The 271,299-nt window shown below is 53.6% G+C and overlaps 7 protein-coding genes and 2 long non-coding RNA genes across 24 annotated transcripts; 2 read left to right on the top strand and 7 right to left on the bottom strand.

Annotated features, from left to right (window-relative positions):
- Nucleotides 1–702: 702 nt before the first annotated feature.
- On the bottom strand, nucleotides 703–22,214 carry EXOC3 (exocyst complex component 3). Of its 3 annotated transcripts, none has more exons than XM_047730173.1 (13): nucleotides 22,120–22,214; nucleotides 20,125–20,315; nucleotides 18,080–18,299; nucleotides 11,930–12,611; nucleotides 9,832–9,949; nucleotides 8,923–9,048; nucleotides 7,704–7,804; nucleotides 6,009–6,119; nucleotides 5,768–5,918; nucleotides 4,297–4,419; nucleotides 2,450–2,611; nucleotides 1,941–2,068; nucleotides 703–1,162 (listed from the first exon to the last, which is right to left on the bottom strand). In XM_047730173.1, the coding sequence occupies exons 2-13, from the start codon at nucleotides 20,266–20,268 to the stop codon at nucleotides 991–993; spliced, it is 2,238 nt and encodes a 745-aa protein (XP_047586129.1). In that variant the 5' UTR covers nucleotides 20,269–20,315; nucleotides 22,120–22,214; the 3' UTR covers nucleotides 703–990. The 3 variants fall into 3 exon arrangements, with proteins under 3 accessions (XP_047586129.1, XP_047586130.1, XP_047586131.1); XM_047730174.1 differs by having other exon boundaries at nucleotides 20,125–20,304; nucleotides 22,120–22,168; XM_047730175.1 differs by lacking the exon at nucleotides 2,450–2,611.
- Nucleotides 22,215–22,251: 37 nt separating this feature from the next.
- On the top strand, nucleotides 22,252–25,815 carry LOC125100213 (uncharacterized). The gene is made up of 3 exons (XR_007127470.1): nucleotides 22,252–22,776; nucleotides 24,620–24,782; nucleotides 25,223–25,815. It is a non-coding gene; the product is annotated as an uncharacterized LOC125100213 (long non-coding RNA).
- Nucleotides 25,816–26,107: 292 nt separating this feature from the next.
- Nucleotides 26,108–107,085, bottom strand: AHRR (aryl hydrocarbon receptor repressor). Of its 8 annotated transcripts, none has more exons than XM_047730176.1 (12): nucleotides 106,940–107,085; nucleotides 97,536–97,608; nucleotides 88,892–89,073; nucleotides 70,375–70,478; nucleotides 45,499–45,588; nucleotides 39,008–39,137; nucleotides 37,736–37,869; nucleotides 34,634–34,833; nucleotides 32,294–32,338; nucleotides 30,863–30,924; nucleotides 30,570–30,708; nucleotides 26,108–29,742 (listed from the first exon to the last, which is right to left on the bottom strand). In XM_047730176.1, exons 2-12 carry the CDS (start codon nucleotides 97,595–97,597, stop codon nucleotides 28,686–28,688), a joined length of 2,205 nt encoding a protein of 734 aa, XP_047586132.1. In that variant the 5' UTR covers nucleotides 97,598–97,608; nucleotides 106,940–107,085; the 3' UTR covers nucleotides 26,108–28,685. The 8 variants fall into 8 exon arrangements, with proteins under 8 accessions (XP_047586132.1, XP_047586135.1, XP_047586133.1 ...); XM_047730179.1 differs by lacking the exon at nucleotides 106,940–107,085 and adding an exon at nucleotides 106,578–106,731; XM_047730177.1 differs by lacking the exons at nucleotides 32,294–32,338; nucleotides 106,940–107,085 and adding an exon at nucleotides 106,578–106,730.
- Nucleotides 107,086–113,597: 6,512 nt separating this feature from the next.
- Nucleotides 113,598–131,884, bottom strand: PDCD6 (programmed cell death 6). Of its 4 annotated transcripts, none has more exons than XM_047730185.1 (6): nucleotides 131,483–131,884; nucleotides 130,611–130,672; nucleotides 123,388–123,432; nucleotides 122,105–122,257; nucleotides 117,222–117,331; nucleotides 113,598–114,163 (listed from the first exon to the last, which is right to left on the bottom strand). In XM_047730185.1, exons 1-6 carry the CDS (start codon nucleotides 131,575–131,577, stop codon nucleotides 114,065–114,067), a joined length of 564 nt encoding a protein of 187 aa, XP_047586141.1. In that variant the 5' UTR covers nucleotides 131,578–131,884; the 3' UTR covers nucleotides 113,598–114,064. The 4 variants fall into 4 exon arrangements, with proteins under 4 accessions (XP_047586141.1, XP_047586140.1, XP_047586142.1 ...); XM_047730184.1 differs by having other exon boundaries at nucleotides 122,099–122,257; nucleotides 131,483–131,767; XM_047730186.1 differs by lacking the exon at nucleotides 130,611–130,672 and having other exon boundaries at nucleotides 122,099–122,257; nucleotides 131,483–131,611.
- LOC125100214 (uncharacterized) lies at nucleotides 125,689–129,052 on the bottom strand. Its single transcript, XR_007127471.1, has 2 exons — nucleotides 128,141–129,052; nucleotides 125,689–127,935 (listed from the first exon to the last, which is right to left on the bottom strand). It is a non-coding gene; the product is annotated as an uncharacterized LOC125100214 (long non-coding RNA).
- Nucleotides 131,885–137,174: 5,290 nt separating the features above from the next.
- On the bottom strand, nucleotides 137,175–165,578 carry SDHA (succinate dehydrogenase complex flavoprotein subunit A). 2 transcript variants are annotated; one of them, XM_047731338.1, is made up of 15 exons: nucleotides 165,447–165,578; nucleotides 159,413–159,502; nucleotides 158,089–158,250; nucleotides 156,029–156,172; nucleotides 155,582–155,746; nucleotides 154,537–154,685; nucleotides 153,754–153,878; nucleotides 151,728–151,896; nucleotides 150,749–150,944; nucleotides 149,809–149,980; nucleotides 146,732–146,850; nucleotides 141,726–141,837; nucleotides 141,398–141,528; nucleotides 138,792–138,905; nucleotides 137,175–137,515 (listed from the first exon to the last, which is right to left on the bottom strand). In XM_047731338.1, exons 1-15 carry the CDS (start codon nucleotides 165,507–165,509, stop codon nucleotides 137,429–137,431), a joined length of 1,998 nt encoding a protein of 665 aa, XP_047587294.1. In that variant the 5' UTR covers nucleotides 165,510–165,578; the 3' UTR covers nucleotides 137,175–137,428. The 2 variants fall into 2 exon arrangements, with proteins under 2 accessions (XP_047587294.1, XP_047587295.1); XM_047731339.1 differs by having other exon boundaries at nucleotides 159,413–159,499; nucleotides 165,447–165,577.
- Nucleotides 165,508–174,587, top strand: CCDC127 (coiled-coil domain containing 127). Of its 3 annotated transcripts, none has more exons than XR_007127679.1 (4): nucleotides 165,508–165,705; nucleotides 167,305–167,434; nucleotides 173,314–174,226; nucleotides 174,331–174,587. XR_007127679.1 is itself a non-coding variant. In XM_047731343.1 (4 exons), exons 1-3 carry the CDS (start codon nucleotides 165,508–165,510, stop codon nucleotides 174,006–174,008), a joined length of 1,023 nt encoding a protein of 340 aa, XP_047587299.1. In that variant the 3' UTR covers nucleotides 174,009–174,017; nucleotides 174,055–174,587. The 3 variants fall into 3 exon arrangements, 2 of the variants coding, with proteins under 2 accessions (XP_047587299.1, XP_047587298.1); XM_047731343.1 differs by having other exon boundaries at nucleotides 173,314–174,017; nucleotides 174,055–174,587; XM_047731342.1 differs by having other exon boundaries at nucleotides 173,314–174,587.
- Nucleotides 174,588–181,151: 6,564 nt separating this feature from the next.
- LRRC14B (leucine rich repeat containing 14B) lies at nucleotides 181,152–184,488 on the bottom strand. The gene is made up of 2 exons (XM_047731341.1): nucleotides 183,497–184,488; nucleotides 181,152–182,458 (listed from the first exon to the last, which is right to left on the bottom strand). The coding sequence occupies exons 1-2, from the start codon at nucleotides 184,384–184,386 to the stop codon at nucleotides 181,813–181,815; spliced, it is 1,536 nt and encodes a 511-aa protein (XP_047587297.1). The 5' UTR covers nucleotides 184,387–184,488; the 3' UTR covers nucleotides 181,152–181,812.
- Nucleotides 184,489–184,848: 360 nt separating this feature from the next.
- PLEKHG4B (pleckstrin homology and RhoGEF domain containing G4B) lies at nucleotides 184,849–266,022 on the bottom strand. Its single transcript, XM_047731344.1, is given in 30 exon segments — nucleotides 184,849–185,730; nucleotides 187,041–187,153; nucleotides 190,244–190,504; nucleotides 190,742–190,849; nucleotides 192,276–192,456; nucleotides 193,075–193,088; nucleotides 193,091–193,138; nucleotides 193,141–193,216; nucleotides 193,218–193,244; nucleotides 194,899–195,129; nucleotides 195,205–195,294; nucleotides 196,370–196,622; nucleotides 199,033–199,205; nucleotides 199,207–199,292; nucleotides 199,295–199,592; nucleotides 199,594–199,617; nucleotides 199,619–199,749; nucleotides 199,752–199,782; nucleotides 202,530–202,680; nucleotides 203,137–203,279; nucleotides 203,896–203,994; nucleotides 204,241–204,357; nucleotides 217,973–218,059; nucleotides 223,175–223,268; nucleotides 227,110–227,233; nucleotides 227,790–227,984; nucleotides 232,251–232,448; nucleotides 232,451–233,423; nucleotides 246,203–246,400; nucleotides 265,911–266,022. Coding segments are annotated over 30 exon segments (4,569 nt in total). The 5' UTR covers nucleotides 265,950–266,022; the 3' UTR covers nucleotides 184,849–185,724.
- Between the last annotated feature and the right edge of the window lie 5,277 nt (nucleotides 266,023–271,299).

Here is a 271,299-nt window from a genome sequence, read left to right as displayed (position 1 = left end):
ACACATGTGTCCGAGGCAGCCCCTTCGGGTGGTGCAGGGAGATTGTGGGGACACGACTGCTGGTGCATCCTGGGGCCTGAGACCTGGATCTTCCCAGGCACAGACAGGTGGGCACCTGTGCTCGCTCACTGACTCAGACTCATCACTGCACACAGCAAACAGGTGCCCAGAAAGGGCAGAGCAGCACCCACCCGGCCAGAGCGGGAGGAGGAAGAGGCCGAGACACCTAAGGGGGTGGGGCGCAGCGCTTAAAAGAGATACGCAAGGACAGTCTGAAGGCCAAGATGAGACTGATGGAGGAGGCAGAATTGCATCTGCCCCCAAATGTCCAGGTGAATCCTGTCCCCCTGAGGTGGATCCCACTCCCAGGTGAATTCTGTCCCCTCCGAGGTAGATCCCACCCCCAGGTGAATCCTGTCCCCCTGAGGCAGATCCCACCCCCAGGTGAATCCTGTCCCCCTGAGGCAGATCCCACCCCCAGGTGAATCTCGTCCACCCAGGATGGATCCTGCCCCCCAAGATCCTTGAGTTCGTGTGTCACAGGCACTTTTTTTCCCCACGGGATGGGGAAGGGGTGGAGGGAGGGAGAGAATCCCAAGCCGACACCCTGCTGGGTGCATCTCTGGGCTCCACTGCCTGTAGGCCCTGGCCGCTCACCACACCCCCTAGCAAGAACACCTTCACATCCAGGACACCCTCAGACCCTGCAGGAGGTCAGACTTTACTGAGCAGCAGAGTTTGTAAGTGTTTACACTGTGTAGAAATGAAGACCCAGGGGTCAAGAGGAACAGGCACCACGAGGCCCCTCACACCGGAGCCTGCCTCACAAAGGACGTTACAAAGCACGAGAAAGCCGGAAGTACCAGGGCCACCAGAGTACTTGTTCTTTAAGGCGCCATGAGTGCGGCAGTGGGAGATGCAGGCCCGCGGGTCCCGGGCATCTCAGGGTTTTCTGGCGGCCACACATCTCCAGGGCTGGGGCCTGGTAGGCTACTTGAGGAGCTTTGCCACGTTCAGACTGGGAACCATGATCTCCTTGAAGATGGGCACGTAGTTCGGGTTGGCCTGTGTCGGGCCCTGCTCCAGCGTCTCGATGATGGTCTGCTTCAGGTCCCGGCTTGTATCCCCTCGCATGGCCAGGAGTGCGCCGATGTGCTCGTCCCTGCAGGTGCGGGGAACACAGGCACGTCGGGGTGTGCTTCCCACCGCTCGCCCCCCACATCCAACTCCATCTGCCCCCAGCACTCCCCTGGCCTGGCTCGGCCAACACGGAGGCCCCAGAGCAGGGTCGACAGCGGCACATGCCCCGCGTCAGGACGGGAGAGAAACCAGAGTTCTCCCCTCACCGTGCCCCTTCCCTTGCCCTGGCCCACAATCACGAAGTCTCTTAAACTGCTCTCTTAACCCTCTGACAGACCACCTAACTAGAGTGAGAGACGCTGGCGAGCCCAGGAACACCACTTCGTCCTGCTTCAAGCAAACCCACAGCGCTGACGGAAAGACGCTGGCTGAGACAGGAAGGTTGGGGGGGGGTCTTGGTCACATGTGACAGGCACCTATGCTTCCTTCCCTGAACCCACGAGCACAAGACGAGCTTCCAGAAACCACTCTGCTCTGCCACCTTCCCCCAGTGCAAAGTGTGGTGATGTCCCAACTGCACTCAGGCCACCTGTGCTCTGACACCTAGAAGGTGTGTGACCCAATGCTGGGAACCCATGGGCTCCAGGTCCAGTAGCAGGGCTAGGGGACGCAGAGGCACACAGATGTGCCCACTCTGCTCCTGGCTATCATCCACACAGCTTGTCCTCCCAGGAATTGGGCCCCCCAATGGTGCTCACACCTGACGGTCGGGCCTCTCCATCTTGTCAGTGACCCTAGGAATGAGCTTACTGCTCTGTTCCACGATTTCTAGCTGAAACAGACAGCCCATGGGCTCTTACCTAATGTCTGGGTATTTGCTGACCAGTGTAGAAACTTCCAGGTAGAGCAGTGACGGGTCTGTCAGCTTAATAACTTCTGCGATGGCCACGATGATGTCACAGTGCCCGTCCGCATCCTCACCAAAGCCCTGGAAGACAATGTGTGTGCAGCTGCCAAGTGCCATGAGGGGACACAGGCCGAGTGTCCGTGGAACTCTGTGGCCCAGGTGGCCACCGAGGCTCAGGATTGGCCCACAGGGGAGCTGTCCTGTGTGCCCTCAGCAGGGACGTTGCAGGCAAGGGGGCCCGCAGCCCAAGAGGTGAGACCAGTCTGGCCAGCACCACTCCCACGGGGCTCGCGGTAATGCCCTAGAAGCCATCCCAGCCACAAGGCCCAACAGACCTTCCCATGCTCACAAGGAGGACCGACTGGTCATCTGGTCCCTAATGGGACTGGCCCAGACCAGCGGGCCTCAACAGCCCTGGGGGGGGGGGAGAGGAAGGGGACACAGAACCAGAGTGGCACTCACGGCGGCCAGTTTCCGGAACAGGAGGCGGAGCTGCGCGGCCTCCCGAACCATCCTCTCAGCGCCCTCCTTGCGCTCCTCGGCACTGCGGAAGGAGATGCGCTTCTGCATGACGGCCCGCAGGTACTCCAGCACCACTCGCCGCTGCGCCTCCGCGGTCATCCTCTGCCGGCACACGCGGGGTCAGCCAGGCAGCCCTGGGGCTCCTGCTCAGATGCCCACGCCCCTCCCACTGAGACACCACCCCACTGAGAACCCCAGGCTCCCCAGAGACCCCTCCAGGCATCCCAATGGGGCCCCCACCCCCTGCTGAGATACTCCCAGGCACCCCAGTGAGACCCACACCCCTTCCTAAAGATCCCCAGGCTCCCTGTTGAGATACCCCCCAGACCCTGCTGAGACTCCCCCGGGCACCCCCCAGAGACCCCCACTCCTTGCTAAGGATCCCCCAGGCTCCCACTGAGACACGCCCCCAGATTAACCCCCTGAGGCTTCCCACTGAGACCCCCCGGGCTCCCTGCTGAGACACCCCCCAACGGGCTCCCCGCTGAGACACCCCACCCCCCGCAGGTGCCTGCTGAGACCCAGGCTGGCCAGGCAGCTGTGCAGGACACCCACCCTCCCGCCCGTCGACAGATGCCAGGACCTGAAAGAGCACATACGTGCATTCACTCAAGTACGTGGTGAAAGGAAGCCCGTGCCCAGTGGCGCCAGCCGATGAACCCTCCAGGGAAGCCGCCCCCGGAGGGCAGCACACACACTTGGGCTCCTGAGGCACCAACTACTAAATCAACATACCGAATGTTGAAATAAATGGGGGACCTAAAAGCCAGGCAAGCAACGAGAGAGCAGCACCCGGCCTTCTGGCCAGCCAGAGGCTTCTGCACAGCGCAGGTGAGGGAACCAGTCAGGGCTCCGGTCACCGGGTCTCCTGACAAGCATCACTCTTACTGGCAGAGTCACAAGAATTTCCTTTAAACTGAGCACATAGACAAGGAGGACGCTGGGTCCCAGTCACCACAGTAGGACAAAGAGACATGAAAGTGTGAGAAGCAGAAATGACAACAGTGTCACTGCTCAGTCAACACAAACATCTCCACAGAGATCTGGGTAGGGTCCTGACACGGAACCCAGAAACAATCAGTTTTCCAAAGCTGCTGAGCACGAGGTCGGTATATGCAAACCATCTCCTATGAGCCAGGAAAAAACATACGGGAAGCCCGACTTCTGAAATCCTATCGGCTCGTTACAGCAACAGCAGCAAACACTGCCTGAGACCCTGAGAATCCACGAGGAGAGAAGCCCAGGCCCTGCAGGAGGAAACAGGCTAGCTCGGGGACACCCCAGAGGACAGGCACGCGGCTGGGGCACATGGGGGCTCTCCACGTCTGGGGCAGGGCTCCTGGGTTCTCCAGAGCCCGGCCACACAGACACGGCCCTGGGGCCTCCACCGGAGTGGGAAAGCCGGCAGCCGGCTTGTGCCCTGGACGGGGCTCCTGCAGAGGAAGCTGCCGCTTAGCCCCGATCCACAGCTGCTGCCCCCCCCACCCCCTTCCAGGGCTTTTGGGGCTGCTGAGGAGGTCCCTATCACGAGCACAGCCGGCGTCTGTAGCCGTTGTGTCAAGGAGGGTTTGGTGGGGTGTCAGGAGGCAGGAAGGTTAAATGAACAGAAGCACCATTGCCTCCACCTGGCCTGTCTCCTGACACGGACGTCTCCTGCCTCAGGTTCATGAAACCACCCGCGAACGTGCATTCACAGAACCAAGTGGACACGGAGCTCCACACAAGACGGCAGGTTGGCTCCGGCCTGTAGGTGAGCTCACACCATGTCACTGTGTCCACACTCTTACCTTTTTGTACGGCTTTTTAATTTTGGCAAAATCACTGAAATAATCTTCCACAGTAACACAAATAATGTCCACGGCATTGGAGCCTAACAGCCACTTCCTTGTCATCAGCTCACTGAGATGTTGCTGAAAAGAGCACAGAAAATGTCACCTGGACACTGTCCCCGAGTCACACGTATCCAGAGGAAGGTGCTGTAGAGCCTCGGTGATGTTCTGTGACAGAAATACACACGTAAAAACCCTACTGCCACGGGATCCGCAAACACATCCCGTAACCATGTGAGACACTGGCTACACGACTTTGGGGACGTGGAGGTCTGTCCACACACAGGTCGCCTCTACTGTTCACGCATGTCATGTGGCTATTCCGCACTTACTCGTCCCCAACGGACATTTAAAACTGCTCACGTTTTGCAGTTACAAAGAACAGTGCAATGAACCTGTGCTTTTCTGCAGGTGAAACCCCAAAAGCAGAACTGTTTGGCCAACAAGTGTGCAAACTAAACCCCGGAAACTTTCCACAGGGCCTTCCAAAAGCTACAGCACTGGTCCTGCAGAGAACACATGAGAGCACGCCCTCTCCCGTGCCTACGGCGCTACCTGCCAGCCCGCAACGCCACAGAGAACACTAGGTTTGAGTGTGCGTATCTCTGGACTGGGAAGACCGGGCATTTTGTTTTCACATTTCGGACATCTGTAACACCTTTTCTGTAAAAGGGTTTACTTGTGTCCTTTATCTCATTTTTTGTTACAGTTTTTTTACTTGGAAATAATTTCAAATGTATCCATTTCATCTAATCCATTTAGATTATAATCCATAATCATCTATCCATGTACTAAACCATTTTCGAGAAAGCATACGACATCACAAAATGATCCCACCAATTGCCCCAGAAGATCCTCGCCAGCTCCTTCCTTCCCAGGAGGACCCGAGATGATCAGAGTTTTACTTTTTAAATATACTCTGGTTTCTGCCTACACATCCATGCAACGCCTGTGTTTTTTAAATAATCCCTACTTGTTCTTGGTGATTTATGCCTCTGACACGATGCTAAGTGCATTTGGTCAACGACTCTGTGTTGTACTTTTATTCAAAGCTGAGACTGGTCCACCGTGGTGGGTGTGCAAACATGGACAAATTCTCAATTTGGTTCTGGTATCAAGAATTTGCTAATGAACATAGTCCGTCTTCCTTCTACGTCCTTGGTTCCATTTTATAATCCACCGAGATCAGTCTCTTTATTATCTAATGGTATTCTGTTCAACTGTACACCGGAAGGACCTCTACTCTGCACCCACGTCATACGAGGCGCACCTCACAGAAAAGCAAAGGCCCTTTCACAGGGAGAAAGGTGAACCGGAATATCGGCTCCATCTGGGTCACAGGGTGCAGTCGCAGGGTGGGTCACAGACCCACGCTGGACGGAAACGAGATTTTCAGCCTGGAAACAAGCAGCAAAGAACCGGCTCCCACCTCCAGGTCCAGGAAGACCTCCTCCAGCAGGCTGCTGCAGCCTTCCTGGGCAATGGCGTCCAGAATCCCATCCACGCTGGGCTGGCTCAGAGACACGCCCTCTTCCGTTTCACTTCTCAAGTACTTCCTTTTCAAACTGACGATGGATTCTCTGTAAGGAAACAGGCTCAGTGAGGCAACTGAGAACACTTCCCTTCTGCCCTTCCATGCTGGCGTCGCCCCGTGCCGCACGGTCACTCACTTAAAGGTCTGACAGTTGTTGATGGCGGCGATCACGTACTGCACGTAGCAGTGTGGGTGCTGCCGGTCCCGGAGGTGCTCCTCTTTATACGACTGGGCCTCCTCTTTGTATCTGCGAACACACAGCCCCCAGCAGGACCACTGGTAAGGGGGGGCTTGGCGGGGGGGTGCCGGACTTCACAAGGAAATCGCACCTGATGAACACATCTGGCTTCGTTAACACCTGACCAGGTAAGTCTTGAAAAACAAAATAAATTTCTGGATGATCTATATACTAATGAAAAATCAAGGAAGCTGATCCTTTTAAATGGATTACTAAAAATATACTTTGTGTCAGGCTCTGAAATATGATTCAGTATTCTGAGTATACAAGTATTTGTGAGGGGAAAATTACTATTTTATCTAACACACAATTTGCCTAGAAATTCATACTATAGTGTTGGGAGCATTATCAAATATTAGATAAAATGTCACTTTCTGAAACTTTCCCTGAAAAAGTCAAATTAAGAAATTACTCAAAAATAAATAACTTACTCATTTGAGGTCAAGAAAACAAGCAACTGAGATCACTACATATTTTATTTCTGAAATTATTAGGCTCACACACCAGAACACAACACTACAACACACTGTACATATGTTTAAAAGACCTTAAAAAAGGAGCAAAGTTGGCAATTAAAGAGAAACAATTATGCATTTATCCACCTTTCTGTCTAACGTGTGGTTCAGATAAGCAAACTTCTGAGGCCGATGAGGAAAATTTCCTCTTTCTGCTAACAAAACAACTGGGGCCATGACCCTCATGGGTACGGCTGACGGGGACTCTCAGTCTGTAGGGCAGGACAGGCGGACCCCACACCACGGTGTGCCACAAAGTGGAGCATACCCCAGCTACACCGGGTTCTTGTGAAACAGCAAGAAAATAAAGAGGAATCTCACAAGCCTTTAGAGCCAACATGTGGCTCCCAAGGCCGCAGTCAGGGCCAGATAAGAAGGTGCTGGGCTCTAGGACATAACCTGCACGTGTCCACAGGCCAGTGGCTCACAGAGGGGCAAGGCCACGCTACTCTCCCCAAGACCCGGGAGCCCAGACCGGCTACTAGCTCAGTCTCCATACACAACTAGAAGGAGGCACGTCTGAAACCACTGGGGAAACCCAATACAAACTTGGTGTGAGCTGGCCCTCAGCCAGAGTGAGGGTACACAGGACGAAATGCCAAAATGGGACTTGCTTTAAAATGCTTGGGGGAGAGGGGCTTTAAAGGGGCAGCTTTTGAAGGTGGACGATGGGTCAAGTTTTTTTTACACCATTCTTTCTGCTTCCAAATAGGTTTGAAAATCTTCCCGAGCGAGTCAAAAAGAGGAGTCCTGGAGACACATTCCCCAGCCCCATTGAGGGGGAGGGGTGGCGACTCCCAGTGACTGGAACTGGAGCCCCACGTGACAGGAGTCCCTCCCAGGCTCTGGGCAGTGCAGACAAGTGAAAGGAAGCATTTGGAGGAGAATCAGGCCCATCTGGGCTCTCGGGAAAACAGTGTCATCTGTTCCAAAGGCTTGTTTCAAAATAACAAAGGTCACGACAACAAATCCAGGCCTAAAGTACTTTTTAATATCAGGCATATTAAGATCAAAATTTTGCTTTTAAGTTTTAAAAACATACACTTTTTCTAAGTGAGCGCACTGGCAAAATACATACCTACTCAGGAAAGAGTTCATTTGCTGAAGACACAAAACAAGTACCTTTGTTTTCAAATCTTCACTTATCTGAGCAGCAACTTGAAGATTCTGTTCGAACATCTAAAAATTGGAGAGTTTATGAATTCTAATATAAGCTCACAAGGGTGCAATTTCCCATTATATAAACCCCTATCTGCCAACTGGTAGTTCTAGTCTAAATCAGGGATGGGGGGGAGCCACTCAAAAAATAGTAAGTCAGTTAAATGAACAACTTTCTCATCAGATGAAAAAAAAAAAACACCAAGTGAATCACTTCCTAATTATCTGCAGACAGGCTGATCTCCACACGGAGGGAAATACGTGTTCTCAGTGAGCTGATGGGGAGATGGGGGGCCTAAGGGGGACAGGTGCAGCCGGGGTCACATGGGTGCCAGGGGCTGGGCTGCGACTTGTGATGTGAATTCCTTACGAAGAACCGGGAGGGTACACCCTGGAGCTGAGGGGAGCTACACGTGGAGAGGCAGAGAGGGCGGGGAGGCCAAGCTCAGCCCAGGCCTGCGGTGCATATAGTCTGTCATGACACCGGTTTCCAAAATAAAGATGGGGAGATCCCTGTGCGGCTCACGGTGTCATCCAGAGACAGATGCCCGCAGTGCTCATTGCGCCCGGCTGGCATCCAAGCACATGCCACCGATGTGGTCCCACACAAGGGTTAGAACATGACTCAGCCCTCCTCCTGCCAGAAACCTTCCTCCAGGAAGAAACACTGAGAGGCCAGAAGAAAAGGACAGTAGGGAAGCTGGGGGACGCCAGCAGGTGCTGGGCATCAAAAAGCAAAGGAACCACAAGAAGATGGCGCAATTATGGTTATAACATAAAGGACACTTCCCCAAACCCACGGGGTCGTACTCAGTCAGGTGGCATTTTAGAAGACGAATCTCAGCCATTTTCAACATCAGAGAACATCAAACCAGCAAACTCAAATCTGAGCGTCACGTGCAAGTAACATGCAGTTCGGTTCCAGCGCAAACTCAAACGCTTCAGGAAAACTAGAGTAACTCTGGGCAAAACTGTTGGGACGGGTAACCCTTGGCACCTTCTGCTCCGGAGAGAGAGGGGCCTGAGGCACCGGGAAGGGCTCCCTGTGTCTTTAGGGAGGGAGGCACTTTACGTGCATTTGTAGACCCCACAGACCCCAGGGGCCGTCCAGCAGTGAACCTCGAAGCGCACGATGGTACCTGGAAGACGATGGCAGGGAGCGTCGTCTGGTAGTACCCATCCTGGTCGGCTTCGGGCTCGGTCTCTTTTATCCAGTCCTTCTTGTCCGTTTCCAGTGCTTTCCGCAGCCAGGCAATGATGTTCGACTAAAGAAATTTGGCATCACAGAAAAAGGAAGAACAGAACATGCCCCTCTAAGGCAACGCACACGGCCTTTCCTCAGCCACGCAGCGGCAAAAACCAAACTCAGGGCCCTGGGAGTCACTATTCCCAAACAAGGGGACACCAGAGAAGCCACTCCCAAGCCACCTCTGTGCCAGGTGCTGCCTCCACCAGCCACCATCTGGACGAGCACCATGCTGCAGGCCAGGGCAGGCCGGTCAGCTGCACACGGAAGCACGAGGCGGACGTGCCCCCAGCAGGCTTGTCCCCAAAAGACCACACACCAGCGCCACCACGTTGGGAGCGCGGACCCCTCCCTGCTTCCCTGGGTGGGGCTCAGCATCTCAGTCAGGATGCTGTCAGCCGCTCGGGCTCCCCTCGGCCAGGGAAGCAGGCCCTGACCTTCCCATGCTCCTCGCAGACCACCTGGGGTCACGCGAGTGTCGGGGGGACACCTGGCGCCAACTGCCACCCTCCCCTCCCAGGCTCAGCTGGAGGAGGCTGGCAGTCACCACTGCCCATCCCGCTCCCGGGGCCAGACGGGCTCACTGCTCCAGCCAGAGAAGGTTTCTGTCCTGTGGGACAGCGCGCCGCCCTCCTCACCTACCTGGGCAACACACGCTAGAAGATGCGCCGTCCCAGAACCAGCCCACAGCCCTTCGGAAGCCGACACCCAAACAGGTCGCTCCCCGCCTCCTTCCGCCCGCGGCCTCAGAGCGTGACCGAGCGCGCCACACGGCCTGGCTCGGAGGCTCCGCTCTACTCACAGTGAGGGTTGACATGTACGTGTCCAGCAGCTCAGAGACCACGTCTGGAGAGAGCAAAGGCTCCAGGATGCTGACGTCCACTTCTGGGGCCAGCTCCGCGTTCCCCATCATCTCCGCACTGCGGCAAAGCCGGGTGTGAGAAAGAAGAGTTAGCGGGGAGACAGGGCGCTCAGCTAAGCGTCGCTCTCGCTTCCGACACGCAAACGCCCGAGCATCCCCGAGACCGTGTCGGGGAGGAGGGGCAGGCCCTGGGCGAGCGCTGGGCCGGGAGTGGTCACACGAGGCCCCTCTGTCCCTGGCCTCAGCCCGCAGCCCCCGCGTCACGCAGGAAAGCAAGCCCGGGAGCGGAGATGTGTGGCTGACGCCCAGCGCCTGCCCCGGGGAAGGCCAGGGCCCGGCGAAGCGGAGGTGCTGGGCGGGCAGGTCCTGTCACCCACGGAGGGACAAGCAAGCACAGGGACGCAGAAGCCTAAGCGCTGAAGTCAGCGGTGCCGGTCGCTGCGCTTCCTGACGAGAGACGCGTCGGCAGGGAGGACCAGCGCGTTCCGACGACCGGGCGTAAAGAGGCAGGACGTGGACGGAATTTCAGAAGAGTTCCCGTTAGGCGACAGTTCTCATCCTGGTGCAGTTGGGTTCTTAGAAGTCCAAGGTCTCGACGTTCAAATAAAATCACACGCCCTGTGCCGAATTCCCGCAATACACATTTACAGGCAAACGCGGAGCGGAGCAGAAGCACCGGCTCTCCGTCAGAGACACGAGCTCTCCCCCAGCGAAAGGCGCTTCGGGAAACCCTGCGAGTGTCCAGAGACGGTTCGCTCAGCCGAGACCTTCACCCAAGAGCCTCTCTGCAGTGTGAAACGTGAAAGCAGCTCCGTTTTTCCCACCGGAAGCCCAAATGCTGAGAAGGCGGCCGGTACGCGGCTGCGCACACACAAAAACGCACGAAACCAAGACACACAACTGCACATGAGCAAATGAGTGCCCAGCCTGGCAGCTGGAGCAGCGACGAGGGCGCAGGGCCCAGATCCTACTGCTCTCCGAGGGCTGGCCACGTCCATGCTGGGCACGGGAGCCCCGTGCCTCAGTCTCCTCACGCACAAAATGAAGAGGACCCTCACAGTGCTTTCCTCGTGGGGTAACGAGAACTCAAGGCCTGAACAGAGAAGGCCACAGGCTGGAGAGAATGGTGATCGCCCCGGACCTGTGGGCTGGGAGAGGGCAGCGTCCGGGGGACAGTACCCAGGCCTGGCACAACGAAGCCACAGACACGCCAGAGTGGCCATCGTCATCGTGGGTGAGAAAGCGTCTCTCCTATGTTTTTACACGAAGACGTACGCGTTCTCTACTACAACCGGTTACCAACATCCACACAAACATCCGAACCCTTCCTGATAAGCAAGAGGTTTAACAAATTCCTGCACACGAGCAAAAAGACTAAAAATAATTACAGCACAGAATTTTATACTGTTCTCGATTCACAAAACCCAGCAAAATCCAAAAACGGATCTTCCCCTCAGCTAGCTAATCTTAAAGAACGTCAACATGCCGCACCGCGGCCACAATTCCCAACCGTGCGTCAGACGAGGACAAGCACCAAACGGCTCATGTACCTTTTGCAAAGTGACAAAACCTTAAGGCTGAAACACAAAAAGAATGGATTTTTCTAGGATACTGGTGAGAAGAAACCAAAGTGGGGGGCACTGGCAGCCAGGAGGAGGGAGCTGGTGCCTCCTGCGATCCGTGCCGGTCCCGGGACCTCCTGTGCCCACGTGTCCTCACCCGTCTGCTGGGTGGAACCAGACGCTCAGGAGGCCACCCCGAGGCGGAAGGGGCCTAGTGCACAGCGGGCACTCAGTGTCACAGAAAAGCCCAAGGCTGAACTGCTCACTAGGGATGGGAAGTCAAGAGCGGAAGCACCACCCAAACACAAGAGCGTTCACACAGCCAGAGGCTGGGCCCTGACCTCAAGGCTAAGCCCGCAGACGGACCCGAGGGGAGACTTTCATCAGCAGAAAACGAAGTCTGAGGGAGCTGAGCACATGCAGCAAAGCAACTCAACTCTATGTAAGAGAAAATACAGGAGTGACTTCGGAGTTACCTCGTGTAGGTGTTTAGGACCCACGTCAACAGGCTCACAATCTCATTGGCTTCCAGGTCTTCGGCCGCGAGCTCCTGCATCCGCGTTCTCAGGGCCTGGTGGTACATGCTCAGAAGGTTCCTGAAGATCTCGTAATGCGGAGGGAAGCACTGAACCATCAGGTTTTTGGCAACAATGAGGTCATCCAGGACGTACTTCCTTATGATTTCCAGGTGGCGGACGAGCCACATCTTGTCGGACTCCCTGGTGTCTGCCTGTGTGCCCTCAATCCGAGTAGTCACTGTTCTGTCCAAGATCTCAAACATTTTCTCCTTCCAATTCTTGGGCCTCCCGGGAGGAACAAAACTAGTTTGTTTCTTTCGGTCAAGTATGCGCCTGTCAATTTTTTCTTCCCTTTCGATAATTCTAACAACTGAGACCAGCAAGGTGGGGTCACGGCGAACAGTAACCAGTGACCTCTGCAGCACCATCCACAGCTGCTTGGCCAGCTCGTCCGAGAGCCCCTGTGTGCTCCCGAAGTAGCTGTGGATGAGGGTCATGTCGCGAGTATTCCCACTGTCCATGCGGTACTGCTCATACATCAGCCCGTCCCGGGAGCACTCCAGGTCCATCAGCTTCCGGTGGGCCTGGAGAAGCGCCCCTTGTTCTATGAGGTCCTGGGTCTCCCGCACAATTTCGGGCACTAGGGAAAAAGGCACAAGATGAAAGTGTGAAAAACCACATAAAAGGTTGTGGAGGAGCCTGGGACATGGCAGAGGAGGGAGCGCCAGGGATCTGTCTCCGCACCCAGACAGCAACTGCACTGGCAGAATCTGAGCAACTATTTTGGAAGTGTTGGGTCTGAGGAAGGCTGGCACCTTCCAGCAGATGGCCTGGCAGTGAACTGTGGTTCATTTTGGTCCACCTCAGCTCTTAGCACAGGAGCACCTTCCCAGCCCCAGCCCAGCCTGACACTCATTCCCAAAGCAGCCTGCACAGAGCTTTAGGGAACCAGGCTGAGCAGAAAGGACCACGTCCTCCAAAACCCGGGATCTGTGCTCCAGCTGCTGGTCGCTGCCTCCAATCAGGGACAGGCACACACAGTGGTTGGAACCCAGTTACTGCACTCAGGCCACCACTGTTGCAGACCCCTTGCCCTAGAGTCAGGTGACTTCCGGATGATTTAAACAGCCAGTGCCCCCTTTCCCCCTCCATTTTCACTCCCGTCCCCTTCCAGACATTAAAGACTACGATGTTCAAGCACAATCTCATGTGGGAGAATTAAAAAGCGCCTGCACATGCCCAGGGAAAGGTCCGGCTCAGAAAAGACCTGGGAAGACCTTCAGTTTACATCATAGTCTGACCCTCAGCACAGAGACCGCCTCCCGAACAACAAACAAGAATCAGCACGCCCTGCAGAAGAGGAGAATCTGATTTTCAGTTCCTATGTTACCAGATTCACATGTCCAACACTCAACAACAAAAATCACAAGACATAAAGAGACGCAGAAAGTAGTAGGAGAGTCAAGGGGAAAAGATAACCATCCCTGAGAGACACTAGGTGGTCGATCTACTGGATGAAGACTTTACTTTTATTTAAAGATTTTATTTACTTATTTGTCAGAAAGACAGAGAGAGTGCGTGCACGTAAGTGGGCACAAGCAGGGTAGCAGCAGAGGGAGAAGTGAGTTCCTCTCTGAGCAAGGAGCCTGACACAGGGCTCGATCCGAGGACCCTGGGATCACAATTTGAACCACAGGCGCCCTCTACTGGATGAAGACTTTAAAACAAGTCCTAAATGCGCTCCAGGGACTAAAGGAAGACGTGGGTAAGTCCAGAAAATGATACACGAACAAAATGCAAACATCAATGAAGACACGGGAAACCTAAAAAGAAACCAAAAAGAATTCTGGAGGTAAAAAGTGCAGTAACTGAAACAGAAAAACCTGCCTCAGGGAATTAAAGACAGACCTGACAGAAGAAAGAATCAGCAAAGATGAGGTAACAAAAATGACTAAGTAGGAAGGACAGAAGGAACAAAGACTGAAGGAGAGTAGACAGGCCTACAGGACGCTGGGGCACTGTGCATACTCTGGACATCCCCGAAGATGAGAAGAGAGGAAAGAAGACAGAGAAATTATCTGAATAATAATCAAACTTACTTAACTTGATGAAAGACAGGAATATAAACATCTAAAAGCTCAATCAACTCCAAGGAGAACAAACTCAGAGACCAAGAACAAGACACATTACAAACAAACTGCTGAAAACCAAAGACAGAGAGAACCTGGAAAGCAGGGAGGGGGAAGCAGCTGGTCGCCTATGAGGGAGCCTCAGTAAGACAACAAGCAGATTTTTCATCAGGAACTTGGAGGCCCAAGGACAGTGGGCTAAGATTGTTGAAGTCTAAAAGAAAACAACAGTCACCCCAGAGCCCTACACCTGGCAAAACTGTCCTTCAAAAGTGAACAAAAGACACTTTTGTCTTTTTACAAAGACACTTCCAGACAAGGCTGAGCACTCGCAGCCCTGGAGAACTGCCTCAGTGAGTCCTGTGGCTGAAAGGGTGCCGGATGGTAATGTAGAGCGTGATGGGGGAATAAAGATGGCAACAAAGGGAAATAAAGGGCAGCCACATAAGCTAGTGTTATGGTAACTTCAGTTTGTAACTTTACTTTTTGTCCTACGTAATTGAAAAGACTAATACATTTAGGGAAAAAAAATTCTTTGTCCAAAGCTAGTATTGCTATAACTGATTTATAATTCTACATGGTGTTTTCCACATAATTTGAGAGACTAATGAATAAGAAACAACTCGTCTATGTTTTCGGATAACATATAAAAGCATAATTTTGTGACATCAGTAACTGAAAGGGTGAGACAACATTGTGTAAGAGCAGAGTTTTTGTCTGTTACTGAAGTTAAGCTAGCATAAATTCAAGACTATTTTTAACTTTAGAGGTTAAATGTAATCCACACAGTAACTACAAAGAAAACAAATTTTGAATACATAAAAAAGGAATGAGAAAGGAATTAAACATTTCACCACAGAAAAAAAATCAACTAAACACAAAAGAAGACAGAAACAGCAGGAAACGAGGATCAAAGACTGTAAGTCACATAGAAATCAAATAGCAAAATGCAGAAATGTGTCAGCCATTTTCAGTGATTGCTTCAAATGTAAATGGATTAAATCCTCAGTTAAAAAACAGAGACTGGTAGAATGGATAAAAACACAAGATCCAGCCATATGCTATCTGTAAGAGACTCACCGTGATGCAAAGACACAAACAGGCTCACATGAAAGGTGGGAGAAGACACGCCAGGCGAACGGTGACCAAAATAGAGCAGGTGGCCCCACTAATGCTGCACAAGACGGACTTGAAATCAGCAAGTTTACAAGAGACAAAGAAGACGATCCGTGTTAACAAAACGCTCTCTACAGCAAGAAGATGAATTACAAACAATTACACACCCCAGGAGAGACCATCAGAATACACAGAGAAGAAATTCACAAACTGGAAAACAGGCAGTTCCACGTCACTCTTGGTGGCGGACAGGACAACCACCAGGAGATGAATAAGGACATACAGGACCTGAACAACGCAATCAACCAGCTCCATCTAACAGACACACGCCCAACAGCCACACATGTCCTTCTCCCCAGCAGCCACACACATCCTTCCCGAGAGCACATTTTCCAGGACAGACCTTATGTAAAATCACAAATTAAATCTCAATACATTTTAAAAAGTAGATATTATACGATGTATCTTTTCCAACCAGGATGGGATGAAGTTAGAAATCCATAACAGATGAAAAACTCACAAATTAGTAGAAATTAAATAACACAATCACTGGCTCAAAGAAATCACAGGAGAAATTAGAAAATACGGAAACAAAAATAGAACCCAACAAACTGGACTTGCGGGCTCCAGCAGAGCAATGTTTAAGGACGAGTGCACAGCCAGCAACGCTTATGCTAAAAGAGAGAGAGAGAGAGAGAGAGAAACTATCAAATCAACAACCTGACTTTATAATTCAGGGAACCAGAAAAAGAAGAATAAGCTGAACACAAAGCTACCAGCAGGAAGGAAATAACAAAGAGCAGAGCAGAAAGAAACGGAATAGAGAACAGGAAAACAATAGGGAAAACTGACGAAAGCAAAAGGCAATTCTTTGAAAAGACCAATGATTAACAAATCTTTAGCTAATGAACTTAAAGGAAAAAATAAAAGAGAAGACTCGAACACTAAAACCGGAAATGAAAGCAGGGGCATTACTGCCGATTCTACAGAAACAGAAAGGCTCCTGAGAGTACTATGGCCAATGGTACAGCAACCAACTGGATGACCCAGATACCCAGGCAAAAACCTAGAGACTAACTTAGGAAGAAACAGAAAATCTAAACAGACCCGCAACTGGTAAGGGGAGAGGAAACGGGGAGCCATCGTTCAATGGCGCAGAATTTGGTGGTTTTCTCTCAGTGTCACTTGCACGTCACTGACACACAGCACTGTACAGTCTGTTTGACGAGATGGAAAGAGTTCTGGTGGCAGATGGTGGTGACAGCTGCACAATGCGGAAGTACCTAACACCAGAGAACTGTATACTCAAAAACAATCAAGATGGTAAATTTTATATTAAGTGCATCTCATGTTAAAACAAAGTGGGGGGAAAAGGCTGGGCGCACAGTACTACCAAATGACCGGCAATGAGAAACGTCTAAAGGGGGTCAAACCAGCACATCTTCCCGATACAGTATGAGGCTAACAAAAACACGTATATAACGTAGCCTCATTTGCTCTTCAAGGGAAGAAAATTATTTTCAACTCCTGTGGATGAACTTCTTCCAGAAAAGTAACTTTTTGGTTATTTGGCATTAGTTTTACAAGACCGGAAGGAAATGTTACCAGTCAACAGGAAATCATAAGGAGGAAAATTAACAAGCAAGGTTCTGGCTCACAGTCATAAAGGACATTCGGGCTTGGGGACTACATTCCAATTCCGGGCAGCCAACAGTCACCAACACGAAGGCTTCCTTAGCACCCACTGTGGAGTCGGTAATGCCAAGGTATTCGTGGGGGCAGGATGTGAGAAGCAACTTAGAACATGGCCTTAAGTCTCAGATCCTGGGAAGATGAGCAAGGGGGCCAGGTACTCAACGATGCTGCCACCAGACAAGAGCATTAGAGGAGTCCGAGGAGCAGGAGCTGAACAGGACACAAATTACCAAGGTACGATGCGGCTGGAGCAGGGCCATGATGTGGCTGTACAGTGGTGTGAAGAACTGTGGCAGATTACGCTCCGGGGTCGAGCAAAGTTTAGAGAAGGACAGAAAAAAATTCACTGAGACCAGACACGGAATAAAGGAAGGGAAGGGGTCAGACCATCCCAAGGTCTCTTGCTGGGATGCTGGTGACCCTGACAGAGGTGAGGGGATGAGGGGTGGGACGGGCTCTGGACTGTGCTGAGCAGACATGGAGCCCCACCCACATGACAAATGACACTGTTCCCAGATAGGCTGCAGAGCCTCTCACTGGTGAGGTACTGGGACATGGCTCTGAAAGGGCCACCCCACACCTCCTGTCCCCACACCACCCCAACCAGCCCCAAGGCCCCCACCAGATCCTGCCCAGTGCTGACCAAGGCTGTAGAATGTGTCCCTTCTTTGCTCTCCCCAACCCTGGGCATGGGCACACTCTTCTCCTCTTAGGAAATGCCATTCGCTGGCATCACCTCTCCAGCTGGGAACTGCCCCCCCCCCCGCCCTGTCCTATCTCCGGGACACTTTTCTCGGTCACCTGTTGGAGTCCCATCTGGTCTCCTGACCTGACGCCACCCTGCAGCCCAGGGAATGCAGCTCACAAGCGCTTATGCTGTCAACCCACTTCAGTGCCTCCGTCCACACAGAACTACAAGTATTCTACCTGTCTCTGCTTGCTCAGCTGGTCCCTTCCACCCTTAGTGCAAACAAGAAGCTGGCCACACAGGGGGGAATCAAACTCACTGTCCACCGCAAGGAAGGGCTGTAAATACACAGCACAAAAACTGGGCCCGGCTCTGCACCCCCCGTACGGCAAGGAAAAGTGAGTCGAGGGAAAGAAAAGAGACAGCACTCCGGCCCTGACGCCCCAGGACCCGCCATCCCCAGCTGTCCCCACCAGCCACCTGAGAAGATGTTCTTGAGGTTCTCCACAGCTGCGGCAAGCTGGCTGTGCCGCACGACAGCATCCTTCACGTCCTTGAGGCTCTCGATGGTGTTGATGCTCTGCCTCCAGTCCTTGCTGACGTCGGCCAGGGACCGCTGGACGTCTTTGACGTCGTTCAGTGCGTTGTGCAGCTGGCTCAGGCCTGTGCGCACACCATCCAACTGGGACTGGATCGCAGCCTGGGGGACACATCCAGGGGTGAGGGGGTGGTCAGCGGAGCTAGGACAGGCACAGACAAATCTTCTTCAGAAAGTTCAAGGTCACAGGAGAGAAATTTCAATAGCTGAGAACAGCCAATACTCAGAAAAAAGAGAATAAAATTCAGCAAGGACTTAACCGAGTCACAAAATAGCTTCTTTTTTTTCATTGTTGCCTGAGAACACCTCCCAAACTCCTCAACCAGGCCCTCAGCCTGAAGGTTCTGGATACCATGATGGGCACGCCTCCCAGGACTGCCCCAGGAGGACGCCACATGTGGTCTCCCCAGGCCTCCCTCTGGTCCCAGGGCTGCCCCAGGCCTCCGCAGCTCCCTCAGGCCTCATCCCAGACTGTCAGGACTCGCTCATCAGCTCTGAGGTACAGGGCCTCCTGCCGCTCAGCCGGGACCGGACTCAGCTCTAGGATGGCTGGCCCACTGCGGAGAGCTGCTCATCTGGGATCCAGACTCACTCCACCGGCTCGCCAAAATGCCAGCAGCAAGTGGCACAGCCAAAAGGGAGGGGATGTGAAGAAGGGGCAGCCAGCAGAGGGGAAGGGAAGGGAAGGGAAGGGAAGGTGGCACCAGCAAAGCCAGGAACACATTCGACCCAGGAACCATGCGTGGCACGTAGAAATTGTTAACGATGATGGTAACAAACTGCACAAGGTTTCTAGGCCACTAGGGATGATTATCAGTTAATCCCATAAGTTACTGGAACAGACTGAAATGCTGACTAAAAATGCAGCGGGTCCAAGCTTTTTTTTATTTTATTTTTTATTTTTATTTTATTTATTATTTTTTTTAAATTTTATTTATTTATTTGACAGACAGAGATCACAAGCAGGCGGAGAGGCAGACAGAGAGAGAGGGGGAAGCAGGTTCCCTGCCGAGCAGAGAGCCCGATGTGGGGCTCGATCCCAGGACCCTGAGATCATGACCTGAGCCGAAGGCAGTGGCTTTAACCCACTGAGCCACCCAGGCGCCCCAAGCTATTTTTTAAATTAAAGTAAAACTGGTGTTTTAAGCAAGTCCCACCAGTCTCTGGATCTTTCGTGTGGGACAAACAAACGACCCTCATCCTGTCTTACCAAGCCTGCCACTACCCAGACGCTGACAGCGTTTCAAGTGCCATGTGAGTGTGAAAATGAACTTTCCTCAGAGGCGTTCTCTTGGACCCCCAAGACCGCTCTGCTGCCTGTCCGTCATGGCAGACCGCGGTCTTAACATCTATGTAACTACACGGGATATAAGTATTTTTTGAAAAAACTCACTTCCCAATACAAATTAGGTTGAAAACCAAACCAATCATAAAATACCTCAAAAAAGAATAATTTTCTTTCTTGCCCCACTCTCACATCGTTAATAAATGTGCCTCACTCTCCTCTCCTTCCTCCCAGGGCCAGCAGAGTGCCTGGCACACAGCCAGCCAGCCAAGAGTGTGCTAGAAAGTTCTAAACAAAATGCTCTATGGGGCCCCTGCAGAAGCCTTCTTAAGAAATAAGGGTAGCTGCTAGTCTTCCAGTATTGTGTAACATTTAAACGGACACTTCTGTGCGCTTCAAAGGTTGTTCCTTTGGTGTTTCCAACACTCCCCAGTTGGCTCTATAAATCTGCTGCCTGGTAATACCCTCTGGTAAGGAATGTGTTCAGTAAAGGTGATGGTCTGCTCCGCCTCTCTGCAGATCATCACAAAATCTCCTTTAGCAGAACTACAATGGTGACGTCACGCAGCAACCCCGCACTCGAGACAGACGGATCCATCCCGACGGAGTAAAGCGGATGTCTGTGGCCCCGTGGTCTCGTACCTTCAGTCTGGCCTCCACCGAGGCCTTTTTCCGGGCCTCTCTTCTCCGGTACTGCTCCACTTTGTCCAGCTGGTCCGGGCGCTGGAGCATCCCCGCAACCCTCTGAACAGCTGTTGCTACAGCCTCCCGGTCGGTCTCCTTCATGGCTACAAAGCAGCTGGGCTCTCAGCACGAGTCATACTAGAGGCATCCTGTGTGAACAGGGAGAGAGGCAGCAGCCGGGGAAGATGTGTTAGGAAGGTAGAACAGGTACAAAACTCCTGGGGGCGCCTGGGTGGCTCAGTGGGTTAAGCCTCTGCCTTTAGCTCGGGTCACGATCCCAGGGTCCTGGGATCGGGCCCCACATCGGGCTCTCTGCTCAGCAGGGAGCCTGCTTCCTCCTCTCTCTCTCTCTCTCTCTCTGCCTACCGGTGATCTCTGTCTGTCAAATTAATAAATAAAATCTTTAAAAAAAAAAAAAAACAAAACTCCTTCCCCCAAAAGTCTCTGCAGTTCACAATGGAGCTATAAGCTATAACACGTGAGATGACTAATCCAGTAGATCGGAGCGCTGAACCAGGACTAGGAGCGCCTCGACACCAGACAGGAGCGTTCAGGACTCAGATACAAAGGCACTTTCACCTTTAGGTAAAGCAGAAGCACTTCCAGTTATAAACTACGAACAGAGGGTGTCTCTGTGGAGACACGGGCCCCTCACCCTATCGGATGCCAGTCTCCGAGGTACTTCTCTCCCCCAGACACAGCCCATTTCTGGATCCTTCATGGCACCCTTCGGCCACACTGGTGGGGCAGCCGTGCCAGGAGGCCTCGGCGAGGACACAGAGGCAAAGGGACAGCACACTCCTCCACGTGCCTCACCCACCCCAGCTCAAGTCCCAGCACGTGCCCCTCAAGAGCCACCACTGGGCATCTGAGTAGCTCCGTCGGTTAAGCCCCTGACTCTGATTTCAGCTCAGGTTGTGATCTCAGGGTCCTGTTGGGGCTGGGGGCTCTGCCCTCAGCACCGAGTCTGCTTGAGATTCGCTCCCCCCACCCTGTCTGCTGGCATGCGTGTTTGCTCGGTCTCGCTCTCTCAAATAAATCTTTAAAAACTTAAAAAAAAACATTAAAACCACAGTACTGTCCGCAATATCGGAAATTCTACTCTGTACATTTAACAACCCTAACACAGAGGCGACGGCCAAAGGGATCCGCTCAGGCACGACGAGAAAGCGGACAGACGCCCGCGCGCCACAGCAAACCTCCCTTCCAGCTCCAGTGCCCCGGTCCTGGCGCCAGACCGGGCATCCGGGAGCGCCTGGCAATGGAGGGTTTCGTGGACGTGTCCCCTGAGCTCAGTCCACTGCCCCCACGCACGGCTTCCGCATCCAGCTTCTCCGATGATGGAGACCGCGCTCTCCCTAAGCTCCCGCACGCCTACAGCAGAGCCCCGGCCTCCACGGACGGTTCCACGAGCCCGTGTCAACTACTGTCCCCGTGGGGCCTGCCTTCCCTCTCCTCCTCCCCGCCGCACTGTCCGGCCGGCCGGAGACCGCCCCTTGCACCGTCTCGCCGGGAGACGCCAAAGCCAGGGGCGCGAACCGCAGCCCTGGGCCGGAGGCCAGCGCTCCCAGGACGCCCAGCCCCACTCGCGCCGGTGCCTCTGAACCCGCACGCTCCCGCCCCGCTCGCTTCCTCCCCGACCCGACGCGCCGCGCGTCCCTCCGCCGCCCCAGCGCTCTGCCCCCGCAGCTGTCCAGCCGGCGAGGCTCTCGCAGTCCGCGGTCCCGTCCCCCAGCCGCGAGCACCCGGCGCTCCCCGGGGGAGGACCTCCCAGGGGGAGGACGGAAAGGCCTCCGCCCCACCTTCGGGGCCGCGCGCGCCCCGGCCGCGTCCGTGGAGAGCGCGCCCCAGTGCTGCCCACCGCCCGGGGCCGCGCGCACCGCCCCCAATCCGCGCACGTCCGCGACCGCCCCCGGACACCGCCCTCCGTCGCGGCCGCCGCCACACACTCACCTCCCGCCGCCGCCCACCGGAGCCCGGCCGGAAGTGAGCTGCCCGCGGCCACTTCCGCTTCCGCCGCACGCCGGAAAGGCGGGGCCTGAGCGTCAGGGGGCGGACCTGGACGGGGTCCTCGCCTGGGCTCCCGCGGGGGCGTGTGTGGCCGTCGGGGCGGGGTCCCCGCGGGGGCGTGTGTGGCGTCGGGTCGGGGTCCCCGCCGGGGCTCTCGCGGGGGGATGTGCGTCGGGACTGCTTCTAGGGGGTGGAGTGATGCTGGGGTGGGGAGGGGCCTGCCTTGTTCCTTCCCGCCTTCTCCTCTCAGTGTCCCCAGGCTGGCCTCCTCCTGGGCTTCTTGTCACCCCGGTGTCTTTCTCACGCGTCCTCGGTCACCCTCTGGCCGCCTCCTGGGTGGGAGCCGTCGCGCCTTTCCCTCCCTCCGCCTCACTTGGTTGTCCGCGTGGTTTCCACGACTGACCTTCTGCTTTTCAGCTCCTACTTCCTTCCTGCGGCAGCACCCTGGCCTCTGGGCTGCCGCCGCGGCTCCTCCCCAGACCAGGGACTGGTGCCGGGCGGGCGGACACTGAGTAAATTCTGAACACATGGGTAACAGTTGGTGACCAGGCACGTCTGACCGTCGGGGGCGACACCCCCGTGTTCCTGGGCAGCTTGGCGGTGAGTGGCTGTTCCACCCTGGGGTCAGACGTGAGCTCGGCCGTCAGGCCCTGCACTTGTCAGGTCAGCGCTGTACTGAGTCCAGACAGAAGCCCCCGGGACGGCCGCAGCTGACACCGGGCACGGCCTGGGGATGAGGAGTGCAGGGGGACAGAGCGGCGGGCAGGGCAAGGAGCAGGCCCTGAGTTGTGTGGAGGAGAGGCCCCCTGGTCAGAGCCCGGCCCCAGGCCCCAGCGAGGAAGAACAGGAGCTCAGCCCCCGATTTCAGGGTTAGCCTGTGGTCAGAAGCACCACCTGCCTTCACACCGTGGAGAAGGGACCTTCCGCAGTTACCTCGGTAGACTGCGGGGACAAGCACCTCCTGAATGTCAGGGGAGTTCATACAAACAGGGAGGAGAGGCGCACGGCAGGAACCGGAGCCAGCCGGGAGGAAAGTGGAGTGGGGTGCACACAGCGGGGTGGGGGGAGGAAGACTCAGCACCCCCCAGATCTGCCGTCCGCTGAGCAGCGGACAAGGGCCAGTACCTCTGTGTACCGTGACGGCCAACCCTTTTGTCATCCCACCCATACCTAGGAACTTACAAAAATATATTACTAAATTGAGCAATGAGTGTAAATAAAAAGTTCACATTATGTTTGAAATTGTGACTGTAAAGGCATTTTGAAATTAATAAAAAAATTTGCCAAAATTATCAAAGCTTTTAGGACTTAATTCAAAATACAACAACATTTAACATTCTGCACATGGAGCCGTGTGCTGCTGGCACTTGTGTTTGGACGTAGGACTCCCCAATAGCCCCCTCAGCCAGGGGTGTGCCGAATGTTCATCGTAATTATTAATTATTAGAACTATATATTGTATATTACATATATAATTATAATAATTATAATAGTTTAAATTAATTCTTAATATAATATTAATATTGGGATGGCTATTAAAGGCCTTTTTTCTCCTTAAAACTAGAAAAACAAAATTTGATGAAAAAAATTTTGACTTCTCTTTTTGGCAGACCAAATAACTGAAAGGCTCCTATAAAACACTGGGTGAAAATAGTGAGCTCCCTTGTAAATCACCATTTTCCTGAGCCCAAGCAAGCTCAGGGAAGCATGCACAAAAACAGCCCTGGAGCAGGGATGGGTGAGGGTGGGAGGGGCTGATGGCCAGGGCTGGCTTTCGCACCCCTGTGGGGTCGGGGCTTCTCCATGGAGCCAGGATGCTCAAGGGTGCGTCAGTGGCAAGGCTGACCAGGGAAGACAGACAGTAAAGCCCCTAAAAGCAGTTTCTCCCAGGTCGCAGGCCTCCTGAATCGGGGAAGCCCCCACCCAAGAACTCGCAGCTGGGAGCCTGCACTCCACTTGGGTCTAACCCCCTCTTCAGCCTAGCAGCTCTCACTGAAGCCCTTTGACAGAAGCAACCCCAGGAATATTTCTGGGGACTCCCCCCAGCCTTGCAGAAAGAGTGGAGTGCAGGAGTGCACGTCCTAAAGGCCCTGAGAGCCCTGTGTCCTGGGAGGACAGAGCTCTGGATTAGCTCTGACGAAGGACCGAACCAGAGTCACAACTGCCAAACCAACAGGGGAGGGAACAGAAAAGGGCTGCAATCTCGTGGGGGCAGAGGGCGGGAGAGAAACCCCAGAGGACGGATGTGTGCGCAGTGTGGCCGCACATGCAAACACAGCACCTAGCAGAGCGCCAGCGAGTGCATTCAAAAGCAGGCTGGCGGCTGTGAGAAGGCGGAACGCGTGAAGGAACGGGGTGGCCCGGGCCCCAGAACACGGTAGGGCCGCGGTAGTAGCCGACAACACGGGCTTTCTGTCAAAGGTACTGTCCGTTTTTTCTGAAGGCGCGAAATGCATGGGCCATAAAGAAAAAGGCTGCAGTGCTGAAATGTTAAATTCTCGCGTATTTTATAAAATCTTCACATGAAAAGACAAGCCACAGACAGAAAATCTGTAACTGAGGAGATGCTGCTCTCCTGATAAAAAGAACGTGGACAAGTCAACCAGGTGGGCCGACAAGTGCGAGAGACCAGAACGGGGGCAAGTGGGACTCCAGGCGGGGGGCTCCCTGCATCCCCAGGAAGGCCGTGGGGGCCCCTGCTGACCTGCAGCCCATACGCCCCTCAGACTGAGCCCAGGGCTGTTCCCACACGGAGCCCACCTCTAACCCCTCTCAGGCGGGTCTGTGACAGGCAGGCCCTCCAGGACCTCAACCCCACCCTCTCCTTGTCCTCTGGCTCCGGCCCACGGCCCAGCTGCAGCCCTGCACGCTGCTGTTCTGTGACGCTCAGGGCGGCCTTGCCCACAGACTTCCACCCGACTATGCTCCCCCGCTCGGTCTGTGTCACATCTGCCCCTTCCTGTGCGTTGCAGAGCGGGGTGGCTCTGGGCTCACGTGTCCCTGTGCACATGCACCATTGAGCTCTGTCTCCTTACTGTGTCCTTAGCACTGTCACAGCCCTGGCATTCAGCACGAGCCCAACAACACTGCTGATGGACGACAGAAAGAAGGACACACACATAAGACAACTCGTGACCATCTCACCCCCAGGTGGACAAGACCCAGGAGCCTGACCGTACCGAGTACTGGAGGGCGTGAGACCCGGTGGGGGCTAGTGGACTGCTGCTGTGGCCCGGGTGTCCCTCAGATTTCATGTGCTGAATCTTCCCGCTAGGCCGTGAGAATCGGATCAGCGCCCTGAAAACAAGAGACTCCACAGCTCCCTCACCCGCTTACCCATGTGAGCTCACAGCGAGGAATTCACCACCCTCCACCGGGCCACACTGGCCACCTGATCCCATAGCTGCACGCACACACGTGCACGCAACATACACAGCTCACGCGCATGCACACGGACACACGTGCGTGTGCACACACGCGCAGCATACATGCGCACGCTTAGTCACGGGGACCAGGTGTTCGTTCCCTACAGGACAGGACAAGTCTGGGATATCCTAATGGCGCCTGGGAGGGTCGCCTAACCCTCAGTGATGGGGAGAAGAAGGACTGGCACGTGGAGGAGGAAGTGGCCTCCGCCGTCCTCCTCGAAACTGTTGGTGCCAGCCTGTTTATTTTCGCCTTCTATCCAGAAGTAAAGGACTGTCTCAATGTAAATTAACCAACACACACTAGAGGAAATACAGTTGCTTCATTTGGAAAATCAAGTAGACATTTCTGTTTATGGTAAACATGATTTAACCTGGGATTTATTTTATATCAATATTGCATATTTAATACATACCTCAGTATCAGAAATATATTTGAAGGCTCTTTCCAAAGGCAAGTATTAAAACAGTGTTAAAAGTTTCATTAAAATATATCCACTTCTTAAAAAAATTCAACAGGTCAGTCTGATATTGGAAACTTTTTTCCTCTAGTAGAAGCTGTAAAAGTATAAACCGTAACTTGTGTACATGTCCTCCTGTCCATCCATGCCCACACTACGTTTGATTTTGATACTTTTTAGCATATAAGCAAAAGCTACGAGACAAAAGAAAAACGTAAGCCTAGCATTAGTACTGATAATGACATTTTAGAGTGAAAGTGACCACTTTGCAGCTTCTACATTCCATCATTTTCCCACAGAACCCCTTTTAGGAGGGGCATGTGCTGACTCAAGGACATTTTGGGGTGCTGACCCAGAGTGTTCAAGGGGCCCAGGGGGATGGCGGGCATCTCCAGAACACAAGACCCCAGAGCTGACTTCCAGGTGTCGAATTCTCCGTTAGCACAGCAGGACCCATCTGCCTGCCGACTGCAGGGGAGAGGATGAGGCCCACGCATCCGACTGCCCGCAGGGAGGGGCGCCCGGGGACCAGGGGCCTCGAGGGCAGCGGCGACTGTGGGCGTCAAGAGACTTCTCCCTGGGGCTCTCATCTGGAGCTCATCTGTGGTCACGCGTGGCCTGGCTATGGCGTGCAAACTCGGAATGGCGTCTGAATCTCACCTTTTCAGTCCTGTGTTTTCTGGGTCGCGCGATACACGCGTGCAATTCTCCCCATCTGCTGTATCCTGAGGTGGGGAAGGCAGGCATCCCTCTTGGGGGAGACCCCGTGCATCTCAGGACACAGTTCTGCAGCCAGCCGGGGCCCACTGGGTGGCTCTTCCACGGAGGAAGGGTGAGGCTCGCTGCCCTCACAGATGGGGAGCCCAGGGAGGTGCATGGTCCCCTGCGAGACAGGGCCAGGGCTTAAGTGCCGGCTTTGACTAGGAAGGAAGGAAGAGGAGTCTGGGATTCTGCCCCGTGTCTCGGAGAGCCGGGGTAGCTGTGCTCAGCCTAAGAACTGCGTGAGGCGGGTCCGGGCCAGCCGGAGGTCGCTGGCAGGTGTCCCTCATGACAGGTGGGGGAGACTCTGGTGGGGATAGTGGGGATAGTACAGCACCAATGTCACCTTTGGCGAGGCCTCAGGGAGGTGAGTTAGGGAGAGGCTGCTGGGCTGGCTCTGGGGGGGCCACATGCTGACCACTCCCAACCCCGGGCTCCAGAGGGTGACCATCTCTACCAGTGCCAGGAGGATGCCTTCAGCTCCTGCCATCCCATAAGGGGGACCCTTCCGCAAAGCTGGCAACCTGTTCAGGGGCACCCTGGGTGGTGCCCAAGTGTCCACAAGACCCGGTCCTCCCAGCTGAGCCCCGAGTTCTGACAAGGGGACCGTGTATGAGCTCAGTTGTGGACTTAGAGCCAAAGCCATGGATGCTGGAGCGAAAGGCCCCCCGCGGAGAGCAGAAGTACCAATGGTGGAGAGGCAAGTCCTTCCCCGGGGACTCCTGCCGTCTCCTGAGACTCCTGGCAGAAGGCGACCTTAGGGACAGATGCCCTTGTTCCCAAGGGGCAGGAGTGTGTCCACCATGGCGCAGGCGGGCTTGGCGGTGGGCTGCACGCTGGGACAGGACAGCCGGTGCCAAAAGCCCTGCTGGGGACAAGGGGCCGTTGCTGGTGCTGATCACGGGAGACGCCGCTTTCTGAGTCAGCCTTTGCATCAGGTCCCCTGTGGTCAGAGCATATGATCTTCACGGTTTTTCTAGAAAACATCCCCGTCCATCTTATCTCTAGTGAGTCTTCCTTAGGTGGCGATTGGAACTCTCGTTTGAAAACCGATACACAACCTCCACGAACAACTTGACTTCTGCCTCTTTTCTCTACACTTTGTCCTTCTCTCTGCTTCCAAACCTGGACTCTGTAAACTTGAGCTTTGCCACGTACCAGACACCGAGTAGCACGACCACCTATGGAGGCCCCTGATGATGCCGGACAGACTTGTGGGAGGAACGGGACATTGCCCTGCCCGTCTCCACTCTGGGCGAGGCCTCAGACTCGGCTGTGGGGTCAGGGGGACCAGGCTGCACATAGCACAGAGGGTGGGACCCAGCCCAAACATGCTCTTTCGCCTGGAACCTTCCAGATTCCTACCATGAATGGTGGCACAGTCACCTATGGCTCGAGAGAATTACATCCGTCACTTACACCGAGGGTCACGGCCACCCTCTGCCGTGCCCCGCACAGAGGGGGTGGCCCGCCGTGGCAGCGCAGGTGAGCTGGGAAGCGGGCGTGGGGAGCACTGGAAGCTACTGCGTGATGCCGCTCGGCCAGGAGCCCACTGCCCCCCAGAGAGCGGCGGATGCCCTCCGGGCCGACTTGTCTCCCTTGGGCCCCTTTGTGAAAACCTTAATCCTTGAAAGAGAAATACTGTCCTACTTGAACAGACTTTAGAACTTTGCATTTAAGTACCTGTGTGGCATTTTACCAAAAACAGATTATGCCTTCTCACACGCTGCCCACACCTAACAGAGGACTGAACTGGGCAGCCTCGCAGAGTGTCCCTTCAGAAAGGCTCGGATCCCGTGCGCGCCGCCCCAGCTGAGGGGCGGGTCTGAGTGTGGACAGAGGCCGGCTCTGGGAGCAGCCCACTCTACGGCAGGAAAACACCCTCGGGGGCCTTGGGAGGCATCAGCGTTGCCACAGCGCTTTTGGGGAACATTCCAGGCACCCTGCCCTGGCTGTGACTGGCCCATGGTGGTGAGTCCAGGGGTTCTCGTTTGACGATGGGCACGGTCCCCGCAGCTCTGCAGTCACAGCCCAGTGCAGGGGGCTGGTGTCCCTGTGCACAGAAGTGGGGGGGAGGATCTGGCTCAGGAAGGCTGTGCGCGCGCCCCAGGCAGGAGCAGTGTGCGGGGCGGGAGGGGACCAGCTCCCGCCCAGCTCTGAGGGGACCCCTGCCGCTCAGGGGAGCCTCCAGCAAGCTGCGCCCCAGGTGCGGAGCGTACAGGTGGGGCCTGGCTTCCAGCTCTGTTTTCAGGTGCATCCTGGTAGGGAAAGTGACCGTCTGTCTCTTGGCCATGCCACTGGCTCCCAGCCACACCTGGCTTGGGGACATGGAGTAGCCGTCTGCTGTGTCAGACCCAGAGTCACTCTCCATTTTGATGGGCACATCAAGTGACAAGATGGGGTTGCACGAGGCTCCCGAGGGCACAGGCCCACCTCGAGGCTTGGTGTCCTCAATGGAATAGCCTGCCACTGTGAGACGCTGCCCTCTGGGCTGAGGGAGTCCACTGTCCAGGCTCCCCTGGGGGAAGGGGCAGCTGGGTGGAGGGCGCACCTGGCCCTGATCGCTGTCCTGCAGAGCTCTGCTGGTGCAGCTGACGTAGGCACTGGGAGAATGGCCTCCTGGGTGGCAGCTGGGTGAATTTCTGAAAGTAGTCACGCCGCTGGCGTGGCTGGGGCCCTGAACGCCTGGGCAGGGCACGCAGGAGCCTCGGGATGTGGCGCGCCCAGAGAACGGGACACTCTCGCTGGGCCCTGGCTTCAGCTTGGTGCCCCCGTCCTGGCCGTGCTTCCCTGGCATCCAGCTCAGAGGCTTCACGGGTCCAGGCGCCTCGAAGCAGCAGCTGTAGGCGTGCATTTCCCTCCGTCCCTTGGCTCCTGAGCAGCCACTGGGCACTCTCCCGTGCTCGTCTCCTCCTCTGTCCCTGAGGAGAGGAGATGGCCCATCAGACAGAGCAGGGAGAGCCATCATCTGACACCCTTGGGTGGGGTCTCTAAGGGAAAGCACTGAATTTGTTGATCCCGGCTGGGCCTGCAAGGGCTACGCGCCCCCACCGTTATACCCGCTACACCTGCGGTCCAGCACCACCAGTGGCCCTAGGACCTTGGTGCCAGCACCCTCCTCTCCTGTGACGACCCTTCCACGGCCGGCTGGCTGGACACCCACGCAGGGCTCTGTGAGCCCAGGCGTGACATGGGGGTGCAGGGAGTGGCGTGTGCCTCCCACGCATCCCCAGGGAAGCATCTCCAGGAGGCCTGCACCATGGGTCAAGGGTCAGACACACGCCCAGATGCAGATGCAGACAGACGCCCTCTCCCCGCAGCTTCCATGAGCTGGGCCCTGTTGCTGGCATGCACGCTGCGGCTCCCGCATCACCTGAGTGGCCAGGAGGACGGGGTGCAGCCCTGCCGCAGAGCCAGGCCAGTCCTCCAAGCAAGAGGAGCCCTCCTGGTGGCGTGGCGGCAGGGGCCTGTGGGAAGAGGGAGCGGAGGGGGTTTCTGAGTGCAGGTGAGGGCAGAGGACAGGGTGGCCACCCAGGGTCCAGGCTTCAGGCGAGGGTCCCAGCAGCCTTGGCCACACCTCAGATGTGGAAGGACAACTCCTGGGGTGGGAAGCATGTCAGGGTGTTCTCCAGGTGTATCTGCGCGTTACCCTAAAAGTGAGGCTCACCTGTCACGGTCAAGGCCACCAGACCGGCAGCCAGCGTCTCTTCTCCTCCTTAAGGCCCAGGTGGACCTCAGCACCACTTACCCTGCAGCCCCCTCGGGGTCAGAAACGAGGTCGGGGCCACTTCTGAGGCACAGGCATGGTGCCCTGGCTGGAACCCGGGCCCAGCGTCCCGCGTCCGCTTGTGTCCTGAGCACTGGAATGTTTTCTCCGTTGCTTCTCCCTGTCAGGATTCAGAGAGGGTGCTCAGCACGGATGCCCTCCGGCCTGGGTTTTGGAGCAAGGTACCACAGCACTGGGGCAGCGAGTGCCTCCAGAGGGGCACAGACACATTTCAGCCTTTTAAAACACATGAGATGGTGAATCTGGAGAAGTACCTGCGAAGGGGCTGGGCTGCCCGTGGAGTTCTAGCTCACACCGATGTGCGGCCACTCTCGCCCTGTAGAGCACAGATAACAGGAGAATACACGTGGGTCAGTTTGTGCGGCTGCGGGGACGGGCGCCGTGCTGGTGTCACGGCTGTGTCTAGGAGACAAGATGCTCTCTAATTTCTTCTGTCTTTCCTCAGCTGCAGGTCTGCTGAAAACTCCAATTCACATAATTTCTCAAGCCAAAAAAGGGCTAATGAATTTGCTTCGAAAGCAGACACACACATACAACGTGCTTTTGTGTTTTTCTGGATGACCACAATGAATACACAGTCAATTTTTATGATTTCCAGTAGTGACATTCCATAAACTCACCAAGAACACTAAGTCAGTGAATAGTAAACCATCCTTCATAGGGCAGCACGTATACACACACACAGAAATCACGGAGCTCATGATATTAAATTCTAAGCAATCTCATCCTCATAGATGCTATTTCATTATTTTCAGAAGAAAAAAACAAGGCTTAAGTGACTGCCTTTACGCCACCTCTCCAGCAGATGTCAGTGCTGAGACTCAAATCCAGGCCAAAAGACCTCAGAGTCAGAGCTCCCCACAGTGCATGCTGCTCCCTACCCATCCTCTGGTCATATCTGTAAAGAGACCAGAGATGGGGGAGCACAGACTTGGGGTGGAGCAAGGACGGGGAACAGGAATAGGGGAGCAGGGATGGAGAGCAGGGATGGGGGAGCAGGGACAGGGGAGCAGGGCTGGGAGAGCAGGGACAGGGGAGCAGGGATGGAGAGCAGGGACGGGGGAGCAGGGACGGGGAGTAGGGCTGGGAGAGCAGGGACAGGGGAGCAGGGATGGAGAGCAGGGACAGGGGAGCAGGGACAGGGGAGCAGGAATAGGGGAGCAGGGATGGAGAGCAGGGATGGGGGAGCAGGGACAGGGGAGTAGGGCTGGGAGAGCAGGAACAGGGGAGCAGGGATGGAGAGCAGGGATAGGGGAGCAGGGATGGAGAGCAGGGATAGGGGAGCAGGGATGGAGGCAGGAATGGGAGAGCAGGGACAGGGGAGCAGGGATGGAGAGCAGGGACAGGGGAGCAGGGATGGAGAGCAGGGATGGAGGCAGGAATGGGAGAGCAGGGACAGGGGAGGAGGGACAAGGGAGCAGGTAGGAATTCTGAAAAACCAAAGTAGTAGAAACATTATTTGCTTCCCTCTTAAAATGTTGGGTGGGAGCCTCTGTCCTCCGCTTTCTAGGTTTGGACGATACTCTGTAGGATATGATGTCCAGTACTGATTGAACCGTCCTGTGTGCAAGCTTCACACGCCCTCAGGGAGGTCCCTGACAGGGGTGCTGGGCGACCTGCTGAGCCACACCTGTCCCGCCCCACCCCAGGTGAGCGCGGTTCTGTGCAGACGGTGGGGCACTTACCCGTTCGGGCACCTGGGGCAGCGGGAGCCCACTTCGCACCTCAACCTGTGTGAAAAGCCAGGAGAGGTTAGGGTTCCCCCTCTTCCTTGGTTTTATGGGGGAAAACATATGGAAAAGAGCAAGCTGAATGTGAGTTTCAATTATGATAATCAAGCCAAAACCAGGCTGAAAACGGAAAACTCTGGGACCGTAAATGAAGGTGAGAGTACTTCAGAGTGCAGGGCTGGTCCCGGGGTGCGGGAGGGGTGAGAAAGCAGGGGCAGTGACCGTGGGCTCTGTGTGAGCAGGTCCTGGAGGGGGGTGCTTCCGTGCTTCAAGGGTCAGCTTGGTCCCTCGCCTGTTTTTACAAGCTCGGCCCTTGGGTATCCTGGTTTTCCTCCCTCGCGTTTAGGATGTGTCGTATCTTTAAAAATAAGAGGGCACACACCATCTCAGCCAGCCGGCATGGGGGCTGGAGGGGGGCTCTGTCCCTGGAGGCCACCCCTCACCCTGCACTCTTCCCAGCAGCAGGTGAGGGGGGCTCACCGTCGGCAGAGGGGGTGAGGGGAAAGCCGGCCGTGGGAGCCCTCCTCCCGCCACAGCAGATGCACCAGGTTTTCTCAGCGTCTAAAGGTCGGCCTGAATAAGCCAAAGGGGGAAGGTGGACTCTGAGGAGGGATGGACAGTCACACCCACAGAGGGAGGCTCACAAATGTGGCCTCCTGGGGAGGCCCTCCCATCCCGGGGCCACATGGTGGGGCGGAGCGGGGGAGGGGGGGGGGTTGAGCAGGAATCCCCTGATGGGGCCACAGGGCCCTGGGCTCCCTCTGGATGGGACCCAGGTGTGGGGGAGGCTCACGCCAGACGTCATGAGCAGGACCCTCCTGCAGGACTCAGGGCTACAAAGGGGACCCTGGTGGGCATGATGTTTCTGCTGTGATGTGGCCGTGAGCACATAGTTACACTCACGACACTGAAAGCGACAGGCAGAGAGGCTGAATCAGAGCTAACCCTCATCTGGCATCACAGACCTGAGAGCTGAGGGGCTCAGACCCCTCCCCATCAGGCAGTGGGTTAAGGGGCCAGCACCTCCCAGAGGAGGCACCTGGAGCTATGAAGCCGACATCTCTGGTAGGGGAAGGGAGAAGGGGAGGACTGTGCCCCCACCTCCCGAAAGGTCTCAACACGGCATTAATGGGGCAGCATCTGAGCCCAAGGGTTTCCCTGGTGGTGGGAGGTAGGGGGGGGCAGGGGCTTCCCAGAGGAGGAGATGCCAGGGCTGGGAGTTCCTTGGACAGGTCACCATGTGCGGTGTCAAAGGCAGGCAGATACCCACTGCTGAGAAAGCCTTTCCCCTGGGACGAGCGTCCGGGGCCCTGGCGGAGGGGACTTGGCAAGTGCCGCTGGAAAGCTCTACCAGTCGATTTAAATCAGCCTGAGAGCACAGCCCTACTTCGAGGGCTGGTCCTAAGCCCTGGTGGGAGTTGGATGAGGTGCCCCCGCAGCCCGTGAGCAGCTGGCCCGACTGAGCCCCACTCCAGGGACCACCGCTGAGGGATAAAGACTGGGTCGGGGACTCGGAGGGCCTTGACGTCTTGTCCCGGGAGCTGGTGTGGTCAGATGTCAGACCTCCTGCCCCAGCCCTTGGTCTTGCTCACTGAGGTGTGGAAAACACAGACACACATGGATTTTTTTAGAGAGAGAGCGTGCGTGGGGTGGGAGGAGGGGCAGAGGGAGAGAGAGAGAGAGAACCTCCAGCAGGCTCCGCACCCGGCATTGCTGAGATCAGGATCTGAGCTGAAACCAGGAGTCGTCACTTACCAGCTGAGCCTCCCAGGCGCCCCTACAGAGGCACATTTTGAATTACTCCCAGGACACTGGTCCACACAACACGGACCAAATTTGTTCCATAAAGCGAATTGCCAAGAAAACTTGATACAAAGTATTTCCTACACTGGAAATCTGAGAGAAGTCTGGGGCAGGCACAAGGGGCGTTTGTCCCCTGCGGGGACACCGGTCCCCTGCATCCATCCCTGTGCTGAGCCTGGTGTGGGGAGGGAGGACCAGAGCATAGGAAACAAGGCTGCGGCCCCCAGCCTCCCAGCCGTGAGGACAGGACCCAGGGCGTCGGCTTTGAGACCGTGACTAAGTGGGTTAGGGACACGGTGACGCAGGCAATTCGTAGCAGCTCATTCGTTACACAGCATTTCTGTGTTTTCTACACAAGGTACTGGCTCTAGAAACCCCAGCCTCGTGGTGTTATTGCTGGTCAGAAATGAAGAGAGACTGGGCAGAAAATACTCCACGTGGCCTTGCCCCCAGCAACGGGTCCGGCTGCCGCCCCAGGGGACTCACACTCACTTTGCGTCCGTCGCGGCCGAGACGTCCACCCTGTGCCTCGCCCTCAGGGACGTGTTCTTCACTTTCGTCTCTGCCACAGGAGGTAGGAGGACAGGCACCACAACGCAGAACAGCGAGAGCCGAGGGGGCAGGACTGTCCCTGACGGCGCTTTCCTCTTCTGTCCGAACAGGAATTTTAGTTTTCCTTGAAACTGCATTGTCTGGCGTTTGAAAGACAGAAACGAAGGTGTGTCCACAGGGCCAATTAGCGACACTGCCTGAGAACGCAGGACGCACACTCTCAGGACAGAAACGTGAAGAATCTTATCCTGAGTCACTAAGGAGACACAAACCAAGGATTCCTCCATGGTTGGCCTGCGGGGGATGGGAATGTCCCAGGGCCTTCAGAGCGAGTCACAGTTTCTCTGCGGTCTTGGGAATATCCTTTAACGGAGAAGTGTGTGCTCGTGTATGCACTCCTGGGTGTGCAGGAGTGGGAACCTTGCCCAGCGAGCACTAGTGTGCGTGGCCATGAGCGGTCACTGGCCCCCCCAGAGCCAGCCACCAGCTCTTCCAGCTTTAACTCTCCATTTCAGACTGTCACCCCTCCAATGACGATGGAGCTTAGGGACAACTTGATTTTATCTGGAGTATACAGAGTGAGTTAAACAGCCAACAAGTAATTTAGGGGTTTGTGATAAAAGAAAATAAAAGCTCTTTCCACAGTGGAAAAGTTAATCTAAATTACTAAGTGCCTTCAGGGCATTTCTGCCCGTGATGGAAGAATGACCCCACAATGTGCCCCCCCATCCGTCCAGCCCTCCAACCCTCCCTCCCTCTCTCCGTCCCTGCATCTACCCGTCCATCCCTCCATCCATCCACTTACCCCCATCCATCCCCAACCTCCCATTATCCTTGTCCATCTGCCCACTTGTATATGGATTTACTGAATGAACAAACATTTGCAGAGCACCTACTGCTTGCCAGTCACGTGCTTGCGGCGAGAATGCAAGCTGTGCGCTGGGACATGCTCACCAGAGAAAAAAGACCTGACGTGGAATGTCTGCCAGTTTCTTTGGGGGAAATATTCCTATCATGGCTGATTTTAAGCCATCAAGTAAACGTCAACTGGACCTCTAAATTCCTGAGTACCGGTGGGCTCTCACGGGCAGCCTGAGCCAGTCTGGGTGGTTGTACCACTGTCACCCAACTGTGGCAAGAGGGTGGCTTCCATAGTCACAGAGGAACGCCAGGAGGAGCTGTGGGTCATGCACACTGGCCTGTTCTCAGTGCGTCCCTTGTGAACGCCTGAGCCCTTTGCAAGTGTGTGCAGTAACGGATTTCATGGATTAGTATCGTTGCACATTTTCAGACAAATTTCTTTTGTTTCCTCTATTCAGTGCATTGTTTTTTAGTTTCATTTTACTCTATATTCTAATTTTTTCTTGATTGTATAGAAAAATCTCTCCAATTTCATTCCTCTGGAGATAAGAATTGCCAATGTACCAGGAATGGGATATCCAATTTTAAAAAGTGCACATCCCTTCTAATGCAGTAAATAGTAACTATACTAGTTTCTACAAAATTCAGAACAAAATACTAGCAAAATAAAAGACCTTAAGGTCAGCAATCCCCTAAAGAAGAGACGAGCAGTCCCTGTGTGCACGGAGGCAGCAGGCCCGGGAGCACAGAGCAGGGGAAAAGCTGCTCGTCTGGCGAAGGCCCTGGTGTGCACGGAAAGGCCTGCAGAAGTGGACGGTGTTCGGGCCTCTGCTGTAGGGCTGAGCCTTCCCGGGGGCCCCAGAGACATCGCCACTGTCACCCCCCAGCGACCTTCTTCACTGTCCCCTCGGATCAGGAGAATAAGCGCAGGGATCATGAAGCGGCCCGTGTACTGCCGGATGGCTGAGGCGCGAGACGGCCATCAGGGGCCACCGCCAAGGCAGCCTGGAGCGACTTCCTGAGTGGCCGCCACTCTGGCCAAGTGCAGAGAAACCTGGCGGGCCGCCTGGCCTCAGCGGGTGACCCGGGACTCTGGAAGAGCAGCGGGTCCACCGACGACCTCTAGTGTGGGGAGGGGTCGGCCACGAGGCCCAGGGACGAGCACACTGGAGGCGGAGGGGTCTTGAGTCCTGGGGAAGGTCCGCACGGCCGCCCACTCCCGCGGTCAGCGGGGCAGAAGCCCGGGGAGGCCGCGCGAGGACGCGCAGCAGGGACAGCGAGGGCGCGGACGTCTGGGGCGGGTGCGCAAGGGAAGGACACTGTGCCTCTCGCTCTCCGCTGCTGAGGTGACGATACGCACCACCTGCGCGCGCCGCTTTTATTTAAGACAAAAGGCGAGAGGAGCGGGTCCGGGGAAAGCACGGCCGGGCGGCCGCCGAGGCCTTCCCCGAACCCACCCCGCGGGACCCTGGTCTGCGGGGCCTGACTCGGGCGCGCGCTTCCGACGGCCGCCGCGGGTTAGGGTTGGGGCTCCGCAGCCCGGAGAAGGCCGGCCCGGAGCCAGACGACGGGGAAGCGCGGGCGACCGCAGCGGGCAGCATGGCCACGGGCGGCGCGGGCAGCGGAGGGCCCCCTCCGGCCACGCGGGCCCGCGGGGCCTCCAGAGCCGCTCGAAGACCGTCCAGAGCGGCGCCCACCGCCCTCCGGCTCCGGCCGAGCCCCTTCGGGACACCCGCAGCCCGGCCCGGCGCAGCAGAGCACGGAGGGGGCAGCAGGACCCGGCTCAGGGTGACAGCGACGCCGGAGGGGCCCAGAGTCCGGGAGGGGGGGCCGGAGGTCGTGGTGTGGGTCTGCGGGAGGGGCCCCGGGGGGGGCTGAGGGCGCAGCGGGGCGCAGCGGGGCCCCGTCGAGCGGACCCCCCAGGCGGTCAGGTGGGCTGGGACGCGCCCCTCCCCCGTGCCCCCGGGGGCCGGAGGAGTCGGGCAGAGGGAAAGCCCAGGGGCCCGCGGGCAAGACGAGAGGCTGAAAGCCGCAGGCCGCGCAGGGGCGAGGGCGCACGCCAGGCCGCGGGGCGCGCAGCGCAAGCGTCCCTCAAGGGGCCGCGAGGGAGGAGCCCCGAGGGAGGGGCTCCGCGGCCGGGAGACCCCGCGCGGATCGGGCCGCCAGGGGGCGCGCACTCACCAGGAAGCCCGAGGTGCTGTCCAGCAGGCAGCGCACGCGGCACACGAAGCAGCGCGTCAGGAAGGCCGAGAAGTCCACGGGCGCGTCCGCGCCTCCCTCCTGCGCGCGCAGCAGCCTCCCCAGGACGGCGTCCTCTGCGGCCCGGCGGAGAGACCCGCGGTGAGCGCGCTCCGCTCCGACCGGCTCGCCCGCGCGCCCGGGGCCGGGTGGGGGCGCGCGCGCTCACGGCCACACGGGGGCGCGCGCGGCCACACACGGGGCTTTCCCACGCCACTCCCGTCCGCGCGCCGCCATCGCCACGCACAGCCTCACACGCACCCTGACCCAGAGCCTCCCCCACGCTTCCAAAATGACACACACCCCACCCCCCACGCCCTGACTCGCACGCCACCTCACACACGACCTCACACACCCATGCTGCACTCACACACGTACATCCCACCGAGCACGCCACACCTGCTACCACATCCCCCACACCCACTCCCTCCACACACGCCTGCCCGGCGTCGCACGCGCACACGCCCACGCCGGCGTCTCTCCCGGGGCTCCCCGCGGCCCTCACCCCGAGAGCGCGCGCGCGGCCCGGACAGAGTCTGCCGCCGCGGTCCTCCGCCCGGAAGCGCGCCACCGCAGCGCGCGCGTGCAGGGCTGCGGCCCGGCCGTCCCTCCCCGCTTGGGTCTCAGGAAGGTACCGCACGCGGGCCCCGGCTTTTCTCTCGCGCTCGGCTTTTGAGGGAAATCAGGCATCGCCCGAGACTGTGCTAGAAGCTCTTCTTGACCTGCTTACAACTTCGGGGGGCGTGCGGGAGAGCCGGGAGCCCCCGGGGCACACTGCCCGCCCCTCCGTCGCCCGCCTGCGCCACGACCGCTCAGGGACAGGGACGCCGGCCGCAGCTGTCGGGACGGCGCAAGGGCCGTGGGCTTGGAGGAACCGCTTCGCGGGGGGCTTGCCCGCAAGGGGCGAGGTCTCCGAGCAGACAGTAACCTGTCGGCCTTTCTTCAGGTAAACCTGCTACGGCCCAGAGGAGTTTGCGGGAAGACGTGCGTCTGGAGGGGAATTCGCAAAAGGGGAGCCCAGTACTGCGGCTGCTCTGAGGTGGTGCGCGGGAGCCGGACAGCGGCGTGGGCGCCCCGCGGCGCTACGGCTTCTCCCCGGAAGCCGACAAGGCCCCGCGCTACGCTCTGGAGCGCGCACGCCGACGTCTCCCGGGGGCACGCGCACGCCTCGCGCAGCTCGGCCTGGGCCCTGCCCGCGGAGGCCCAGAGACCCACCTGTGTCCGCGGGCGGCGGCTGCCCGCACGCCGCCCGGGGGGGGTCCATGGCCCAGTGCAGCTGGCGGCAGAAGTCCTGGCGGTCGTCCACGTGGATGTAGTCGTAGACGTTCTGGTGCATCACGTCCGTCTGCAACAGGCAACACCGCTTCAGGGCGGGCGTCTGCGTGCCCGTGAGTGGGAACCGCGACCCCGCCGGCGGCTGCGAAGACGCGTCGCGGGGGAAAGGCAGCCTTCGGCGTCTGACTCCTGCGAGGGCCCCCGCCCCCGCCCCCTCGCGCAGGCCGTGCTCTCGGGGCGGAGCAGGAGGCTCAGAGGCCGAACACCTTGGGGGTCCGGGGCACCCGCTTTCCCCCAGGACTCGGAGAGCTCCCCAGGCCGTGCGTTCACGAGGCCCGACGAACAGAAGGTCATTGGGGAAGCATCGCTGAGGACTGAGGTGGGAGCGGCCAGCGGCGCAGGGAACCCTCCGAGCACAGGAGAGCCTTGCCAGGCCTCCCGGCCAGTGACCTCCTTCGTCCCAGCACCTCCAGGCCCCGCGGCTGCTTCCTTCCACGATGCCGCGAGGACCCGCCGGCTTCCCGCCCTCTCTCTAGTCCCTTGTCCTCTCACCTGCTTGAGCCCTGAACACAGAGGCCGACCCTCAGAGGCACCAGGTCTACACTGGGAAGCTGCAGTTCAGGACGTAGCCGCCACAGCTGCGGGCTACAAAGACTGGTTTCCGAGGAACACGACTATGCGACTGTCAGCACGAGTGTTCTCAGAGGGCAGAGCAAATTGCCCCCTCCCTTCCCTTAACTGAAGGGTGTCACCCGTCATCCACACCGAGAGCCTGGCCCAACACCAGAACAACCGGCCGGGTGCCCTTGATGATCTCTTCGGAATGGGCCATTTCTAAGTCTGTGTCATTTCCCAACAGGATCGTTATGATAATTAGATGGAGAGAAAGTTCCTGAAGGATTAAGACCAGAAATTAGGTTACTTTGAAAGAAAGTCACTAGTAAACTCACCCAGACTGGATGAGACCCACCATCTTTTCAAGGGGCTGTACTCTTGCCCGTAACTCCAGGGCTAGGGTTCACTGGGACCCCCAAATGTCAAGCAAGATACAAATGCAGGGAGGCAGAAAAGGAACATAATCCTAACTTGAAAGCTGTACTACAATCACCCGTGTATTTCTTAGTCCAAAGAGACTATGTTTTCAGAGAAAGAAGTGGTCACAGAGAGGTCAGAATGCTTCTTGTCCTTGGTCGCTGTCATCCAGGGTCAGAGGCTCTGGACGTGAACTTGAGGCCAACAGGCAGAAACCAACTCATGGTAGAAGCGGATGCATCGGGCTTTCCCTCCAGTTCAAGACTTGGGGGCTCCCACTCCCCTGCCAGCTCTAACCTCACTTGGCGGCTCCTATGGTCCTGAGTGTCCTTCCCACAGGGACACTTCCTAAGAAACTTCTGCAATTCAGTACAGCATATGGGTGGAAAAGTGCCTGAGTGAAAAGCATGCAGTTGGGAGTGAGTTCTCAGTGGAACCCCCACCCAGATCAGGAAACACAAAAGCTTCCCAGAGCCCCCTTCCTTCCAGCCCCCTGTGGGTGGCCATGGTGCAGATGAGGCGTGCTGTAGGCTGCTTGTTTGTAAATGGCACGCTGCTCTTCCATGTCTGTCCTCTTGTCATCACCACAGTTGTAACGTTCACCGTGCCGCGCAGTGTGCGGCCGTGGTTTCTCAGGCCCACAGGGTGTTTCCACCTGATTAACCCACTTGGCCCCTTCCCCATGCCACCTCTGCGTCCGACTGCGTCTCTGTTGGGTGCACACCTGGCGGTGGGATTCCTGGGTCGGGATGGCAGAGGGTCAGCGCTAGTAGACAACACCAAGCAACTTTCCAGAGGTAGTGCCTAAGTGGGCCACTGCGGCGTTGCCCCCCAGTCCAGTCGCTTCATGTTCTGGCTGACACATAGCATTCCCAGCCTTCTTTCTCTGAGCTGCTGTGGCACAAGTGTCACCAGTTCTCACTGTGGGTTTTTTGTCACTGTCATAAAGCCCAAGGAAACCGTGCGTCTTCTCACATAATTATCGGTCTTCAGGTGTAAGTGTGCACGTGTGTATATGTCATGTTGATGTACGCATGTTACTTTTTTCTTTTTTGTCCTTCCCCCAGTTCCACTGAGCAATCTTGCTGACTTTCTTGTTTTTCATCTGCTCTGGACATGGGTCCCCTACTGGGTGGGCTCTGCTACCAATGTCATCACTCCTTGGCTTGCCTTCCTGCTCTCTTAGTGGATCTAATGCAGCTGATTCATCAGTCTTTCCTCATGGGTAGGGTTTTGCCCTCATCATTCCTCACCGATCTCCTAACTTAGTCTTGAAGCTTCTAGAAACTTCTCCCATCACCTGATATTCACTATGCATGGTGTGAAGTAAGAGGATTCACTTCTTTTCCATGTGGATCCGGTTCACCCAACTCCTTTTGTTGACAAGGCCACCAGTTCCCTACCACCAGGCAGTGTCCCTTTTATTATAAATCTCGCACCCGTGCACACGTGTCTGCCCGGAGCTTTCAGTTCTGTCCTGTGAATCAGTTCATCAACTTCTGTGCCCAGCTCATGCTCTCCCAGCAACTGGGTTTTATAGGAAGTCTTATGTCCAGCATGTAAGTCCCGAGTAATCACCGCTCCTGCCCCCTTGCCCTCTCTGGGTGGTCCCAGCTCTTTCCACCTAGAAAAGCTGCTCAGTTTTTATGTCATTACCTCTATACATGATCTGATATCTTCGTAGTGATAATGGAGCTCTCCAGTTCACAAATATGGTATACCCTTCTGTTTGGTCCTTCTTTAAATTCTATAAATAATGTTTTCTGTTTTCTGTGTGAGGTACTGTACTGCATACCACTTGACGGGCTCGTTAGCGGGAATTCAGTGTTCTTCTATCCTGCCGTAGATGGATAGTATTTTCCCCCTGTATAGTTTTGATGAAAGGAAATGACCATGCTGACCTCTGAGCACTGGATAGTCATAGTTCCCACGGCAAGTCAATAAACAGGCACCGTCATTCAGTTATTCTCTTGTGAGCTTTAGTGGGTGATCCCACACTTGGTAGAATCCCAGAAGGTGGGTGTCCCTGGATGCCCTGGTCGTGTCTTCCCACACCTTAGTTAATTAGCAGATGAACATGCAAGAGGGGGTCTGTGGCTTAACCAAAACAGGAGACAGACCAGCCAGGGGCGGGGGGTATAATAAAACTGGAAAAGATCATTCTGACTCAGACAAATTTGAAGACATATCAAATGTGAATACTTTTTAGGTTGGGGAATAAGGGCATAATAATTAGTGTGGCATGTCTGGCTGCCTTTGGTCTCCCTTAATTTCCCAGAGTCTGCTCCCTACAAAGCAAGGTCAAGCAAAACAAACAGTGGGGAAATGTGACAGAGTGGAGAAAGTAATAGCCATTGTCCCAATTTTATTATAAAATAATAGCAAAAAGCAAATAGTGGGAAAACAGACACAGCTTTGACCAAGTCAAACCAGCCTTCATTTTAGCTCTAAACCATCATTTATGGAGGTAAGAACAAAATCATTACCAATTTTTACAAACCTCATTCCAGCAGTTGTCATCTTTACTTTTTGTGCAAATTGTGTACACATCTGTCAACTAGCCTGTGGGACTTGTACCTGCTCCAAGTGCCCTCCCCCCCGGTTCACACGGGCACAGCTTTCCCCCAACTGCTGGCCTTTGAGAGAATGGACCACCTCTTGGATTGGTAAATATCGATGGCATCTGAATCCCACTTGCTCATCGCAAAGACTCCTGAATCTGGAACACACTGTAGTAATCGGGTCCCAACTTTTGTTAAGTATTATGCACAAGAAGCTCACAACAGCACAAATCTATTCTAATATTTTCCCAAAGTATTTTGCATAGAGACAATGCCTGATTTACTGGCATTTGGATACAATTTCCTTATAATAAAAGACAAAACTTTATTTTACATGTAACACTTGCTGGAAAATCACCAAGCTCCAAGAAAACCAAGAATCCAGGGTGTAAGTTTAGACCTGGGTCTGGAGCTGCCCCTCAGGACACGTGCATTTATCCCCGAAGCCAACCCCCCAGATTCTGGCTGAAGGCAGGCAGCTCTGGGTGTATGTGGAGAATACAAAGGGCAGTTCAGCAGTGACAGGAGCTGAAGAGAATTCTGAGCAGGGAAAAGGGAGACCAGACCATGTTTTCCTAGATTTAGACCTTGCACAAGCAATTAGGGAGACAAAAACAAGCCTTTATCATTTGGGGGCTGGAATCCTATTGTGTCCATAGCCTGGCTCGGCTATCAGGGGGTCCCTGAGCTCTGTGCTGTGTGAGGGGGCTCTACAGCCAGAGAGCCGGGCAAGCTCGGCCCCCCTGAGAGCACGTGCAGAAGGCCAAAGTGGGGAGGAAGGGCCTCCAGCCGCCGCTCCCGCTGCTCATCTGTCTGGGGTAGCCGAGGCCTTCCTCACCACTTCAGATCTCCTGACATCTGCCCCACAGTCTTCAGGAGGTGGAGATGGACACAAGGACACAGTGACAGACCCCTATTGTCACCTGCCAGGAGCAGCCAGTGGGCAGTCTCCCCTGCAGCCGGGCTGGTGGTGGCGACGCCTCCCCCTGACTGTCCCCAGGCGGCTGAGGCTCTGCCCAGTGCTCAGCACGTGGAGGAGGAACAGGAGGCTCTGAGCTGAGGCTCTACCCACCGGTCTTGCAGGGCAGCCCCTGCAGTGCCTCTTGGAGGTCAGGCCCACCGCACTTCCTCTGCTGGCCACACTGCTGGCCCTGCCTGTAGGGTCCCTGCTGGGGCCACGCCTCCCTGCGCTGCAGGGGCTGATCCAGGCCATGCGGTAGGCCCGCCGTGGGGTTGGCCTGTAGACGAGCCAGCGGCAGGGAAGAGGCCGGTCTGGGCGGTGTGTCAGCCATTCGGTCCCGGGTTCGGGTGGGAGAAAAGTGGATGTGGAGGTGGATGTAGAGGAGTTGCGACTCAGAGTCATCTGTACAGTGACAGCCACTTCAGTTTCGGAGATGGCTCAAAGTGACGGTTTTCATGGAAATCAGGTCAAATGTTCAGTCAGCTTCAGGGGCCTCAGGACAACTTGAATTTTCACATGTTGGGGACCCACATTCTCTGATCTTGGCTCCCACCGCCTTGGCTCCTGGGCACCCTCTGGGTCTTCCACCCGTCCAGCGAGATTTCCGTTATTGACTCCACGTACCGCCTCCCAGCTTCGTTCATCACTGGGCTCTGATCCCGGATCCCACACACATTTCCTCTCTGCTGGAAGGTGCCCCCACCACTGGAGGTGGGAGACCGGGCCCCTGGAGCGCTGGCCACGCCCAGCCTGGGACTGCCTGCCGTGGGTGGCCCCGAGAGTCTGGCCAGCGTCTCAGCGGGCAGTTTTCTGCTGGCTAGCCCTGGCCTGGGCACCTCAGTGACCTCGCCACCACCCAGGGGCCATGGCCTCCCCCTCCCCCATGAGGGTGTCTCCAGAATGTGCCCAGCCTCCTGCGGGCTCCGCCCTCTGTGCCCCCGTGTTACTAAATAATGCTTACGCTAAATTCGCATCAATTTTTATATTAAGCCATTCAAATCCTTTCACAGTTTCTGCTTCCGAGCAGGACCCTGACTGACAGACACACTGTACACTTGATTTTCCAAAGTTGTATTCTGTTCTTTCTCTAACTGCCTACTTGTACATTGCATGGAGTGTGTTCATAATTTTGCACGGTGAGCCCCTCTTCAGAGTATCTTTATGGGAATGGCTGTGGCCCTGCTGCTGAAGGGTCACCTTTGTGTTTCCCTGGGGCCCCGCGATCTCATCTGTCCACCACTAGCTCTGGACTCAGGGGCCTGCACTGTGTAAGAGTGTAAATTTGGATTCGGACTTCAAACTCAAGCCTTGGATTTCTCATGAGCAACTTCTTTCCTTCCCAGAGCCCCGGCAGAGAAGTTTCCTTTGCCCTCCCTGGGTCATGAGGGGGTGTTTTAGTGCACCCTTTTCTTGAAGGAGGATCTCAGTGTTTGATGGGTCTCAACCCCAGAGCCCTGTCCCAATGTCTGGAATCACCCAGCCTGGGCAGGCCTGGGGCAATGGACCAAAAATCCTCTGTGGATCAATAAGGGCATTTCCAGAACACACTATTTCCTGAATGTGCCCCAAATCTGGGGTCCCAGACAGTGATGCTGCGGCAAGCAAAGGTGCTCGCCGGCCCTCATCCAAATGTGAGATGCACAGTTGGGGGCACAGCCAGCAAAATTCACTGTTCTGTGCACTTGTGACACCCTGCACACCGTCACATCTCTTGCACAACCCCACGCCCCAGATAACACTGGGACGTAAAAATCCTTACCTGCTAAAAGCTCTGTGGTAAGAAAAGCCCAATTTTGCAGATGTTTAAGGCTGGAAGACAGTAAGCACGTGCAAGACAGTGGGACCCGCCACATGGCAGGTCAAAGAGCTGTGTTTACCTGGTGGAAGCCCAGATAGTCCACGATTGTTGCTGAAGCATAAAATATCATGCCTTCCGCACTCACGACCAGGGCAAAGCCATCGAGAGACTAGAAGAGACAAGAACTCGAATTGGCTCCTGCATACATTCTCAAAATCCTCACAATGAGAAAGTGCAAGCATTATTTTTGCTGCATTTTCAACCATTTCTCTTGTTTTGAGGTCCATATTCATAACCTCCAGAAATACCCACTTTTAAATTATGAGTATTTTGCAACAGGTCCCAAGTTAGCAGACGACAGGGGATCTTGGTCATGGTTTATAAGCCACAAGACTGTTCTTCGTTTTCTAGTGATAGAAAACTCTTGTTTTATAAAATACAAAAATCTTCATGATGAGATGATACTCCACCAGTATCTGGGACAGAAGAGAAACCTCACTTCCCCAATGCAGACTTTCCCTGCTCACACACTTTCTTCCAGCCTATGTTCTGGTTTTCCCAAGAGTTTTTATCATGAAAAAATGTTGAACTCCATCAAGTACTATTTCTACATCTACTGAAATAATCACATAAAATTTCTTTAGTCTATTAATATGGTGACTTTGGTGATAGGTTTCTGATGATGAATCGTTCTTATGTGTTATGGGGTTAGCCTTATCATAATTTTAAATATGTTCTTGGGACTGATAAATTTCACTTAGGAGATACCCATCTATATTTAAGGAAAAGCTAGCCTATGAGCATCTCTGCTTATTTTCGTGGGAGATCACCATAAATGAGTCAGACCCCCCCCTTCCTCTTTCCCATTTTTTTTTTTTAAAGATTTTTTATTTATTTATTTGGCAGAGAGAGATCACAAGCAGGCAGAGAGGCAGACAGAGAGAGAGGAGGAAGCAGGCTCTCCGCCGAGCAGAGAGCCCGATGCGGGGCTCGATCCCAGGACCCTGAGATCATGACCTGAGCCGAAGGCAGCGGCTTAACCCGCTGAGCCACCCAGGCGCCCCCCTCTTTCCCATTTTTTTGGCAAGGTTAGCCTTCTCTCTGAAAGTTTTCTCTTTGAAAGTTTCCACTTCCATAAGCATCCGGCTTGGGCACATTTTTTTTTTATTTTTTTTAAAGATTTTTATTTATTTATTTGACAGAGAGAGATCACAAGTAGGCAGAGAGCAGGCAGAGAGAGAGAGAGGGAAGCAGGCTCCCTGCTGAGCAGAGAGCCCGATGCGGGGCTCGACCCCAGGACCCTGAGACCATGACCTGAGCCGAAGGCAGCGGCTTAACCCACTGAGCCACCCAGGCGCCCCGGCTTGGGCACATTTTGAGGAGAGGGCAAGTGAAAAGGGGCAGACTTTAGCACCATCAATTTATGTAATGGTTATTAGTGTATCCAGGTTTTTAATTTTTTGTATATCAGTTATAGCTTCTTAAAATGTTTTCCATCAGTGCATCCATTTCCTCTTGATTTTAGATTTGCTACCATATGTTATTCACAATATTTTTATGATTATTAAATCTCAGTTGTACCCATAATTTTTGGGTGCATGTGTGTAGAAAATTAGGGTACATGGCTGTGCTGTGGCTGACTTCAAGTCTTTATTTGAAAAGCAAGCTTGGCAGCCCCGTCCTGCAGGAGCTTCCAGAACCACCGGTAGTGAGGGTGCACAGGGGAGCAGCCGCTGGACTGCATGGTTAGTGAGCACTCCAACCATCTCTCTCTCTATCCACCCGTCTATTCTCTTCTTCCTCCTCCTCACCATCATCACTGTCATGATATATAAAATGACAGTTCACGCTGCGTAGGTCCTCATGAGTGTCACGTGCCCTACGTGGGGTACCTCATTCAATTCCATGTCACCTCCATGGGGCAGGAGGTGGCGATGCTACTCGGTCAGTGCAGAAGCTGGAGGGGAGGGAGGCACCTGGCAGTGGAGTTCATAAATATTTCAATTTGTGTCTTTAAAATATAGACATTTAGAGACTCTAAATTAACTTCTGTAAGTTTGCGGTTACTAGCAATGTATCCCAATACTCATTTCCCTTAATTATGGACCATGTGGGATAGTTTTTCTTTTTTCTTTCTTTCTTTTTAAATTTTTGCCATTTTGTTAAGTGGTAAATTTTTTACCATTATTATCATTTTCCTTTCTTTGACTACTAATGCAATGGATATTAATGAGACCTTATACATTTACTGTTAATCTGTAGTTCTTCGGCAAACTGCCCATGAATATCATGTGCTAATTATTCTGTTAAGCTTTATAAATATCAATTTCTGAGAGTTTTTAAATTACTGATATTGAAGGTTTCTAGACATTCTAGGAAAATGGCAACCACTTAAACCCAAATACCCTCACCTCTAAATGATGGAAAACAGCATGACCGTGTGTAATTACACACATCTATGCCCTTGTCATGAGTCACGATGAGAACACAGGGAGCTAGTAACTCCCAAGCACAGATGAGCAGAGAAGCCAGTGCCCAGTGAGCTATGGAAGGGAGAAAGTGTGTGTTCTCCTCATGAAACTCGAGGAAAGAGCGAATTAAATCCAATGTAAGTGGAAGAAAAACGATTTTAAAAAAGTGAAAAAACCCACAATGATATTGTTTAAAACTGCCAAATAATGAACATCATCAACAGTCAATTTGGTTCTTTGGAAAGATTGATAAATAGATAACCCCCTAGCAAATTTGGTCAAGAAATAAACAAATTACCCCAGAGATTTAAAATCATTACAGGTCCTTCAGACATTAAAAGGTTAGTAAAAAATATTAAGAATGAAATTCAATAAATTAAGCAATTTAAGTGAAATGGACAAATTCTCTAAAACACACTAACAAAAGTGATACAAGAATGACTAGAAGGGGCACGTGGTTGGCTCAGGCAGTTAAGCATCCAACTCTTGGTTTTGGCTCAGGTCATGATCTCAGGGCCAGGAGACTGAGTCCTGCATTGGGCGCAGCACTAGGCATGGACCCTGCTTGAGATTCTTTCTCCTTCTCTCTGCCTCTGCCCCCCACCCCCACGTGTGCTCACTCATCTCTCCTTCAAAAAAAAAAAAAAAAGGAACAACTAGAAAAACCAAATAGCCCAATATCTATTAGACAAATTGAATTTGTTTTTTTTAAAGATTTTATTTACTTATTTGAGAGAAAGAGAGCATGGAAACATGAAAATTGGGAGGAGCAGAGGGAGAGGGAGAATAAGACTCCCTGCTGAGTGGAGAATTTGATGAGGGGCTTGAAACCAGGACCCTGGGATCATGACCAGAGCTGACATTAGACACTTAACTGACTGAGCCACCCAGTCATCCCTAAACAAACTGAATTTGTAATAAAAACCTTCCCACAAAGAAAACTCTAGTCACAGATCAGAAAACACAAAATGCCTAAGAATAAATCCAATAAAAGACATTCAGGACCCAAATAATCCAAGAGATATGCAGTGTTCTTAGATTGAAAGACCCCATGCAGGTAGAGAGCCAAGTTCCCTAAGTCAGTCTGTGGATGTGATGCCCAATCCCAATCTCAGGAGGGTTTCTTCTCTCAGCAGAAACTGTCAAGCTGATTCTAAAGTTGGTATGCATAAAGGGCCCATTTTACTAAAGCAACCATGTTAAAGAAGAACAAAATGTTAGAACTTATGCTGACTTTGTGACTTAGTGTAAAGCTGTGGTAACCAGGTCAACATGGCATTGTGTCTGGGACAGCTGGTTGTCTACATGGAAGAAATCGACACTGACTCCTATCTAATTCCACAAAAGTTAATTCAAGACATAGCTTAGGCCCAAAGATAAAACCCCATAATCATAAGGTTTCTAGAAGAAAACAAATTGTCTTCCTAAGTTGGGGATAGGCAGATTTGGATAGGACACAAAAACACTAGGCCTTCATGGGAAAACCCGATGAGTTGGGCTTTATGAAAAGACACTATTTAAAAATGAAAAAGGACAAGCTACAAACCAAGAAAACAGTATTCATAGTATATAGACAAAGGACTCTATCCAGAATACATAAAGAATGTCTATAAATCAATCGTAAAAAGGTGAACAACCCAATTTTTTTTTTAAATAGGCAAAAGTCGTGAACAAACCCTTTACTACAGAGATGGAAGAACGGCCTGTCTACAGATGGAAATTCGTCAGCATCACTAGTCATCAGGGAAGCAGAATGGAAATCACATGAAGACACCATTTCATACACACTGGTATGTTCACAGTCAAGAAAACAGACAGCACTACACGTTGGTAAAGATACGAAGCATCACCGGTAAGAACATAAAAGGCGGCAATCTCGTTTTGGGAAACTGTTGTGTGATTCCTCATAAAAACAAACGTGCATCTCTCCTGTGAGCGAAATTCCACTCTTAGTGCTTACCCAAGTGAAATGGGTGTGTTCCCAGAAACACGCAAACAAGAATGTTCATGGTGGCCTTATGCACAGTAGCCAAACTCTGGAAATAACCCAGCACCTACCAACCAGGGAACGAACACCGGAGTAACCCAAGTGCAGGAATTAGCACAGAGGCGAGCACCCAGCTGATCTCGGGGCCTGGGCATCTGCTTACATGGAGCCAAGAGCGAGCCTGACAAACCGATGGGACAAATACCGGAAAGCGGTTCCTTGACAGTGGCCGATGGGAACAAATTAAATGGAAGTTGGGAAAGATGTCTATACAAATACGTTTGAAAACCTAAATAAGTATATGTTTTCCTAGGAAAATATGATTTACCAGAAGGGACTCATGAAAGACAGAACCTTAAACAATTGACTTCTGTAGAAGAAACAGGAGAAGTTACCAAGGAGCCAGCCCACAAGAATGCACCAGGCCCGGATGGCTTTGAGAGCTAATTCCACCAAGTGTTAAAGATCGGATCACATCACTGCCCATAAATTGGCCAAGAGCGTAGAAAATGAGGGAAATATTCTAATTATTTTTAGAACTATATCATTGGCACTTAACTCTGATAAGGAAAATATAATAAAAATAAAATTACAGACCTTTCGTTATTAATGAGAACGTGCAAATGAAATATTAGCACACAGACTCCAGTTTCGTATCAAGGAAATATGATGGCCATGACCAAGTAGATGTATTCCAGGGATGCAAGGCTGACTCAACATTAGGAAATCCGTTAGCATGACACACCACATGTACAGATCTAAGGGTAAAAGCCTTATAATTATCTCCATAGATGGTAAAAAAAAAAAAAAAAAAGCTTTCCACAAAATTCAACACTTATTCTTTATAATAAAGAATTTATTCCTATAAATGTATAAAGAATTTATTCCTATAAATTCCTATAATTCCTGTACATTATTGGCATTATAGGTACATTCTTTTTTTTTTTTTTAAGATTTTTAAAATTTATTTGGCAGACAAAGATCACAAGTAGGCAGAGAGGCAGGCAGAGAGAGAGGAGGAACAGGTTCCCTGCTGAGCAGAGAGCCCGATGCGGGGCTCGATCCCAGGACCCTGAGGGGATCATGACCTGAGCGGAAGGCAGAAGCTTAACCCACTGAGCCACCCAGGTGCCCCTATAGGTACCTTCTTAACATGATAGTGTGTGAGTGTGTGTGTATTATTCCTAGGGAACCAACTTACTTAGTGAGGAAATAGTCTGTATCCAGTTAGATCAAGAAGCAAGGCAGATACCCATGATCTCCCATTCCAGTGTGTGCAAACTGCGGCCCCAAATTTGGCCGGCCGCTAGATTTTGTAAAGAAAATTTTCCTGGAACACAGCCACGCCTGACCGTTACTGATCGTTCGTGGCAACTCGTGCACCACAACAGCAGAGCCGAATAGTTGCAACGTATGGCCCGCGGCGCTGAAAATATTTACTGTCTGGCCTTTTAAAGAAGAGGCAGGCTGACTCCTGTCCCGCAGTGAGCACCGTGGGAGGGAGCTGTTGCTGTGAGTCAGGAGGAACCAACAGGAGGCGGGAGAACAGGAAAAGGAAAATGGTCTCTGTTTGCAGATGATATCACAGTTTTCCTGGAAAACCTTAGAAAGCCAATGATAAAATAACTCAAAAAAAAAAAAAAGAAAGAAAGAACTCAAGGAGGCAAGATATAAAATTAAATACATATATTCAATAATCTTTATATACTTTATATTAGAAAAATGAACAAATTAGAGGATGTGATGATAGATCAAACCTCATTTACAAACATCTCAAAGAAAATCCAAGTACTTTATAAATAAACTTAGCAAGAAATGTGTAAAACCTATGGGAAGAGAACTTTTAAACATCTCGAGACACAAAATTGTATTTGAACAAATGCAAAGACATCCTTTGTCCCTGGGGCTGATTCGGTACCGTGCGATGCCCGCTGTGCCCAGGTGAACCCGTCAGCTGATGCAGCTCTGTCTGTGCCCCGTGTCTGGACGGAGTGAGCTGAGCCTAAGCACGGGAGATAAACACGCCCTAAGCGCTACAAAACACAGGAGACGCGGGGAGGGAGGGCCGACCTCTGGAGCCACACAGGCTGGCGCTGTGCTCCTGGGTCCAGGCAGGTCATGGCTGTTGCAGGGAGTCCAGAAACAGACCCAGTTCAAGCAGGAGTGTGGCATAGGAAGCAGGCATCATGCCAACCGCTAGGACAAACACGGGCTTTTCTTTTCCTTCCTTCCTTTCTTTCTTTTTTTGAAGATTTTCTTTATTATTTGCGAGAGAAAGAGAATTCAAGAGAGCACAGCAGGGCAGAGGGAGAAGCAGGCTCCTTGCTGAGCAGGGAGCCCAATGTGGGGCTCACTCGATTCCAGGACCCTGGGACCATGCTGCGAGCTGAAGGCCACCGCTTCACCAACGGAGCCCCCAGGGACCCCAAAGACAGGCTTTTCAGTAAATGAGGCTCTGTCAGCCGTTTGTCAGCACTGCTTTTGTTCATCGGTCTGATCAGGGCCGGAGAGCCAGCCACAGGGTGATTTTGTGCCTTCAGTTTACCGGGTTGACGAGCTGACGTGGAGTGCTGCCTTACAACCCGTGGCCACCGGGCTCATTCTTTCACGACACATTCATCAGCCTTCCGTGCAGGGTCTCCTGACCTTGCAGAATTAGCTGTCTACCCTCTCCTCCCATTCTGTGCTCTGCAGTTGCTTGGGGAACTTGGTATTTTCTGTTCCTTACAGGTTTTCTAAAATTCACTTGTTGAAATAAGGGGAGCACACACACCCCAACTCCTAGCTCTGCTCCTGCTTGGCAGTGTGATGTGACTTTGTTCAGAGTAACATCAACCTAATGCACAAACAGCTCCATTCTAGATGCCGCAGGGCGGAGGCTGGGTTCTGGGGAGCTCCCCTGCTCTGCACCCTCACGCTCCCGCACGAATGTAGCTAGCTGGACAGCAGAAGGATAGGACGACCGTGGAAGGGCCAGAGACCCCCAGTACCATGAACCCTATGGGTTCCGAGCTGCCAGATTCCATGGTGCTGTGGTCAGACCTCCGTCTCACGGAGCCACACTGACCCTGTCCATGGTGAACGTGTCTTCTTCTGGGTGACACCTTGTCTTTTCTGTTTGCTCCCTTCTTTGTTTCCATACAACCGTGTTGTAGATTTTCTGCCTTCTTCCTTTCAAGGCACGAGACAACTGTAGTTTCGGGGGTGTGTTCTCTGTGTTGGGGCTAGAGGTGTGGGAAGCATGCACCTGCTGACCAGAGCCGGCGTGCTCTTCCCACAGACGGTACCGCATGGCCCCCACAGGGTTCCCGGGAGAGCCTCGGGGCAGTTTCATGCAGAGACACACATTCAGCTGCTGAAGTAGAATTCAAAAAGGAAAAGTCACAGCACTCATGAAAATATAAAATAAACTCTCGCCAAAGGTCTTCCTAAAGAGGGAAGAAGTAAGATTCAAAACCAGTCCAAAAGGCACTGGAGGAGCTAGCTGTTCGCAGGCCGTCAGGATAAGATTTCTGACGCAAAACTACCCTTTCTGGTAACCCCCGAGTGGCGTGGCTCCTCCCTGACTTGACAGTTTCAAAGTTGAGGACAGTTTTCTGATGTAGAGGTGCCAACACCAGGGCAGTGGCTTCAGGACAGGACTCCGAGTTTGTGCTGAGTTTTCTGGCCAAGAAATCCCAGTCTCACGCAGCCCTCCAGCTGTGGCCGTGGATTGAAAGGGCCCATCTCCTTGCAATGCCTCCCACCCTGGAACCCACTGTACTTCTGGAGGAGGAAACTGACCTCATACAACATAGGTGTCAGGCAAACGGTCTCCAGGAGTCAAACAAACTGTGCTGTCATTTAATACCCGGGAAGCTGCAGAGAAAGCGTCTGGTCCCCCTGTCCTAACACCTCCGAGTGGTGAATGCCAAGTCCAGTATTTGCCCAGATCTCACCCTGGGGGGCCAGCTGAGAGTTGTACATGTGCCCTAACCCTGCCCTGCCCCGGTGCCTCTGTTCTCAGACCCACAGTATTTGGCAGGAGCACCTATAAATATTTGGGTTTTGTTTATATCCTTTATCAGAAGTCCTGCCTTCTCTGCCTGAGGCCAAAGAGACATGGAGGCATGTGATGACATTTAGACCAGCTGTCGCCCTGCTGGGGTGGGAGTCTTGCTAAGAGGAAAGAGGGCACCTGGCCCCCACTGTTCCCATGCCAGCAGCCAACCTCCTGGGTATGATCCGGCCTCCCTCCTCCCCCGCGCTCAGCAGGACAGGCAGGGCTGAAGCCTCTGGGATGGGTGCCCATGGTGGGCTCCTGGCAGCAGCAGGGAGAAAAGGCTGGTACCATCCTCTTCCCATGCAGTGACAGAGACACGTGGACAAACCAGGGCAATGTCACTATGGCGGTTCACACTTCACTGATGGCGACACAGCATCCCGGAGGGGAGTCCCCAACCACGGATGCCTGTGCAGCCCCACCCGTGGGATTTGGACAGACGCGGGTGGGGACACACTGGCGTCCACGGAGGGGCTGTGAGAAGAAGGGCGTCAGTTGTGCTAACAGACTAACAAGGTGAACCTAAGTCATCAGCAGGCCGCGAGGGTCAGGTGACATTGCAATGGGTGCGCAGTCAGACCAACGGCCACACGATGCTGGCGATGGCGACTCTGGCCAGGCAGCGGGTTTTCGGTGCACGGTCCTCGGCCACCGCAAACCCCGCAGCAGGGCAGCCAGAAGGGAGGAGGGGCCCCGGTTCAGCTCCCTGCACGGCTCGTGCCAGAGCAGAGGCTGCCGCACAGGACGGAGTCTGCTGGTCACAGCTCAGAGACCAAAGGACAGCTCGAGGCTGGAGCATATAAAATGTCTTCTTAAAAAAGATTTTATGAGATTAGTCACAACCAAAAACAACCTTAATTTTAACTCGCAAGGCAGAAATTAAAAAAAAAAAAAAAAGAGGAAAAAGACCATAAGACGCTATTTGCCACGTCATATGGATTCAATATCACACTGACACTCCGCGCCAGAACCATCACGCCAAAGACTCTTACACATGTGGGACCGTCCTTCAAACACGCATCACCAGCGTCTGTTTTCCCCCGGTCTCTTTTTAATCCTACAAGAGTTGTGTGTTTTTTTTTAAACATGGTACATGGAAAATGAGGTCACTTTTCCAAGTGGAAAAAAGGATTCGGTCCCAAACTGAACACTGAACTTTTTTTTTAATGGAGGGAAAAAAAAAAATCACATCTCTGTTCAGTTACTGAAAGTCACGAAACGTGCACCTGCTGCTCAAAGCAGGGAGCGGGGGTCACCGCAGGTGAGGGGTGAGGGCCCCACCAGATGCAGCTGGCCCCCGCAGCTCCTCTGTGGGGCCAAAGGCAAATGTTTGGAAAACCCGGGACTTCCTTTGGCAAACTTTGAATATCCTGACCTCGTCCAGTCCCGTGGCAGAAAAAACAGCAAGTACTTCAAAGATCATTTTGTCAAGGTCACAGCAGAGAAACAAGAATTCTAAAGGGCCCCTCACGGCTCCTCCCTGGAATAAAGGGATGGGGGGGGGTCCCTCGAGAGCCATCGCCACGGTTACGGAGCCACAACACAAGGCCCAGGCGGCCAGGCACTCGTCACGCGAGCGAGTGGGCACCGGGCAGCTGCTGGAGCCACATCCCTCGCGGCCTCTCCGTGGGGCCCATGTGCGTGCGAGGCCCGTTCCTGCTCAGGGAGCGGCATGACCGGCTGTTTATAGAGCCACAAACAGCACACTCAGCCTTGAATCTCTGCCACGGAGCTGCAACGGCACTTGAAATGGTTCTGGAAAGATGCAGTTGGCCGACCGCGGCGGGACCACAGAGCCGGAGGCAGGTGCGGACCCTCAGGCCCCCGCTCTGGTTAACCCGGGGCCCCTGGGGTCCCCAGGGCCTTCTCTGCCCCAGGAGCCACTTCCCTGAGGCAGACTCCAGGGTAGGGGAGTTCCTGGGCCATCGGTGGAAACAAGAGCTCTGGAGCCCCCCTGGCCTCGCGGGGCCCGGCGGGCATGGAGCCCAGCACTGGGAGCAGGCTGTGGTGTCAAATGTCTACTTCCCGTCCCTCGTCCCACGCTGCTACTTCAAGGACACTTCAACCGTGTGCTGCCTTTTCAGCTCTGTGGCCTTGGGCAAGTGAAGTGACCTCTCTGGGCCTCAGTCTCCTCATGTGAGAATCGGGAGTGACAGCTGTGAGCACCTGGGAGGGCGCGTCCGCCCCCCCCCGCACGGAGCGAGCACAGAACCACCCCGGCGCTTCCTGCTCCTAGTCCGGTCGAGGTACAACCGGAACGCAAGACTCTGTGCCCAACGTGGGACTTTGATACCAGCAACGCTGAAATCATTTCCTGAAGTGAGAACAAAGCCTGTATTTGAGAACTGGGATCTACTTCCTAAGCACAAAAGTCTTAGAGTGAAGTTTAGTTCCTGAAAAGTCAGGCCAGTGAGGGACAGTCGAGAAGTCAATACTGTTGGGGATGCCGACAGTCCATCTGGAGGACACAGGCCCAGCCTGCGGGGCTCCTGACCTTTGGAGGGCTGAACGAACCCGGCTGACCCCCAAAATGTCTGGCCTTGCTTTCTGACCACATCCTGGAACATCAGCCTCAGTCTGGCTATTGGGGGTCACTCCAGACCTTCTGGGTTAGAGCCTGCCTCTGGACAAGTTCTGGACCTTCTCTCCACACGTGGGCAGCTCCACCCCCAGGAGAGCCCGAGCTTCCTTTGTCCCCTGTTCCCTGCCACTTTGAAGCAGCAGGAAAGGGGGTGCTGGGGGCTGGGGTGGCTTGGGGATACCCCCCCCCAGAAAACCACTGTCAGGAAGGAGGGCTGCCAGGGCCAACCCTGTAGACCTGGGAGGGTGCTGGCCGCCTCCTTCTAAGAAGGAGTTGGGGTGAGAGCCTGGGGTGCTGGTGGGCAATCCCCAACAGCCCAGGGTAGCTTGCTCTAGGACGGAACAAGTCAGGGGTGGGGGGTCCAACAGGCACTCCAGAGCCCAGGCGACAGGCAGGTCAGGGGCTCAGCTGCTCCCCTGTGAACAAAGGATGATCCAGAATGGCCCAAAGTTCCTCACAAGTGCCATGCCGGCTCTTCTCCCAGAAACGAACCCTTCACATGATGACGCAGTTTGCCGTTACTCAGTGATCACAGATGAACACACTAAAACGGTGAAGTGAACAAGTTACATCATGTGGCCCTTTTGTGCGCCTCCTACGGGGCTTCCCTAACAGGGGCTGGCCCAGGACCCTCACCTTGGCTGGGGACCTTCTCAGTGGGGGCAGGACCTGTGACACAGGTGTCTAGGCCTAGGAGGCCCCCAACAGAGCAGGGCCAAAGGGAACGAACGCACTGATCGCTAAGCAGTGAGGGCGACCCGGTGAGCCCAGCTCAGCACCTCAGGGTGCTCAGGGGCTCGCAGGGGTGGTCAGGAGCTCATGGTGGTTGGTGGCACATTCATGGTAGGTGACTGGGGGCTCACAATGGGATGTCTAGGGTCCCTGGTAGATGGTGGTAGATAGTCAGGGATTCACAGTGGAAGGTCAGGGTTCATGGTAGATCATCAGAGGTTAATAGATGGGGGGGGGGTGGTTCGTTGTAGAGAGTCCTAATGATCTAAAAGCCAGAAAGAGGCCAAGCCTGGTCAGGTCCCAGACACCTGATCCAGCCACAGAGATGGGGCCAGGAGCCATGCACTTCTGACCCCAAAGGGAGGCCACTGGATGGGCAGAGGGCACAACCTCTTAGGCCAGGGCAAGACAAGGTTCAGAAGCAGCACGAGCCAGTGGGCAGGGCACTCAGGTCAGCCTGGGATGCCCCATGCCCGTCGTCAGGCTGGCAGTGGGCCAAGGAGGTGAGGTGGGGGACTTGCCTTCCTGGCCTAAGGCTTCTGTTGAACCCCTGTAAGAAACTGCAAGGGGCGCAAGAAGACTGGGTCCAGCAGGTACAACAGAAGATAACCAAAGGCAGATTCCTCAGAGCAGAAAGACCAAAGCAGGAGCCTGGGGACCAGGAGGAGGGAGACCCTCTGGACGGTCGCAGCATCCATGGCCTGTCACCAGCCACGGGTCCCCAGAAACACACCAGCACTTCCCTGTTCCCCCCACTCCCATCCTTCAGAAATCGGGACAGAGGGGGTCACAGGATGCCCCTCCTGCAGCCAGTCGACCTCAGCAGGTTGGGGGTGGGGAGTGGCCCCTGCACTTGCTCCTAACCAGGGAGTTAGGCCCCAACCCCAAGGCCCCTCTGTCCAAGTCCAGTCCCCTCTTGGTGGGCTGGGATGCTCCCTCCCCCACTCCTACACTGTTCCCCTGTGCCTGACAGCCCTGCCCTGTCCTTCAGGTGGATCCCTACTGTGTCCCCCTTTCTGTATCAGGCAGCCCCAAGTTTTGGTCATGACTTTGCTGGGGTTTTGTGTCTGCTCTTCTCACCCTGTGTTTCTGGGGACTGGTCTCTTAATTTGGCCAAGTACCATGTGGAGGAGCCACCGAAGGTGACAGGCTCCGGGCCAATTTTATCTCATGAGGTCCAGTGGGAGGTTGGGTTTCTAGGTGTTTCTTTAGAAGAGCCATGGTCTGAAGGTGGGAACTCTCTGTGCTTGTTGTATTCTAGGGTCCTGAGAACTAGTCCAGAAACCACACCACTGTGGCTCTCGGCTCCCTGCTCCTCCCTCCAGGCCCCCCAGACAGTGCCCACATGAGTCTCCATCCCCCAGCCCAGGAGTGCCTGGGAACTGCTGGGACCCCTCCCCTGAGGATCCTGGGGCGGCCCACAGCTCAGCACACTGGACGCAACCAGCCTGCATCCACATTCCCTCCCCGCAGTTTGTCCCATCAAACATGGACTCGGGGCTTCCTGGCCCGCACCAGCTCTGGCTCCTCCTCCCCCAAATCGGGCCCAGGAGGATAATGGGAAGAGCCCATGAAAGTTATCCGGGGCTGGAGAGGGAAGGTGAGGTGGGGGCTGGGGCGTGGGGGGCAGCCAGAGAATGGTGGGAGGAGGAAGTCTTGTTCTGCTGCTGCCCAGGGATTGCCAGCCCTGGTGGGATGGCAAGAGGGTGGGCTGCAGGGAGCGGCCGGCCGGGGCTCCCTCCCCTCCTTGAGCCCCGCCTGCCCAGGCACACAGGTCCTCAGAGGATCAGGGACAGGAGCTCAGGAGCAGCCGGGGGCGGGGGGGAGGGGGGGGGGATCCGAACAGAAAGACGAGTGTGAAAATTTTATTTCAGGAGGTAAGAAAAGACTAAATTAGCAAAACAAAGAAGAAGAAACGTGATGGATGAATCCAGCGGCAGTGGGAGGTGCGGCCCTGCAAGCACGGAGATAAAACAGCGCCAGCTCCGGTGTGCCGCACGCGCGCAGGGCCTCGGCGGGGAGGAGCCCGGCAGAAGGTGGAAGAAAACCCGCGGGGAGGCGCGGACACCTGGGTCAGAGCAGCTCCGAAGACAGAAGAAGGAGCGCAGAGGTGGTGGGGCCAGTCTGAGCCCGCAGCGGGCGGCGCCCCATGTCCCGGACCCTCGGCCGCAGCCGCTCCGGGACTGCCCACGACGGAGCCTGTCTCTGACGGCGGAAGGGAAGAAGCTCGGACCCCAGACTGTACATTCAGCCAAATTCTTCCCAAGTGTGAAGACCTAACATGCTCCAGCCTGAGACCCACGGAGACGTCCCACCGCGACCCCTGCAGACCCCCCACCCTGGGAGGAAGTTCTCAGGAGAGAAACACACCCAGGCCGTCCCCACGGCAAAGGGGGGGCGTCCCGGACAACGTGAGGACCAAAGGCTAGAACCGGCGCAGCACAGGATTCAGCTGCGAGATGGCGTAGGCGGGCCGGGTCCGGGAGAGCAGAGGCCTGGGAGGGCGCGTGGGCTCTCCAGGCCGTCCCCGTGAGGACAGAAGCAGGTTCAAAAACTAGAGTAAGGAGGCTCGGTCTATTCACTGGAAAACTGTGGAGAGGTGAGAAGCCAGAGAAAGTGCCGTGAGTCGGAAACACCAAAGATGACAGCAGAAACCGCCCCAGGGGAGTGTGAGTACAGTCGGCTCCCAGGGGCCCCGTGTGCCCTCGACGGGCCGCGGGGACGGGACCGTCTGTGCACGTCTGCAGGAGGCAGGCTCGGGAAGAGACCCAGGAACCGAAAATCCCAGATTGGAAGAGATCTGCCAAGTAGCAAGGACGCACAAGGACACTGGGGCGACTGCAGCTCCGACGAAACGTCTGGCAGTGAGACGAAGGGTAACAGCCGGGCGAGCAAGACCTTAGATCCTGTCAGAACCGGCCCGGCGCCCCCAGGCTCACGGACAGCCGCTCTCAGGCCTCCCTGGGTTTCAGACATTTTCAGAGGACCGCTGTCGGCCTGGGGCTGTGTGCACCTGCCCGCCGTCCTCACACGGCTGCCTCACAGCGCCGCGTGAATCCACGAGCGGAGCCTCTACGACCACAGGTTTCCACAGCTGACACAGGCGGGGCAGTACCCAGATCTCGGGTGCGAAGAGAACCTCCTTCCCCTGCTGCTGGGGCCTCACACTTGCTCTTCTAGGCCTCACTCTCTGAGCAGGCAGGCGTGGGGGTCCCCTGCGGAAGACAACACCTTCTTCCCTCACCGGCAGGCACTTTCCCGTGGCCTTCCAGCCTCCAGCCTCCCACGTGAGGCCCAAACCCTGAGGCTCAGCGCTTTCCCTGAAACCTGCCCCTTCCCTCTGGGAGCATCTGGGATGTTCTCACTTCTCACTGCCACCGGGTAGGAGGTGGCGGAGCTGGAACTCCAGAAAGGAGAACACCCTGGTCCTTTCCGTCCACTCTGCTGGCCATGCAGGAGGACCTTCGGGCCGGAAACCCAGCCCTCGGTTCTGGGAAACCCTCCTGGCTGGTTTCCGCCCCCGATCTTTCTGGAATTGGAACGTGTGGGCCTCTTGGGGCCTATATTCTCCACCTAGCTTCCTTTCCCTCTTGGAGAAGCTGAAGTGACCCTTCAGCATCAACCCTGGGTCTTCCCACGGTTCCTAAGTTTGCTCTCATGCTTTTAACTCTTGAGCTTTTTCAAAACCTCTGATTATTGCCTTTCGTGGCACCTGTTTTCATTTCATGGACGCTGTGAGGAGACGCCCGCCACCAGCCGGTTGGTTGGTTTCCCTTGTTTGCCTGAGCTGCCTTCCCTCCTGGGAAGGGTCTGTGCCCCTCCTGTGTGCTGGAGTTTAGGAATGGGTGGGGTCAGCCCCCAGGAAGCCCTACAGACACGATGGAGCCACGAGCTCTGGTGGGGACAAGCCTGATGTGGGCATCTTTGGGTCTGTCCTGGCTGTCGGGCTCCGCAGAGGCGCTGGGCCCGTCCTCGTGCTGTGGGCCGAGGTTGGGTCAGCAGCTGGCCTGCGGTACCACCACCCACCCTGACCATGCCCCCGGATCCCAGCCCTCTTCTGCAGCGTGGGAGGGGCTGGCGGCTCTACCTCCATGGCCGCAGGGCCATGTGCCCGTGCAGGGTCTCTCTTGGACCCGGGCACCCTGGTGCTGGCTGTGCTCTGTGTCTAGCTTGCAGTCATGTCTGTGGAAAGGGGCCTAGGGGCCCACACCCGGTCACCACTGTCCCAAATGATTTCCACAGTAGTTCCCAAGGACTTTGCGAAATTATGAAGGAACCACTGACTCCTTGATTCATAGCTCTTCCTTTTAAATTCCCCCAGTGAGGCTGGTCTGCTGGAGACCCACTCATTCCCCAAGCAGCCATCCCACCTGCCTCTCAGCCTCCACCACCCTCAGCCCACCCTACGCCCCTACACCTGGGCTTCTCCAGGACCCCTGCCTGCGTGTCTCTAGGCCCTCGTGAGGGCTGGTTCCTCTGTGAAGCCCCACAGCACACCATAGGACCCGGGGCACCCTGGCCCTCGCTCCCTGGGTCTGCCCGGCCAGCCTTCCCTTGGAAGTGTCAGAGGCTTGGAGCCCTTTGCCCTCCACTTTCTGACGGGGCTCTGACTTACCTTCTCCATGAAATGCTGGGGAAGTCCTCTATGATGCCGGTTTCACCACGAGTACCAGTGTCCTTCCGGCACTCAGCCCCACCAGCCACAGCACCCTCCCGCCTCCTTCCTTTTTTGGTCTGGCCAGTGGGGACGGAGGGCCTCTGTGACTGTGCCCCCGAGTCTGACACATGACACCCCAGCCAGCCAGCCCCAAAGGGCTGGAAGCAAGGCCTGGAAATGCTCTGCGGGTGTAGAGTGAGCCGAGCCAGGCCTCAGGCTCAGACAGCAGCCCTTCACCAGTGAGCCCACAGGGCCCCCCGGACGCCAGCTTGGAGGGAGGCCCACAGGGAGTGGTGGGGGGCCAGTTCCAGCTCTGCCTTTGCTGGTATGTGGCAGGGGGGCAACCTAGAGAAGCTCTCTTTGCCTCCATTTCCCCATCTGTAAAATGGTCACAATGACAGCATCTGCCCCTCCAGGATACTGAGGACCAGGTGAGTCCCCATGGTCCGGAACAGCCCCAGCACCCGGGGGGCCGAGCTCTAGCATCAGGAGCAGGTCAGCACCGGGACCCTGGAGGTGAGGAAGCCCGAGTTTCTGCCCCAGCCTGTGCTTTAGCCTAAGGCTCCCGCCCTGCAAAGTGAACAGTGTACGGGGCTCAACAGCGGCCCCCAAAGTCACATGCGCTTGGAACCTGGGACAGTGACCTGATTAGGGAAGGAATCTCAGCGCCTGTGGTTGCACCAAGCCGAGGTCACTCTGGATTAGGGCGGCCCGACGCCCACAGGACGGGTGTCCTTCTGAGGACACAGAAACACGGGAGGACCGGCTGTCGGCAGATGGGGGGGATGGGACACACTCTCCCCTAAAGCCACCCGGAGGGACCCACCCACCCACACCAGGCTTTTGGCCCAGTGACACGGATTTCGGGCTCCACAGCTGTGAGGAGGACATTTCCATGTCTGAGCCACATTCAAACAACATGAACTTGCGCTGCCGTCACCAGTGTGCACGGCCCAGGCCGCTGCTGTCCTCCGGAGCTAGAGGCCAGGTGCTCAGAGGCCGGTGCCCCCGCCCCGTGCCCTCTCTGAGGACAGACCACCCTCCACCAACCCACAAGCTCGACCGGCAGGCGAGCAGGCGTGTGTGCGTGCAAGTGCCCGAGGGAAAGCTGCCCCTCGGGAAGGTCAGGGCCGGGGTCCTCGGTCCCCTGACTGGGTCCACGCACAGAACCACCACAGGGCCATGGAGGCTAAGCTCCAAGAGAAACGGGGTTGGGGGGAACCTAGCCCAAGGACCAGGAAGAGGGGCCCAGGAGGGAGCAGGTGTGGGGGAAGGAGCCCCAGCCCCTGTGTGTGACCCGCGCTGGTCCATGCTCAGTCCGGGGGGTGCGTGCGGGACCGGCCCAGGAAGGCAGGGCGGGGGCTCTGAGAGGGGCTGCGCCAGGAAGCAGGGCCCCGACCCCACGGTGCCGTGCGGGGACCCCAGCCGCAAGGGCAGGGCGCTCTCTGGGAGAGATCTCGCTGGCTGAGCCCCACGGCCGCTGCCACCCCGCAGGGAAGAGAAGCGCCGCCTGAGCCGGTGAGGCCTCAGGCCCCCGCGGAGGACGTCCGGGGCTCTGTGGCTCCGTCTGAACGCGCTCCCCTGCCGCCGAACAAACCACAAACCGAGGCCCGCCTCGTGGCTGGAAACCACACGCTTCACGCATATCACTACAAACGAGTTAGAAAGAGAAGGACGGACGAGATATGCCCAGCGAACAGCAATCAGACTGGATTAGGTCAGATGAAGCAGACCCCCGAGCAAGGGAAACCGCCAGGAACAAAGAGGCGCTTTGCGTGACGCAGTGGAGAAGGGCAGTTCGCGACGAGAGCACGGAAACCCCAGACGCGAACGTCCTCCACAGAACTGCTGGCACGCGAGGCAAAACTGCGGAGCTGAAAGGAAAAAGACAAAACTCCACGATGACACCAGAAGACGTTAACACACTTGTCTCTCGGGTTGAGACGAGGCAGAAAGCCGACAAGGACATAAAAGACTTGAACCCTGCCAACCAGCTTGATGTCACTGGTGTTTACAGAACACCTCACCCGGTGACAGAGGTCAAGTGGGGGCCTACTTTCTGGCTCATGGATGGCTTTTCACTAACCCCACAGGGCAGAAGGGGCAAGGGAGCTCTCTGGGGTCCTTCTTCTGAGGCGTAAATCCTGTCCATGACGCACCACCCTCATGACCTCAGCACCCCCCCAAACAGGACCTAAGCCCCGCCTCCTAACACCTTCACACTGGGCTTTTGGTCTAATACGAATGTAAATTATGTTAATTGGGCAGGGGAGGAATGCAAACATTCTGTCTATAGCAACAATCAATGAAACCAACAGCCATGTCTTTGAGAAATATCTGTAAAATGAATAAACCTCTAACCTAAGACAAAAATGAGTCACAAATTACCAACAGAATCAGAAAGGAGACAAAGCTGTAGAAGCTGCAGACACTGACAGGACAACATGTGAAAACCTTGACAGCTGTGTACCCACAAATTCGGTAAAGCAGAGGACATGGACCGACTCCCTGAGAGACGCAAACTACGAAAATTCACGCTGGAACAGATGACTCAACGGTCCCACAGCGGCTCAAGCAGTTGGATCCATGGTTAAATCTTCTCACAAAGGGGGCATCTGGGCGGCTCAGCTGGTTGAGCATCCGACTCTTGACGTCAGCTCCCATCCTGACCTCAGGGCCATGGGATCAAGCCCGAGTTGGGCTCCACACTCAGTGGGGGGGTCTGCTTGAGCTTCTCCCTCTCCCTCTCCCCTGCGCCTCCCCCATGGCTCAAGCACACACACTCTCTCTCTCTCCACTCCTTCCCCGCAATCTAACAAAGAAAACTCCCAATATTCCCCAATAAACTGGTGAGTTCTAACAAACATTTCAGGGGAAAATAACAGAAGAGAAGGAAGCACTCTCAAGAAACTTCCTGAAGCCTGCCCCAGCACGCTTCTGAACCAAAGACACTACAACAAAGCTACAAAAATAGTTCTCACGAACACAAACATAAAAATCCCCACAAAATACAACCAAATTTTATCCAGCAACATATAAATAAGATCTATCCTAAGCTAGCAAGTTTGGGCCAACGTTGGAAAATGAATCAATGACACTATAATCTTAACAGACTGGAGGAAACAGCCATGATCGTGTATGTCAATGGATGCAGACAAAGTATTTGACAACACTTAATTCCCGTCTGTAATAAGAACACTCCGAAAACAGGGACGAGAGGGCAATTTCTTAATCTGATATAAGGCATGTACCGAAAACAGAACAAACAAAACCTGAAAAACAAATCTAAGCTAATACTTACCACTGAAAGCCTCTAGGTTTCCCCTCACAACTGGGAACAAGCCTGACAGAGATGTCCCCTCTCCTCCTCTATGCTGGTCAGGAAGCCCCGGAAGGGCAGTAAGACAAGAAAAATAAAGTGTGTAGACTGAACAAGTAGATAAAAACTGTCTCTATTTTCAGACAACATGAAAATATATGTTAAAAATTCCCACAGAATCTACCAAAAAAAACCCACAAAAAACAAAACTCTGAGAATTACTAATGAATTCAGCAAGCTACAAAGTCAACCTAGAAAAATAAGTCATTTCTATGGTGTTCTATTTCTAAATAGTAAAGGATTTCTATATAATATTGGAATATAGTATTTCCATATAATAATGAAGTTGAAATTAAGAAAAGTTCTGGTATAATAGCAATGGAGACAGAAAACACTTAGATCTAACCCTAACAATATACGTAGGATCTCCATGCCACACACGACAGACAGGGAGGAAAGCAGCAAGAGACCAAATGGTGTACCTGCGCCCTAGGGTTAGCACTGGTAGGTGTTGGTTCTTCCCAACCTGACCTACTGATTTAACACAATCCCAGTCCAAATCCTGGCAGTAACTTTAGTAGGTAGCAACAAGCTAACTCTAAAATTTATATGGAAAAACAGAGAAACCTAGAAAAGCCAAAACAATTCCTAAAAAAGAACACAAATTGGAAAAGTCACACTACCCAATTTCAAGACATGTTGTGACCAAGGCTGTGACCAAGGCAGGCTAGTGCCTCTTTGTGAAAGTTCATGCACACAGTCAACAGCAGAAGAGTGTCCAGCAGAAGAGTGTCCAGAAACAGACTCATAAAACTAGGGCAAACACAAGGATATTAACATGCAAAACAAGTATATCTCAGCCCAAACCTTAGCCCAAACCTCACACCATGAGCCCAAAGTTAACTTAAAGGGAGCCATAAACCTAAGGTAAAAACAGGAAACTAGAAAACTTTGGAGGCAAACATAAAAATCTTTTCAACCTAGATAAAGTGTTCTCAAATGTGATACCAATACAATGATCTATTTAAAAAATCGATAGATTGTGCTTTGTCAAAATTAGGTACATTCATTCTCTGCAAGATGCTGTCAAGATAATGAAAAGAAAAGGCAGACTAGAAGCAATTACTTACAAATCATACATTCAACAAAGATTGTGAGTCCAGAATACATAAAGAAGTCCAAAGTCAAAAGTAAGGAAGCAAACAGCCTGATTTTTTAAGTGGGCAAATATCTGCACAGACTGCGTACAAGGGGCCTCTCTCGGTGGCAAGTGAGCTCACGAGAAGGTGTTCAGCATTGCTGGTCATGAGGGTGAGGACACTCCCGTCCACACTTACCACAAAACCCAGCAACCTCACATGTGGGTATTGCCTGAACAAAACCCAAACCAAGGTTCACAGAGAAACCTGCATGTGTGTGTGTTACAGCTTTATTCATAACACCAAATCCTGGAAACTCAAACGTCCCTCCCCAGTTAGAGGACAAGTACACCGAGATGTGAGCACACCATGGAGTGACAAAAACCAACTGTGCTCCCTGCCACCACGGGGCTGGGTCACTGCTGCCCGAGTTCCCTGTTGAAGGAAGCCACCCCAGGCGTCCTGAGCATGGCACCTGGAGAAGGCCACAAGGGCTGAAGAGCACGGGTGTGGTGGCTGGGGAGCCGCACATGGGTACCCTGGGGAAAATTGGGCACAACGGAATTGTTGTGTGTCTTCATTATGATGGTGGCCACACCACACCACCAATAAGAACAAATTTCAGCATGCGTGAACTTATAGGTAAGTGTTAGAAAATGTACCCTTGGTATGCTTGAACTCTAGCTAGTGCCAGGTGGCCAGTAGTCCACAGTTCCCGCTAGCACACTGCCATGTCCACACTAAACACTACAGCCCATCTTAGAAGTGGGACTAGAAACCCAGGATGTTGCTCTTTGTGACCGAATGTGTATGTTTCCAGAACCTGCCTATCCCATCCCACACCTCCCGTCTCCCCTGCCCCGTGCCTTTACCAAGGTCCTGGCTTCTTGAGGGACCATGAGCCCAAGAGGACTAACCATGGACAAAGAAACACCAAGCCCTGGCCCAACCCCTCAGAGACCCGGGCCCCCAACAGCTCCAAATCTTGTCTTTTTCATCTAAAATTAGCAGACATCAGACCACAGGCCTTTTAAATCTTATGAATTTATGATGACTGCCATAAGCCTCTCATTTTCCAGTTTGTCTCTAAGAGACTAAAGATTGGGAAGAAGAGCTGCATTTTCTTGTTTCTTTTCTCTTTCTTTGTGGCTGGATTTGTTTGTTTTGCTGTTAGGGAATATTTTTAAACTTCAAAAAGATTCTCTCATTCTCAAGTTGGAGAACCCCCACAATAGAAATGCAGTGAGGAGAACACTCACTATACAACCTAGCTCATTTCCAACCCAAGGGAACTTCCAGAAACTTCTGTGGTCACAGAGAGCATGCTACAAGAGGCGGCAGAAGGAGACTTCAGTCTACGGGATGGAGGGGGGTGGGGGGCCAGCGGAAGAGCCCCTGTGCCCGGGCAAACTGACCTGCAGCCTTGGGTCCTGTCCCAGAGGGTCACTCCCCAGACCCATACACCCTGGGCCAGAGGCAGGTCTGGGGCAAGGCACCACCCTTCCCGCCCTCCCAGCTCTGAGGGAGCTGCTGTGCTCCCTCAGGCACAGGCCTGGCCACTTTCTGGGCTTCAGCTGTACAAGGACCTCAGTGTCCCCTCCACGTCCTGAGGCCCTTGGGGAGACCCAGTCCCTGTGTGGAGGGTAGGACAACTGCTGGGGACCCACAGAGGGGCCAGAGGGTGGCGGTGTGGACATGAGTGGTGCAGACACAGCAGTCCCCTGGGCTCCAAAAGGAGATTGGGGTGCTGTGGGCTCATGCTCCCATATTTGCAGTCCGGACAAAGTTTAAAGATTTCATGTTTAAGATTTTATCTTAATTTTGAACATGAATTAGAAAAAGAGCAATGCCAGTCATCTTTCACCAGGAATAAAACTCAAGCCTGCACAATGTTTTCCAGCCCAAGCTTACCAGCACTGACAGAAAAATCCAACTTTAGAGGAAAAATTAATATTTAAGAACCAGATTCAGAAAAACATGATAAATAATGAAGTATGAAAATACATCTCCTATGGAAACCACAATATTTCTAAAAGCTCCTGCGTTGCCAGAAGCCATGCTCTGCTCCAGACAGCACTGAAACCTGCAGGGGCTCTAAGAAGGGGGTCCCCAGGCATCCACCATACTGAAGTTTTCATGGAGATTAAACATAAATATATACTTGCTCATTTTTTTTTTAAAGGAAGTGACCTATAAGTTTCTTGATCTTCATGAGAACAATCACGTCAGCAGGGTTGAAGGCCCTTGGGGGGAGGTGGAAGGTATGTGGGTTTGGGAGCTCCCTGGGGGACCACTGGGGGCCATGGGGGGTCATGGGGGCCATGGAGAGTCATGGAAAATCATGGGGTCGTGGCGGCCATAGAGGTAAGGGGGGGCCCTTTGGGGACTGTGGGAGGCTGTAGAAAATCCTAGGGGACCATGGGGGTTCCTGTGGGGACCATGGGGAATCATGGGTTACAGTGGGCAGGTGGGAAGCCCCAGATTCTAGGCACAAGCCTCTCTGGCTCCCCTCCGGTCAGCACAGACGTTTTCCATCTGTCCATCTGTCAGTGGCAGATAGTCGTGCCCTGCACTGTGCCCTCCCTTCAGGTGAGGCCAAGTGAGGTCATCTGAGGCTGAGGGGCCTCAGGGGTACATGCCCGCCACCACAGCCCCCGTGGCAAGCACCGGAGTACCCAGGAGCTCATGCACAGACCGCGGGAGGCTGCTGACGTGGTCAGGGACGGTATCGAGGTGGGAGGTGGACGGAAGGATGTGAGCAAGATGCAGGAGGGCGAGCCTGGGGACAGTCCTGGTTCCCTGCTGTCCATGAGGGGCGCCGGCATCATGTGCAGAGGACACGGTGAACAGCAAACCACTGAGATCGTCCCCGTGGTGAAGGTGCCAGGACGGCAGCCCGGCCACAGGCTGGAGGGCGAGGAGCCAGGGCTCCCCCACAGGACCCACAGGTCACCCTGGCTGCCGCGGGACAGCTGGGGTCAGGCAGGACCCAAGCGAGGCTGCTGCCAGCACCCAGGAAAGAGCCTGATTGGCTCCAAGCAGACTCAAGGTCATCAGTGTGAAAGGCGCCAATGAGCCACCATTTCTGCCCCTCAGTGCGTCGGCCTGACAGACGGGCAGGCACGTGCCACCAAGGACACTCACCGGGAGAGACAGAACCACCCACCACACAGGGCTGGAGGCAAGGACTGGGCGCCGGGGTTCTGAGAGACACGCAGGGGACATGGGCCCCAGCCCCTTAGGGACCGCCAGGGAGGCGTGGGCTTGGGGGCACCTGAGCAGCTGGTTATGGGCCGCCTGTGTCCTCCAGGCCTTCCTGAGATGGGGCGAACCCAGGCCCTGGGCTCCAGGCTGTAGGTGCCGGCAGTGAGCCCCACTCCACGCAGTGACCTGAGCCGTGGGCCCCGCTCTGCGCAGTGACCTGAGCCGTGGGCCCCGCTCCGCTCCGCGCAGTGACCTGAGCCGTGGGCCCCACTCCGCACAGGACCTGAACCAACCCAGAGAGCTCTGCCTCGCAGCCCCAGCTCACCGGAGAAACCGAGCCCTGGCGCTCCCCAGCCCCACACAAGGCAGGCCTCGTGACAGGGTCGGGAAGGGCATAGCCCTTCACCAGCAGTCAGAGGCCCCATCTCGGGGAAAAGGCCGCCCTGGGCCACTGATGTCCTGGGGTGACACCGATACATGGACCAGCCAGGCACCCCTGGCGGGTCCTGGGGGCTCGGCGTGCCCTCCACTGTCAGTGATTCAGCTTAGCTTGTAACAGGTTCTTCCACTGACAAGTGACAAGAGAACCTGGTTCGGGAAACGATTTTCAGGCTAGAGACGCATGGACCAAGGTCACCCCTGTTTTCTCTGTCCTGAGCTGCCGGACCCCCACACGGGCACCTGTGCCTGACCTCCATGGCTCCCAGGGCCGTCCTGGAGCTCCATCCAGAAACACTTGTACTGCATTGTCAGCGGTCCAACCTGCCAGGGCAGGGGGTGGCATGGACGGCCAGGCGTGCGCTCGCATGGCAAAGGGGCTCACCTCCAGCAGCAGCCTTCCCTCCAGCACAGCGGACCTCGCACTTGGACTGCGGTCTTCGGGAGCAGGGACACTGGCCGCCGGCTGCGGCGGGCCCTTCTGGACAGCTGCTGGAGAAGAACCAAGTGAGGCCGTCAGCACCCTTCCTGCGCCCCGACCTGCTGACCTCCTTGTGTTTCCCCAGCTCCCGGCTACCGCCTTCTGCAGGCAAAGCCACACTCCTCAGCTGACCCGGGCTGTCCTCGGCAGGTCGCCCTGGGGCAGCCTGTCCTCCTGTTGGGGGCAGCTGAGGGGAGCACCAGCGTCATAATCAGGAGATCAGGCCTTCAGGGCTGGGGCTGACCCCGGGGACCCCACCCCCATTCGGCTCCCCAGAAACTGCTCAGAGTCCCGTCCTGCTTAGGGACCCCCAACCTGTCCCCGGGGTCCTCAAAGCCCCTCTCTGGAGACCCAACCTCCAGCAGGTGCCCTAACTCAGCAGTGCTGGTCTACATGACTTGGACCACCCTTGAAGGTCCCGCAAGACCTCATCACACCTCCAGCTCCCCCAGCCCCTCCCTCCCACCCCCCACCTGGTGTGGAGCAGCCCACCTGGCATGGGCTTTCCAGCTGGGACAGGAAGCCCCATGAAGGCTGGCCTGGAGCGACTCAGGAGCCCCCAGGTTGACAGTTTCCAGGTCCCCCGACTCCCACCCACAGTGCAGCCTTATCTCCATCATGGGGTGAAGAGCTCAGACATACAGACATGCAGGTCGCACAGACAGATGTCGGTGATATCCCAGCTCACCAGCCCCTGTTGTGGGGTCCCCCTGGGCCTGAGCAATTACGGAGGCTCCCCTGGGGTAGGGAAAGGGGCCTGGAGCCTCCGTGGAGGGCATGGCAGGGCCGGGAGTGCCTCCCAGCTGCTCCTCATGTGCTTTCCACACCAGAGCTGCAGGGGACGTCGGTGCAACTCGGGGTCAAAGGGCCGCACACAAGGCCCCCAGAGCTCTGGGACTGCAGGCCCCCGATGCGTGCCTCTCACGCCCAGGTGAGAAGACCCATCTAATCCCCTCGGCTCAGTAGGAACCAGACTGCGGCTGCCGGAGACCCCCGGCCCTTGGCCCACACCAGCCACACGGCCGGCCCCGCAGCTCTGTGTGGCCAGGTGCAAGCGTGATGTCCACCCTGTGTCCAAAGGGGCAAAGGGGCAGATGCAGAGAGGCGGCCCTCAGGACAGCCCCACAGGCGGCGGCCACATTGTGGCTCTGGTCTCCAGCCTCCCTGTTTCGCCCTCTCCGAGGCCAGCAGGCCATCGACTCCCTCCCATTCCCACAGCTGATAAGCACTAGAGCTTTGTTCCCTGCATTAAACATTCCCTGAAATGAACCCATTTCCATGGCCGGAAAGTGGGGTATCTCGGTGAAGTGAACGGTCACACCTGGGCTCCCCGGGCAAGTGTGCAGAGATGGCGGGTGCACGGGCAGCCCAGGCCTCTCCCTGCAACAGAAACCCTTGGCAGCCAGCAAGCCCCCCACACCCTTGTCTCCAAGGCAGCGACGCACTGAGCTGTGAGGTCCAGGGACGGCCCGAGACCTACTCCCTTTGTGCTGCGGACAGTGAACCCACACGGCTCCGCCCCCAGCGCCGTGTACATGACCCCATGGACTCCAAGGCCAAGAAAGCCAATGGAGGGAGAATGGAGGAACGGTCCCATCCCTTCCGACCCCTCCACAGCCCCTAGATGACATCACTGGAGCCAGGCCTGGCTTCCCAGACCACCCAGAGGGTCCTGTCCTGCTGCCACACCAGGGAGGCCACAGCTCCCGGCCAGGGCAGAGCCCGCACAGCACCTGGGGCGGATCTGGGCCTTAGTGAAGGTGGAACAGGGACAGGACCCACACCTCAGGGTCCCCTGGACCCCCCCCCACACACCCAGGCTGCCAAGCCGCCCGCAAAGCAAACTCCATTGCAGGGGTCCTTCCCACCTCACCTCAGCTCGAAGCAGCTCCCTGCCCCCAGCTTTCCCCAAATGGCCCTCAGATTAAGGAACCAGAGGTGGGGGTTGGGCTAACCCTTGCCTGCCTACTCTTTGCCCCTGCAGATCCTGTTTGGGGACCGAGGATTCCCACAGCTGTGAGGCTGGGGTGGGGGGAGCCCCGGCACAATGACGGGGATGCTGTGGGATGCTCACCCCCAAACACACTCACTGGGCTATGCCCCATCCCATGCCCACTAGAGGCGCAGTGTGGGGCAAACCCCCAGTTCTCTCATCTCCCCACCATGTCCCTGGTCAAGGACACCAGGCCTCCGGCATATGTGCCCCCACCTAGGGGGCCCCCTCTAACTGCTCCCCTCCCCACCACATCCTGCATAAGGACACCAGCCCCCAGCATGGCGTGTCCCCCCATCTGGGCACCCCCACTTCCCCTCCTCCGCAGCCACATCCCGGAGGGGCACGCCCGGCGGGGCCTCCTCTGGGCTCTTGTCACGCGATGGGGCCGTCAGCGTCAGCACTGCAGTGACAGCCACCTGGACCCCAGCCAGGGCCTCGCGTGCGAGCAGAGCCGCCAACGCTCTCCACCCCCAGGCCTGTGGCAAGACAGAAAGAAACCGAATGCGGAGCCGGAGCCGGGGGTGGGGGCCAGCATTCCCGGAAGTCCCTGTGAGCTGACAGCATCTGCCCCTCACTTCCCAGCCCCCCCCACCCCATCCAGGGGCCCTCCGGGAACTGAGACAGGGTAGCGACGTCCCATGGGTGTTAGGGTCCCGGCCAGCACCCCGCCATCCCCCTTATCCGTGAATACCCAGCATTCACGGATGGCCTAGCAGCTCCGCCGGGGGGGGGGGGTGGCCTGGGGGATGGGGGCAGCGAGCAGGCTGTGGCTGTCCCTCCGACCCCTCTCAGCTCCACTCTGCCCTGGATCGGACTTTCTCTCCTGGGTCCTTCTTTCTTTCTCCCATGTGACCCCACGTTTTACCTGTTGGCCTGAGCTGGGCCTGAAAGGGGGCTCGGGCTGTGCAGAGGGTCTACCCGTACCCCCCGGAAGCCTCTGCAGACAGACCCCAGCCCCTCTGCTGGGTGTGCCCTGGGAGGTCCCCACAGGGGTCCCACCCTCTCCATGCCCAGCCCACCACCCGGTCCCTGTCAGCCCTGCATGTGTACCTGATCGCCCAGAGTGAAGGGTCGAGAAGAGGGGCTCTTGGTGAACGGGTGGGGGTACAGGGTGTCTTTCTGGGGAGCCAGTGGAAGTGTGGGCAGGGGTTTGCCATGGGCCCCTCAAAGGCCAGGCTTGTCGAGGAGGAAATTCCAGGGAGGAGAGGCACGCCAGGGCCGAGGGTGTAAGAGCCCCCAGGGCCCAGCCGGGGGTCAGGAGGCCCATCCGTGCCCAGTGGCCCTTGGGAGCCTCTGACGCTGTCCTGTGCACAGAAAGGAGGCCGGGTTGCGGGCGCTGGCTCCCACCAGACCACATCCCACCGGCCCCACCCTGTGGGCAGCCAGGCCTTCTGCCCTGCCTGGACTCCGGAGAGCAGCCGGAGATCCTCCAGAGTCCAGCTTTTCAGCACCTGGGCTGTCACACGGAGCTCAGGGCCACACGGCAGGGAGGCGGGCACGGGCCCGGCCCCCACTCCCAGAAACGCATGGACTCCCTGAGGCTCACAGTTCGGCTTGAATCCTGACGGAAGCAGCTCCGCTCTGTCCTCCAAGCTCCTCCCCAACTCTGAGCCCCCCCAGGACCCCAGCGTGTCTCACTTCAACCATCTTTTACATCCCTGAGAAAGTCCATTTGGGGCAGAGAGGATTGGAGACATGTGGGGACAGGGCCATTCGTGGATACACACAGGTGGGAGGCAGGGGGGAGCTTAAGAAGCAGGGCGGCTTCCCTTTAGGCTTGGATGGGGTCTACCTGCACCTGGCCAGCCCCTACCCAGCACACCCACCTCCTCGCTAAGAGACCTCCATTTCCCTCACACATGGGACATTTCCCTCACAGCATGGGCCAAACCACCAGCCCCTGGGGCCCAGCGTTCCACCACAGGGTCTGCTCTGAGGTCGTGTGGCTGGGGCTGGCCGGTGAGAGATGCCAAGTGTTCTCGGTGGAGGAGAAGCTCGGAGACGCCGCTGCCTCTGCCTCTGGACAGTGCTGTGACGCTAAGAAGGTAGCAGCCACTTTGTTCCCAGCTCGGGTGAAGCCAGGTCCTTGGCAGACAGGACAGGTGAGCAGGACAAGTACTCCAGGACGGAAGGGGCACTGAATGTGGGAGGCAGGAAGTTGTCTAGGGGTAGGGGGCTGGACTCCTGCCACCCAGGTGATGGACAGAAAAGCCAGGGGCCCCGCTGCAGGCTGGACTGAAACCCCAGTTCTGACCACATGCAGGTCCTGGGTGGGCAGGTCCATGTCCACAGACCAGCTGAATGGAGCACATGCCTGGTAAAGCCTGGCCCTACTTTAGGGTCGAGCCAAGGGTCCTGGGGCTCTGTGCTGTGCACCAACTCTCGTTCTGGGTGGCACCCATGGCACTTCTCATCTGAGTCATCTCCTCCTCCAGCCCTGGTCTAGCGTCGTGCTGCCCTAGGCCCTGCTGATCAGAGCCGACCACCAGCCTTGCCTGCGCGTACCTATGGAGGCAGATGGCGTGACCTCAGCTCTGCTCTTCTCCATGCTATGCCCAGAGGTCAGGGGCAGAGGGGAAGGAAGGGAGCTCGAAGCTCCCCGGGGCCCTGAGGAGTAGGGGCACTCTCCTATTTCTAGCTACATCTCATCAGAAGCTAACTTCCATCCAGGCCCCTCAGGAGGCGTGCTTAGCCAAGGGGGGCAGACGACTTAGAGCAGGGGCCCCGGGGAGCCACCGCTCCCCTGTAACGCAGGTCCAACACCCGATATGCTGCGTGCAGGCCCCTGGGGGTCACGGCACCCACCTGCAGACCGACAGGTACAGGATGTGGGGGCCCACCATGAGGGGAGGTCAGCAGTTCCACCCACCACCAGGCTCCCTTCTGGGGCCAAACACGAGGCTTCTTCTCCCAGGCCCACATGTGTCCAGAAGCAGACGGTGCCCTGTGGAGCGCTGGCCTGCCTCTCGCAACACTGAGTCTCCCCAACTAGACTAAGGCCCCGGCAGAGAGAGTCAGCGGGGAGTGCACACTTCCCAGGGGTGGGGCCGTGGTGGGTGTGGCGCTGCCCCTCCTGGAGGGCACAGGTCTGCCCTAACAGGGTCTATAGACCCCTCTGCTGTTTCTAGAGCAAATGAACCGGCCAACACCTCACAGTTTTTCAAACTTTCAAAACCCTCCCTTCCTTCACTTTCCAAGGACTGAACAACGAACTCCTTCCTCATTTGGCCTTTGGCAGGGGGGAAGGGCATCTGTGCTGGAAGAAAGGGGTACAGTGACCCTCAAGCGCCTTGAACTGCTCACACAGGTGAGTGCTGGCTGCCCCGCTACCTGCGGCACAGGCTACCCTTGCACCGAGGCCAGGACAGATCCACTCACCTCCCTCCCTCCGAGCCTTTGGTCTTGCTGCTCTGGGTCAGGGGCCCGCCTGCTCCTGCCCAGGGAGGGTCAGAGGGAGCTGGAACACCACCGGGTTCTCCCGACAAGCCCAGCCTCCTCCAGCCCTGGAGGAGAGGTGAGCCGTGGGGAGCAGTCAGGTTGTGGTGGGCTGGGAGGGCCGCAGGGCACAGGGTGGCTCTGGGAAGGCCCTTGGGAGGACAGTGGGCAGAGCAGGGGCACCCAGCATGTGCTGGGAAAGGCGCCTGGTCAGGGCAGGTGTCTGGGGAGGGACCTGGATGATAAGGATCCTGGAGTACCCCCCAGCCCCCCAGAAGACAGGCAGCCCCGGCTGCACAGGGGAGAGGGCCTGTCAGACTGCTCCTGGGGGCGGGGGCTCTCCCCTCCTGGGGGCATCTATACCCACAGAGCGAGGAGGGCTGGCCCTGTCCCCGGGAGGGGGGCACACAAAACTTTCTCATGGCTCCCATGAAGACATGCAGGGCTTGGCGTGCCGCTCTCCTGCGCTCTCTTCCCGCCTGCCCCACGTGAAGGGCCCCCATCCATGATCTGCTCCGACTCTGCAGACAGATGGGCTTTCTGGGGAGGGTCACAGGACCCTCCCACGGCATTTCACCGGGGTTGCGGGCATGGCCAGAAGAGACCCCCAATGGGCAGCACGGGGCTGGGGGCAGGGGACAAGTCTCCCGGCCTCCCCTCCCCAAGGGGTCTCTCCATCTGAGCCTGAATGTCTCCCACACCAGTGAGGACCTCCCAGGCAGTGCCCCCTTCTGTGAGGGACAAAATGATTTCATGATTACACACAGGGGCCCCCAGAGGCAGGGCCCACTGGGCCGACACTCACCTCTCTCATCCCCGCATCAGGCCAGCCAACCAGGTAGACCCAGCATGTGAGACCCAGGCCCAGGGGACGGATGGAGGAGGAGTGGACACAGCGTGTCCCGTGTGAGGATGCTCTGTGCTGGGGCCTGGACAGCGTGAGTCTGAGGAAGGGAGGGAGAAGCGGGTTCCTTTCCGTGGCCTTCCCTGACCCACGGTGTGGGTGCGTCTTGACGGCTCTGCGCGGGAGAGGGGAGCCCACAGCCCTGGGCAAATGTTCCGGCAGGTGGGGGCCCGCAAGGTGGGGGGAAGGGACCAGAGCAGCCATCGAAAGGCTCAGTTCTGGACACAAGAAAACGGTCAGGAGTACGAACAAACGCACGTTTCTCGCAGGCACCGCGTTTGGAAAATAAGAGAAGTACGAGACGCACGCGTGTCACGTTGTGATTCTCTACAGAGATTTCCCGCTTTCCAAAATGCAGCAGGCCGGGGGGAGATGTCAACAAGCAGCGCCGAGGCAGGTTTCCTCGGAGCCGCCGCGGACAGCCCGTGGCCCCCCACCGTTTCCACCGAAACAACACGTGCGACCACTTTCTGAGCCACGCGGCCTAATGGGCCCACGTTCTGCGGAGAAAATGCAGAGAAAAGGCGCTCTTTCCCTCCAATCCCCAGAGCAGGACTCAACCAAAAAGAGGTCTTCGGGAAGAAACAGAAAAGGGAACGCTGCCCGCGGCAGACCCAGGCTCTCTCCCGGGCGAAGGGTCTGAACAGCGAGCCTCCGGGCAGCGGTTCAGTCTCCGCACGGCTGGAGGAATGCGCTCCAGAAAGCGTGAAACCCGACCAGACAAGCCCTGAAAGGAGCTGCTGCTTCTCAAGTCAGAGCTCCTTCGGGGGACTAAGCGCACGGTGTGCAGGGGAAGACCCCGTGCCTACAGCCCCGGGGCGGGGACGGGGGGCGGGAGGGGGGAGGGCTGCGACCCCGCAGCGCCAGCCTCAGGGGCACGTCCAGCAGCCTCTCGGCCAGCAGCCCCCACGCTGCATCTACAGGCCCCCAGGGTCCAAGACCGGGAGGAGCAGAGCTGCTGGAGAACATCTGATTCATGGATAAAGAATGGATTTATAATAAATATATAAAGAACCCTCCAGTTACACGACCTCAACTTTGCAAATAACCGACTTGAAGTTAGCTCGAGTCACCCTCAGCGTCACCGTGAAGTGAGCGGTTCCTACTAAGCGGGCGTCACTCGCGGCCAGCGCTGGGGACTGGACGGAGGTGGAGGCCACATGCGCGGGGGCCTCCGCAGGTCGGGCTCATTCACGGGCTCGCACGGGCATCCCTGCCCGTCCTGGGGGCTGCCCTCCTGGGGAGGCTGTGCCAGCAGTGTGGGGAGGCGGGACGGGATGGGTGTGGGGGGGGGCGCAGCCTGGGGGCCACACCGAGGAAGGACCTGAAGAGCCTGAGGGCCTCGGCGGGGGGCTCGGCTGCGAGACAGGGAGCCCAGCAGGTGCGCGGGGCTGTCAGGGAAGCCCCCACGGCCCCACCTCGTGCCCTACGGCACCCATCCCGCCGCACGATGTCCCCGTCCCACGGTCAGACCCGGTCTGTGCGAAGTGCTGGCTCGTCTCTCCTGACCAAAGGACTGGGCGCCCGAAGATGCCAAGTGCTGACACGACCTGCCTGAGAAATGCAGGCGTGTGCTGCGGCCCCCCGGCCCTCTCGCCTGCCCGCCAGCACCCCCGAGTCTCCCAGGGACTCGCTCCTGGCCCCGCTCCTGAGCGGCCACGATGCACACCTCAGAGCAACTTGCCAGGGTTAGTTTTCTCTCACAGCTTCTGCGGCATTCTGAGACAATGTCCAGCTTACGGAGACACTCCGAGAACAGCACAAAGGGCACAAATTCCGTTTGCCTGGAGATTGCACTGACTGTGCCACAAACACCCTCTCAGCTGGGGCCCCTCCCTCCCCAGTGTCCTTGGTCTGCCTCAACTTCCACCACCCTGACCCTGAAGACCATCGCCAATTACTCTGCAAACCGTTTGGGTGTGTTTGTTGCCTCCTGGTTAGACCAAGGTCTAGCCCTCCTCAGCGGGAACATGACCCAAGAGAAAACGTGTTTTTCTCTGCCTCCTGGTGCGTGGCACGTGACACCAGTGCATACCACCATCAGCGGGGTCAGAGCTGGTCGCCTGGGACAGCCGATTTCTCCATTCTAAGCTCTTCCCTTAGGCATGAATGCGTACCTTGCCGGGAGACAGTTTTAAGCCCACGGTAATCCCACTTCTGACCCCACTTTGATGCACTGATTTTAGCACAGACATTTCCTGCCTGAGTTATTGCTACAATGGTTAGTGACCACTAACTTTATGATGCCCCTCTGTCTCCAATCCCCTATCCACAGCCCTTCCTCCTGCCTATCCTATATCAGCAGTCTGCCCTATCACTCACTCATTCATTCATATCAAGGTGGGTTTATGGAACCCTATTTTATTCACTGGGTTATGAACTATTACTCTCCTTTTTCATTTTAATGATGAACTGGTCCAGGCTTGGCCAGTGGGAGCCCTTTTGGGATGGCTGTGTCCCGTGGCTTCTCTCTTACCCTCTCTGAGCACTGTGGTCACTTTCTGGCTCAAGGTCGAGCCAAGGGTCCTGGGTCTTTAAGTATCTGTGGCATCTATAAGCATCTGCTCTTGTCACGTCCTTCATACTGTTGATTCTTTTCCCCCATTCAAGGAGCTTCGAGCTCCCTTGCTTCCCCTCTGCCCCTGACCTCTGGGCGTAGCATGGGGAAGAGCAGAGCTGAGGTCACGCCATCTGCCTCCATAGGTACGCGCAGGCAAGGCTGGAGGTTGGCTCTGACCAGCAGGGCCTGGGGCGGCACGACGCTAGACCAGGGCTGGAGGAGGAGATGACCCAGATGAGACGTGCTGTGGGTGCCACCCAGAACAAGAGTTGGCACACAGCACAGAGCCCCAGGACCCTTGGGTTGACCCTGAGCCAGACCTGTGCTCCCAGCTGACCTGTGCCCTCCCTGCTCCGACTCCAACAGGAAGCCCGAGCTCCTTTGTCTGTGAACAGCATCTAGAAACCAAGAGCAGAATGTGAGCTGTGCTCACTGCTCCCCTGGCCTTTGCCAGAGGGCAGAGCAAACACACGCACACACACACACACACACACACACACGCACACACACATCTATGTCTATATCTGTCTATATTTTTTGAAAACCACGAGCTTACACCACGACCTCTAATTCCAATGCAACACCACAGGAATTCAGTATAGAGTGGAATGATTTTTCCTTTAATATTTGGTAGAAATTGCTTTAAAACCATCTGGCCTAGATTTTAACTATTGACTCAATTTTTTAAAGAAGATTTAATTAATTTGTTTGTTTGTTTATGAGAGAGCATGTGCACATGCACAAGCAGGGGGAGGACCAGAGGGGAGGGAGAAGGTGGGGGACAGACTCTGTGCTGAGTGTGGAGCCCGACACAGGGCTCCATCTCACGACTGTGAGTGAGATCAGGACCTGAGCAGAAACCAAGGGTCAGACGCTTAATGGACGAGTCACCCAGGTGCCCCTGATTCAACTTCCTTATCAGTCATATGACTATTTGGGGTTTTTATTTCCTCTTGAGTTAATTTTAATGAGCTACATTTTCAGCCATGGGTTCACTTGTGTTTTCAAATTTATTGGCATAAATTTGTTCTTAATAGCCTTAAATTATCTTTTCTTAAAGATTTTATTCATTTGTTTGAGAGAAAGCATGAATAGGGGAGAGGCAGAGGGCCAAAGAGACTCCCCACTGAGCAGGGAGCCTGATGTGTGGCTCGATCCCAGGACCCTACGATCACGACCTAAGCCAAAGTCAGATGCTTAACTGATTGAGCCACCCAGATGCCCTCCGAGTTACCTTTTAAGTATCTGTGGTATCTCGAAGCATGTTCTCTCTACATCCTCATGCTGCTGATTCTTTTCTTTTTTAAGATTTATTTATTTATTTATTTATTTGACCCAGAGAGAGAGAGACAGAGAGAGGTCGCAAGCAGGCAGAGAGGCAGGCAGAGGGGGAGGCGGAAGCAGAGAGCCCGACGCGGGGCTCGATCCCAGCACCCTGGGACCATGACCTGAGCCGAAGGCAGAGGCTAACCCCCGAGCCCCCAGGCGCCCCGCACTGCTGATTCTTTCCTCCCTATTCAGTCTCACCAGATCTTTACAAGTTTTATCACTGAGGACGGATTCTCTTTTATGTTTCTCTCCCGTTTCACCAGTACCTTCCCCTTCATTATTTTCTTTCTTTGACTCTCTCTTTATTTTACTTTTCTTTATCAGAACTACTACACCAAGTAGTTCATTAACTTTCCACTTTTACTTTTATATACAAACTCATAAGGTCATTTATATCTGAGGGCTACCTTAGCTGCATCCTATACATTTTGATTTGTGAATATTTTCTTCCTTCCATAATGTTTTCTTCTTTATTTTATGAGTTCTCTACAAGTGCATTTATTTCCAAATACAAAGGTTTTCAAGTCATCTTTCTATTACTGACTTCCAGCCCAATTATACTGAGGTCTTAACATGAAGTTGTCATAATTTTGTCTTTTGAAATTTATTGAGACCTGCTTTATTGACTGATACGTTTTCAGTATATTTACAAATGTCATGTGGGTTTGAAAAGACGTGAACTCTGTAGTTTCAGTGTTTTAAGTGTGTCCTTTAGATTCACTTTTTTGCATTGTCGAAATCTCCTGGGACCTTTACTGATTTGTATTTATTTGATCTATTAAATACTGGAAGAATTACTTAAAATCTTTTGTGATGATGAATTCATGTATTTTTCTGAATAGTTCTGTCAATTTCTGTTTTGTATTTCTAAGGTCACGTTACTAGAAGCCCACAAATTTTAAACATTTTATTGCTTGATAAGATTTTTTCAATTTAAAATTTTAATTGATTTAAATTTTTAAAATCATTATCTAGTGACTCCCTCATGACCTCCAGTAATATTTTTAACCAAAATTCAAATTTTTTACATTAAAATGGATTCATCAGATTTCTTTCAGTTAGCACCTTTCCATGCCATTTGTAAGCTGACACGGCGATGCACTCCAAGGCCCTGGTCCTGTAGTCGCCTGTTCAGTGTGTCCACGTTTACCGCAATTTGTGGCATAACTGGGATTTTGTGTTTTCTACTCCATGCTTCCATATCTGTCTTCTCCTTTCTTTCTTTTTTCTTTGATTGGTTGCATTTTCTCATTCTACTTTCTCTCTACGCTACCTTGAGAGGAAACCCCATTTCCCTCGTCCTGATGACTATCCTGGACACTGTGTGATGAATTAGCTCATCAACTTTCCCAGGAAATTAACACATGGACCACTGACGTCTGTGCCTCAAGTCTCTCTCCACTTTTATGTGCTATTGTGGTTAGGAATTCATTCTCTCTCTCTGGCTTTGTTCCTACGATACATCACTACTACTGTTTTGTACAGCGTGTGCTTCAGCCTGCCTACACAGTCCCCACCGTCTCTGTTCTTCCTCCCATCTCCCCCGGCCAGTCCCCACCTGCAATTTCCATCCTTCCGCATGAAGTCCTTTAAATTTCCTCTTATAAAACCCCTTGGCTTCATGTAGTTTTGGGTCTCTCAGTATTCCTTAATTTCCTGCTGTCTCACTGACACGTGGTAACAGGTTTCAGACCACTTACCTTCACATTATTGTCTGTCAGTAGCAGAAAGACTGATTGGTTACTGGTCTATTGTATTTTTGGAAACAGAAGAAACCAGTCATTTGGTACAGAATTCCCCACTAGACTCTAAATGCCAAGGGGACAGGGACCACGGTGGCTCTTCTGTTGTCTTCCTTGTAACAGGTTGTTAATTCGGAACTCATTCCGTCTGTAAGAGCTGAGGCCCCAAAAGAACAGGGCGCCAAGTACACCCAAGTCCCAAAATGAGATTCCAGGGGCCTTGGGCAGGGTTGCCAGGGAGCTGTCAGAGGTGAGAGATGCTCGAGGCTGGGAGGAGGGTCTCCTTGGAGGGGCTGTGCTGTGAGTCCAATGCCCCCCCCTGCCCCAGGAGGCTGGTGAGGGCTCTCTCTCCTCAGCTGGTGCCCCGTAAGAGGGGCTTCCTGAGGACCTCTATAGAGGCCTGCCATGTGGCTGCTGGGGCTGGTGGGGGCCCTGGGAGCTGCTATCTCTCTACACTCAAGAAATGCAAAGGACATGGGTTAAAGCCTCTGCCTTCGGCTCAGGTCATGATCTCAGGGTCCTGGGATCGAGCCCCGCATCGGGCTCTCTGCTCAGCAGGGAGTCTGCTTCCTCCTCCCTTTCTGCCTGCCTCTCTGCCTGTTTGTGATCTCTGTCTGTCAAATAAATACATAAAATCTTAAAAAAAAAAAAAAAAGAAATGCAAAGGACAAAGGCCATGCCAGAAGCTCCTGGCAGGCACCCAGGCGGCACCATTGTGGTCAGTGCCACCTGCCGACCTGGGGGGTATCCAAAGTGCGCACTTCCTGGAGAGCAGGGAGGGCCACAGTGCCCCAGAACTGGCCTGGAACGTCTCAAATCCTCCAAATCCTCCTGGAGACATGAGCAGAGGCCTCAACAGAAGAGGCTAGAGGCCCCAAATGACACCTGAGGCTAAGAAATCGGGTGCCAGGCACCAGCTGGAGAGGACGGAGCACCAGGTGTAGGAGACCCCCGGCTCCCCGCTGAGCCCTGCCTGCTGGCAATGCTGACCACACGGGACCCTACTGGACCCCCGCCTCTCTGCCCACGGCTTCTCTGAACCAGAAGAGTAGGAAACCACAGCTACGACGGGCGCAGGACCAAGAGGAGAAGCAGCCGACCCGACCCGACCCGAGCGCCAGCCCTCCTGTCTGCTGCAGCCCTAGACGAGGGTGGGGAGAAGGCTCCCACTGGAAAGACAGATCCTGCTAACACCAAGCTCAGCCTGCTCAGGGAGCCAACGTGAGGACGGGTGCTGGGGGTTGAGGGGAGAGACACTGAAATCTTTGGAAGGGACCAGAAACATCGGGGTTGTCCCGGTTCTTCCCAGGCTGGCAGTGGGGAGCGGGGCGGGGTGGAGGTGGGCAGCCACCAGGGAAGTTTGCTGGGGCAGGGAAGAAAAAAACCAAAGCTGTCTTGTGTTGACCCAAGTTCTGGCTCCATCTCAGTCCTGAGCTGCCGCGGGAACCAGGAGGGAGGGAGGGCATCGGCGCAGGCACCGACCAGTGATGCTGGCTCCTCTTCCTGGAAGGAACTTAGGTACAACGGGAGACGTAAAATGGCTCATAGAACCATCCAGCATGATCCGACGACTACTGCGGGAGCCTGCTGGGCGCGGGGGTCAGAAGCCGGTGGCACAGGTGTTAGGGCCCCATCCCGAATGGCTCGGAGCGACGGCGTCTTTGCTGGAAATGCTCAGGGAGCCATCTTCCAGAAAAGCAGCCGATGCAGAGGAAGGGGCGAGGCAAGGCGGCTCTAGGAGCAGACAAGCATGGAGGAGGCGGCAGTGAGCATATCCACGTCCCTGGGGGTGAATCCAGGGGACACTTCCTGTGAGAGGAGAGGAGGCAGGTCCTGGCCCTGCTGCCCCCGCCTGGCCCCCCTCAGTCAGCTGGGGCTGCCGTCGGGCGACATCATGCCTGGTGTCTGAACAGCAGACAGGTTCTCCTCACAGGTCTGGAGGCTGGGGCTCCCGGTGAGGGCACCAGGAGACTCCGTGTCTTCTGAAAGCTCCTTTCCCGGCTTGCACCCGGGGAGAGCCCTCTGGTGACTCTGCTCAGACAGACACTGTGGGGTTGGGTCCACGCTCGGCCTGATTAACCCTTAATACTCCCAGAGGCAACATCTCTGAACGCAGCCACACGGGGTAAGGGGCTCAGGGTGTGCGTCCGGGGGTGTGAACACCCAGTCTGTGACAGGGCTCACCAGGAGCAGGGCACGCCCAGGGACAGCCGCAAGCAGATGCAGTGAGCACACACCCCGTCTTGCGTGACAAGACTATGAAGAAGCGCTGCCCCCGGACCTGCTTCACCAGCCCAGCCTCCCTTGAGGCTCTGGAGACACAGCCTCCCCTGGAGGGACAGGGCTCAGACCCACCCCTGCCAGGCTCCACGGTGTGTGTGCAGGACCGGACCCCACGGGCTGAGCACAGAGCACATGAATGGCAGGGAGGCCCAGCCAAGGTCCACAGGCTGCCCTGTCCCAGGGCGAGAGAGCTCCACATTCCCACCGAGAGCCAGGACTCCTTCTCCCCTTTCCCCTTCTCACTGGGCTCTGTTTGTTGATGCTGTCCCCTCTCTGACACTTGTCTGCATTAGATGCTCCTGTCAGCAAGACGCACGGGCTGGATGAAGCAGGCAGACCTCGGGCTCTCTGTCACCCATGAGCAGTGCTTCTCCACCACAGGAGCTTATCCCTCTGGCCAGCGAGTCCCCAGAGGAGCCCACGCTGCTGGGCTTCTACCTGGGGAGAAGGGCCCTGATGGACCCCTGGGCATAAGGGAGGGGGTGCTGGGGCTCCTGGGACTCTCCATCCTGGAGGAACCAGCTTTGGTCAGGCCCCACCACAAGGGCCCTTTCTGCTTCTCCTCTTGCCTCGCCTGCCCCCCCGTCTGTCAGCTCTCAGTTTCCTATTTTGCGAACAGTGACATTCACAATAGTGGAAAATCCCAGTCTTGTGCAGGAGCAGAGGGGTTAATGGAAGCACTGGCCCACCGCCCGTGCAGAAACCAGATAAGTAACATATAAAGACCCTGCTGCTTCCACAAACCCTCAAACGCCAGCATGAGAGTCAACATTACAGACGGATTTTGAGGCCTCGTTACCCCTGGACACTGAAACGCTCCAGGTCCCGTCCTTCCCAAAGGTAAGGTTTTAGGGAAGCTTTAATGAAATTAACTCACCCATTTCTCAGTCAGGAAGCACAGATTAAGATCCAATTTTTGTAGCCTGACTTTTTTCTCACTGCACAGTGGAAATGAACCCAGAAAGTTTCTAGAATTTCCTCTACAATGCACAGCTTGAGGGGATCTTTAGATCCCCTTTAAGTCCTTTAGAATCTTTAGAATTCTTGATGGAAAAGGCATGGTGGAGAAATCAAGTTTGTTTCAACAGCCAGCCAGGACGGTGGCCACATAGCAGTGAGCTGGGCCTCATGGGCCTGCCACAGGACCTCAATGGGCCCCTGTGGGCTCAGATGACCTGGAGGCCGTCCGCCTGCATCAGTGGGAGGTGGGGGGTAGCATCTGGTTAAGAAGAGTGAGGCCTTCAGGCGGGTACTGGGACAGCTGCCTAGACTCTTGGGAATGCTGGGCCGGGGTCTTTCTGAGCCCACAAAGCCTGGCCTGGCTGGCACAGCTAGATCTGTCCAGAGAAGAGGTGACCAGTCCCCACCCAACCGCCCGGGCAGGAGGTTAGGTCGGCGAGGCTGTGCCAGTGGGAGAAGGCAAGCCACTAGCCCCACCCCGGGTGGCCCCAAACCTGGCCCCACCTGTCCAAATGGGCCAGTGGGAGCTGGGGTCACCAGTAGTGCCAGAAGCACCTCACCAAGGCTGGTCTGGGGACCACAGCTCTCCACCACACTTTGCACGCCTCTCTCCCTCATCACATCACAGACCTTCTTATGCTGCACAACTGCTAAAATGTCCCGAGTCACCCAGCAAACTGACTTTTTTTTTTTTTCTCCAGCAAACTGACCTTAGAGGGACTGTCAAAAAGCCCTGGGCATGGGGACGAGGCCTCCCCAAGGGAACACGAGGAGGGGCCCGTGGGACGTCTGGACAGTGCCCCCACCCCGGTACAGAAACCTGGGCACAGCCCCTAGTCTCCTGGAAGCCCCCAGGACCAGTCACCAGCACTGAGCCCACAGCTGGCTCAGCCGCACTTGGAGGTCCCACTGGCAGGGTGACTGCTGATTTTTAATTTTAAAAAGTAATTCAAAATCCCTGAGGAGCAGTTACTCTCAACTTCTGCTCAGAACACAGAAGCTGGGAAGGACACCATCCCACCTTAAAGTGCAGTGTGGTACCACCTTCTGATATACAGGTGTTCTCGGCCCATCAGAGACCTAAGGCCAAGAGCAACCGAGAACCCCAAACCCTAGACACCAGAGCTTCCAGAGAGAGGCAGGAGCCAGACGTGGGGACACTGCATGGGACAGTGCTGACAGCACTCACACGCGGTGGTGAACGTGACCGGCAGGAGGACGCTGTGGGTATGGAGGCTGTGGGACAGCAATCTGCCCGGCCTACAGCTCCCCACAGAGGAAAGAAAGCCACGAGGGGGTCTTGGTGCAGGCCAGGGGAGGGCACCAGGCACTGTTGCCTGAGGGCCTGGGGATCCCCCAGCACCACTGGGGAAGGGGAACAGAATCCCTCTGTCCCCCGGGAAGGGGCCCTGACCCAGGAGTCTCCACCCAGATGCAGGACCTTGGCAGTGAGGGGCCCAACATTTGACAGCCTGGGGTGGGGGCTGCCTCAGCGCAGCCTGCAGATTAATAACTGCCCCTCACCTCCTCTGAGAAGTCCTCCAGCCCACAAGAGCCTCCTAGTGACCTCCCCTGAGGGCCACCCCTACCCCGTGGCACCCACCGTTGTCTGCCACCCTCCAGGCTACGTTTTCGCTGTTGGCCATGGACGTCTGGGTGATGGACACCTGGTTGGCACCCTTTTAACCCAAAGAAAAAGTGTGTGGTTTAGTGAGGAGGACTGACCTGGGCTGAGAGCTGGGTGAACCCCAGGCCTGGGCTGTGGGAAGTCCCACAGACCCGTGTCAGGGATGAAAGATGAGGTAGCACAGGGAAGCATGGGGGCCCAGGGGAATGAGGCTGCCCTAGAGGGGTCCTGGGCACGGCTGATGTCTTGGCTCCCAGCCCCCAGGACCACCCCTGTCCCAGCAGACCCGATGGCCACCCAGCCTCGTGTGGGTGGCCTCCCCTCCAGGGCAGGTGGCCTTTTCATCACGGCTGGCGACCAGCCCAGAGCAGAGCAAGGGCATACATGAGTGGGCTCCCAGATCTGGGACATCAGTGGGAGGGTGGGAGGGAGCCCCGTGTAGAGCCCTCACTCACAGAGCAGGCTCTCTGAGGCCAGCCGTGGTCAGAGGATCTGGGATTCCCACTCTATAAGAGAAATGAAGGCCACGGTGGGGGGCCCAGCTGTACGCACTAGGCAGAGTTCTCCACAGACCCCTCGCCCTCCCTCACAACGGGTCTCCGGAGGAAGTCAGGGTTGAGGACAGGCAGAGTCCTCAGGAAAACCGCCCTCCCTCTCCTGGGGGCCTGGAGAAGGCCGGCAACACAGAGCAGCTGAGTCACCCCTCAGACACGTCTGGGTTTACAAGGAGTCCGGGCCTGGCCCGTCACATTGCAAGCCGCTCCCCAACGTGTGGGAGGTGGGGCAGACCGGGGTTCATGTCGGCCCAGGGCCTCGGCCAGCCGTCCTCACTGCAGCCCCAGGCATCTTGTGTAGCGACGCAAAGCTGTGCAGAGGTCGACCCTGGCAGAGACCGGACTCGGCTTGGCCGCAGCCCCCGCCCCTCCCCAGCACCCCCGCTTCACTCATTCATTTTCCTGACTCCCAAAGACACGGAGTAAGTCATGATTTTATAAGAAGTTCAGACTTAATTCGAGATGATGGTGACAGTCACAGGCTCTGAAGTAGGGTGGGGACAGTTCCTTTTCTCCCCCAGGACCTGAGCCAGGCCATAGGGAGAAGAAGGCCCAGCCGAGAGCATCTGATGGAGGAGAGCTCCCCACACACAGTGGCGGCGAGAGTCTGACACGCCTGGCACCCCTTAGCAGAGGGGCTGGTGGCCAGCCAGGGTCACAGCAGCCCCAGGACACGCGAAGCAACAACACGGGAGGTTGGCCGCCCGACAGCTACTCCGGCTAATAGGGGAACGTGGCCTCCTGAGCTCAGTGCCGTCCTGCTGCCCCACGAAGCAGACCTGCTTGGCCCTCCGAAGCCCCTTCTGCAGGGCTGCTCTGGCTCCTCAGCCTTCAGTGACTGCTCCTCTGACTGACCCCCGAAGACAGGGGTGCAAACTGGCCTGTCCCAGCAAAGTGGGGGGGACCCAGGTGAGTGACACCCAGCTGGGAGCATGCGGGCACAGGAGAGGGTACAGGTGACTCCCAGACACACGCACATGGACACAGGAGACACCCAGACAGGCACATGTGGGCACAGGCGAGAGACCCACCTTGGAAGAAGCTCTTCACGCGAAGGTAGCTGACGCTGAGGCGCAGGACAGAGAGCTTGTCCAGCTTCGACACGATGTCGGGAGGGAGCGGCAGCAGGCTGGCCAGATGGTCCAGCTCGGCGTTGAGGCGGTCCCGGTGCCGCTTGGAAGGGTTTGACTTCTCCGCCCCCGTGGCCGGCCTCCTGTGGGGAGGCACGCATAGTCAGACTCGGGGCCCCCACCAGCGCCTGTCACCCGTGAGCTGCAAACCCGTCCCCAGAAGTGACCTTACAGTGCAATCAGCTTCTAAATGAAAAAGGTACTGAGAAGGACAAAAGTCTCCTGATGCTGGGACGCCTGGTGGCTTGGTGGGTTGGGCGTCTGCCTTCAGCTCAGGTGATGGTCCTAGGGTCCTGGGATCAAGCCCCGAGTCGGGCTCCCTGCTCAGCGGGAAGCCTGCTTCTCCCTCTCCCGCCCCAAGATCCCGCTTGTCCTCTCTCTGTCTCTGACAAATAAATAAATACAAACTTTAAAAAAAGTCTCCTGGGGGCGCCTGGGTGGCTCAGTGGGTTAAGCCGCTGCCTTCGGCTCAGGTCATGATCCCAGGTCCTGGGTTCGAGCCCCACATCGGGCTTTCTGCTCAGCAGGGAGCCTGCTTCCTCCTCTCTCTCTGCCTGCCTCTCTGCTTACTTGTGATTTCTCTCTGTCAAATAAATAAATAAAATCTTTAAAAAAAAAAAAAAAAGTCTCCTGGCCTTGTGCCCACAAGGTTGCGGGGGCCCCATCACCGAGAGGGGCGCTCCCAGAGTGAGCAGGCCTCTCGGGAGCACGGCTGCGAGCCAGCTGTGTGGCTCCCACAAACTTCCTGACCTCTCTGTGCACACTTTCCCCCAAGCGGGAGGAGGACCCCTGGCCCCAGCTGCACGTGCTCAGCTTCAACAAACGACCTTGTCAGGACCTGCTGGTATGAGCAGCCCCTCCGGCCACAGGGCGGAAAGGGTCGGAGGAGAGTCATCGCGGAGGACGCCTGGGAGACATCCTGCCCGCCCCACTTGCCCATCGGAGGCCGTGAGGTCACGGCTGTGCCTCCGGGGTGGCTGGAGCCCTGGGTCCCACGACAGAGCTGCTCTCCCCCACGAGGGAATTCCCCTGGCCCTGGTTTCCCTGCCCACCACCCCCTCACGGAACAGAGCTGACCCCAGACCCCAGCCGCTTCCCAGTGACCTCCCTCATCTGCCTGTCTGAGGCCCCGGGATGACAGTCCCCTTCGTCTGACCCTATTTCCCGCCTCACAGAAGCAGCGTCTACAGGCCCTTCATAAACATCACGCACACAAAAGCATCTGAAGCCAAATGAGTCAGGTCCAGTAGCTGGCATGGGGAGGGGCCGCCGGCAGGCTCGGGAACGGGGTGGCCTGGCTCCCAGGGCACCTGGCTGGCATGAGGGCTCCTGCTGCTTTTAGGGGCTGGAGTGTCTTCTGGCTGAAAGTTCCTACTTTTCACAAGGATGGAGAGGTCGAACAGTCTGTCTGTCAGGAGACCCCAAGCACAAACCTGCTTTGCAGAGTCTGAGGGCCCAGACCACAGAAAACACATGAAAGTCTGCTGCTCCAGCCCCAGAGGCCACATCTTTGTCCCTCTTTTCATTTCTGTTCTTGTTTTTTGTTGTTGTTTTTTGTTTTTTAAAGATTTTATTTACTTGACAGACAGAGATCACAAGTAGGCAGAGAGGCAGGCAGAGAGAGAGAGGGGGAAGCAGGCTCCCTGCTGAGCAGAGAGCCCGACACGGGGCTTGATCTACGACCCTGAGATCATGACCGAGCTGAAGGCAGAGGCTTTAACCCACTGAGCCACCCAGGTGCCCCTTGGTTTTGTTTTTTTGAGGTATAATTCACACAACACTAACCATTTCAAAATGGACATTCCCAGTGCTGCGTAGTCACAACTCTAGGAAGGTCCAAACCATTCCATCGCCCACATAAACTCCTACACCCACTCACCGGTGTCTCCCCATTTTCCCTCCACCAGCCCCTGGCGACCACCAGCGGCCGAACGTCTCCATGGTTTGCAGTCCCAGACCTTTCGTGCACCTGGAATCCCAGAGTGGGAGACCGTTTGTGTCCGGCATCTTCCATGTACATTATGTTTCTGGCTCCACTTGTGGTGTGACACTGACTGGGACATGGGTCCCCCTCTTGGCTGCATGGACGGACCGCACTGCATGTCCCTGCTCCCCAGAGGACGGGCGCCGGGCACTGTCCAGAATGCTGCAGAGACGCTCAAACAAAGACTGTGTGTGAACCCCATTCCAGTTCTCTCGGGCACAAGCCCTGGGAGGACAGCTGGGTCAGGGTGCCTACCCCATTCCGCTCTCAGGCTGCAGCAGCTGCCCCACCGACACCCCCATGGTCCGGCTCCTCCATGACACGTCGTTTTCCTTCTCCCACAGAACGGCTGCTTGCACAGGAGGGAGAGCATCTCACTGCAGCCTCATCTGGGTTCCTCTGACGACCAGCAGTGCAGAGTGTCTTTCCACAGGTGTCTCTGGATAAATGTTTACCCGAGTCCTCTGCCCATTTTCTCATGGGGTTGTCTTTTTCTTTTCTTTTCTTTTCTTTTCTTTTCTTTTCTTTTCTTTTCTTTTTTCTTCTCTTCTCTTCTTCTCTTCTCTTTTCTTCCTTCCTTCCTTCCTTCCTTCTTTCTTTTAAAGATTCATTTAGCAGACAGAGAGACACAGCAAGAGAGGGAACACAGCAGGGGGAGTGGGAGAGGGAGGAGCAGGCTCCCCGCGGAGCAGAGAGCCCGATGCGGGGCTCTGTCCCAGGACCCTGGGACCGTGACCTGAGCCAAAGGCAGACGCTCAACCACTGAGCCCTGGGCCACTGTGGGTTGTCTTCTTAGTGTCCGGTTATGGGGTCCTTTACGTTCCAGATGCAAGTCTTCGACCGGTGTGCTACTTACAGGTATTTGCCCATGTCTTTGATTGTCTTTTCACTTTCTGCTGGTTTTCTTCCTTAATGAGGCACTTGCCCCAAATCCCTCATGTAGCCGGCCTCCGCGTAAACTGGCAGGAGACCTGGGGACCAAGAGCATCTCCAGCAGGGCCGGCACCTGCTGGTGGAAGGAGAGCCCCCCACCCCACCACCGTCAGTGAAAGACACCCAAGGTCTCCCCAGAGACAGGGCTGTACCCAGGGCAGGTGCGGGGCTCGGAGAGGGGAGGCCATGGGAGATGGGCAGACGGCCCCCGCTGAAATGTCACGTCTGTGGAGGGCTGGGGGTGGGGGGAACCTCCCATTCAGCCTTGCCCAAGAATGAGCTGAGTGGTGACTGCTCCCCACCCTGACCCCACTCCCATGGGGCGCCTGCTGGACGGACGGGTGCTGGAAGGGCACCTTCAGAGTGTCTCATGGCCCCGGCTGTCCCCGACGCATCTCTACCAGCCCTCTCCCTGGCCCCGGGGGCCAGACCAGGAACCCTCCTACCCCAGGCCCACATGTAGGGGGAGCGCCCTGCCAGGCTGGCCTCAGGCACAGGCCTAGGGGCCCAAGGAGGAAGCGCCAAGTCCCTGGGCAGAGACTCAGCAGGAGGGGACGGGGGACGAGACACCAGTGCCATCAGCAGCATGAGACAGCCACCGCTGTCTCCGATGGAAGCAAAAGAGATGACCTGGAAGAACGGGGGGGAAGCTCCCCAAACCGACCTCCCGTACAGGCTCAACGCATTCAGTTAAAACGCCAGCAGGGCTTTTTTCCAGAAACTGACAGACTCATCCTAAAACGTTCATGGAAACACAAAGGACCAGGAAAGCCAATTAAAGAAGAACAATTAGAGGACTGTCCTTTTGATTTTTTTTTTTTAAACATTTTTTTTTTTTTAAAGATTTTATTTATTTGACAGAGAGAGATCACAAGTAGGCAGAGAGGCAGGCAGAGAGAGAGGAGGAAGCAGGCTCCCTGCCGAGCAGAGAGCCCTATGCGGGGCTCGATCCCAGGACCCTGGGATCATGACCTGAGCCGAAGGCAGAGGCTTTAACCCACTGAGCCACCCAGGCGCCCCTGTCCTTTTGATTTTAAGCTTTCTCTAAATCCACAACATTCAAGACGGCTTCATGTTACAGGAAAGACAGAAGTCTACAGCAAGGGACCAGAGCAGGGAATCTAGAAACAAACCCACTTATCTTTGGCTGACTCATTTGACAAAGATATTATGGAGTTCAATAGGGAAAGAAAGTCCTTTCAGGAAATGGGGCTGGTGAACCGGGCGCCCGTGAACGTAGGTGAGCACCAGCCCTCACCTCACACGACTCCCCAAAATCAACTCAAAGAGGGCCATAGACCTAAATCTATAGCCTCCTCTAAAACTTGACAGGAAAACACAAGACAGCATATTTGGGACTTCGGGATAGTCCCAGGACCCTCAGAAGACACAGCCATGCTCAAAGTCATAAAAGAAAAAATTGGTAAGTTGATCCTCATCAATATTTTTAATGTCTTTTGAAAATCCCCATTGAGAACATGAAAAGGGGACTCCTGGGTGCTTGTCCACGGGTGTGCAGGATTTGATCTCACAGCTGGGAGCTCCAGCCGCAGCTTCCGCATGGAGATTACTTTAAAAAAAAAAACAAGATAGACAGCAAAATGAGAAGGGAGACCACAGACTGGGGGAAGTGTCCCTAATAGCTTATATCCAGAACACATAAAGAAGTTCTACAATCCAATAAGAAAACAAAAAATCCAATATGAAGAAAAGCAAGTTATTTAAACAAACACTTCACCAGAGAAGAAATGTGGGTGATGAATCAGCCCATGAAGGACACCCAGCTCCGCTTGGGGCTCGGGAAGGGCGGACGGGAGCCTCGGGAGGCCGGGCTGCAGCCCACGGAGACACAGACGGCACAGAGGCTTGGAGAGCAGCGCAGTGGTTCCCCAAAAGTAACTGGCCTGTGCTGTCGAAGTCGAAAATCCCACTGCACACAAAGCCTTGTCCATAAACGTTCACAGCACCTTCACTGGTAATGGCCCAAACCTGGGAGGCCTGGAGTGTCGGCCCGCAGGTGACCGAGTGAGGCGGGGCATCTGGACACGGCCGCCCTGCTTGGCGGGTAATGGGGGCACACTGGGGGCGCGCCAGCTGCCAGTGAATCTCGAGACCATGGTGCATGATTCCATTTATAGAAAATTCCAGAAACATGAAGCGGGCTACAGGACAGAGCATACCAGGGCTCATGGACAGAGGTGGAGGCAGGAACGGCATGCAGGACCCTGGAGGTGCGATTCGGGGTCGGTGATGTCCATGGGGCTTGCATGTGTCACACCAGACTGTGCATGTATGCACGCCCAGTTCCAGCAAGGAGAAAACTGCGAGCCACACACCCCTCTAGGAGCTCCTGGGGAGAGCAGGGAGACCCCCATGGGGTCTCCCCACGGTCTCTGTACCCAGCTCCCCAGCCCCCGGCCCGAACGGGCCTCTCAGGAGAAGGGCTCCCAGCCAGGACCAGGCACTTGTGCGTCTCCTCTGTCCATCCCACACTCGACAGCTTCCATCGCTGACCCCTTCCAGGAGAGAAGACAGGCACGCACAGACCCACCATGACCATCCCCAGAAGAGGACGGGCCAACCGCAGCCCCATGGCTGTCTGGCGTGGCCAGAAACATGGGCCACAGAGCAGCCAGTGCAGCCAGAGCTGGCGGGGCGCAGGCTCATGTCCCAGGTGCCCTGCACACAGACATCAAAACCAACTCGTCTGGCCTCCAGTTTCCCTAAAACATGTCCTGAGAGAGGTTCTGCTCCCAAGCGCACACCAGCTGCCCTGGTGCAGACGGACACGGCAGCCGTCAGGACACACAGACATGCCAGATGCCGCTTCCTGCTCCCGGTACATAGAGCCCATCTGAGTGCACGTGCGGGCAGGTCCATCTGCAAACACCCAGCGACTGTCCAAGTGACCCCTGGTCTCTCGTCGGTGACACCCCCCCCGACCCAGTCCCCAGGCTGAACGGTCCAAGACCCTCCCCAACCAGCGAGGAAGAAAGCGATTGTCAACAGTGTTAGGGACAAGCAGTGGCCGTGGGAAAAGAAGACACAGACTCAGACCCTAACCACAAACCAGGAATATTCCAAGTGCTTGAAAGTTTAAAATATGTATTAGGGACCCAAAAAAATTTAGAGAATATACTGGAAGTTCCTTCATAAGCTTAGACCAGGGAGAGCTTCCAAATTTCGATATAAGATTAATTAGCTACAAGGGAAACGATGAACAAATCAACCTCATAAAAATTAATTTTTCCACACAGCAAAGACCAAGATAAGTAAAATCAAAACTGGAGGAAAGTGTTTGAAACAGATTCCAGAGCTAGTGTCTCTAGTATAGAACCAGCCCTAAGACTCAAGGAGCACAAAAACACAAACAATCCAATAGAGAAATGAGCAAAAGGGACCAACACAGTTCGCAGGAAAGGAAATCCAGATAGGGTTTTAACCTGACTTACGGGAAGAGCGCAAACTAAAATGACCCAAGTCTGAAATGCAGCGCGGGCACAGGGCAGGAAGGAGGCGTGTTCCAGCAGAGCCAAGCACACTCGGAATGTCCAGAGCTGGTGGCGCCCTCACAGTGCCCAGTGCGCGCACCCCTGGACAGAGCAGCCCTGCGTGCAGGAAAGTCTGGGGCCCGGGCAGGGCTGTGTTCAGCCTCTTGCAAGGCAAGGAAGGGCCGGCCGCGGCTCTGTGGGCATTGGCAGGAGGCACAAGTCTCCCAGGTCAGAGACCAGGGCTCATCACTCACCCCATGGCAGGCGGTGTGCCCCTCTGCGTGTCTGTGTCATTCACTGTGTCCCCGAGTCCCAGGGGACTGATCCAGATAGCCCCGGGCAGGTGCGGCCATGCAGGGTCTGCAGCCCAGGAGTCCCAGCCCCCCACTGGCAACAGAGAGGCCCCTCTTCCCCCAAGTTGCTCATCCAGACACAGCTGGAGAGGTGGCGCAGGGAAGGGTGGTCCCCACACAAACAGGCCAGCATGCGTGGCGCTCACGGTGGACCGCTGCCCCGGGGGAGGATCAGCCGCGGCTCTGGGCGTCTGCGAAACGGTCTCACCGGGTGCCGCGGACCAAAGGACAGCGGGCCGGACGCCGTTCCTGAGTGGACACCGTGTGTCCAGACCTGCTGCTTTCCGCAGGAGCCTCTCAGGACAGGCTCCCAAGACACCGCTGGGGTGGCTGGCAGTGACGGGCGGGAGGGGCCTGCTGGGGCTCTGAGTTTTGAACCAGACGAGCATCAATAACTCAGATGAATTACTCCATAATAAATGCCTCAAAAACTCATTATCTCAGACCCTGTTCTTGGAACAAACACAATGAAAGCAGGAATGTTAGCTCGCTCGCCCCAGAGGGTCCCGCACACAGAGCATGGTGTGTCCTGAGGCCCGCGTGGTCGCCAGCAGGGACCCTGTCCCGCACGCACGTGTGGCACTCCCTGCACCCGGCACAGATACCCGCCGCCCTCCACCTCCCGCCCCAGTCTCAGGGGCACCACCGGGCAGGCCCACAGCGGCCGCATGACCCACTCAGGGACATGCCCACTTTCCGAGTCCCGCCTCTCGAGCCCTCCCCGCCGTCATCAGGTGGTGGCCGCTGTCCAGGACCTCTCGCAGAGCCACGCTCCCCAGGGGCGGGGAGGGCAGCCCGGGTCCGCAGAGACGCAGGCCTGGCTTCAGTTGCCCCTGGAGGGTGCAGCCCACGCGCGCGGGGCCTAGCAGTCACGTGCGTGCGCTCACCGGGGGGAGCTGCGTCTCACACGCGCACAGAGGCCGACAGTAGGACTTGCTGCGGGACCCCAGCCAGAGGAGCCAGGAGCCAGGGGCAGCACCGGGGCACAGCGGGGGAACAGCGGGGGCACAGCGGGGCGGCTCCAAACCCCATCCCGCTCCCACGGCAGACCGCACGACCGAGTGTCCCGCGCGCCCCTGGGCCAGCTGCGGGATCCTGTCTGGGGAGTGAGGGCCACCGGTCCCCCTCCCTACTCTGCAAGCCTCCTGGAGGCCCCGGGGCAGGGGTCAAAGCTGCACACTGTGTCCGTCACGTGTGGCAGAGCTCACCAGTCCTTGAGGACAGGCTTCCCCTGGGCCGAGAGGGATGTGGCGTTCGCTGAAAACCATGCGGACGTCTCCGGCCCTCATGGGCGCTTCTGGCCAGACGCGTCCCTCCACGCTGACCTCGCCATCCAGTCCAAGTGGAGAAAGCGGCCCAGAGCCATCCGGAGAGGCGCCACGGGCTTGCGGGTGTGCAGGGAGCCTGCGGCCGCAGACCCGGCTCCGCTGCTGTGGTCCCGGCCCCTCGCGCGCCCCGACGCCTGGCAAGACCTGCCCTCGCTCTCGGCCTGTCAGGCGACCTGCCCTCGCTCTCGGCGGCCTGTCAGGCGACCTGCCCTCGCTCTCGGCCTGTCAGGCGACCTGCCCTCGCTCTCGGCGTCCTGTCAGGCGACCTGCCCTCGCTCTCGGCGTCCTGTCAGGCGACCTGCCCTCGCTCTCGGCGTCCTGTCAGGCGACCTGCCCTCGCTCTCGGCCTGTCAGGCGACCTGCCCTCGCTCTCGGCCTGTCAGGCGCTCCTCGCAAGGAGCAGAGACCAGCCCCTCCACGCGACCCGCAGCAAAAGCAGAAGATGGGATACTTTACTGTTTCTGAACCGGCTTCCGTCTCTTGCGGCCGGCGTACAGGCACTCCCCCGGCGGGATCATCGTCTCTGGCCCTGGGGAGGAGACGAGCGCACACGGGTTACGTCCAGGAGGCCCCGGCCCGCACCATCCCCAGACCCGCACATGCCACGGCGTCAGCCCCGGCCTGCTGTGCTCACCGGGGTACCCCACAGACCCACCGGGGTCCCCCGCCCGCATCAGCAACCGAACCAGGTGACCCGCAGAGCCCGCCGTTGAACCCTGCACACCCTGTTTCCCTCAGCGGGAAGATGCCACAGGGCGCGGGGAGCATGCACGGCCCTGGCCATGACGGCAGCACCCCGGTGTCCAAGCCCGACCTGAGGACCCGAGTCACTGCGCCCGTCTGGGGATCAGCGCTGGGCTCCCACAGTCGGTTCCGAAAGAGCTTTCGGTAGAGAAACGGCCTGACCCTGTCCTCAGGAGCCAGATGCCGTTCCACGGGCGCCCACGAGCCAGACGCACGGCTGCCAGGCCACGGACCAGCTGCTGCATCAGGGTTCTGAGGGGGCTGTTCCTCAGGCAAGGGGCTGCGTGCGTCCTCGCTCAGTGGCGTTTGTGGTGGGTCTTCTTCCTCTTCTCAGCCCTCCCCGGCAGGCCCTATACTTTGGAGCCAACAGGCTTCCTCTTTTGTGTGTAAAATCTCCCACTCAACTCCACGGCCCTGGACTTTGCCCACAGCTGCCCCGAGCCCAGCTGAACACACCCTCCGGCCTCCACCAGCAGGGCTGCACATGGCGCCGGGATCCAAGAGGAGGTCCCCAAGGACCAGCCCAGAATCTGTGCCCTGAGGCTGGTAGGCTCACCCATCACCTTGGGGAGGGCACCAAAATCTTGATTTTCCCATGCAGGGAGGGTATACGAGCCCTCCCAAACATCCTACGGACCAGCGTGCAGTGACCACTTGCGGCCTGTCACCGGGCCAACGGACTTGCACTGGAGCTTAAGAGCCCTCACCTGGCCTCAGGAAGAGGGGGCGTCAACACAGAATGTCCACCCTGAGTGCGAAGAGCCACGAGAATATCCGAAGTAGGTCACGAATGTGCTTTAAATATAAGAAACACACCTTGAATATAAAGACCTAAGTAGGTAAAGTAAGTGGATAGGAAAACATGCGCCATGTAATCAGTAATCAAAAGAAGCTGGGGGGGGGCACCTGGGTGGCTCAGTGGGTTGGGCCTCTGCCTACGGCCCAGGTCATAATCTCAGGGTTCTGGGATCGAGCCTCGAGTAAGGCCCTCTGCTCGGCAGGAGACCTGCTTCCCCTTCTCTCTCTGTCTGCCTCTCTGCCCGCTTATGGCCTCTCTCTCTCTCTCTCTCTCTGTCAAATAAATAAATAAAATTAAAAAAAAAAAAAAAGCTGGGGTCCTTATGAGCATATGAGACATAGTAGGCTTAAGAAAAAGGAATATAACCAGGGACAACAACATTCCTTTCTCAGTAATCAATAGAACAAGTAAACCAAAAATCAGGAAGGCTTTAGAATATGTAAACAGTCACAGACTTGAACTGACGGACATCACGGAACACCCACCCAGCGGCAGCAGACCATGCATTCTTTGCACATGGAACATTCATCAGGATAGACCAAATGCTGGGACTTTGGACAATCCTCAACAAACTCAAAAGAATAGAAATCATACAAAGTATATTTTGTGACAATGATGTGATTATACTAGAAAGATATATGGAAGATGCCCAGATATTTGGAAAGCAATCCACTCCTAAACAACCACAGGTAAAAGAGAACATCTCAAAGAAATTTAAAGCACTTTGAACTGAATGAAAATGAAAATACAACATATCAGATTTTGTGGGACACAGCTGAGCAATACTTTGATGAAAGTGATATTATTAAATATTTATATGAGAAAAAGAGATCTCAAATAATGTAAGCTTTTACTTTAAATAACTAGGAAAAGAGAAAATAAATCCAAATAAAGCAGAAGGATGGAAGTAATAAAGAAGAAAAAATCGATGAAACTTAAAACAGAAAAGTAGAAAAATCTCGATGAACCAAAAGTTAGTTCTATGAAAAGATTAATGGAATGGATAAACCTCCAGCCAGGTCAAGAAATAGAGAAGACACAAAATAACCAGTATCAGGAATGAAAGAGGGGTCATCACTACAGATCTCACAGACATTAGAATGAAAATAAGAGTATACAACTATGAACTTACCTGTTTCCCCCACCCCCAAATCCATATGTTGAAGCCTAATCCTCCAGTGGAGGCAGGGCCTTGAAGGAAGTGACTAAAGTTGAATGAGGTCATAAAAGCAGAGCCCTGATCTATTAGAACTGTTGCCTTTATAAGAAGAGGAAGGGACACCAGGGCTGTCTCTTCACTATGCATACGGAGTCACTGCAAACCAAGAAGAGAGCTCTTGCTGGAAACCAAATCAGCAGTGTTGGGAAGACGTGACCACCACTTGACCTGTGAGCCGGACCTGGGTACTACGAAGCTCTTCATCCCCCCTCCCCTCTCCTTGGATGTGGGCTCCACTCGCCTTTCCTGCTCCCAGTAGCTGCAAGGACACAGTCTTGAGATGTACATGATACGTGTGACTGAGCCTAGTCGAGGCCTCTTTATAGAGATGACTTTTAAGAGATGGCCAGTGGATACTGGACCCAACTCATCTTTCTGCCACCTAAGACAAGCAAGCCTTGCATGTAATTTCTCTTGGTGTACTAAAACTGTCACCTTCCAACCTGGAGTGGCTGCCTCGTTCTTGGTCTCTCCCGCCCTCCACAAACAGAGACCAATTTCAGATCACACCTGGGAAAGCACCTAAGAAGCTTGCAAAACCAACCAGCAAGTACCTGGGTCTTGGACTTGCAGCCTCCGGAACTATGAGGAATAAATGTGTGTTGTTTAAGCCCCCAGTATGAGCCTTTGTTGTGGTAGCCCAAACACAGAGGCAAATACTAACCCCACAAATCCAATAATTTAGGTGAAATGGACCAATTCCTCGAAAGACACAAACTACCCAATTTACTCAAGAAAAAAACCACAACTGTTTGATCCTATTTCTATTTCAACAATAAAAAACAAAACAAAACAAAAAACACTCAGGTCCTGAAGGTTTCACTGGTAAATTCTACCACTTTTAGAAAAAAAAAATAATACCAATTTTCTGCAACCTCTGGTAGAAAATTGAAAATAAAGTCGAAAATTGATAATTCGTTTATAAGTTCTGCATCACCCTGATCCAAAAATTTGAATCAGTAAATTTTTGAAATAGTAATAATTTTTGTAAATTTTTGAAATAGTAAAAATTACTTGAAATAGTAAATTTCAGGAAAACTACAGACTGATATCTACCATGAACTCAATCAGATCTTAGCAAATGTAACCAGCAATACAAATAGGGCCAAATAGTATGGCGAGCGAAGGTTATCCAAGAATTCAAGGCCACTTCAACATCCAACAATTGGTCATTGCAATTCTCTACTTTAATAAACTAATGAAAAAATACATATGATCATCTCCTACATGCAAAAAAGTATTTGACAAAGAAAAGGATTTGAAGGGAGCTTAATTACCCCCTTTCAGGGCTTCTACAGCAATGCCTACTCAAGCGTCACACCTGACCACGAAAACCGAGCTCCTCCCGGAGCCCACAGACCCTTCATCCCACTTCCCACTTAGCACCATGAGCACGTCCTCGACAGGGCAGCGAGATGAGGAAAAGCAGCGCCGTAACGTTGGGGAGGGGAGACAGAACCCTGCTTACAGACAACGTGATTGTACCTACAGAAAATCCCTGGAAGTTTACTAAGACAAATCTCTTACAGTAATTGAGTTCAGCAAGGTCGAAGGGTAAAAGGACAATATACAAAAGTCAAGTGTGTTTCTGGAGACCAGCCGTGAGCAACCAGAACAAAGGGTTTTAAGAAGTAGTACCATTTACAGTAGCACCAAAATAAAACCGAAATTCTTCAGTATTTCAGTATACTATGTGTGTAACTGGGGCTCCAAACAATGGAGGTGGCAGAAAAAAAATTGGATAGAAAAAACAATGAAAACTGTAAACTTACAGATTCAAGATCAGTAAAGTCTCAGCACAGAAACATTAAATTACAGCGAAGTCAGTCACAATCAAATTGCTCATAACCGGGACCTCCAGAACAATCGTAAAAGCCACCACAGAAAACAGCCAGCGGGTGCGAAGGGACACGGGTAGTATGACGGCAGCCGCCTCGTCGGAGAAGCACAGAGACGGCAGAGCCACGTCTTAAAATTCCACACCCTGGGAACACAGCTTTCAAAACTGAAGGGCTGGAGAGTTTTCCAAACACACAAAAACTGAAAGACTGGCTCACCAGCTGACCTACGCTGTAAGACATGCGAAGGGGTGTCTTCAGGCCAGAGGAAAGCGATACCAGATGGTAACACGGGTCCACCAAAGGGAAGAGGAGGCACAGGAAACAGAGCTGCTGGGTACAAACCCAGGGTCTGCTCTTACTGTTTAACTGTCTTTGAAAGACAGTTGTTCAAACAACGATGACCACGTGTTGTGGGGTTTGTAGCGTGTGTAGAGGTGAGGGGTATGGAAACTGTGGCACCTAGGCCAGGAGGGGGGACACGCAAGGGCCCGGTGGAAGGTTCCTCCCTGTTCACTGAGTGCTGTGATGATTCTCAAAACTCCTGCCAAGTATCCAGGAGTACGAAGCTTCCAATCCCAGGGCTCAAATGTGTCTTTTTTCCTGCTCCCCACCGCCAGAGGCTGACAAACTCAGTGACCTTCTACCCCCTCACCCCCAGGGGGTTGACCACACCCTCTCCAAAGAGCCCGGAACCCCAGCCTTGGAGAGGGATCCCCATTTCTAAGTGCACTCTTCTGGGTTGTTCTGCCACCCTGGGGCGTCCTCCACAGTCTTCTCACCTTTACGGTCCGTCCGCTGTTGGGTTAATACTTCCTTATAGAAGTCCCTCAATTCAAACAAAAAATTAAGCTAAAAATACAAAAAGCTGATTTTTTTTAAGCCGACCAGTGTCAGGGTTACGTACTAAGAAATGTCACGTTGGGGACACCCCTGCGCCATCTGGGAGCAGAGTGGGGTCTACATGAAACTGGACTGTTTGATAGCGATACTGTGTCTGTGCCACTCGATGAACAGGCTGGGCTCATTATAACCTTCTCTTCACTTTTGGTAAAGAAGTGAAATTTTCCATAATAACAAGTTCTTTTAAAAAGCATGAAAAAGAAGCAAAATGTGGCCTTAGAACAGAGACCCTATCATGCCGAGGCCATTCGATGGGGAAGAAGAATGTTGTCCCCAGACGGGTGAACGGACGTCCCTGCCTCACACCGTATGAAAAATTAACCAAAATTAGTTAAAGACCTTTGTGTGAGAGGTAAAATGGTAAAACCTGGGGCTATATCTTCATGACCTTAAATTTGGCAAAAGATTCTTAGATGTGTCACTAAAGGCACAAATAAAAGACTTTAAAAAAAAATCGGACTTCATCAAATTTTAAAACCTGTGCTTCAGAGGACACCATCCAGTCACAGAACAGGAGAAAACATTTGCAAATGATGCATCTGCTAAGTCTACTGTCCAAGACATATAAAGAATTCTGACAACCCAACAACAACAAAAAGAGAAACGGCCCAATGGAAAATGGGCAAAGGACCTGAACAGACATTTCCCCACAGAAAACATGCGAACGGTGACCAGACGCCCGGGAGGGCCTCGGGTCCTCAAGCGCCGCGGAGACGCGATCAAACCTGCAGCGAGAGAGCAGCCGCTGCCCCCCAGGCCGGCTCAGGACAGAGCGAAGGCCAAGGACAGGTGCTGGTGAGGACGTGAAGGGACGTGAAGGGACGGCGTGGCAGAGCCCCCGAGGCAGACAGAGGCAGCCCAGCAGTTCCGCTCCTGGCTGTGCGCCCAGGAGAACTGAAAACACACCCGGCATCGTGGTTCACAGCAGCCGCGCACGTCGACGACCCAAAGGCTGCCCGCGGGTGAGTGGCACTGCGGGGCCCGGCCGACGGCGCCGGCACTGGTTCACCATCGGCGGGAACCAGAAAACGGAAAGGTCGGGGGTCGCCAGGGCCGGGGAGGAAGGAACGGGAACGACCGTCTCACCGGCAGAGAGCGTCTGTCTGGGGTGAAGGAAAAGTTCTGGACGTAGACGGGGGCGGGAGGTGCCCAACTCTGGGATATACTAAACGAACGCACCGAATGCTACACTTTTAAAAGGCTAACTGGAGCTGACGTGACTTCCATCTGAGGGTAAACCCAGGACACAAATTCACATATAAACGCCGGATGAAGTTTCTGGGGGGCTGAGAAAGGGACTAGCGGCGGGGGGGAGCAGCGGCGGGAGCGGACTGCAGCCCCTCTGAGGGCATCTACACGTGGGGAACAGACGTGGGCGGCAGCTGCAGGGGCGCGGTGGGAGGAGGGGGTTCCGAGCAGACGGGGATGCTGTGAATACTGACGCTGTGTCGGCCAGACTGTCTGAATGCATGTTTCCGGCTCCCCGGGCACGCAGCAGGAGTGGGGAGCACGAGAGCTCTGGGGCGCGCGCAGGGAGGTGAGCGGCGGCTGCAGGTGGGAGCAGGAATGGATGGAGAAACGCTTCTGCCTTCGCAGCCTCGACCTGCGCCATGGCCGCCACACCTGCCCTGCTCTGGGCAGCTAGGTCAGACCCTCGGTGGCTGGAGGCCAGGGAGCAAAGCCATCCCAGGCCTGGCCCCAGCTTAGGCCCCAGGAGGGGCCAGGCACACAGCAACCTAGAGTCACCCGTGAGGTCAAAGGTGAAGGGGACCCCGTCCCCAGCACCACCGTTCCCTGGATGAGCCCTGAGCCTGGAGTAGGGGTGATGTGGGGGTGGGCAGATGACAGAGAAGATGAGGAGGGGCCAGTGCCATTGCTGTACCAGCTGACCCTGACCCCTTCACCCAAAGCTCTCTCCTCCACGCAGGAGCTGGGACAGGAGGCTGCACCGTGTGCCCATTCCACAGCCTCGCACCTTCTACCCCACAAAACCAAGAAGTCCCTTGGTGTCTCCATCTCAGTGATCAGTACAACCCTAGACACAGTTTATGGTCAGAAGCACCAAAGGCAGGTAAATAGTCCCAGGTACCCCCACGTGGTGTATGTGGAAGAGATCAAAGGGGCTGTGCACCGACCCGCACACACACCACCACAAGGCCTCGCTGGAAAACCAGTCTGGGTTCCATGTGTGCTGAGGTTTCTGCCCTGGGAATCCTACAGACAGGTGGACATTATGGCATTCGGGTTGCTCCATTTTACCAAATACCTATGCATTCTCCTCAAAAGGATGACGCCTCCATCGGAACAGATGGAATTCCTGGAAGCAATGCCCCCCAGGACACAGGTCTCCACCTCAGGTGCAGGTGGCAGAAGCCCCATTGGGAAGTGGGGGCAGAAGACCCTCTGCGCAGGGCTCCCGCGGCCTGCGGCTGGCCTGGGCCAGGGTCTCCCCTGCAACCACGGACGGTGCTGGGGAGGAGGCAGACGGGGACCTGCAGGCATTCGAGGGGCCCAGCAGGGGGACTGGTGGCTCTCCCTTCCCCCCCTAAGCTCTAAGCTGACTGGGCTTCTCAGAGAAACCTGAGCTTTTACTTAGGAATCTTTCTCCAGGGGCTCCTGGGTGGCTCAGCTGGTTAAGCGTCTGACTCTGGATCTTGCTCAGGTCTTGACTTCAAGGTCATGAGCCTAAGGCCCCCGTGGGGCTCCGTGCTGGGCGTGGAGCGTCTTTAATGGGCACGCAATGCTGTGGGGCCACACCAGGGGTCTGAGTCCAAACTTCAACTCTGCCTCAGAGTCCTTGTGCCTAAATGAGGGGAAGGCCAGCCACGGGCTGCCAGAGGGCTGCTGCGGCTTCCCATGGGAGGGCTGCACTGCCTGCTCACCACTCACCATGAGGGGGGCGGCCAGCTCATCACCACGGGGTCTCCACCTAATGGCTGGTGCCAGGACTGCCACCGGGACGGGGCTCCCTTCCAGGGGCCTGCAGAAGCCTAATGGCGGACACTGGGTGGAGGTTCTCCAGGCTCAAGGGCCCGCCTCTACCAGAGACCGCCTGGAGCGTCCCCAGGGTGAGTCAGCTGCTGTCCAGGCCAGAAATCCAGGTACACAACTTTCAAGGACCCAGAGCTTGGACACAGATGTCCTGGGCACACACTCACGTTCTGAACCCCTCAAGGACGGGCTGTGGCTGGTCAGAGGCCATGTGTAGGTCACAGGGCTACCCCCCTGCACCCCATGCCATGATGACACTGAAAGTCCACTGTACACTCCCAAAGAGGGAAGAAGCCTCCAGCGTCCTGGAAAGAGTCAGGAGGAAGGTCCCCAGGAAAGAGCTGCCCCAGGCCTTTGATCTCTGACCCTGACCGGTCATCAGCCCTGTGAGCAGCCCCTTCCCCAGCTGAGTCACAGTGGGAACACTGGCCAGCAAGTCACGGATGGCCGGGGCCACTGACAGAGTCGCCACGAGCGGGGATATGGGGCCACTCAAATTAAGACTTTGTGGGGGCGCGGGGAGATAAAAAAAAGAAAGTTTCTTGGTGCCGCTAACTGAAACCCAGCGAATTCCTGGAACACGGGCCCTTCTGCCCTTCCCGAGTGTGAGAACCAAACCTGGTGCTCCCCCCGCCCCGGGAAGGAGGGAGCCCCAGCCCCAGGCCCCCAGCCCCGGCCAGGCCCTCCTCCACTGGCCGCCCTGCGGAAGGCTCGGGGGCCCGGGCCGAGCCCTGGGCAGCATCTGCCCACGAAGTTTCTGAAGGACACCGGACGGAGGGCAGAACTAGCCCAGCGGGCCCAGGGCGGTGGGTCACAGGCAGGGGCTGGTGGGGAAGGGAGACACCGCGGGGCCAAGAGCAGTCGAGGCCGACAAGCTTCCCTCTTCCCCTTCTGGTTCTTAGGTGCGCACCCACCCCCGCCCGACGCCGGCGCCCCGCGGGAGGGCGGCTGGCTGGAGCCCCTCGGCGGAGCGGGGGCCGGCGGGGCGCTCCGGGGACACTTACCCGGGCCGGCGGGGCGCGGAGGCTCAGGCGCACCCGCGGGAGGAGCCCGCCCGGGCCGGGAGCTGTGGCGGCGCGGCTGCCGGCGCTCGCATCTCCGGGACGGGCATCCGCGGCCGCCGCGCACGGACCGCCCCACCCCGGCACGCGAGCCCGCCCCGCCCCGGGGCCGACCGAGCGCGGGAGGCGGCAGGGCGCGCGCGCATCCCCGCCTCGCGCTCCGGGCCGCCCTCCGGCTCTGCGTGCGCCTCGCGCGGGTCGCGCCGTGGCCCGTCGGGGCCCCGAGGGCTCTCCGACGGTCTGTCCGGCCCCGGCCGCCTGGTGCCCCTCGAGGTCCTGGGCCCCCCGGCATGCGCCCCACCCACCTGAGCCGGCCCAGGCCGAGCGCGCACCTTCCCGCGGGGCGGAGACGCGGGGCGCAGGCTCCCCTCGCCGGGGGCCCGCGGCCCGACCCAGTAGGTGATGCGAGGAGAGCGTCTCCCGCCCCGCCGGCTCCAGTGGGCCCGTTGCGGGAATCAAAAGGAGCGCGAGGTTGTACGGGCTCGAAGATGCTATAACACGCTGACCTGGAGCTTCCCGGGACTCTCAGGGTCCACCAGACGGGCGCGCGGAGCGCACGCCCTGCCGGGCCCACCCACGGAGAGAGGCGCAGTCCTCCTCCCTGGACCTCTGGCGGCTGCTCCCTGTCCTCTAAGGCGCGGAGGGTCGTAGGGCCCGCCCCTGCTCCAGCAGGCGTCCTGACCTGGAACCACCCCGACACCCGGTGATCTTGGCCTCACAACCTGAGGTCTCCGCCCGACGCCTGAGCGACCCCGGCCCACTCCAGCGCCAGTCCTCACCCGGGCCGCCATGGGGTCGCCTGACCCCCATCCCACGTGCAGGCCCCGGGTGGTCTCTGGGATCAGCCCCTCATGCAAGCCCCACCGGGCATCCCTGCAGCTAGTCCTGTAGGGCCTCCTGCGCCCGCCCCCACAATCGCAGCCAAGGGCATTCCTCCAGGGCACCCACCAGGCTCTGAGCAAAATCCTGTCTCCTCAGAAGCCCCCAATATCTTTCTCTTCCTGGAGTCACTGATGTCCTCTGAATGAGCAAGCATGAGTGCCTCAGGACCTTTGCACTCACTGTCCCCTCAGGGAAATGCTCTTCTCTGGATACTCACAGGGGAGCAAACTGTTTCTGTCAGAGAGAAGACCTACAGCAAACCAAGGCCACCAGCGTCCATCTCCTCTGCCTGCTCTGTCTCCCTGGTGCACACCGCACCTGAAATCACCGCCGGGGACCAGGTAAACTCCCCAGGTCTGTTCACCTCTACCCAGGAAGAATACGGTGCCTACTGAGGAGAAGGCACTCAAACTTGTGGGCCTTGGGGCGCTGCAGGGCTCAGTTCGTTAGCTGGCTGCCTTCCACTGGGGTCATGATCTCTCGAGGCCCACATCGGGCTCCCTGCTCAGCGGGGAGCCTGCTTCCTCCTCTCTCTCTGCCTGCCTCTCTGCCTACTTGTGCTCTGTCAAATAAATAAAATCTTTTAAAAAAATAAAATAACAACGTTCGTTGAGTGAATGGTGTCGTGTCATTTTTGACACAGAGCCGCTTGCAGCTGTATTGCGGTATCTCTTATGTCTTCAGAAGCTAAATCAGTAGTTGCGTCCTGATGCAACTTTTGTAACGTACATCATGGACAGAAAAGCTTTGGGTGAATAACTGAGGTTATAGGAGAAAGTCAATTTCTTTTTACTTTTTAAAATTTTTTTTAAAAAGATTTTAATTTACTTACTTGAGAGAGTGAGCAAGCATTAGTGGGGAGGTGGGGGACAGAGGGGGAGGGACAAGCAGACTCCCCACTGAGCAGGGAGCCTGATGTGGGGCTCGATCCCAGGACCCTGAGATTGTGACCTGAGCCAAAGGCAGACACTTAACGGACTGAGGCACCCAAGCGCCTCTTTAATTACTGTTTAAAATTTCTACAATCCCTGCACATATTTGCAAAAAGTATGTAGTACTTTTGTACTTTTTTTGTAATTCTTTTGGTTGTGAAATAAAATAAGTAAGCATGTGTATGATTTCCGGGGGGGGGGGACACATCTTGCAGAGGTAAGGTGGGGGGGCCCTGGGACCCAGGAATGTGGGCAGGACACCTGTTGGGTCCCTGCACCCCAGGTCTGGAGCCCTCTAGTAAGAGTTGGCACTTCCCCTGCACGGGAAGACGGCACCCCCACATCCCAGGGACCCCTCTCTGTTCAGGCACCTGGCACACCCACCCACCTGCCAGGACTGCAGGAGTGAGACAATTTACTGCTACTTCCTGGAGCAGGACAGCACAGGTGATGCTGCATGGTCCTTGGTGTAGAAGAAAAGCAACATCCAGCTTCCCCTCCTTCCCTGAAACTGCCCCTGATGACCTGAGCCACCCACCTCCCCAGGCAGTCCGTGCTTGTGAAGCGCAAACACCATCCAGGCTCCGCTATGGGGGCAGAAAAGAGGAGGAGGGAAGAAGAGAGCTAGTTTGTCACCATTTATTTCCTGACCTATTTCCTGTAATTTATTTCCTTTCTCCTACAATCTCTCCCCACGCCCCCACCCAGCCCTGCCAGCCACAACTAAACATGACTCATTTGCTTGGTTTTCTTTGAACTATGGTTGTCCTCCACATCCTTCAGCAGCTCCAAAAATGAGCCTTCTGCAGGGCTCCCCAAGTGAGGTCGCGCCGACGTGCCACTCGCTGCCCACTCACCCCTGCTTCCCTGGACCCGTCCTCCTGCTAGTTCTGTCCAGAATCTCTGCCTTTCCTCTTGGTGTTCTCGCTCGCTTCCTGGCCGTATCCTCCAGGAGCTTCCTACGTGTCTTGAAATCTTTGTCAACCTCTACAGCTAGTGACAGAATTCGAGGTGGAAACAACCTTCCCTCCACACATCTGGGGAGGGGCCCGTCTCCTGCCACAGGACTGCCCCCTCCCCGAGTCTCAGGGCACCTGTGCTTCCCTGGGAAGGGGGGCCTCTCCTTGACCCTGGGCTCTAATGCCCCTCGGCACAGCCTTGTTCCTCTGCAGGGCCCTTCCAAACTAGCCCTACTCCCTTGAGGTCTGGAAAATGCCCCCTTTTGGAAATTTTCTTCCCTAGAGTTTTCTCTGTTCTTTAGCTTTTCTCCCATCTAGATATTCTATTTTTAATTTCCAAGAATTATTTCTTATTCTGGATTCTTACAGAATTGGGTCTTTTTTAAACTGATGCAGTACTTTTGGTGGCCTTGGAGTTATGGGCTGGAAGTCGTTCGGGCTCGAAGATGTTTCTCCTGGTTCCTGAGTTGCTATTTCACAACCGTGACATGAGCTTAGCTGCACCCACCCGAATGAGGCACTGCCCTCAATGGACCTATTCTCGGGGGGTGGGTTTCTCTGGCTTCCTGCCCGGGAGGTGGGGGGCCTGCCTGCAGGAAGCCCTCCCTTACCCCCTGCCCATGTCCTCCTGCACCACCCCGCACTCTGGCAGCTTCTCCCTGGAACCTGGGGCCAGGCGTCTCCTGAGCCACGTGACCCTGAAGCTTTGAAGGCAATTTCAAGAGGAACTTTGCTCTCTGAAAACTCTCTGAATTGTGAGCAGCTAGTCTGATCCTTTTTTAAACAAGGTGAGGCCCAGTCTGCCTGGCCTGGAGTGTCACCCAGTGGGAAGGCTGGATGGGTCAGATGTGCCCTCTGTGCTCCCTCGCGCCCCTGCATGAACGGGGCGAGGTCCAGGGTGCCCTGTGTCCGAACTAAAGCCCAACCACCACTTATCATGCAACCTTGGCCAAATTATGGGCCCTCTACAGGTCTTCATTTTCTTACCCAGAAAACAGAGAACTACAGACAAATGGAACAGAGAGCCCAGAAATTAACCCTCACATATATGACTAACGATGTTTGACAAAGGTGCCAAGACCATTCCATGCGGGAAGGACAGTCTTGCCAGCAAAAGGTGGTGGGAAAAACGGATACGCACATGCAGGAGAAGAACGCTGAACCCCGACCTAACACCATGTGCAAAAATTAAATAGATCAAAGACCTGAAAGGAGAGAGAAAACGCTGAGAAGAAAACACAGGGGAAAAGCCTCGGGACACTGACATTTCTCCGAGGACGACATGTGAATGGCCAGTAGCATCCGAAAAGGGGCTTCATGTCATCAGGGATACGGAAGCCAAAGCCACGGTGAGATCCCACCTCACACCCAGGATGATTACGCCCCAGACAGTGGCTTCTGGCAAGGACGTGGGGCAGATGTGCTGAAGGGTGAGGAACGGCACACGGGGACAGGGCACGAGGGACCAGGTACTGTGGGCTGCGGGGCAGCTGGCCTGCGTCCCTCATGAGGCTTCCCCAGAGGTGCTCTGCCTGCTCCATCCCCAAAGCCTGTGTCTAAGTGGACCCAGCGCTCGGCTTGAGCAAAGTGACCAACAGAGAGCTGCCCAGGTCAGTCTTCGCTCCTGTCCTGCCCTCAGACTGTGAGCTGCCTGCTCTGGTACACCTGAGTGTACCACGTCCATTCCATACTGGTGTGCCCCCGGGGTCAGGCGCTAGGGGAGGCACCCAGGGCAGGTGTCCCTCCATGGTGTGACTGCACTGCCCCCGTGTGGCCGAACGGGAGCTTGCGGGGCTGCATGTGGCTCCCAGTGCAGACATCCAGGTGGGAAGGTTTTCTCCCGAACTTCAAGTGGCCTGGCTCCCCACTGGAGCCCCCAAACCTCTTAAGCCCACCTGCCTCCCGGGTCTTCCAGAAACACAGCCACATACCCACCACCGCAAGACACCACAGCTGTGACTTGCCGCCCAGGTTCCCCACTGACCACCACCTCCCAAACTACCCGCTCCTCACCGCACCTCCACTGACCAGACCCTTGGCTCCCACGGGGAGGGCTGGTGCCGCACACCTGAGTGCACCGGTACCACTCAAGTGTATCTGTACCACACCCGAGTGCACCTGTATGACACACCTGAGTATACCCATGACACACACTTGACTGTACCTGAACCACACACCTGAGTGCACCTGTACCACACCTGAGTGCACCTGTATGACACACCTGAGTCTACATATAGCACATACCTGAGTGCACCCGTACCACACACCTGAGGGCATCTATATCCCACACCTGAGTATGTCTACACCACACACTTGGGGTACCTCGGTGGAGCAGCTGGTTAGGAATCCAGCTTATGATCTCAGGGTTATGGGATCAAGTCCTGCTCCAGCTCTGCGCTGAGCACGAGCCTGCATGAACCTTTCTCTCCCTCTGCCCCTCCCGCCGTGTTCTCTTTCTCCCATAATCTAATATGTAAATACTACAAATAGATACTGATAAATCCTAATAAAATAATTCTAAGTATTTAGAATTCTAATAAAATATATTGCAGTAAGATGTATCTTAAAAAGTACACACACATACACACACACATACACGTCCCATACCTGAGCACCTGGGCACCCGCAGCACACACCTGAGTGCATCCTGCTCACAAACCTGAGCGTATCTGTACTGCACACCAGAGAATGTCGGTAGTGTACCTGTCTACACCACATGCCTGAGTGCATCTCTACCGTGCACTTGGGTTTCTCTTCCCCATGCTGTGAGGCTCTGAGAAGCCACACTTTCATTAGAGGAAGAGCCCCTCCTTCCTAACCAGAGAACATGGGACCCTTACCCATCCCCACTCAGATCATTTGCTAAAATTCTGCATGCTTTTCCTTCCCCGCCCGGACCCAGGAGCGCAGGGCTCATCACACATTTACACAGTTCCCTCTCTGTGGCTGACACAGCGAGGGAACAGGTCTCTCCGAGTCCACTGTGTGGCCTCCATGGAGCTTAAGCACAGCCGTGCACCGGGGGCAGGTGCCTCGCCAAGGCTGAGAGCTGCTCTGAGGCCAGCTTGGGACGGTGTCTGGGTGCAGAGAGAAGGGAGGGGCTCCCGCGTGCACAGGGCGGAACGCGGCAAGGCTGATGGGCTGCCCTACAGGCCATCCGCACTCCAAGCTTGAGGTCTTTGCAGGCCTGGGTCAAGGGAGAAAGGAGTGCAGCATCTTCCAAAGGCACCTCTTGTAGCCACGACGTAGGGAAGGGGAGCGGGTGGGCAGCAGAGGGGTGCATGGCTTGGGGGTGAGGACATTAGCTGCGAGACACTGAGCCCAAGATGTCTAGGGGAACCCAGAGAGAAGCCACCTGAGCACCTGAATGTGTGTGTCTTGGGTCTGACAGCCTCTTGGGAGTCAGAATTGGGGATGTGGGGTCAGATGGTGTTCACTGAAGTACAGCTTGGGGTCACGTGCTGGTGCTGTGTCAGGAGCACGTTGATGCCTGGAGACGCACCGAACAGGGGCAGAAATCCCCAAAGACACCTCCCTGTGGGCCATCCCCCGCTGAGCTCACAAAGCTGGCCCACGAGCCTCACAGATTCACAGAGCCTTTACCCCCACCCTACATACTGTCGTCAGTGGTGTCCTGACCTCTCTAATCAGATCCCAGGTAAACCCAGACATGGCCGCCTCCTAACCAGCACAGGCCCCCAACGAGACCCCTGTGGGGGACCGATTTCAGAAGTCCCAGACCCACTTATAAATCCCTAAACGCCCATCCAAATGTCTTCACAACTGCTAACCCAAATTCTGGTTTGGGGAAGCACACTTAGGAGAGGAAAGAGGCAGAAAACAGCTGAAAGCGATGCCCATGAGGGAGAGGGTGAAGCGGCTGGCTGTGTGCGACCTGCGAAGCGGATGACCCTTCCAGCTGCCTGTACCCCACCTTCACGCTGGGAAACCACAACTGACAGATCATTGCAGGACAGGCCTCGATCATCGTAAATGACAGAAACACACACACTTCCAGACCAAATCTGGATTTCTACGTTCAAAGAAGTCTTCATGAAATTTAATCTAGCTCCTGTCACAAAGGATACGGTACCCTTGGGTTTCCCTTCAGAGGAGTCAGGTGGGCACCCAGAGGGCGTCCTGGGCCCCCGTGAGCTCCCACGTGCGCGCATCTGAGGCAGACCGGGACGGGGGCACATCTGCTTTATTGCTTATGCTGCATATTCAAACAAATACAATAAACCCCGTCTTAAAAACGTAAGGCACATGAAAGCCTTTGTGCAATTCCGGATTAGTTTTAAATTCCTATTGGCTAATGACAGTATTTCCCCTATAGACCTGGAGCCATCTGGAAATGACCATGATGAAGTTTTCGCATGCAGGATCCCTGAAACATTATCGTGTCTTACCTCATGGCACAGCTGAACAGCCTCAATCAAATGTCTGTATGTGAATAATGATTACAACCATTGTTACATTTGCAAAACCTTCCCAGCTTATCCACATATGTACAGTTGGGTCCCCAAATGTTAATTATATAAAATCTAAAGGAAGAAGAACAGTATCTTGCTGCATCTGTGTCCTGTTTCCTTCAAGGGAGATTTGGCATTTTTAGTCTTCCTTCCACAAGTCCCGCCGCTGTCTGCGAAGGCCAGTGTTATACGATGCTGAAGACCATGGACAGATACTGCTCATAGGACACCTGAATCCAGCCGTCCTGATCCGTATCGTAGCGCCGGAATATATCGGTCAGCCTCTGGGAGAGAGAGACAGGCAGTTAGATCGCGATATGTATGAAACAAAACGAACGAAATGTACCTAGCAAGAAGACGTTTAGGAACGAAAGTCACCCATGTCTCCAGACCCCCAAGCCCTGATGGAGAACTGGGCAGGGAGGCATGGGTGGGTAACCCTGAGCAGCCTCAGGCCTGTCCATCAGGAGGGCGCTGCCGCCTGGTGGGACAGCAGGGGGAGGGAGGATGAACGCAGGAAGCTGGGTAAGAGATCAGGGGGTGGGCTGTAGCCCCAACTCAACAACACACCACAGCCCTGGTCCTGGTTTCCCAAGTGGTCCAATGCGGAGCCTGGGCCCTCCCTTCCTACTCTAAGACCAACCTCGTGGGGGCTCTTCCTCGAATGCTCACCACCGCTCTGGCCACTTGTCACCAAGGACACAGGGAAACCAGCCCGGACTTGGGCCCCTCCCTTACACATATGAGGTGAAGGCCCAGACACAGACCGTAGGAGGTAGGTCTCCTTGTACCGGCCTCAGGGTCCCTCCCAGCCACCACACCCATCCAGAAGGCTCTGCTTTAGTCCGTTCACAAGCTCGATCCCCCCACAGCAGGTCAGGGGCAGAGGGAAGAACCCTGCACCCAACAGCAGGGACAGCCAGATGAGGGCCGCCCCAGGTGAGGGGCACCAGGCAAGCACAGCAGGCCCGAGACTCCTGCGTGACAAAAGGCAGCAGAATACAATTCCTCAGGACAGGAGCGGACAACAGTGCCCAGTTCATGGTGAGAGCAGGCTGGAGCGCGGCCCTCCAGCAGCAGGTGAGACGGGGTGCCTGCCCCAGCCGACCGTCTGCCCGGGCGTCAGCCGGGCCCTCCCAGCGCACGTGAGACACTCCCGTCGCACCGACTACAAAAACACCCGCGGCAGGGAACTCCCCGGCGCGGCGGCGGGAACTCCAGCTCAAAGAACGACGGGCAATTCTTCTTCGCACTTCAGTTGCATTTTCCCACAGTTTCTACAGATTTTCATGTTCTTTTGCAAAATGTCGTTTCTTTTTGTAGAAAGACAGATGAAGGAAATATTTTGGGGGTGCTTTATTGTGGCCTGCAGCTTTTCTCTGTCTTGTGTTGAGGGTCACTCGGGAAGGGTGGGTGGACCAGGGACCGGCAGGCAGGCCTCCGGCTCAGCACGGAACCCCCCGGCGGTGGCTGCTGCCTGACAGACACCCTCCTGGAGGGGCCGATCCTCCACCTTGAGGTGTGCGCAGGCACCAGGCAAGCTTCTCGTGGGACTCAGATCGGCTTACCTCAGTTACCGAAAGTCTACACTCGACGACCTCGGCTTGAGAAGAAATGTAAGGCTCAGGTGTTTCCTCACGGGACACAACCTCAAATGAAAACTCTAACCCGAGCGCACCTCCGACGCAGGCAACGAGACTTCCACGCCGCAGCTTCTCCTCGAGTGTTCAGACCCCACTGCCAGTGGGGTGGGATGAGACGGGCAAGGTTCTCCCCATTTCTGGAGCCGAAGCTCGGATGTTAACAGACCTGGCTCTCCGGCGAGGCCTCGAACAGCAGGGGCCGGGCTGTTCCCAGACTCACGGTACTTAGCCGGCCACAGAAAGTTCACTTTCACTGACCTATTTCACTTTCACTCTCATGGGAAAAAATCCCGAGGAAGTTTCTCAGAATTCCAAATTATATTAAAAAATCTCAGGCTATTCACATCTCTCCGGGGACTCGAAAGCTGACAAGATATCACCCCAACCTGGATTCGAAGATGGAATCTGTGTGACCGTAAGGGCTTGGGGTGTTAGGGTCACAGAGGGATGACATCAAACTGCCCGCCAGCGGGTAACTGCTGAGTCTGAGGGACGGGCACACCAGTTCATCCTACTTCAGTGTGTTTTTTTTAACAATCTGTCACAATAAAAATCCGTCACAATAAAAACCTGGAAAGCCATCTAAGAGCTTATCAGTTCACTGCATTTCTTTTTTTTTTTTTTTAAAGATTTTATTTATTTATTTGACAGAGAGAGATCACAAGCAGGCAGAGAGGCAGGCAGAGAGAGAGAAAGGGAAGCAGGCTCCCTGCTGAACAGAGAGCCTGATGCGGGACTCGATCCCAGGACACTGAGATCATGACCTGAGCCGAAGGCAGCGGCTTAACCCACTGAGCCACCCAGGCGCCCCAGTTCACTGCATTTCTAAGCCTAACTCTGTGTAACCCGGATCCTGACCCAGACACAGGAGCAGGGGGCCTACGTGGGCCCAGCGGCGCAGGTTCGATCACCCCTGCCCTCGTCTCTGGGAGGGGTGCTCGTGCCAGCAAGTGCACCGAGCTCCCGCAGGTACAGAAGCAAGACTGCGGGAGGGAAATGGCGGTGCTGGGGTCAGTGGGACCCGTGATCTCCCATCCTTGGGGCTCCCCTCACACAAAAAGGCAGGGCACAGTCAACATTTCGACAGAAAATTGACCCATTTCCTTGGAATGAAAACACAGCAAAATACCAGAGTATACACGCAAATAACCCACTCGATTTAGAAAACGTGACCTCATTGGAAGGGACCTTGAACACAGGGTTGGGAGATGATCCCTGGAGCAGTCGAAACCCACGTAACTACTAACAGCTTTCCGTGGACCAGGAGCCTTATTGATGACAGACTAACGTCAATTAACACTTGTTTTGTGCGTTATGTGTATTATGTACGGATTCTCACAATAAAGTAAGCTAGAGAAAAGAAAATGTTATTCAGAAAATTGTAAGGAAAACACATGGTCGGCACTATGCCACACTTATCAGAAAAAGTCTGCCTATGAACGACTGTGTGGTTGGGCCGTACGTTGTTCAGGGTCAGCGGCACTTCCACGGGGAGAAAGAACACTACTGGCCACAGCCCCGGGAACAGACTAGCAACTCCTCCACCGACGGGACTAACCTGCACACCCTCCGGTAGCAGACGCCACTCCCTTCAGTTGCTACCGCAGAATGGCACTCTGCCCTCTCCCTCTGCTTCCGTGGCTACGCCCCGCCTGCCGCACCGGCCAGCGCACGGTGAGCCCCCACGGAGCCCCGTTACCTGCAAGACGATGCAGCCCTGGATGAAGTCGTCAAAGGCGATCTGCCCCCGTCCTTGTCTGTCAAACTTGCGAATGAGGATGTCGTGAAACTGGTCGGACAGCCGGTACCCTTGAAGAGGAGAATGAGGATGAATGGAGGGCCAGGAGAGTGGATGCTCCCGTCAGCCCCATCCTTCCGACAGGCCCCACAGCCTCTGACATCAGCAGACGACAAACGATCGAGGCAGGGGTGGGAGACGTGAGGCGCAAACTCGTTCACATGCCCTCTGGAACCGTGGTCCCCATCCGCAGTCCCGTGGACGGCCGGCAGGAAGACACCCCCTCTTCCTGGAGGGCGGAGTGCTCCCCGGGGGCCAGCGCTTGCAGGCGCCGCAGGTCACAGCTGTGAGCTCACTCGTTTGCGTCCCATATACTCACCCCACAGCGCTGCACCCCAAACACTGTCCCACAGGGCAGCCCGGTTTCCTTGTGAGGTTTTCATTTTATAGACAGTTTCGTTTTACGTGTAAAGAATGTATCGCTGAAGGCTTCCAAATAAACACAACGTAAACTCAGGGAAGTTGCTGACCCACCGGCCCGCACGCCCTCTACGAATCAGCAGGGGCATCCGGGAGGGAAAGACCACCAGGAGCCAGGCAGCCTCCCGAAGTTCACAACCACTCAAGGGCCATCGAATGTTATGACAAAGAGTCACTGATTCCACCTTCAACTTACTGAGTGTCTTGAAAAGGTCTCCAGCAGGGAGGTGGTTCTGAAGACACGGGGACACAGCGGCCACTCACCTGTGGGACACCCCTCGGGGCCACTCTAAACAAGGACACCTACTTCCTTCCCTCCTAATCCCACTACCTGTGTGACTGTGGTGTCCTTACTTATTCAGGAGACAAGATCCTGGGGCCAAAATATTTTTACTGCTTTTCCATCCTGTTGGAATCTTTGCGAGGACACATGTACACCTATTACTGAGTGAATTTCACAGTTAATGATTGCAGAAATACTTATTTTTCTAAGAAAGAGACTCAAACATGCACACACAGGACAGTCCCTTCCGGAGTGGTCAGCATACCCTGTGCATCTGTGACTTAAATCCATCCTCCCTGCCAGTGAGAAGACAGGATCTCTGACTCAAAAAAAAGAAAGGCAGTAGGTCTGGGACGGGGGTCCCCTGTGGACAGGTAAGGAAGCAGCCCAGGCTGGTAAGGGCGGAGCTCATCCGGGTGGAGAGAGCAGACACCAGCCATCGCTGCGGCGTCTCCGGCCCAGACCTAACCCTACAGGATGGACCTCACAATCCCTGCAGACCACAGAAGCAACTTCTACTATCCCTGGGATCAGCTTCCGACTCCCCTGGTCCTCAGTATCACTGTAGCGAGAACCAGACCAACACAAGTCAGACTAGAAAAATGAACGATGAAGAGAGACATTTACATGAGAAGCAAAATCTTCTCTAAGAGTTTCCATCAGTGAGAATCCATGTCACGATAACCCTAACCCTCATAAATTAAGAGGAGGTGCCCTCTGGAAATGCAAATCAGAACCCCAAGAAGGTGGCTCACGTGTCAGGATGGCTGTGATCGGAAAGACTGAAACACCACACGCTGGCAAGAGTGTGGAGAAGAGAGAGCCCCATGCACGGTGGGAACCCAGATGGGCACAGCCAGCCCTGGACACAGTACGGGCACTCCTCAGAAAGCTAGCAACAGAGCCACCACGGTTCCAGTAATCCCGCTACTGGGATTTACCCCAAGAAAACGAACACACTGACTTGAAAAGGCATCTGCGCCCCTCGTTCACCGCAGCACTGCCTCCAGCAGCCAGGGTACAGACGCAGCCCGCGGCACGACGGCCTGAGGGACGGAGACCTTGCCGCTGGCGGCAATATGGAAGGACCTGAGTGCGTTATGCTAAATGAACTAAGAGAGAGACAAATACCAGATGATGTCACGTATGTGCGGAACCTAAAAATAAAAGAGCAAATGAGACAGAACCAGACTCGTAAGTACAGAGAACCCCCAGTGGCCAGAGAGGAGGGCAGGGGCAGGTGAAGCAGGTGAAGGGCCGAGAAGCGCCAGTTTCAGACTGTGAGATAAGTCCGGGAGGAAAAGTACAGCCCAGGGACAGACTCGGTAACGCTGCGGGAGCTGCACGGTGACAGACGGCGGCGGCATAAGCCGCAGCGAGGGCTGAGTCATGCACCTGAGACTGACATAACTTACGTCAACTGCGCTTCAGTTAAATGGAAAAAAAAAAAAAAAGGCAGTGCCCCCCATATGCTGCTCCCCCAGCCTGTGACCCCGGGCGGGACTGGCCCTGCCAGCCTGGATGTGCAGGCACAGGGCCACACCCTGAGCTTAGGAGAGCAAGGTTCTCTCCTGACAACTAACAAGCCTAGGAAGGGGAGACATCAGAGCGGCCCTGATGATCCCGCGAGTCACCAACCGCCTACTCCCAGCACCCCGAAATGACGGCACACCTTCCCAAGCCCAGATGCTAACCAGTGACCTCTCTGCAGCAAGGGGCAGACCTGGAACGGGGCATCAGCCCACGTCTATAAGCAGCCGGCGGCATGAAAAGGCTGGGGGCTGCCCGTGGGCCTGCTGGGACCTGGTGCAGACGGACGGCTCATTTTTAAGGTGGGTCTGAGGCACTGATGTGGTGAGCAAACAACCACACATGGCAGGGACGCGAGTAAAGCATGTTGGGGGGACACCGCCCGGGCTTCGCACTCCTTGGTCCACAACGGAGGACAAAGCAAACGTAGCACCAGGCTGGTAACGGCTGCGAGGCGAGGCGACTGGATGCAGGGCCGTCCACTTTGGTAACGTTTCCATCCGAACACACCGCGCTGGCCTAGCGGTTGCCAGAGCTTACACGGAGGAGGGGGGCTGCCCGGGCCTCACCTTCCCACAGCGGGGACTGCGCTGCGTGGGGGCAAACGCCTCACGCACTTCCTTCCTTCAGCTCTCTGCACCTGGCCCACGGTGCCTACGCGCCCTGAGTTTAGAGAAGGGATACCGGAGCTCCCGCAGCCAGCGTGTGGCCTGTGAGAGTCACCCGGTGCGGCCAGGGCTGAGCAGGAATCTTCGCTTCAGTTCCTACTGAAAATCTGCTCCCATTACTAGCGTGGAAAGGATAACAATGTCCCTTTTTGACAGAAGGCCTCAGAGACCGAGAACCAGTCCCAGGAAGAGACTGGTTAGAACGGATGGAATGCGATAGCAGAGTATTTACTTTCTCCAGAAAATGTCTGGAAGTCAGGGAAGAGCCGTCAACCAGCCCGGGGAGGCTGGCCAGCTCCTGACCACGAGGGACTGCCCCATGACCTCCACGGCCCTGAAGCCACAGCAGGGACTCAGGAGGCCAGAGAGGCCGGGGCACTGCCCACCTCAGAGCTCCCACCAGGAGCTCTAAGGACCCAGTGGGCCACTGGCACAAAGGAAAGAGAGGGCTCTGGGCCTGACAATGTTAGTGCCATCCGTGTTCCCTGAAACCTGAGGTCACTTGTCTGTGTAATTCACAGGACCCAGGTTCCGCCCAAGCTGTTCTCGGCCCGGCCAGGCCTCCAGCTCCTTCCATCCCTTCTGTACAGCCCTATCGTCCCCCAGCCTAAGGGCAGAGCAAAGTCAGCTGCGTTCCCAGTCCCAGCGCAGAGAACCTGAGGTCAAGTCCTGCCCTAACCCTGACCCCCAGCTAGTGTGCGATGTGAGAACATAAGCTTCCTATGGAGTGCCAGAGCCACTCACTGAACACCAGAGGATTCCTGAGGCAGGAAAGGAAAGAGAAAGAGAAGACTACAGACTGCATGCCCCACGGAAAAATGGGAGAAGGGCAGAAGTTAACAACACGTTAACAGAAGAACTAAGATGTACTTCGCATTATTACAACTCAAAATACCTAGAAGTTCATTAGTACATTATAATAACAGCGTAGTATGTTAGAGAAAAAAATAGGACCCTATAAACTAACTTGCCTGGTTTTTCTAAAAGGTATCCCTAAGCAGTCTTTAAACAAATGTAGCAGGAGTTTTATAATAGGGCCCCGGTAAAGAGGGCTGAGTGAGATCATCCCAAACACGCCAGAATTGGGGTGTAATTCCCACGGGCCTCGGACAAGTCCTCCAAGTCTGCTTCCTCTCCACACAGAGAACCCCAGCCTTCTCTCGGACCCACGCACCAGCATCAGAGGCCCGCTGACCCACTCTGGAAAGGCTATGCAGACACTGCTGGTGACACGGCACACGTGGGGGCACACGCACTTGAGAACGGGAGCTGGCACGCCCACCAACGCTGTGCCCGAGGCAGGAGCTGATCATGTCTCACACGTACGGACGGTCTTGCCGTGTCTCGTGACGTGTCACAATAAGCTGCCTGAGTTTATTGTCACTTATTCACGTGACAGTGTTTCCAAAGCCACCACATTCTCAATGTACGTGTCCCATCACTCCATTTCACAAACGATAAATGACTGCATAGCTCGTATCTCATTTTGGATGGGAAAAAAAAAGCACATAAGGTCTCCATGTCAAATATAAGCCTTCATGATACAAACAATATCAAAGTATAAATCTGAATGTGAACAAAAATTTCCCAGTTAAAAAAACCAGTAAATTGGGCGCCTGGGTGGCTCAGAGGGTTAAGCCTCCGACTCTTGATTTCAGCTCAGATCTTGATTTCAGGATCTCAGGGTGCTGGGCTGGATCCCCAAGTCAGTCTCCGCACTGGGCATGGAGCCTGCCGAAGAGTCTCTCTCCCTCTCCCTCTGCCCTCCCCCGACTTTCAAAAAAAGAATGAGTAAACTGGACAAAGTACAAAAATAGTAATGGCACCAAATGACCTCCAAAATGAAATCTGCTACACAATCAAGACAAGTGAATTACCAAAACCTGAGAGTGCTTGCTTGAGCTCGTTCTTGTCGATCATCCCGGAGTTGTCCCTGTCATAGGTGCGGAAGACGTTCTGCCAATCTGTGATGTACTTCCAGACGCCCGTGAACTCACTGAAGTTCACGCCGGCCTTGTTCTCCCGGTCAAACATGGCTGAGACAGAAAGAACGTGAGTGGTTCGCAGCCGCCAGCCTCTCAAGGTTGGTGGGCCGGGAGCTCAGTGCCCGCACGGCCTCCCCCACGCTTCCCTCGGGCCAGCCCCGTGCTCAGCCAGCGGACGCCTGTGTGCTGCTAAGAACGCTCCCCTGCCCAACGGGAGGGCCGGGCCTCCTCTGCCAGGTGGTTACCCAGCCGCAGCCCCCAACTCGCGTCACATAGCGGCGAGGCACACGGTCAAGAGGAACACAGTGGCAGAGCCCCGAGACACAAAATGCTCGACAGGGAAGTGGCCTCCCCCGACACGCGATGCCCAGAGGGCACTCTTGCTTTGTCAGAGGAACTGGAGCTTCGGAGTGAAGCGGGCAGCTCTGCTCTCCCAGCGCCTTGTTCAGCTCCTTCCCTTCTCCAAGAGGACCTACAACCACCCGGGCAGGCCCACTCCACCGAGAAAGAGACTCCACTGGCTTTACATTCTTGGTTTTTTTTTCAGTAAGACCCGCTTTTCATTAAAAAGATCACCCTAGGGGCGCCTGGATGGCTCGGTCGGTTAAGCCTCCAACTCCTGACTCCATCCCGGGTCATGATCTCAGGGTCGTGGGATCCAACCGTGCTGGGCTCTGTGCCTGGCAGGGAGTCTCCTTCTCTCCTTCTCGCTCTCTCCCAAATACATACACATATACGTACATAAATAAATACATTTTGAAAAAGAAAAAAAATGAGCCTAAACCAGGTCCAAATATGAAAGAACCTGTAACTGCATTTATATATAACGGCAAAATGGCTTAAACATATGTAAAAATTCCATCTGTACTCCTGCTACCAAGAAAGTGACAAATCACTTGGTCTCTTCACGGGGGAAGCCAGCAGAAGAACGAAACAGGAGCGGTCCCGGCTGCTCAGAAGCACACCGTAATTCCGTGAAGGCTCACATAAGGGAAACTCCGGTGGGAAACCGAGCACCGGTGTTTCCGCCAGTCGACCACCGTGCAAGATAGGGACGGTGTATGACACGTGCTGGTGCAGTGTGAACACGGGCCCTTCAGAACCGGGAGCTCAAGCGCTCGGCTGGGAGGGCAGGGCAAGGGGCCATGGCAGGACAGGGGTCTGCCTGCACCTTTACTTACAGATGATTGACCTGACAGTCACAGGATTAAATGGAGTCCATGTGCCTGAAAATAAATGACAGGAAAGACAGTCAGCGAAAACCGTTTTCACAGCAATCTCTAAGATTCCAACCCGGAACGGCAGCAGCTACCGACAGTCACCTGCTACTCAGGGAGACCTGGGCACACGGTTCTCAGCAGGGACGCTGTCCCCAGGGGACGTCTCTGGTCGCCATGACCACTGGGGGCTGTAAGCGTATTGTCGCTGGCGTCCCATCCGGCACTGCGCAGGGGTCCCTCAGGCCCCAAAAGACATACACGCAGAGCTGCTGATAATGATACGAGGCCAGAGGCTCGCTCTTGTTTGCTACATGAACAAGATCCGGTTGTACAGTATTTATTTTTCCCAGCGCAGATCCCAACAAGAGGCCTGAACTCGCGACCCTGAAGATCAAGACCAGAGCTGAGCTCAAGCGTCGGACACAAGCGACCGAACCACCAGGCGCCCCGGTTTTACTGCACTTTAACACGCACGCGGTCTTCCAGGACTGCGGCCGGCACGTAGGTGAGCAGCTTTCTCAAAAACCCACCATAAAACGCCTTAAAAACGGTCTCCTGAAACGAGCACGTGGTGTCCGCCGACAGCACGAGTCACCTCAGCGTGACAGCGGAGATGTCGTCAGGTGCCCGTTGCGAGGGGCCTGCAGAGTCTGACGGAACCACGTCCCGACGGACAACGAAATGTTCAGCAGATACCTTTATGCCCCCAAATCTGTTTTCAGAGCGAGTCATACCATCACCAATTTCTAGACTAAAAACAAAGTACAGAAATATTTTTTAATGTGGGGGGAAAGCGGGGCGCCTGGGTGGCTCAGTGGGTTAAGCCTCTGCTTTCGGCTCAGGTCACGATCCCAGGGTTCGGGGATCGAACCCCGCATCGGGCTCTCTGCTCAGCTGGGAGCCTGCTTCCCTTCCTCTCTCTGTCTGCCTCTCTGCCTACTTGTGATCTCTGTCTGTCAAATAAATAAATAAAATCTTAAAAAAAAAATGTGGGGGGAAAGCAGTGTCTCTCCCCACGTCCACTGACGTAAACGCTCATGTTTCCTTCCACATATCGAACAGTTTCCGTGCCCCCTCCCCTCGCCCCCAACAGAGACACATCCCCTAACCGCGCCTGAAGCGGTCTTCGGCTCCGGCGTGTGGCCTCCCCCGGGTACGGGCGGGCGGGCAGGTCTGCGGGGCGGCCCCTGGCGCCCACCACATGGGGCTTCCCGCCGCGGCCGCGCCCGCTCCACTTGGGGCTTCTCTGCTCCTCGAATGTGCCTCCCGGCATGCGTGCACCCCTTAGCTCCCCGCCAGCCGCAGGAGCGCCGTGGCCCTGGGACCTTCCCCGAGCGCCCCACATTCCCCCAGCGCCCCCGGTGAGGACTGCTGTCCCCAAGGGCAGGGCCACCCCTGCGCCGTGCCCGGCACACCCGCGGGGAGGAGCGGCGTCCGCAGGCTCACACCCGCTGTGCGGCTCGCCGGGGCACTGGCCCGCACGTGAAGCTCCCAGGACAGCTGCCACCGACGACCGCGTGACACAGAACCCAACGGGCAGGAAAATCCTAAGCACGCAGAGGGCCCCTTCTTCGCTGTTTGCTTTTTGCTCCTTCCCCCGAGCCCTGCGAGCACCAAACCGCGACTCCGCAGGACGCAGCCCGGCGCTGAGCCTCAGGAGCCCGGAGCACCTGCTGGAGGCTCTCCCTGGCCCTCCGCCCCCATCTCCCCTCTGCCCGACACGGGCTGCCAATCCCTCGGTGAGGGGAAGCGAGGGACGCCCCGCAGCCCGCCCGACTGCGAGCAGAGGCATCAGGGGTCGTGTCTGCGAACGCCACGGCCGGAGACGTTTGAAACAAAAGCGACACGAGCGCCACAGTCCAGTACCGCGCATACCCGAGCATGTGGTGCCGAGGGCCCGGTGCCACCTCGACAGGCCCACGGGAGTACCCAGAGAAGGGGCATCCCTGAGGTGACCCAGGGGAACCGGCGCCCGCGCCGGAGGATTCTGAGGACGGCAGGGGTCCCGGGCTCAGGAGAGCAGCAGGTCATCCCGTGCCACGTCCGGACGCGGAGAGGATGCCCTCTAGCACGACACCCACAGGTGTGCTGCAGGGCTGCCCTGCGAGGCTCGTGGAGGCCGGCTCCTCCGCGCACCCTTCTTGTCACCCACACAAGGCTGGACTCTCCAGGGAAACCAAGGGGTGACAAGAGCCAACAGTTAAGGACTGGCTATCACGGGCAGGTCCTGCGGCCCGTTCTCATGGGAGCCCAACGACTCGCAGTGACGCGGATACACCGCAGCGTGGGGACACATCGTATGTCCCGTGCAGTGCGCCTCAGACGCGCCTGAGTCAGGCGGGGAACCCGAGTCTTCTGGAGAAGAGTGTTCTGGAAGAAAGCACGGCACAGTGCTAACACAGCTCCCTGAGAACAGGGCACACTACACACGGAGACGTTTTCCACAAGCCCTGCACCCCCAGTGACCCTCTAGCCCGGATTTTCTGGACCATCCCTAGTTTCAAACATTCCTGTCTGCTCTTCCCAGACACGAACATGGTTGGATGTCAGAACCGCTCATTTGGAGAAAGTTCTCGTCAGATTTCTACTTAGGAATACGTGATCCCTGTACCGACAAGTCCTGCTTTAATTTCATCTCAAGAGCTAAAGAAAACAGAGGACTGCCTGTCCGTGTAAATCTCGTACACTGTTTTCGCCCACGCCCTGAGAACGGTGCCGCAGCTCTAAGGGGCCACGCTAAGCAAATGGCGACCGCCGAGGGAACCATCTGTAGCTGCTGAGGAGGAGACCGTCCCCACCAGAAAGCACTACCGCTTCCCCTCTTTACCCTCAAGCACACAAATGCCTGCCGGACTCCCCATTCTCAAAGGGAAAAGCCCATTCTGCTCTGTGGTAACGTAGTCTTCCACCCTCCAAAGAGTTTGTTCTTGAAATTATGTCCTGTTAACCACAAGCGTAAACGGTGGGTTCAGTGAGTGGCTGAGGGTTACGACTTCATGACACCCAACATTTCCACAACTGAGATACCGAACTACTTGAAATCTTTCGGGACAAATAAATAAATAAATAAATAAAAATCAGACTTTTTAAAACATCATCACTGGTGATGTCTTTCCACTTTACTTCATCAGACCAGGAACTCCTAGCCTTGCTGGGCTTTTCTGCCAACAGAGGTGTGGCAAGTGCTGCAGGCTTGGGCACAGGGCACTGGCACTCGGTGCACAGAATCTCCAAGACTCTGGTTCAGCAAACTCCACACTTCTCCAGTTTTCTTCAACTACAGCTTCAAAGAGCACGACTAGAAACATGGCCTTTCCGAAAAGCAATCTAAATCCTGACCATCAGCATTAAAGATGCCCGTACCCTGGATGTGATATGTGTGAGCTCTAGAAACTGGCTCTGTGAAATCTGGGGTCAAATCGCTACAGTATTTACATTAATGAAAACAGAAACAATCCTAGGGACGATTAGCGAAACACCGTAAGCTCAGTCCGGGCGGACACACTGCCTCCCAGTTCTGTACGTGGCAGTTGTGGGACCCAGTGGACTGGGGCTTGGCTCAAGGGGGAAAAGGATCTAGACCTCCAGTCTTCCAGTCTCTACACCCAAAGAAACTGGGGCCAGAAGTGCAATGCACCCAAGGTTACAGAGCAACCTGTCAGCAAAGCCAAGTCCACCAAGTCCTAACTCTCTTGTTTCCATCTGGAAGTCCGGCGGGGCGTGTTTCTGGAGAGAGCAGAGAGGTCAGGCTGTCCTCGGCGTCGACAACACCCTCAGCTCCATGACTCGCGAGGACTCCAGCGCTCAGGCTGTTACAGAGAAAGGACACAGTAAACTCCACAGGGAAAAGGCACCGGGAGGAGTCCCGTGGTCACCAGTGCTGTCCAGGAAGTGCTTCCTCCGCCAGCTCCGAGTTGTAAGGACACATGCCCAGTCACGGCCACCAGGGAAGCTCCCGAGTCTGGAGTCCAGGCTCTCTCGTGGGAGTTCCTCGTGGGAGTTCGTCGTGGAAGCTCCAGAGACCCAGAGGGAGAGCAGGTGTTTGCCGTAAGTCAGACTGTTAGTATCGACTCCCGGGCAAGTGGCTGTCGCTCAGCTCCAGGCCACGGGTGGACAAAACACGCTTCTCGGTGTGCGCGTCCAGGACGCAGCCAGCCCTCAAAGTCCCTCCTGGGAAGCAGCAGGTTGTGAACAACGTGGGCCTGCTGAGTGGCCCTTCCCCACGCGCAGGCAGAAGGGAGCTGAGCAGGCATCGCTAACTGCCCCAGCGGCACACGCAGCAGCAAGCACCCTCGGCCGCAACACCGGGCCTGTGGGGCGGGAGCAGTGCCGGGACCGGAAGGCCGGTCTGCAGGGAACTGTCTGCTTATACGGTCTGATATCCCACCACTTCTTAATACAGAATCCCCAGGACAGCTGGAACTCTATTCTGATAAAAATATCTTAAAAACAATATATGAACTATTATCTTTTAAAGTACAGGTATAAAGAATGTCTCCACAAAAGTACCTACATCGGGGGCACCTGGGTGGCTCAGTGGGTTAAAGCCTCTGCCTTCGGCTTAGGTCATGGTCCCAGTGTCCTGGGGTCGAGCCCCACATCGGGCTCTGGGCTCTGCGGGGAGCCTGCTTCCCCGCCCTCTCTGTCTGCCTCTCTGCCTACTTGTGATCTCTGTCAAATAAATAAATAAAATCTAAAAAAAAGAAAAAAATACCTACATCGGTTATATGAGGGCAAACCTGCAGAGGAACAAAAAAAGAAGCTTGAGCAAAATTAAATTCCTGCAATTCCAAAAAAGAGCATGCAAGGTTTAAAAAAAAAAAAAAAAAGGTACCAAACTGAGATAGTTTATGGCATGTGCTTCCAACAGAAGGCAAGAGAACAGTCTTCTTCTGTCTTTCTTCACACCTATTAACCACACACCCCCGAGAGCAGTTTCGGAAGCTTTCCTATGAAGCAAGTCTCATAAAGGACTCTGTGTGCGGGATCCACAAGGCCCCTTTCGGAGCGGTTTCAACTACATTTCAGCAGAGAGCACACCAGCACAGGCTTAATTCAAGTGAGAAACCATGGAGGTCTGAATCTTCAGTTTTGCCACCAGTAACACATGAAGTAAAGCAACGTCCTGAAGTAGCCTAATATCCCAGGGCGAATACGAAAACAGAAGCCCATTCCTGGGAGGAAAATCCGAAGTCAAAAATACGTCAATTGCATCAGCTCCCGGAGTGAAGAGGACAAAGACGGGCCCATCTGGTGGCTGGTTACCACACCTGCACACAGGAGCCCGGCCTGGCCTTCTGTCTGGAAGCGGACAGTCTAGTGGCCAGAGGCAGCTACAGCGGTGGCCACACGGAGCAGACCGCGGAGTGTCAGGGACAAGGCACGATGCCAGAGCGGTTCAGCAGCAGGGGCAGGCACATGCCTGCAGGCAGAAAATCTGGAACTCGGGATGGACACGGCTCCAGCTCACACCAACAAAAGGCAGGCCCTCTGCGCGGAGGGAGTAGAGAACCCATGCAAGGGGTGGACACCCCATGAACACAGGTGGGAAGACACGGGCTCAGCGCGCTCCGAGAGCCTGGGAGAAGCCAGCCCCCAGCACGACGCGAGCGAAAGGGCTGAGGGTGCCAGCAACACACGTCTGCGTTTGGATCCCGGCCCCACAGCTCAGGAGCCAGAGGGGTAGCGCGGCCAGCATGACCACCCACTCTGCGAATCTGCAGCCCTGAGGACATGCTTTACTGCAGAGAGAACATGGTGAAATTTATAAAGTAGAGCAAAATGAAGTAAATTTTAATTACGCTGGATGGGAAAAGAAGACCAGGAGGATAAGAAACTAAGAGCGCTAAGACCAGGTCGGTGAACTTGACCTCTCAAACTCCCATAGTCATGCGAGCGGCCACCGATTTAAATTTCTTAGCAGCTAATCTGAAGAGGAAAAGGTAACTGTTAAAAGATTCAGGGTTAAGAAGACATACAAACAAAACACGTCAAAACGGCCACCACGATGCCTGGAACAGGAAAGGCCTCGTGCTCCCCGGGAGAAGCGAGAGGACCGCGGCCCGGGCAGAGGGCGTGCTGGCCGCGGCGCCGCCTCTCGCTCAGGTTAGCGGGGCCGCCTGCTTCAGGCCAGTTCCCACGCCTCCAACAACAGCCGGGGGAGTCCCACTGGGCCCCTCGACACAGGCGTCTGCAGAGGCCACTGAGACAGTCCGACCAACTGGCCGGTTGCATCAACCAGGCACTGACTTCCAAGTATCTCAGCTCCGGGGAACAGAACATCTCTTGGCAACTGTCAACATTCCCTCTTTCCAACAGGTTCCTGCTGGATATTTAGTAGGAGCTGAGCTCAAGATTATGTTCTGACGGAGTCAAGACCCATTCGCTTTCACCACCAGCTGCAGAACTAAGGGCAGCACCGACACGCTCGAGTGAAAACCCAGAAGCCTGACCCGACAGGTCAGACTCCACACCCCAGGGCTCCAACAGCAATGCTGACGCGAGACGAGGTTCGTCAAGTGCCCAGCACAGGGCCCACCTCAATGGGCGCTTTAGTAAGTGGAACTACCGTCACCACCACCCCCGGAGCTGGCGTCCTGGGGTCACAGGCCAGTCACTACTACATGCTTAGCTGACGACACTGAGCCCTGCTACGTGCCAGGCACTGTATTAGGACTCTGTGCGCTTTTTCTCCATCCTCCACCCAGAAAGGTCAAGTCCTTGCCCAAGGTCATATTCCTAGAACTGGCAACCTGCACCCAAGCTCGCTCCTCCGGAAGTGCCTCCCGCACGAGTCCCGGCGCAGCAGAGCACGCGGAGCCGCAGCAGAGCACGCGGAGCCGCAGCAGAGCACGCGGAGCCGCAGCAGAGCACGCGGAGCCGCAGCAGAGCACGCGGAGCCGCAGCAGAGCACGCGGAGCCGCAGCAGAGCACGCGGAGCCGCAGCAGAGCACGCGGAGCCGCAGCAGAGCACGCGGAGCCGCAGCAGAGCACGCGGAGCCGCAGCAGAGCACGCGGAGCCGCAGCAGAGCACGCGGAGCCCGACGCGCTTGGGGAAACGCTCAGCAGCAGCCGCCACGCCGGGGGAGCAGGTCTTGTCACTCCTGCGCGCGTGGAACAGGAAGTCGCTCGCTAGGGCGGGTCAGGCCCCACGCCCGGCAGAGTCCGGCGGCCGCCCCACTCACCGTTGGAGAGCGCCTGCTGCAGCTCGCTGTCCGAGATCACCCCGCTCCGGTCCTTGTCCACCCTGCAAAGCCGAGCCGGGTTAGCTGCGGACCGAGGGAGCAGAGCCGGCGCCCGCACTTAACTGCGTCAACCCTGCGCGGCCGAGGCAGCTCCTTCCCACGACCGTCCCCTGGGCTCAGCGGGGACGCCTCACCCCCCTTCTGCTGGGGAACAAAGGACGGTCGGGCGCTTCTCCGTCCTGAGCACTCCGCCGCCCGGGGAGAACCATCGTCTCCCTCCTCCCACTTCTCGGGCCTTGCTCCTCGGTTTTCCCGGGCCTGAAGTCCGCCCACACCAGCTTCTCTCCTGCCCCAGACAAGCCCTTTCCTGGCCGTGAGTCGTTCGAGCCTCGGTCACTCGCTCGCGTGCAGGGCGGCCGGACAGAAGGCGCTGCTGAAACCGTCGCTTCTTTCCCTGCCGCTAGGAGCGGGGATGCGTCTGCGTCTCCGTCCGCCTCACGCCAGCGTCCCGAGGCCCTCCCGGAGCAGCCCCTGAGCTGCGGGCTCCTGGCCGCGGCGGGGCGAGGGGTGGAGGCCGCGACCCCTGAGCGACTGAGGCCACTGGGCACCTCCGCAGGGCCCCGGCGGGAGGGAGGCGCGGGAGTGGGGGGCGGCAGCCCAGGGCTGGGGGCGTCGGGCAGGAGGCCGGGGAGAGATCTAAGGGAGCCGGGAAGAAGGCCAGGGCGATGGGAGGCCGGGGGAGGCCGGAGGGAAGCCGAGAAGGAGGCCGGGAGAGGCCGGGAAGGAAACCGGGAAGGAGGCCGGGGGAGGCCGGGGAGGGAGGAGCGGAGGCCAGGGAGCCCCGTAAGCGTCCGGGGGGCTCCAAGCCTCACCTCTGGAAGACGTTCCACAGGAAGCTCTGGTCCGGCAGCGCCGCACCTCCAGGCGGGCCGGCCCCGGGGCCCGGGCGGTAGGAGTAGGCGGCCATGGACCCAGACGCTCCGCTGGGCTGAGGCTCCCCAGGAACGCAGGAGTACCGGGGCTGCTCCACTTCCGCCTCCGCGGGGCGGGGCGGGGCGCGGCGCTACGTCACTTCCGGGGGCGCCGGAAGGCGGTGTCTCCCCGCGGGCTCCTTCCGCGCCGCGGAGGCCCTCGCGGGCCGGTTGCTAGGCGACACTGGGGCCGCGGCTGTGCGCGTGCGCGCGGCGGCCGCCTCCAGATTCGCGGACCAGCGGACCTGCGTGCAGAAGGCGCTGCCCTCCCCCGTGTTTAATTTTTGCACCTAAAGGCCCTGGGAGCGAGCGTGGCCGGAGGGAAGAACGCGCTGCCCCTCACCAGCGGCCCGGCCCGCTGGCGAGCCCCTGCGGCGTCCGGGCGGCCCTCGGGGCCGGGGCACGGCGGTGGAGGGCCCCGCGGGGGCGCCCCCGAGCACGCGCCGGCCGCCCGCTGGCCGCCGTCGGGGAGACGAGGATCCCCGCGCCCGCGAGAACTCGGACGGTTTCGGAGTCCCTCCTCCCCAAAGAGTCCCCCAGCAGTCTTTTCTGGAATTTTCCGCAGCTGCGCTGGGGGCTTCCAGGCCCGTCCGCGGACCGGCTCCCGACCCCGGCTCCGCGGCTGCTCCGGCTCCCCAACACGAACAGGCGCTTGCGACGCTGCTTGCAGGGGACCAGACGCGTCCCCCGCGGCCTCGGGCCCCGGGCCACGCGCTCCCGCCGCTGTGCCCCTGGACGGTACCCCTGGACAGCCACGGCCGGCCACCCGCGCGGAGCAGGAGCAGCTGCCGGCCTGTGGCGCCGGGCGTGCCCGCGAGGAGCATCCGCACCCTGCGCGCGGGTGACCGCGCGCGGTCTCAGGCCCGGCTCACGGCCAGCTGCAGAGGTCACGCCTTCCTGATGGGCGAGCCGGGCGCCCGAGGCCACACGGGCCAGGACGTGCCAGCCCAGGCCGACCTGTGCTGCCCTTCCCTTCCGGCTCCTCGAAGGAAGAGTGGAAGAGTGTCGCTGGGAAACAAGGGTTGAAGAAGGTCCTGCCCCTCCCCCGGCAGCGTCTGTCTGCAGATGTACGGACCGTCGGGAAGGCTCCGTCGGAAACTCGGGCCTCCCTCCCTCCCCCTCGGCCCTCATTTCTGACACGCGCCTGTGGCTCGGGGCGTCTGGAGGGAGCGCGGCGGGTAGGTCCCAGCTCCTGCGCCTCGCCGTTAGGGCAGGACTGAGCCTTGGAGGCCGGCCCCGAGCCGCTGCCAGGGGAGGGGAGGGGAGGGTGTGGCTGGAGGCCTGTCGCCTGGACGGCCTCCGGGGAGACCGCCTGCTTCCATCGGAAAGAGGCAGATCGTGCCCTGCCGAGTTCTGCGGACTCCAGCACTGGCCGCTGTCCCCTCGCCTGCTTTGGGACTCCGCTCCCTCTCCCCAGGTCTGTCGTCAGCATTCCAAGCGGATGGCGCGCGCATGGCGGGGAGACGGAACGACAACACCGCGCTCTTCCTCCCGTGAATATTAGCACGTGATGTGTCTAGTGGCGGGCCAGGCGGAAAATGCCTTTTATTATCCTTAGAATTTTTCTAGACGTTGGCTCTTCCTGGGCGCTGGTATCCCCGCACTTGACAGTCCACCCTCTTGTTCATCTCACGTCTTTGGCATTTGGTAAACCTTCAATAATCGTCAAATGGATGACCAAGGAAGTTATGTATGTACACACACACACACACACACACATCTTGTATGTATCCACACTAACAGCTTTCCCTCTGAAGCCACTTTGATTCGTTCGTTACTTGTGCCTTGTCATCAGGACCACCAATGGCTTGCCCTGGGACACTTACATGCTAGACACCTTCACTGTCACTTTCCCTCTTACACACTCCGGTGCAGAAATCTGGGAGAGAGACCCAACTGTGCCCAGGCCTTCCCCCTCCTTTCCAAGCATTGTTTTGTCAGACTTCAGTAGGAAAGAGAATGACTTGCCACTTTTTACTTAACTCAGGTGTCCTATTAGTGGTGCCTAACTTATCCTATGTGCTGCTTAATAGGGTACCAGCGAGGGTCTTCACTGGTGTCAGCCAACCAAATTTCTGCAACGATGCAGCTGCTCCGCTGTCCAGTGTGAGAGCCGCGCACCACGTGTGCTACCAGCACATGAAATGGATCAAGAGGACTGGGGAATATGATCTTGAGTTTTATGTAATTTTAGTGACCTTGAATAGCTATGTGGTTATGGCTAATGCCATGGACTGTTTTAAGAGTATTGTACTGTATCTTTTCTGGTTCTTTTGGTCCATATTAAAAATTATCCACATTTCTCTGGTCAGTAATCTTGATGCACATCAAAAAGAAAAAAAATTACCTGGTCTGTCAATTACTCTAGTACATGGGTTCTCTTAGAAACCTTGAACACACATTGTATAAAAATTTCCAGTATGAAATATTGTCCCATAGAAACTTGCATTTCCAGACCACCTACTCCCCAGTGGTTTTCTTGGTTTCAGCATGTTCATGAAAATGGTCTGCAGGTTGATTTTTGGTTGAGAAGTAGCAGATGTAAGGCCACTGCCCTCAATTACTTCTTTGAAACCAATCAGCCCTTCTGTCATCTTGTCATGCTTCACATACCTGCCTTTGCCAGCTTTTCATTCATTGTCCTAACACTTAAATGATGCTCTAATGCCCATATTTATACTTCCGCTTCTGTAAAATTCTTTGGCCAAGCTTTGTTTCATCTGCTGGTTCGGATGGAGGTCTGAGGTTGTCATCTTTCCACCTATTATTTTCTTCTGAAAATCCTCTTTCATGTTTGTTGAACCACAGCATCCCATGCAGGTGGTTTTCAAACTGTGGTCCCTGAACATACTACAAATGCAGATTCTCAGAACCACCCCCAGGACCTACTGAACCAGAAGTCCTGGGTGGGGTCAGGAATTATTCAACAATCCCTCCAGGTGATGCTGATCCACATGCAAGTTCCAGAACAACCTTAGGGAGAGCAAAAAGGGGGTCTTTAAATTCTGTCATTCCTTACTCATTTATCTGAAGGGATTCCTCTGTGAAACTTTTTCCAATCAAAGAAGTTACCCTGAATGACAATTTCTGGATAAAAGGGAGGGTAACCATTTCATTCTCCTTTAATTATGCATTTTCAATGTTAGTAGTTAGTGCCCTCGTTACTTCCAAGAATGACTGCCTATGTTTTTGCTCAGTGTTGGCTGAGTTTTAAACTATCATTATAAATTAACATACTGATGGTTTTTTTTTAAAGATTTTATTTATTTATTTGACAGAGAGAGATCACAAGTAGAGAGGCAGGCAGAGAGAGAGAGAGGGAAGCAGGCTCCCTGCTGAGCAGAGAGCCCGATGTGGGACTCGATCCCAGGACCCTGAGATCATGACCTGAGCCGAAGGCAGCGGCTTAACCCACTGAGCCACCCAGGCGCCCCATACTGATGTTTTTAATAGAGTGACTCCATGGCTATCAGGGCTGGGAGGAGAGGGGAGTGGCAAGCAGACACCACAATCCAGGTGCTTAGAACCCACTGGTATTGGGACAGAGCTGGGAAATGTGTGTGTGTGTGTGTGTCCCCTAAAGAGCAAAGAAAAGGGGTGCTTGGGAGGCTCAGTCGGTTAAGTGTGGTTAAGTCTCTGCCTTTGGCTCAGGTCATGATCCCAGGGTTCTTGGCTAGAGCCCCAAGTCAAGCTCCCAGCTCAGCGGGGAATCTGCTTCTCCCTCTCCTAACTATTCCTCCTGCTAGTGCTGATGAATAAATGAGTAAACCTTAAAAAAGAACAAAGGGGTGCCTCTGGGTGGCTTAGTTGGTTGGTCATCTGATTTTGCTCAGATCATGATCTCAGGGTTCTGGGGCCAAGCCCCTGCTTGGTGGGGAGTCTGCTTCTCCCTCTCCCTCTGCCCCTCCCTCCCTCCACTCATGATCTCTTTTTCTCAAATATATAAATAAAATCTTTTAAAAATGATTTTAAAAAGAACAAAAAAAAGAATTTACACTTACATTTCTATTCCAAATTTAGTATTGCAGGATTACCTCTATTTCTCTTTCTCAGAAAAAATCTGTTTTAGCATTAACATAACTAGTTACTAGCTTTAACTAGTTTACTACTACACAATTTCAAAGTGTGAACACCAATATTCCCACTAGCAGGGAGACTGCTGATGAAGCACAGGGTTTCTTAGTGGACCCATTTATCCTTAAAGTTCACTGAAACTGTAAACTCCAAAGTTCTATGTTCTGCCACTTGCAATGACACTTTCCTCTTGTGACCGTCATAGCTGGATTTGCAGCTCGGTTGCAGACACTCGATGCTGTGTGGCCCGGCGCCTCCCCGGTACCCACCAGACCTTCAGCTTCTTGCCTCACGCACCTGCGGCTCTGCCTGGGGTCTTTCTCTGTGGTAGAAGTGTGGCAGGGAACGGGGCCAGGAGCTGATGTAGCCCTCAAGCCACGAAACACATCCGTCCCCTTGCTTGTGCAGCAGTGTGAATGAACCACAAATCATGATGCTGATTAAGAGAAACCAAATAAAAAGACTGCATCTGTATGGTCCCATTCATATGTAGTTTTGGAGCATGCAAGCCCATCTCTCCTGACAGCACCACTGGAGATAAGGGGCGGAGATTACAAAGGGGCAAGAAGAAACCTGGGCTGGTGAACGTTTATTGGCTTATGCCAATCATACCTCATGCTATCCACCTCCCAAAGAAAGAAAAAGAAAAATGCTATACTTAAGGTAAAATTTCTCATTATATGATTGCTGAACATCTCCAAACACTTGCTATCATTCTTTTTTTGCAAAGTTGTAGGGGCTCTGCATCCCAGAGAATTTGGGGAAGAGAATCTGAGATCATCTAAAAGAACATGTGCATTTACCCGTGGACCCAGCAATTCTACTTCTAGGATTCTATCTCAAAGAAAAGAACTTCACACATGAAATTACTCACGGTGGCATCCGTAATACTGGAAAGAACACAAACTCTTACCACTGGAGGGTAAGGTGCATTCATGCAGCCAAAAAAGGGAAGACTCGCTGATGAGAAGAAATGATCTCCAGATATGCAGACAAGGTGTGCATAATAATGCACATACAGATTTGCTTTCTTTTTCTCTTAAAACACTAAGAAGATAACTAAAGTGGTTGCTATGGGGGAGAGAGGGGAGAGGATTCAGGGACAATTGAGGTTAGCTCTGAAAACGTGAATGTTTTACGTAATTACCAGACAATCCCTAAAATTGAGAAACAGTAAAATCAATGACCCTGACTGTTACGGGCCGGATCATACAGAAGCCAGCCCCGCACGAGCACTAAGTAGGAAAGGGACCCAGAGCAAGCAAGCCGGGAAGGAAGAAACCCACTGACATCTGTTTCCTTTGGTATCTGGCTATTTAAATTCTTTAGGACACATGGTCATCCATTAAACAATTTGCTTACGAAGAACAAGAAGGAAATGTTTTTCTTCATGTGCTGTCAACACCAAAATTCATTTTTACTTAATATATATAAGATTTCTGGATTTCGGTATTTTAGGTCGACAAACATGCCTCAAATTAAACAGTATAAGCTTTAAATGAACTTGGAGATAGAAGTGTGCAATTTATGCTTTATTGAAGAATCAGGCCCAGTTTTATGATTTCACAAGAAGGAAGCAAAGGATAAAGGTAGGCTTCATTCACACTTCTGGCTGTTGATTACCAGCAAGCTTCTGGCTACCGGGTAGATGACCCCTAGTCCAATGGCCTTCCTTACTCACTTGAGTAATGGGATTTTAAAAAGGTAATCAGGATATGAAGACACGCACGAGCTATTATACATAATTACAAAAGCTGGTCACCTCTGGTCTCGTCAGTAGGAGCGAATGGCCGGAGGGACTGTGGCACAGTCAGCCTCGTTTAAAGTTCTGTCGATCACTGGTCTGTATTCCAAAGAAACCTTAAAAAAAAAATCGACAATAAAACAAAAACATACAAATAGCATTCTCTTGTGCCTTTCTGAAAAATTAGCTATAAAAGTTATTTGCAGACATATTTCAGGAACTTAAAAACACAAGGACTCAATGGAGTATTTTTCAGTAACAAAGTAAAAGATGATCTAAATGCACAACAGGGAACCAGCCACGTAACTTATGGTAAATTCATGTAATGAAATACAGCAATTAAACAATGTATTAAATTCTTGATACTTTACACAAATGGTCAAGAAGTGAAACCCTGCATACAACCATCATTCTTTAATTATGTTTAAACTATGTATTTGCAAATCGTTTTCCTACTTGTATTTATATACATACACGTAAGGAAACGTGTACACACATACATGCAAAACCTGAAGGAAATATTTCAGAACGGCAATGAAGGCTATCTCTGACTGGGCAGCTTACAAAAATTCATTCTATTTTTGTACTTTCTATACTTTCTATTGTAATTGTAAAAAGCCCTGAACATTACTAAGAGCAGGACTGTACCGAGAGGGAAGTCTGATTTCTTTCTATACACTGTCAGGAAAGAGCCTTCATGCAAAATTAAGGAAGTTACTGCCTACCTGAAAACAACAGACACCTGAGGCTCTCGGTATTAAGCGATGGCAAGAGAGCACAACATCGTTTCTGCAGACTATCCCTTACAAGCCTGAAGGGCGTACGGGTAAACACTTTATGTCTTATTTCCGATTCTTAATGCCCAGCAGAAATGCCAAATGGGTGAACTATGCTTTGCTGCAGTCAGACTAGGAGCCTCCACTGTACTGACACTGGCTGTTCCTAGGACTCTGCCCACCTCACCCCCTCCTCTGCCTGCTCTGCGCCCAGGCCGATGCTACTGGCTGCACAGAATACCCCAGGGCGACCGGAGGCTGTTCCCAGGTGGTCCGGCCAATGGGAGAAAAGGAGTATTTTCCTGTCCCACTCCTGTCCCCTGTCCTCACGCTCAAGGGGCTCCAGAATCATTGTCCCTTCCCCTCACACCAAGGCTTGGGTGCTCACTCCCTGCTGGGGGCTAAAGCTGTGGAAGGCCAGCCCTTAAACCACCCGCCTACACTGGATTCTGTTTCCAGGCAGAAGCCTGAGTGTCCTTTCCAGGAGTGTCTCAAATCTGTCACCCATCAACTAAAACCACATTGGTTCTCCCAGCCCATCATATGCTGAACTGCAGAACGTGTGGGACTGCATACTCATCAGCACACGCGTGAGCAGAAGACGCTCCCTACACACCTTCCCAGTCTTGACATCAACATAGGAAAGGGTGTGCTTCCTCCAGTGCGCCTCAAACGGCTTCTTCTGCTGCCCCTGGATGGGCTTGGAGTAATCATACTCGTCAATCCGCTCCTGAGGCCAGAGAAAGGAACTTTATTTCAGAAAATGCCAGTAACAATTATACTTCAAATGTCTTATTTCTCTAACAAGGCAATGTAACTGGAAACCAGGGCAAACTCATTAAAATGATACATCAGAGACTCGTCTGATACGAATCCCCCTAGATCCCACTCAACAAGGAGGTATCCACTGTCCCAAGCAGACCTTGGTCACAGAGAGCAGGACATCCCCGGTCCATTTTTCAACCCATGTCCCTTCCCTTCTACAATTCCTAGTGAAAACCCATTTTGTGTATATCTGACCTAGAAGAACACAGAGTACAAAAGAAGTGCAAGTAAGTCCCAACTCCAAGTGGGACGGAGAGAGACGATCGTCACACGTTTGCCAGCAGCCAGACTCCTGGAGCACCCGTCCACCCTGCAGCGTGGGGCAAACCGTTCGCTTATCCCGGTGCCTCCACAGCACAAATTAGCCTGATCTTTCATGCAATTAAAAGTTCATCAAATAGGGGCGCCTGGGTGGCTCAGTGGGTTAAGCCTCTGCCTTCGGCTCAAGTCATGGTCTCAGGGTCCTGGGATTGAGCCCCGCATCGGGCTCTCTGCTCAGCGGGGGGCCTGCTTCCCCCCCCCCCTCTCTCTGCCTGCCTCTCTGCCTACTTGTGATCTCTGTCAAATAAATAACATCTTTAAAAAAAAAAAAAGTTCATCAAATACTTTGTCTTTTTGCTCATATACTGGGAGATTTCGATTTCTTCTTTTAGCTTTTTTCATTGAAATGTTTCACTTTAAGCAAGTATATTAAAATTTTGTTCAAAAACTCTTAAAAAGAAGCTGAATACTATTAAGGCATATCGTACACACGGTAACGGGAAAGACATACAAGAGCTGCTTTAAATGAAAGCCAGGGGCACCAGGCTGGCTCAGCCAGTGAAGCACGGGGTTGGGAGTTTCAGCGCCGTGTTGGGGGTACAGATTACTTAAAGATAAAATTTATTTTTATTTTTTTTTTTTTTTTAAAGATTTTTTATTTATTTATTTGACAGAGAGAGATCACAAGTAGATGGAGAGGCAGGCAGAGAGAGAGAGAGAGAGGGAAGCAGGATCTCCGCCGAGCAGAGAACCCGATGCGGGACTCGATCCCAGGACCCTGAGATCATGACCTGAGCCGAAGGCAGCGGCTTAACCCACTGAGCCACCCAGGCGCCCCTTAAAGATAAAATTTAAAAATAATAACGAACTGACGGCTGACAGAGGGAGGTGGGTGGGGGGAGGAGGACATTTGTTGTGATGAGCACTGAGTGTTGTATGTAAGTGATGAATCGGTGAATTCTAATCCAGAACCCAATACTGCACATGTGTCAACTACCTAAAATTTAAATTTGAAAAAAGTCAACAGAATAAAAATTAAAACACAAAAGTGTACCAAAGCAGCTTTCTATAAAAATAAATGAATAAATAAAATAAAACCCAAACCCGGGAGCAAGCAGGGCTGCAGCACCCTCCCTTCTTTCTGAACACACAGCAGGGGTGAGTTCTCCGGGGCCAGCAGCCTCCACCTGCCCGACTGCTGTGACTGAACAGAAACTCGTTCACCGCGGCCACACGAACTGCCAAGCGACCCACAGCTGGGGCGGCGTCTACTTCGCAGTACATGTGACGAATGTGCTTCATCAGGCTGAATCTAATCCAGCTTCAGTGGCTGGCAGGTAAATTAATAAAATTTCACAGTGACTCAGAATGTAAGCCCCTTGCTGGGGCCAATTTTCCCACTCGCCTGTGCCCAGCTGACTGGTGTGGCTGCTCCCAGCTCCACCACACTGTCCCGGGCCAAAGCCTAATATGTCCGGAAAGCGGTGTTTGCCCTCAAGTGCCCATGTCCGCAATGTTTTCCCATCATAGGCTGAGCGCTCTGTCTGGAAGAATTTGAGCTGTACTCTGCATAAAAATCAGGTCATTCAGGGGCACCTGGGTGGCTCAGCTGGTTAAGCATCCCCCTTTGGCTCAGGTCATGATCTCAGGGATCGAGCCCCGCATCGGGCTCCCTGCTTGGCAAGGAGTCTGCTTCTCTCTCTCACTCTTCCCCTCACCCCCGGCCCGCCCGCTTCTGTTCATGCGTGTGCACTCTCTCTCAAATCAATAAAATCTAAAAAAAAGAAAAAGAAATCAGACAAAGATGAGGTCAGGCCTCAATCATTTACTCATTTTTAACGTTTTCTGGCCACAGTACTCAGACCGCAGACTAATCTCGGACCTGGTAAAAGCCGGGTGGGCTCTCAGAGACGCCCCTGGCAGGAGCAGAGGCCGATGGAGGCAAGAAAAAGTCATGCTGGTACCAAACCCAGTGACACCAAAGTATGAAAGTTATCAGAGGCGGAAAAAAAGCATTTTTTCAATTTACTTTTGGGAACATGGAGTAAAATGTACAGAAAGTGCACGGTGAGGGACTGAGCAAGGCCCGTGGCCGGAGGACATGATGTGCACCTGGGATGTGCTGTGAGGACGCACCTTGTAATCTTCCCGGGCGTGAGCGCCACGCGACTCCTTCCGGGCCTCTGCTCCATAAATGGTCTGAAGTGCACAGAGCATCAGGTTCTGTAGCTCCAGGGTCTCCACCAGGTCGGTGTTCCAGACCATTCCTGGGGACACACAAGGCACCCGTTAGAGACAGGATCCAGTCTGATGTGTCCTCAGGGCTGTGGCTGTGGGTTGCCAGCATCCACTCACACAGCAAGGACAGAGTTAAGTCAGCACTACATGGGACACACAGGGCCCTGAGGCAGCCTAGCAGATACCCGGCACCCCAAGTACACCCAGGGCCCCACAAACTGCTCACCTCGGTCAAACGTCTTCAGATGTTTCAGGTCTCCATAGAGCTGACTGATCTTCTCACAGCCTTCTTGTAACACACTTCCCACACGGAACACTGCAGCGTGATTTTGCATCGACTGTAAAACAAAATATCATCTGTAATTCTCCAGTTGGCGTGAAGCCAGGTCTAAAACTGGTAAACCCTTCAGACTTTTTCTTATGCGTTTCATTTTTACTTTTAAAGATTTTATTTTGAAATAATCTCTAAACCCAATGTGGGACTCAAACTCACAACCCTATATGTGTACATGTATATACAGCACATACACAGTACACAGAACACACACGCCCATCGTTAGTAACCATTCATCCACCATCAGACACCGATTTTCTTGGCTACTGTGAACAACACTGAAATAGACATGGGGCACAGACATCTTCTGGAATTAGCGCTTTCATTCCCTCTGAATACATAAACAGAGCTGGGATTGCTGGATCACAGAGTAGTTCTATTTTTAATTGGGGGGGGGGGCTCCACACAGCTCTCCACAGCGGCTGCACCAGCCTGCATTCCCACCAACAGCGCGTGAGGGCTCCCCTCTCTCTGAATCCTTGCCAACATTCGTGTTTCTTGTCTTTTTGATACTAACCATTTCTGAAGGTGTGAGATGAAGTGATGTGATTCTGATTAGCATTTCCCCCACGATGAGTGATGCTGAGCAGCTCTTCATGTCTGTTTGCCAACTGTATGTTTTCTTTGGAAAAACGTCTGTTCCGACGCTCTGCCCATTTCTCAGGTTGTTTTATTCTACCGAGATCTAGGCGTATTTTATGTGTTTTGGGATGTGAGTCCCTTATCAGATACAAGACTTGCACGTATTTCCTCCCATTCTATAGGCTGCCTTTTCATTTCGTTGGTCTCCTTTGCTGTGCTGAAGCTTAAGTTTGCTGTGGTCCCAACAGTTTACTTTTACTTTTCTTGCCTCTGCTCTTGATGTCAAATCCAAAAAGTCACCACCAAGACCGCCATTCAGAAGCTTACTGCTTGTGTTTTCTTCTAGGAGTTTTATGGTCTCAGGTCTGACATTCAAGTCTTTAATCCATTTTGAGTCAGTTTTTTGCATGTGGCTCTTCAGTTTTCCAGCACCATTAAAGAGACCGTTCTTTTCCCACTGGATATTGTTGGCTCTTCCGTTGTAAATTATTAGCCATATACACTGGTTTATTAATGAGCTTGTTTCTATTCCATTGATCTACAGAGGTCTGTTTTTAGGCCAATACCTTACTGTTTTGATTACTATTCCTTTGTAATATAGTTTGAAATCAGGGAGAGAGATGCCTCCAGCTTTTTTTTTCTCTCGGGATTGCTTTGGCTATTCAGGGTCTTTTGTGGTTCCATACACATTTTAGGTTTGTTTGTTCTATTTTTGTAAAAAATGCCACTGGAATTCTAATAAAGACTACCGAGTCTGTGAACAGCTTTGGGTAATATGGAAATTTTATAGTATTCTTCTTCCAGTCCATGAGACAGAATATCTTCCCACTTATTTATGTCCTCAACTGTATTCATTAATGCTTTATACAATTTTCAGTGTACAGATTTCTCCCCGTCCTTGGTCAAAATTACTGTTTCTGATGCAATTGTAAACAGAATTATTTCCTTAATTTCTCTTTCAGAATGTTCATTATTTGTGTAACAGAAACAACAGATTTTTATGTATTGATTTTGTATCTGTCAACTTTACTGAATTCACTTACTAGTTCTAAGTTTTTTGGTGGAGTCTGTCATGTGATCTGCATGTCTGTAAACAGTGAATTTTACTTCCTCCTTCCCGTTGTAGACGCCTTGCTTTCTTTCCTGCCTGACTGCTCCAGCCAGGACTTCCAGGGCTGGGCTGAATCAAGTGGTGCGAGTGAACATCTCTGTCGTGTCTCCGGGATGAGAAAAGCGTTCGGCTTTTCACCACTGAGTCTGACACTAGCTGTGGACTCATCATATACGGCCTTCATTACACTGGGGTACACTCCCTCTATACTTGGCTCGTTGACGGTTATATCATAAATTGATGTTAAAATGCAGTTTTGATGAAAGCTTTTAAAAAATGCTTCTACGTTCCCATTAAGTATGTGTCTTAAATCCACATCATCTACGTTCCCATTAAGTATGTGTCTTAAATCCACATACATTAAAGCTGAACAGTTTGCATTTTGGGGAGGTCATCTGTGGAACTCAGCCAGGATCTGTGATCGCAAGCAGACTTACTCGAGGCACGCTGTACTGAATGGTGGCACAAAGGGCATAAGGGCTCGACCTTCAAAGTCCCAAGGAGACACTAGCTCCACTCTCGAGATCTGGTGGCAAATGTTCTAGGAGCCAGCAGACGGCCCCTTGGTGACACAAACTAAGGAGTGTTGAGGTTGAGGTGGTCAGCAGAGAGCGTGGCGTGGGCGGTCATGAAGAAGAGTGAGAAGTCAGAGCCTTGGGAATCCTCCCTGCCCGTCTTCTGGTTAATTTTGCAGGAAACCACTCATATATCAAATTCCTCTATGGCTTTATGGTTTATGCTCTTAAGAAATATGACATGAAATGAACCTGACATTTATTTTCAGATCTACATTTGTTTCCTATCACCTACTGAATGGCCTTTCATCGCTCTTGAAAAACCCCTCTACCCCATGCTCAATCACAGTGTGTGCCTGGGCCTACTTCTGGACTCCACTTTGTGCACACACCTCTACCACAAGCTAATAAAGCTTGCTGATTTAGTTCTATTTAACAGGAATGTCATCTCTTTCTTTAGAATGATACATAATTTTATTTTTGTTTTATTTTTAAAAATTTTATTGAGAGACCGAGACCACAAGTGAGGATGAAGAACCGGATCCCTGCCGTGGGGCTCGATCCCAGGACCCTGATATCGTGACCTGAGCCCAAGTCAGATGCTTAACTCACTGAGCCCCTCAGGAGCCCCAGAACAATACATCATTTCAAAACTGTAACGCCTAACATCAAATGTCCTGGCCTCTCGGGACAAGCAAACGGAAAAAAACTATCTTAGAATCTAGTAGGTGTTAGTTAAAACATTCTTTTATGTTCTTCAGTGCCCACGTTTTCATACTCTTCAGGGTTAGGACATTGTAAACTTCTGGTTGTATTGTGAATGAGGTTAATTTTCAAATGGATTACTGCAAGCATCCTGGAAAGCTACTGAGGAATCTTTTATACAGATATCTTAGTTCATTCTTGTTTTTACTAATTTTTTACTTATTATCTTGAGATTTTTAACTGTGTCTGTAAATGATGATACTTTTGTCTACTCCTTCTCAATACATACCTTGTTTCGTTTCTCTTACTGTTATCAGCTGAACTCAGCAGAACAGTCAAGTCCTCCAACGCAAGCGTGCACTCCCAGCAGGGAGGATTTTGTTCCGACAACTGGAGCATCTAGAACACTGCCTGGCCCGGCAGGTAACAATTCCCATGGTCCCTAACCCATGACAGCTTGACTTACTGTTCCTCACCCTCACAGTGATGCAGAAGCGGTCTGCATTCAGAGACACCGTAGTTTGGATCCTCCTCTTTGCCCAGGCTAGCCATGTGCCTGCCGTAGGCGTCCCTGGGCACTGGCAGCAGCTGCAGCCACCACTCAGCCCCACTGATGCGGAGGGTAAACAACCGTCCACACACACACAGCCGTCTTCTCACTTTCAGTATTCAATAAGCCACACGAGGCAGTCGACACCGCACTATGAAACAGGCTTTGCAGATGAGTTTTCCCTACTGCCGGCTGACGACGGAGGTCGGCGGAGCAGATTCAGTAAGTTAGAGGTGTTTTAAATGCATTTATGACTTAGAACATTTTCAACTGTCACAGGCACGTAACACCAGTAACACCACCGCAAGTCAAAGATCTGTACACGCCTTATTTGGTGGGAACACCCCGCCCCTAGGACTTCCTATTTCAAAATACCTCATGAATTTACCATTTCCACCCCCAATCAGAGGTTCCTAAGACCCAGGGCAATGATTACATCTGTCGTAGCTGGCATCCAACTCCTGGGTCAGTACCCTGTGGAAGTCCTGCACAGCACCTCGTCTGCTTTCCTTCAACATACTCTGTCCTTCACTGGCGCCATCTGCCTCACCTTCCCTGGAAGCCTCCCTGGAGCCCAGCCTGCCCAAACACAGAACCACAGTCCTACAAAAGTAGCAGTATGCGACATTTTTCTTTGGATGGTGACCTCAAAAGACCCTTCAGCATATGACTAAAAGCAAGGGGCTTCTTTTCAGAATGCGCCTCCACAAAGAAATCCTTGAACATGATTTTAACTGGACAGAGATCCCATTCATGGACCAGGAATCCCTGTATTTGAAGACTCTGGAGGATGCCTAGCAGCTTACGGGCTGTGTTTATCTAACCCTCCGCTCTCCAATGCAGCAGCCACAGCAGTGCTTTAGGGTCAACTGAAGTTGAGTAAAATTAAGTTCTTTAGTCAGACAACAGGCTCCAAGGTCACAGGGCCGTGACCCGGTCCTCAGAGAAGATCCCATCAGACATGCTGATCTAGAAGGAAAACGCCCTGACGACCACCAGTGCACAGATCAGATCACCACTCCCAGCCCACCCCCCCACCCTGAAGTCCCTTCTCGTCCTGCTGTTACTCAGTGGCTTCGTGGGCCCAGTTCAGAGACTCCGCAGGGCTGCTGGAGGCTGGGTGTGACGGGGCATTAACCTCTTGGCAATGGGACACTTTTGCAGGGCTTTAAGGAGCCCCCAGCTGGGAACAGCTCCTCAGACCTTGCACTGTCCCTCCCCTTTTAGGCTCTGACACACACCTGACAGCTGAGAGGGTCGGAGAAGGGGAGAGCCACATGCAAGCCCCCGGGGCACACGACAGGACTGTGTCTCTGTCCTGCGCAGCTACCTCCAGCCTTCAGGTGGAATGTGTCCCTTTGCTGTTGGCCCCGAGCCTGGCACAGGGCTGTGGGCACACGGTCTGCCCCACGCCCGGGTGTGTGCGGGCGCTCACCTTCTGCATGCTCAGCCGCAGTTCTGATGTTCTTATGCTTCCGTCAGCAAACCTCAGCTTGTCAAGATTCATGACAGACTCTTCCCCGGCATTTGGTTTGATCGGGGGAACTTTATCTCCTTAAGAAACACAGACAAAAAGCTAGAATTTAATGGAGTTGGGAAGATGTACACATAATCTGAGCTGATATTCCGCCTGGACCACCTGAGCCCTAAGGGACCACATACTGATGGAGCCAAAGGGTAAACATGAAGTCAAATCTCTGGCAAGGAGTAGGTATCCAGTAAGAAATCTCTGAACAAAAGAGAAACCATTCCTAAGTTTAAAAATTAGATTTATGCATTATTACTCTACTGTATGGAAAACTGGCACCTTCACGAGAGCGAGCAGCTTCCGAAAATTCTGCCAATGTGCCCCACCCCCTCCAATGATGGTCCTCACTCAGGGATGAGGGAGGGCCTGGCCAGGCATGTTTAAAAAACTCTCCTGCTGATTCGGACCTCTGTATCTGCTTACCTAAACCTCACGATATGTTTCTCTGACTTTTCTAAAAAGATAAATGTTTTGAAAATTTAAAATATTTTAAAGTTTGTTTTTTTTTTTTATTTGACACAGAGAGAGAAAGAGCTCAAGTGGACAGAGAGGCAGGCAGAAGGAGAGAGAGAAGCAGGCTTGCCACCGAGCAGGGAGCCCAATGTGGGGCTCGATCTCAGGACCCTGGGATCATGACCTGAGCTGAAGGCAGCCACTCAACCGAATGAGCCGCCCAGGTGCCCCCGAAAACTTAAAATGTTTTAAAATTTTTCAAAGTTTTTTTCTTTAAATGACATTTGGAAATGTATTTTCTTCAGTGGGTAATATGGGAGAGGGTATGAAATGAGGAAGCAAAGGTCTGCGGGTAAAGCAGGGTTGCTCATAGCCGCGTTCCACAAGGAGCGAGGCGGCACCAGTCTCTCGTGTGACCCACCCCAGCTCTTCCAGGCCAGCTGCGGTCTCTGCTTTTATTTGTAATGTTTCTTTAAAAATGGTGATCATCGGGACGCCTGGGTGGCTCAGTTGGTTAAGCGACTGCCTTCGGCTCAGGTCATGATCCCAGCGTCCTGGGATCGAGTCCCATATCGGGCTCCTTGCTCGGCGGGGAACCTGCTTCTCCCTTTGCCTCTGCCTGCCTCTCTGTCTGCCTGTGCTCGCTCGCTCTCTCTCCCTCTGTCCCTGACAAATAAATAAATAAAATCTTTAAAAAAAAAAAATGGTGATCATCTGGGGCTCCAGATGGCTCAGACAGTTAAGCACCTGACCCTTGGTCTCAGCTCAGGTCTGATCTCATGGTTGTGAGTTCAAGCCCTGTGCTGGGTGCCACAGTGGGCATGGAGCCTACTTAAAAATAAATATATCAAAAAATGAAAATTAAAAAAAATTAAAATTGAAAAGTGATCATTTACCAAAATTGTTTTTCTCTAGGTGCACAATTCTACAAATTTCAACACAGGTATGGGTTCCCGTAACCATCACAATTCAGGTACTGAATAAGATACATAATCAGGGTACAGAACGTTTAAAATTCTCATGTTTGGGAGGATGTAGCAACGTTTTTCCTTCCCTTTCTGGTTTTAAAAGTTGTAAAGTACGGGGCGCCTGATGGCTCAGTTGCTGGGCGTCTGCCTTTGGCTCAGGTCGCGATCCCAGGACACTGGGAAGGAGGCCCGCGTCAGGCTCCCTGCTCAGTGGGAAGGCCCACCGCGATAGAATGGCAGCCACTGAGCCATCTTATTCCCAATTTTGTCTCTTCCATTATGTTATACAAGTAAAACCTGAGGTGCGTGGCCTCTGGAGCCCAGATCATATGACCCAATACGTCTGGGGTCCATTCGTGCTACTGCATGGACGAGTACCTTATTCTGTTTTTAATCACTAGCTTAAAAAAATTTTTTTGAAGTGTGTATCGATCCTTCAGATATAAAAGTACAAAATATTTTAATAAAACTTCCTTTTTCTCATTTTCGAACAAAGGAAGCTCGAACTTTCTGCTTTGCTCGGAGATCTGATTTCAGGCTTCACCACTGCGGTGCAGTGAGCACTGATTCTCTGCCAGACTAGGGGGATCTGACTGTCGCCTTTGCAGCAAAGACGGGGACAGGGCCCCACCTCTGCCCATCAGCGACTTGGTCGGAGTAAGGGAGATGGCGTCTGAAAGTGTAACTGTCACACGTATCTGCTGACTGCAGGCGGGACTGCGAGTGTGGCACGTGATGTTGAGGGCTGTGTTCAACTAGCAGGACAGTAAGACTTCCCCCAACTTAGAATCCATACAAAAAGCTTTTGTTCAATAGAAACAGCAGAACTGAGACTGCACGGTCACCACCAGTGATGCCTAATGGGCAGAGCCCAGGGATCCCATCGTCCTACTCTTGGGAACAGTGTCTTCATGTCACCTGCAGTCCTGAGCGAAGGGGCCACGGGAACCCACACAGAGACCTCTGGGAGATCCCTGTGACAGTGCATGTCCTGCCCCCGGCAGGACTCGCGCTTCCAGCATGGGGCGCTGTTCCCTCAGGTTATTAGGTGACCAGACAAACGGACTGAAAACCACTGTGACGCCGCAGGGACACCTGTGCCCAATCCTTTGTGTGCATTACGCTCTGCTTTAACAGACCATTTACATTTTTTTCTTTTTCCAGAAAAACCAAAGTTACTTTTCCTAAGTACTGAGAACTTACATATAGTCACACGGACTGTGTAAAATATTCCCTTGCGAGTAGTGATCTGTAACAACCCAGCACCGTGGGACACACGTCCTCTCGAAACAACCCCCTCACAGGGGCTTTTCTAAAGAGAACATTAACAACCACAAAACAAGATCTGACCAAAACCAGGTTATCCTCTAAATTGTTAAGACCCTCACCCAGCCCGTGTCCAGTCTCGTCTGTCACAATATAAATCTCTGAATCACGGTCTCTTCACTTACAGGCAGAAAAACCAGACCACCCCCCATGATCACTCAGCAGATTTCCAACAAATCAAGACATGGTAACCTATCACTTCCCGAAACAGCCCAAGTCCCTAAAGAAAACACCTACCGGGTCTGCAGGACTCTGCGATACTCAGGGCACACGCCCTGCCGAAGACTACCAGGTCCAAGAGCGAGTTCGCCCCGAGGCGGTTGGCACCGTGCACAGAGGCACAGGCGGCCTCCCCACAGGCATACAGGCCGGGCACGATCTGATCCCGGCCGTTCACATGCCTGAGGACCTGTGGAAGGAAGACTTCAGACTTCAGGAGCATGGTCTGCAGAGCCCTCCTTCCCAGGACGGGGGCGTCTGCCTGCAGGCTCGGAGGAAGGACGGCAGGTAAGGACCAGACCTGCGTCGTCTACAGGGAGCCCTCTGAGTCTGCACCCGGACACTCAGCTACCCCAGGCAGTCAGGTCAAAGGATCCCACATTGGCAAAACCTGTCACTTCACTCCCACATCTACTGCTCATTACAAACCTCGTTCCCCACCCGACTGACCCCCCCCCCCACTTCCACACCCCAGCTCTGGATTCTGATGAAGGGAAGGGAGTATGGCGCATTGCTTGTCTACAAAGTGGGGAGGAGCGCCCCAGCCACCTCATCGGAGGAGAGGCAAAAAAAAATCACAAACCAAAAATCCCTGGGTGGACTGCAAGCCACCCACAAGTATGTGATGTGAGGAGAATATGATTTACAAGGTCACAGTAAAAGTAACAAGAGATCAGACAGGAAAATAAACTATAAACTGGGAAAAGCTGCAAATGATACTGTGTCCATGACCGTGTGCTCTGGAGGGGTCGCTGAGTCACCGGTGACTGCTCGTCCTTGCAGAGTGAGGGCAAACGCTAGCGTGTCCCCGGGCCCTGCTCTGCCCTCCAGCAGCGACTGTGCTGAGGGAAACATCTGTATGATGTTTCTGTATTTTCTGGGTCCAGAGGGACAACTGTGAGGTGGGCCTGTCATTCCTGCCCTGCTCCCCCCTGTGGAAGGGTCCCAGCTTGGTCACCTGCCCCTTGTAGTTGGTGGGAATGCCACCCATGTTGTAATGCACAGTGGGAAGGACGGGGATCGGCTCCTTAGTGACATCCACGCCCGCGAAGATCATGGCCGTCTCCGAGATGCCCGGCAGGCGTATGGCCAGCTGCTCCGGGGGCAGGTGGTGCAGCTGCAGGTAGACGTGGTCCTTCTCCGGGCCGCAGCCTCTGGTGGAGGAGGACATCATGGGGGGGAGAGCAGTAAATACAGAGGATGTGAGACCACAAAGTCACTGAAGCATATCAGGTTCCCCTTTTTCAGGCTGTACGGAATGTCCCCTCACATGGGGTCATCCATTCTTCACGTCTTTTCCGAGCACCCACCCTGGCGGAGGGGACTCCACATGCTGGGACACAGCCAGAACGTGGACAGACACTCTGCCCTCACCGGGCTCACACTCCGGTCTTGGGAAGTCAGTGTGTTTTCCTTGATAAATGGGTTAGGAAGTCCTTCGAATGCAAATACTGCAAATATAACGTGTCTAGAGGCTGTAACCTGAGAACTCTGACAAGAAGCAGCGCAGTAAGGCAGCGCGGACACGGAAGAGCCGACGCTGCTTCGGGGAACACCGCGGGCTCGCGCACAGCAGGTCCCCAAGCCGCATCCGCGGCCCACACGCTAGCTTCAGACTGCCGGCATGTCGGTCTCTGTCACAGCACTCACTCACACGCACACAAACAATGTTCCACAGACTTGAGATTTAGGTCAGACCAGCCCAACTCCCCAAAATGCTGGTCTCTAGGGCGACATCACAGAGCGACAGTCAGTCAGAGGGCAGCAGGTGGCTGCTCGCAAGCTACAGAGCTGGGAGGAGGCGCCCAAAGTCACACACAGTCACACCAGCCCATGTTAAGATGCGGACACGAACAGCAGCCACCAAAAGAGAAAGCAGGGGTGTGGGTATGGGTGTGGGTGTGCGCTCAGACACCTTTGGAGATAATCACACAGACCTTCCTTCCCGGATTTCCAGAGTCATGGACCGAGATACAACGTCTCTGGACGCCAAATCCTTTGCCACCGGGGCATAGCGCTCCATGAACCTTTCGCCTTGACTGTTAATGAGAATGCCTCCCTCTCCACGACACCCTTCCGTAATGAGACAACCAGCGCCATATATGCCTGCAAAGAACCCAATTAATTAGCTCTTTCTAACTGAACAACTGCTAGGTCTAGATTTCAAACGCAAATTTTTTTCAAGATGTTTTTGGGGAAAGGAAAAGGGTATGCAAAGGGCATTGTGCTCTCAAGAGAGTAAGACAAAAGAAAGATTAAGAAGAGTCGATAAGATTATAGTAGATATAGTAGATAAGATTAAGAAGTTCCGATAAGGAAAAGCACAAAGCAGCAGAACTGCCCCGCTGACCTGAGAATTCCACCGTTTAAACTTCCAACACAAGCAAGCACTGGTTAAATTCATGTTTTGTTTTCTTTTTTTTTTTTAAGATTTTATTTATTTGACAGAGACATAGTAAGAGAAGGAACACAAACAGAAGGAGTGGAAGAGGGAGAAGAAGACTCCCCACCGAGCAGGGAGCCCGATGTGGGGTCGATCCCAGGACCTGGGAGCAGGACCGGAGCAGAAGGCAGAGGCTGAACAACTGTGCCACCCGGGTGCCCCTGTTTTCATTTTAGAGCACCGCCTTGTGCCACAAAATTGTGACAAGGTAGGAAAACCAGCTTGGAAAGTTCCTATCTAAAACTCACTGGTAACGGGGCGCTTCACGCTTACAAGTGGAATTCAGAATCTTCAGACATTTTTTTAGTTAAAAACAGTAATTAAAAAAACTACCTAAGGTGGCTCAGTTGGTTGAGCGTCTGACTCTTGGTAGAGCCCCCAATCTCATCTCGCTCTGTGCGCTCATCGAGGAGAGGGCTTGAGAGTCTCCCTCCTCCTCGGCCCCTCCCCCCACTCGTGCACCTTGTCACTCTCAGATAAATAAATAAATCTTAAACAAAACAAAACAAAACAAAACCAAGTCCGGGTGGCTCACTGGGTTAAGCCTCTGCCTTCGGCCCACCCAGGTCATGATCCCAGGGTCCTGGGATCGAGCCCCGCATCGGGCTCTCTGCTCAGTGGGGAGCCTGTTTCCCCCAACTCTCTGTCTGCCTCTCTGCCTGCTTGTGATCTGTCAAATAAATAAATAAAATCTTTAAAATAAAAAAATAAATAAATATTTTAAAAAATTTTAAAAACAAAACTAAACGACCTAAAACATTTTTTTATTTTTCATCCCTGCCAGGGATCGGAAAAAACAGACTGACAGAGCAAAGAGAAAAAAACCAGCTCAGGTTCTTTAGCAAGGTGGGGAGCTACATGTGGTGCTCCCTCAACTGACAGGCTAGAAAAGCAACAAGAAACCAAGTCCAGAGTGAGACTCGTCTCTCTCAAGAGGCAGTCACTTCTGGGTAAGGGGCTCTCTCAAACCTGCACCCCTGCACAGACCTCCCTTTTGAACCCCACATTCACACACTCAACTGTCTGAGGACCCGAGACGAGCTCAATCTGCCATGATGGGCAGTCAGTCAACACCTCAGGGGTCCCGTCTGCCACAGCTCACCCCAACTTTATACTCTCCTACTGTGACAGCCTGCTGTTCTCCCTACAACCCTGAAACCTGCCCACGCCACAACTCTGGTCACCAGTGTCCCTCCCAGCTATCAGGACACCCACTCAGTAAACACTGCCAAGGTCCTACTGTGTGCCAGGCACTGTGAACACAGCCATACCTGCCCCGGCCTTTATGGCTATAGGACTGGAGCAGGTACCATCAAGGCAAGAGGCAGAGTTAATCAAGCTGGTGCCCTAAACTGACTTGGGGGAAGCAGGGAAAAACCTCCTTGAGCAAAGGACGAGCTGGGCTCTGGGAACCCTCTGGGAACCGGTCCGCACAGGGAAGTGCAGAGGAGCATCAAGAGACATGGGGGAGCTCAGAAGACACGAAGAGCCCGGGCCGCACTGAAGCGGTCCCGTCCTACCTGTGGGGTGGAACTGCACGAACTCCAAGTCCTGGCAGGGAAGGCCTGCCCTGGTGACCATGGCTGTGCCGTCACCGGTGCTGGTGTGGGCAGACGTGCAGCTGAAGTAGGTGCGGCCGTAGCCTCTGGGAAACAGACGGGCAGCAGAGAGAGAACGGTGATGCACAGGGAACCCTCGGGTCTGCCCTTCTGACGGCGCCAGAGTGGACAGAGCGGGCCAGCAGCAGTTGCAGGTGCTGTGGTCCGCGCCCCGCTGGGCAACCGGGCTGGGAGCCCGAGCGACAGAGAAGGCACTCTCATTTGTACCTCAGTATGCTTTGGTGCCGAGCGACTTCCTGATAAGCACGTGCCACGTTAACACTAAAATGTTTAAGGTCTATGGATCCACTTTTAAAGGTTTAAGATAACAAACTGACGGTGTACGAAATGGAATTTACTTATTTTCATCATGTGAACAAACTACCCCAGAAAATCAGTACACAGTACCCACTAAAGCAAAAGAAGTTGGTCCAGAAAGTGTCATGTGCCTCCCCAGACCCCTTTCTTCAAGGGTCCTCCCAGGTGTGAATGGAGGATACGTCCCTGCCCACCTGAGGCAGCTGCCGTGACTGGCCCCTCCAAAGATAGAGACCGGAGGCTGGCGAAGCTTACTGTGCTGCTGGGTTAGGTCACTACCTGTGATACCTGGGATTAAACCACTATTCCATAGTGCCTCCACCTTTATTTGAAGAAACTGAGACCCAACTTCCCTACAGAGAAATTAAATACAAGTCAGACTCCTACCCGGTAGCCACAACAGTGTTCTTGGCTCTTATGCGATGGATGGACCCATCTTCTATGCACAGTGCAATAACACCACGACATTCCCCATTTTCCATCAGGAGATCCAAGGCAAAGTACTCTACAAAATAGCTGGTATCATATCGCAGAGACTAAAAAACACGAGAGAAAAACAAGGTTCCCCCAGTTTCAATTGCATTTACGCTGTTGACACCTCAGCAATACTGCTCACGTGAGCAGTCCGAGGCCCTGATCCGGTGTGTAACGAATGGACAGCGTAAACGCTAGGAGAGCACCAGCTCGCGTCCCATCAACCACAGCACTGATGCTGCTGTGTAACCACCAACGGGCAGCCTGCTCTCAGCTGTATGACCGGAACGTGAGGACACACACGTGTCACGCATACCACAGAAGACCACGCAGCTGCTCCGTGAAAGGGCCCTCGCGAAACTGTCGGCTCCCCCACGTGACACACAATTCCGCCGGATGGGCAGATCCTGTCACACATCTGTCAGTGCACTCAGCCAGAGAAGCCACCGGTGCCCTAACATTTGTAAGTCAATACTCTGTCGCCATCTGGAAGCAACAGTTCCGAAAACGGATTATTCTCAGTGTTCTGATACTTCAGAATGCGGATTATCTGGCTGTGCCCAAGGAGGCCCTGATTATCCAGTAACTACTGCCCCCAAAGCTTAGTCCAGTCTGAGCAGGTAAGTATGCAAACACCCAGTTCAGGAACTCAGAGCTGCTGAGGCAGAAAGTACTCATTCGCTTCCTACACCTCAAGTGTGGCAGGCCGCAGACCGCCAGCTCAAACACAGCACGTAACGACTGTCAGTTCCATTTTCTAAAGCAGACACCTCCTCATTAACAATCACACAATTACTATACACATCTACCACGTTCCTCGGATGTTTATGAAGTGACCCCGGGCCTGACACTCTGACATTCCGACCTGTCCCCCGGGTGGCCCGTTTCCGGCTCATCCCCACACGCCAGGCCTAACTAGACTGTATCCCGTCAACCCGCACACCCAAGGCAGCCTCACCCTCCCATACAACGTGTGCAGCAGGGAGTGGCCCGTGCGGTCAGCCACGCAGCAGCACCGGTGGGCCTGCCCGCCTTTCCCAAACTTGAGGCTCTGTCCGCCAAAAGCACGCTGATAAATCTTCCCATCTTCAGTTCTGCTAAACGGCATGCCGTAATTCTCCAGCTGGAAAATATAAAACAGACACCTCGTACCTTGTAGGAATCAGGACATTCACGGCTACTTTACATGAAACAATTTCAACATAAACCTGCAAATCCCCAACCAATACATTCTATGAAAACTTCAACACTTTGGAAAAGAGAAAAACTCCGATATAAAATGAACTGAATGGTTAATGACAGAAAAGATTTCCCTTGTTCCATCCACTCGTTACCCTTCTTTGGGCGGACCCCATCGGCCGCAAATTCTCTTCTGTATTAGGAACAGACCACGTGAGGACACTACCTCTACCACAGAAGCAGGGGCCTGCTCTGTCATGTAGTGGATGGCGTCCTGGTCCCCCAGCCAGTCGGAGCCCTTCACAGTGTCGTAGAAGTGCCACCTCCAGTTGTCCTCCTCCATGTTCCCCAGGGCAGCATTGATCCCTCCCTGCAAACAGAGAGCACCCTTACAAGCTGCAAGAAGGAGCCCCGGTGGCATTTTCCAGGCTCGTCCTTTGCCTCCTGCCCCAGAACTGGGTTCAGAGAAAGCCAACCGCTTTGACTTAACAGTCTGTAAGGGTCCTGAATGCAGTCCGGTCACAGGGCCTCCCTCCGCCTCAGTCTCCTCACCTTCAAGCTGTCTGGAGGGTTAAGTGAGGTTCCGTGTGCGACACTCATCACTTTCCAACCTGGCACACAGAAGGTACTCAACAAATCTATCTGGGATAATTTTATGACGAAATGTTCGCAACGGTATCTATGGGCATATGGTAAAGGAGTGTTTACTTCAAGTCAGAGTCAGAGAAAACGGCAGTACAGGACAGACGTAATGCCTGCACTTTTCCTCTCCAACTTAAAACTGCAGTACCCTCTCTTTTTCACAACTAAGGCACAAAGAACCTCCCCCGCTGTTTTCCAATCGTTCCTCAGTCCCAGCTTCTGAGTTAAGCAACCCACACTTGAACCCTTTTCCCACTTGGCGCTACTGGGCCTTGATTTCCCATTATGTTTAGTTCCCAGGAAAACAGTCCCTAGCACAGAGCCAGGAATGCTGTAAAAGACATGCAGCTGTAAAAGACATTACTTCCTCCTCCTTCTCCACCCCCTTCAACTGTAAGCCCAAACTCAATTCCGGTGAGAAATGTGAAGTACCAGAGTAGCAGAACGGAGAAAACCTAGTTCAAAATAACACAGAAGTACTCGGCCCGGTGCACGCACAGGGGCTGTTATTTTACTGCTACTATTAGGAAAAATCAGGGCCACAGACAGCTAGTCTTCCTGGAATCCCAACTGCACAATTTTGTTTTCTTAAAGTAATCCCTGCATCCAACGTGGGGCTCAAAGTCTCAAGTCCAGGATCAGGAGCTGTGCGCTCCGGCCAAAGCCACCCAGGCGCCCTGCGGGAGTGCACTCCAGGCTCTCCAGGCCGCCGATCGCACCCTTCCCCCAGTTACACCTATTTTCTCCAGAACCAATATCCAAGTTATCCATTTCTTACTCTTTTTATTATATTAATATTGCATTATTGGAACACCCTATTATTTTGCATTATTTATGTTTACATCCATTTTTTTTTTTTTAGATAATATATTCTCCAAAGGTGTATGTTATTTATTTTTCAGTTTACAAAACATCACTTCAGGACCAAGTTACTCGGGCAGTTAAGTGCCTGAAGAATGTTGCTGGGCACTGAATACAGGCTACAGCAGTAATTAGGGCGGCTTTTATTGGCTCCTGGGAAGTCACTATGTACTCTGCTATCTCTATAAGGAAATGTGTTTCAAATACTGGAAAAAATAGTCCAGTATGATTTTGGAATACTCAACTGGGATACCACCTACAGTGTGCCAAGAAAGAAAACGAAATTACAAAATCACTGTGTAACAGTTCACCTTACTTTTATCCTCCTCCCTAAGTTCCGAGCATTTAAAGGCCAATGCTCTTCCAACCTACGCATTTGTGCCATCACCAGAGCTCCTCAGCACCATATTTACCGGGGCCTGCACCAAGGCTACGGCAATAAACACAAGACTCAGGGCCAACGGCAGCAAGACTGGAGACGAGCTCGTTTCAGATGGGGGGAGTGGGGTGAAGACAACCGTGATGTGGGGAGGGGTCTAGGCAGGTGCTCGAAGAAGACCTGAGTGTAACTGGAGCAGGAAAGAGTGCAAGAGGCCCCAGAAGCAGCTCTGGCTGGAGGTAAAGGCAGTGTGAGCGGTGTGAGCACAGACCCTCAGAGGTGAGTGAGCCAAATGGGTGCAAGGAGAGACAAACGGGGCTAGAGCGTGGCAGGAAGGAGGACTGTGGCAAGAGACTGTGCTCGGCTATAGTGCCCAAACCATGAATGGAGCCCCCTCCTCTTACCTGGGCTGCAACGGTGTGTGATCTGGTAGGAAAGAGCTTTGTGACGCAGGCCGTGTTAAACCCAGCCTCGGAAAGGCCAAACGCAGCTCGCAAGCCTGCCCCTCCAGCACCAACCACCACTGCATCAAATTCATGGTCCACCACTGGATACTGCGTAGAAATCTGGGAAGGAACAATTCACCTATCAACCAAGGACCGTGGGTGCAGCACAAGAGCTTGGAGAAAACAGAACAGGCAATGAGAACAGCTTCGGCGAAGAGGGACCTCCACCCTGTGAGGCCCCACAGAGTGTGACGGGGACAGCCCAACGGACAGGGCCAACACACAGAGTAGCCAAAAGGACAGCACTCGTCCTAGCACCCGGGAAACTTAAGAGGGACAGCCTTGGGGCGCCTGTTGGCTCAGTGGGTTAAGCCTCTGCCTTCAGCTCAGGTCATGATCTCGGGGTCCTGGGATCGAGCCCGGCATCAGGCTCCCTGCTCAGGGAGTCTGCTTCCCCCTCTCTCTCTGCCTGCCTCTCTGCCTACTTGTGATCTCTGTCAAATAAATAAATAAAATTAAAAAAAAAAAAAAAGCGGGTGGACAGCCTCAGCAAGGAACTGTAGATGCAAAGAACAAACAACACAAATCCAAGTATTAGTTCTAAATATGGCTTTTCTATTCAATTATCTTTACATGTTTGTAGCAATATATACACACGTGTTTATGTGACTCTAAGCTCACAGTGCAGTGTAGACCATGATTTCCGACCTGCGATCGGCAAGATTCCCGTGAGGATGTTAACGTGGTGTTTCCCCCAGGTAAGCACATTTCCGGTCCACCTGGGCAACCACCTCAGCACTGAGGACCAGAGCCCTGTCTCAGGACCATGCTTGTGCTTGCTTGAGATGGGGCCCACCAGCAGTCAGTAACTACTGGAGCTAATGAGAAAGACCTGTGAACAAAATGTGTCCCCAGCAGAGAAGGGACGGGACCAGCGAACACAAAGAGGCTGCACTCAAGTGGCTTCACGGTCCTGTGTCGTCTGTCACAGTAAAAAGGGCTCATCCGTTACTTGTGTTTTATTATTTTGCTGCTGTGACTTAACCCTTACTCTGGCTCACAGATGCCTAGGAACTACAAGCAGAAAGTGCTGGTGACCTGTTCTTACGCCTGTACCACAACTAGGTGCTATACACTAACAATAATTTGAGCACCACTGGAATGAGAATTTTTTCCTTTGAACAGGAACTGTGTATTATTCCAATGTACTGAAAACTGGTATAGATCATTACTTTCTAACACAAGGATGTCATTTTTAAGGGAACAAAAGTTGTGAACTTACTGAATCGGAAACTTTAGCAGAAGACCTTTTATTCCCGTCAATAGTGAAGTGAAAACCGCGGGTGCCGGTCTGCCATGTCGCTGGCCACTGCTGAGACACAGATGGAGAGCATTAAGTGTCTTGAACAAGAAGGATCGGCCATCAAAATCTCCCCTGAAGTCATTAACCCTTTCAGCACCCAGGTGCTCCTTCTTCACCTAGACAGCTTAGCTGGGGTCCTCTACTTAATTAACCATGATGGGTACGGAAGGACTCAGGACCCAGGGCAGGCCTAACTGGCACGGACTTGGCACCCCAGGAAAAGCCCTCCTGAACGAAGTTTGTTTCCAAAGAGGACACTCACAGACTCAGAGAGGAAGAGGAACAATTTCACATTAATTTCTTAATTTAGGGTTCTTCATAGAGAATGGGAAAGGTATCTATTTTTGCTCAAGTGGCAGTTTGCGAACAATGAAGCACTTTTACTAGATGCGTCGGCGACTCTCTTCACCCTAGAGCACGACACAGCTTCAAGGCCATGCAGTTCACTGGAACGGGTGCTAGACAGCTGTCGGAAACGCCTTTTCTAGAAGACACTGTCTGGTTGTGCGACACCTGGGCACCAATGGGATCAGCCCTTCACTGTTAACGCCAGGACCCGACGGCTAGAGACGCTCACAGTCTTGCTTCCCCACTCTCCACATCCCTGCTGGGCTCAAGCGACGTCCCCTCTCATCTGTCCCAACTCCATGGTGGTGTCTCTCTGTCTTTGACACGTATCTCTGGCCTTTCCCTGGCTAAACCTTACAACTCTCGAAGTTTGGGCTTAAATGCCCCACCCTATCAACACTCACTCAAGAAAAGTGATATTAATGAAATCAAAGCCCAACATGAGGCCACATTCTACATACATGAACCAATTTATGAGTCCTGTCTTTCCACTCTGCTGACTGCAATCTTAGAAAACTACAAATAAAATTTTAGCCATCTCATAAAGAACAGTTGTACATTTAACAGTGACAGAAGGGATGCGAGAGATGTTTTAAGTATTCTGCCATTTGGAAGAGACGGTATTTATTCTGTGGGGTAAAAAAAAAAAAAAATTTATTCCATAGGACAAACACGTGGGGAATACACGAAGGAGAACAGCAGAATGCAAAACGAACCCTGAGCAGTTTTGAACTGAAAGACTTCCTTCCGAGATTAAGGGACTGAGGCCAAGGCTGGAGGGCTTGGCCACTTGCAACGCGCAGGTGCCTCCAACCTCTAGGCTTCCTCCAGCTCTGAGTGAAATGATTGACACAGTTGACTTAATGCTAACTCTCCATTACAAAGAATCTGTTGGATTTCTAAGTAGATCTGAACTGATAAAAGCAATATTCTTGAATTCCCCAATTTCAACTTTAAATACATCTGCTTTTATTGACATAAGCCAATTTTTTCATTCAGAAAATTTAAAAACTACAAAGAATATTCTTGTTTTAGAATAATTTTAAAATTGGTAAAATCACATCTTAAAGAAGTTAAGTCAAAGAATTTTAATACAAATGTTCTTGAAAATTTTATGAAGTACAATATAAAGGTAACAGTTCCAGAAAGAACAGTACCTTTTGCAATACCAAACTAAAATTAAAACAGAAACAGTGAGCACCCCCCCACAGGTGAGTGGGGAGGTGAGGCCATGAATGCGGCACACCTGTCCCCCCTCATCTTCTCCGGAGACCCACCGGCTTGAACCCCATAAATGAAGACAACTTGAAACTGTCTGGGAACTGCAACGATCTGAATGGCCACGGGTGCAGTTGTAAGGCTGCGACGGTACAGGGAGAGACCGATCCTGCTACAGGAACGACGACGAACCTGGCCAACCTCACGTGTGTCTGGAGGAGGCAATTATGAAGACCGGTGACCCTAAGAATCTGCATGTGGATGGGCCATGTTTGCAGCTGCTGTAAGCACAGCAGAAAATGTAGCCGTATGTATCTGGGAAAACTGCCAGAAATTTCTTCCTCTGGGCATTCTTCATCAAGTAAAAGTATACAAAACTGACAATAATATGGTCATCTATAAAAGAGAATAGCTTTTAGGGGTTAATACTGTAGAAAGAATAATTTCTTTCCATATTTGAAAAAGGTTGGTGGGTGGGTAGGTAGGTTGGTTTATTTACTTATTTTAGAGAGAGAGAGTGTGCGTTGAGTGCGGAGCCTCATGTGGGGCTCGATCCCAGGACCCTGAGACCAGGACCTGAGCTGAAACCGAGAGTCAGAGGCTTAACTGACTGAACCACCCAGGCGCCCCTTGAAAAAGGTCTTTATCCTCTTGGACTATCAAGAAGTCTTCATGTAACTGTTATACTTCCACACTGTATTCCGGAGTGCCTGATGGATTGAAATCATTGTACGTAAGACCTGTTGTGAATTCAAATCTATAAAACCAAACTTGTAGAACATCCCGAGCATCATTTAGAGTCTTTTATCAACAGATTAAAAATCACTTCATTTTCAGTAAAATGTGGTATGGAATTTAAAGGCAAAATAAATCCATTTTTGTCCTTCCATTCTCTCGTTTGTAGTATTATGTTTTTCTTGGCATAATACGAAAAGCAAACACGTTTGTAAGACTTACAGTAGATGAAACTTAAAATACATATACATGTGATGGCACAGTCTGGAGACAAAGACAACATTCACTTCTTCCTTGATGACGTTTCGAGGATTCACTCAGTGAAACAAGACACACCAATCGCCCTGGCCATGTGCTGGAGGCGGATGTACAAGGACTGAGGGACACACCACTCCTGTGCACATCGCTCGGTGCACTTTTGCACAGCCTGCTAGTGAGGAACAGCACAATCATTGAACATTTGTTGGGAGGATCAGTAAACTATTACATTCGTCTGTTTCCAGACCTTTACGGCCACCCGTACAGTCTTAATTCAGAAAACTGAAGAACACTCCTATGTATCAAATCCCGTGACGATAAGCAACGCGGAAGGGTGTGTCATACTGTAGAGCATCTCTTACGTACAGGTTTTCCTAATCGATCCCATTTTGTTCTGATCATTAAACTTACCCACTTCAGCTGAACTATAAAATCAATAAAATAGAGACAGTGAGATTCTGTGTTTCTTCTTTCTAGAATGTTCACGTTGAATAAGGACAGACACACATACACACGTGGCAGCTGTTATGACGAAATCTTCCACAAATTACCACACCATCTCTCTGTGGAAAACAGAGTACTAGCTTTTCACCTGAATCAGATTTGAGGAGCAATTTTACAATTTCGAGAGCCCAATATTAACCCAATTTGTCTTTAAACTCTTTCTGTGCCACTAACATTTTTTGAAGTAAAACTATCAAACAGGACAACACAGAGAAGAATAAGGAACTCTCCCTCAGGGGTAGAAAAGCAGAAAGGGAGAAAGGCAGGAAAGCACAGGTGAATTAATGAGACAGTGAAAGGAAGAAAAAAGTGGAAAGTGTGGAGTCTAGCAAAGTGGGGTGTCCTCATCTAGTAACATACACCTGCAATCACGAAGAAGAAACTCATCTCTACAGTCAGAAAAGCAGCCCATAAAGGGTCTGAAAGTGGTTGCGTGACCACATTGGAAGGACGGAGGATGTGGGAAGTAAGACGGTTTGAGTGAACTAAATCCTCATTTTAGGTACAGTGTGTCTTATGTCTAGGACATAAGTCTATGTCTGAAATGGGTAAAAATACACTTGCGTATTAGCTAGAAAAATGGAGGTAAACACCAGGGGCCAATAACAGAAATAATTCAGAACTGATTCCACCGGGGAACAGGTCTGGGGAAGGAGACGGGTCTTACTCCTTTAGCCTTCTGCACTCCTTGACCCCCCCCCCCCACAACTAAGTGTAATTCTTTTTATCAAAAAAATAAAAGTTTCTAAAGCAGGGATGCTTAAAACACAGTTCCCAAGATGACCACGCGCAGGCTGCCAGCTGCAGGCTGGGGCTCGGAGGAGCCTCACGCCAGGGTTTCACGGGGCCTCTCACAGAATCCTCGTTAAACCTGCAGGAAAGGGAGTCTACCCGGGGTCTGGACTCCGGTCTCCCCGGCTGGCACCAGGTTTTGTACATTCCCCCAGATAAGGAGCCTTTGGGAAAATCCCTGCGACTCCAAAATCAGATGCATAACCTGATCACATATCAGAACCAAGCCACGGTTTTTCAAGCAAAGCAGGAAAAACACACAGAACGCAGAACTGAACGCCACTGCGGTATGATTACCCCAAGAAGCAAAACGAAAGGTTACTACCATGGCCTAAATAACGTAATTCTGGATGCACTGCTCAAACGAATTCAGAACAGAACGTTCAAAGAAAAGAAACGGGCTTACTCTAGACCCGCGCCCTGGATTCCCACTGGAGTCTGAGAAATCTCACCCGAGGCGTCAACCGGCACCACCTCAGATCCTCGGTTGCACTTCTGCCTCCCCCGCACTAGTTTAAACCGTCTGCAAACTCCATCCGCGCTTGGGGTAACCACAAACAAAGGCAAAAGACGTCGGAGAATGTTGCAACGTGAAAGCAGCTTCAGTATGAAACGACCTGGAAACACCACAGACTTGAACAAGAGATGAAGAAAAATTCTCCGTGGATTTTGTTCAAGCTGTCCTCAGCGCGTCCTGACCAGGCACAGATCTCGGACGGTGATCAGACGCCTCGTTTTTGTTGTGGCGACGGATGCTTCTGCTTCTGCCGACCCTAACGCCACAGAGCAGAGCAGACCGCCTGGGCCGGGAAAAGCTCTCCGCGTCACGAGGAGGACGTTCGGGGCGCCCGGCAGGCTCAGTGGGTTAAGCCTCTGCCTTCGGCTCAGGTCAAGATCCCGGGGTCCCGGATCGAGCCCCGCGTCGGGCTCCCTACTCAGCGGGGAGCCTGCCCCCCCGCGCCCCGCCTCTCTGCACACTTGCGATCTGTCTGTCAGATAAACAAATAAGTGGATTTTTAAAAACTTAAAAAAGAAAAAGAAAGAAAAAGACTTTCGACGCCCAAGGCCGGCTTCCAGCAGGCCCCGGGGGGCTCCGTCTGGCTGGTCGGTCTTGCCCTCAGGAGCACACGTCCCCGAGCCAAGGGCTGCGGCGCAGATCCGGGCCCTGGTCGCGAAGGGAAAGCGGCTGCAGCGACCGGCGGCCCGACCAGGACCGCGTGGAAACGAAGCCGACGCGGGGTTCGGAGCCGCCCTGCGGCGCTGCAAGCCCAGCGGGAAGGACGACGGCCGGCAGGCACCGCTCCGGGCAGGGAGCCCCGCGGACGGAACGCGCCGCGCTACCCGCGGCCTCCACGGCCCGCCCGCCGGCGCCCTCCGAGCGTTCCCGGAGACCACGACGGGCCGGGAGGCGGCGACCTACGCTCAGGGCGCAGCCGGCACAGCCCCGCGCACCCGCACCAGCCCGGCCCGCAGCGCCGGCGGCCTCCGCCCCGCACACCCCGAGACCAAGCGCTCTGAGTCCCCTGCGCCGCCGCAGCCCCGCGGGAAGCCGGCGCGCGGGAAGCCGGCTCCTGGCGCGCTCGTCCCAGCGCGGACCCGCAACACCCGGAGCCGGGCCCGACCCGCGCCGGTCCACGCGCTCCCCGAAGCAGCCGCTTCCGCCGACAGCCCCATCGCGAGGGGCACGCGCCTCCCGCCGACCCGCCCCAGGTCTGAGGGCGCTTCCGGACCCCGAGGCCCGGGGCACCCGCGGCCGCTCAGCGTCCGAGTGACCTTGGCCGAACACGCCTCCCCGTGAGCGGAAGGCTCGGGCGGGGCGACGCTAACCCTTGAGCCCCCGAACCTCAGGCGGGGAAAGCGGCCCCGGGGCGGCACGCGGGGTCGCGACCTTCACCGCGACGCAGCCCCGCGGGCCTCTGAAAACGTCCGGCCGCCCTCGGGGTCGGCCCCACCCCTCCGGCGACCTCCGCGCCGGCCCGCAGACCCGCCTCAGGCCGTACCGGGGCCAGGGGAATTCGGCAACCGCTTCGCCCCGCGGGCACCGTCCTGCCCCGGGGACCTCGGCCCCGCGCCCGCCCGCCCCGCGACGCCAACTCACCGCCCTGCACAGCGCCAGGCGCCGGGCGCCCAACAGCCGAGACACCGCCCGGACCCCCGACATGTCGGTCCTCCAGAGCGCGGTCCCACCAGCACCCCCGCGCCTGACTGCGCCTGCGCATCTAGCCGCGCCCGGGCCGGGGACGAGGGGACACCGCGCCTGCGCACCACACCTCGACCCCGGGCGTGGGGGGCATTGCGCCTGCGCACAGGAACCGCGGACGGTGGCGCTGAGCGGGTCCGGGGCTCCCCGCCCGGGGGTAGGTGGAGGGCCGGGCGGTGTTCGGGAGGGGCCGGGGGTCGGTGTGGGGGCCCGGCGTAGGTCGGCGGCCCAGGGAGAAGTTGGGGGGAATGTGTGTAGTTCGGGGTCGGGAGACCTCCGGGGTGGGTCGGAGGTCGGAGCAGGTCGGGGCGCCGGGCCATGTTGAGGGGCTCCGGGGGTGGTCGGGGGTCGCGGGGGCTGGGGGTGGCTCTGGGATAGGTCGGGCCGCCGGGCCGGGTGTCGGGGTGGGGGCGGGCGCCCGGGTGACACCGGGAGCCGCAGCGGGGGCGCCGGGCCGGGTCTGGGTCAGCTCCCCGGCCCAAGGGTCTTCGCGGACTCGCCTGATCGCGCCCCCGGCCGTGAAGGGTGCGCGCCGCGTGTGTGTGTGTGAGCTGAGCGTGACGTGACCCCGACCCCGACCCCGGCCCGGAATCTCCCGGGGGGCCCGGCGGGAGGTAGACTGTCCTCAGGCCGGTGTTTCGCTTTGCGTCGTGAGGACCCTGCACGGCGGGGGGCCGGTGCGCTCCTGGTTCCGTGACTTTTCCCAGGATCTGACGGAATGAGCGCAGCGGGGGAGCAGCAGGCGCCCCCGAGCAGTCCCCGCACCCCCGCTCCATCCCAGGACTGGATCGTGACCTGAGCTGAGGGCAGAGCTTAACCACCGAGCCCCCCAGGCGCCCTATTTTATTCCCTTTTAGGTTGTTTCCAGGATCTTCGTCTTACTTAGGGTTAGGTTGACTTTGTGGGCCCGCAGGAAATGAGGGCGAGTCTGCGTAGACTCCGTGCGGGGTTGTGCGGTCGTGCACTTTCAGATAACTAAGTTCTCATTGCATAGTTGCCGCAAACTCCTTAACCCGGTATTTTTGGCATTTCTTTTTTTTTTTTTTTTTTTTGGCATTTCTTTATTGCCAATTAGAATTTTATATTTTTAGGTGTTAAGTCTTTATTGAAAACGCTCTTAAAATTTTTCAGAATGGATTGGGTTCCTTTTTTGTTAGTAAGCCTCCATCGTTTCTTTCCTAATCAGTGTGTATTGTTCGTCGCAGTCACGTAGAAGTAAGTTGAACGTCTCATTGCTCTGTTTTGTGAAAGTGTCCGACCTAGTGTGGGTTCTTAGTAAATCGGTAGGTCCGTGTTAGCTGGAGACCCCGGCCCGGTTACTGAGAGGCAGCAGAGCTTTAAGCAGAAACATCTGTCATTACGGTGAAAATGCCACCAAAGTCAGGAGGCGTGAGAGCCTTCCTAGCACTGACCCCATCCTGGCGACACACCTCTCCGTGGCCTCGTGGGTCATCATTTCCTGAAGCGGCCAGTGTTTGCTTTCACACCTTCCTGCTGACATGTCCTGTGTCCAGCCGCGCTGCGAAGCTCTGTGTAGCGCAGATCTTCCCTCACGGGCCTCCTGTGTCACTTGAGACCTCTCTCTCCCGCCTACTGTATCCCGATGCTGTCTGAGGCCTTGTGTTTTCCTCTTTCATCCTGTAAGGCTCAGTGCTACGCAGCTCGTGGGTGGACCTGAGCCAGGTACATGGTAACAGTTGTGACAGATGTGTCCTATCGTTTTATGTGGTTAATGGTTTTATTATTTACTTCAAGGTACATCTCCATGAATAACTTAAATGACCCCCCAAATTGGAATATCCGACCTAATTCCAGGGCTGACGGGGGTGATGGAAGCAGATGGAATTATGCCCTGTTGGTTCCAATGCTGGGATTGGCTGCTTTTCGTAAGTCATGGTTTTCCTCACATTTGCATTTGGGGGGGCTGGAACTGTGGATCCCAAAGACCTTGGGCTTTGGACCCTGACAGATGCAAGTGTACGTCCTAGTGTTATCCTGTGTGGTGAGTCTGAAGCAAATTACTTAATCCCCTGAGCCTCGGGTCCCCATCCACTGAAGCGCTGTGAGCGCTGAACAAAACAAGGGGCTTGCTGGGGCGGGCTTTCGTAACTGGCCCAGGCTCCACTCCACTTCCCACTCTGGAGGGGGCTCTCGGTTCAGTCGTCCTCATCAGGACCGACAGGGAAGAAGAAAATAGGTGTAAACAAACCAGTGTGGTCCTCTGTTTCATGTTTAGGGAGTCAGTCTTAAAACCTCTGCTCAGCCTGGCCAGCTTCTCTCCGGTCTGCATACCACTTTGGGGAAGTCACCAGTTTCCGGTCAGTTATAGTTATTCCAGCCCTAAGCTTTTATTTTCCACTTCATGATAGTTTTCTGACATCCAGGAGTTGGTTTTATGTTTTGTCATATCCCACAGTTTTGGGTGCACCAAAGAGTATGAGAAACTGAGTAAGAGAATGGAAGAAAAGCACAACTGTCCTCAGTTTGCAGCGATACTTTTGTGGAGACTTATTTTATGTGCTTGGATTTCTCAGGTCAGCAGACTTCCTTAGAGGCGGTGAAGGCTAGGGAGAAGAGCGTATATCAACTGTTGGTTTATCTGCGGTTACTGTCCGCTGGGCGGGGAGGCTGGTTCACACCCATGTTTGGCAATATAATTTCTCTTTGTTTATTTACTTATCTATTGGAGGGGCGACCTGTGGAGAGGGGCAGAGGGAGAGAGAGAATCTCAAGCAGGCTCGCCAGTGAGTGTGGAGCCTGATGCAGGGCTCGATCTCACAACTCCGGGATCATGACCCGAGCCAAAGCCAATAGCCATCCAAGTGCCGCTTGGCAATGTAATTTCTAAACTGTGCAGTAAGACATTTTTGGAGAATCCTTACAAGAATGCAGAGATTAAAGTTTCTGTGATCATGCTAGCTAAGCAAGACAACGAAGAAGAAAATACAAAATATTCACTGATTCTTCTCAGGGACAGAAAGCAACGTTTCAGAAATCCAAGAAGGCAAAAACTTCAAAAGTGAAGGCTGTTAGGAAAGGCCATACAAGTTAGAGTCTGGAAAACAAAGGGAACATGGGAGTCGCCCCAGGGCCTGTCCCAGCCTCACGACTAATTAGTCATTGTTAGTCAGTCCTGTTAAGCCTCCCAGTTCCCTCACCAGGTTCATCACCCTGGCCACAGGCGAGGGCAGCGAAGGGTAGGGAGAGCTTTGGGAGACGGCAGGCTGCTGAGCTTCTAAGTGGCATGACCCGTGCGGCTGGGTTTGGATCTGTCCGGTCTCTGACCTAGGAGCAGGCACTGTGCACATCACGGAATCGTAAAAAGCACACGCTCTTCTCAGCCTCCATGGGAGTCGGCGTTTAGCTTTTTAAGAACGTGCCCAAACGGTTTCCAGAGTGCTGGGACCATTTTGCAGCCTCATCAGCACCGTGTGAGCTCACTGTTGTCTTGGAATTGGGCCCATTCTGGTTTCTGTTCCGTTTCCCTGAGCGTGGCTAACGTTGACCATCTTTCACGTTCCTGTTTCTCGTATAGCCTCCTCCACGGCATGTCTGTTCCTGCCTTCCGGCCATTGCCTAATTGCATTGTGTTTTTGGGTTGAGTTTTGAGAGATTTTTATTAGATTCTAGTATTTTTTTGGCTATCTAGTTTGCCAGTATCTTTTTCTGCTCTGTAGATTGTCTTTTTGTTTTGTTTTGTTTTGTTTTATTCTCTAAATGGAGGCTCTCACAGAGCGAAGGTTTCAATTTTGATGAAGTCCAGTCTTGGTTTTTTCTTTCATGGGTCATGCTTCTCCTCCTGAGAGCATTTTGCCTAGCCCTAGACCCTGAACGTTCTGTCCCACATTGTTTCTTGAAAGTTTAGTTTTATGTTTCACACGTAAGTCCATGATCCATTTTGAGGTTTTTGGTTTTTGGCTTTTTTTTCTTTTTTTTTTCAGTATAACATAAGGGACTTGGGTTTTCTTTTTCCTTTCCAGGCTGTTTGCCTTCTATTTCCTAGTCTGTTCTTGCTTTCGTGCACTGGCTAACGCCTCCAGGCCTCCACTGAGAAGTTCCCGTCGGATGGGAGAAACTTTCCGTCTTCACCAGTAAGGGCGGTGTTAGCTGTGGGCTTTCATAGCTGTTCTTTGAAGGCACGGAAGCTCCCCTCAGTGTTATTTTATTTTTTGAGTTTTTTCCCCTGTGGGTGCTGAATTTTATCACATGTTTTTCTGTATCCGTTGACGGGACCATGTGATTTTTTCTTCCTCAGACTATACGTATGTTGACTGATTTTTTTTTTTAAAGATTTTATTTATTTATTATTTGACAGAGAGAGATCACAAGTAGACAGAGAGGCAGGCAGAGAGAGAGAGAGAGAGAGAGAGAGGGAAGCAGGCTCCCCGCTGAGCAGAGAGCCCGATGTGGGACTCGATCCCAGGACCCTGAGATCATGACCTGAGCCGAAGGCAGCGGCTTAACCCACTGAGCCACCCAGGCGCCCCTGTTGACTGATTTTTGACTGTTGAACCAATCTTACGTTTTTGGAATAATCTCTGCTTTGTGGGGGTGGGGAGCTTAGGTCGCGCATGATCTCATGGGTCGTGGGATCCAGCCCCATCTCTGGCTTTGAGCTCAGCAGGGAGTCTCCTGGAAGATTCTCTCCCTCTGCCCCTCCCCTGCTCCCATGCGCTTGGTCTTGCTCTAATATAAATAAATCAATCTTTAAACTAATCTCCAGGGGTGCCTGGGTGGCTCGGTGGGTTAAAGCCTCTGCCTTCGGCTCAGGTCATGATCTCGGGGTCCTGGGATCAGGCCCTGCATCGGGCTCTCTGCTCAGCGGGGAGCCTGCTTCCCCCTCTCTCTGCCTGCCTCTCTGCCTGCTTGTGCACTCTCTCTCTCTCTATCAAATGAATAAATTTAAAAAAACTTAATAAAAAAATAAAAATAAAAACTGATCTCCACTTGGTAATGGCATATAACCCGTGTTAGGTGTTGTGGAGCTACTGTGCTCGCGCCCGCCCAGGGTGTTAGGTCTGCTCACGTGGGTTGTTACTGCAGCCCTTCCGCACGGTTGCTCCCCTCCACATTTACCTCGGCGTCACGTTTTCTACGTCAGTTACTGTATTTTTTCAGTTCAAAACCTTCATTTGCTTGTTTTGAATCTCCTTTTTCTGTGCTCAGGCTAGTGTCATCATGTCTGCTTTTCACTCTGTCCGTTGGTTGGCGACTGCCTTTGGCTCAGGTCATGATCCTGGAGTCCCGGGATCGAGTCCTGAGTCTAGCTTCCTGCTCAGCGGGGAGTCTGCTTCTCCCTCTGACCCTCCCCACCTCACATACTCTCTCTCTCTCTCTCTCATTCTCTCTCTCAAATAATAAAATCTTTTAAAAAAAAATAATAAACTCTTTGTCAGGTAACACTAACATCTCTGGCCCCTCAGTATTGGCATCTACTGATTATCTTTTTAAGTTCTGTTGGAGATCTTGCTATGACGAGTGATCTTCGACTGAAATCTCTGTGTTTTGGGCATTATGTTATGAGACTGACCTTTATTGGGACATTCTGTGACTAGCTTTGTGGCTGGGGCTCTGGCAGGGGAGGGTGGTGTTGAGGCCTCACTCCCAGGTGGGGATGGAAGCCCAGGCTCCCCAGTCAGCCTCTGGTCCCCAGACACCAAGAGGAAGGGTCCCCTCATCACCTCTCGGCAGGAGTGGGGGTGCAGCTCCCGCAGGTTTCCACTGATGCTCCCTAGCAGGGAGAGGTAGGAGGGTCTGGTTTCTGCTCCCCACTTGGCCACCTCTGACACCACGCTCAGGGGAACAGGAGGGGCTCCCATCGGCCTTTGCCCACTGGCTGGGGAATGGGGCCACAGGGACTGTGCTGTTTGGCCTGAACAGTGTAGTTACTGTTGAAGTTCCCTGTCTTGCTAGGCCACCCTAGTAGCCCCTTGGCCAGAGAGAGCAGACCTGTGCTGGGGCTTTTTGAACGAACGTCTTCACCATTGGCATTTCAGCTCCAGGTGGGGAAAGTATGAGGGAAACTGAACCCCCAGGTGATTCCCTCACCATAGTGTTCCTCAGGCCTCCAGCTCCCTTGCCGGCCTGCCCAAGGTTCTCCCCCTTTAAGAGCCCCTTTGTGTTGGTCCTACTTACAGTGTAGGGTTTGCAGGGCGGAAAGAATGGGAAAGAGTACTTCTGTTCCATTCCCCTGAAAGCAGGAGCCCCCTCTCTTCTCTGCCTTTGGAAACTGGGGCTGTGCACAGTTGTGTCTGCCCGGAGTCCTAAGGCAGCGTTCTCCAGGATCAGACCCAAACTTCAGGTTTTTCCCTTCTGCTTCCACACTTTCCTCTGCATACCTCTGCGGTAATCTCCCCTGTGTCTGTCCCACCTCTTCCTGGAGGCCTTCCTGATTCAGTGGACTTCCCGTAAACACAGCCTGGGCTGTGTGGTCTGGCGTGCAGTTCTGTGTGTCCTGTATCAGTCGCCACATGTTCCGCGTGTCGCCGTGGCACCTCCGTTAGATCCTTCCTGGGTTAAGGTGGGAGTGGCCTCCTCTGCCCCTGCCGCCACCTCTGATCGTCCACTTCCTCCCAGAGCCGATGAGGACTTCTGCTGTTCCGCACCTGCTCACTTCCAGAATGTGCCCCCGCTCCTTGCTGGAAGCCCTGCGCCGAGTCCAGGAAGCAGTGTGCTCAGGACACATGATGCCCACTTCGTCCCTGTTCCTTCTGCCTAGAGGGACCTTCCCACCAGCTGCTGCTTGTTTTGCTGGGCTGGTTCCCATTCACCTCTTTCATGAACCCCACCCGACCGCACCCCAGACCGAATTCGTCCTTCTCTCCCCCGCTTCTCACAGACCTCTCAGTCCTTAGCAGATGCTACTGCGATGGCTGCCCGCGTGGCCAGTTCCCCTGTCTGTGCGCTTCGGGATGGGGAGGAGATGGAGGCTGGAGATGCTTTCGAGTTTCCATTACCCGTAGGACTGGACGCTGTTTTCCGTTGAGGAAGGGATGCGTTTGGTCTTAGCTTACAGAGTTGGGGCGGTACCAGCACTCAAGTGGAAAGGACTTTCGGGCACACGCAGATATGCCTCAGAGGGCGACTCCGGGGGGACATGGGTGGGGGAGTCTGAATGGCTAGGACACCACCTTGAGCGTTGGGGAGGGAAAAGGAGCCTCCCCGGCACTGGATTTCTCCATGTAGCAGTGGACAGAGGCCCAGCTGCTCCTCAGTCCGTCCCACGTTTCTGAGAGTCAAGTGTCCCTGGTTTGGGGAACGGGAGCCTGACCGTGTCTGGAGCGCGAACGTCTCCTCCCCTGATTTTTATGTGCCCTGTCAGACTGGAAGCAGGATGAGCAGGCAAGTCTGCATGCACTTTGCAATCACTCAGTTCTGTAATCACCAGCTGACCTTCCAGAAGCACAGCAGGTGGCCCTTTAGACCCTGGCACAAGGACGCGGGGCACTGTGGCCAGAGCAGGCATTGCGGTGAGTTTGAGAGCAAAAGAAAGTGGTGCTGGATTATTTCAGCCGTAGAAGATGAGGAGGCCGGAAGGGGAAAAGTCAGCAGCCCTGCTGTCCTTTGGGAGCCCTTACCTGGTTTTAAGCTAAGAATTTTGATTAATATATGGTTTCCTACAAAATGTTATCCATACTTTTCAGGGCTTAAGATTTTATTGAAATGCCGTTCTTAGCTGCTGTGTATTTTTTCAAAATCAGGATTACAAAACCTCACCTCTGACTTTCTGTTAAGTGTGTTTTCTCCCCCAATTTATTCCTGTCAGGTTGGATTTGGTCCAGGGAGTCCCAGAAAGAAATAGAAAAGGAGAGAGAAGCGTACCGTCAGAGAACAGCCGCTTTCCAGCGGGATCTCGAAGCCAAGTACCACGCCGTGATCTCAGAAAACCGGCGCGCCCTGGCTCACTTGTCTTTGGAACTCGAGAAGGAACAGAACAGAACGACTAGTTACCGAGAAGCACTTATCTCTCAGGGGCGCAAGTTGGTAGAAGAAAGGAAGCTTCTGGAACAGGAGCGGGCTCAGGTCATGCAAGAAAAGAGACAGTTGCAGCCTCTGAGAAGTGCGTATCTGAGCTTCCTGGAGAAGGAGGATGACTGGCAGAGGAGGGCCAGGCTTGTGCTGAAGGAGTTCGAGGATGCCCTGACGGAGAGACAGAACATCTACTGCAGCCTGGTCCTCCCCCGTGGCAGGCGGCTGGAAATCGAGAAGAACTTACTGGTCCGAGCGTCCACAGACCCGGTCGCCGCAGAGCTGCAGGTGGCGGCCGGCCTGACCGACATATTCCAGCACGACACTCACTGTGGCGGCGTCTGGAACACCAGCCGGCGCCGGAACGGCAGACTCATGTGGCTGTATCTCAGGTACTGGGAGCTGAGCGCCGAGCTGAGGAAGCGTCAGCGGGTTGAGGCCGCCATCCTGGGGGACTGGCCAGAGCCCCGCACGCCGCCGGCGACACCCTGAGGCCCCAGGTGCCACCGCGCTGGGTCCTTCTGGCGCGGGCGCCTGCGGCTGCCTTCACACAGGGGCTGCGTCCTCTCCTGCCGCGTCCACGCGGGGCGCCGGGTCTCCTTCTTAGCCCTCTTCAGCCACTGAGGATGCAGGTTCCCGGAGGACTTTTTTGAAGCTGTGCCATTGTATGAGGCTGAGCAGTATTACACACCCTCCTGCCTTTGCTGTAGGTAAGACTGTTTTTGAGAAAGTCAAATAGAGTATCGATCCTCTCTGTAAGTAGTTTTCAGTCTGTTTTTGTCACTCCCTAAATAAATTCTGTTTTCTCCTCCAGTGACTTCTCTCTCTCCTAGAATTATAAATAGACGTTGTCAGGTAGTGGCTGGAACGGCCTAAGGACGACAGAAAATAGTAACATTATCAAGGTTTCCTGCGGGCATGAGCATCTCTCCCACCAAGGCAGAGAAAGTGCTTCTTGTATCCGGTCGGCACCTGGGACGTGTTTGGGACTTGGCTTGTGTCTGTATTTAGTCAACATACATTATTTACCAGCAGTGATCTATAATAAAAAATTCTTGAATTTAAAAGCAACAGTGCCACCTCCGTGTGCAATTTACTTTACTCTTTATAAAATGTTTTTGCATAGATTATTTCCATTCTATCCCAAACTGATCAAAGGTAGGCACTCGCCCATTTTTCACAAAGCTGTGGCGGATCAGCCTCTCACATATCACCCCTGCAGGCCCAGTGGGGAGAATGTGCAGCAAAATCAGCAGAGAACGGGACACCTCGGTGGCTCTGACTTTGGTTCAGTTCATGATCTCAGGGTCCCGGGATCGAGCCCCCTGGGGAGCTCTGCTCTCTGCAGAAAATCTTGTTCCTCTGCCTCTGCTCCTGCCCCTGTTAATGCTCGCTTGCTCTCAAATAAATCAGTAAAATCTTCAAAGAGAAAATCAGCAGAGGGAAAGGCATGCAGGGCTGAGTGAGGACCCTGTGCAGCTTCCAGAATCCTCTCCCAGGGGTCACGGGACTGGAGTGCTCCCTCCCACCGCCCCCACCACCAGCAAGGAATGTGAACTGTCCCCAACCTGGGACCCCCAGAGACCGCCCGGGGCTGGTGTGGACGGCTGGCCATGTGGGTATCCTCTGCAGACTCCCAGAAGGAAAGCCGGCGTCCCCTCAAACTGCACATTTAGACAGTGGGCTGCCCTTACTGGCCCGTGGCTGGGGGATCCTCCCCAAATCCAGGTTCCCCATGCCACCCAGGGACCAGCCTTGCAGCAGGCTTGCAGGAGGCCCACGGCCTTTGGTGCAGGGGAGGCAGCAGGCCTGCAGTCCGGAGAGGCTGGGCAGTGCACCGCCCCAGAGCTCCCGGTCACTCAGCTGCTTGGGACCGAGTGGCCCAGCAGCAGCTGCACGGAGGCCCGCCAGCTTCGGAACCCAGTCTCTGCCCGGGCCGCCTGCCAGTGGCAGGGGGACAAACTTAGAAATACTAAGGTGACCGAAAACTTCCTAATTGTGGGGGTGTCAGAGCCGGGTTCGGTCTGGGGCCCAAAATGCTGAGGACTTGGGCCAGTGGGTCCGTGTGGTTTAGGTGCACGTGTGGCTTTTAATGTTTGGAGCAATTTCAGAGACGAGGAAGTGGCTCAATGACCGTAAGGCCCCCGTGGGGCTGGGGTCCGCGCCCCAGAGTCTGCTCTTAGCCCCCGTGCTCTGCACAAGACAGTGTCATGCTTTTCTCCTGCAACGGCTCCTTGGGTTACCTTTCCGCTCTACTGTCCCTGTCCCCACTTGATCCAAACAAAACTCACTCAGGTCACTCTGAACTGACAAGTTTCTGGTTGTTTGTACCATGTAGAGTGGTGTCCGTCTGGTCTCTGGCACTCCACGGACTCTCCAGGGACCCTTGGATAAACCACCTAATGCTTTGCCCTTGGTTTTGTCTGGAAAAGGAGGGACATTCGGAGGCCCCTGGGTGGCACAGTGGGTTGAGCAGCTGACTCTTGGTTTTGGCTCCGGTCATGAGCTCAGGGTTGTGGGACCAAGCCCTGTGTCATGGATTCTCTCTCTCCCTCTCTGCCCCCTCTCCCTCATGCTCTGTGTCTCTCTTTCTCTGAAAAATAAATAAGTAAATCTTTAAAAAAAAAAAGTGGGGGGCAAAGGGGCACCTGGGTGACTCAGTAGTTGGGTGGTTGCTATCAGCTCAGGTCATGATCTCGGTCCTGGGGTCGAGCCCCACGTTGGGCTCCCCGCTCAGCAGGAAGCCTGCTTCTCCCTCTCCCACTACCCCTGCTTGCGTTCCCTCTCTTGCTGTGTGTCTCTGTCAAATAAATAAATAAAATTTTTAAAAAAGAGGAAATTCAGCCAGTCATTGACTCAGTTAATTTCAAGGTGAATTATTACTCCTCGCCCTAGTTTCTAAGGTCCCGCAGGCTGTGAGTCTAGCCTTGAGCAGCGTGGGGACTACGTCCTGAGAATTCAAGTCTGTTTAGACACTGGTTGGATACTGCAGAATTGGAAACTTGCTACAGGAAATTATGGTGGGCTATGTTTGCCTTTGCACAGCACCTCTGCCTTCTACGACCAAGTTGAATTGAGGGTAATTTGATGCCATCCATCTTTTTAACATTGATTTTGTTAGACTGGAAATGTGATGACTTCACAGATGACATCGCCTCCATCGAGTCATTTGTGATGACATCACAACGGAGGTCTGGACGACAGTGGAGCGTCATTGAACTAAAAGCATTTGACTTGAGGAGAGGAACAGGACCCGGGATCTGTTCGGTGTGTGTGTGTGGGGTCTGTGGGGACCCGGGAGGCGGACGCCGTTGTCCAGGCTGCTTTCTGGATGGTCTGAGTAACTGAAACCTTGAGCCCGCAAGGCAAGGAGACGTTCCAGGGTAAAAGGGGCCAGGGCTGAGGCGAGGCCTGTCTTGAGGGAGCCTGTGTGCGTCGGTCAAGAGAAGGGGGCATTTCATGGCCTGTGATTTTAATTGATCTGGGGACCCTGTGGGTGGGGTTGTAGTGACTTACGCAGGAAGGGCTTTGAGGGGGAGTCACTCTCTGCTTTCTAACCGTGCTTACTGTGAAAGCACCTATTTCAGGGTGTTTTACTTTGGAAAATGGTTGGAAGACACAGGGATTGACCTGGATGTCCCCAAAATAAAACAGGAAGCTAGCAGTGATTCTGTAAATTAATCCCACTCAATTTTTTTGTTAAATATGCTTTTCCCCCTTGTAAAAGTTCATAGATGCAGAGAGTTCTCATATGTATTTCTTGTGTGTGTGTGTAGTGCGCGTGTGGACTGACAGATAAGTGTTTGATTTCATGGTGACAAAGTAACCCTACGAACACCACACCAGTGACGCGATGTTATGACAGGGAAGGGACTCCACCAAAGAACCTGTGTGTTTTTGAAAAGGGAAGTTATGGATGCCTGGGGGGCTCAGTCGGTGAAGCGTCTGCCTTCAGCCCAGGTCATGGTCCCAGGGTCCCAGGATCGAGCCCCACATGGGGCTCCCTGCTTCTCCCTCTCCCTCTGCCTGCTGCTCCCCTTGCTTGCGTGCTCTCTCTCTCTCTGACAAATAAATAAAATCTTTAAAAAGGGGGGGGGAGTTGCATCTAACTAAACTATGTAAGAGTATTTTTTTTAATATTTTATTTATTTATTTGACAGAGAGAGATCACAAGGAGGCAGAGAGGCAGGCAGAGAGAGAGGAGGAAGCAGGCTCCCTGTGCAGAGAGCCTGATGCTCAGGACCCAGGACCCTGAGATCATGACCTGAGCCAAAGGCAGAGGCTTAACCCACTGAGCCACCCAGGTGCCCCCGTAAGAGTATTTCTGTATGGGATGATGGTTCAAAGTCTGATTGAGGAGCAGTTTGCCCAGATGACCTCTCTGAATAGACGGAGGAGACCTCTTTGTCTTGGCTTCCGCCGTCTCTGTCTCGCTTTCTGGAAGCCAGTGTGCCCTAAACACTGGGGGAGGGGAGAAGGTTCGCGTGCTCTCTGGGGACCCCGTGATGGAGCGCAGGGGACGGCGCCCGGCACAGGGGACCTCCCGAGCCCTGCAGAGTGCTGGATGGTGGAGGCCAGAGAGACGCCCCTGGGCCTCCTGGGACAGCCCAGGCCCTGCGGTCGGAACTGCCCAGCCCCTGGTGAGCGGACGCTGCTGTCTTCCGCCGGCAACAGAAACGGCTGCGTTTCTCTCTGCAGCAGGACGCGGGCTGCGAGCGACCGAGAGCGATCAGGCTGCCCGGGACAGCTTCGAGCGGGGTGTATTCGAGACCCCGTCGTGGAACCTCGAGGGCAGGAATGGAGCCGGCAGGCCGGGTCCTCAGAGAGGGACCAGAATGGCCGACACCGGCCGGGACCCTCGGAGCTGTGGTCTCGCAGGCTCGTGTCTGCGCATCCGCTTCCATCTTTCTCCTCCTGCGTCTTCTGAGCTCGCGTCTTACCTGTCGGCTCCCACGCGTGGCGGTTCGGGCGCTGCCGTGGCGTGTGTAGCCTTTGTCAGCCGCGCAGGAAATCTTGAAAAAAGACGAGGAGGCTCATTGGCGGCCACCGTGGTGGCTCGGGAGGAAGCGCGTCTCCTGCAGACCTGCTGGCAAGTCGGGGGCTCGGCAGGTGCAGACCACCTCAGAGACGCCCTGGGTTCTGGGCCCTCCCACGTCCCGCCCCCGCCCCGCGGCGCCCAGCGCCCGCTGCCCCTGAAGTCCTGTGCCGGGCTGGCGCGCTGTGCCGGGCGGACCTACGGGTGAGGTGGGGCGCACTCACCGCGTCCCTTTGTCTGGTGTCCCCGCACGGACACTGGCTCCTCGTGGGGGCCTGCGGTGGGCGGGGGTGAGTTCAGGCTGTCCGGAGCCAGGGGCCCAGAAGGTCAGGGAGGAATGGACGGGGGTGTTGGAAGGGTTTCTCAGCGTCGGGGGGCAGAGGCTGCAGCCCCGGCCAATGTGCTGAGGGCCTGGGAGAGGCTCTGCCCACAGCCTGGGCTGGCTCTTGTGGGGGATGCCACGGCAGAGGGGACTCCGCCGGGCAGCGTGGGTGGGGCGAGTCACATGATGGGCATCGCGACCCAGGAGAAGGCTCGCTCTTCCACTCAGAGGGAGCTGCCGCCCTGGCCAAGGACAGAAAGTGGGATCCTGCGGATGTGCGGGTGACAGCTCATTGGGGTAGCTCAAGCCACACAAGGAGAAGGAAAAGGACAACACCTGTGATGGAAGAGCCACAGGCTCGTGTCCCTGCACAGAGGGTCCCCTGAGTCTGTGGGTCTCTCTGAGTCTGGGGCGCAGAGCTAGAAAGAACCATCTGGAACAAGAGCAGAGTGAGAGGCCCCTGAACCTGCACTCCCTCTTTGCAGGATGGGGACCAGGAAGGAGGATGGACTTCATGGAGGAAGTGCCACGCTGAATCCACCATAGAGGACTTGGGGGAGGCAGAGACTGTGTCCTTGCTGTCCTGGAAGGTGGTTTCCCAGTGTGCCTCCTGGTCCTCACCCTGCCCCCATTCAGTTCAGCTTTCCGGCCCCATGAAGTCCAGGTGCGTTTGGGCATGGCTAGGCCCTAAGCTTCGTCAGGAGGAGCGCTGCCCAGCTGCACTGTGGTACCCTCCCACCCTCTCTCCACCTAGGTGGTGGGTTTTCCTGTCCCTACAGTTTGCCTTTGGGTTGGATCCATGCCTTCGCCTGGGTCCTGGCAGATGCCTGGGATGGACGCCTGGCATGGTCAGAGCCTCTGAATCCCAGGCAGCACGGGTGCGGCGAAAACCCATCGTGGCCAGCGACGGTACTTTCAGGGCTGGGGCCCAGTGGGTCCGTGGGAACAAGTAAATGACGGGCACGGGATGGTGCAGGAGGCCGGCTCTGCTGGGACTGCTCCACAGGCTTCAGAACTGCTCCACATGTGCCTCCCCTGCCTCACTGACTTTCCTCTGCGGCGGTTCCTCAGGCACCCCTGGGGGCAGGGGCCGTTGGGAACATTCACCACCAGCGGACACCGGAGTGCCCACCTCCCGCCCCAGTCCCTGCAGCGTCCCGGGCCCTTCTCCATAGCTGCCCGGCTCAGCCACGCACACGTTGGGGGCCCGCCCTGCTGGGCACAGACATGAGCACTCTTTAGAGTTAGAGCCAAATCATCGCAAAACTTTGCCCTGTGCCCATTCTACTCTCTTTTCAGAGCTTCTCGCAGTAGCAAACTCCATGTGCCTGTAATAGGGTTCAGAGACTTTGCCAGCAGGACAGCAGAGGGCAAGCGAGCGGTCCGAGAGGTGGCCCAGAAAGCAGATCTGAGGGGCACGGAGACAGAGAGGTCATCTCTTTCCCTGCCCACTTTCTGGGCATCCTCCTTTCCTGAGACGCAGGAGGAACATTACTACCTTCAATAAGGCAAGCAGACTCCTGAGACAGCTGCCACTCTGGGAGCCTGTACCTTAGGCAAACCCACTTGGTTGTGGGAAGAAAGGCATGGGACATACCCGTCAGGGGCAGCATGGGGTTACCTGGATGGGGACTTAGCTGGGGAGGGGGGAGCATGTAGGGTGTAGACATAGCTCGGGGTGGGGGGACATGGGGTTACCTGGATGGGGACTTAGCTGGGGAGGGGGAGCATGTAGGGTGTAGACATAGCTCAGGGGAGGGGGGACATGGGGTTACCTGGATGGGGACTTAGCTGGGGAGGGGGGAGCATGTGGGGTGTAGACATAGCTCGGGGTGGGGGGACATGGGGTTACCTGGATGGGGACTTAGCTGGGGAGGGGGAGCATGTAGGGTGTAGACATAGCTCAGGGGAGGGGGGACATGGGGTTACCTGGATGGGGACTTAGCTGGGGAGGGGGGAGCATGTAGGGTGTAGACATAGCTCGGGGTGGGGGGACATGGGGTTATCTGGATGGGGACGTAGCTGAGGAGCGGGGAGCATGTAGGGTGTAGACATACCTGTCAGGGGCAGAATGTGGTTACCTGGATGCAGGGCCCGGAGCCAGACAGAGGGCGGGGCCTGCTCACACAGGATTCAAACCCACATCAAGAACTTGGGGGTTCTAGTGTGAGGAGGTTGGGCCCCTCAAGCAGTAGCCTCCGTCTTGAGAAAATGTTTCACTTTCATACTCTTGGGTACTTTAAAAAATCCTGAATTGCATTGAAATGAAAGCCACATGTGAAGAAGGCACACTTCTGTTTTATTGGTATCTAATGATCCTAACACTGGGCCCTTCACAGGAATCAGATCCAGGTAGAAACCAAGTCCAAATGTTGTCAGTGAAACTTACACTCCTGGATTCAGCCGCACAGAGGAGTTCCCTTAGGCTTGAGCAGAGGGTCCTCTGGGGTCAGGGTCCAAAGGGAGGCAGGAAACAGGGGTAGGGATGTGTCATCACCGGTGGGGCTTTCTTGCAGGGACAGAGGCCCTCCGGGAAGCCTTCTGTGTCCTCGGGCTCAAGCACTTAACAACGAATCCCATATTCCATGCCGGGCAGGAGTCTGTGAGTACATAAGCCCAAGTCAGCACGGCAGAGAACCCAGACGCGGCACAGGGAGTGATGAGTTCTGTGACAGTTCTCACGTTCTTTCGGCCCTGGCCGGACGTCTGGCCTCCCCTTCCCTCCTGTGCAGTCCAGAACCGACACCCGGTCCGTTGCCAGCGTGGCCTCGTCCACTCTTCTGGAGCCACGCAGCACCTAACTCATGCCCCGTGCGAGTGTCCCTAAGAGACATGTCTGCTGCAGGGGGCCAGGGGCATGGATGCTCAAGCCTGCTGACTCAGGACGTCCAGGCTCCCGTCCGGCCGAACCACACACCACCCCCCGTCTGCTCGAGGGCCTACTGCATTTGCTCCAGGGCTCTGGAGAAGTTTTCTAGAGCAGCTTTGAAAGCTTGCAGCAAGAAAGCTCCAAGTTCGTTGCTTGTCTCTTGGATGTCTGGGTCGAAACTTCCGAAGAGGGGCGTGCAGACCTGGACGTCACCACGGCCAGCGCGAAGCAGCACCGCACGGAGCTCCTCGGCGATCACATCATACTTCTGCTGGTCAAACTTGGACATGGCCAGCTCGTCCTGGGGGTAGGCCGTGCCCTCAGGGTAGCAGTCTTTGGGCACCGGGAACTCGACAGTCCGGAGCCTGCCCAGCTCACAGAGAGCCACGAAGAGGCGCCTCAGGGCCCGGGCTGACAGCGGGTTCCCCAGGAAGCGGAGCTCACGGAGCTCGTGGCAAGGGCTCAGGGCCAGGATCAGCATGCCCACGTGCCGGTCTTCGATGCCGCACTCCTCCACGGTGAGCACCCTCAGTGTCCGGGCCGCCCGGCTCAGCAGCCTGGAGAAGGTGGAAGGGAACAGGCTGAACAGGTTGTGGCCGCTGAGGTCCAGCACCTCCAGGCATGTGGCGTGGGGACAGTCTGCCAAGAAGGCCATGTCTGTGTGGTTCAGGGAGCAGTTGGCCAGGTCCAGGGTCCTCAGCAGCGTCCGTAGGGGCCTAGGGCAGGGCAGAAAACAGCACCAGTGAGGGGCGGTCCCGGCGAGGACCTCTGGGAGGAACTGAGTTGAATTGTCTCGCAAGGGCCACCCGACTGCAGCCTCAAGGCCAAACCCATGACTGCCTGGTCTGACTCAGCCTGACAATAAAATGGTTTTTACATCTTTAAACGGTAGAACAGTCAAAAGAAGGATGATACTCTGGGACGTGCAGAAATAACACGAAATTCCATTCTTAGCGTAAATAAAGTGCCGGTGAGAACTAGGCTCACTCATTTGTCTGCGGCTTCGGGGCTGTGACGTCAGAGCGGATCAGCCTTCCCTGATCACCCAGCCCTCTCCGGTCCCCTGGCCCTGCTGGTGCTCCCACCCCTGTGTGGGGTCCTCCCCTCACGCGGGCAAGCCCGCTGACTGGCCACACACCGACACGGTCCACAGAAGCAGGACAGATCCGTCTCAAGAGCAGGCTGGGGCTTCTACCCCGGGATCTCTGGTTCTCAGCTCCGCTGTGAGAACGCCCAGCAGCCACGGTGCAGAGGCTGCCCACCAACGGCCACAGGCTGAACTTGGAAGCTGATTGCCTCCCCCTCCCAGCCCACCCAGCCTTCAGGGAGACCACTGGCAGCAGACCCAAGCTGAGCCAGCTCTCGACAGACTTGTCGCTGCGCACCCAGCGTTGAGATGATCTGTCCCAAGAACACGATTAGTCACTCCCGTGGCGTCTGCTTCACTAATTAGCAGTGCTCCCGTCTGTTCACCAACAGAAAACAGTCCTCCTCGAGCTCCCCACCGGGCTACGCACAGCCCCACTGTCTGGGGCCTCCTGCCGCCCTGGGCCCTCCCGGGGTTAAGGCAGAGGGTATTGGGGACCCCGTGGCCTTTTAGGCAGCCGGGTCCCGCCCGATGATCCATCGTGCATCTTCGGCCTGGCCCCCGGGGGCCCCCTGTCGGCAGACCTACGCCACGAGGCTGGGAGCTGCACCCCCCCTTATCCCCCCCCCCGCCCCCGCCCGGCCCTCTGGGCCATCATGTGACTTACCCGAGCAGTTTCGGGATCTTCCCGGTCAGCGTGGAGAAGGCCACGCTCAGCTCCGTGAGCTGGCTCATCCGGCTGAGCTCCCAGGCGATGGAGGAGAGGAGGGGGTCCTCGCCATCGGGGCTGCGGGTGCCGGTGGGGGGCGCGTCGAAGGCCCTGGCGGGCAGGGTGAGCGCGGCCAGCTGGGGGAAGCGCACCTCGGCCAGCATCTCCTGCACGTGGCCGGCGTGCAGCCGTATGTTGTGCACCACCTCCAGCCGGCGCAGCTCCCCTGGCCCGGCCAGACGCAGCACCTGTGAGAGCTGGCTGGGGTGCAGGCTGTCCGCCCGGAAGGACAGGCAGTGCACACGCAGTGGGGCAGGGCCCGCTGGCCCCAGGGCCCGTACCACCACCTCGAAGTTTCCATCGGTGACGAAGAGGTCGGCGAGGACCCGGACGGGGCGCTGGGCCGCGGGGGCCTCCCCCTGCAGCCGGCAGCATGTCCTGGCCAGCAGCTCGGTGCGGCCCCACCTGCCCAGCGCCCTCCCACACGGGCACCGCTGCACCTGTACGTCTCGGACGCCTGTGAGGTCAGCCACGCGCAGCCGCCGCGGACCCCCGGCCCGGAGCACGTGGTCTGCGAGGCCCTGCACACAGGCCTCCAGGCAGGCCCTGCAGGTGCGGTCCCGCAGGTCCTCCGAGGCTTCGGAGCCCGGCCCGAGCAGCGCACTCAGCCGGAACTCCTCCAGGGGCCAGTGCTCCAGCAGGACGCGGATCAGCGCCGCCTGCTCCAGCAAGTAGCCGGCTTTGAAGAGGAGAGGGTAGAGGTTGTGGGCCACACCGTCCAGGCTCTGCTGGGCCACCTGGGGATGAGACACCAGGGCCTTGGCAGAAATGAAGCGCAGCGATCTCATTGTGCCGAGCTCTCCCCTTGTGAGTCTCCCGAAGTTGTAAGCCCTTCCTGTTCATCTTTAGCTGCGGCTGCTGTGAGCGGTTTGCCTTAGGGCGGAAGGTCGTGAGCAGGCCCTCTGGTCACCTGACGGCTATTTTGGTCTATGTTGGGCTCTGGCCGTGGAGGCGTGGACAGTGGCCAGCCGGTCCTGGTGCTTAACTGTTGAAAACAGAGCTGTCCGAGGGCATGGCTCAGGGCCACTAGGCCCCTGACAAGTGCTGCTCCTGCCCACTGCAGGGATGGCCTGTGGTTGGGAGCTGCCATGGGCTGCACGGGCCTGAGCGCAGACCTGGGAGACCCCAGATGAAGGCCCCTCTGACCAGGGCCACGTCGCCTCAAAGTCACGGGCGTCAGGCTCCCTGGGTGAGGCCCGCTGGTGACGTCCCCAAATACGACAGAACCAAGTAAGAGAAACTCGACCATGTCTTAGAAAGACACATCTCATTTATTTATGTTCCTAAAGTTTGGAACAAGTCAGCGCTGGAGCAGAGAAACAAAGAAACCGGCTTGCAGCAGCTGGAGTCACCAAGTCACTGTGGTGTGGACCCGGCCTTTGCCCCTGGCTGCCACCTGGGGGACAGGGTTCGTGGGGAAGACCTCCCAGCAGGAACCTCACTCAGGGTCTGGCGTGTACTCAGGCTTTCCCTGCATATCACTATTCTGTGCCTCCATTTGGCGAGGGGTGGCCCTCTTGGGGCACTGTCCACACCCCAGACCTCAGGCCCGGCAGCTGTGCCCTTGCCCCAGCCGGGATCCCAGACCCACAGGTGGTGACCGGTTCCCACTATCTACACAGGTCTTGTTAAAAACAAAAAAACCCTGAGATTCCAAGCCCCCTCAGAGGCACCCTTGCACCTCGGACATACCACAGTGCATGCCGCTCTGGGGGAACCACTGCCCATGCGCCTGCGTTGCCTGGAAGGACAGTGAGACGTGTTCCCAGAGGGTTCACCCTCCCTGGACCAGGTCCAGGGTTCCACGGGCTCCCACCCCAATCTCGCTGCAGCCTTCAGAGCACGGGGGACACTCCGGGTGTGGAGGTCGGAGCCACCAGGGCCTCTGGGCCCCAGAGCTGGGGTGGAGGAGCTGTGTAGATGGCTGGAGGAAGGCTGGATGGTGCCCAGGCTGGCGGGGCCCATGGCGCGCTGTCTGCGTGGCCGGCGGCTGGAGTGGGGGGTGCGTCAGGAGCCCCCAGCAGGAGTGCCTCCTTTCCTGACCTCGGGCACAGGCCTGGGTGGAGGCTCCTGTGGTCCCTGTACTGGGGATTCTCCCTGGAGGGGCTGAGCCTCTTCCCAACATGTCACAGCTGTGAAAGGAAGGAGGTCGTTACTCACGGCCACTCGGCGCCCTGGGCGTGCACAGCACAGGGTCCTTGTCTGGGAGGCACTGGGAAGGCCTTGCTCCCTGCAAGGTGCTCTCGGACTCATGGACACGCAGGTTTGCAAGAAGCACTTGGGGCCAGTGCAGACAAGGTCAGGGCAGCAGAGACCAGAGTGTTCTCCGCAAGGCTGGCTGCTCTCAAGGCGGGTCTGCCCCGGCTCTAGGCCCAGAGGAGCCTGCGGGGTGGCTATCTTGTCTGGCATCACAGTGCTTCTGGAGGTAAAAAACTTTCTGGCCCCGAAATGGTCGGTTCCATGTTTGCCGTTCTGATCCTAGAACACAAGCGCGTGCACCTCCCAGCAACTCCGGTGGGGCCCAGGGAGTGGGCTAGGAGTCCATGTCAGGGAGGTCCCTGTTCTCAGGACAGGCGGAGGTGGTCCCCACTGGCTCCTGTGGCCAGGCCTCTGGGGAGTGACTGCACCACGGGCCAAGGGCCCCTTCGTGTTGCAGGAAAACTTGAGCTCTCAGAAATCACTCCACACACTCTCTTGGGTGTGCAGTTTCCGGGGGGTTTAGGCAGCAAGACCCCGGGAGGTTGATCTGGGCACTGGAGAACAGGGGACAGCCTTGCAGGCCAGGGTGCCCCTCCTGGGGGGCTGTTCACGTCTAGCTGCGTGACTGTGCGTGGGAGCATCTGGAACGGGGTGGAGACGTGGCCAGGTAGTCTGGCTGCTGGTGGCATGCGCCCAGCACCTTAGGGTGGCCGTGGATGCGAGAACCCTCCTGTTATTTCAGGGGAGCAGGGACGGCCTGCCAGGCAGACCACTGTCCAGAAGGCTTTGCTCTGGCAGAAGGACAGGAGACCACTGATCGGAGACCATGTCACCCGTCGCGCACACTAGATGCTCAGCACACCCTCAGACCCAACCCTTCCCTCTGATGCGGCCCAGAAGATGGACGCGAGTGTCTGCCCGGAACTGGGGGGAATGGGGGTGCCTCCCCACAACCAGGACCGTGTTTGCCAAAGTGGATATGGGTGTGACCCGAGGCTGGGTGAAGGTCAGCTGAGCGAGACTAGGGGCTTCCTCCTTGGGGGCCCCTTTCCCTGGTCGCCCCATCCCTCTGTTGGGGAGGACACGTCTGTGTGCACATGCAAGGCTGTGTCTGGGCTCTCCCCTGCTGACTGTGGACAGGGAATGGCCGGTTTTCAGGTAGGAAGACCCACCAGGATCCTTGAGCAGGTCCTGAGCCTCTCTTGGGGTGGCAGGGGGGGGGGTCTCAGGAGTGGGGACTCACCATCGTGGTGTGCTGGCTGAGCGTGGGCACCTGTGCACCCCTCCTGGGGCCCTCCTCAGAGAACAGCTCTGGGAGCCCGAGGCCATTGTCCCCCGATGACGTGCCCTCAGTCACTGCAAAGGGGGGCTGGGTCAGGGCTGGCCGCCCCCCCATCTCAGTGCTCAGCACTCAAGGCCCCCCGAAGCGTGTAAGCAGAGAACAAGGCATGTCCTGCGCATGCAGACTTATCGCAGGGCGACTGTGAGGCTGGGTCTGTGCAGGCAGGACGACGCTGCTGGGGGCCAGGCACCCTTAGGAGCAAGTGTCTCCAGACCCAGCTTTTCTGGAATCAGAGGATGGGGGGACGGGGCTCTCTCCTCCAGCGGGAAGCCTCGGGCTCACACCGGGCAACTCCAAGGGGAAACACAGAAAATGAGGCCAAAGAAAGTCTGCGTGGCTTCAACGCAGAGCGGGAAGGGAGGGGGACGAGGTCTCCGCCCCAAAGGGCTGCAGGGGGCCTGTTCGCGGGCCTGTTCGCGTCCCCGCCAGCGAAGCCGTACATCGCCACATGTTCTGCATGCACGCAGCCCGTGGCCCTGTGGTGTGGGCATGACCTCCTGGCGGCCGTGGGGGCTTTGCCTCGAGCTTCTGCGCAGGGATCACGATGCTGGGATCACCGTGCAGTTTCTGCGCGGGGCTGAGCCTGGCTGAACAGAGCCCTCCCGCAGGCAGCCTTGCCCTCCACGGGAGAAGAGGCAGCCGCACCCACAGACTCAGGGCGCGGGGGCTGCTCTGGCCCATGTGGGGGCTTGGGAGGCCGCCGCCGGGAAGGTGGGTTAGACCCCCAGCCATGCCCCGCGTGGGCCGGCACGGGACAAGCCCGACTGAGGGGCCACTGCTCTGTGCACCCAGGCACCCCAGCAGGGCTCCGGCACGATGCCTCCATCTGCGCAGAGACGCGCTTGTGGTCGGGGGTGCTCTCCGAGCCGCTGTCCTGTCATGGCAGCGGAGGAACATGGGGGCTTGGAAGGACGTGGGTCCCGGGCAGTGCTGCCCTGAGCAGGGGCCTCCCTAGGGCTGTGGTACCGTGGGAAGACTTGTTCTGGGAACCCAGACGCCTGTGGGGTCCCTCAGGCAGGAGGCAGAGGAAACCAACGACTGGAGTGCCGCCGCACACCCGTTCCCTCGGTGTGGAGCCGAGGGCAGGCCGGCACTGAGTCTGGCCCTGCCAGGTCGTCGGTGCGTGGCTGGCTAGGGTGCAGGTAGAGCCTGGCTGCGGGCCCTGGCACAGGGACTCATCCACACAGGCACACTCAGTCGCTCATGAGAGGCTCCACTCCTCCCCCCTGTGGTCACTGTGTGCTCAGCCTTCGTCTCTGCTGCCTCGTTAGTCCTTCTGTTCTGCTCTCCTGCCTTCTCTAGACTGAGCTGTTCCTACACTTCCATTCTATCTCCCCTGCTGGCATATTAGCTCTAAGTGTTTTGTTATTTGAGGGGTCATTTGGGGTTTAAAATGTCTATCTAATGAATCAGATGCCTCCCGTGATACTGTACACCTTGGCCATGGCACAGAATGGCCACATTTCCAGATGTCCTGCACGCGCATGTCCCATCGGCCTCAAGGATGTTCCTGCCGTGTTCCCTTTCCTCTGTGCTGTCCTCACAGAAATTTCACTAGAGTCTTCATTCTGCCGCTCCGAGCGTCCCTGCCCTTCTCCCTGCAGATCGTCCTTGGACACTTCGGGTCTGCTGGTGAGCCGTCTCGGCTTCCGCAGGCATGAACTCGTCCTGGTCTCACCGTTACTGAAAGGCGTACCTGTCACACTGAGCTCTAGTTTCACAGTCTTCTCTTTCAGAGTGTTTGGACTGTCCCTCCCTTGTGCTGTCTTCGATGAGAACCCTGCCGCCACCGTCCCTGTCCCCGGCACAGAGCAGGCCACTCTCTAGCTGCTCTCAGGGTGTTCCATGTGTCACTGGCTTCCCCGCGGATGATGTGCACTTACGGGTGCTGGGGCTCATTGGGCTTCCTACCTGCGGGTTTACACCTTCACCAAATCAGGGAGATATCCATGCCTTCAAAGTTTTGTTGTCCCTCCATTTTGGGGCTTTTAGGTGTTTATGAAGCCTCTCGAAATTGTCCCACATGTCATCGATTTTCTGCCTTGATTCTCTGTGTGTCATTTTGGACAGTGTCTACCGATTTGTCTCCAATAAGTTATGCTTTCTGTTACCTTTCTGTTACCTGAGGATATGTCCACCCTAAGTACTGTGGCCTTTGTTCGTGCCAAGTTTCGTCCATCCTATCTTCCTGGTTGTGACCCAGCATTCTGGACATCAGGGATGTGGAACGCTGGTGTGAGTGCCGGGACTGGGAATTCTAGCGACCACCTCGGTTCTGGCTGACTGATCATTGCCCTTGTTACAGCCTGTTTCCTGCCTCCCTGCTCGCCTGGTACCAGCCTGTGTACCTACCCTGTCGGCTGCTGGGGATTTCTGTGACCCCATAAATCTCCTTAAGCTTTGTTCCAGGACGTGGCTGGATTCCCTACAGATGTCCTGTGTTCACGACATGGTGGCAGGTCAGCAGGGACGCTCAGTCCAACACCCTCCTCCCCCCTTGCAGGCCCCGCTCAGGACCCACCACCTCCCTGGGGATGGGATGCTGCCATCAGCTGCTGGGAACAGGTGTGTGTGTGTGTGTGGAGGGTACTCTCTCGTGGTCCAGGGATCTGGCCTAGACAGCCTTCCCAGGTGTGGTGCTCTCTGCTGTACCCAGACCATGGAGGCCTGTCCTGGCACGGGACTCCCCCGCTCTGTCCTCCACCGGGGGTCTGCAGGCTCTCTGTCCCACACCTGGGGGCTCTCAAGGCAGAAATCAGAGCAGTCACAGAGCCCCCATCACAGTCCTGTCTCTCACAGCACTACCTTTGGAGCGGGATGTCGTAGGTTTTGAAATCGCCTTTCACATATTTCATCTGTTCCTGTTTGCTTGTGTCTGGTTCTGGTTTGCTTGCTGTTTTAAACCTATTCCCTGTTACCTCGTCGTAGGTGGAAGTGACAGTTTTTGTTTGTTTTTTTTTTAATTAAAGAAAAACCGTAATGTGTTTGAAGACTCTTGGAAGTCTGTAAAAGCAAGTGACTTAGATGACCGAGTGAACCCCCCCACCCCTGGAACCAGCTGTTGGAGGCTGGAGTGGGCACGGTCTGTGCCTGGGCGCACTCACGCAGGGAAGGCGGGCTGCCGGGCTCCTGTTCCAGCTCCTCCTCCTCCTGGAAGCAGGCGTGCAAGTCAGCGGACCAGGGGCAGTGGGTGGAGCTCAGCAGGGCTGGGCTGGCCAGTGACTTCGGGCTCAGTGGCCCCAGGGCCAAGGATGACTGGCTGCCTGAGGAGGAGGTACTGCTGTCTGAGATGGTGGAATGTGGTCTCTTAAAGGGGATAGCATGGTCACAGAGGGGCACAACCACGGATGCTCCGGTCCGTAACTCTGGAACGGGACAGAAAGCAGGTCAGCCTGGCACTTGCTCTCCAAGTGCAGCCCAGATCCGAAGATGGAGTAGTCGTCTGGGAAACTGACCAGGTCCCTCCTGCTCAGTCCTGTCAGGCGTGACGTGGCCACCACCCATCCAGCCTGCTGTGCCGGCTCTTGGGGTCCAATTTGAGTACCAGGGGCCTGAGTCTGAGTCCATGGGACAGAACGGGGGGAGGGCTGAAGCCACGTTACCTGCTCCCTTCTTGACAGCCGGGCCACTTATGGCTGCATCGCTGGGCTGGATGTCCACGAACGGCTTGTCGCCTGTCCCCAGGGACACCATTTCTTGCATTCTGAGTTCTAAAATGGAGTAACGCAGGACAACTCTCCAAGCAGCTGCTTGGCTTTGATACCACTGCTGATGACACTGTACCCAACCATCCAGACCAGAAGCACGGCAGGGCCTGGCCCAGCGCCCTCCCCAAGTGTTACAGGGCCCCCGAGGGGCTGGGGCTCCTGTGCTGGTATGTGCTTCTGGTCTGGCCTCACCGTGGCCTTTCTCAGGGAGCTCAAGGAGCAAACCAGAAGAAGGGGGACACGGGACTCAGGGACTGGTGTCCGACTGGGCGCCAGAGAAGGGAGGGGTCCTCTCTCAGCATAAAGGACGGTGGGTCAGTCAGCCAAACCTGCAGGGGCACACGGCTACAAGACAGACAAGCTGACAGACATTTACATGGCTTTGACTACAGAGCATAGCGTGAGGGTCTGACAATGAGTTACTCCTGGGTAAAACCAAGCAAAGAAAACCAAAGATATTATTCCAGTTGGGGGCAGTGGAGAGGGAGGGGCAGGAAGGGAGGAGACTGCGGAGGGCAGTGGGGGTCAGGCCGGGGGGGATTCCTGCTCCGTGGAAGGGCCGGGTCCACTCTATGGGGACTGGGAGCCAGTGAGTGTCTGAGCCGAGTTGCAGGGCACACGTACGCATGTGCGAGTGTGGACATGCGTGTATGCGCGTGTGCATGGGGTGCTCTGCCCTCTGGAGGAAGCTGCTGGGGGAGGCCGTGCTGCGTCTCTGACGACAGGCCAGGACGCTGGCCAGGTGGCCGCTGAGAAAGGTCAGGAGATCGTGCTTCCATGTTAGGACACTGGGGCCCTTAGGGTTTCTCCCGCCTGGGCAGTCGGAGCAAAGGGCCGGCTTAGAGGGGCGGCCATGCAGATGGCATCTGTAGCAGCTGGACTGGGTGAAACACCGCCCGGCGGGTGTGAATGGGGGGGGCTCCAGGGATGAAATTGGGGGGGCAGAGGAGAGGACCAACCAAGGGGGCCAACTTCCAGGAGCAGGAAACCTAGGGGAATCCTGGCACTAGGAGCGCAGCACCTGATGGGGATGGCCCTCTCCTCCAGGGAGGCCACGAGCGGGCCATCAGCCCCATGTCCAGAGGGGCAGGACACTTTGACGAAGGGTGAGGCAGAGAGCAGTGGGCCTAAGCTGTCCCGGAGCAGATTATGACAACATCTCTGGAGTTCCCTGTGGGGATGGAGGTCTTGTAAAGGGTAGGTTTATCTGCGCAGTGATGGGAGGGTCATCCATTTCCACATGGATGGAGGAGCTCTCCAAGGGCCACCTGCTCCGTACTGACCCCAAACACCTACCCAGGTCCAAGCCCCACACCCCTGACCCCAATGCCCTGCCCTGAACTCAGCCCCTCACCCCGGACCTAAATCTCTACCCCGAGACTGGCCCCCTAAACATAGAGCTGGCCCTGGGTGGCCCTCTTCTGCCCACCTCTGTTCCGCAGAGCCTGCCGCCACAGGATCTGCCCTATCACGTGGGTCCAGGCTGACTTGACCTCTGCAGAGCTGGCTTGGAGAATGTAGGTGTCCCGGGACTTCCGCCGCCTGCGGAACCAGATCTCAAACCTCAAGCCGCTGTCTCCAATATTCTCCGTCATCCCAATTTCCGCCGTCTGCACCAGAAGCCGCGAGTGTCAGCAGTGTCAGCAAACACCGATCCGCACTTGAGCACACGACCCCTCCAGCAGACAGCTGACCGCAGCACCTCAGGAATGGAGCTCCTTCACCCGACACTGAACGGTGCAGGATGAACGGGGGTCCCGCCCATGTGCACTGGCTCCGTCTTGGAGCCTCAGTTTCCCCACTGGAGAAAGGGAGGCTGGACTGGCAGGCTCTATGGTGTCCTGAGGCTGTTGCACGGGACGGGGCCAAAGGACCCCCTCTGGTGTTCTCCTCTGCGTTGGCAGGTAAGGGGTTACAGGTGTGGGCTCCTCCTGGGGGCTCAGGAGCTCAGAACCTCCAGAGGGTGGGGGTCACACTTGGTGACTGGCCCAGGGGAAGGCCATCTCCAGTGTCTGCCTTCACCAAAATCGGAAATTAAGTTACCAGTTGAGACACTGAGTTTTCCAGCCACTGAAACAGCCCTGGGAACCGTAAAGGACAAATGTGTCTCTGCAGCTTTCAGAGCTCAGACACAGAAGCCCAGAAAATGAGTGTCACCCGTCCCTGCTCGTGCCCAGCAGACCAGGACCTGATACCCTGAAGCATCAGATGTGAGGCAGCCACGTTACCTTGAAGGACTGCTGTACGTGTAGGTGTCATAACCCCCTTCCACCTTCCTGGTCCTGCTAAACGGATGAGGTCTTCGAAGAGGAACACGTGCCTCAGGTGCTTCCTCCTCCCGCAGCACACGATGAACTCGTCCTGGCATCTCCAGTGGCCCCTGCTCCTTCAGACTCACCTGCACACGGAGCAAGCCTCCCTCAGGGACACTCGGACCTGCCCCGACCCCACCCTGACCCCCACGGAGAGGCCAGGGGCTGGGGGTAAACTGACCTCCAATGGCCGGTGCCTCCCCAGTGATGCCTGTGTAAGGAAGCCTCCGTCAGACCCAAAGGACACAGCTCAGGAGCTTCTGGGATGAACAAGTGTGGCTTCCTGGGGTGGGGGCATGGCCCTCTCCCCACACCGGGCCCCATGCCTCTATTCTGGCTGCCTATTCCCGAGAAAGGCCCCTTACAACAAATCAGGGATGCTGGAAGTGAGCTGTTTCTCTGGGCTGTGGTTGCCATGACGTCTGTGTATGGTGTGTCGGGGGCGTCTCGTAGGACGGAGCCCCTCCCCGTGGGGTCTTGCCCTATGTCTAGGGGGATGGTAGCGGGATTGAGCTGAGTTATTGGAAGCCCAGCTGGTGTCTGAGATGTGCTCGGAGGTATGGGGACGGCTCCACACATTGGAACTGGGGCTGAAGCCAGGAGGCCAGGAAGGGCCGCGCTCGTCTGCACGACGGTCGCAGCTCAGTTTTACCACACCTTCCACTCGAAAGCCCTGGTGTCCATTGGAACGGAAGCCCCGTTGCTGACACAGGGCTAGTCTCACTCGTTACCATGTAAACACCCGACAGGGACCCTATCACGAGTTCTGCACCCGAGCGCCCCTTGCCGCCAGACGTCCCCACAAGCTGCAGTCCGGGCTGGTGGCTATCTGGGAGGACGTGGGCTCCACACCCTGGCCAAGCCACGGCTCCCTTTGTGGTGTGCATTCCAAACCACAGAAACCCATGCAAGCTCTCTTGTGACCTCCCAGCCCATGGCCAGCCCTGTCCCAAATAGCTGGGCCTGCTGAATGAAGGGGTCCTGGGGGTGACCACACTTGGGGTGCCCTGTGTCCTCCACGGCCGTCCACGGAGAAATACACTCTGTGCTGGACTCCATCTGTGGCAGCAGTTGCAGCCACAGCTCTACCTTTCCTAGCTGGCGCCGGGGGTCCCCCGTCCAGCCCAGGTGGGGTCAGGGGGCAGGGTGTCAGCACAGCTCCAACCATACCCACACATTGGCCAGTTCACCTTGCAAGGGTCCCAGGGTCGGTCAGCAGGAGGACAGTCCACCCGGGAGCCGGGCCACATCACGGCAACCAGAGGGCCTGCGCTCAGACCGGCTGCTCATGAAACTCTTACTGTCTGCAGCGGGGCACATGCAGTTTCATTTTGTGCTAGGAATTCTGTGACTGTCCCTCCAGCTGTCCGAGGCATGGGGCTCTGCTGGAGAAAGGGCTCTTCTTCTGTCTATGCAAGGCCCGTCATGCCACCGTGTGGGGGGCACGGGCGCCGGGCCTTGGCGCCCCAGCAGAGAGGCTGGTGGCATGGGGTGAGCCGACGCTGGTCGGCCCCAAGCCATGCATCCCCTTGTTCTGAAGTCGCCCCAACAAGCGGACGGTGAGCCATTTAGAGCCAGGCACAGTTGCCTGGACACGGCAGCCATCCCTACCGCCCTGGTCCGCTGGCCCCTCGGGAGGCCTCAAGCTTCAGGAGACCCCCAAAGGAGAGCACGCGCTCTGACCCCAGGCCTCATCCTTCCCCATCTCAGGAGAGCCCGTCCGGGCCTCGGGGCACTTACGTCACAGCCTCGGACGGCGTCCATGGCCAGCAGGTCGTTGCCGTGACGCAGCTGGAAACGGACCATGTCCGCGGCGGCCTGGAGCTCGCGCAGCTCCTGCTCCCCGGCGGGGCAGCCGCCAGCCTCCCGCACCAGGTCCTGTAGCAGCAGCAAGTACTTGCCCATACGCTGCACGGGCTTCAGCAAGTAGGAGGCCAAGTCCATCTTGTCGCCCAGCTGCTGCTGCTTGTCCTGCAAGGGCCGGGGCGAGAGGGTCAGCCTGGGCCGGGGCGGGGGGGCAGAGCGGCTTGTGGGGTGGGGGGTGACCTTGAAGAAGGCGTTTCCGTGGCTGCAGAGCAGGGCGTCCGACTGGGGCTTGTTCTTGCTGTAGAGCGCGTACATGCTGAACTCTTCCTCCTGCAACAGGGGAGGGCGCCGAGCACCTGAGCTGGGGCCGGGGCAGTGTCTGTGCCTCTGCCCCACCCTCTGCTTGCAGAGCCCCACGGGCACGCGATGAGGAGGCTCAAGGTTGCATTAAGACCCTCTTGGCTTCCCAGCATGTGGGGGCAACTCGGGTTGATGCCAGAGTTCCAGAATCGGTCTTTACAATACAGGGTTTGGGGAAGAGGCGGAGGCCGGCCTGGGAAGGAGCATGGGAAGGGTTTGCCCCTTAATGGTCAAGAACCAAAGTTGTGTCAACATTTAAAATTCTCACCATTGTTGTCAATGTAAAGCAACACAGAGTTTGCCTTATGGCTAAAAGCACCTTCTTAGAAATAGCTGAAAAGACGCAACATGGGCTTTCTTTGACATGTCTGTTGTAATCTACATTTCATAACGCTGGGCCCAGAGCCACGTCTGCCCGCAGCCCAGAGGCCACTGCGTCCCCACTGCCTGGAGCACTGACTTGGTGAGAGCATGTTCTCTACAGACTGAATTCAGAATTTCACGAAGACCTGGGAGGGAAGAGGCTCATGTCCGCAGCTGGGAAAACACTCACTCATTAAGGAGAGAGCAGCCCCCCAGCTGGTGCATCCTCCATGAGCCTCCGTCGAGACCCCGACGGGGCTGCACGCCAAGGGACTGTGGAGGGCACCAGGTGGGCTCCCAGGGACAGGGAGCAAACTGATTTGGGGAGCTGCTTTGGGCCGATTACCTCGAGTAGTGAGGAGAGGGATGTGTGTGTGACCGTGCAGTGAACTCTCAGGGGCATGTGGCTCTGGGGAGCCAAGGGTGCCTTCGGGTGGCACCGAGTGACACGGCCAGAGTGATCAGACCCACAGGCTTCTCGTCTATTTTGGTGTCTGTTGATTGACGGGTCTTGCGTCCTGTTAGGGACACATCTCCTAGGCCTGGTTTGCAGTGATCCAAATCCCCTGAACCGTGGGAACTGCCAGAGCCGGGCTCTCCGAGGGCACCCTGGGCTGATGTCCCCTCAGCTGACCACACAGCCAGCTGCCACGCAGCCCAGCGCCCGGAGGGAGGGACTCACGTGTCTCAGGAACCCGCGGCCCGCTGCTAGTGGGCAGGGCTGGCAGCGCTCCAGCTCTGCCAGGAAACGCTGGCCGTGGAAGTCATAGAGCTTCTCCAGGTTCCCAAAAACAACGCTGCGCTTCCCTCGAAGGGCCTGGGGCAGGTCTGTTCTTTCCATTTCTGGAAAGTAGTTGTCGATGACGTACCCTAGGGACCTAACGTACTCCCTCTCCGTGGAGACCATCTCAGCCATTATGTGCTGCCGGCGGCTGCTGGAAGACAGGGGGTGGGTGGACCCTGAGGGCGGACCCCTGCAGGCCTGGCCTCACTTCGGGCCTCGGACACCCTCGGCCAGCGTCATTCCTGCCTCACACGGAGACGAGGTGCTCTGCAGGCCCAGAGGAGTGCGTGTGATTAGATGTGGGCCGCATGTGCACAGAACGTAAGCACTTCCTACGTGATCTGTCAGCGGCAAACGCTGTCTCGTGGGATCCTTTGACATAAACGAGTAAGAAGAGAAACACGGGGAGGAAGGCGTAGTAGAAACCAGTTGTGTGAAATGTCTCTATACTATTGGTCACGGCTGTCTAGGGTAAAAGATTCTTCTGGAAAGTGAACAAGAGAGACTCCCAGGACCCCGAACTTGAACCCGGGCCCTGTGGTCTCATCTCCAGATGGCTTGATGCCGGCACCCTCTGCAGGGACGGCTCTGGCAGTGGGAAGATTTAAACACGGCAAAGAAGCCTGTGCTGGGGACGTACAGGGAGATGTTTTCCAACGCCCACGGACTGCTAACCTATGGGAAGGCGCTTCTGGAAACCCAGCTTTACGTGGCAGAGACGTCTGACCTGGAGACCGAGGAGCAGCGGCTGGGGCTGAAATGGCAGAGCAGGGCCTCGGGGCCCAGGACGGAGCAGACGTGGGGAGCAGGGGAAGGCAGCTCCTTCCTGCCATGCAGAGGGCTCCCGGGCCCTGCTGGTGTGGCGTCCAGCCAGGGATGTGTCTGCGGCAGAAGGCACTTTTGGAGGCACCGAGGAGAGCCCAACCTGCTAGCATCAGGGTGCACCGCCCTCCCGTGGGACAGCGCTCTGCCAGAACGCTCCTGAATTAATCCGCAGGATAGCAGGGGGCTCGCTGACATTTTTCTGCCATTACTTGTATCTGCCTTTTTTCTTTTAAAGCTGGAAAGCAATCAGAAGCAACCACTGACAGGAAATACACCTGTGGCCGGAGAGGCTGCTGCCCACTTGCAGCCGGAGAGCTGGTTCCTTTCCACACTCCCATAACAGACTTAACAAATACCTGTGGCTCCTGTGGCGGCAGCGCTCCCGGCAGTGCTGGCACAGGAGGCCTGGACGTCCCCCCAGTAAACCCGGGGTCCCAGGACCCACAGCACCCCTCCTATCAACAGTTGCTGAAAACAGGCAGCCTTAAATATTTAAAAACAAAACTAGGATGGTCTGGCCATTTGGAAATGGACACTTGGCATAATGGCTAGAAATGTCTGCGGAAATGACTGCTGGCCGAGTGACAGGGACTCTCTCCGGGCAACTGGCCGAAGGCCTGGGTTTTCACGGAAGACTGGGTTAGTTTAACGCTCTTGACTCTGGGCCCCGGCACCTGAGCAGGACGTGCTCCCTCTCTGCTGTGCTGTGGGGTCCCACTACCAGACCCTGGGTTGACAGGTCCATGGCCTGTGAAAGGTGGAAGGGGGGACCTGTCCCCGGGGACAAAGGCAGGTCGCCTTCCTAAACCTGCTTGCTCCAGACTGAGGATGCCCACGGCGGAGCACTGGGCCTCCCAGCAAGTGGAAGGCCCCCATCCCTGTGGTCCGTGCCTTTAAAACTTTCAGGAGGAGCTGGGGGACTGGGAGAGTGCTTCCTCCCAGGGCCTTCCGAGGGATTCCAAACCCCAGGAAAAGCCACCCAGGGACTCCCCAATGAACCCTTCCTGTTCCACCTCAAGTTTCCGCCCCAAACAAGCTGCACCATAACCACCTGGAACCTGAAACGTGAAGGTGTGTTTCAGGGGAGTATGGTCTCTGTATGAGGAGGAAACGTGTCCACCACCAAACGAGCAAAGAAAGCTCGGACGACGCCCTACCGGCAGCCCGCCCAGCTCACTATATAGACGGACCAACGGCCCAAGGGCCAGGCTGGGATTCCAGCTGCCTGCACTCCCCGTCATTAGGGCTGGGCACAGTCCCTGCCCACTGTTTCCACCCCAACAGTCAATAAAATATATCTCTTTACACATATCTTCTTACAGATTAAACAAATTCATACGGACATCTCCATTCGGGCAACACACACACTTCTGACCTCAGGGCTGAGAGACATTTTTTCTTTAAAGTTTTTAAATTACTTTAAATTACTTCTCATATCCCAGGTGTGACTTGCTTATTGTGATTGTCTATAACGGGCCCCAGACGAGAGCGGTTGTTCAGCCACAGAGCGGGTGAGCCCGGTGCCCCAAGCCACGGAAAAGGAAGCAGTTTGCAGGGAGCCTGCCGAAGGCGGCGGGGCCAGCAGCGTCTCGTCTGAGCTCACACGAGAGTGTACTGCCTAGACCGGACACAGTGCAGCTCGAGGGAAGTTTGTGGTTTTCTATTTGGCCCAAGGCTTTGACTCTCTGGCACCACAGGGACCACCAGGCCAAGGGCTGGAGGGGGGCGCACCTCACCTTCCTGCTCGCCTCCTTCCGTCCTCCTCAGAGGGGTGGGTCCTGGAGGGAGAGGACAGACTCCAGTTCCGAGTGACCAGGGGGCCCTCGGCATGTGGCCTCGGTGGGGGCTTCTTCTCAGAGGCCACGGTGCTGGTCACCTCTAGGCCCCCGATGAAGACCCCGGTGTGGCCCTGGCCAGGGGGCGTCCCTGGGCCCACTGTCAAGCTGTGCGATCTCAAAGCTTCGTGTTTTCCTCATTTTCTTCAGGGGCTGTTTCCGGGGTGGGTGGTGGGTGTCTGGATGGGCTCGGAGGAGCAGGGGGTGCTGTCCTGTGGGGAAGGCATGGCTGGGGCCAGGGGCTCGGTCTCCTGCCTGCACGGAGGGGCTCGTCTAGGGAGGCCAGACAGCAGCTGGGCCTGCTGCCCAGTGCGGCTGTCTGGGTCAGGGGGTGGGCCCGGGACAGCTCACGGTTGCCTCCTCTCAGCTTCCGGGGCCAGCTCAGGCTCCAGGGCTCTCTGGTCTAGAGGCGGAGTGCCAGGGTCTGGGCCAACCCCAGACAGGGCCTCTTGGAAGCAGGAGTTGGGTCTGCAGCTCTAAGGGGTGGCTGCTGCCGCATCACCCGTGGGCCACACCAGGGCACCGCTGCCGTGCTGGCCTCGGGGAAGCTCTGCACCATCAGCTCTGCAGCCTCATGGGGACAGCTCTGCACACATTCCATGCCTGGCTCTGGGCCCGGAGCTCCAGGCGCTCATGGCTCCACTGCCTCCACTCCATCCACCTGCATGGCAAAGGACGGTGCCCGTCAGGGCTGTGGAGGGCTGTCACGGCCACCGCGGCCTTGGCACCCCATCCCACCTCATGCAGCCACGCCGCAGCTCCAGTAAACTGGTCACGCTCCTCCTGCTCTCTAGGTGCCCCGCATCAAGGACCAGTGGTGAGCCAGGTGGCCAGAGCAAGAGGAGGACCCCTCCGCCCACAGGTGCAGCAGTCAGCCAGACTTGCACTGAGGGCAGCGACGATGAGGTTGCGCCTGAGCCAGTGAGGTCTGACTCCTCCACGGCACCCCAAGAACAGGAGGTAGGGCTGTCCCAGGGCCATGGGATGGATGCCAGGCTGCGAGGACAGGTCCCACCCTGCTCTGGTCTTCCCCAACCCCCTGGGTCCCATCAGGAGGAGCTGTGCTGCTGGGGGCTCCAGGGTACAGACAATTCGGGGTGCTGGTGAGTTTGCAAGTGTGTGCCATATTGGACTGTCCTGGGGTCTGACCACAAGTGGACTCTTAGAGCTGAGCTGGTAAACACAGGAAAGTTCATGTGTTCCTTTTTGCTTGTCCTTTTGGGACAATGAGTACATTCCTCACACGGTGGCTGGGAGCCCAGGGCACAGTGTCGGGGGGTGCTGGCCAGCTGTCCCAGGGCTCAGCTCCTCAGGCCCCGCGGGGACCTGGCTCCCTAAATGTCCACAGCACATGAAGGTCTCTGGAGGCCATTCCACAGGGTCTCTCACTGCCTCATGGAAGTCAGACAGCTGAGCCCCCTGGCCAGTGCTCCCTCCCTCCACTCAGCTTGGCGGCCATGGTGCTCAGGCACCGTCGTGAAGTCCCAGATCGTGTCCTCTGGATCCTGGGAGCTGCTCTCCTCCATCAGCTGACAAGGACTGCTGCAGTCCAAGGAGCAAAGGGCCAACACAAGCCTGGCACCTGCTCTGTTTCTCTGTGTGAGTCTTCCCGTGTGGACACGCCGTCACCGTCGTGGAAGGTCTGGGACCCCGCCCTTGCTGCCGCGTGTTCTCAAGACACAGCAGCTCCAAGGGGCCAGGAACTTCCCTCCTCTTTCCAACCACGACATGATCTACATCGGAAAGGAAGGCTTTAATAATTTTCAACGTGGTGAAGGAGTCTGGCTCTATGCTCGTGGGGACCAAAGGAAAGCCGCAGACACTGCTGAGGGGCCGGCTCAGCTGGTTGCCACAGGCCCGCACAGCTGCCAGAGCCCAGCAAGCTGTGGCTGGCAAACACCCTGACGGCACACCCGCCTAGAGGTTTTCACTGCCGTCTCTACCTCAGGTCGCTTTCAGCCTATGGCGTCTCTGGGGCTCAAGTGCACAAGTGGACAGGCTGTGCGCAGAACTTTCCGTTTTGAAACTTGTTACTATGCTGAACGTACCCAGACGTCTTTTCTGGAGGATGGCACTAGGGTACCTGGGGCTATCTGGGAGAGCGGGAGGGGCCAGCGGTCAGCCCCCACCTGCACCACGGGGGGGACGGCAGTCCTTCACGGCACACGCGTCGGGGGTTAAGACGTCACGTCCGTGCGTGTTCCCGTGGGCTAGTGATGCCAGCGATGCTGGTTGTGAGGGGCCCAGGGAGAGGTTTCCAGCGGTGCGGCGACGGGCCTGGAGCTATGGCTGCAGAGCTGTGCTGGGTGGCCCCGCGCTCAGGCAGAGGGGAGCTGAGCACACGCTCTCTGTGGACGGGGCCATGGAGGAGAACGTCGTGTCTGGGTTTTCACAAACACCAGCAGCTTGAGAGCAGAAGAGCAGGAGCCGGTCAAGGAGCAGAGACCCTCAGACGCGCAGCCCCTCTTCCAACCTCCGGGAAAAGTCCTGGTTGGCTTCAAGAGTGAATGGAAAAATCCCAACTGTACAAGCCTTAGGACGGACTACCTCAGTTGTTCTGAAACCTTCAGGTAGGAAAGGCCATTTCCATCATAGCAAAGGGCGGTGACACACTGGGGCAAGTATCTGTCGCATGACCAGAGTGTCTGCGTGAGTCGTGCCTGTAAGCGTGAAGCTTCGAGCTGGGGAAGCGGCTGCTGGGTTTTTGTAGAGAAGAAAACAACCCACAGAGAGAGGAAGAAGGTCGACTGTGGTATAAAAATCCCAGTGCAGGGGTGAGGGACTTGTTTTCACGTCGGTGAGCAAGGGACACTGCCGAGGCGGCCGAACCAGGCAGGCTGCCTGCAGGCCCATCTGGCAAACGTGTCAAAACCTCGAAGACGGCAGGCCCCCACCCCAGCCACCCCAAGTCTAGGCGCCTGTCCAAAGCAAACAATCAGAAAGTGCGAACGATGCAGGCGCAGTGACGTGTACAAGGGTGGGAGACGGGAGAGCCAGGGACCTGGGCTGGAACCGAACAAGTGCGCGGAGGTCCAGGCCTCCACACGGCCCTGAGCGTGCTGGCCGTCCTGGGACTCAGCCTTGGGATGCCCTGGCTGTGGCCATCCCCCACCCTGACTGCCCCAAGGGACACACAGGCCTCCAGAGAAGGCCTCCAGCCACACTTGACCTTGCTCTACACTGTCCGCTGGCTGTGCCGGGGCTCCTGCTTCACTCACTCATATGGGAATAGTGATTGATAAAAGCACAAGGATTTAACTAGAAATATGTGCAAGCTTTTGAGAAGTTCTTCCATGCATACGTTCCCAGAGGAAAGTGGATGATAATGTAGTACATGGTGACAGTCGTTATTTCAGGAGCAGAGTCTCAAAATGTTCTCCTCTTCCGGCTTCTCTGACCAGGGCGCTTACCTGGCCTTGCCGCTCCTGGAGTGCCCTCACTCCCTGCAGCCTCTCCAGCTCCTGCAGACATCTGTTGGAGGCGAGGACAAGCCGATGTACCTCTTCGTCCACTTGGTTGTATAGCCTGGAGGCGGCCTCGATGGCATCCCTGGGAAAGAAAGTGTCAGAAAGCCAAGTTGTTCAGAGACATACGTTGTTGGCGACAACCTAGCGAAGAAAGCACAGCTGCGCTCTTGGCCTCCCTTCCGTCGGACACAGATGGAACGCTCCAAGGAGGTCCACAGCCAGAGCAGGAACAGGATGTGCTGGGAGTGACAGGTGCAGGGGTGTGGCGAAAAGTGAGTGGGCGGGCATGGCTCCCCAGGACAGAAATAGACAAAGAAGCCTTCCCCCAGGACCTCTGCTGAATTCCGTGGTGATGAGTTTTGCCTTCCACTTGAGCAGTCCCAGGAAGCTGCTCCTTTTGTTTGGAAGATACAAATGTCCATAGGCTCCCGTTCAAAGTGTGCCCGTTAGCAAGAACAGAGGTTTGGACCCCTGGGCGATGCTGCAGGTGACAGGAACAGACATTACTCTGGACGGGCAGCCCCAGCATGGCACTCACCGGCAGTCTTGGCTGGTGCCCAGCTGCTCCGTTCTCAGCCGCGCCAGCACGGCGCCACCCTCTAGTCGGAGGGCCACCAGGAGGGCATCTTCTAGCACACACTTCATCATTGCTTTGTGCTTGCCAATTAGGTCTGTGACTTCCTACATGGGGTGGGAGAAGCATGCCTAGAACCCTGTCCTCCACGGGGAGCGCCAGGTGTGACCTGCGTTCCTGGGTTTATCAACAAGCTGAAAGTTGGGCGGGATGGTGGAATGCACACTGGACTCCCACCCCAGCAGGGAGGCCGTGAGTCCCGGAGGTGCTCACCCGAGGGGCAGGCAAGACTAAGGAGAGGAGAAAGGAGGGAAGTGGGAAACTTGGCGCAGGAGGAGAGCCTGGCATTTGGACAGGTTTGTGTGGACCTTGCCCATATGCCCTGTACCCTGAGGTGTCTCCAGCCCAGGTCTCTAGGCTGCTGATTATCCTCCAGCCAGTCTGCCTCGGTGTCCCAGTGGTACGTACTCAGGCCTCAGTGGCACACCAGCACACGCGGTGGCTGTGTGGGGATTTCTTATTCGGGCATGGGGGGATTTTATTTATTTATTTATTTATTTTGGTGACAGAAAGAAGTGGTCTTTTGGAAGTCCTTTGCAAATTGAAAGGAATTTACAAGTTTAAAAAGGCTTGAAAATCCCTGCTCTGGATAATAGATTTGGCTAAACCTTGATGGTCCCACCCACATGCTTGTGAAATAAAATAAAATCCAGGAGAACTTACCTGTGCTGTGCTCAGGGTCCGGGGGGTATTCAGGGAGAGGACTGAATTCTGTAGGAAGACAATGGCATCCTCGCAATTTGTGGTGAAAGGCTCCAGCTTCTATTGTGGTGGGAGAAGCAGGAGAGGACAGACACAGTGTTAGTGTCCACAGAAGCACTGGGGGCAGCACCCGCCCTGCCCCTTGTGGGACTTCCAAGCCCACCACAGTGTGACTCTCCACAGCCCATGAGTGCAGCGTGGTGGGCACAACACATGGGGTAGGGCCACCTGTTTCAGGTGTGAGTGAAAACATCTGCATGAGGAGAAGTCCCAGGACACTGGCAGGTGCTGTGGCTGTGACCTTACCCTACGGAAGCAGATCCAGGCACTGTGGCTGTAGGGAAAGGAGCCATCAAGGTCTGCGGTCAGCTGCGAGCTGTCAACCAGCTTGTGCAAGGCCTTCAGGGAGCCCACTACCTCACACTGCCAAGGAGAAGCAGTCACTGGTTATGGCCACAGATGCATTCATCAGAAGGACCACTGTGATAGCTCACTCTGGGGAAGACTACCACTGACAGGATTGAGAGGCAGGTTTAGGGTCCAGTGACCCTGCTTTGCTGGTGGCATTAATGGGCTGAATGTAGTTGGGTCCAGGAATGAAGGTACGGAGGGGTGAAAGGAAAAGGTAGCAAAGAGAAATGACAGAAAGATTCCAAATAAGACCCCCCCCCCCAAAAAAAAAGGGAAAACTTGAAAAGTAAGAGAAGGCAAGATGATGGGGGGAAGGGAAGGAGAAGAATGAATGAAGCGACTCTGAGATGGCAGAGCTGGTCCTTCCCAGACAACCTGAGATGCTGCAGAGTGGCAAACAAGGTCCGACTCACTGAGGAGGGCTGCTGAAAGATGGATGAAGGGAGCGGCAGGGGGTGAGCTCTCCATTTGCATGACTTTGGCCTGAAGGCAGGATGCCAACATGGGAGACTGGATTGACTGAGGCTCTGACAGAAACAGGCATCTTTCTGGCCTGAAGAACCAGAAAACAGAGCTGGGTTGGAATGCAGACATTAAATCCTACAAGGGAGAAAGGGAGCTCCAGTTATGTGTAAACTGTGCCCAGGACTCCCACTGACCATGAGCCATGTATACACAAGAAGACTCTGGGTGGCTAAAGGCAAAAAGAACTGAACTAGACCTACACAGGGGACAGTTTTCAGTTTGAGTCCAACCAAGTTACATGCATTTCAAAACAGTCTGCCATGGATGTCTATGACAGAATCCACAGTCAGCAAGTTCAACATTATTCAACAGAATGTTCACATATCCAGAATACAATCCAAAATTACCAGACATGTGAGGAATCAGGAACATGTGATGCATTCTCAAGGGACATGACAGTTAACAGAGGTCAACCCAGAAAAGAGCTGAATGTTGGAATTATTAGACAAGGACTTTAAAGTAGTGGTCATAACTATGCTTGATGATGTAAAGGAAAAAATGCTTGCAATTATTGAGAGAATAGGAAATCTTAGCAGAGACAGAGAAAATATGTTTAAACCCACTGGATGTTTATAGCTGAAAAATATAATATCTGAACTAAACAATGTCACTAGAAGGGCTTCATAGCTTAATGGAAATGAATAGAGTATGGAGTCAGTAACCCTGAAGATAGAGTGCTAGAAACAATCCGATCTGAAGAAGAGGGAGAAAATAAGTGGGAAAAAAAGTGCTTCTCAAAGACCTCTGGGGCAAGATCACTTGGGGAGGAGTTAAGATGGCGAAAGAATGGGATGACCTTATGCTTACCTCATCCCTCGAACACAGCTAGATAACTATCAAATCATTTTGAAAACCCAGGATATCAACCTGAGGACTGAGAGAACAAACCACACAACTAGTGGGACAGACCATACTCTATTTATGTAAAATGCAGAAATAAGGAAGGAAAGAATCCTGAGAGCAGCAAGAGAAAAGAAGTCCCTAAATTACAAGGGAAGACAAATCATGTTAGCAGCAGGTCTATCCAAAGAAACCTGGCAGGCCAGGAAAAAAGTGGCATGATGTATTTCACATGCTGGGTGGGAAAAATATGCAGCCAAGAGTACTTTATCCAGCAGGGCTGTCATTCAGAATAGAAGGAGAGATAAAAAAAAAATTTCCCAGGCAAACAAAAACTAAAGGAGTTCATGACCACTAAACCAGTCCTGCAAGAAATATTAAAGGGGACTCTGAGTGGGAGGGACCAAAGGCAACAAAGAAAAGAGAGGAAAGAGAAAATCTCTAGATCCAACAACTTCACAAGTAATACAATAGTTCTAAATTCATACTTACCAATAATCAATCAATAATACACTCTGAATGTAAATGGACTAAATGCTCCAACCAAAAAATGTAGGGTGTCAGAATGGATTAAAAAAAAAAAAAAACCACAAACAAGACCTATCTATATGTTGTCTAGAAGAGACTCATTTTAGGCCTAAAGACATCTCCAGATTGAAAGTGAGGGGGTGGAGAATCATCTAGCACGCTAATGGACATCAAAAAAAAAGCCAGAGTAGCCAGACTTAAATTGGACAAACTAGATTTTGAACTAGAGACTATAACACGAGATGAAGAAGGGTGCTGTATCTTAATAAAGGGGACAATGCAACCAGAAGATCAGAAGTCCCAACACTGTAAATATTTATACCCCCAACTTGGAAGCAGCTAAACATATACAATAATTAACAACAAACATAAAGGAACTCATTGATAATGACCCAATAATAGTAGGGGGACTTTAGCAGCCCACTGACAGCAACGGACAGCTCATCTAAGCAGAAATCAACAAGGAACAACAAATGGCTTGAATGACACACGGGAGCAGATGGGCTTAAGAGATATATTTAGAACATTTCATCCTCAAGCAGCAGAATGCACATACTTTTTGAGTACACATGGGATATTCTCCAGAAAAGATCACATACTGGGTCACAAATCAGTCCTCAACAAGTACCAAAAGATCGATATCACACTATGTGTATTTTCTGACCACAACATTATGAAACTTGAAGTCAATCACAAGAAAAAGTCTGGAAAGACCACAGATACATGGAGGTTAAAGAACATTCTACTAAGCAATGAATGGGTAAACTAGGAAATCAAAGAAGAAATTAAAAAATACATGGAAACAAATGAAAATGAAATCGTGATGGTCCAAAACCTTTGGGACGCAGCAAAAGTGGTTCTAAGAGGGAAGCATATAGCTATGCAGGCCTCCTCAAGAAGCAAAAAATATCTCAAATATATGACCTAAGCTTACACCTGAAAAAGCTAGGAAGGGAACAACAAATGAAGCCTAAAGCCAGTGGAGAATGGCAATGATAAAGACACAGGCAAAAATAAATGATACAGAAACAAACCAAACAGTGAAACAGATCAAGGAAACCAGGAGCTGGTTCTTTGGAAAAAAATCAATAAAATTGATAAATCCCTAGTCAGACTCATAAAAAGAGAAAAAGGAACCCAAAAAATAAAAGCACAAACGAGAGAGGAAAAATAACAACAAACCACACAAAACCACAAACAATTATAAGAGAACATTATGAAAAAACTATATGGTAACAAATTAACAACCTAGAAGAAATGGATAAATTCTTAAAAACCTACCAAACCTACCAAAACTGAAACAGGAAGAAATAGAAAATTTGAACAGACCCATAACCAGCAAAGAAATTGAACCAGTAATAAAAATCTCCCATCCAACAAAAGTCCAGGACCAGATGGCTACACAGGTGAATTCTACAGGCATTTAAAGAAGAGTTAATACCTATTCTTTCCAAACTATTTCAAAAATTAAAAAAGGGCAGAAAACTTCCAAATCCATTCCGAGAGGCCAGTATTACCCTGATACCAAAACCAGATATAGACCCCACTAAAAAAGAGAACTACAGGCCAATATCCCTGATGAACATGGATGCAATAATTCTTAAAAAAATACTAGCAAACTGAACCCAACAATACATTAAAAAAAATCATTCACCATGATCAAGTGGGATTTATTCAATATAAAGAATGGTTCATTATTTGCAAATCAATCAGCATGAGATAGCACATCAATAAGAGAAAGGATAAGAACTATGTGATCAATAGAAGCAGGAAGAGCATCTGACAAAGTACAACATCCATTCATGATAAATTTTTCCACAGAGTAGGTTTAGAGGGAACACACCTTAATATAATAAAGGCCATAGATGAGAAACCCACAGTTAACATCATCCTCAATGGGGAAGAACTGAGAGCTTTTCCTCTACAGTGAGGAAGAAGACAGGGATATCCTGTCTCGCCACTGTAATTCAACATCATCTGGAAGTCCTAGCCACAGCAGTCAGACAACAGAAAGTGATGAAAGGCATCCAAATCAGCAAGGAAGGAGTCAAACTCTCACTGTTTGCAGATGACATGATACTCTATACAGAAAACCCAAAAGTCTCCATCGAAAAACTGCTAGAACTGATAGACAAGTTCAGTAAAGTCACAGGATACAAAATCAATGAACTGAAATCTTCTATTTCTATACATAAATAATGAAGTAGCAGAAGGAGAAATTAAGGAATCAATCCCATTCACAATTGCATCAAAAGTAATAAGACACTTAAGGATAAACTTAACCAAGGAGGTAAAAGACCTGTACTCTGAAAACTATAAAACATGGATGAAAGAAATTAAAGATGACACAAAGAAATGGAAAGACATTCTATGCTCATGGATTGGAAAAACAAATCCAACAGGAGATTGAAGAGAAGAAGAGCAGCAATTCCAGAAACAGAAAGTCGACCACTTTCGGGAAGGCAGGACGGGCGGAGAACTGAATCCAAAGCCACAGGAAGATAGACCGCGTGGGGAGGGGCTGGCTCCCGGCAAGCAGTGGAGCAATAGATCACAAAATCAGAACCTTTAAAAGTCTGCTCTGCTGAGGGACATCGCTCCAGATGCTAGCCAGAGTGAAGCCCACACGGGGACAGCATGGTCTCTGGTCCCACGGGGTCACAGAAGGATCAGGGGTGTTTGAGTGTGGCATGGCTCACAGGTATCAGAGCAGGGAAGCCAGCTATAGAGACAGAGCTGAGGAGTGAGCTCTCAGCTCGGGGTTACCTTAAACTGTAATCTGAGGCACAGTCGGGCCAATGCTCTTTGAGCAGGAACCCCACAAGTGGCAGATCCAGGGAGACCCCCTTGGAAGAGCAGCAGGGATCTGATGGGCTTGGAGATTCCAGGCGGGGTTGTGAGCCAGAGACAGAGATGCTTGGTCACAGGCCGGGTGAGCTCAGCACGAATCTGGAGGCCAGGGAGACAGGAGGGATTGACAGCTTTTCTCCGAGGGCGCAATGAGGAGTGGGGCCCTGAGCTCTCGGCTCCTCCAGGCCAGAGCTTGGGAGGCCACCATCTTCATTCCCATCCCCCGGAACTCTATGGAAAGCGCTCAGGGAACAAAAGCTCCCGAAAGCGAACCCAAGCAGATTACTTAGCCCGGCCCCTGGTAAGGAGGTGCAATTCTGCCTCAGGCAAAGACACCTGAGAATCACTACAACAGGCCCCTCCCCAGAAGATCAACAAGAAATCCAGCCAAGACCAAGTTCAACAGGAGAACAGTGGAATTCCAGAGGAGGAGAAAGCAAAGCATGGAATTCATGGCTTTCTCCCCATGATTCTTTAGTCTTGCAAAGTTAATTTGTTTTATTTTTATTTTTTTCTTATTCTAATTTTTTAAACTTTTACTCTTTCCTCTTTTAATGCTTTTTAACTAGTTTATCTTAACAATACCTTTCATTAAAAAATCTTTTAGAACTTTCATTATTAGAGTCATATTTTATCCTTCATTGTATCGAACTATTTTTTTGTATACACATAGGGTTTTTTCTTCTAAAAAATTTTGGGATACAACTTCTAATAGATCAAAATATACCCTAAATCTAGTACAGGGCTTTGTTCTAGTCTCCAGCCTGAGCAAATTCTCTCCACTTTCTTTTTCTTTCTTTTTCCAACCAACTTATCAACTCCTTTTTAAGAATTTTTTAAAAATTTTCATCTTTACAGCCATATTCCATCCCTTCATTGTGTTTACCCTTATTTGTGTATACACACACACACACACACACACACACACATATATATGTGTATATATACACACACACACACACACACACACACACACACACATATAAAGGTTTTTCTTTCTTTAAAATTTTGGGAGGTAATTTATTTTAAGAGACCAAAATACTCCCAGAATTAAGTGGGTGGCTCTGTTCTATTCACCAGTCTAATATATATATTTTCTTTTTTTTCTTGAATTTTTTTGGAACTTCTTTTTACCCCCTTTCTTTACCCCACAATTTGGGGTCTCTTCTGATTTTGTTAATACACATTTTTTTCTGGGGTCTTTGCCACCCGTTTAGTATTTTATTCTCTCCTTCATATATTCCTATCTGGATAAAATGACAAGGTGGAAAAACTCACCACAAAAAAAAGAATAAGAAGCAGTACTGAAGGCTAGGGACCTAATCAATACGGACATTGGTAATATGTCAGATCTAGAGTTCAGAATGATGATTCACAAGGTGCTAGCTGGGCTTGAAAAAGGCATGGAAGATATTAGAGAAATGCTGTCTGGAGAAATAAAAGCCCTTTCTGGAGAAATAAAAGAACTAAAATCTAACCAAGCTGAAATCAAAAAAGCTATTAATGAGGTGCAATAAAAAAATGGAGGCTCTTATTGCTAGGATAAATGAGACAGAAGAGAGAATTAGTGATATAGAAGACCAAATGTTGCAGAATAAAGAAGCTGAGCAGAAGAGAGACAAACAACTATTGGACCATGAGGGGAGAATTTGAGAGGTAAGTGATACCATAAGACAAAACAACATTAGAATAATTGGGATTCCAGAAGAAGAAGAGAGAGGGGAGCAGAAAGTATATTGGAGTGGATTATTATAGAGAATTTCCCTAATATGGCAAAGGGAACAAGCATCAAAATCCAGGAGGCACAGAGAACCCGTCAAAATCAATAAGAATAGGTCCACACCCCATCATTTAATAGTAAAACTTGCAAGTCTTAGTGACAAAGAGAAAATCCTGAAAGCAGCCCAGGAAAAGAAGTCTGTAACATACAATGGTGAAAATATTAGATTGGCAGCAGACTTATACAGCAGACTTATACAGAGACCTGGAAGGCCAGAAAGAACTGGCATGATATATTCAGAGCACCAAATGAGAAAAACATGCAGCCAAGAATACTATATCCAGCTAGGCTATCATTGAAAATAGAAGGAGAGATAAAAAGCTTCCAGGACAAACAAAAACTAAAAGAATTTGTAAACACCAAACCAGCTCTACAGGAAATATTGAAAGGGGTCCTCTAAGCAAAGAGAGAGTCTAAAAGTAGTAGACCAGAAAGGAACAGAGACAACATACAGTAACAGTCACCTTACAGGCAATACAATGGCATTGAATTCATATTTCTCAATAGTTACCCCGAATGTAAATGGGCTAAATGCCTCAATCAAAAGACACAGGTTATCAGATAAAAAAACAAAACCCATCAATATGCTGTCTACAAGAAACTCATTTTAGACCCAAAGACACCTCCAGATTTAGAGTGAGGGGGTGGAAAATGATTTACCATGCTAATGGACAGCAAAAGAAAGCAGGAGTGGCAATCCTTATATCAGATACATTAGATTTTCAAAGACTATAATAAGAGATGAGGAAGGACACTATATCATACTCAAGGGGTCTGTCCAACAAGAAGATCTAACAATTTTAAATATCTATGCCCCTAACATGGGAGCAGCCAACTATATAAACCAATAACACAATCAAAGAAACACATCGACAATAATACAATAATAGTAGGGGACTTTAACACTCCCCTCACTGAAATGGACAGATCATCCAAGCAAAAGATGGACAAGGAAATAAAGGTCTTAAATGATACACTGGACCAGATGGACATCACAGATCTATTCAGAACATTCCATCCCAAAGCAACAGAATACACATTCTTCTCTAGTGCCCATGGAACTCCTCCAGAATAGATCATATCCCGGGTCACAAATCAGGTCTCAACCAGTACCAAAAGACTGGGATCATTCCCTGCATATTTTCAGACCACAATGCTCTGAAGAGCATTCACAAGAGGAAATTTGGAAATAACCCAAATACATGGAGACTAAAAAGCATCCTTCTAAAGAATGAATGGGTCAACCAGGAAACTGAAGAAGAATTGAAAAAATTCATGGAGACAAATGATAATGAAAACACAATGGTTTAAAACCTGTGGGACACCACAAAGGCGGTCCTGAGAGGAAAGTATATAGCAATACAAGCCTTTCTCAAGAAACAAGAAAGGTCTCAAATACACAACCTAACCCTACGCCTAAAGGAGCTGGAGAAAGAACAACAAAGAAAGCCTAAACCCAGCAGGAGAAGACAGATAATAAAGATCAGAGCAGAAATCAATGAAATAGAAACAAACAAACAAAAATAGAACAAATCAATAAAACTAGGAGCTGGTTCCTTGAGAGAATTAATAAGGTTGATAAACCCCTGGCCAGACTTATCCAAAAGAAAAGAGAAAGGACCCAAATAAACAATCATGAATGAAAGAGGAGAGATCACAACCAACACCAAAGAAATACAAACAATTATAAGAACATATTATGAGCAACTATACACCAGCAAATTTGACAATCTGGAAGAAATGGATGCATTCCTAAAGACATGTAAACACCACAACTGAATCAGGAAGAAATAGAAAACCAGTAAGGAGATTGAAACAGTCATCAAAAATCTGCCAACAAACAAGAGCCCAGGGGCAGACGCCTTCCCAGGGGAATTCTACCAAACATTTAAAGAAGAATTAATTCCTATTCTCCTGAAACTGTTCCAAAAAATAGAAATGGAAGGAAAACTTCCAAACTCATTTTATGAGCATTATCTTGATCCCAAAACCAAACAAAGATCCCATCAAAAAAGACAATTACAGACCAATACCCTTGATGAACACAGATGCAAAAATTCTCACCAAAATACTAGCCAATAGGATCCAACAGTACTTTAAAAGGATTATTCACCACGACCAAGTGGGATTTATTCCAGGGCTGCAAGTTTGGTTCAACAACTGCAAATCAATCAATGTGACACAAAACATTAATAAAAGAAAGAACAAGAAGCATATGATACTCTCAATAGATGCTGAAAAACCATTTGACAAAGTACAGCACCCTTTCTTTTTTTTTTTATAAAATCTTTTTTTTTTAAGATTTTATTTATTTATTTGCCAGAGAGAGATCACAAGTAGGCAGAGAGAGAGGAAGGGAAGCAGGCTCCCCGCTGAGCAGAGAGCCTGATGTGGGATTCGATCCCAGGACCCTGAGATCATGACCTGAGTCGAAGGCAGCGGCTTAACCCACTGAACCACCCAGGCGCCCCTACAGCACCCTCTCTTGATCAAAACTCTTCAAAGTGTAGGGATAGAGGTACATACTTCAATATCATCAAAGCCATCTATGAAAAACCCACCATGAATACCATTCTCAATGGAGAAAAACTGAGAGCTTTCCCCCTAAGGTCAGGAAAACGGCAGGGATGTCCATTATCACCACTGCTAGTCAACATAGTATTAGAAGTCCTAGCCTCAGCAATCAGACAACAAAAAGAAATTAAAGGCATCCAAATCATCAAAGAAGAAGTCAAACTATTCCTCTTTGCAGATGATATGATACTTTATGTGGAAACCCAAAAGACTCCACTCCAAATCTGCTAGAACTTGTATAGGAATTCAGTAAAGTGTCAGGATATAAAATCAATGCACAGAAATCAGTTGCATTTCTATCCACCAAAAACAAGACAGAAGAAAGAGAAATTAAGGAGTCAATCCTACTTATAATTGCACCCAAAACCATAAGATAACCTAGGAATAAACCTAACCAAAGAGGCAAAGAATCTGTACTCAGAAAACTATAAAGTACTCATGAAAGAAATTGAGGAATACACAAAGAAATGGAAAAACATTCCATGCTCATGGATTGGAAGAACAAATATTGTGAAAATGTCTATGCTACCTAAAGCAATCTACACGTTTAATGCAATACCTATCAAAATCCCATCCATTTTTTCCAAAGAAATGGAATAAATAATCCTAAAATTTATATGGAACCAGAAAAGACCTCGAATAGCCAGAGGAATGTTGAAAAAGAAAGCCAAAGTTGATGGCATCACAATTCCAGACTTCAAGCTCTATTACAAAGCTGTCATCATCAAGACGGTATGGTACTGGCACACAGACACATAGATCAATGGAACAGAATAGAAAGCCCAGAAATAGACCCTCAACTCTATGGTCAACTAATCTTTGATAAAGCAGGAAAGAATGTCCAATGGAAAAATGACAGTCTCTTCAACAAATGGTGTTGGGAAAACTGGACAGCCACATGCAGAAAAATGAAACTGGACCATTTCCTGACACCACATATGAAAACAGACTCAAAATGGATGAAGGACCTCTGGAGACCAATGTGAGAAAGGAATCCTTGAGGAGAACACAGGCAGCAACCTCTTTGACCTCAGCCTCGGCAACGTCTTCCTAGAAACATCACCAAAGGCAAGGGAAGCAAGTGCAAAAGTGAACTACTGGGACTTCATCAAGATCAAAAGCTTTTGCACAGCAAAGGAAACAGTTAACAAAACCAAAAGACAACTGACAGAATGGGGGAAGATACTTGCAAACAACATATCAGATGAAGGGCTAGTATCCAAAATCTATAAAGAACTTAGCAAATTCAACACCCAAAGAACAAATAATCCAATCAAGAAATGGGCAGAGGACATGAACAGACATTTCTTCAAAGAAGACATCCAGATGGCCAACAGACACATGAAAAAGTGCTCCACGCCACTCGGCATCAGGGAAATACACATCAAAACCACAGTGAGATACCGCCTCACACCAGTCAGAGTGGCGAAAATTAACAAGTCAGGAAATGACAGATGTTGGCGAGGACGCAGAGAAAGGGGAACCCTCCTACACTGTTGGTGGGAATGCAAGCTGGTGCAGCCACTCTGGAAAACAGCATGGAGGTTCCTCAAAAAGTTGAAAATAGAGCTACTCTACGACCCAGCAATCGCACTACTGGGTATTTACCCTAAAGATACAAACGTAGTGATCCGAAGGGGCATGTGCACCCGAATGTTTATAGCAGCAATGTCTACAATAGCCAAACTATGGAAAGAACCTAGATGTCCATCAACAGATGAATGGATAAAGAAGATGTGGTATATATATATATATATATATATATATATATATATATATAGAAATACTATGCAGCCATCAAAAGAAAAATGAAATCTTGCCATTTGCGATGACATGGATGGAACTAGACTGTATTATGCTGAGTGAAATAAGTCCATCAGAGAAAGACAATTATTATATGAGGAATATGATATGAGGAAGTTGAGAGGCAATGTGGGGGGCTTGGGGGGTAGGAAAGGAATAAATGAAACAAGATGGGATCGGGAGGGAGACAAACCATAAGAGACTCTTAATCTCACAAAACAAACTGAGGGTTGTTGGGAGGAGGGGGGTAGGGAGAGGGTGGTGGGGTGACGGACATTGGGGAAGGTATGTGCTATGGTGAGTGCCTTGAAGTGTGTAAGCCTGACGGTTCACAGACCTGTACCCGTGGGGCTAATAATACATTACAGGTTAATAAAAAAATAAAAAATTAGAAAAAAATTTTAAAAACATCATATGGAACCACAGAAGACCCCTAATAGCCAAAGCAACTTTGAAAAAGAAAAACAAAGCTGTAAGCATCATAATTCTGGACTTCAAGTTATATTACAAAGCTGTAGTAATCAAAACAGTATGGTACTGGTACAAAAATGGAAACATGGGCTAAATGGAACAGAATAGAAAACCCAGAAATGGACCCACAACTATAAGGTCAACTAATCTTCCTCAGAGCAGGAAAGAATGTTAATGGAAAAAAGACGGTCTCTTCAACAAACAGCGTTGGGAAAACTGGACAGCCACATGCAGAAGAATGAACTGGACCGCTTTCTTTCACCACACACAAACCTAGCCTCAAAAACAAAGACCTAAATGTGAGACCTGAAACCATAAAAATCCTAGAAGAGAGCACAGGGGATAATTTCTCTGACATCGGCCATCACAACCTGTTTCTAGATCTGTCTCCTGAGGCAAGGGAAACAAAACCCAATATAAATTATCAAGTCTTCACCAAAATAAAACCTTCTGCACGGGGAAGGAAACAACCAACAAAACTAAAAGGCAGCTATGGAGTAGAAGATATTTGCAAATAACATCTTTGATTAAAGGGTTTGTATCCAAATATGTAAAGAACTTCTAAAACTCAACATCCTCCCCCCAAGAAAAATCCAATTGAAAAGTGGGCAGAAGTGACAGACAGACATTTTTTCAAAGTAGACATCCCAGTGGCCAAGAGATGCTCAACATCACCTCTGACCCGCCGGTCCCATCGCACCTGACAGAGCGGCCGACACCACCAGAGACGATGCATGCTGGTGAGCATGTGGAGAAAGGGCAGCCCTCTTGGACCATGGGTGGGAGTGCAGCCTCTCTGGAGAACTCTGCAGAGGTCCCTCAGATGGTTAAAAGTACAACTGCCCTCCCACCCAGCAGCTGCACTACTGGGTATTTACCCAATGGGACACGAAAACCCCAATTAAAGGGATACATACACCTTGGATGCTTGTAGTGGTGTTATCAACAGCAAACTGTGGAAAGAGCCCAGGTGTCCATCAACAGAAGAACGCAAAAAGAAGGCGCGCTGCTTGCATGCAGTGGAATCCTATGCAGCTGTCAGAGAATTTAGTGATTCATCACTTACGTACAACACCCAAAAACCATGAGACCTTGTCATGAGATCTGGCCGCCTGCCATCTGCAATCATGTGGATGGAGCACAATAAATCCGAGAAAGACAAATACCACATGATTTCACTCATTTCTGGAATTTAAGATGCACATAGGGCAAGTGGGAGAAACAGAGAGAGGGACCCAAACCATAAGAGTCTCTTAGCAACAGAGAACACACTGAGGGTCGCTGGCAGAAGGTGGGTGGACGGTGGGCCAGATGGGGGATGGTTAGGGCACTTGGGATGAGCACTGGGAAAAACTAAAAATAGATAAAATTAGATTGTGGGAAGAGTTGCATAATTCCATGCATATACTAAAAATCATTGACACGGTTTGATAAATGATTTGTATGGGATATTAACTATGTCTCAGTAAAGTTGCTTTTGAAAGAAAGAAAGAGAAAGAAAACATCTAGATTATCACTTCTTGAAATTCCAAAAAGTAAAAGTGCAATGAAGAGTGAAGAACGAAAAAAGACCTACGGGGCAACATCAGTGTGTGTAATCAAAATCCTAGAACAAGGGGAGAGAATGAGGCAGAATAAAAAATTTCAAGAAATAATAAATGAAAACTTCCTGAATTTGGTGATAGACATAAATTTAAACATTCAAGTTCAGCCCAACCTAAGAGGATAAAGATAAAGAAAACCATGCCTAGTCACATTCCTTTCAATTTGGTGAAAAGAAAGAGAAAATCTTGGAAGTAACCAAAGGAAAATGACACATTTTCTACAGATGAACAATTATGTGAATTACAACAAACTTTCCATCAGAAACTGTGGAGACCAGAAGACGACAGAAGACACCTTTAAAGGGCTGGGAAAACAAACAAAGGCCTTCTGCAAGCCAGAATTCTGTATCCAGCAAAGAAATCTTTAAGAATGAAGGCAAAATCGTTTTTAGATAAAAGAGAAAGAAGAGGAGAGAGAACAAATGAGGTGGAGAAGAAAAATCAGATTTTTACAAGTTTTCTGTTTTCACACTCTTTAGGGCCCTGCAGAAACTGAAGGGACCAGTGATGGGTTTTCAGGCTCTTACTTATACGGATGCAGCCCGAGTTCACATAAAGTTTTTAGTATGTTTTATCTCATCTACGTGTCCTAACACTTAAGTTTATGTATCACCCAGAGTCATATCTAATCCTGAGGGTCTAAAGCCGCTACCTGAGTTGTTCCATCCTTGTCAGGCCTAAACCCCGATGCTTTATTCACCAACAGCACAATACTATGAATTACGGGAGGAGACGTGCTCTGAAATAAGAAAGAAATACCGATTAGCTTTGTAACATTTAACTGATGTCATGAAATTGTCTAACTTGATGGCTGCTACTTCTGCTTTGATATTTTCCCCAAGTACCTAGAAGGTATAAAACGTAACTGCCTTTGCTCTAAATGGACATTATTTGACCTTATAAATTTTTAGTGATCAAGTTTGTTGGTTATAATTTATAGATAATAAAATGCACCCCCTCAAATATAGAGTTCTCTTAATTTTGACAGAACTTACAGTCATGGAACCACCATCACGGTCAAGACATATACAGCGGTTTAGCAGCCCCCAATTTCCCGAAGCTCCTCTGGCAAGCCCCCTGGCCTCTGGCAGTTACTGATCTGTTTCCTGCATCCGTAAATTTGCCTTGTTCAGATATCATACACACGGCCTCACGCAGCACTGGCTGCTTTCACTTAGCACAGAGCACCTGCCACTCGGCCGAGCCGTGGGGGCTCCTGGTCCGTTCCTTTCTACAGAAGAAGTCCCCGGCCCGCAGGTGTTACAGCTCCCCCACCACTCGCTAGCTAGAGGACGTCTGGCTTGTCTCCAGTTTGTGGCAACTGTAGACAAAGCCCCTATAAACTGCATGTGAAGGTAAGTTTTCATTTCTCCTGGGTAAACATCTAGCGGTAGGATTGCGGGGTCTCGTGGCAAGTGTGTTCTAACTTCTGAAGAAACTGGAGTGGTTGCGCCATTTGCATTTCCACGAGCAATACCGAGCCCTCGCTGCTGGCAAGTCTGCTGTGTTACCTCATTTTGGTTACAAGTTGTGTTTCTCCAGTGATTACTGGTGTTGAACATACGTTTACGTGCTTCTCTGCTGTTCGTATATCTTCTTGGGTCAAGTGTGTTCAACTCTTGGCCGTATTTCACTGGGTTGTTAACCTTGCTGCCGAGTTCTGGGATTTTGTATACTTCAGACACAAGTTCTTTATCAGATCTGTGTTTTGCATACGTTGATCCCAACTCCTGGCTTGTATTTTCATTTTAGTGACAGTGTCTTTTGAAGAAAAGTTTTCAAAATTTTGATGAAGTCTACCGTATCATAGTTTTCTTTATGGGTCACGGTGCTGCTGTCACAGCTGAGGCATCTTGGCCAGACGAAGGTCCTGAAGACCTTCTCCTGTTTCCTTCTGGTGGTTCTTAGTTGTGCACATGGGTCTGGGACCCACTCGTGATTTTTGTGCATGGAATGAGGCATGTGTTCCGTCCTGGGGTTCCAACCCTGTTTTGTTTTGTTTTGTTTGGACATGTTTTTTAACTTTAAACAAACCTCCTTGACTTCTGTTTGCTAGATTACACTGAGGTCAGATCACTCAACAATAAAATTATTTTATTTTCATAGTGCTTGCTTCTTCACTCGTATTTTCTAAAGCTTTAATTTTTAAGTTTCTTGTAGGGATAAACAGACTTTAGACTTTTGGTAACCCCCAATATCGATCCCCTATTTGACTGGATAGGCCTCCAAAATAACGAGTACTTAATTTGTATTAATCTAATCTATTCACATTTTTGTTATGTGGCTTCTTGTGAATGACATTCCATAAACATTCATTTCATGAGTCATAAACATTCAGTCGATGAGTAAAAGCCGTAGAAAACCATAGAAAAAAACATTCCTGCTTTTTTATTTGAGTCATTTTCTATTTCTCTCACTCAGTTTAGGTCAACTCTTCAGTTATTATGAATTAAGACTACACGGTTTTGTGAAGTGTCTCGTACTTCTCATACATCCCTACTTGAGTGATTTGTACGGTTAGGACTTGTTGCTACCGTGGAGAAGACGGGTGTGAATTTTCAGACAGGTGAGAACACAGTCTGTGCCTTAGGACGAGTGTCCGTATCAGCGTGTAGAAGTTACGTGCTGTGGGCGGGGTAGGGATAAGTAATTCTTAGCATTTTCTTCCACCATGAAATGAAAAAAACCATCATTTCCTTTTCAAGATGGAAATCTTATGTATTAGAACTTTAATGATTTAATAAATTTGAAGTATCGTCACTGGAGGCAGTTAGGAGACTCTACTTTTTGCCCTGTATAGAAAAATTTCACTACTTCTGTATATTCCTCAGAAATAAAACTGAAAATGGAAGCATGACCCTTAAATTCGGCTTATCTCCAGTCACCTGGCTTGGGTTACAGCTCCTGTATTGCCTGAGCCACAGCCGGGGTGGTGGGAGGCCACCACCTGAAGGAGGGGCCCCCCGACCTCAGGGCAGTCTGAACGTCGCACGCGGAGGAGGGAGAAGAGTGGATTTCCTGGCGTTCCTTCGAAGATCCACTTGCAACAGAAACTTAAAGATGCAGCAGACGCCTCTCCAGCTTCTGCTCTGGGAGAAGTGTGGGCAGAGGGGGACCGTCCTACTCACGGCTCATTCCAGCCGCTGGGGACCCGAGCGGCACAGGACTTAAGGGAAGCCCGAAGAAACAGACGGGCTGGGTGTTCTCACCCAGGACAAAGGTAGTTGGTTCTCGTGGCGAGCCGCAGGGCTCGGGGGGCCCACGCGTGCGGTGGGCCGGGGTCTCGTACACACTGGCATGAGTGGCTGCTAAGCATGTGCATCAACAGGGAGGCGTCAGGTGTCCGCTCTTTGAGGCTGGACACTTATTTTCAGTTTTATGATCCCAAGAAGTCAAGGCCACCCCAGTCCTCTGGCTCCTGGATTCCTGCAAAGCCGCAGACGTGGCCTCAGTGCCCTGGGTCTGTGACCTGTTTGCTCTTGGTCCCGCACACGACACACACAGCACGGCACGGTGAGGAGCCCACAGGCAGCTGCAGGCTCAGCTTTCTTCCTGGCCCCCACGTGACCTCGCACGAGGCCAGGGCCACATGGGGCGCTTGTCGGGGGGTGGTGGTGGTGACCCGGACCTCCACACCAGCCCCATGCGGGACATTGTCGTGCGTCTGCCTGGGTGTCTGCCGTGGTCCTCGAGCCCCGCACCAGGAGAGCAGCCCCAGCCCGGCCTCCGTGGCCTCCCCGTACCCCGGCCATGCAGCGCAGACCACAGACCGAGGGGCCCAGTGAGAGCCCGCGGAGCCCGAGGCACCAGCGCCACCTGCTAACCCAGGAGCACCTCGTCCTGGGCCCAGCAGCGAGTCACTTGCATTCCCGGCTGTCCCCCCGTCATCTGAAACTTGTCCAGGGCGGCAATGGTCACAGTGGCCACGGGGACTGGCAGGAGCGCCATCCGGGGCTGGCAAAGGGTCTGGGGAGGAGGGAGTGCAGGGAGTCTGCCCACCGCCAGCCGGCACCGGGGGGCTGAAGGCGGAAGGAGCGAGGAGAGCAGAGCAGCGGGGAGGCCGGGGGGAGGCCGAGGAGGGGCTGCTCCTGGGCAGGGTCCGTGGGGCGCGGCCCGGAGGGTCTGGAGCTGGGATGCTCAAGCCCGGCTGATTGGCCCACACGCTGCTCCCAGCAGGCACGTAAGGCAGGTGGAATGTTTCCAGAATCTGGTCACAAGTCTGGTGGCAAGCTTCAAAACCACTTCAGCAACAGCAACAATTTAGTTTAGCTTCGAAGGCAGAAACAAGCTCTTTTTCTCCGTGTTTCCACAAGCTGCTATTTCGAGGGTGCCGAGCCGACCGGTGTGCGGTGGCCGGATCAAACATCTGCTCCCAAGAGTGTGCGTCTGAGACCCTAACGGCCCTTCTCCTCTGTCCCCTATGGACGCTGTGACCAGGCTCCAGATGGAGACCTTCCTCCGCAGTCACAGGACTCTGAGGAGCCCTGCCATCGCCCACGCAGCCCTTCCCCCTTGGAGCAGAGCGTCCTTCAGAATCATCTGAAAAGCCGTCTTTCCCAGAAGGCTTCCGGTAACTTCTGTCTTTGCTGCTCTATGAAACTGCACGTGGTTAAGAGAAACCAGAATCTCAGCAGGCGTCAAAGCCCACGCAGATATGAACATCAAACCGGATGACCGATGTCCAGCCCAGCGGCCGGTTGAGAGCAGGGGAGGAGCACTAAGGGGTTTATGCACCTTCCAGGTGTTCTGTGGAAACTGAGTTTCGGCAGGTCAAACCTGTCGTGCCGTGTTAGAGGCGCTAACCTCGGGCTTTCCTCCCGCTGAGAGCCTGGTTCTGCCTCTGAAACGCAGACTTCCGCACGGAGGTCCGCTCCGAGGGCCGCGACGGCACCGCTGGGTCGGTCCCTCCTCCTCGGAGTCCGCCCCTTCGCCTCTGCGTCCGACAGGAGCTGCCCCCCTGCCAGGTGCCCTGACCGGGATGCCTGCTCCTGCCAGCCCGTCCCGCCCCCCGCGCCCCCACCTCCACCTGCCCCCCCCCAGCCCCTGCCCTGTGCACGGCCTGCCTGCCGGGGCTCTTCTCTCCTTTCCCCACATGCCGCTCTCTGGTGTATTGACCCGCACTTCCATCTGGATGGGCCTCGACCTGGCACCACAGAGTCCTTCCCGATAGAACCTCCACGTGGCATCCCTACACATAGGAACCTGGATGAAGCCGTGATGGGATGCCGACACCTTTAGCAGAGACCCAACAGAGGGAACAGGCGTTCACTGAGGGGGAAGGGGGAGCTTGGACTCCAGCACAGCGCTTGGCCTATGAAGGCCCCTGTGTACACATGTCTGAGGGAGCGAAAACCCTCTCGGGCGCCCACCTGGCCCTGGGTCCCTGGAGCATCCCCGGTGGTGCCTCCCTCCCTGTTCCAGGGACTCCCACTTCCCTCTTGGTTTTACTCACGTCCCCAGATCCAGGTCAGGTCTTCCCAGGGTGACGCAAACCTGCCACACCCTCCCTGGACCTCACCCCAGAGGGGGGCAGGTCCATACCTGCCCCACGGCACAGGCCCTCCTCCCCACGGCATGCACAGCTCCATCCCTGTTTGAGGAGGCGCAGCGTGAACCGCTGCATGCTGATTTCGTCAGGCACCAGATAAGGACTGCTGTGGAGGGGAGGCACGGTGGATGGGTGCAGGGCCCAGCTCTTCCTCTGCTACCTTCCACGGCCATGCTCGGGACCCTCAGCTCACCCCAAGAGTCACACTGGGGGTGAGTCCCGGCACGGCTGCGCTCAGCTGCTCCTGGGTCATGAGGGAGCCCCGAGATGCTCGGTGCCCTGAGGACAGGAGTCACCCGGACTCACCTGCAGCACAGCCAGAGCCTGGAAGAGAGCAGGGGCAGCTGGACCCTCACGAGCGTCCACCACGACGACCAGCCCCAGCTCCCGCACCTCCTTCCTGGGGGGAGAGACGGTCAGTGTTAGCCACTGCAGGTAAATCTCTTCCATGATGTGGGGTCGTCATCTCCAGGTGAGACGCACCCTCGCCCAGATGCCCTTGGCTCCCCCGTCCCTGACACACATCAGTCTGCTGCTTCCCGAGGCACCGAGCTGCGTACCAGGTGTGGACAGGGCAGCTGGGGTCATGCTGGGGGCAGTCGTGTCTGGTGGCCGCTCCAGACAAGGGGAGCTGGCTGCTGTCCCTCCCTCGAGGCCCCATCGCAAGCGGAGGCCCTGGAGCTGTCCTGGGCTGGGCTGCTTGTTTGGGCTGGAGCACCACAGGGACCCTAATCTGATGGAGTGGACCAGAACCACACGTGGCCGTGGGTCTCAGGACTGCGGCCCCAGACCCGTCATTCGGCTCCCCACATGTCCGGAGCTGGTGTGGGAGAGCAGAACATCCTCTAAAGGGGAGAAAACTACCAGGTTCTTGTGACACCTCTGCATACCAGCTCTGTCCCCACTGTGATCATGATCGTAAGCTTCCATTCTAACTGTAGCGATCGGCTGGAGCGAGGTGGCGTGTCCAGTCCCACCTTCCCGGAGGGACTGGTGTGCCACCTTGGCCGTGTGCGTGGGAGCTGGGCTTGAACAGACAGGCACACGCGCTCTGGCCCGCTCGCACAAAGCGAACGGAGCCGCAGGCCAGACCAAAGCCCTATCCTGACCAGAAGGGTGGGTGTGCCCCCAGGTCCAGGAGTGTTCAGTGTCGGGGGTGACCGTTCAGGGCTGCTCCAGAAGGGGGGTTCGTCTTGGGGAAGCTGGTGTCGTAAGGACAGCGAGGACGCCACTGTTCTGATGTCAAAGCCAGACACAGAAAAGGCGAGGCTGGGAAAAGTCCCCACTCCCCCCTCCCTCAACTGGCCAGCTGTGCGCCCACGTCTCCCTGCCACGGAGGCCGCTCTGTGACCCATGTGGCCGGGAGCAGGCCTGGGCGGTGCTGTCAGGAGCTGGGCACGATTTGCGACTTCCTCCGAGGGTCCTGTGTCCCTCCTCACCCCCCTCCCCCGTGACCTCCCTCTTCTAACTTCCAGTCCTGGTCTCTCCTTCCACTGCTCCCCTGTGGTCTCATGGCCACCCTGGCTGGTTCAGCTTGGGACGTTACCCCCGGTGGCTCCAGACCCGCATGTCCTCCTCCACCGGCCCCATCCACTTGGTAGCTTTGCTGAAGGGGAAGGCTGCGGAGTGAACGAGCCCACCCCTCCGTGAGGGCTGCTTCCCAAGTTCAGAGACAGTGGACCCCTCTGGGCGGGTGAAGGGGGAGCCCAGGACCTGGAGTTCAGCTAGCATAGGATGAGACGGGAGGAGATGCCCCAGCATGACCCCCCAGACCAAATTTGCTTCTCTCCACCTGTCGCCTGTGGGGGATGGAGCTGGCTGGCCTCCCCGGGCTCCACTGGGGCCCCTGGCCATGGTCATATCTGCCCTAGACGGCCCAGGCCCGCATTTCTGCAAGAATCCCACGCCGTGTCCCTGGGTCACCTTGGCTTCACCACCGGAGGTCTGCGTGGTCTTCAAGCCCGGGCCCCCCCACCTGGTTGGCCCCTTCCCTCTTGCCTCCTGCCTCGGGAAATGATCGGCTGCGGCTCTGTGTGTGCTCCTCCTCCTGCGCAGAATGTTCTTCCTGTCTTGTCTGCAATCACGCGTGTCCCTCAGGACACAGAGCACACCCGGGAGGCCCCACCCCTGGCCGCGGCTGCAGCCCCTCCCAGCATTGTGGGCTTGTCTTATGCTGGGAGATCCAACAACTTGGATTTCCAGGTGTGTCCCCTGGAGGGCAGGAGCCACAGCCTGTTCTTTCCTGTAAGTGCTGGGTGGACGGACGGATAACAGCCAAGACCCACTCTGACTTTAAGATTCCGAGTATCTGAGAGTCTGATGGCAGCCCGTGTACCGGGCAGGCTCCCAGGAGCACACGGTTCCCTGTGACGCAGTGGGCGTCACCGGCGACCAGACATGGCTGGGCACGCTCCCTCATAATTAATGCCGACACCTGGGGGACTTCATTCTGGCAGCTGAAGGCAGCTGTCCCATCCCATGAGGTGCCACGGTCAATCAGGGCACTAACAAACCCCCGTGTTTCGGGGGGAAATGAGCAGCTGACCAGGAGGCTCCTCTGTGAGGTGCCCAAGTGCCTGAGGGCTGGCCAGACTCCTGCTCTGGGCGGGGTGGGCGGCGGGCTGAATTTCCTGTGGGAAAGGCAGAGGGCTCCAGATCCGGGTCAAGTCTTGGTCTCCAACCCCACAGATCAACTCCACTATTGGTGCTTGGCTGTGGGGTGCAGAGGACAGCACTCAGCCCGGCAGGCCGGCCAGGCCGAGCAGGCAGAAGGATGTGAACTCTACAAACTACAGAAAGCTGCTGTCCTGTCCATCAGGGCTGCTCTGCACGTCTCCCCTGAGGTCATTCTAGAGCCTCCCGTGAAAGGAAGCGGTTGGTAAACAGAAAACGCCATTATCTTAGAGCTTTGGCGTTTACTTGAGGCTTATAAGCTGAGGCAAGGATGAATCTGTATTTTTTTTCAGGGTATTTCTTTATATTTTGAAGTCTGTGCTGAAAGGTAAGTTTGAAACCCCAGGCTCACCCAAGGCAGTGAAACGAGGGCCCTCAGATAACTGGGAACCTTGCTCTGGGAGAGGGGTGTCAGGGAGCACACTTTCTTTTCCTCCCTAATTGTTCCCACATGGAATCTGCCTACGCTATTTTGGAAGAAATCCCAGCAGCAAGTTCACGTGCCATAGGTAGCACGAGGTCACGTGAGATGAGGCGTCACAAACATATTCCCACGTGAGCTCTTTGTGTCGCTGAGAGGGCACCATGGGCTGCACCATGAGGATGGCGCTCTGGACGTCAGTCTTTGGGCTTTACGCAGACTATCTCCGATCCCTCTGACACAGCTTTGGGACAGCTGCTACCATCTCTGGTTCTGGGGAGGACGCGGGCTGACGGGGGAGCACCAGCTACCCGCCAGGAAGGGTACAGCTGGGATCTGAGCCAGGCTGTGTGACTCTGGAACCGAGCTCAGCGGCTGGCAATGCTCCCTCCGCTAAGGGCTGTCTCCATCCAGCATCTCGGGACTCTTGGTCTGGTGGCCACGAGGGCCGTCGCAAGCACGCCTGCATCGGGCGGCATAAGTAGTATGAAAGAACTCACTTCAGCTGCCCTCAACTCCTGCTCTCCTTTCTCTGTCCTTGGCCCACGAGGGGATCCGAGCCCGTGCTCTGGTGCACACCTGTTCCACACGTTGTCAGGCACGAGCCAGGTGGTATGGCTTCCTGGAATCCCACGTCAGGGAGGACAGGCCCCTCTTAAGGGGCTGGCATGTGCTCTTCCTCGCCCGCGGCATCGCCTAGCTAAATGTAAGAGTCACTTAGCATCAATCAGTCTTTGCTGCTTCTGGGAACCAGGTACTATCACTTGTGTGATTTCTTGACCCACTTATTCTAAATATTCTGTTTGTATCAGTTAGGTCTTATCCAGAGCGAGGCGGAGCATAAAAGGTGTACAAACGTAATGCTTACAGCAAGTGCTAACCAATGCAGAGCCACACGAACCTCAAGGCTTGAGTGTGTGTGACCTCGATTCAGTGGGGAGAGGTCAAGGTGAGCAGGGGGAGAGGAAGGCATGCAGGGCAGCCGACGGCCCTGGAAAAGATAGCAGGAGCCTGATAGGCAGGTGGGAGCTTGCTGACCGGGCCACGGGGGCCCCCAAGGTTGCAGACAGAGACCCTCGCGTGAGGACATGAGCTCGCACAGGGTTACCCCAAAGGTCTGAAAGGTGGGAATCTGGCTCAGTCCCACCTGGGGATGCCATGGAAGTACAGCAGCAGGCGGGTCAGCTCGGCGCTGGAGACGTGTCTGCTGGACCAGAGCCGGCCCCTCGTGCAGACCTGCACCACAGCCCTCCCTTGGTGGTCTCGGGTCCCTGTAGAAACAGAGGGCGTCATAAAGGGGCAGCCCCCATGGGGATGTGCATGGCTTCAAGCTTCAGAAGTACTGAGCTAGGGTCTGCAGACTGCTGAGGTATGGTCTTAGATGTGAGATCTGCCAGGAGAGAGGGCCTGGCACTCACCTGGGCAGGTGACAGCTGTGTTCTCCTCAAAGGGCTACTGTGCATTGCTATGGCCTGAATATTTGTGTTTCCCCCAAATCCTTACGTTGAACCCTACCCCGCAGTGTAGTCATACGAGGAGCTGGGCCCTTGGGAGGTGCTTACGTTACGAGGGTGGAGCCCCGTGAACGGGACCCATGCCTCTTAAGAAAAGACCCCAGAAGGCCCCCCTCACTTCTTCCACCATGTGAGGACACAGTAAAAAGGTGTCAAATGTGAACCAGGAGGAGGAGCCCTTGCTAGAACCCGACTGTGCTGCCCCCTTGATCTTGGACGTCCAGTTTCCCGAACTGGAGAAACACACGTCTGCTGTCTAGTAGGTGCCTCAGGCCCCTTGTCACTCCCGCCAGCGTAGGGTGGCCGTGCTCACCGGGGAGGGTGAGGAGCCCCGACTGCAGGAGCTCCCGGCTGACCTCCAGCACCTGCCTGGGCATCTGGTTGGACACGTCTCCCATGGTGGGTGGCTGTCCTCCTCCCTCGGTGCACAGTGGCTCAGGCACATCTGGAACCCAGCCTGGATCGGGCCCACGGTAGGGGCTGCTGTCTGCGTCGGCACCAGCGAGACCTAGTCGAAGACGAAGGGTTTCTCTGATTTGAAGGCAGCTACTCAGCTTGCCACAAACACAAGGAGGAAATCGTGTGTGAAAATACTGGGTCCCATGAGAACTTGTCCCACCTCTGGTGGAAAACACCAGTGTCACACCTGTAGGACAGGCGCATTCCTGGGCAGTCAGGCAAGAATGAATACATAAAAATGGAACATTCCAGTGGCACCAAGACTGCTCACTACGTAAAAACACTTCAGGGAGAAAATTTTTATACTGAATAATGTCATCCTAATTTATTTTCTCACACAGATTTCCCAGAGTGTCACAAAATATATCCATAGGGGCTGAGACCACCCTGAGGGCAGGCCGCAGTTGGGGTTGTGTTGCCCTCACCCAGGATGGGGGGACCTGGATCTCCTGCGCCACCCTGAAGAGGAGGGCTCATGTTTGTGCACCAGCTTGGAGGAGACAGCAGATGCCCAGGCTTGTGGTCTTGCCGCTCAGCCGTGTTTCCACGCTGCACCTCATGGGGGATGAGCCACACGGCACAAAGAACGAGCGGATTCAACCCCAGCCTTGCAGTGCCCAGGGCCTGCGTCACCCTAGTGAGAGGAGAGATGGTCTTGCCCAGAACTGGAGGGCACCTGAGACCCTGTGGGTACCCTGAACCCATCCGGCTTTGCTTTCCTGCCCCTCAGCCTCTTCCTGAACTTATAGTCCTAAGGTCTTTCAACTCTGTTAAGAGTTTTCTCATTCTAGCTGGAAAAGCTAGAAAAGCCCCCAGCATTCCGTATATAGATATAATCTATCTATATCTATATATCTATTTTAAAAACAACTTTGGGGTGTCTGGGTGGCTCAGTCAGTTAAGAATCTGACTCTTGATCTCAACTCAGGTCTTGATCTCAGGGTCATGAGTTCAAGTCCCACCTTGGGCCCCACACCGGCGTGGAGCCTGCTTTAAAAAAAATAATTTTTAAATAGATTTTATTTGTTTATTTGAGAGAGAGAGAACGAGAGTGAGAGAGAGCATGAGAGTGGAGAGGTCAGAGGGAGAAGCAGACTTCCCGATGAGCAGGGAGCCCGATGTGGGACTTGATCCTGGGACTCCAGGATTATGACCTGAGCCAAAGGCAGTTGCTTAACCAACTGGAGCCACCCAGGTGCCCCCCAAAAATAATTTAAAAAATAAAGTAAAGCAACTTTATTACGTATATTTTACGTATAATTAAACTCACTCGTTTCAAGTATATAATTAAGAGGATTTTAGCAACTTTACCAAGTGGTGCAACTACTACCGCAGGTCAGTTTTAGAACATTTCTATCCATCCAGAAGGACCCCGCCCACACTGGTGACCACCTGTGCTCTTTCTGTCCTGGACCATTCATACAAACGGAAGCAGACAGTACCGGCGTCTCTCGTGTCTGATTTCTTTCTCTCAGCACAACTGCCTTTGAGGTTCACCCCTGACGTCTCTGGGGTGAGTATCATTCCTTTCGTAGGTCTCACCCCACAGTGTAGGGGACCACATTTTGTCTGTCCCTTCACCAGCTGATTGGTTATGCCGCACAGTATCCTTGAGAATGAATATGTTCATGTATGCTCATGTAGTTTCTAGAATACATCAGCACCACTGGTAAAATTTTGAGGTGCCCAAGTGTTCTACAGTTTTAATTCTGCACCGACCTCAAGCTTCCTCACTTGGATGAGGGAGCAAACAACACATTCATGTGGACTTTTCTTACTAGACGGCTTCCTAGCTGGGGAGGTGATTCATGGGGCTCTTCCTGAATTCAGCTCGCAGACCCCTGGGAGAGGACAGGAGCGCTCTGAGGTCCCTCGGGCTACAGCTTTAACGTGGCCGGGGAGAACAGCAGTGCCCTCCTGTGGCTCATCGAGAAACAGCTGTTCAGTCGCCACTGGATGAATGAAGATGATATTCTTGAAATAAACTGAAATGTCACATTTAGTGTTTTGAAATTACATCGATTTTATGTCAAAGAAGAGACAAAGCAAAGCCTCAGGAGCTGGAGCAAATCGGAATAGCGGGAAGCGAGTCGGAGCAGGAAAGAAGCAGCAGGAACAGGGGAGAACCAGAGGGAACAGCAGGAGCAGCAGGAACAGGGGAGAACCAGAGGGAAGAGCAGGAGCAGCAGGAACAGGGGAGAACCAGAGGGAGCAGCAGGAGCAGCAGGAACAGGGGAGAACCAGAGGGAGCAGCAGGAGCAGCAGGAACAGGGGAGAACCAGAGGGAACAGCAGCAGCAGCAGGAACAGAGGAACAACGTCTGTGCTGCAGAGGAGTGAGGATACTAATGGTTGCCTGCTCAGCCGTGGCTTCGGCAGGATGCTCCAGCCCAGGCATTTTCCTATGTTGATGAAGACAGGAGTTCTAGGGCCACGCCACAGACTGCACTCCAGGGACAAGTGTGTGTCCGGGCAGCAAGGATGGAGGGGAAGGTCTGTATCCACAAGCCCCTGGCTACCCACTGGGTGACCAATCTGCCCAGGCCTCTGGGGCTGCCGCCCAGCTACTCAGGGGTGGAAGCACGGTCCTCTTATCCACAGGATCCCCCTTCTTCCATGGCTCCGGGAAATCCGCAGGAGGGGCCAGGAGGGGCCGGTGGGGGAAGAATGGAAGCTCCCAGGAGGAGAACTCCCCACGCCAGGGGAGGGAGATAAGACTTCGCTCCCACCAGCCTGCAGGGCTCACTCATGTGGAGCGTCTGGAGCTGAGGCACAGCCCATCAGGCCCCCAGAGAAATGACTACTTGAGAATGCCACGTCTCAGACGACAAGACTGGCACCTGCAGGGGCACTCCGTGACACACAGGGAGCCAGCAGGCCAAACCTGGCTTCCCCACGGTGGCACTGGTTTGTACGAGTGAAACCCACCGCCTCCTGACGCCAGGTACCTTGGGCGCCTTCCGACCGCGCGTCCCATGCTGCTGCCCTGTCCGGGGACACAGAGCCTGCATGTCCACGGACAGTGCCTGCACGGCGGGCGCTTCTCCCTACAGAGACTCGTACTCGACTCCGTTTCCGAGTGCGGCTCACAGTGAAGACACAGGCTGTCTCCTCGCTGACACCAGCTACAGACGTGAGTGGAAAACTCACGTGTCAACTGGCGTTTTCTCCCCAGTGCAAACAGGAAAGCTTTGGCCTTGAAACAATGTTCAGGGGTCATCGCTTTGCCTTCAACTGCAGGGGTGAATGTTCTTAGAAGTGCTAACCCCAAGCCAGCAGCTTCACCACAACTTTCTGTGGTGAGTTTCTGTGTGCTCTGCGCCGTACGGATCCCGTCAGAATTTTAGGCGGGGGCCGGCACCCTCATGTCGGGAGCAGCAGGCCCACCCAGGGCTGTGAGCGAGAGCGAGTGCCCCGCTGGCCCAGGCCGGCAGGCCGGATGCCGCCCACCTCCCGCCCCGTGCCGGGTGCAAGGCTCACCCACCCTCTGAGGCCTGTTCTTTACCGCCTCCGAAGTCCCTGCTTTCGTTCTTCACAGAACATTGCTGTGGTCAAAAATGGGAACTATCTGACCTAGGAAATATGTGGTCGTTCCTCCCTTTCCATTCTCGATGCCACACTTCTGGAAACAACTGTGTTCTTCCTCCAGAGCGACACGGGAGACACCTCCAGCAGGAAGGGGACTGTCCGGCAGGCTGTGCGGGCCGCCGGGGTCTGTGCAATTTGGAGCCGGTGTTGGTGACCACAAGCATCCACGTACCCAGAGAAAAGGAGCGGCCATGGAACGTGGCAGGGGGAGCGGTGACCCCAAAAAGCCGGGTCTGCCCAGAACCTATGAGCATCACCTTACTTGGAAAAGGGTCTTTGCAGGTGTGCATGATGAAGTGGATGGCGGATGCTGAACCCAAAGCTGGGTGTCCTCGTGAGAGAAAGGAGGGGAAGTCTCGGTGGACAGAGACGTGGACCGAAGACGTTTGGGTGGGGGGAGCCCTGCGGCTGGAAGGACCCTTCCCTAGAGCCTCTGAAGGGAGAACAGCCCTGCAGGGCCTTGATTTCATACTGCTGGCCCAGAACCAATGGGAAAGATATCTGAAGTCACCCGGTCTGTGGAATTTGCTGTGGCAGCTGCAGACACGGAGCACGTGTGAACGCCCTTTCCAACAGTCGATGTGGATGGGGTCACAGGCTTCTCCCAGGTCAACTGACCGGAGGAGAGGTACAGTATGGCAAGGAAGAAGGCAGGAGGGGACACAGTGGGGGAGGGGTGCGGGGGCAGGGGTGGGGAGGAGTGGGAAGGGCCGGGGGCTGGACATTACCTGGACTCTGGGCCCCGGTGTGGGGTGAGCGGCAGGAGCGTGCGCTTCTGGTCCCCTCAGCTTGTCCTCCTGAGAGACCTCCCAGCCTGCAGGCGACTGAGTGGTGGGAGGACCGCCGGGTGTCATCTCGCCGGCTCCTGAGGGACCTGTCCCAGGACTGAGACCTCCTGGGAAGGGTGGTCCTTGTGGCTCCTGGACATTTTCCTGACTTGGGATCCCCATGGAGTCTCCCCATGGGCTGGGCGTTTCCTTTGGGGCTGGACTGGCTGTTGTCCTGGCCCCCATGGTCTGGGAGCTGCAGGCCTCATCTCCAAGGGACTCTTCAGAACTGGAGCCCAGGGGCATGGGGTTCCGCAGCGCCTCCATGTAGGACGTCCTGAACCAACGTTTGCTCTCCACGCTGGCTGGGTCCCTGGGCAACTGCCTTCTGGAGCTTGGGCTACCCATGTCCTCACAGACAGTGAGGGACTGGGGGCTGTCCCTTTTGTCTGTGGCGTCCAGGCTCCCTCTTGGTCCTTCTCGTGGGCCCAGCTCTGAGGGCCCAACCCCTACAAGGCCTCCGTTGGAGCTCCCAAACGGGCCTCCGAGGGCCTTCCCACCCAGCTCTTCCTGGAGAAGGTTGGAAGCTGGGCTGGTCACCGCCAGGATGCCTTTGGCAGTGGGGCAGGGCTGCGGTGCTACTGGAAGGGGTGGCCTCCCAGGGACGGGTGTTGGCCACCGCTGACACCGGGGCCAGAGCCGTGGAGGTGCTTTGTGGGGGCGGCCACTCAGGCCCGGACAGCTGCAGTGCGGCAGGGCAGTTCTGAATGTAGGTACAAAGATGGGGTCTGTGACACTGCTCCATGGGGTGCGGAAGACGGCAGAGCCTGAGGTCAGCAAGCAGTTTTGTAAGGGGACACTGGTCCGCTCCCCGTTCAGCCATTCCAGGAACTCTCCCGTGAAGACGCAGCTGTACATGGCCTCTGGGACAGTGACTTCCTCTGAGCCCCGTCCAAGCTGGGAGAGGCATTTTAAAACCAGTCTGGCTGACTGCTTCCGCCCTGACGTGACCTGCAGGTAGAAGTCCCCAGGCCTGAGCCTGACTCCGCGGAGGGATGCGAGCTGCACCACCACCTTCTCACGGACGCACAGCGGCCAGCCTTCGTGCAGGAAGATGTGGCCTGTGTACCTGGCCTGGGACGAGAGAGGGAAGGAGGTTAGACCTCTGTGGGAGCTCCCTGTGGGAGGCAGGGGGGACGTGGGCTGCGGGACAGGAGAGAGAAAGCCATGGGGGGACCGTCCAGGAGGTCCCAGCACAGGCAGCTGGGGGCTCTGGTGAGAGTCTCTCCTGGGAGCTGTCCCAACCCGGGGGAGGGGCTGGGCCTTGCACTCTCTCCACACCAGCCTCAGTCTAATCTCCACGGCCCTTCCGGCTTTCCCAGGCAACCACAGGCAGGCCCCCAGGAGGAGGGCTGCTTCTGGAATCACAGGGTCAGGGGGCACCACGAGAGGATGGTGGGACCCGTGTGGACACCAACAATATTGGCTATAGGCTCCCGCCCAATGCGATGGGGTCCTTCACCTAGTGCGACGGGGCCCAGGAACTTCGCAGCTCGGCTGTGGATCGTGTGGGGCGGCTGTGAAGCGCATCTCTGAAAAGAACCGGCTGTGGAAAAGGTTCAGGCTGCAGGACTAAGGCTAAGGCAGACACAGGCAGTGTCTGACAGGGGCGTGAGAATGTCCAGCAGTCTGGGGAACAAGGCGTGAGACCGCTGACGTGTCGGGAGCCGCACCTACAGGTCCCAACTGGGACCGCCTTCTCCCGCACCAACTCAGTCGCCACAGAGCTTGCATCTCCGCGCTCCAGCACTCTTCTTGCACAAACCAGCTATTGTTATTATAATAGAGGAGATGAAAAAAGTAGCCTCATTCTGATCCATCTCAAGCTCCGTGGCTTCCCTTTCCCTTGTGCATGCACGACACACTCCTCTAACCCGCGGTCACGACGCACACATGGCCCCGCGAACCGCCCTCACCGTCGCGGTCCTGCTGGGGCTTGCCTGTCCTCCGCGGTTGGGGATCTACCGTGCTTCTAGCTCTTTCTACCCTAAACATTAAATGCAGCAATGTTTCCCTGATACCATCTCTTTTTCCTTTAAATTATTGTTTTAGAAAACATTTCTGGGCTTAGGGTAAGGATGAAAGATCACTAATGTCTCTCCGGCTTCTCGGCAGTGTTGACCACTCTGCCGCCCAGAGACCAGCTGCCAGCGGCGACGAGTCCATGTGACGGCGTCACCAGGGCTCCTTGGCTTGCGGCTCTCCACTGAGGAGTCTCATTTTAAATGAGACTGTGGATACTGTTGTTTTAATTTGCATTTTGATGTGTTTCTTTTCCGTAAAGCTTCTGTATGTATTTTTGTTCCTTTTATGGACTGTGGCCTTGTTTTTGCCTTTTTCGTGTTGTGAGGTTTTTAAAAAAAATTTAACAAAACAATAATTTTTTGTCCTCACCATTAGCAAAAGTTTGCCTGTGTTGTGCATTTACTTGTTTTGTAGTCATGTTCCTTTCCTTTCTGTAGAAGCTTACGTTTTACACAGTTGAATTTCTTGAATTCTGAGATATCTTTTCTTTCCTTACAACTTAAGTGTTTAAAATCTTACCAAAGGTTGCCTCTTGCATTTATTTTATATTAGTTTGCCTCAGAGTCGAGGTTTAGAAAACAGTGTTGTCATCCATCTGGAGTTGGAAACCATACCATGAATAACTGTATGTCCCCAAGAGCCAAGGCCTCGTTACCGGGGTTCCTGCCCCGCGCACCCTGGGCTGTAGGAAGGGGGCCACCGTCCAGCCTTCTGGGAGCCCACGGCGGGGGGCGGGGGGCAGGATCCGGCACAGACGCAGCTCGTTACTTGACAGGCACCTGAGGCCGTACTTAACTAAAAATTCCAATTTTCAAACTGCAAAATAATACCCGTGTATTGCAAACCTGGAGGGTTCAGAAGAAAGTAACAATCCCAACATCAACCCCCAGAGGTCAGTGTTGGTGACATTTATGTGTGTTTCGTGTCATTATTTTCCCGTGTATATCTAATGGTTGCAAGCGCATCACAAACGTACGACAGTGCATTACGGTAACAGCATTTCCTGTGCTGTGAGAAACTCTTCACACAGATCGTTGTTAGACACATACCCCCCCTCCCCCGCAGTTTTGCTCTAATTAAAACACCAAGCCCATCGTTGGGACTGGAGCCCCACCTGGGGGTCAGATACTTCTGCAGGATCTGAGGCCACAGAAGTTGAAGGGTGTGGCCATGTGGGGCACCTGGGAGGCCCCCTTGGGCACACAGGTGTGGCCAGTGTCCTTGCTGTGTGAGCAGAGCCTGCCCCATCCTGGACACGAAGATCTTGGAATCGTCCCTCCCTGGGTCTAGCAGCGACGAGAATCCCAAGGGCCACTGTGGAGAGAAGTTCAACGTGAGCTGTGGTCTAAAGGTGTGCAGGGGCCCAGGAACGAGCTTCATGACAGAAAGTTCTGGAAGCAGAGGGTCCAAGGCCAACGGTCACTAGCAGGGGCCCCCTTCCTGGAGGTTCTGCGTGGACTCAGCGTGGAGAGTGTGGGAGGGCTGTGTAGCTCTGGCACCCCCTACCCCGGCCTCTCTTCCGTCCAGATCCCACAGGGCATGGCTGGGAGAAGCCTTGAGGCCGGGGTGGTGCCGCCGGGCCACTCGGCTCTGCTCCTTGCCTGCCGGCCGGCTGCAACTCCAAAATGGAGCTGCAGCCCCACCAGCAGTGGTTGCATCAGGTGGCAGGGTGCCCAGTGTCTGCTGCTGGCACCGTCAGTCCCCGCCGTGGGACGCAGATGCCGTGCCATGGCCTTGAGCAGCTGACTGGGACAACGTGACCGTCTTCAACCAGCACTCTGCACGCATCATGGCATCGAACCCTGACCCCATGAGATCCTCTGGGCCTCAGGTCACAAGATGCCTGGTGACTCTCGGCGATGGAGAGGACGAACTCTCCCCCAGCAAAACGGGAAGGAGACAAGTCCCACGGCCAGAGCAGAGGCTCAGCGACCCCTTCAAGAACCAGGTGCTCTCGTTTCAGAGCCGCTGTGTACTCGTGTTTCATCCCGGTGCTGGTCACTGTACAGGGTCATGGCACAGGGGTGGCTGCCTTAGCCTCACTAGCAAGTTTCCGTACCCGAGCAGGGAAAAGTGGCTTCATGTGTGCTTCCTTTCGAGAGGAACATGTTTTCATAAGCATCTCACCCCCAGCAGACATCTTTTTATCTGTCACTGGCAATAAGGGAGCCAGTGATCGCCCCCGGTTACAGGGCATGCTGGGAAGGTGGATGTCTCTGCTGTGGGAGGCAGCAAGAGGCGCAGGCCGGAGTGACCATAAGCTGCCTGCCGATACGTGTCTGCTGCAGGTAGGTACTGTTACTACCTCCTCCACAGACGAACAAAATCAAGCATCAGAGCGATGGCTGGTCTGGGTCTCATAGAGCTTGAGACCCTGCATCGTTCCTCCCCCAGAGCCTGTGGTCTTTACCTCTGTCCAGGACTGCTGAGCATAGACACCCCGACAGTCCCAGTGTAGGCTGATGAGTGGTGAGCGCCGACTACTGCGGGGTCGCAGAGGACAGAGATTCTGCGCAGGCTCGGTCAGGGGCAGGAGCTGGAGAGCAGAGCGGTGGCTATCCTGGCCTGTGAGAGGTAGCAGGACTTCAGCCAGGTGCAAGGGAACTGGAACGGGGAGGGCGGGCCCCGGGATGAGTGAACGTGGAGGATGGGACGGTGCACGGATGGATCATGGCCCTCTGGGTTGTAAGATGAATTTGTCTCTGGTTGCTGGGAAGCCTGGAGGAGAGAAGCTTCAGACCTGGTCCAAGTAGGGGCCTCAACGCTGTCACTGGCGCTCTGTTTCTCTCCCTTGTCCCACTTGGCTTCGCTGTGCAGACAGGCCGGGTCAAGGTGCAAATCCTCCTGACACAGGAAGCAAGTAGCAGGAGGTTCTTGTTCTCGGCATCTTGACACGGGCCCGGGAACACCAACTGGGTGTCTCAGGCTGTTCAAGCTGCTGTGACAAAAATACCATAGATGGGGTAACTTTGAAAACACAGAAATTTCTTTCTCACTCTCCTGGAGCCTGGGAGTCCAGGATCAAGGGTTGGCAGGTGTGTTGTCTGGTCAGGGCCAGCTTCCTGGTTCAAAGATGACCAGGTCTTGCCGTGTCCTCACACGTGGCAGAAGGAGCAAGGGTGCTCTCTGGACAAGGCACGAATGGGGTTGACTGAGTCACTTCCCAAAGGCCCCACTTGGTAACGCCATCGCAGCGGAAGCAAGGTTTCACCAGACACGTTTCGTGGGGGACACAAACGTTCAGTCCGTAGCAAGTAGATCCTGCGCCCACACAGACATCATGTGACCCTATACGTAATGATATATTTCTGGGCTCCCTACTGTGTCCCACTGGCTACTTGGACTCTCTTGAGATTCCGCAGGAATTTTAGGATAGAGTTTTCTATTTCTGCAAAAGACATTGCTGTGACCTTGAGAGAGATGGCATTGAATCTGCACATCACTTTGGGTGCTACTGTCACCCTAACAGTGTTGAACCCTCCAGCCCATGAACGCAGGGTCTTTCAATGTCTCAGCCCTTCCTGTATTTTCCTTCAGCAACATTCTGCAGTTGTCTGGATGCAAGTCTTTCATGTCTTTGTTTAAATTTATTCCTAGGTATCTTACTCCTTTGGAAGCTACGACAAATTATTTTTAGTTTATTTTTGAAAGAGTTTATGTATTTATGAGAGAGAGAAAGAGAGTGCGCACATGCGTGAGCACAGGGAGGTAAAGGGGACAAGCAGACTGGGCTAAGGGGGGTGCCTGACCTCACAACCTTGAGATCATGACTTGAGGTAAAACGAAGAACCAGAGGCTTAAATGACCAGGCATCCTACTTTTTTTAAAGAAAGATTTTATTGATTGATTGATCGATTGATTGATTTAGAGAGCACATGTGCATGAGCAAGGGGAGGGGCAGAGGGAGAGGGAGAGAGAGTGTCTCCAGTAGACTCTGGGCTGACTTGTCTGACAGTAAGACCACCACCTAACTTTCCCATGTGTAATGGAATATCTTTTCCTGTCACCCTTTGCATGTCTTTATATTCACAGAGCATTCCTTATAACCAGCATTTAGGTGGTCTTGCCTTTTTTTTTGAGTCTGACAATATCGGCCTTTCAGTTGGAAATTTAGTTCATTTAACTACATTTACTATAATTACAAATATGGTTGGATTAAATCTGTCACCTTTGCATGTAATCTCTATTTGCCCGTCCGTTCCTTCGTTCTCCTTTTATTCTCTCTTCTATGTTTTGGATCCATTTCTCTCCTCTGCTGATTTTTTATTGTTTTCAGTAGTCGCTGTCAAGATTACCACATGTGTCTCTAGCTCATCACAATACTATTCAAGTTACACCTTGTTACTTAAAAACAATGTAAGAACCTATAGTGGTATAGTTCAATTTACTTCCTTCCATACTTTGTGTTTCTGTTGTCATATTTTAAAAAATTTTATTTTCATTCCAGTTAGTTAACATACAGCGTGATACTAGCTTCAGGGTTACAGTTTAGTACCTACAGCGCCGGTGCCCGTCACAAGCGCTCATCCTTGATCCCATTGCTGCCTCACTCATGCTCCCACCGTCTCCTTTCTGGAAGCCGTGAGCGCATTCTCCATAGTTAGGAATCTGTTTCTTAGTTGGTCTCTCTTTTTTTCTTCTTTGCTCATTTGTTTTGCTTCTTAACTTCCACACGTGAGTGAGATCATATGGTATTTGTCTTTCTCGGACTGATTTTGCTCAGCATGATACTGTCTAGCTCCACTGATGTTGTTGGAAATGGCAAGATTTCATTTTGTTTTACGGCTGAGTGATATCCCAGCGTGTGCGCGCGCGTGTGCGTGTACTCTACATCTTCTTTATCCATTCTTCTATCAGTGGACCCTTGGGCTGCTTCCATAGTTTGGCTATTATAAATAATGCGATAAACATAGGGGTGTATGTGTGTCTCTGAATTAATGTTTTCATGTTCTTTGGATAAATACGAGCCATCGATTACTGGGTCGTAGGGCAGCTCTATCTTCAGCTTTCTGAGGACCCTCCACACTGTTTTCCAGAGTGGCTGCACCAGCTTGCATTCCCACCAACAGTGCAGGAGGCTCCCCTTTCTCCACATCCTCGCCAATACGGGTTCTTGTGTTGCTGACTTTCGCCATTCTGACTGGTGTGAGGCGGTGTCTCACTGTGGTTTTGATTTGTATTTCTCTGATGCTGAGTGACGCTGAATATCTTTTCATGTGTCTGTTGTCTGTCTGCATGTCTTTGGAGAAATGTCTGTTTATGAATTCTGCCTATTTTAATCAGATTTGTTTGTTTGGGGTGCAGCATTGTATAACTTCTGTATATAGTAATATTTGGGCTATTAAGCTCCTAATAGATATGACTCCTAAACGCCCTCTCCCATCAGCAGGTTCCCTTTTCGTTTTGTCGGTTGTTTGCTTCCCTGTGCAGATAGCTTTTTATTTTGATGAAGTCCCAATAGTTTATTTGCTTTTATTTCCCTTGACTTAGGAGACATTCCTAGAAAAATGTTGCTATAACCTATGTTAGAGAGATTACTGCCTGTGCCCTTTTCTAGGATTTTCATGGTTTCAGGTCTCACATTTAGGGTTAGGGCCAGACAGCTTCACAGGCAAATTCTACCAAACACTTAAAGAAGAGTTAATACCTATTGTTCTCAAATTAGTCCCAAGTATAGAAGAGGAAGGAAAATTCCCAAATTCATTCTGTGAGGCCAGCATTACGCTGATTCCCAAACCAGATAAAGACACAACAACAGAAAGAGAACTACAGGCCAATATCTTGGATATCGGATGTAAAAATCCTCAAGAAAACACGAGCAAACCAAATCCAACAATACATTAAAAAACACCTTTCACCATGATCTAGTGGGACCTATTCCTGGTTGCAAGGGTGGTTCAATATTTGCAAATCAGCCAACATGCTACACTGTATCAGCAAGACCAAGGATAAGACCAGACAAACGTTTTAGTAGATGCAGAGGAAGCATCGGAGTAAGTACAGCATCCGTTCATGATAAAACCCTCCATGGAGTAGGTGTAGAGGGAACACAGCTAACATTACTGGTGACAGATTGGGAGCTTTCCCCCTAAAGTCAGAACAAGACAGGGAAAATCCAGTCTCACCGCTGTAATTCAACATAGCACTGGAAGTCCTGGCCACAGCAGTCAGACAACGAAAAGTAATAAAAGACATCCAAATCCATGAGGTAGAAATAAAACTTCCACTACCTGCAGACGACATGACACTATATATAGAAAACCTGAAAGACTCCACCGAAAGATGACTGGAACCGATAAATGAATTCAGTAAGGGTGCAGGATATGAAATCAATGGACAGAAATCTGTTGCATTTATATGCACTAATGATGAAGCAGCAGAAAGTTAAGAAAACAATTCTATTTACAATTGCACCAAAAACAATATCTAGGGATGAACTTAACCAAAGAGGTGAAGACCTGTACCGTGAGAACTACAGAACACTGACGAGAGAAATAGAAGATGACACCAAGAGATGGAGACATCCCATGCTCATGGTTTGGAGGAACAAGTATTTGTCCACACTACCCAAAGGGATCTACGCATTCAATGCCGTCCCTACCAAAACACCAGCAGCATCTTTCACGGGGCTGGAACACTCCTAAAGTGTGTGTGGAACCACAAAAGACCCCGAATAGCCAGAGCAACCTTGAGAAAGAAAAATAAAGCACAGGTAATGCAGTTCCAGACTTCAAGCTCTATTACAAAGCTGTCATAATCAAAACAGTGTGGTACTGGCACCAAAGCAGACACATAGATCAATGGGACAAAACGGAAAATGGACCATTGCCTTTCATCATACACGAACATAAATTCCAGATGTGCTGAGGACCTAAATGTGAGACTAGCCCTGAGATGTCTTACATTCGGTTTCTTCCCGTCTGAGCACGGATGGTCCTTCCCCGTTACGGCTGCTCTTCCTTTGCTCTCCCTGTGGTCTCGGTAACTGGCCCTGGGCGTTCTCGTGCAGAGCTTAGGAAGTCATTGTCTCTCCACGATTTAGTTAGGTCTTTGTGTATCAACAGCTGTCAGATGGCTTTAAAGGAAAGGATAACTTTTCTTTTATGTAGGATTTTTCTGGTTGGTTTTAGCAGGAGGAAAATTCTCACACACTTCTACACCTACCTAGAAACGGGGCTCACCTGCTGATCAGCCAATTTCCTTTGTTATCGTCTGACACTTCCTCTCTCCAGGAGTACACGTTCAATTTTCCAGATGTCAGGGAGTTGTTGTTATTACTGATCTGCAGTTTTATCGCACCGGTCTTTACATAGCCGTCCTCTGTATTTGTGGCCATCTTACGACTAACGGTCGATTCTGGTCAATTTCAGTAAATGCACAGGCACACTGAATAAAAGTGCATGTTCTCTAATATTCTCTAGTTTTATACACCCTTGAAGTACATGTGCATCCCCTAATTGTAAAATTTGACCAGAATTTTATCAAATTTTGGAAACCATCCCATGTGTACTTGGAAGGATGTATACTTTAAGATTTAATTTTATTTTCCTTATTGTGGTCCCCTGCACCTGCTTCCCTGTGTCATGCAAACATTCTATTTTTATAACTTTCTGACTACTTTTAACTTCCCCAGACATTTTTTGAGCCAAACTGTGATGAAAGAAAGTTACAAATAAGCTAACGAGTGACTCTAAAGTGACTCTGTATCTATAAAGTAACTATATAGTAACTATAAAGTTACTATAAAGTAACGAGTGACTCTAGATCTATAAAGGGAAGGAAGAATGGTAGTTGTTGGAATATTAGGTTAACATGACAACTTATCTTAAAATTAATATGATTAGTCATGCTCTCCAAGCCACATACTCTGACAATAGCAGGTAAATAGATAAAAACTGCCTTGATTTATATTAACTAAAATATGTTTACATTCATAGTTGTTGAGATAAGTTCATTTTCTCCTCTGTCATACACAGGATCAAATTTTAATTTCTTTATTAAAGAGAAAAAAGCAATATAACTATTCAAATGGTAAAGATAACACTAAGTTTCATTTTGCGCTATTTGTACTTGGAAGTACGCACTGATATTAAATAGTAGTACTATTCATACGGGTTTTTCAGAAATAAGCAATTTTGTAAGTGGGAAGGGGGATGACTTATGATTAAAATGAAAGGAAAAAGAAACTTAACAGAAGATAGAAGGCAAAACATTAGGTCAAAATAGGTTTCAAAACACAGCTTTGAAAGGGGACAGACATTTTTGTTCCCTGTGCTGTGGGTTATCTCTGTTTCTTATCAATCAATATCCTTTAAATATGCAAAAGGTACATAATCTCAAAGGAAAATATCCTCTGTACAGACTACTTCATACGAAGAAACAAATCTAGGACATCCTTGGTCATTTCTTGACCACGGTCATTCTAGCGTAAAGACTTTGTAAGAAGATGCCTGGGTGTTTCCGTGGGTTAAGCAACTGCCTCCAGGTCAGGTCATGGTCTCAGGGTCCTGAGATCGAGTCCCGCATCAGGCTCCCTGCTCAGCGGGGAGTCTGCTTCTCCCTCTGTGGCTCCCCCTGCTTGCATGCTGTCTCTCTCTCTGTTAAATAACATAAATAAAACCTTTAAAAAATTCCAAAGAATTTAATAAATCAAAGTAGTCCAGTGATAGTTTTTTTCAAAGCCCTACTTCAGTATCAATGGAGTAATAAAAGGTACTGATTAATAAAGATCTTACACTTTTTTTGAAATTAAATACTACTTATTTAATTTAGGGAAGCTCTTTCATCTGAGCTGTACAAAGACCTACTAACTCTATGGAAGGTCCTCATACTCAGTGGCTTAACACCGTCTGCACTCTTACCAATGCGGTATAGGAGGTAAAGGAATCCTTTCTCCCTGAAAGCGTAGGAGGTAACTCTGTATACTTTTCAAATGAGATAATTAATAAACTGTGTTACTTTTAAAGTTGCCCATATTACAACGGGGCACACAGGGCTGTTTCACATTGCAGCTGTTTTCCAGAGCTCTGTAATCGGTGAATATTGTCAGAGCTGCGGCACGGAGCAGGAGGCCTCCCGAAGACTTGGTATCAGGGGAAGCCCATGTTGCTGGACCCACTGAGAGAGCTCCTGGGTCTTCTCAGCTGTGGATAGCTGGGCACAGGCGTCTTGCAAGTGTCATTCACAATCACATGATCAAAACACTAGCCAAACCATGTCTCCGTTTGTTGAGCTAATGCTCCACGTTTTGGAGATCTTCACCCTTGAACTTCAGGTCCACGAAGTAGCCTGCGATGGTCTTGGCATTTTTCCCAAGATGGCTTCCTACAACTCATGTTCGATGGCTTTATAACTAGGATGCAGGGCTCAGTTTGTGGGTTCGAGTTACCTGAACACCTTGTGGCTCTATGTCCCTGACACATATTGTTCCTTCCTGGTGGACTGTTTGAGCAGCACCCACAAGGCTGACCCACGGGTGGCCTCCGTACTCACCACAAGGGAGCATCCTGTGACCAGACACGAGCGCTTCTGGTGCTTCCTTTGACACACAGTGATCCTTATGTCCGCTGCACTTGATGACTCTTTTTAGAACACGTAGTATGTGGTGCAGGACTTTGGAAATGTTTAGGATTAAGTTCCGTGAATTATCTTCTCAGTTCATTTACTCCAACACCAGAAGGTCTCACAGGTGCCATGAAGCAATGCTCGTCTGAAGGGTGCTGCGGGTACTGGACCCCTGCTCGTGTGGGGAGCCCAGCGTGCTGCAGCAGCCACTGACCCGCACACCCCAGCGCACAGCTCAAGACCTCACTTCCCAGCAGCTCACTGCACTATACCTACCACTTGGCTGGCAGTAGTTTTAAGACCGCCTCAAAAACAACCAACAAAAAAGATATGCCAAGACCTTTTTCCTCCAAACGGCTCTATGGCTTTAAAGCAATCTTAATCAAAACTCCTAAGATGTTTTGCATAAACCAACTGATTCTCCATTTTATATAGATATGCAAAGAAATTAGAGTAACTAAACAATTTTGAAAAGGAAGAACAAAGTTTTTGGCCTTGGAGGCCTTACAGTGGCTGATTTTAGGACTCACTATAAAGGGTCAGTCATCAAAACCCTGGTACTGGAGGAAAGAGAGGAAAGATCAATGGAACAGAACAGAGTCTAGGAACAGACTCACACTTATACTGACAGTTCATGTTCAACACAGTTACCTGGGTGTCAATGGAGAAAAGATGGCCCTTTCAAGAAATGGTGTTGAAGCAGGTGGATAGACATTGGCAAAAACAAATTTGATGCTTACCTCACACCATATATAAAAAGTAACTCAAAATGGATCTTGGGCCTAAAAGTAAAGTCCTTAGACAGGACACAGAAAGCAAAATAAAAAAATAGAGAACTTCATCAAAATTAAACACTTTGACTCTTCCTAAAACAATACTAAGGAAATTAAAAGGTAAGCCACAGATTGGAAGAAAATATTTGCAAACTATATATATGATAAAGAACTTGTATCCAAAATATGTAAAGAACTCTGAGAACTCAACGAGAAGATATTGCAGAATTCTGTCAGTGAGTACCCTCCTTAAATTTCATGCCACGTACCTTATTTGCCTTACCCCAGTCCTGGCCCTTACAGACAAAAATCTGCTTTTGTAACCTTATATATTTGGAATTATCTGATTGGATATTAAAAAAATAAAACAAGTTATTTTAATGAAGAAAAAGAATAAAATGACAATCCAGTGTTTAAGATAGATAAAAGATTAGAATTGATGCATCGCAAGGAGGGTATACGAAAGGCAAAGAAGTCCAGGAAGAGATACTTCACATCTGCAGCTATTACAGACTTACAAACCATACCATGACGTTACATGTGACACCACTGCACATGTGATGGGGCGGGTAGAACTGAAGAGGCTGACAAGAGCAGGTTTGGGTGAGGGTACCACGCACCTGAAGCTCTCCACAGCTGCTGATGGGAGTGCCCAATGGCGCGGCCACTTGGAAAAGAGTTTCGAAGTGGCCCAGCAATCACACTTTTCGCTATTTACCCCAGAAAACAAGCTCACACAGATTCCTGTACGCAAAGGCTTATGGCAATTTTATACATAATATTCTAAAACTAGAAGCCACCTAAATGTCTATCAATCCATGAATGAGTAAACAAATTGTGGTACACTCTGTACAATGGGGTACCACTCAGGAGAAAAAAAACCCAGAAACAAACTAAGCACCTAAGAAATGTGTTAGGCTAGGTGTAAAGACTCTGGTGAAAGTTCACCGGAGGAACCAGAATGGACACCTGTGGACAGAGTGGGCTGTACCACCGGGGGGCCCGAAGTCCTATTTGTGGAACACGGAGCCTTACTTCACTCATCATTTGGGACGAAGAAAAAAGGAGCCAGACGCCAGAGGAAAAGAGTTGAGCCAGTACCCTTACGGACCTCAAAACTAGAGTGGACTGGGAAGATCTCTCCATTTGTGGAATAAATTCTAAGAAAAGTGGCTGAGGTTAACTTCACAACTCTCTTTCAGAAAGAAAACAACAAATCCTCATTTGAATTATCTCTGCTTTGATTACTGGTTTAATTTCCTGTTCTCCTCTGCCACCGCCACTGGTGTCCTTTCCTGTGCTCAGCTTAAATATTTTCTGGGTACCAAGCAACACGTTGCCTGTCTCTTCCCTACAGTCAAGGGCAGGAGGGTGTCACCTGTGGGGGATGGTCTCACAGGTCTCCTTCTGTAGGGAAAACCATCACACAGGCTCTGTCCCCTGAGAGGAGGGTCCCATGCAGGTTCTGGCCCCTGCAGGGCTGGTACTCACACAGGCTTCCTGCTGCAGGTGCTGTAGGGCCCTCTTGGCTGGGATGAGGAAGTCAGTGAGGCAGCGCAGCCCATCCCCACCGTGGAGTCTCTCTGTCACGCTGAACAGCTGCCAGAGAACTGTGGCTGCCGTGGCCTCAAAAGGTGGGTAGAGGGCAGACAGTGTGTTCTGGATATAGGTGTCAAGGGATTCCAGATCCTGAAATGGAAGAGAGGACCAGGTACTTTAGACATTGATGAAGACGGGTGTGGAGGACACTTCCCCCAGGCTGGCTATGGAAGCCTCCCCTTTTCGGGCTCTGTCTTCTATCTGGATATTTGAGCAGTCTTTGTGGGATTGGAAGGTACCAGCAAACCCACAGCATAGTGGGGGTTCCTCTTGGAGCTCCTGGTCCTTCCATCGTCGCACAGCAGCAGCGTACTGTGGGTCTGCCCCCAGGCCCATGAGGGGAACCCTACATAACACTCTGTCAGCGGGGGTGCTGCTGCTGTCACAGGAGGCACAATCAAGTTCCACCCCATCAGATTCTGAAATGTGCACCTGAAATGCTGTATTTTAGGGTTATCCGTGGAGCATGTGGGATTTCTCAGGGGGGCACTCCCGGGTCTGCAGGGAATGGGGGAGGCCCCCATGCCAAGGACAGAGCTGGTCCACATGTAACTTAATAAGAAAACGTCATCCACAGCAAAGACATTTTGACTGTATTGATAATTTTTTAAAAATTTATACAAAACAATTAGGGCATCCTTTATCAAAACCACAGAATTGTACCCATTTGGTCATTCTGAAAACAGTACCCTTGGTACTTGATTTGCTCTTCATGTTTTCATGCAACAAAATTTTATGTAAAGACAGAATGCTTTTAGTTAAAAGATGTTTAATGCTATTTTTAGATGTAACATTTCCCGAGGAAATACCACAGGTTCATTTGTTTAGGGAAAAACCCCGCAAGGCTACAATAACAGTTAAAAGTCAAAGAGGTTAAAATTGTGAAATCGATTTTTAAAGGGACAGCGGTTACATCTGAGACTCCTCTGAACAGCTCAGGGTACAGATAATTTTCTAAAGAGACTGAAAACAAGACAGCGAATCCCCCGGGGCTGAGGTGGGTAAGGCCTCCAGCCATCCGTCCTGCGGGTGCTGCGCTGAGCCTCCCCGTGGGTGCTCCCGCGGCGCTGTCAGTGCGGTGAGGCGTTGGTCAGACCCGGCTCTGGAGCTCCCACGCCCACGAGGGCTTCCCCACGTCGGTCTGCTCCCCTCCCTCCATACGCCTGGGTCTGCCCACCAGACAGAGCCGCTCACTCATCAGGAATGATCTAAATACCGATTTTGTCTAGAAAGTGCCACGGTGCTCTGGTGTGTAAAACTCAAATGCCACCCGAGCCAGCAGCGGACGTCCAGCCCCGGAGAAGAGCGGTGGTCTTGAGCCGGGGAGGGTCTGGAGCAAACACTTAGTCGTGACACAAGGGACCGGCAGACCTGAAAGGGCATGTCTTTAATGCCCGTTTCAGAGGAAGTGAAAAGCAAACTGTGGGTCCCCCCAGGGAGAGATGCCCTCCTGCTGCGCAGACACCCCCGTCCGGACGGACCCCTCCTCGGGACCCACACGAGGTCCTGATTCTCGCATCCAGCTTGGCCAGCGGCCTCCTGGCAGGTCTCCGAGCCTCCACCTCACCCGTTCGCCTTCTGAAAACTGCCCGGTGAGATCACTGGGATCTTCCCTGGCCCCTTCTCTGCCCTCCGATTCCTACTGTGACTGACGGAGGCTCCGACGCTTGGCCGGGCGCCCCCGCACCAGCTCCTACTCCCTGGGCTCTGTCCCCAGATCCCCGGCCGGGCACGAGACGTCCAAGGGGCGCTGTCTGCGCACCCAGGGGCCGCCTCCCAGGTCAGGGAAGGGAGGAAGCCTTGGGCAAGCCGGAGGGATGTGCTCACTAGCCTCTTCCACAGTGGTGTTCCCTTAGGCACCGTCTGCACAGCCCCTCCTGCCGGTCCCCTGCTTCTCCGGGCACTGTGCGGCCGGGCACCGCAGAGCAGAACCGTCACTCGGGGCTGCTGCCGCGCGAGCTCCCCGGCCACTCCGCACATGGTGCCGCGCTCGCTCTGGGAAAGAGGGTCCGGCGGACAAGCGGACGGTGCCCAGGGCCGGGCACGGCTTGAAGGGCCACCTCAGGCTCGGCGCTGCGGCAGATGCATGGTACAGGCCAACCGTTGCCACTTGCACAACTCGAACAGTTCGGTCTTTTGAAGAGACACAAATTACAAGAGGGGGAGGTGGATGTGTATGGCTCTGAGCGCGGAGAGGCAGAATTACCCCACTGCGACAAAATCAAGTTACCTGAATATATTCAATTCGGCTTAAGAGATAAGAGTATAGTGTATTTCAGAAAGATTTGCATAAGAAATGCTTAAAAAGAGAACATTATCTTGGTATCTTAAAGGGTAAAGTTTGATCATCTTGAACATTTACTCTCTGTAACATTTTCTTCCCTGACGTTTCCTGGGATGATTGTGTACGTGTTACAGCTTGTGCGTGTGAAGGAAAAGGTGTGCGCAGAGCAGGGTGTATGTGCGAGGGAAAGTATGCATGTGAGGGAAAGAGTGTGTGAGAGAGAAAGTGGGAGAGAAAGTGGGAGGGAAAGTGTGTGTGAGAGAGCAAGCGTGTGTGTGAGGGAAAGTGTGCATACGTGAGAAAGTGTATGTGAGGAAAAGTGCGTGTCAGGGAGAGCATGAGCCAGGGAAAGTATGAGTGTGACACAAAGTGTGTGTGAGAAAGTGTGTGTGAGGGAAAGGGTCGTGTGAAGAACAGTATGGATGTGAGGGAAAAAGGATGTTGAATGCCAGTGTGTGAAGACGTCGAAGGTGTGTGCTGGGGGCAGGTTGATGGTGAGCCAAGGGAAGTACTTTAAATTACTCAAAACCGTTCCTTGGCCTCTGGTTGCCCAGGAGGAGAAGGGAGTGGCCGCAGGGTGAGCGAGAACGTCCGTGGGGGCACCCCGGCCCGCTCTGCAGGGCCTGCTCTCCGGAAGGTGTGACGCGCACATCAGGACGCGCGGAGCTGAGAGGGAAGAGAGCAGACAAAGGCAGACGCCATCACTTCGTCAACGGTTGAGGCCTGAGTTCTTCTCCTCACGTGATTCAGGGCTCTCGCTTCAACCGAAGGCACTCACGCTCGGCTTGGGCTGACGTCGGAACCGGAACCCTCGCCTATCTGCTGGGCCCTGACTCTTCCCGTGGCTTGGCACGCGGTTCCCTGCAGACGTACCTCAGCGGACGGGAGACGCGGTCCCGTGCCGAGCACTAGTCCCCGCGCCGCTGAGCTGAGTCAGCGCGTCGCCCTTCGGCCAGCTGCAAGACTGGTGTCCCTCCTGGTGCCCACAGGAGCTGACCTGGCCTCCACGCAGGCCCTACCGGCAGCCCGCCCGGCCTCACACATGCTGGAGGTGAGAAGACAGAGGCTAGGGGTCCACAGGCCCTTCTGTGCCCATCCTGTGGGGGGCCGGCCTCAGGGACAAAGACAACCGAATGCTTGTTTCTAAAACACATCAGCTGGAAACGGCCTGCTCCTTCCTCCCAGGGGACAGGTGACATGTGACCCATCAGAGCAAGGGCGACTTCTAGTTTCAAGGAAGGAGAAGAGTAGCTGATGCCGACAAGGGAACAGCAGGGGCCCCGTCCTGGGCCCAGCAGACTGGAGGGGCTGGGCCACAGGAGGCCTGGCGAAGACTGACCATCAACGCTCACTCACATTTTCCCTCAAGTACAACATCCCAAAAGATGGTGGGAGGCAGAGCCACAGAATGGCTGGGGCGACTGCTGGCAGGGTGGGTGGGCCTGGATATCAGGGTCCTTCTACCCGCCTGGAAGGTGTGCAAGGTACTACCCTGCTTCCTGGGGGGCTCCCCAAGATGAGACCCTGTGAGATAGTGAGATCCCTGAGCAGGCCGTGCACAGACGGGACTCCGAGACCCTCGCCCCATCCTCGCTGCACAGCTGTGAGCTGGTGGCTGGCCCCCTCCTGTTCCAGCAGGGACGGAGACTGCGGGAACATCGAAGGCTTCAGCACAGCCATGCCAGAGACAGCCTCCCTGTGATTACTCCCAATGACCCAAGGGGCCCACGGCACAATCCTGTGGGTGACCCCTCTCCATCTGGGCCCCTGCACCCTGGGGACGGGGGGTCATGTGTCGGAGGACGAGACTGCAGAGTCCTGGGATGAGGCCTCAGTTGGGGTAGAAGACTGAGCAGCTGTGGTTAGATAGCACCGTCCTCTCTGCCCACCCCTGGCCAGACCGGGAGCTTCTCTGGGACCCAGTCACGCCATCTCATTTGGAAGACTGACGGGTCACTGATGCCGTTGCAGAGGACAAGGGCTCAGACATCACCCGGGAGGCAAAGCTCGGGTGGGTGGGTGGGGGCTGTGGTCCTCAAGACCCCTCATCTCGTCTAGGACCTCCTCTCATCCTGCAGCCCCAGGACCAGCTCCCAGCGATGCCCCAGACACGGCAGCCAGGGTGGGACCCCACAGAGGAGGGGACGCAGGGGTGCCCCCCACCCAGAATGTCAGGGTGGCCTTCATACTCACCACTGTGGCCTTTGCCATATTTTATAAACAAAAGTCAGGATGCACAATGGGCAGTGGGCACCCAGTGTGGGACACTGGAGCTGTTCCTATAGCCCCTCCAAACTGAGGCCCCGGGACAGGAAGGGCACACATGTCAGGCCTATCCCTGCCCCACTTTCCATCAATAGCTACTTTCTCAGCCTTGTGGGGGCGGGGTGTGAAACCCACGCTTCCCAGGAGGTTTGCTCTCAGCAGCGACCTGGTTACAGCCACTCAGTCCCTGTTAATCGGGGCCTCCTTCCTGCAGGTGCCGATGGCTATCTCCCGTTTCCTGTGTGCACAGACCCAGGAACCACCTTTCAATCAGAGAAATCCCATCCAGAAAGCCTAAGCCTCTGCTGAGCCACTATGCCCGCCAGCCTGCGCCCAGCCTGTCTCACCTGGTCTGCACGTACCTCCATACGGTCAGCACCTCCAGCTAACCTCTGCCTGGCCCCGCGGGGGACCCTGGCCAGCCCCTGTGGGCTGTTCCTGGGCCCAGGTGGCTACTTCCGCCCCCAGAGGGCTGGGGCTTCTCTCCTGGACCAGCGCTCCCCAGGCTCTGAGCCCTGGGCCGTTGCAGCTCACCTCACACTGTCCACAGACACTCCTTGGCCTTCCTGTCCCCAGCAAGCCTTCTTTCAGCTCAGAACTGCTCACTTGGCACATCGCTGCCCTCTGTGGTGTGTCACCAGCACTGGGGTCTGCCTCTGGCCTGTGCACCATGTGATCCGCCCGAGTGCACTCATGGACTCGAGTTACACCACGGAATGTGTACAGGATCTTCAGAAGAGAGAGGCAGGAAAACATCTGGGCTCTAAAATCATGCTTCATTTATGGGGAAAAGGTCCCCGTGAGGAACATCTGTTCTCCACGACACTGGGCAGAGGAAACACCAGCCTGCTTCCCAGTCGGGTACTGAGTTGGTGTAAAACAGAGTAACTCTTGCATGGGGCTGCTCTCACGGAGTCCTGTCCTCCCTGAGCGGGAGGGCACATCCCCGTGCGTTGGCCTCAGGCCACGTGACAAAGAAATATGGTGGCAGTGGCAGAGACGGGTTCTGACGGAGGCTCTGCGAGCCAGCATGTGCTCCAACCCACGACCTTTCCCTCTGGCCCAAGTTGGGGAGCGCCCCGCACCCCCACCGAGAGGCTGTTCCACAAGCCTGGACCCACAGTAAAACGGACAGGATGACCATGATGGGCACGTGGCACGAGCGGGTCATTACTGTGCTGACCACTGAGAACTGAGACGGGGGGGGCCGCTGGTTATGCGGCATGACCTGCACATCCTGACTGACACACGGACCCAGGTCGGCACACGGACCCAGGGTTACCCCGACTCAGGGTCCTTGCCCCCCAAGCCCGCCCACGGCAGCCACAGCACACACTCTGGGGCATGGGTTACTGCCTCTCTCCAGGCTCCCCGGACAGACAGCCTGTAACGTGCTTGGAGGGTCGGAGCTGCCTGCAGACCGCTGTGCCCCCCGAGCAGGAGCCCGTTCTCCGAGGCCTCCCGGGGAGACCCAGCCCCACAGGCGCGGATGGAGCGGAAACCTGGGGCTCGGTCTCTGTGGCTGCAGGGTGGGACGTGCGTGTGCTGTATCTTAACGTCCGCCGCCTCTCCGGTCTGTTGCAAACACAACCCTGAAAACAGTTTCTTTGAAGTTACACACAAGGTACCCACGAACCGTGAAATGCACCGTTCCCCGACTTCTGTTCTGAAGCTCTCGTTCGTGTCCCAGGGCTTGCGGGCGCGAGCGCTCGCGGCAGTGGAAATCCCTGAACGGAGCTGCGCACCGGGCACGGCCACTGTCTCTGCAGGCGGCGCGCTGGGACGGCTCCGCTGGAGCTTGGTGCTCAGAGGCGCGCTGGGGTTGCTGCCAGGACAGCCTCCCTCGACTTAGGAGGGGACTGAGGCTGCCGTGCCACCTTCCCTCCCCCTCGGACGCCCACCAGAAGCCAGACCTTCCGGGCAGCTTACGCTCCACCAACGTCCTTTCACAACTGATTCTGTGCTCTTCCTGCCCGTCCCGGCTTCCCAGGCTAACGTGGCGTGTGCCAGAACGGGCTGACAGGGAGTCGGCAGGTGCCGGCGGTGAAAGGCTGCTCTGAAGGAAGAACCCAGAGCCTCCCTCCCGAGGAGCCCCCGGCAGGGGCGGCTGCTGTGGCCAAGTGGGCAGGCCCAGGCCTCCTGCTCCTCGGGCCTCACGCGGGAGGGGCTCTCAGGGGCTGTGAGGACGGAGGGCAGGGACGCCAGGAGGGGACCCGGCCCACGGCAAGCGCGTGTCCACAGGGCCTGTGGGGCTCTTCCCTCCTGCGGGAACGCGCCCACCTCAGAAGCTCCGGTCCCTTTGTCCGCACGATCCGTCTTCGCTCCCGGCAGGATCTCATTCTCCCACTTTATTCCTGTTGCGAGGCACCTGATTTTCTATCGAGGGCCTCACCTGAAACAATCGCAAGAAAGCCAATCCTGTGTGGTGAACAACGTGTGAAAACATAACTTCTCCGGTGTTTCTCAACCCAATCCTCCCAGAGCTGCAGAGACAACGCGGACATCAAGGTGCCTTCCTCTCGACAGGAGGAGACCGAGTTTGCCTCAGGACCAGGGCCGTCGTGGCCCCCGGTGGCTGGGGCTGAACGCGGGCCGGGCCGTTTCTCAGCAGGCCCCGGACGTCGCTGCCTGTCATGTGCCCCTGAGACCACAACAGCCACAGTGGTGGTGACTGCGGTCACAGTGGTGGTGACGGAGATGGCACCGCACGGTCTACGCTGCGTGTGCATGCGTGACCCCCGTAACTTGCACAAACCCCCAGCCCGTGCGCTCGCGTCACCAGCCGTTCTGTCCAATCTGTGGGGGTCTGAGCTCAGAAGCGGCCTAGAGCTGATGGGGTTTTATCTTCTGGTGACTCTCCCTCTACCAGACACACTCAGGATCTTCCACCGGGTGCTCCTGGGAAAAGCTGCCTCTTCAGCTTCAAAGCACCAAGAGGGAACACCCTGGATTTCACCTGGCGGTGTGGGGGCATCCTGGTGTCACCCCAGCTCCTCTGTCCCTCCTGGTCTCCACGCAGTACCAGGCGTCCACAAACCATGACCCCAGTGGTCGGAGAAAAACACAGAAGAGGAGCCCTCGGTCAGATATGTGGAATTTAATGAAATTCACGTTTCAGTGCCATAAATAAAGTTTCACTGGACCACAACCACCCCTGTTCTCTGTGTTGCCTGTGGCAGCTTTGGTGCCACAAAGGCAGAGCTCAGTATCGACTGAGACCGGACGGTCCTTCAAAGCCTCTAGGCCTACTGTCTGCTGACCCCTCCCTCGAGGAAGGAAGCCCTGCAAAGCAGCTGAGGGGTGTGAGGGTGGGCCGAAGGCAGTCCCCTTCCCTGCGTGCTGTCCCCGAGACGCACAGACCCCGGCCCTGGCACAGCGATGTTTCTGGGTGAAGGCTCCGCTGACACCAGCATTTTCTGATTCAACACTCAGGCTCCAGCTAACTGCCCGCGGTTTTGTTCAAGAACAGCTTTATTCCATGTGTGCTTTGGGGCCTGCAGTCAAAGCCTGTGATGGAGGGTGGCCCCCAGCGTCTCTGTGTCGGGGGCCTGGGGAGAGGTTATGAACGTCTCCTCGTGGTTAAGTGCTTGGAACATGTAAAAGCAATCATTTCTAGTTCTTGTTATACTTTTCTGCATTTAATAGCCTAACACACAACCACGGACCCCTAACTTGAGCGGTGCAAGTCTGGGAAGGCACATTTTGTACCAGCCTCTGTTAGGTGGCGGTGGGGGTGCACGGGAGGCTGAGCGCAGGGCCTTCAGGTTTGCAGGAGCTCTGGTTGGGACGGCTCTGAAGGGACACTGATGCGGCTGTGCTGGAGTGCAGGAAGGCAGTTTGGTCAAGCACGATTTAAGGTATTTTAGGGGAAAATGCAAACTCTGTGTACATGGTAAGAACAAAAAAAGAGTTATTCTAACGAGATAGCTGTGACAAATATGCTTGGAATGCCTAATCGTGCTTTTCACGGTCTCCAACCTCAGAAAGTCCCGGCTGAGCTGGTCCACAAAGCACAGTGGCCCTAGGCACAGGCAGGCTAGCGTGTACAACTCTACATGATGTGAGCAGGTCCCTGTGGTTTCCAGCGTGGGCCCAAGAGAGTGGCCGAGAAAGGTGCATTAGACAAGACACTAGAGGATCTTGGGTCTGAGGAGGAGGCTGGAGCCCACACCACACTCAGATAGGCCCAGCAGGTGGCTCACCGACTCCTGGGAATCCAGATGAAGGGAGCCCTTGGAGCACAAAGCACAAATGCAGAAAGAGGGAAGGAGGTGCTGGCATGCACTGGGAACCCACTGACAAGCGCCATGATGCCCCGTGGTAAAGGCCCAGCTCAGTGCACAGGCACCTGGACCAGGCAAAGCTGTAAAAAGTGGTCTGGTGCTCCGTGGGCCCTGCTGCACTCCACAGGGCAGTGGCTCACTGTGTCAGCATACCCACACAGTCTGGCTCGAAAGTCTCCCCAGTGGGAATCAGAGCACCCTGTCTACGAATATCCTCCATTCACAGTGGAGACCTAACCCTGTTGTCTAAAATACGGTTTCCAGGAGGCAGTGATGCCCACGTTTGGCTGGTGATCCTGTCCAGGACTTCCCAGACAATGGAGTTTTCACCTGTGGTCCTGGCATTACCTCTCTTTTCTCCCTCAAAGTGTTCCAATTGGACAATATGATAGGGCCAGCCAGTGGTGCTGATGAATCGATCCCTTGTTTCTGCTGTCTCCTCCCTCCTCGTCTGTGCTCCTTCTTGTTAGAAGCTGCACACAGAGGCACCCACTGTCCTTCCACACCAAGCACCAAAAAGCACTCACCGAGAACCTACTGTGTTCTAGGCACTGTGACGGGTAAAAAGATTGGTGTCCTGGCTGCCAGCCCTGCACAGGCTGTAAGACAAGAAAAACGTAATGCTGAGGGGGAATGGCATTACAGGAGGGGAAGACAGCACCTCTTGGGTGCTTAAGTATACAGCCAGCAAGGACAGTGTGATGGACGCTGACAGACGGGCTCTAGCCTTGGCACCACGGGAGCACCATTCGTGGGTGAACCTCACACAGACCTTCTACTGACTGTTCTCTGGCCTGCTACATTCTGAGGTCATAAAAATTAGCTTTAAATTTCTGATTTCCTACTAATTTGTATTTTTGCCTTTGATACAAACTGTTTTCTTTCATTTCAAAACTTAGGTTCTTAAAATGTATTCTTACACAGTATAAGGACGCTTAAAAGCAGAGTTATAAAACTCATTCTAAAACCTCAAAAAAATCCTAGGAAACCAAATCTCATGGCAGTATTCAAAGGGTAATTCACCATGACCAAGCGGAATTCATCGCAGGAATGCAAGGGTGGTTCAACAATTAATCATTATACAACATCGTACTAATAAAACAAAGGAAAAGGCCCATGATTATCTCAAATGATACAGAAAAAACACTTGACAATACGCTTTCATGATCAAAACATCCAGAAAACGGGGAATCGAGAGGACCTTTCTCAACATGATCAAACACACTTATAAAAATCCACAGCTAAACTCATATGCAATGATGAAAGACTAAAAACTTTTCCCTTATGATCAAAATCAAGGCAAGGATACCCCCTTCCCCACTGCTATAGGACACTGTCCTGGAAGTTCTAGCCAGAGCAGTTAGGCAAGAAAAAGAAATTAAAGGAATGCAAATTAGGAATAAAGAAGTAAAGTGATCTCTATTTATCAATGAAAAAGCTACCTAGAGCTAATAAACGGGTTCAGCCAAGTTGCAGGGTACAAGAGCAACAGATAAAAATCAGTTGCGTTTCTGTATCTTAGCAATGAGCAATCCCAAAAGGAAACGAATAGTAACATAATTAAAAATAACATAATAGCATTCAAAAGAAATAAAGTACCTTGGATACATTGTTTTCATTTCATTTTATTATTATTTTTCTTCACGATGTGTGTTCTTCAGTTCCTAGTCCCTACTTCTCTCACCTCTGCCCCCACCTCCCCTCTGGTAACCATCACTTCGTTCTCTCCAGTTGAGTGTCTTCGTTTGCTCTTTTTTTCCTTTGCTCATTTGTTTTGTTCCTTAAATTCCACATGAGTGAGATCACCTGGTTTTTGTCTTTCTCTGACTGACTTATTTCACTTAGCATCATTCTCTCTAGCTCCCTCCATGTCATTGCAAATGGCAGGACTGCATTCTTTTCTACGGCCGAATACTACTCCACACAGATACCACCTCTTCTTTAGCCATTCCTCAGTGGATGGACGCATGGGCTGCTCCCACGATCTGGCAACTGTCAATGATGGGGCAACAAACACTGGGGTGCACGTATCCCTTTGAATCAATGTTTTCATTTTGGGGAGGTAAATACCAAATACTGCACTTACTGGATTGTAGGGTAGCTCTATTTTTATTTCATTTTTTAAAAATTTTTAAAAGATTTAATTCGTTTTTTTTTTTTTTTTTTCAACAGAGAGAGACACAGTGAGAGAGGGAATACAGGCAAGGGTGTGGGAGAGGGAAAAGCAGGCGTCCCGCCCAGCAGACAGCTTGAATGTGGGGCCCTATCCCAGGACCCTGGGATCATGACCTGAGCCAAAGGCAGACGTTTAATGACTGAGCCACCCAGGTGCCCCAGGTTAGTTCTGTTTTTGATTTTTTGAGGAACCTCCATACGGTTTTCCACAGTGGCCACACCAGTTTGCATTCCTACCAATAGTGCAAGAGGGTTCCTCTTTCTCTGCATCCTTGCCAACACTTGTTGTTTCTTGCGTTATTGATTTTAGCCATTCCAACAAGCGTGAGGTGGCATCTCCCTGTGGTTTTGATCTGCATTTCCCTGATGATGAGTGATACTGAGCATCTTCTCATGTGTCTGCTGGCCGTCTGGAGGTCTTCTTCAGAGAAATATCTGTTCATGTCTTCAGCCCACTGTCATCAGAGTACTTGTTTTTTTGTTTTGTTTTGTTTTTGGGTGTTGTTGTATAAGTTCTTTCTATATTTTGGATACTAATCCTTATTGGATATAACATTTGCAAGTATCTTCTTCCATTCAGTTGCTTGCCTTTCAGTTTTGCTATTTCCTTCTCTGTGCAGAAACTTCTTATTTTGAGGTAATTCCAATAGTTTATTTTTGGTTCTGTTTCCCTTGCCTCAGGAGACAGATCTAGAATAATGTTGTTAAGGCCAACGTCAGAGACATTATTGCCCATGCTCTCTTCTAGGACTTCTATGGTTTCAGGTCTCACATGTAGACTTTAATCCATTTTGAGTTTCTGTTTGTGTGTGGTGACAGAAGGTGGTGCTGTTGATTCTTCTGCATGCTGCCATCCAGTTCTCCCAAAGCCAGTTGTTGAAGAAACTGTCTTTTTTCCATTGTGTATTCATTCCTCCTTTGTTGAAGATTAGTTGACCATATAATTGTGGGCTTATCTCTGGGTTTTCTGTTCCTTCCACTGACCTATGTGTCTGTTTTTATGCCAGTACTATTCAGCTTTAATTATTACAGCTTTGTAATATAGCTTGAAATCCAGAATTGTGATATCTCCAGATTTGTTTTTCATTTTTCAACATTGCCTTGGCTATTCAGGGTCTTTGTGGTTCCATACAAATTTAGGGCTGTTTGTTCTAGTTCTGTGAAAAATGCTGTTCATATTTTGATAGGGATTGCATTCAATCTGTAGATTGTTTTGGATAGTACAGACATTGCACGGTATTTGTTTTTCTGATCCATGAGCATAGGATGTCTTTCCATTTTTTTCTGTTGTCTTCAATTCCTTTCATCCGTGTTTTATAGTTTTCAGAGTACAGGTCTTTTACCTCCTTGGTTAACTTTATTCCTAGGTATTTTATTAATTTTGGTGCAATTTAAATGGAATTGTTTTCTTAATTTCGCTTTTTGCTGCTTCAGTATTAGTGTATAGAAATGCAACAGATTTCTGTACCTTGCTTTCGTGTCCTGTGACTTTACTGAATTCATTTATCAGTTATAGTCATTTTTTGGTGGAGTCTTTAGAGTTTCTATATATAATATCAAGTGAGCAAATAATGAGAGTTTTTCATACTCCTTACCAATTTGGAAGCCTTTTATTTCTTTATGTTCTCTGAGTGCTGTGGCTAAGACTTACAGTACTATGTTGAATAACAGTGGTTGAGTGTTAGGATACATTTAACCAAGGGAGTGAAAGACTTGAACAGTGAAAACTACAAAACAGTGCTGGGAGAAATTAGACACGTAAATAAATGGAAAAATATCTCAGGTTTACAGATTGGAAGACCTAATATTAAAAAGATGTCAATGCTATTCTAAAACCATCTACAAATTCAGTGCAATCTCTTCCATGGCCTCCCCGCACCCCGAAATGGAAAAGACAATCCTCATATGAAATTGCAGTGGGCCCTGAACAGCCAAAGCAATCTGGAACAAGAACAAAGTTGGAGGGCTCAAACTCCCTGATTTCAAAACCCATGACAAAGCTACAGTAATCAAAACAGTGCGATTCTGGTAGAAAGACAGACATACAGACCAACAGAAAAGGACTGAAGATCTGGAAATAAACCTACACAACTACAGCCAATTGGCTTCCAACCCAGGTTCCAAGACTAGTCAATAAGGAAAAAATGATTTCTTCAACAAATGGTGTTGGAAAAAGTGGATATCCCCATACAAAAAAATAAAGTTTGCTCCCTATCTCACACCATACACAAAAATTAACTACAATGGATCAATGAGCTAAAGCACTAAAATAATAAAACTCCTAGTAGAAAACAAAGTTAAATCTTCATGAGCTTGCAGATGGCAGTGTTTTCTTAGATATGAGCTTAGATATGAGCATGAGCAACATAAGAAAAAAATATATGTTTGACCTCATTAAAAATAAAAATTTTGTGCATCAAAGGACATTATAAAGAAAGTAAAAGGACAACCAACAGATGGAACAAAATATTTGCAAATCATATATCTAATATCCAGAATATATAAAGAACTCTTAAAAACACTTCAATGAGGGGCGCCTGGGTGGCTCAGTGGGTTAAGCCTCTGCCTTCAGCTCAGGTCATGATCCCAGGGTCCTGGGATCGAGTCCCACATCGGGCTCTCTGCTCATCAGGGAGCCTGCTTCACCCCCCCACCTCTGCCTACTTGTGATCTCTGTTTGTCAAATAAATAAAAAAATCTTAAAAAAAAAAAACAACCACATCAACAAAAAGATAAACAGCCCAATTTAAAAATGGGCAAAGAACTTGAATAGACCTTTTTTCTTCAACAAATATGTAAAAGATTCTCAACATCAGTAGTCATTAGGGAAATACAAACAAAATCTACAATGAAATATCACTTCATACTCATTAGGATGACCACAATAATTTTAAAAAAGAAAAGAACAACTGTTGGTAGGTTGTGGAAAAACTGGAACCCTCACACATGACTGGTGCGAGTGTGAAATGGTTCAGCTACTGTAGAAAACAGTTTGGTGGTTCATCAAAACGTTAAACACAGAAGTAGCACATGAACCTGAAACTCTACTCCTAGGCATATACTCAAAGAAGTGAAAATACCGTTTGCAAAAAACTCTGTAAACACATGCTTATAACAGCACTATTTGCAAAAGCCAAGATGGAAACCGCATAAATGTCCATCAACAGAGAAAAGGACACACAAATTGTGGTATATCCATCCACAGGAATAATATTTGGCCTTAAAAAGGAAATTTCTGACACACACTTCAACGTAAAATCCTGAGGACTTTATGATAAGTTAAATAACCCAATTACAAAAAGACAAATATGGTTTGATTCTAACTGCATGAGGTCCTCAGCATAGTCCCAACTACAGGCGGGGTGGGGGGAATGTAAAATGACAGAAGTTAGGGGCTGGGGGTTGGGGGCATTGGGAGTCACTGTCCAATAGTTGACAGAGTTTCAGAGACACAGGACGGAAGGCATTGTGAGGGCAGATGGCTTGTACGTGTAAACTGTATGCTGTTTCTATTTCAGCACAATAAAGGTGACATACTGCACAGTTCCACTTCTATGCAGTCTTCGGAGCCCACAAATCCCCCGAGACAGCGGACTCGTGGATCCAGGGGCTGGGAAGGGGGAACAGGGAGACACCGGGACATGCATGTGGGGTTTACTTTGGGGTACAGAGATGTTCTGGAACTAGGCAGAGGTAGTGCTTGTACAACATTGGGAAATGCCATTGCATTGTTTGCTCTGAAGCTGTTTACTGATTGTGGATTTCACCTCAAATATTATTTTAAAAAATTAGTTCTAGGGGTGCCTGGGCGGCTCAGATGGTTGAGCGTCCGACTTTTGGTTTCAGCTTTGGTCATGGTCTCGGGGTTGTGGGATAGAGCTGAGCCCCGTGTCCGGCTCCGTGGCCCAGGTGGAGTCTGCTGGAAATTCTCTCCCTCTGTCCCTCCCTCTGCTTGTGCTCTTGTGTTCTTTCTCTCTCCAAAAAAGAGAATAAATCTTAAAAGTTAGTTCCAGAACTTTTCAGAAACTGTGCTAGTATCTGATTTCCTCATTCGTTCCTGTTGTCCTAACCCTACCAACTCTTCCATGTGCTTTCCTACTTAAACATTGTGCTTTGAGAGGAGGTTATATTCTGCCCACATCACTGGTCACTGAGATCCTCTGGGTCGGGGTCTCAGGAGGTCACAGTCTTTAGACACACAAGTATCAGTTTGAGAACTAAATGCTCACTCTGTTACCCAGTGTGGTGGTGCAGGCTGGCTGAATCCCAATGACATTTTCTTTCGTCTCTGAATAATCCATAAGGAAAGCTATGGGATCCTTGAACTCAAGTTGAGTTCATGGCCTATTGATTTGGCATAAAAACCATTTCTTTAAGAAAATCCACAGGGAGTGCCTGGGTGGCTCAGTGGGTTAGGCCTCTGCCTTCAGCTCAGGTCATGATCTCAGGGTTCTGGGATCGAGGCCCGCATCGGGCTCTCTGCTCCGCGGGGAGCCTGCTTCCCTCTCTCTCTGTTCCTGCCTCTTTGCCTACTTGTGATCTCTGTCTGTCAAATAAATAAATCTTTAAAAAGAAATAAAAGAAATTCCACAATTGTACTGTTAAAACAGTACGTATTATAATTGTAATTCCTCTTCCCGGTGATGTCTTTGAGTGCCAAAATACCCTGAAGATAACTTTATTGGATGTTTTTCCTTAAACGATTAGAAAAAAAAACTAAAACTCAATCCTTTTTATCTCTTACTTGTAGGAAAATCTTTCTTCCTGTCATTGAATCACAGAATGATAGCTAACATTTATTGAGCACTTAGTATATACCAGAACTTTTTTTTTAAGACTTTATTTACTTGAGAGAGAGCAAGCGTACGAGTGGGGATAGGGGTGTGGGGGGGGGGCAGAGGCAGAGGGAGAAGCAGACTCCCTGTTGAGCAGGGAGCCTGATGTGGGGCTCGATCCCAGGACCCTGAGATCATGACCTGAGCCGAAGGCAGACGCTTCAGTGACTGAGCCACACAGGTGCCCATACTAGACACTGTTTTAAGAACATCATATACTATTATCATCCCCACCCTAAAGATGGCATGGTGGAGGAGCTCGTCTGCCCACTCACTCAGTGGGGAAACCAGGGTTGGAGCCCGGGCTGCGCAGCACGCCTCCCAACCACTGAGCCCTCAGCCATGGTACCCGCACTGCCCTATGTCTCATCCTGGCAAGGGAAAGAGCCGAAGGGATCCCAGAGTCATTCTATGCCCTCCACTCTGCAGGCAAAGTGCACGGCCTGGGTCAGAGCTGTCCACCAAACCATGATTCCTCCACTTGACAGCAAAGGGGCGGGCCTTCCTTCTGCCTGTCCTTTCCATTCATTGACAATTAATTCAGGCGTTGCTTCTCTTCTGCTCTGTGTACCATTGTCCCCACCCCAAAGCACACACACACAGCACATTCACCACCTCACACAGGGTCTTATCAAACTTCCCTCTACAAGCCGTTTCAGACCTGCTTGGATGCTTTCCTTAGAAAAACAAGGTTCCCAGACTCAGCTGTAATCCAGCTGCTCCCTTCTGAGGATGTCGTTTTTATCTTGAAAGTCACAGGTGGTGATGTTAGCTTGGGTCAGGCGGGAAGCAGTACACAGGCATCCCACAGGGCACGCACTACGTCTGTGAGGCCCACAGAAGGTTGGGCTGGGCAGGGGAATAAAGTGGGCTTTAGAAGAGGAGGAGGGTGATCAGCACGTGACAAGTACTTGTCAAGCACCTACTTTGTGCAATGCAGTATGATAAGCACCAGAGCACCAGGGAGAAAAAAGCAAAACCATTACTGTCTGAGGAGACAGTCCACAAAGACCAGCACAAGACGAGGTCAGCTCAGACTCACAGAAGCCCTCTGAAGGTGAGGCCAAGCAGGAAAGGGGATTGGGTGGGGGTGGGTGTGTGTGGCTGTGGAGCGGGTACAGACAGATGACCGGGGGAGCTTTCTGAGGGCGATGCCTAACAGGGTTGGGGGTCTCTGGGTCTGCAAGCCGCAGACAGGTGATATTTCTTTGGGGGACATGCACATACTTGCTACCTTGCTGACCTGAACAACTTAAAATTAATTCATGTCCCAAACTGCTGTAGGTATTAAATTTAATCCCTGTCTCAGGTCTTAGAAATGTCACATAAGAGAAATCTGCCATAAAGTATCTTTTGCAGAATCTGATTTTCTCCATACTGGGGAAAATTCTGTAAGGTCAGACAGTCTCTGAGAGCTGAGGACTTGGGCCCAGGCTTGAACTGGGTGCCTAGAAACATCTGGAAGAGCACCCCAGTTCTTGGGGACAGAAGAAGCCTTCAATTTGGGAATGATGGGAATTACCTCTCAAGAAGCAAACTACACTTCATCTTTAAAGTGAACCCAGATGGTGCTCTGAGGTGGGTGGGCCATCATTACCCCCGACCTAACCCTGGTGAGGAACAGACTGGAGCTCAGAGAGGCGGAACTACAAACCCAAAGGGCGACAGCTACAGAGGGTGGGTGTGGGTGCCACATCCGATCTCCAAGATCCCAGGCCCGTTCTCCAGGCACCAGGTCAGGGTCCGGAGCCCCTTCCCCCGCTGCAGGGTAGATGGCAATGGCAGGACGCCTTCTGCTTCAGGACCACAGGTTCTCAGATACGCTAGGATCCACATGTGTAGGACAGGGCTTGCCCCTGCTCAGCCCACCTGTCTGTCCCCCACCTCCATCACCCCAGCCTCCTCCACTTCATTCCCTACCCCCTCAGAAGTGTGCTGGGCTCTTCAGTTGGTCCAACCCTCTCCCCGGGTTCACTTTCTCTGCTGGTTGATCAGGGAGCGCATCTGCCAAGTCGTGGGCCCTGACAGGGCTGGAGGGACAGAGGAGGGGAGGAAGCCCAGAGCCCATGGGGCAGGAGGGCACATCCTGAACAGGGGCGCACTGCTTCAGGGCACAAGTGTGTGGAGAGGAAACCACTGCTTCAGGGCTGCCTCTTGGCTGCACAATGGGTAAAGAGTAGGTTTTCAGTTCAAACACAGAGAGAGGGTACATCAGCTCTGTTTGGAAGGAGGGAGGTGGTGGCGTGTGAAACTGGCTTAAATTATTCTCATCAAAAATGCTGAGATCTGGGATTTGGGGGTTTCCTGTGTTTGGTTGGACGATACAACCAGTGAACACACATCTCAGAGAGCCTCAGGACAAATTCGGGCCGGCTTTATTTCCTAGTCTGGCATTTTTGGGCTGCTCCACAAGGAATACAGTACTCCTGGGAGACCACCCAGGGATGCTACAGACACACAGGCCCACGTTCTGCAGAGGCCATTTCAGACCAGGCCTGCCTGACGGGGATAAAACGGGGAGGCCTGTCCCGCTTGTCACAGGTCAGCAGGGACCCAGGCCCAACCGCCCACTGGGAAGCTCAGGGCTGTCCTCTCCAGGCCCACCTGGACCGCCCACTTGTCCCCCAAAGCACAGTGAGATGAAAACGTGGTGCTGCTTCAGAATCAGGACTGGGATTGCTACCTGGGTGTCAGACGCCCAGCACGGTCAATGCAGACACGATTCTGCCAGGAATGGAAACCTGGTGCTGCTGTTTAACGTCTCAGAACCGAGTGCGCTTTCCCTGAGAGCAAAGAGTGATGCGTTCAGATCCTCCTCACTCGGAAAAAATGTGAATCTGAAGCGGGTTCAGGGAAAGGGAAGCCACCTCAGGAGGGCCCCTGGAAATCTCTCCTGACCTGCCAAGCCCAGCCTCCTCTGAGCACCCACGGCCCTGCCTAAAGGTCCGCTAGTGTCAGGAGCAGATTCCTAAGCTACTCATTATGCAGAGTTTCAGCTACATTTAACTTAATTTTTTAATTATATGTTTTAATTTTTAATTAGACACCTGAAAGTACCAGCTACACTTTTTAAGTAAAGCGCTGTCGGTAACAGGAGTGGAGTGTAATTATCGCACCGAACCGTCCTGTAATCCAGCTTCCCGGGGAGAGCGGGGGCAAACCCGGCGCTGGCGCATTCCGCACGCAGGGACACAAAGCCGCGTCTGCCCCCCTGGGCCTGGCCCCCTGTTCCACACCGGGAAGGGCGGTCTCGCTTTCCCGGGCGACGCTCCCTGTTGAAATCAACCGATTCCAACATAAAAGTCCATCTTTGTGGAGAACCGCGAGTACAAGCTCTTTGTCTTCGGAGCGCCGGGGGTGACGGGGTTCGTCCTCCCGCTTCCCAGCTAATGAGTAAACCAGAGAACCGGGCGAAGCCTCCACAAGTGCTTGAGTCCCGCACTCCGCCCCCTTCACTCCCTTCCGACCCCAGCAACGCAATCCGTCTGGAAACCCCATTTTCTCCGGAGGACTCCCGAAGTGGAGGCCAGAGTTTGCTAAACGGTCTCTAAGCGCCTGGAAAGCCAAGCTCCTCCCGCCGTGCGGCGGCGGCCCCTCCGGTGCCCCTCCCGGTCCCCACCCGCCGGACCCCACCTCGGTGCCCCCCCACCCCAGTCCCCACCCGCCGGACCCCACCTCGGTGCCCCCCCACCCCGGTCCCCACCCGCCGGACCCCACCTCGGTGCCCCCCACCCCGGTCCCCACCCGCCGGACCCTACCTCGGTGCCGGAGACTTTGTCCGCTGCGCTGCGAGCCATGGTGGCGCCGCCTTTGTCCGACCTTGGAGGAAAACTTTCCCATAAAGGCCACTGTCCCGCGCGCCCCCGCTCCCGGCGCCCGCCTGCCCCGCCCTACCCCAGGCGCGAACGGGGACCCGCGGGCGGCCCGGGACCCTCCCCGGAGGGGCGGACCTCCCGCCCGGGAAAACGCCCCTCCTCCGCGGAGGGCCCCTCCCCCCGCAGAGCGCTCCCGGCCGGGCAGACCCCCTCCCCGCGGGGCAGACCCCCTCCACTGGGCGGGGGGAGGAGGGTCTGGGAAGACTGCGGGGAGGGGGCGCCGCTCTCACCTCCCGCAGGCGCACCCAGCGCGCAGGTGCCCTCACCTGGGCGGTCATGGGGGCGGGGGCGCAGGGCTCCTCCCTCCGAAGCGAGGCCTGGTGGTGGCGCGGCGTTTGCTTTTACTTTTGTTCTCAGGAAGCCTGGGGGACCTGGGATTGTATTCTCAGACCAGTGGCTGGGGCGCTGCGTCGGATTTCCGCCAGTGTAGACCCATCAGACCCTGATTTCTGTTCCGGAAGACCATCAGCCACTGGTTTCCCCCAGTGTGAACAGACTGGTATCTGGTTTACACTGGCGTAGCCGAACTCGCTTTCTCTTCCGTCCAAGTGAGCACATTGGCTGATGGGGTGCCAGGAGAGCCTCCTTGGTGGGGGGCGAGGGGGTCTCACAGAAGGACCCGCTGATCTCTCACCCTGCACGGTGTCTTGACTAGAAACATGGGCACTGGTTCATCCCATCCAATGCAGGACAAACGGGCTCATTTAGGGATAAACTTCAGTTGTACAGAGAAGGAAGCCGCGCTGGAACCGGAAGGCTCCTGGACACAGGTCACAGAAGGACTAAAGCTGAGGGAGGCACGGAGGAGTGCCTCCTTTACCCATCACGCTGGCATTTTTGAATTCTTCTGATTGTCCCCTGCCTCTCTCATCAGCTCAGCTTCTTGGAAACCTCCAGGCCTGTCTCAGTGCTTGGGGACCTGGGTGTCCTTCAGTCCCAAAGCCCCCACCATCCCTGCCTCATCCTCCTCTCACCTACTCTCCCTGTGGGAGTCCCTGCCCATGATGCTCCAGGAAAGGAGCCATTCTTTACAAACCTGTGTGGTCCCAAAGCACCTGCCAGGACAGAACTTGGGAAAGTTGGCACACCTCCAGAGGAGACGACTTTGTCCCTGAGGTCAGCTTCTCCAGGGTCCAGGAGCTGACCTCAGGGGAGGCCAACAGTTCCCCTGATGGCTGGTCAGGGTGCAGCCCTGGAATCTCACTCTTACTGGAGATTTGGGGCCTACAGGTGAAGCCCACTTGTCACATCCATTGTGCAGAGGGGAAAGCAAAGCCTACACAGGGACAGCGGAAGTTTTTAAGAGTCTAGGTCCTTCTTTGTTGTGTATCCATAGAGTCAGAAGTGTTTTCTAAGAATTTTCCCCCAAAATTTGGACTACTGAAATGGCTGATTTATTCCAGAAGTACTTATGAGTCACCGACTTTGGGTCAGTGGGTCAGACCCCTGGGGGTCTGATGTTCCAATGGAGGGAGACAAATAAACCAAGGAACAGAGAATAAAGCACAATAAAGCAGGGGGTCCTGACAGAGAAGACTATGCAGGGACCAGAAGAGAGTGTGGAAGCGATCTGCTTGCTACTTCATGTGTGCAAAGGCCTGCCCTGGGGTGGGAATGGTTCTGGTGTTCTTGAGGAAGGCTTTTGTACCTGGGAGCATGGTGACAAGGGCAGATGCAGAGCGATCAGGATTGAAAATGCAGCAGGGATAAGTAGGTCATGGCAATGAACTTTGTTTTATTCTGAGTGTCGTGAGAAAGCACTGTGGAGAGAGTTTGGGAAGGAAGTGACATTATCTGATTTACATTCCAAAACATGTCCCCCTGGCTGCAGTGTGGAGCCCACAGCTGGTCTAGGCAGGGAGACCCTTCAGTAAGCAACTGCCACAGTCTCAGTGAGAATGATGGGCTGGGTTGAGGTGGGAGTGACAGAGGTTATGAGAAGCAGCCCCCAGGAAAGTCAGAGAGATTTGAGAGAAGCAGCTGACAGCTGGATCCCTGGAGAATCAGGGAAAGCATAGCTGATCGGGAGAGTGGCCTGTGCCAGCCCCCAGTAGCATACTCCCTGTAGGTCGAAGCTGGAGACCACAAAACCACGTGTCTCAGATCCTGTAGGTCAGAGCAGACATGCCTGGTTTTGGTAACACACGCACCAAGCGAAATGTGGAACCACAGGAGTAGTGACTTTTCTAGCAGATTGGCAGTGAAGGGGTTTGGTTCATTTGGGGCAGTTTGGGTCTCATCCCTGGCAGCTGTGGTTCTGAGTGGAAGGAAACAGGACTGTGGGGAGGTTGCCTAAAACAATCCTCGAGTATGGTTGAGTGTTTCTCCAACATTTCTGGATGTTCCTGTTTACCTGACCCTCACACAGATGCTATAATCTCCCTAATATCTTATAGTACATCCCATCCTGCTTAAATTAGCTACAGTAGATTCTGGTGTCTGTAGTTAAGAGTCAGCACCAAAACAGCAATTCAAGGATTTGGGGCCTAATCAGCAGGTCAGAAGGTTGGTCGCCTTTACTGCAGTGGGAGAGATTCAGAAAGAAGCAGGCTAGGGAGGAGAAGGCATGTTGACACTGAGACATCTGTTAGCTGTGTTGGACTGAGAGTAGAGGTCAGAGGTCTGGCTGAAACACAGAGCTGGAAATGCCCACACATGGGTGTGTTTGAAGGAGAGACCGAATGTGCAGACAGAAGGGAAGAGGGGCCACGACTGAGATGGGAATATGCCCACATTTAGAGGTGTAAGAGTAGATGTGCCTCCTCAATTCTTCCAAAAAACTGAAGAGGAGGGAATAGTTTCTAATTCATTCTATGAGAACAGCATCTCTGATCCAAAGCCAGATAAAGACATCACAAGAAAACTACAGGCAACATCCCTGATAAATGTCTGAAGATGGAAATAATTTCAACAAAATTTTAGCAATAGAATCCAACAGCACATTAGAGGGTTACATGAATAAGTGAGATTGATCCCAGGAATGCAAAGGTGGCTCCACAGGTAAAACATGGTGGAGTACATCACTATAACTGAACAATGTGGGCAGGAAGTTTATCTTGATTGACACAGGAAAGATATTTTACAAAATCCAACACCATCTCAAGAAAAAAGCTCTCAGAAAATGATAATTAGAGAGAAAATTCTTCGACACGAGAAACAGTATTTGTGGAAAACCCAATAACATCATTCACAATGGTGAAAGACTGAAAACCTTCTCCCTAAGAACGAGAAGAGACCCTGAATTGCTAAGGAAATGTTGAAAAAGAAAAACAAACTGGGGGCATCACGATGCCCGATTTCAATCTTTACTACAAAGCTGTGATCACCAAGACAGCATAGTACTGGCACAAAAACAGACACATAGACCAGTGGAACAGAGTAGAGAGCCCAGATATGGACCCACAACTCTATGGTCAAATAATCTTTGACAAAGCAAGAAAAAACATACAGTGGAGAAAAGACAGTCTCTTCGATAAATGGTGCTGGGAAAATTGGACAGCTATGTGTAGGAGAATGAAACTCGATCATTGTCTTACACCGTACACAAAAATAAACTCGAAATGGATAAAAGACCTCAACATGAGGCAGGAATCTATCAGAATCCTAGAGGAGAACACAGGCAGTAACCTCTTCAACATCGGCCACAGCAACTTCTTTCAAGATATGTCTCCAAAGGAAAAGGAAAATGATCTTTTGGGACTTCATCAAGATCAAAAGCTTCTGCACAGCAAAGGAAACAGTCCACAAAACAAAGAGGCAACCCATGGAATGGAAGAAGATATTTTCAAATGACAGTACAGACAAGGGGCTGACATCCAAGATCTATAAAGAACTCCTCAAACTCAACACACACAAAATAGATAATCATGTCAAAAAATGGGCAGAAGACATGAATAGACACTTCTCCAATGAAGACATACAAATGGCTATCAGACACATGAAAAAATGTTCATCGTCACTAGCCATCAGGGAGATTCAAATCAAAACCACATTGAGATACCACCTTACACCAGTTAGAATGGCCACAACCAACAAGACAGTAAACAATATGTGTTGGAGAGGATGTGGAGAAAGGGGAACCCTCTTACACTGATGGTGGGGATGCAAATTGGTGCAGCCACTTTGGAAAACAGTGTGGAGATTCCTTAAGAAATTAAAAATAGAGCTACCTTATGACCCTGCATTTGCACTACTGGGTATTTACCCCAATTGTTTTTGCTATTAGGGGACACTTGCAATTTCATATGAATTTGAAGATCAGTTTTCCATCTTTGAAAAACAAAACAAAACAAAACGCTGTTGATATTTGATAGGAATCATGTTGAATCTGTAGATCACTTTGGGTAGCACTGACATTTTGATGTAGTTAACTCTTCCTATCCATGGACATGCTATGTTTTCCATTTATTAGGTCATCTCTACTTTCTTTCAACAATGTGTTGTAGTTTCTGGCATGCAAGTCTTTTACTTCCTAAATTAGATTTAGTCCTAAGTAATTCTACTAGATGCTATTCTAAATAGAATTATTTTCTTAATTTCACTTTTAAATTATTCATTGCTGGTGTATAGAAACACAATTGATTTGTGTGTATTCATCTTGTACTTTGCAACTTCATTGACTTATGTCACTCAGCGTAATCTCTTCCAGTCCTGTCCATGTTGATACAAAAGTTGGGTATTCATCCTTTTTAATGGAGGCATAATACTTCATAGTACATATGGACCACATCTTCCTTATCCATTCACCTGTTGAAGGGCATCTTGGTTCTTTCCACTGTTTGGCGACTGTGGCCATTGCTGCAATTTTGAAAAAAAAAAAAAGTTGGAAGCACAACATAGTTGGAGGACTCACATTACCTGCAAAGCTACAGTAATGAAAACTCCCATAGCTTGGTTCTTATATAAAGACAGACAGAGATGAATAGAACAGAATAGAGAGCCCAGAAACAAACATTTACATATATGATTAAATGATTTTTAACAAAGATGACAAGAACATTCAATGGGAAAAGACAGTATTTTCAACAAATGGTGATGGTAAAACTGGACATCCACATATGAAAGAATGAAATTGGACCCTTACTTCATGCCATATTAAAAACTAACCCAAAAGGATCAAGGACCTAAATGCAAGAGCTAAGGCTATGAAATTTTTAGAAGAAAATTGGGATAAATCTTCATGATCTTGGATTTGGCAGTGGTTTCTTAGCTACGACTGCAAAGAACATAAGCTACATAAGAAAAAAATACATAAATTGGACTTCATAAAAAT

Source organism: Lutra lutra, chromosome 5, assembly GCF_902655055.1.
Source record: "Lutra lutra chromosome 5, mLutLut1.2, whole genome shotgun sequence".
Lineage (NCBI taxonomy): Eukaryota > Metazoa > Chordata > Mammalia > Carnivora > Mustelidae > Lutra > Lutra lutra.
Note: the sequence above shows the minus strand (reverse complement) of the source record. Positions and strands in the feature narration are given on the sequence as shown.

What these genes read in the sequence shown, in the direction of transcription:
- LRRC14B (XM_047731341.1), bottom strand. Translation starts at nt 184,386, where the DNA reads ATGAGATCGCTGCGCTTCATTTCTGCCAAGGCCCTGGTGTCTCATCCC. An exon ending in AAGATCCCGAAACTGCTCGG is followed by an intron (nt 182,459 to 183,496) that starts GTAAGTCACATG and finishes GCCCTGCCCTAG; the next exon opens with GCCCCTACGGACGCTGCTGA.
- EXOC3 (XM_047730173.1), bottom strand. Translation starts at nt 20,268, where the DNA reads ATGAAGGAGACCGACCGGGAGGCTGTAGCAACAGCTGTTCAGAGGGTT. An exon ending in AGGTCTTCCTGGACCTGGAG is followed by an intron (nt 4,420 to 5,767) that starts GTGGGAGCCGGT and finishes TGCTCTTTTCAG; the next exon opens with CAACATCTCAGTGAGCTGAT. An exon ending in TGTTCCGGAAACTGGCCGCC is followed by an intron (nt 2,069 to 2,449) that starts GTGAGTGCCACT and finishes ATTGTCTTCCAG; the next exon opens with GGCTTTGGTGAGGATGCGGA.
- SDHA (XM_047731338.1), bottom strand. Translation starts at nt 165,509, where the DNA reads ATGTCGGGGGTCCGGGCGGTGTCTCGGCTGTTGGGCGCCCGGCGCCTG. An exon ending in AACACTGTTGTGGCTACCGG is followed by an intron (nt 153,879 to 154,536) that starts GTAGGAGTCTGA and finishes TCTGTTTCCCAG; the next exon opens with AGGCTACGGCCGCACCTACT. An exon ending in CGCAGAGTCCTGCAGACCCG is followed by an intron (nt 146,851 to 149,808) that starts GTAGGTGTTTTC and finishes GTGTTTCTTAAG; the next exon opens with GAGATAAAGTTCCCCCGATC.
- AHRR (XM_047730176.1), bottom strand. Translation starts at nt 97,597, where the DNA reads ATGATCCCGCCGGGGGAGTGCCTGTACGCCGGCCGCAAGAGACGGAAG. An exon ending in AGGGAAGGCTGCTGCTGGAG is followed by an intron (nt 45,589 to 70,374) that starts GTGAGCCCCTTT and finishes TGTCTCTTCTAG; the next exon opens with TCTCTCGATGGCTTTGCCCT. An exon ending in GCCGCCGCCCGCGGACACAG is followed by an intron (nt 37,870 to 39,007) that starts GTGGGTCTCTGG and finishes GCCGGGCCGCAG; the next exon opens with AGGACGCCGTCCTGGGGAGG.
- PDCD6 (XM_047730184.1), bottom strand. Translation starts at nt 131,577, where the DNA reads ATGGCCGCCTACTCCTACCGCCCGGGCCCCGGGGCCGGCCCGCCTGGA. An exon ending in CTGTGGAACGTCTTCCAGAG is followed by an intron (nt 130,673 to 131,482) that starts GTGAGGCTTGGA and finishes TCGGCTTTGCAG; the next exon opens with GGTGGACAAGGACCGGAGCG. An exon ending in GCAGCAGGCGCTCTCCAACG is followed by an intron (nt 123,433 to 130,610) that starts GTGAGTGGGGCG and finishes ATTTATTTTCAG; the next exon opens with GCACATGGACTCCATTTAAT.
- CCDC127 (XM_047731343.1), top strand. Translation starts at nt 165,508, where the DNA reads ATGTCGGTCCTCCAGAGCGCGGTCCCACCAGCACCCCCGCGCCTGACT. An exon ending in CCGGGGCTCCCCGCCCGGGG is followed by an intron (nt 165,706 to 167,304) that starts GTAGGTGGAGGG and finishes TTTACTTCAAGG; the next exon opens with TACATCTCCATGAATAACTT. An exon ending in GCTGGGATTGGCTGCTTTTC is followed by an intron (nt 167,435 to 173,313) that starts GTAAGTCATGGT and finishes TATTCCTGTCAG; the next exon opens with GTTGGATTTGGTCCAGGGAG.